Source organism: Buteo buteo, chromosome Z, assembly GCF_964188355.1.
Source record: "Buteo buteo chromosome Z, bButBut1.hap1.1, whole genome shotgun sequence".
Classification (NCBI taxonomy): Eukaryota; Metazoa; Chordata; class Aves; order Accipitriformes; family Accipitridae; genus Buteo; species Buteo buteo.
In genome coordinates, this window is record NC_134204.1 from 82731351 (window position 1) to 83019708 (window position 288358).

Sequence of the window (288358 nt, forward strand, 5' to 3'; positions counted from 1 at the left end):
AATGTTATATAGACTCTGAAAAAGAAAAATAGATCAGCTCCCTCCTGATTTATGCGTTAATTAAAGAAATGATAAGTTTTCTAGCTCCAATAAAATATTTTGTTGAAGACTTCTTCCTTCATTTTCTCTTCTTGTTGTATTTTTCCTGCTGTCCCACACGAATATAATCCATTTGATATTTTGTAAACTTCACCTTTTGTATATCTGTAGGTCATGGAAAGGTATCATTCCAGACATGTAACCTGGGATCTATAAAAAAAACCCCAGCACCTCTTTATATGAGTTTGTACCTTGTCACGTGACCTTTGGTGAATATGTTCAAAGTTTCAATTTTTAAACTCACACAACTTCTGTTTGTGAGGAATCAAGCTCACAAATTTTTTTTTACTGTTGCCCACATTGGTGAAATTTGGAGCTTACTCAATCTTCTGTGAAGCTTCTTTGCTCCATTACTTTTAGTGGAACTAATGCTCAGAGCTGCCTTAAGAAATAGGTATCCACGATAGCAACAGAGGTCCTTCCTTCCATCTCATTCAGAGACAGATGAGAACATGGGAACAGCAAACAAGTGGTAGAGCTTGCTACAGAAGTTCCAAGTTCAACACAGTAAAAAAAAAAAAAAAAGAAAAAAAAAGAAAAAAGTAATATCTACTGATGTCTCCTATGTACGCATATAACATTGTAAAATTTATGTCCTTGAATATATTTGCACTTTAGACATTAACATTTATTTCCATTAAGACAAAAATAAGGCCTGTTCTCCAGTCCTAGGTGCAGAACATCCAGGCAGGGCAGCCCCCTGTTCCTTTGGACGCAACACAGTCCTGGGGTGGTGTGGATGGTTGAGAGCTACCTGCTTTCTTTGCATACTCTGCAAACAGATCATGCCAAAGTTTAGGGATGGAGGTGAGCATATGGTATACAGGCTTATTAGTGAGCAATAGGTGGTCAGATGATTTGGTTTAAGTTATGAGACGAGATGAGGGGGAGAAGACAGTGCTTACAGCTTCTCATTTCTCCCAGTCCCACCTCTCTTAACCATACCAAAATCATATGAGACCATCCAAGGAACTGAGTCAGTAGGCTTAACTTGTCTGTATTTTCACAGAAATAATGTAATGTGTTTTTTAAAATGGTTGACCTTTAACTGTCAAAAGTACAAGTCTATTCCAAACAGTTGTTTAATTTCTCTTTCTGTTCACACAATTTTCATAAATATAATTGAAGATGGACAAAATAATTGTCTAACCTATGTGCCAGAGTTACAAGTTCTGTTGAATAGAAACACAAAAATGGTTGGGTTGAGGGCAGAGGAGGAGTACAGGGAAAGAGAGGAGGAAAGACAGGCAATGTTGTGTGGAAGGTGAACTAATAACATGAGATTTTTGCACTTTCATAGCATTTCAGTAACCATAGCTATGTCTGAGCTTTGGGACCTGCACTGCTCCTGGCTCACCAGGACGAGGCTGAATTTCCTGTATTCAAAAATGTCCTCGGCATGGATGGTTCCATCCTTGAGATCTGGTTTCCTCAAGAAGAAAACATACATTTCCAGGCTGGGAAAAGGCAGAAAGTCAGTATGAAACATACAGATCCTGATTTTTTTTTTTTTTTTTTAAACTAAACTGATACATGTCAGTAGTATTGAAACTGAATTGGAAAACTCACCTGGCAGGAGCCTCCAAAAGTTCAATTAATTGTTTGAATTTGTAAAGATCACCTACTGACTAATCCAGCCTTGCATCAGATTTTCTCAGAGCCTGAATGCTCAGCTGTCCAAGGGGTGGAACCCTGACTTCATCTCTTCTATCTATTTCATGTATCTGTGCATATGGACTCCAGCTCTATGTTTCAAACTCAGGGTAAGGTGTGTCATTAGAATTGCACGTTGAATTTATTTACTGCGTTGGACTTGCTGAATGATGAGTTTTGAGTAAGCATCTGGAATTTGTATTCCCATACAAACTAAACTTGCAGTACTTCAAGTTTCTCCACTTGGCAACATTTTTACTAATACATGATTGAATTTTCCAAAAGGAACTCATTTTTCTCTAATATAATTACTGTTCTTGCAGGTTTCTATAAAATATGTCTCTTTTTAAAAATCATCTTTAAGAGGTGCACTTGCAGCTAAGTACAAAGAGTCATTATACAGAATGTGTCTGAAAACAACAAAGCTGCATGGTTGCTGTTCACAGGTTTCATCTGTTGAATGACAAATATATGGACTATGAGCTGGCCTTTTTTCCACTTTTGTTTTTCATAGCATAGCCAACATCTCAGTGATGCAAAGCTTTTAAGAGCAGTGAAAGGGGAAAAAAATGCAATTATCGTGCCTGACATCCTTGATCAAAATGAAAACTGGGAACTCATAATTGTTTGAGAGAAACTGCAAAAGTTGCAACTCTGGACTTCTTTCAGGTGTAAGGTAAAAGAGAAGTAGCTACAATGTCCAGCACATGCTTTAAGCTTTTCAGCTAGGGATGTGAAATTAACAAAGTAGTAGTTTAGAGCTTTGGGGAGAAAGGTTGTTTATCTCAGTGAATACTAAAGACTTGTGAGAACCTTACCACAGGTGAAGAGTGTTCACTTAAACACATGGGCAGCAGGAAGGATTGTGTTGATATTTGTTTCTTTTCCATTTGGGATTTTTGTCGGAGGTAGAAGCGCCTGCAAAATTTATTATTTTTCATTAGAGAACTGCAGCGCGGGGGCTGAATTTGTAAGCAGAACAGAGGTTTCTGGAGGCATTTTAAATCTTGAATCCTTTTCTCTCTTATATAAGAATCTTATTATTTACTGTCCCTGAGCAACAAGGCTACAGATTTTGCTTCTTATCCGAAGAGATGTTTATTTCAGTTTTATAAAATTAAAATAAAAATCCTATAAAAAGCATAAAGTGTATGCAATAATAAGGCTGGAACTTAAATATCCTTTTTCTTTCTTATGCTTTGTCAACAGCAGCAAACAAGAAACTTGCTGGTAGTTTTAAAGAAAGATAATTTATTAAGCATAAGTGGTAATGGTACATACAATGCCTGGAAGAAAGAATCCAGACACACAAAAATGCAGACATGGACAGATGGGTTTGTAACCAGAGTGCTTATGGCAATAACAATGCTCTAGAGCTGGTTTTCTTTAGGGAAGAGCCACAGTATTTATAAACCTTTAAAAAATGCCAGATGGAGCAGTGAGTGTTTGTGCATCAAAATGTTTCACTTGGTGTATGGAACATCAGAGCCCACCTCGAAGTATGTTGACCTGACTGCAGAGGTCAAAGCAGGCACTAAATGAAATAGCAGACGTTGATTTTGTGACTGATCGAGACCCTATGCAATGACAAAGAGCAGAGTCAGGGTTGTAAACAGAAATACAACTTAGCAAATCCAATTTTCAGTAAATACTAAGCTGTAATACTTGTCTAGATATTCTACTTTAAGAGTGTTTTAATTCTTTTGGAATCTGGATTGTTTGCAGGGCGGGGGTGTGTGTGTGTGTGTGTGTGTATTTTTGTATACAAAGGAAGATCTATACCAAGGAAGATATTAGCAGAAAATAGCTGAGTTACTGTGTTACACTGTGGAATGCTACAGAGGCAGAAAGAAGCAAAACAGACAAAAACAGACAAAAAAGAAAGACAATTTACAAGGAATGTAATACAAGACCTAGATAAAGGCCTTTTCTTCACTCTCCTCGGGTTCATTTCTTATGGAACTTTTTCTACAATGTTTATTTCTCAATATGGAACTAGACCTCTGTCTTAAAAAACACATGTACTGACAGTTGTCACGAAGAGAGTATCTGGAAGGTTAATATCTGCTTTCATATGAGCAGGGCAAATGAACTATCTCGGATCTATAGGCTCAGAAAAACTGATGCCAGTTGCTGCCACTCTTTTTCCAGCTTCTAGTGAGGATTTTTAAAGCAACAATTTTACTTTTATCCTCCTGCCTTTGATACTAGGAAGATCACAATCTCTAACTCCTGAGTCAATTTTACTCCTCTTCATTGCATGCCAATAGCATGAGTACTCCCTGGTTTTCTATCTACAAGTACGTGAGGCTGCTGCTGATTTGAGACCTGCTCCTGAAAGGAGCTGGCACTTGCAACTCTCATTAATATCAAATGAGACAGAAAGAACACAGAGCTTTGAAACCCCGCCATTGCCGTTTTGCAATGGACTCTTAAAAGGCCTGTCACATCCCGTCTTTTCTGCTCTAATCGTTAGGATTTTCTTCTAGCAATTATCATCCTGCTTACTGTGTTCATGCACCAGAATATTGAAAGAGCACATTCTTCTGGGTACACACAAGTCTGGACATCACCAGAGTCCCTGAAGTATCTTTCACATTTTTTCTTCTCTGTGCATGGGCTAAGCAGTCTTTTGTGCTCCAACTGTATTTTAGTCCCCATTTCTGCAACTAACTGACATTTTGATAAGCATGGCAATACTTTTCAAAAGAAGCAATATGTATCGGGGATGATAGTTGCAGGGAAAAAAAATAAATTCCTAACCTAAGGTAGCTAATCTGTTTCAGTGTTTTGTGAAAGATGTAGTCTTAAATTTCTAGTTTCTTATGGTTCCTTATTTTTGCATTTCAGCCTATCATAGGCTTGGATGATGCAATCTCTGCAGATGCCTATCACTTTCTAGCTTTTTAGTAGGCTGGAGTTTATTGAGATGAAAGTGACCAGGCAAAATGTATCACCAGATGTACTTTCTGCTGAACTTTAAGTGCTATATATACTTCTCTGACCTTCAGAATGTAATTGTGTTCAATGTTGTATAACATGATTACCTATATTTTTCAATCTATTATGAGGAGAAGGAAGGTTTCTTGACATCTTCTAAAACATGCCCTTCGTTAAAGAAAATTCTACACAACCTATTAGGGAAAAAGGCTAAAATTAGTTTAAAAAAAAAATTACCCTCATTCAAGTTGCCTTAAGAATGAGAACAAATACAATAGTTTCCTACTGATAGATTTAGAAATAATTAAGGGAGTGAAAAGGAAATTTTTGTATGCAATCTCAGCAAAGTTCTGGAGACGGTCCCTTAATTTTCTAGATTCAATTAAATAGAAACAATATACAATCATTTGTTATTATTTTCATTCTGCTATTTGAGGAAATCCTTGATCAACATATGGTACTACCGTGACTGAGAGAAAAACATGCTAAATCTGTAAATTTACATTTGTAAAAAAACACTAGAGGACATTCATAATGAAAGAATTTATTTTGATTTATAAAGAAATTATATGCAATAATATGAATATATGATTTTAAGTAAAGACATGTATGTAGTAATATATGTTATAAACTTTCATATACGTAAATTAAACATATATGTGTCTCAACTAGTATTTTCAAGAATGCTTTGCAACAGTATAATATACAATTTGAATAAGCAATGGAAAGCTAAACTCAAAAGGGCTATGATTTCCTATTGGTAGGAGGCCAGAATCAGGATTAGAGATCTAGAGTTTCTAATTCTCAGACCACAGCTTGATCCATCAGATTGTGTTGTCTCAAAAAGCCACTCAAAACAAATTCATTAAAGCCAATATTATGTTCTGCACTTCAGAGGTACAGTTTTAGCAGTTACATAGTGCACTATGATATAAGGAAAAACACCTTTAGGTTAAAATGTTTATGCTTTGTTCATCTGCATATAGGTCAATCTATCGATTAATGCATATTCTCTTATACTTATTATCACGAAGTACCTGGAGTCTGCCTGTGGATAATTTAAGTACATCTTGAAAGCCCACAGAAAGAAAAGATTAGGCATCTTCTCTAAAACTTTTTTCCCCAAGAATTCTTTTGGGGAAGAATAAAAATGAATGTTTTGGATGCCTATAAGTGTTTCCCATCAGAAGATAAACTGGTTTGCATTCCGGTATAGATTGTTCTGAAATTTGTTATGTGATTCTAATGTATTTATTTTTGTAGTGGGCTGAGGAATGATTTCACACAGTTACAGACAGGTTTTTTATTAATCATTGCAAATAAACACCTTCAAAATAAACTTTTTCAAAAGTATTTTGGAAGTACACAATCTACATTTCTCTAAATATAAAAGAAAAACATACAGGTATAAGTAAACACATATCTACAACTGCAAAACCACTGCTGAATTATGTATTATATAGAAATTACTTCAGTGAAGCCGAGTCTGTGAAGATCTGTGCTGGCGTAACAATTAATGTAAGGCTGAAGTCTAAAATAAATAAAGTCGTGCTTGTATTAGTCATATTGGTTCCATGAAGGTGTTAGGTGTTTGACCTGAAGAGTACTGTTTGCTTGTTCTTCTGTAAGTAAGTAAATAAATAAATATTCTCTGAGGAGAAGAACCCTATAATTAATATGAGATTACAAAGGAGAAGAACCCTGTAATTAATACGAGATTACAGAGTATCCATGAACTCCAAATTTCTGGATGTTTCCACGATAGTGATAATTTACTGAAATAACTGTCAGAGCTGGATTTGCTGTCCCAGTTATGACCTCAGCATTAATGTCCTGTTGAGACAGAACAAGGAAGACGCTATCACCTTTGGCTATGGGTCAGAATATAATCCTGAAAGTTTCCCTACCAACTCTTCAAGCAGCCTTATAGGAAACTACATGGTTTGCTTTCATCCCACAGAGTGACCAGGAAAAAAACCAAAACTAAAACTACTTCCTGGAACATCTCTTTCCTTTCTCTGATTACACTTTGTTGTTGTTAAAGATCATTAATTATCCAACAGCTAATCAGTATATCCTTATCAACTAAAATTCCAGACCTGCTCTCCATGGAATGGCATCAGTAAAATTTTCTATACTCAGCTAGTCAACAAACTTGTACTAGAAACTATAGTTAAGAAAAAGAAATAATTTTGTTAATGTGGATATGATCTAAGTGGTTTGTTTTTTTTTATTTATGGAGGGTCTTTTTGATTTTTTTTTTCTTTGTTTATTTGTTTTGCATTACTACTTACATTTGAGCTATCTATTTCTTGTTACAGTTACATTAACATGTGATGTCTCTCAAACATGATAATCTTCTAATATCGAGCTTTGGATATGACAGGGTACATCTTTACACTGAAAGATGACACATTCACCCAAACATTTCACTATTTAGTGCTATCACAACACTATGACTAGTGGCTGTGCCAGTTAACAGCTCCTGTAGATTTTAATCATCAGGCTATTTTGCTTTCCTGAAAGGAAGGAATTCAGTATTTTTCAAACAGCTTGATATTTTATGTTACCAAAAAATCTTTATGCCTGTCATTTCCTTAAAAGCACAGGTTTTAGACATACAAAACATTAGGATACTGGTGCCATCCAGTTAAGGTGCAAAATCTGTTTTATCTTGGAGACAGATGAAGAAAAAAAATGTAAATGCATGTATGAATCATATATAAACACCCTGCATACTCTCATAGTGAAAAACTAAACAAGGAGAATATAAGAGAAAATATGGCCATTTAACCACACTGTAGAATAGGTCTAGTCATTGGCATTCCTTAGCTTGGCAGCATTACATTATTGTGCAATTGGACTTGAGTTGTGTGTCAAAGCTGTCTTTGAAGTATTCCAGACAGAACAATAAAATAAATTCCCAGAAATGTGTAATTAGGCTACAAATATTATACACATCAACCTTTAAAAAGGAGTTGTAGAGCAAAATGTTTTGTTCATTATAGCATGCTACTGAAGCCTGTTCTGCACCAAATAACTCTAGATTAAAGCTCATTAATTTAAAAGGTAGAAAAATAGTGAATAGATAAAGATAATATCATTTTTAAATGTTTCAGGTTTTCTTAGGTTCCAGTTATATATTCCCCCCATACCCTGCATTCTAATTTATCCACCTCAAAATAGCTTTCCTGCTTGATTCATTAAGTGTAATTAAAAAAAACAAACATCAAAATAAATGGTTACAAATCTCTTAACCCCTTGATGATCTAAAAATAATAAACATAGCAAATGGGTTACTGTGCATAATCTGTAAGATTTATGAAGAAATCTCTTGGTTACTCTTCAAATGCTTGCAGCAAGCACATGTACAACAAGAATTTTCACACACTTTTTTCTGGCATTTCAAAAATGCTAAAAAATGAGATGAAAGCATGAAAATATGTTAATTTGACCTTTAATGTGCATGGACTGCCCCCTCTTGTATCATACACTAGTCCTTCAGACTGGATTTTCAGAATTTTGCGGTTGTCTTCAGACTTCAGTACATTAACAATTATAAAGTAGCAGTACCTTGGTCGAAATCAAGCCAGCTCCAGGTATTTACAGAACCCGAAATCACCAGTGATTTCAATATTGGCAAACTACTACTGTTCCCAGTTTTGCAGCCTGTAAACTAGCCACGCTACATCTGTGTAGCAATAGATCCACTTCTAAAATTACTGTATTTTACAGCCTGTCCTCTGAGCTATAAAGATAAAGGCTAGGGTGTGGTGGGGGATGAAGAAAATAAAATGACATGTCAGCCTCACACGGTAATCCATATCAGTGTGGTCTCTCGTACCCTCAGGAGTGATCTTGCCAGACGTGCACTGACTTAACAGATCTGCCACTGGAAAGCTCCTTACTGAATGACTAAGCTGTTGCTAAAAAATCTGTCTTTCAAAAATGTACAAATCAGCAAGCCAACTGGTTCCTGTTACTTGGGTAGGATGCATCTTGGTGATAAAATAGGTAGATGTCTGTTAGTTATTTTGTTAAACATCTTCATGCACACAATCTCCCAGCTAGATGTATGCTTTCACCTGTTATAAAATCCTTGATTCTGATCAACTGTTTGCCACTTTGCGGCTGAGTAGAAGCCCTAAAGAAGAACATTAAGCAGAGATAATCAATTCACAGGCTGTGCACATACTTGAAAAAGACACTGCTCACCATGAATACTCAGCTAGAATATTTATCAAATTTTAAACTCTGTTGCAATGCTCAAGTAGTTTTCCTTCTAATACTCAGTAATCCCTGATTTACACTGGGATTGTCAAATCCAGGATGTTAAAAGCATACTGAGGGCTTGATAAATGTCCTCCCTGTGTCTCAGCTGCTTAATTAAGTTTGGTGTTGTGGTGCTCAGCCTCAGTGAAACTCCATATGATTTCTCTGGCTTTCTGTGAGATTTTGGTAATTTAACTTTATTTTGTTTGCACTCATAATTACGGGCCCAAAGGCAGTCACCTTTTTCAGTGGTGACTTAATTGTGCCTGTTGTTTCCAATAGGCATACGGGGCATTCTGGTTGCTTTGCACAAGGCAGTGCTCTGTTTCTTGCATTGCTACTGTCTTTATCATACCAAAACCATCATCATTGCTCACTCATTCGAACACCATCCTCTACTATTTGCTCCAGTGACCTTTTCCCTGCAGCTTTCTCTCAGTTCAGCCTCTGTAAGACTCACCCACAAGATTCTTGCCCTTTCCTACTCTTAAAGCTGTAAAACAAGCCAATGAACCTCACACTTCTGTCATTCAGATCATAAAAGCATGAGTAAGGCTTGAAAAAAAAAAAAATGGTAAGAGCTTGCCCTTAGAGATCAAGGGTCTCAGACTGAGGATAGTCACGCTCATCTTTCTCAGAACTGACATTTATGTGAGATGCCAAAATAGAGATCTTTAATGTTCCTGTGTAGTTCTCCCCCTATGTGAAGGCAGTTTCACTTAAATGATGCTGTAATTCTCAATTCCCACATGAAACATCTGAAGATTTGAGTTCCTTCTGGTCAAAAATACGATGGTAACAGAGATGCTTTAAAGCTGTGCCTAACAGCGAACTAAAACAAGAATCTGGGTAGCCAAAAATAAAATATCTTTCAGTAGGTGACTCTTGACAAACTGAGATGGCTGCACAGAAGCCTAAATAAGTTACTTGTGGGTGTCAGTGTATTCAGAACATGATAGATACCCACTGTTGGCATGACATTAAGGAGGGCAAGCAGACATTTTCCCTGAGAGCATGGGGTCATATCTGAAGGTATTGTTGGTCATAATAACGTACTTGTTAGAGAAGCCCCTTGAAGACTGAAAGATTTGACATGAGGAGACTTGCTCATTTTCCATTTACATACATACTTACAGGTCAAAACCTACAGTTATGAGTGAGGCTCTGGAATCTAGGTAGGGAGCTGCATCATCTTGTAGCAGCAGAGCCTGGAGTGAAGAAGTCCTGGAGTTACAACCACACTTTATGAACCTTATCATCAAGGAAATGGGAAATCAAGTTCCTAACAATATTCTTAAGATATCTTCAGAATTTAGCATGAAGCAGTCATTGGATTAAATCTTGAGAATTCAGTTCTGTCTCTTCCCAGAAGAGTGGGAATGTGTAAATTTCTCTTATGTACTCATTCTCTCATTCTAACTCTTCTAGTGGCAACACATTTTGTTGCAGGAATCTTAACAGGAAGAATACCGTACTTAAGATATGATTGTCTCTTTTAATGGGCAACTTCTGCTCATTTAGTCATCTCCCATCAGAAGGGAATTTAGCTTATCTGAGTCCCAGCTGATAGAGATTCCTACGCCTGGGGGCCTGAGGCAGGACTGTGATCCTGCTGCCTGCTAGTGAGTCCATAAGCCAAGATTTGGGCTGTGTAGTAGGTAGAATAGCTCTGGCTCAAGCATGACTGAAACTCTGATGGGCTGAAAGCATAGGTGGAGCACAGCTCTTTCAACTAACTGCCTGAAACCTTGTACATCTCAGTTTCTGTGAATCTCCTTGCGGGGACTGGTTATTTACTTTTTCAGTCTAAAATGGGTATGTGAACATGTTCATATATTGCATGTGTGCACAATGTACTTGAAACTGGATATGGGACACACCATTTCCAAATTAGACATGGTAGCATTCGTGACCTTGTTCACAGGTCCCCATAAACACAATAAAGGTGTACAGAAGAGTCTGCCTTTGCTGCAGGTGACTGTTGGCATTATTATCTCACATAATTGACACTAACACAAAAGTAACATTTATTCTACCTATATAGGTGACTCCCATAACTACATGTTACAGCTATAAATGGTGGTTCCCAACAGAAAATAACCACTGTGTAATCATGCTAGGTTTTGTGGATCTTGTGTGAAATGGGAATTTCTAATTAAAGGATGTATATCTGTGAAGCAGCAGAACATGGGGTGTCTCAATCAGTTTTTGTCTTAGAGGAGAAACTGTGATGCACCTGCAGTTGTTCTCTCAGTGCAGCCTGTGTGCTTACAAAACATAATGCTCTATTTCCTTGAGCAGGAATTTTAACAAAGGAAGAAGGAATCATTTATAAACAAGTGAGATCTCATCTCTTATTATGGTTGGACTCGATGATCTTAAAAGCCTTTTGCAGCCTAAATGGTTCTGTGATTCTATGATTCTATGAATGTGGACTGTCCATGTACCTTCAGAATTCTGGCTCAGACATTGTACTTGACTTGTAATGTCCCAAGTGTTCCCTCCCAAAATGTTAGGCATGGCAATTTAAAATATAGTAGAATGATCTAGCTAACTGTTCTTATAATACAGACTATAAGAGACAGAAGTCCAATTTTTCTGTTGTGTTATGGGGCTGTGAATATGTTATGGTAAACCTTCATCCCACTTATACATGCTCTGTTGCTACAGATGGGTATTTATATTTAAAGGATCCTTGCTTGTTTGCTTACAAAATCAATAGGTACAGTCAGAGACTGTGGGTCACACAGCCAGTTCCTCCTCCAAGCAATGCATCTCTAAAGCACAACTTTAAGCTCAGCAACTTTTAGAGCATACTTTTAAAAGCACGCAAATTATTTTCATTGTCTATAAATACCATGGAAAAATTGCTTTAGTAGTACCTAGCCTGAGTGTCTTTTTGTCTCATTGGACTTTGCAAGAGCAACAGAAAAGCAGCCTAGGAATGCAGTGCATTTATTAATATAGTGAAATCCAGAGCAAAATCCTCACAAACCTGTGATTAGCTTGTCTTTATATTTCATCTCATTGTACAGCCAGATACAGTGTATAAGTGCAATTTTTACAGGCATTTAAAATGTAAGGTCTTACTGGTGCTTTCAGCAGTGCTATTAAATCAGAGAAAAAGACTAAGATGTTGTAACCACAGAAAATGAGTAAGATATAAATAAATAACACCTGCTTTTCATTACTATATTAAATTACCAGCTTCAAATAAATCTCAGGTAGTTAAATATTTCCAGTAAAGAACAGGAAGAAATCAGGTATTCCTGACCTTCTACATTGCTAAATATCAGTGAAAAAAAATGAATGTTTTTCATCTTTCATTTTCAGAATTCATTAAAATCATTAAAACCAGTTCTGGGCTAGACCCACAATCTCTGTCAAATGATGTGTCTTCAGCATATGTGATTACAGGAAATTTCTCATTGCTTTTGTGCCTGCATACAAGGGTAGTATGAGCTCAAGTTCTCAAACTGTGAAATTGTAATCTGAAATTTGTATGGATTTTGTGACATTGCAAATTCAGCTTAGACCTTCATGGGTAAAATTATGGACACCCATGTCTGCTATACTGTCTTGAGCAAATGTAAATAATTTTCTGACAGATTTACAATGAAATCTTGTTGCAGTATTCCTCCTAGATTCTCACTAGAAATGAAGGCACATTATGGTGACTTTTGCTTCTGATTCATGACTTAAATACTTACATGAGCAGTTTATTAGCATGGTTAATTTAATTGATATTTAATATTAAACTTTGAACAAATAAACCAGCTGGCGTTGACTTTATTGCCCTAAAGCTAATTGATTAACCTATTTGCTACAAATTACTAAAAATGAAACATGAGATTAATGTGGAGTATGGTATTGGAAAATCCCTTTCTAATACAAAAGTGGTCGTTAGATTTTGTGGGAGAGTACAAACACACACTGACAAATATACTCTCTTTGAACTCTGCACATGTCTCTGCACACTCTGCATGAAGTCTTCTTGCACATATACGTTAGTTCCCTCTAAAATGTTGTTTAAACATTTTTCTTCATTTAGTGCTACAACCCTTATCGCCTAATCTTAATTAAAGGATTACTGTGAGAATATTGCTTCCATCTCTGTCTCCAATTAATGCTACCTGTCTGCACATTAAGTATAACCTAATATTGAAGTGAACAGAAATACTGTTAGGCAAAAAATAAACAGGAAATTAGGAGGGGCAGTTTGGACTTTAACCTTGTGAAAACACCATCACTTAACTGAAGGGACCATTAGTGAAAGCAAACTGCAACAAACATGAAACTGCTAAAAGAAATTATATTTTATACATTTTTAAATGTCAAACTCATTATGACAAGAAAATGGTAAATGCAAGCATTCAGAGGAACTTAAGCTCTGATCATTCACAAGCATAACACTTTACACAGAAATAATAAAGGCACTGTTGTTCAAGAAAACACAGGCAACCATTTATAATATTTATAAAGACATGCCAACTGCAGCTAATCTCTTTTCTTTTTACCATTTGTGAAGGATTTTGCACCTTCCATGTACGCTTCTATTATCAGCTCAGTTTGAAAAGGCGATAAACTGGAAGGCAGAGTTTGTACTGCATACAGATCTCCCGTTTCAATGTTCCAGGTAGCTTCAGAGCCACTTTGACTCGGTCTCCTTGGATAGATAAACTCACTTTCAGACCCAAAAATGTTTCTTGAAGCAGCTTGTGTCCAAAAATAAAGGTCTGTATCTTATTAGCACCTAGAATCTAACACTTCAGCTCTTTATTTCCATTTATACCATTTGTTTTCACACAGGTATGTGAAAGTACTTAAAACTGTCACAGTTTCACACTAAGTGAATTCATGTCCTGGAACAACGTACAAGATCTTTTTTTTAAGACTTGTTATTTTTAGAAAAATTTTGCCATATTTGTATATATTTCATTCCTTCTACTTTTAAGGTGCCATCAGGAGAACTTGTCAGCAATCCATTCTGTGCAAAGGTGAGGGAAGAAGACTGCTGACGTGAAGACAGCACTTGCTCTAAAATAGAGATGACATCTAAAGTGAATTTGGGTGCACTCCGAGACAGAGCTTGAGTTCAATCACTTCCATGCATGTCACTGTAGTAAAATGATTTAGGAAAAATTATAGCATTTTATGACTTTAAACTTCTAAAACTTTCCCAAGTTTTGTAATCTACAATAGGAGAGATTAACATTTTCAATTTTGCCATATATATATATTTATATATATATATATATAGTTACATGTCTATTCCTTGGCATATACTCCCAATCAGCATTTTGAGCTATAACTTCCCATGAGAGATATTATACTTAGAAATGGCAGAAATAAAGGATGGTCAGCATCTCACTAGTAGAAGAGCTTTAGAAAAAAGATTTATGTAATGACATCTTGCATTCAGAAGAGTCTACCTTTTCACACCATTAAAATAAACAGAAACTATACAGAGACAGGAAAAGGAATAGACGCTGCTAGACAGGAGAAATGGACCTATTCTTTACTTGGCCAATCTGGGCTGAAGCATGGTGTCATGCTATGGGCCAAATTGAAATGAGCCAAATCAAATAAATTAATCCAGAGAGAGCAGCAAGGGTGGTAAGATACCAATAAACTGATGCAGAGGGAGTGACTGAAAGCGTTAAGACTTTTCAGCTGAAAGAAGATGGAGAGGAGATAAATCTTGCCATTGCAAACACCTGCTCATGGCAAATCAAAGATCAAACCTCAGAAAGTAAACAGGGATATTGACAAAAGACTTTAAGGGAGGCAAAGAAAGCCTTCTGAAGGTATTGTTGGGTGTGAGGACCTGAAGAAGTTAATGTCTCAAACATTGTCATGGGGCAAGTTCTGCTTAATGGCACACTCTGCGTAACCACAAACCCTGCACGGCAAGGAACTACAGGTGAGAAGTCAGTCAGCAGCAGGGTGCAGAGGAGGGCGTGCCAGAGGGTGCAGAGTTCCCTGTTCTGATACACTGAGCAGGGCAGCTCACCATCCATGGCCAAACATCAAACAATGGTCATGTCTGCAGGGAAGGAGAAGTTACTCCCCAAATGACCCCCAAGCCCACCAACCCATTTCCCAAAGGTTCTGAAAGCATGACACCTAATTAGCCTAATGAGTTCAAGTGCCCACCTGAAGGGGGGGCAAGGAGATGATAAAAGGACATGAACAGTAGCCCCATGCACGCACACCCTCCAGAACTGGTCCCCTCAGCTGACTGGACCAACACTGGACCCAGGACTGGTGGCACTTTTCTCTTCTCTTTCTCTTTTTTCTGTAATCCCTACACCTCCTCCCTTTAGACACAAATTGTTGACCAAGTCTGGGACTAGGAGTGGATCCAGCTGCCCCTATGCTCTTCTCTGAGAAGGAGTCTAGAAAGCAAGGGGGTCTGCTCTGAACCTCGTGACCCAACGGGAGGGATCTCCTTATTGTGTTCCCTGAAGTGATCCCTAAATAGGTAAGACTTGTATATGTTTGGTGACATATGGTTAGCACATGTTGCACAGTTTACTGAAATAGTTTCATGCCAATTCTAGTTGTGAGCATGCCAATTCTTGTGCATGAATAAAAGTTGAGTTTTGTGAGTTAAAGGATCCCTCGTGTCATTTCACCTTAATCCTGACCTGGGAATCGGCAAACCTGAGTCATCATCCTGAGAAATTGGGACATGACAGTTGGGGCAGTACTGAAGGGGAATTGCTGAGTGGTTCTTATCACTGGAGTCATCAAGCAACATAAGGAAAGCCGAGTCTGCCTCTGCCTCAGACAAAGAGCCAGCTGCCTTCTCTACTTCCCTGAGATTTCATAATAATATTGGGTAGAAAGCCAAGAGGAACAGTGTGCTTCCTTGTTCTACTTTCATTAAATTAGCATATACTTAAAACTACGCTGGCATTCTCTGCTAATTACTTTAAGTCATATTGTGCATAGTAAGATAATCTATAACTTTATAAGACAGAAGAAATCAGCTCACTCTTTTACCATACACAGATCAGTATTTCTTTATCATGGCCTTTTTCCCATGCAGTTTACTCTTTCAAAGCAGAGATGGAAAATTAGGGAAAGTATATAGTGATGATACTAAAATTATCAAAGTTTGATATCAAAGTAAGACTTGCTTACACATGGGAAAAAAAAAAGAGCTTTTCTGCATTTGTCCTCATATGCTAGATATGATTAGGACATCCTATGATAATCCCCTTTTATTCAAATCTATTTCATGTCACTATATAGATAGTTTGATCAGAAATATGTATTTTGCTATGTTGAAAGAGGCTAAGGAGTCCTAAATAATGTCTGCATTTATGCTTGGGGAAGAAGGAAGAACCTTACCCCTTCCCCTACATTGCCCCTGCATAACAGATACAGTGCTCTGGGGGTAGTTAATGAAGAACACGTGAGTAATGGACACGATCCAGGAGAAGCCAACCATGCAAAGTTGATCCAACCGCCCAGCAGAAAAGCATGTAAAGTATTAGTTATTGGAGATTCCTTAGTGAGAGCACCGAAGCACACAGTTGCCATCCAGACAGTTTCTCTAGAGAAGTTTGCTGCCTACCAGGAGCTTGCATTCACGATGTCACTGACAGACTGCTGAGCCTGGCGAATCCTAGATATAATCTGTTCCTAATATTCCATGTAGGGTCCAATGATACTGCAACAAGGCAATTTAGAACCATAAAAAAAAGACTATATGTCACTTTGAGCAATATTAAAAGGATCTGGAGCACTGGTGGTGTACTCCTCTATTCTCCTAGTCAGAGTAAGGTGTTCAGAAAGGAGGAGATGAACTGAACAGGTGAATGTGTAGCTAGTGCCATACTCAAGGCTTTGCCTTCTATGATCATGGATGTACCTTTGAGAAACTGGGTCTGTTGGGAGCTGATGGGATTCACCGGACCAAGTGGGGAAAGAGGGTCTTCACCAACAAGCCGGCCAGACTTATACGGAGATGTTTAAATTAGATTTAGTGGGACAAGGGGGTGGAGTTTTGAGCAACAGAGAAAAGCTAGGGGCTGCTGATGTGTTAGGAACTAAGAGGGAAAAACCTCTGAAACACCTCAAAGGAATTAGGACATGTTTCTCTAAAAAGATGACATGGTCAATTGCCTAGCTGAAGTGCCACTATACCAATGCATGCAGCATGGGTAACAAGCAAGAGGAGCTGGAAACCATTGTGCAGATTAAAAGCTAAAATGTAATTGCTATCACAAAAACATGGTGGGATGAATTGCATGACTGGAGCACTGTAATCAGTGGCTATAAACTGTTCAGAAGGGACAGGCAAGGGAAGAGCGGTGGGGGCGGGCAGAGATTGCCCTGTATGTAAGAGAATGGTTTGACTGCACAGAGCTGTTTTGGAAAAAACAATGATGAAGTGGTTGAGAGCTTATGGGTAAAAATGAGGGGCCAAGCCAACACCAACCTCTTATTTGGTGTTTATTCCAGGCTGCCCCACTAAGCGGCACCTGTAGACAAAGCACTCTTACTTCAACTGCGGATAGCATCATTTTCGCAGGCTCTGGTTCTGCTGGGGAACTTCAGTCACCCTGATATCTGCTGGCAAAATGTTAACAGCAAACTGTAACTGGTCCAGGAGCCTCTTGGAGAGTGTCGAGGATAATTTCTTAATCCAGGTAGTACACAGTTTGACCAGAGGAGAAGCATTACTGGAACTGTTTGTTGCTCACCAACATGGAAGAACTAATTAGGGATGTCAAGGTTGGTGGCAGCCTAGGCTACAATGATAGATGGAATTCAGAATCTTGAGGGATATGGGCCAGGTGAAGAGTAGAGTCAGGACACTGAATTTGAGGAAAGGAAATTTACAATTGTTTAGGCAACTAGTGAATGTGTTTCCATGGAAAACTGCCCTCAGGGACAAAGGAGATGAACAAAGCTGGCAGCCCTTTAAGGACATTTTTCTTAGAGTCCAAGAACTCTCAATCCCCACCTGTAAGAAACTGGGCAAAAAAGGCAGGAGACAAGCATGGCTCAGTAAGGACCTCCTGGCCAAACTGAAGTGTAAGAAGGAAATGCAAAGGCAATGGAACCAGGGATGTGTATCCAGGGAAGAATATAGGGACACTACCTGGATGTATAGGGATGGGATTAGGAAAGCTAAGGCACAGTTGGAGCTGAATTTGGCAAGGGATGCAATGAATAGGAAGACCTTTTACAAGTATGTTGGCCAGAAAAGGAAGATTAAAGAAAATGTATCCTCCTTGGTAAATAAGACAGGAGATCTGTTGACAACTGATGTGGAGAGGGCCAAGGCACTCAACAATTTTTTTGCCTCAGTGTTCAATGGTAATCTATCTTCCCACATCTCTCAAGTCCCTCAAAATCAAGACAGAGACTGGGGGAATGAAGTCCCTCCCATTACAGAAGAATATGAGGTTTGAGACCATCTGAGGAACCTGAACATATACAAACCCATGGGATCCAACGACATGCATCCCAGAGTCCTGAAGGGAATTGGCTGATGCAGTTGCCAAGCCACTCTCCATGATATTTGAAAAGTCATGGCAGTCAGCTGAAGTCCCTGGTGAGTACAAAAGGGAAACATTGCACCCATTTTTAAAAAGGGTAGAAAGGAGGACCCTGGGAACTACCAACCTGTCAGCCTCACCTCTGTGCCTGGGTACATTATGGAACAGATCCTCCCAGAAGCTATACTAAGGCACATGGAGGACAGTGAGGTGATTCGAGATAGCCACATGGCTTCCCTAAGGGCAAATCATGTCTGACTAATGTAGTGGTCTTCTACAATGGAGTAACTGTGTCAGTGGGCAAGGGAAGAGCTAGGGTTCTTATCTACCTGAACTTCTAGAGTGTTAGGTGGATAAGGAGTTGGCTTGATGGCCACATCCAAAGAGTTATAGTCAATGACTCAATGTCCAAGTGGAAACCAGTAATGACAGGTGTCCCTCAAGGGTCTGTACTGGGACTAGTACTATTTAATATCTACATCAATGACATAGATAGTGGGATTGAGTGCACCCTCAGCAAGATTGCAGATGACAGCAAGCTGAGTGGTGCCATTGATTTGCTAGAGGGAAGGGATGCCAACCAGAGGGGCCTTGACAGACTTGAGGAGTTGGCCCACGTGAACCTCATGAAGTTCAACAGGGCCAAGTACAAGGTCCTGCACCTGGGTTGGGGCAATCCCCAACATCAACACAAACTGGGGAACGAATGGATTGAGAGCAGCCCTGCAGAGAAGGGCTTGGGGATAGTGGGGGACTAAAAATTAGACATAACCTGGCAGTGGGCTCTTGCAGCCCAGAAAACCAGTCATATGCTGGGCTGCATAAAAAGAAACATGGCCAGCAGGTCAAAGGAGGTAATTCCCCCCTTCTACTCTGCTCTCATGAGACACTACCTGGAGTACTGTGTCCAGCTCTGGGATCCCCAGCACAAGACAGATATGGAGCTGTTAGAGTGGGTCCTGAGGACGGCCATGAGAATTGTCAGAAGACTGCAACACCTATTCTGTGAAGAAAGGCTGAAAGAGTTGGGGTAGTTCAGCGTAGAGAAGAGAAGGCTCTAGGGAGACATTATTGTGGCCTTTCAATACATAAAGGGGGCTCGTAAGAAAGACAGAGGAAGGCTCTTTGACAAGACCTTTGGCGGCAGGAGAAGGGGCAATGGTTTTACACTGAAAGAGGGTCAATTTAGATTGGACAAAAGGAAGACATTTTTTACAGTGAGGGTGGTGAGACACTGGAACAGGTTGCCCAGAAAGGTTATGGATGCCCCATCACATGAAGTGTTCAAGGTCAGGCTTGGTGGGGCTTTGAGCAACCTGATTTAGTGGAAGATGTCCCTGGTCATGACAGGGGGATTGGACTAGATGATCATTAAAGGTCCCATCCAACCCAAAGCATTCTTTAATTCTAAGAAACTGGAGGGAAAGGACAGTAGATGTTGATATGTTAGTGTCCTCTATCTCTCCTTCTTGGGAACACAAATGCTTTAGACATCTGCATAGTTTAGGACTATTCAAAAGTGATTAGAAAGTGTATTGGATGTGTTTTTTCATAAAGAAAGCTGAAGCCCAGGATATTTGCCTTCATTCCAAAATATCTCCTTTTGAACCACAGACAGTCATTGGATGTAGGAGTTGTTACTGGCCTTGTCTACTCATGAAATTCTCTCATATCAGGAGAATCCTTGGTTGTCTTCTAGAGCACCTTCCCAGTAGCTTTGGATTGCTGTGCTGGCTGTGCTTAGTGATTTCTTTTTTTGTTTCGGAGTCTTCTACATGCTCTGTTTATTATTACTATGAAAGACTACACAGCCTGAAATCATCACCTTCCTCTGTCAGTGTCTTCAAGGAACACTAGTACAATCACAGCGTTCTTTGAACAGGCTATGTGAATGTCTGTAATTAATCATATTTTTTTTGATAGATTTCATAGTTCTGAGAACTTTGTAATTATGTGTTTAACAAAAGGAGTGATAATTGTTAGCTGTATACAGTGACTAATGTGAGGCATTTCTCAGATATTTCTTCATTTTATAGCTCATGTAGCTGGTTTGAAAGTAAATATTCTTATTGTTCCCCTTTTCCATCTTTAAAATAGCTATAAGACAGACTTGAGAAGGGTCCCTACTGTGTGAATACTTCCATAGTTATATGAGTTCAAAGAAAATATCAGTATTTCCATTATTCTAAAAGGGGAGTTTAGAAAGTGGAAATGGAAAATACAATAGGCTTCAACTTTCTCTTTTAATGTCTATTTTTCTCCTGTGGATAACTCTTCAAACAAAGTGTAGGAAATACAAAAATTTATTCCTACACAGTTGTAAGGTTGTAAATTAAGATGCAAAAATAAGCAATCATCCATTATAGATGGAAACTGTATAAGATTAATAATACTTAAGAATGCTATATTTCTCCACAAATTGTATAGTACCTTTTTCACCATGGAAAGTGAGTAAAATGATTCTGGAGTGGAAAACAGATGTTCCTGTAATGGTCCTGTAATTACAGAATGTTTGAATTGTCAGTGATATCAGGGGGTAGGGCTTCATGGTTTTCATACTATTTTGTGATAAACTGTAATTCCCATACTGTTGATGATTACTAACATTATTTTCATGCACTTGTATTATAGTTGTGCCTGTAAGACTTCAATAATGAACACTTCTTGCTTGTGAGACACTATACCCATGCAGCAGAGAGAGTCTCCACATCTGTGAATAATCACATTGTATCAGGTTTGCATGGCAAGGTTTTGGTAGTGGGGGGTCTACAGCGGTGGCTTCTGTGAGAAGCTGCTAGAAGCTTCCCCTATGTCCCATAGACCCAATGCCAGCCGGCTCTGAGGTGGACCTGCTGCTGGTCAAGGCTGAGTCCATCAACAGTGGTAGTGCCTCTGGGAGGACAGATTTAAGAAGGGCGAAAAAGTTGGTATGTGACAACAACTGCAGCCAGAAAGAGGACTGAGAATATGTTAAAAGAAACAGCCCTGCAGAACCCCAGGTCAGTGCAGAAGGAGGGGAGGAGATGGTCCAGGCGCCGGAGCAGAGATTCCCCTGCAGCCCATGGTGGGGAAGACCCTGGTGAGGCAGGCTGTCCCCCTGCAGCCCAGGGAGGTCCACGGGGGAGCAGATCTCCACCTGCAGCCCAGGCAGAGAGGACCCCACGCCGGAGCAGGGGGATGCCCGAAGGAGGCTGTGACCCTGTGGGAAGCCCGCGCTGGAGCAGGATCCTGGCAGGAGCTGTGGCCCCGTGGAGAGAGGAGCCCACGCTGGAGCAGGTTTTCTGGCAGGACTTGTGACCCTGTGGGGCACCCATGCTGGAGCAGTCTGTGCCTGAAGGACTGCAGCCCATGGAAGGGACCCACGCTGGAGCAGTTTGTGAAACACTGCAGCCTGTGGGAAGGACCCACATTGGAGAAGTTCATGGAGGACTGTCTCCTGTGGGAGGGACCCCACGCTGTAGCAGGGGAAGAGTGTGAGGACTCGTCCCCCTGGGGAGGAAGGAGTGTCAGAGACAACGTGTGATGAACTGACCCCAACCCCCATTCCCTGTCCCCCTGCGCTGCTCGGGGGGGAGGCAGAGAAAATCAGGAGTGGAGTTGAGCGTGGGAAGGAGGGAGGGGTGGCGGCAACATTTTTTAAGATTTGGTTTTATTTCTCATTACCCTACTCTGATTTGATTGGTAATAAATGAAACTAATTTTCTCAAGTTGAGTCTGTTTTGCCCATGACGGTAATTGGTGAGTGATCTCTCCCTGTCCTTATCTTGACCCATAAGCCCTTCATTATATTTTCTCTCCCCTGTCCAGCTGAGGAGGGGAGTGACCCAGCAGCTTTGGTGGGCACCTGGCATCCAGCCAGGGTCAACCCACCACACATGTTTAAACTATTACACTTCTCTGTCTTTGCCTGCCATGTTCCAAAGCTTTCCTTATTCCCTGCAAATGAATGAAATGAAACTGGATGACTGAAATTCATGGATATAATGAAATTAATGAAACTCATGTGTATATAATAATTAAATTTGGGGTATAACTTCGTATATTGCAATTACAGACTTACCCTCCAAATCTGATCAAGTAACAAATTAATATATTTAGGTCATTAACACTTTTTCTAGTTCAGGCAAAAAACCTACAGCTTTTCCATCAGCCAGCCCTCTCCTCCTTAAATAAATCATCTGACTAAGTCCTTATTCTAATATGTAACATTATTTTCCTTGTTTTGCTCAGAAAAAAATAAATCACAAAGAGTTTATGTGTGGTTTATGAAGAACAGTTAGTTGCTTGCCACAGTTAAAACTAAAGCTTGAATAGACTAGACAAAGTTTCTAGCACACCAAAAATCATAATTTAACATTGGCAGACATTGGAGTCTCTTCTGAAGTGGATAGGTTTATGCAATTCTGGGTCTATGATGGATCAGCAAGTTTGGTGGAAATTCACCAGTTGAGGACATGACCTTGTGATTTGTTGAATTTGTTTTATTCTTTCCAAATCAGAAATATTGGATTAAAGACCCTCTGGCCTGAGAAATTACTTTGACAGCCCTCATAGAGGTAGACTTGCCTTTAAAAAAATTAAATTTTCAGTTCCTTGTGGAAAGTAGGAGGTAGTTTTCCAGAGAAGTGGAAATGGCTTTTTTTTTTTTCAAAAAAGAATGAGAACCTCTAAATTTTGAAAAGATTACTTCAGCTACAAAATGTAGTGCTAAAATGACTGAACTGCATACTGAAGTATTGATAATAAAGCAGAAAGGAATTTTTGTTTGTTTTAGCTCATTCCTCTTCAATTTCTCTTATTTCTGTCAATACTTACACGTATTAACTATGTAAATATTTATAAAATGTGTTGCTGTTGCCTTTACTTCATAGGTTCATCCAAATATTTAATTAATTGATTTTCATAAAGTGTTATAAATTCAACTGTATCAACAGCACAGACTCAGTTACCAGCACTACTACAAGCACTACTGAACCTATACGGTCAGAACAGAAGAGAAATTATTGTCTTTAAGTATGCATGCTCATAAAGTAATGAGTACAGTTGATCTTCTGTGATCCCAGAACTGATTATCAATGTTTTTATTCTGACTGTTCTCCTGAGAGGTGTTGTACAGAAATATAGACTGCAAACTTTTTTCCAAGTCAGGTGTGGTGTGCAAGGCGAAGGCAATGAGTCAGTTTTCAGCTGATGTATGAACTTTGGTCCATTGATATCACAGGACCTTCATTTGTTTAAAGGTCTGTCCACTAGTCTTTTTTACGTGACTTTGCCACAGTTGTCTCAGTGTAATTTTCTTAATGCAATTTCCATGCTTTTTTGCTATGTGCTGTGGTGTTAAACATATTTGATGCAATGGTAGTTGAATGATATGCATTTATGCATTTAAGTTAAAATCTAGGTAGTACAAAGAAGTCAGTGATCCCTAAGGATCCACAGATCCTGATAAAACAGCTTGCTGTAGACAAGCTTAGCTCTTAATTCATTATTTCCTACCATGAATCAGCGTAATATATTTTTTCTTCAGAAAATATAAAAATAGGTTTTCATGTTCAAGGGTATTGCACTTTAACAGGAGAAATGCCTTAAAATGCCCCAAATGTTTCCATGTAGCTGTTACTGTTAAATACTGGAAACATGTTTGTTGGGAAGAGGCAGTATGTGGTGTCTTTTACATGTATTAACAACACTTCTGCAAACAAATGGTGCTCTAATAAATAACTATATAAAAAAAAATTTCATCATTCATTTTTACATTCATTAAATAAATTAGTTCCTTAATAAGCAAAGCTTTTTCTCCTTTTAGCTCATTTGTTAATTTTCAGAAGCTATAATGTCTGTGAACTGTGTGGTCTTTTGAATGCAGTAAGTGATGCCACTACAATACCATTATCTCATTAGTAAAAGTATCATTGCTTTGAAACTGGTTTTTTTTTTCCCTTTATTTGACTTTATTTCAGAGTCTTCATTAGCTGAAAAACAAAAATAAGAATATTATTTTGAATTGCATGTATATTACCATCCCTATTCCCGTTTCAGACATAACAGCCACAGATAAATGTTTGATACATTAAACAATCCTAAATTACAAATATTTAGATGGCAGCCTCAAGACAATGCCTTTGCTAACGAAGAAGACTTTGAGTCACAAGTATTCAAAGGCTGGAAATAAACAGGATCTCTTTGAACTAAAACTCTGTTTTATTGAGGAAGACATTATGTCAAACAGCTGTCTACATATTTTCTAGGCATTCATTTTATGAATCATCATTTCATATAATGGATATTTTACTATCATATCCATAGGATTTTCAAGTTGTTTGTTTCATGTAATAAAATTAAGTTCTGGTAGATTTTGTTACAAAGCCATTCAAAGTCTTTTTTGTGTAGATTGGAGGCTAATCTTGATTTACAACCCACGCTATGAATCAGTAAAGCACTTCTGTTTCCATGCAGAGGATGCCAAGGACTGGATGAAAAACATTGAGGATGTGGTATAAAGGGCAATGGTCTAGATGCAAACAGGGAATGCTAATAAATAGTTTTGTAATGAATGTGTGGATTTCATGGCAATGAAAGCAGGTTCTTCTGTAGATTCCCCATTAGAAGGATGTTAAGAAATATGTTGCACTCCATCAGCATTAACATAACTCATAAAAATCTAGCACAAAAAGAACTTGCTATGCTGCATGTTTTCAGAATATGTACTAAGTACATTTCAACAGAATAGAAGCTTTTACAAGCCTTAAAAGGTTTTAAAGCTGACATTATGGTACCACTCTGTTTCAAAAAATACCAATACAACAAAAACAGAATAAAGATAAAGATCAACACTTCATGTTAAAAATACTAAGATCAAATTAAATTTCCATGAATAATATTGATATTATTCTCACCTTTTGAATCATGTTCCTTCTTTTATCACTTTGATTTCATGGGACATGGACCTATCATTAAGCCTTTATCTTGTAAAACTTGGTAATCTTCTTCTTTTTTCTGTTTGAACTGATCTTAAAGATATCACCAACTGTTTTTAATAGGCTGGTGTTAGGCTAAAGAACATTGTACTAAACCCAACCTGTGATTTAATGGCCTCAGGAAGACACCATTGCTCTTGCCTGTGTTTGTAAAAAGGAGCAAAATATTACACACTGTTTCTTGTGCAGGTTTCATGTGTTGTACAAGGAAGTTTGGAAATCATTGCCCTGTACCCTTCTTTCAAATTGTTACTGACCTGTAGTTAGGAAAAGTGATGTCTATTGCTGGGTTTGCATTTAGGGCCTGATCCATTAAACACAAATTTTCTTCCATTGGCTTTCATGTACTTTGAGTCATGTCCCCATCACAGATGTAAATCTCTCAAATCTCTCACAGTTAATCAACTTTTAAACTTTTTTTTTTCATGAAAAGATTGTACATACATATTGCACTTAAGAATTTGATACTTAAAGGAATTTATTAGAAGAATTTTGTAAATACTGACACACCAAATTAATAGTCTGGTTATTATTCAATGATTTCATTTTGTGTTTAATACCAGAAAAAAGGACACTATAAAAAAAAAATAAATTCTAATCATCCACACAATCTCCTTGCTAAGTAACAAAAACTGTTCTGAAAATAATATGGTTTGGAAGTAGTGCTAAAGCTAGAATCAATGCTTTAATTTCTTCCCAGAAAGAAATATTTACCTAGGAGATCATGAGGTAAATTTCTTTGTGTCTCAGAGATACATATAAATTTTTATATAGCTCCTTATCTTTGTATAAAATGGCATGACAAGTTTTTACACACATAATACAACATGCCACACAAGACAACAAAGACTGGAAAGCATTTGAGGTGTCATTTGCTTAGCCTGGATCAGGTGGAATAAGAAACTGAGACTCTTTTATATTACATTTTTATCTGTCATGGTTTAAAGTGCTTTGTAAAATAACATTTATGATTTCTACCAGTAAAGAAATACATTATGTGGAATGATGCTTTCAGAAGAAATGAAAATCAGTTTCCAATTAAGACTAAGTGCCATCACAGACGTCTCCAGAGATGCTCTCTTTGTCTTATTGATGCACTGCAGATGTTCTGCTCAGGCTGAGGAAAGGGTGGAAAATGCAGATAATTTCCCACAGTGTTGTTATGCCTTTTTTTTTTTTTTCATATTGTTAAGGGCTAACATTGCCATCTTATTACCTGCATTTCCCATGGAGAAATTGATGTTTTAAGTGTCTTCTTTTAAGAAAGGAGAGAAAAGGGAAAGAAAAGAAAATTTATCATAAGCAAAGAGTTTTTGTCCCAAGAGAGCTTTTACATGTTAGAAGTGACTGTTACTGCTCTTGAAGTGGAGCAATGCAGCACTGTATTTCAAAATCCATGGTTCATATTTTCTAAAAATCTTGGTAAAGTGCACAAAATCAATATGGAAGGTCAGTGCAGCACTTCTGGGATTAGAATATTTACATTTACAAAATTGGTATTAGGAGTCTGCTCTGCAGTGGACACCAAATTATTTTACAATGTCTCCCAAAACAATTTTCTTTCAAAAGGACTGCAGGTGCCTCAGCTTGACTCTGAAAACAGCTGTTCCCTAAACTAAGCTACTCAAAATACTATATTTTCTAAGGGACCTCATCAGAAATCCAGTGTGATCATAACTTGGCTTGAAAATTCTGTTCTTCATTTGAGGTCCTTGGTGATACATGGTATACAATAAAACCCTTGTGCTTCAAAAATGCAAACTTTGATCTAGATCAATCATACTGGCAAACAAACTAGATTAATTCTGTGGTGTTTGCTCAGTTATTCAAACTCAGAGCTTGGTCCAGTAATTTTACGGGACAAAATAAAGATTTAGCTATCCATACCTCCATACTGTAGCACTGATATAGTCCAGCAATTCCAGATAGTCATTAGTTTGGTCCAGCTGGTTTTGGACTGTCTTTCCAAATCCAAATAGTATATATGGTGCCCATAAAGACAATTCTGATACTCACAGATTAGCCAAAAGATGATTTTAAAAAGAGGTTCTACTTGTTTTGTACAATATCTTTTGTGCTCTAATTTTTCACTTTTTAATCTAAACTCTGTTCCGTGATAATCTGTCAACAGCTGCTACTAAATGAGTCTTTTCTCCAAAGACAGTCACAGACACTATAAAAGCTAAAGGGTGTCCCAGTCTCCCTGGATAGCACTTTGCCTAGATCCAAGCAATGCCATAGTAACGATGTGGCCAGGTTTGGCATTTGCATTGGCATGGCTGTATTTTCTTGGCCATAGTTTATGTATGCTATTTGGCCTCACGGCAATTTCACTCAGCCAGTGCCAGGCAGACATGTTAGTTATGGGTTGGAAAAGCAGTGTGCAGACAGAGCCAAAACCATCATTTAATGTCAGACGTCACCAAAGCAAAATCAGAAATTTCTGCAAGCAAATGTGGGTTTACCAGTTCTGCTGCTTCTGATGGCAGTCTACCATTTCTGGACATCTGACTGTCCAGATGGAGATGCTGGAAAGATGGCTAATCCTTATAAATTAACTGTATGGCATATGTGCAATAGGACCAAGTGAAATGGAGCAGCGGCCTGAGATGGATTAATACTTCCTACTGTTGGCGATTGTGGAAATGGCCTCCTGATTGTTTTTATTATTCTCAAGAAAATACAACTTTACATTTCAGAAATTAAAAAAATTACAGTGAAGAAAATATCTACCTAGTTTTCTTGAATTTTAAGAGTGTAAGGAGTGGTGAAGGCAGCAGTTTCAGGGAACAATTCTTCTCATCCTGAAGTAAGATAATTCCAGCATTTTCATATATCATTACTTTAGTCCACAAGGCTGGCATGAAATGCCACTTTATCTAGTACTGGTTATGAAATGGCAAAGAAAAACATGGCTCTCTTTTTTCTTTTATTCTAACCTCCTTTGATCATGTTTCCTACTTCCAATTTCATTTGTTCTGTGAAACCTAAGAATCCATGCATTAATGCAAAAGATTTCTACAAAATCTGGGAAAAAGAAAAGCCAAGTGGTACTTAGCAAGTTAAAACCACATCCAGCTGAAAAGTATTCTCTGACTGGAAATTACATGTGCATGAGTAGTGTTTAGCGTTGGATTATTAACTTAGGTAAATTTATATATAAAATGACTTGTTTTCAACCAGTATTTTTGTCCCGATTTTATTTTCATGGTGAAACAGAAATCAAGGAAAAGATGTTATTTTTCATTAAAAAAATTGCTCTCTGAGAGCGTTTCAATCACCCTTTAAAATATATTTCACTAATTTATCCGATTTTTTAACTAATTCTATCCAATTTTTAACTAAATCAGGAGAATAAATTATATTAAAACTATTTTCCTTGACTTTTGAGAAAACTTCACTTGGCTCTACATAGAAACTTCTCAAGACCTACTGTCTACAAATGTCTAGCCTCCTTTCTTGCAGCTGTAAGATATTTTGTCACAGACGTGCACATGGATCAGTCTGTGTTGGTGATATTGAGAAAACAGACTAATTTGGCTTGAAGAAAACTGGAAAAAACATGAGCACTGACGGAGGCTGATAGCCAAATACAAAATGGTTTACAGATTATCACAAGCGCATTGCCAAAACATTAGCTGCCAAGACACATAAATTGTGTTCCAGGCTCAGCTGATGAATTTTATGTTGGGCTGGGCCAGCTGTCTTAGTGAAACATCCTAACTCTGTGCAGTGCCCAAATCATCATTCCCAAAGGACTGAGTGTTGACATTTTTGTTTGGATACAGAAAGGCCATCAAAGCCTGGCAAAGTGCTGCGAGTGAAACTGTTATCTCCGGATGGTGATGTGGCCTGTTGTTGCCTGTGAAATATCCTGAATCAGCAAAGTCTTCCTTCAGGCCTTCTTGTAACACCACAACACGCAACGAGTGCCTGTGACTCACGTCCAGATGAGTATCTATATCCCAATTAGTATTTTAAGAAACAGTAAAAGCATAATATTGTTTATACCGTGCTAGACTGAAAGTCCATCCAGCCCAGCATTGCCTCTCCAGAAGTGACTGCTGGCAGATGCCAGGAGGAGGACATGGAACAAATCAGGTGTTAAATGATACAGGTATTAGCTGGATTTTTCTTCCACAAGTGAATCTGATCACTTCTTCAATCCATGTCCACTTTTATCATCCACAATGTATTGTTTCAGGGAGATGACTAGTTCTGTTGAATACTACTTGAAATACCTCTGGTTTACATTCATTTAAAAATGCTTATGCCTGGTTCCATTTGATAACAATTTTCTCAGTAAATAACAAATAAAATTAGAGTTTATTACAAAAACAAATCTGGATTTATTAGTTTCCACTTTATGACATTGTAGAATGAAATTTAGAGTTCAGACTTAGTCTGTTATACTCTGTACTAGAACTTTAAAAGTTAGACATACAGCTATGGTTTTTTGATGCACCGGAGTCTTTATTAGTTGTATTGTTGGGTTTTTCCCTTTTATTTATGATCAGTTCTTCAAACCAGGTTTAAATTATAATACTAATCAATCCATAGCAAATTTTGTTATTGAACATGAATTCTGTTCTTATGTTTTATCGTCCTTGGGATGTATGTGCTTATGGTTATACAAAGAGGTATTTCCCTGCTCACTGTAATACCTAACATATGACACTTAAAACATCATGTAAGATAGAAATACCCAACATCCCCATTCAGCAAAATCACCTTCAAATAGAAAAAGAAAAAAGAAAATAACTATGAAGCCATCTGAGTGAATGATGAAAATTTACGTCTCCTTTTCACCCTTTGAGGAACATTGTGTATGATCAATCTGTCATTAGAAATTGCCTGCTGAGATTCAGAGAAAACCACACTGATGATGAATACTGATTTGCAAAAATGTTTTGGTGTCTGATCACATAAGCTATATAAACATGGGTCTGCTCAGACCTTTGGTATGTTGAAGGCCCAAACCAAAGAAAAGGCTTGAAGGACTGGCCCATGTGCTCATGAGTGAAACATGTCTTTAACTTCAAGATGATGCCTGTTGTAATTCCAAGACGGTATGCAGTACTACAGGTTCTTCATGAAATAGCATCTCTTTTTCTTACTACATCTTCCCTACAAAGTCAACAGGTGCATTGAATATAAACTAGCATGGGTACCTCCCTGCAGCTTCCAATTCTTTCATGTCTCTTATTTATTACTCACTATACTGCCTGCACTGCAAAGCTGTGAGTTATTAGCTATTAATAGCAAGATTATTTTGCAAAGTGATAGAACAATGTACAGTCTTCTTGTTCTTCATCTTCCATAATTCCTGTACGTATGTATAATAAATGCTTTGAAATTCTTTTCCTGAGGAAAAAAAAAAAAGGCAAATCCATGTTCCTAGTGGTACCATGCCAGCCATGTGTACAGAATTCCTGCCAGTTCCTTGAAACAGCATTGGTTAGAATCACACCTTCCACCTTACTAAACACTACAAGAGTTGATAAGCTATGCACATAAAACCCCCTAAGTGAGTTTCCTTAATCAATTTTTAGATTATCTTTCCACCTCTGAATTAAAATGTGCTTTTTGTAAATAATAGCTCCCCTGCCTTTCCTGGGCAAAGCAGAGAGCATTTAAAATTTGATTCAATCAGAGTGGAAACAAGTATGGGTATGAAAGCTGCTGTTTAGAGGAGGTAGAACCATTCCAGATACTCAGTGAACATCACCAATGATGGTGCTGTTTTGCAAATCTTTCTTTGACTAATCTGATAACAAAGCATTACAAGCTGGCAGCTGTGTTTGTTATAAGAGTAGAAATTATTTTTTCACACAATGATCTCATTTTAAGTATTGTTTTGGTTTGGTTTGGTTTGCTTTGCTTTGCTTTGGTTTTACTAGCCCTTTTTATATTTAATTATATTCCAGGCCAATTTTTTATGGGGTTCTGTAAAAGAAATACTAAGAACTGGTCTCTAGCAGAGATGTTGAGTTAGTGGCTTAGGGAAGATCAACAATATCGAATGCTGGTGAGATGATATACTTTAATTTTGTCCTGCTCTCAATGACAACTGGGCTACCTAAGGAAGCAGAAGTTTCATGTGCTCCAGGAGGCCACTGTGATTTAAGAGCAGAGTGCTATATATGGTAAAGACACAGTTGGTAACTGACTTGGACAGATATTGGGAAGTACAGTAAGAGGGAAGATAAAATAGGTTCCCTATGTTCTGTCTGGAAAGACCCCCAACAGGAAGCTGTAGACTATGCAATAGACATGAATAAACAATAAAATTAAGCCATTCACCTTATAACACATCTTTTCTAACACTTCATAAAATTTTCTCAAATATTCTGTCACTAACTTCAGAAAGTTTCTCTTTTAAATGCATAATTTTAAAGAAGTACAGATTTGCATGCAAATAAATTCCAACAAGTCTAAGACAGTGGCTGTAGATCAAGTCGCTTTAATTTTAACAGATTGTATTTACTGTTGTGGAGACATTTATTTCAAAAGAGACATATGTTATTATCTTCAAAAAGGAAAAGGAACGCTTACGTGTGTGTATATATGCACATAATAGTAGTTTATAGGCATACCTAAAAACTAAAAGATTAATGAAAAACCTCTTACGTTTAGCATGACGTAAAATGTTGTGGGAAAATTTAAACTGGCTCATGGGGAAATGGGGAAGTTTGGTCTATCTTGTAACAACTTTCTACATGCTTCAGGGAAATTATGCTGCAAAAAATATATCCTAAAGCAATGGTGTCTTAGCATCAGATTACTCTCTATTGATTGCTTTTCATATTAATATTACCAGTATTGATAATATTTAATATTTAATATAATTAAAAGAGTCTTGTTTCAGTTTTGATTAAAAATCTAACATTCTTTCTTTCTTAAAGGTTAATACTTAACACTTTTTCTTGATTATTTTGTTTTAAAAGTTCACTTCAATAAAACCTGTGAAGTGCAGATTGGCCTTTTACTTCTCTTTCACTTTTTCCCTGGAGGAAAGGAAAATGTTTTTATTCTGTACTATACTGTATTGGAAGTGGAGGCATCAGATACATCAATCAAGGTCACGTAAAGCAGTGTTCCTCTGTTCGTATATTCAGTGAAATATGTTTCAGTGACAGACACTTCACAGTGACCAACTCTTCTGAAGGATCTGTTCTTACATACATAGCAATGTTCCTTGAGGTTTGTATGTTACTCTTGGCTGTGCCTGAAGATAGGAGCTTCTTAAGTAAAGCTTTATTGACTGTGTAATGTTTATCACCATTCACTCAGGACCAAATTGAATCTGCGTTTTTGTCCTGTATATGACATGTCATATAATTGAGCTGCTTCACAATGCCTTAACCTGATGCTATGTTAGAATTATAGTGTCACCCTCAGGTGGGTTGTACATACCATTATTGCTTTAAATGCTAATAGTTGCAACTGTTGTTTAATGCCTGGAAATCAAAGCCCGTTAGACATGGCTCTATATGTTCAGTAATGTTTCTCGACATACCACAACTATGAAAATGCCAAAGCACTGTAGTGTATATTAAATAAACTGTGTGTTTTCCTGTGCATTATTCCATCTGGTACATGTATACATCACTCAGACAACTCTCTTGGCTTTAGAAAAGATAGGGTCCTTCAGCAACACATCAGATCACTAAGCAGCTTTGCACCTGTGAAGAACTGCTTGGATAAATTGCTTGCAGGACAAGAGATGTGAGACTAGCCTTTCCAAGCTGTACTTGGCCTTTGGGTACACCTTAGACATGCAACTGTCACACAAGAATCCCCATTGCAATCTCATTTTTGATAAAAAGAATCAGGATACAGCAGTCCAAATACAGATGATCAGAAAATCATGCCTGCAAATTTTAAGAGAATCCATTAATTTTTTGCTATTAGCTTTCTCCGTTAGAAAAATAAACAAAAATATGTGGCATGATATCACCAGGAACATGGATTTGCTTTTTGTTTCTTACTAATTAAATATTTTCAAGGCATATATTATATATTTGCACATGAATTATAGAAAATGGAAAAAAAAAAAAGTATGTAATGATGTTCTTGCAAATCTTCCCATCGTTAATCTCATTTATATTCTCTCCTATACTTGAAGAAATACAAAAGTCTACATATAGGTTACCAAATGGGAAAGAGCAAAGTGCTGAAGGATTACAACTATCCTGAGTACCTAAAAAAAGCTATTTTGGGGGCAGACAGTGACTGGGGAAAGTTACAGATATGGATAAAATACTGAGATTCCTGAGAGGATTTAGTGTGCTCCTTATATTCCTACTGTCAGGAGCCCATTCAGGTGTCATCATGATAATGATTACACTAACTGGATCCTCTCATCTCATGGTGATGTATTTTGTATTGACCATATATCAAAAACTGCCATAATAGGTTCATGATACTATTTGAGCACCTCTCCATAGTCAATACATTAACAACAACAATATGACAGCTTTTGCTTGCCCTTGGTCTATTTTCATATTATTGAAAGCACTGCAGAAATTTTTTTGGTGGAAGGGAGAGGAGAGATAATCAGAGAGTAAACAAAGAATAAGTAAACAAAGGGATCATTTTTGCTTCCCAATGAAATATATCTATCAAACTAAGATCCCCATCACCTTTTGTGATGTAAATTCGGTAACGTCACAAGCATCCTTTCTTCTGATTAGACAAGTTCAGCTTAGACAAAGTTATCCTATTTTGATGAGTTATATGTTTTAACCTTGAGCATAAAAGGAAATCTGTCGCAATGTTTCTACTTTGAAGGTAGGCCACAGAAAAGAAGTTTTTAGGACTGGTGGAAGTAAGCTGTCTCCTTAAAGAAATTGTTTTCTTTAAGGAAATGTTAAAGCTCAGTATATATATATATACACAGACACACGTATAACCATATAAATGTGTGTGTGTGTATATATTTGTTCTTCAGGTACTCATGAATATCATAGTTTCTCATCTGGTGATTAAGGTAGGGGTGTTTATTTTACTTTTGCCTGCCTAGGCAGCTTGATCTCTGTTTCTTAATCTCCTAGCAAAACTGTACTTTTCATCTTAATAAAAGTAGAAAAAACCAATAGTTGTAAATAGTGGATTGTATGCTGAAACTAATGCAAGTGGTGCTCAGGGGAAGCTCATTTTGTCCCAGATGTGAAACAGCTATGATGTACTCTTGCAAATCAAGCAGTATTTAGGACGGCACTACTAGTTACATCACTGGTGGCACAAGCAGTGGAAACAGGGCGACAAAATGTTTGTTTTCAGACTCCAGCAATCATCAGAATCATTGCAAGGCAGTTTTGTCATTTCTTTGAATCATTTCCAGTATCAAAAATGTGGTTGAGAATATCCAAAGGAGCTGTAGGATTAATATTTCATGAAGGAGAACAGGTGTGAGGTCCAATAATTCATAACTGATAGACTGAATCCTCCAGGAAACATATTCTGAATAGTGTCATTGACTCCAACTTTGAAAATACGATGGACTGCAAGAAGGTGTGCCAGGTGAATTAGAGAGATAATAAATAGGAAATTATCTCAATAAATTTTCTTCTTCCACAAGAAACTTCATGCAGTTTGGGTTTATCCATGAACAGTTGCAGTAAATCTTGGGTCTTTATTAAGGGTAATGTGTTTCTTTTCAAAATTTAATGAGGAAAGGTCACTAGAAAGGATTTCTGGGAATTCATTTGGACCACAGAAGCTACACCATATAATGGATTTTGCTGAAGCAGGAGAAGATAATTAATAAAATGTAAGTATGGGAGAACACAAAAAAGTAACAAATAGGTTGGTTTGGGGAAAAAAAAAGACAAAACAAAAAACCAAACTCCCCAGGTAACTCAGGTTGTCCAGTGAGAAGAGAATGGGAAGATTATTTTTAGTCCATGGTCACTATTAGTGTTTTCATGCAGTCACCCAGTGTGGTTCAAAAGCTTTTGGGGCACAACAACTTCATTTCTTGGTATGATGTACATTAAGGTATGTGGGATATTTTGTAAAAGAAGACAAATGCCAGAGTAACTTGGATGTAAGACTTGAAGTTTGGGAATTACATAGGTAGAAATATACAAAAAATTGAGCTTAAACAACCTTATATATTAAAAAAAGCCCAAACCCAAATGAAACAAGAAAAAAAAACAACCCAGCCCTCATAACTGTATAAGTATACCTCTGTATAAGTATACCTCTATTATCTAGCAGATAATGCTTATACTCAGTTATCTGGTAGTCATTTAATCTTACACTGAATGAAAGACAAAGTTACTATAAAGGACTTCCTAAAACTTTCAAACTTTATTTGTATGTTTCTGGTTATTTAGTTATTTGTGTATACTCAACTATTCCAATATGATTTTTAGTTAATTTCAATTGTCTTCAAGCTATTTTAGAAAGAAGACCATGCCAGGACAAATATGTGACCTAGAATGTATTGTCCTGAAAAGCAGAATTTATAAACAAATATTTAAGGAACTTCATACAGGATATGAAATGTTGGTAAGTGAAGAAGCTTAAAGGTTTCTGAGAAGCATTCTAACATTTGCAGTGGTTTGGACCTATGAGATTTTTTTTAAAAGGAGTTTAAAGAGGGCAATGCATGAAAGCTGTACAAGCCTTGCGGGCTAAGAGTCATAATATGTGAGTACAGTAAAAGCAGCCACATTTCTCATGTTATACAACCTGCTCAGTAAATAAGAACATCTGAGTATCCCTTTAAATATCATGCTGTACATGACATAATATTTAAGTATTTAAAAGTATAAACTATCAGGGCAGTAATTTCTCATACATCCACATGCATTTCCATAACCTAGTATAGAATGAAATGGGGAAAAACCATAAATTATACTGTTCTTAAGGTTTAAAAAATTGTGACAACATGAGAGCTAAAGCAGAAAAAAAAATCTTTATAACTGATTATAGCAATTGCTTTTGTAATAACAGTTATTATGCACTTCCCTAGTTTATAGGATTTTAATGGCTATAAAAAATGTACCCATTTGTACAAGGTACTACAGGTGGTTTTTATGGTTGTTCTGCTTAGGGAGTAAAAGAAAGAAGATTAAAGCCATTTTTAACCCTACGTTATTTAGAAGGTCTTTTTTGACTACACTAGACTAGCAAACATTGCTTAAGTTTTCCCTTCCCCACTGCAAGAGCTAGTGATTCATTGACTGGTTTCCTCAGCAAGAGCTTTATAAAAAATGCCAGGTTTTTCTGTGAGAAGGAACTGCTTTACTTTATTCTTCTTGAGCATAGAGGAAAGTATGATTTTTTGAAAATGCCTCTTTATAAACTTAAAAAAAATGTGGGTAATATCTCTGTGATGGAACACTTGAAGACATATATTGTGTCATGCCGAACCAATTAAGTGTACAGCACAAGGAAATCTCTTACCTTCACAAAATGTCTGCAATTTGTATTTTCTTGTTTCTGCATGCAATATTTTATGTTTCCAAGATTTTACCCTAAAATTTGCATATTTAAACCCTTACTTGGCAATTCCACATAGTACCCAAAGTATTAAAAAAACATGTGTAATGTATGTTAGTCTATCTTTCGATACAGTCGAGGCATTATCTCAGTGACTATTTTATAACACACATTTCCAATTCCAATTCCAATTCATATGGTATACTTATGGTAACAGATAAGTGTAATTATCAAGGAACATTGCATCCTTATTTTCTCATTTCCACTGTGACAGGGATAAGCTGCTTTGTGTTTTAATTTCTACAGGGATATGAGCAATGGGTTTATTAAATGTTGCTTTATCTTGGCATTATCCACATATATGACCATACATTCAGTAGAGTCCTGACCACAAAATCAGTCTGTGACACTTACTGCTGAATCATGATACCTCCTTCTGTTATTCCACACTTTGATTAACTTACAGATGCATGTGACAATAGACTAGTAAAGACTTGCTTTTTGATTTTCTTCTTCTTTTTTTCTTTTTTTTTTTTTTTCCTGGAAAGCTCTGAAGATTAGTGTCAATAATTGCTTAACAGATCTGATTTTAATTCTGAATGATCATTGTTCAGAGCAATGCAATAGCTTAAGGAATTCACATATTCCCCAGAAAAGCCCCTTCCACAAATTTTATTCTATCCCTTTTCCTTGTTAACCGTCTGTTGCAACTTTAATGATGATATATACTTACTGAAGAGTTTCATAGGTTTTTGTGGCAAATTAAACAGCTGGCTCTGCTGGCTTGACACAAATATTGCCTTTAATGTTCTTTTGAAGAGAAGAGAGTATAATTTCTGGAAGTGAACATGCTGTACATCTAAAAAAGCTAAACAAAATAGTTGGAGTAGCAGGAAAATGGTTACTGTGATGCCTCACTTACCCACTGTGATTCCTCTCAGGGAGCTGTTTACAGCCTACAAAATAAACCGTAGCTGGATAAGCTGGGAATTAATACCAGGCACGTGAGATGGATAAGAAACTACTTAAGGGGGAATGCCCTGGCTTGTATTTAAGGAATCCACTTTGAACCGATGGTAGTGTTCACTGGGTAAAGTAATCCCGAGAAGTTGCAGTCTGTTAATGTGTCTTGTCCATGGAACTACATTCTCCTGGGTATGTACATACATGAAACCCTGGTCTCAGGTCAGCCTTGCCCCAATCAGTTACAACTACCAATGAAGAAATAATTTTTTAGCTATGCAGTCATGCCACAAAGCTGAATTTAGCTCTGTGAGTTAGAGGAATACCCCTATTGTATTCTCCCCATAGACTTACTTAATACTGCCATATCCAATTTCTTATGAAGTGGATAGGAATCTATGTATCTATCTTCTGTGTCATCTGCCTTATTCAGTGGGAAAACAATTTAAATGACAGTTTTCATTACAAATTTTCTCCAGATGAAGGCTTGTATAAGTGTGAGAAAAAGAGAGATTATGATCCATCATGTACAATTTTTGTATGACCCTCTGAAAAGTTCTGTAAATTAATCTGTTTATTTAATTCATAGAACTTCCTTAACATGACTAATCTACAGGAGTCACATTTAAAAATTGTCCTTAGAATCCTTAAATAGTTTAGGCATGAAGTCAAATGTTTGTCTAAGCCATAATTTAGTGTGTTAAAATGACCAAAATGATTAAGTAAAATTGATCCCAACTGCATCAAGTGAAAGCATTGTGAGTTTTGGGCTAGCCTTCAGTAAGTTGTAGAAAGCAGGTCAAAAAACCCTAACCCTGACAAGTGAAATAAATAAGCTTATTTTAGCCGTCTCACTTGCATTGTTAATGAGTATGTATTCTAACTTGAGCTATAGTTCCTGCAAGCAATGGGAAGCAAAGAATAGTCAGGGTTCTCTTGGTTGCATATTCCAGAATACAATGTCAAAATAAACTGTGGGGTTTTAATTTGAGTCTCAAAATAATCATATTTATATTTAAAAGACATCAAAGCCAAATACTTGTATTTAAGTTGTATTTCAAATGTTTGATGTTCTCCAAATTATCAAATTTATTTACAACACCTACAATATGTTCCTTGTTGACGAAAACTATTTCATAGATAAAAATAGTGTCAGGGCAACTAGAAAAAAATTAATTGTTTTGTCATTCATGAATTCCAGCATTTAAGTCAGGACAGAAGAGTGATCAATTCACCACTTGATATTTTAATGTAATCCTAATTATTCTGAAACAAAATAATTACATTGTCATCTAGATAAAAATTGGCTGAGGGAACAGAGGCATAACTGTGATATTGTCTTTTGATGACAAGTATATTCCCTGGTACTCTCTAATCAAAATGTCTTGCAAAGGACAGCAAATACATCCATCAAAGTCCTTTAATGTTAAAGTATACAATATGGAAGATTAGATAGCAATTATTTTTCCACAGACTGCAGTTTCTTGCACCTAATGGACCTGGTAATCAAAAATATTTAGATATTCAAGTTCCCATTTCTGTTTTCATAAATGACCCTTCAAAGTAGGGAAAAGTTTTTGGTGGACTGTGGGAGGCAGCATGGTCACAGTGTTAGTGATGTCATTTTACTTGGGGAGTCATAAATTACCTGTTGACATATATTCTGCATTTCACATGCAGTTCCAGGGACTATGTGCATACTGGATTGCTAAGCACAGAAAGAACTTCCAAAATATTTTGAGTGGCTGAAGATAGAAACATAGAAGAAAAACAAACAAACAAGTCATTTAGATATTGATCTACCACTGCACAGTGCTAGAACAGGGAACTTCACAAAAATCCAAATCAGTGAAGAATGTTTTAAAGAAATGACAGTGAGGAAAGCAGCAACAGTACAGAGAAAAGTAAATAATTTTCCATTTTGAGACTCACAAACAACTGGGTGATGGGCAAGATGGATACCTATTACTAAAGGCAGAGATACTAAGCTTTAGTACAGAACTCTTAGAGAGCTAAAGCCCATCTGGGAAATTAACTTAAAATATACAATGACGAGATTTATATAAGAATAAGAAATTAGTGACAGGATTCTTCTGTCAAGGCTATGTTTATCTATGTTACAACTCTACAAAGAATCAGGATACAAAAAGAGCTGGAACAATATCATGTAGTCAGGCCAATCTCTCAGCAGTAATACTAGTATTTTAAAACTCAGCAAAAATGGGGAGACTGAAGGCAGACTGTGATGTAACACAACAATGAGGGAGTTCTGATCAGGTTCAAAGTTCAAGCTTCCTCAGTTGGAAAACCAAATATGTATTTGCACTTCTATACTTCCAATATCTGTCTTAGATCTTTTTGTGGACTAACTGAAGGCAATGGTAAAAACATTTTGATTAGTTTTCTATAAAATGAAGGTAATTCTACTTTTTCCTCCCATAATTACAAATTAAAATAATAAAAAAATATTTGGTTTGGTTTGTTTTTTCTTTTAAAGCAACTGAAAAGGTATTAAACTGAGGAAGACAAGTCTGCTTATTCATCTCAAGTTACTTTAACTTCTATTCTAAGGACTGTGTTGATCTAACACTTTGAATGTGCAAATGCCTTGAGTTACAAGGAAGTATTTCCACTCTTAGCATTGGCTTTGAACTGGGCCCAGAGAACCAATTTTAGGGTCTCTCAAACTGGAGGTGTCCAAAACTTCTGAAAAATAAAGTCATTTATGCAGGCACTTTTGATCATTCAAGGCATCATTCTTTCTAAATTTATTCTTGGCAGTTGAGAAACTTCTGTCATTCCAAATTACTTGGCAAGCATGAGACTACAGAAGGACAGCTTCTTTCTGAAATCGTCTCTCTGCACCACAGGTTTCTTTCAGAATTCTGAGAGTGTTTGTGCACTTTGAAAAATCTGCTCCTGTACATTTATTTCCACCATTAAAAGCCCTTCTGAATTGATATTTAGTTCCCATAATGGGTATTTTTCAAAGACCATAGTGTAAGCAGAACATAATCATATTTTTTCATTACATTACATAACTTCAATTTCAGACCTTCTGGCTTTCCTGATTCCTGAGCCATGGAAATTACTAGGTGAAATGATTTCTTCCATGACCTCACTGCTGAAATGGAAAGCCATGTTTTTGCTGCAGACTTTATCTTGTTAAAATAAAGGATTGATGGTTCATTTGTTACTTTACTCTTAAAAACTCTTTATTTTCAGGCTAGTTATCTGAAGTGGATCTCAGAAAAGCCGAACAGAAAGAATAACAGCAGTGTTAACACTTTGAACTTGCACTCAGAAGAAGGAATCAATGGCTGAGGTTGGAAGGGATGTCTGGAGGCATTTTAATTATTTATTTATTTATTCATTCATTCATTCATTCATTCATTTATTTATTTCTAAGAGTGGCAGTTCAGGAGCATAGTGCTTGTATTAGGCCTCCCATAATTTTCTCTTTGAAATGTTATTTGTGAATTATCCTATCTGCTCAACTGTTTGTGAGAAATAATATCCTCCATAACCACAAAACCATATCTAATATTGGCACACTCTTCATAACTGTGCATGCATTGACATTACCATAAATTTTACAAGAGTTCATGCAATCAGAGCAGAAAACTTGTGAAGACTTCCATTTCCCTCACTCATATTTTGTGAAATAAATGAAAGGAAATTTAGGAACAGAACAGGGAAACCATGTACTTAGGTGAGTTCAGGGAAGGACCAGTTTAGGTGAGCGGTAGGTCGGTTCCTGTCCAGTCCACCTATGACTGCCTTACTATGACTGCTGAAGCAGCTGGAATAAATAAAGGCTTCTGGAGAAAAGGGCTTTGTGAAGGAAGGTTGTTTTCTGCAAAGAGATAACATTCTTTACTGTTGATCTGGTTATGGAGGGAAATATTATTCCTCATCTTCCTAGCTAAGGGCTTTATTGTTGGTTTTCTAATGATCAGGCTAATGATAGTGTAGTCTATCATCACAGAAGCCTCTAAGAGAAGCCTTCCCTAATGCAGGTGTCTTCTGCAAGGGTTGAATGTGAAAGTTTTTCTCATCTTAGACTGAGTAGCAGTGAATGAGCTCAGTCAAAGGGACAGTCCTCTCTAGCAGAACTGGGGCTGAAAGAGTTGGTTTGAAATTCTCCAGCAGAGGAAATGTGGGAGTCCAACCTTTCCTAGATTCTGCTAAGAACTGAAGCAGTTCAAGACCTCCAGCCACTGGCTGTGGAAGCATTCACATCAACTGCAAAACCTTCCAGAATCATATCTTTTTCTTTTTATAAAAAAAAAAAAAAAAAAAAGAAAATAGTGGGTTGTCTAACAACTGAATTGAGATTTTGGGATATTATATGACACTACTGTGGCAACGGAGATCTGTTAGAGTAAGATTTGGTTGATATTCACATCACAGGAGGCTAAGAAATAGAACTAAATATAGAAGATCTGTATGGAAGAGCACTGCTGATAAAAGTGCAAGCTTCATAAGCTTCCAGATTGTGTCTGGCAATGTTTAACCAGCTGAAGTCAGCTAACCCAAGACTGTATTGAGGTAGAGAAGTTGAAAACTTGGAGTAATGTCTGCCTTTACATGAATGTCGGAGACAACAATTTAAAGTTGGTTTGAGACCAGATTGTTACTCCAAGTACTGCAACAGCAATAAAACAGGGACATGGGGGGAAAGCTCTAACCACACATCCTGTAATGTCTCACTTCAGCATTAACATCTATGTCAATTTCACTGTGGTGAATTGTCACAGGAATGTTAGAGATAATCAGCTAGAAAGTCCTCCATATAACACACTTGGAAATGAACACAGTGAAAGTTCAGCTGCATAAAGCAAGATTAAGATATCTCAAGTTTTGTAGCATATTCACAAAAGCCAAAAAGAACAAAGATCTAGGACCATGTTCTTACATATAAGAAAATAAAAAAAAATAGACCTCCACTGTTCTCCCAGGCAGGAGGAGCCTCTGGCCAGCAGACAGCTTTTTCACTTTACTGCTGAAAATGCCAGTACAGGGACTATGCTTAACAGCACAGATTGCCCCCAGCAGTCTGCACCACTCAGAGCAGTCCCTTCTAGGTAAAGATGAGAAGGACATAGGACAGAAAAGCCCTTCCACAGCAGACAATACTTTTAAAAAAGAGCTAGATTTTGAGAGATCTGTAAAATACAACATTCAAGCTTATTAGTGAACATGTGTATGAAACATAAAACATACCTTTTGCCCTTATAAATGTGGCAGAGTTACTGGAGTTTTATATGGTAAAGAATGGCCTCAAGTGCGTTTAAAAAAAGTCACACTAATCCCTACTAAGAGAACTGCAGGCAAGAAAAGAAGGGTTAAACCAGAACCAAAATCAAGTCAGATTAGCTAAAAGCATCATTTGTCTGTTAGTGGGCAAACTAATTATATATATTAAGTATCTATGAAATTTGCATCTGTCATCTGCAAAAGTAATTACTGGTAGTGACCACACTTTTCTGCTTTGAAACCTTAGAGTGCACAGTAGCTGCTTTAGGAAAACACCCAAATATCTTAGCTGTCTGCTTCTTGCTAACCTCTTAAGCAGAGTCTTTAAACACAGTTTCAGAGCAATGCAAACAGTAGTATATCAAAGGATTGGAGAAGACTGTACTGCACATAAAACACAGCTTGGAATTGACAGAGAGAAAAATTGAAAACAACGATTCTCTGAGGCAAATAATCTCAACTCATGTTGTTTTCCACCCCTGCAGTTCTCATTTGGGAAGAAGCCAAACAAGCTAATCTAACAGATGTCTGTGCCACTGATTTAAAGTCAAAGGTAGGACACTTCCAATATCCATCTAATTCAAACAAGGAAGGTTTCTACTGATAGGCACAAAACAGCACTGAACCAATACTTTCCATCTAAATGGGAAGGTCAGTAGTTATTGCTCTTACACAGGACTGACTTGTGTGATTTTGAGTGACTGAATGATTACCGCCCTAAGCAAAATATCCCACTAGCAGGAATAACCTACAATTTAAATATTTTCCATTCTACAAACACAGTGGAAACAACAAAAGAATATTAATGTTGGCTAACCAGCAAGTTAGCATTGGGCAAGGCATCCTTCCAAGATCACTTAAGATAGAGATTCAACTCTGTTAAAAAAGGGTGTGCTAACTAAGCCTATCTTAGCTATGGCTATGAAAAAAAGATAGGCATTTCTCTCATAAGGCAGCAGTTTAAATAAGGCTGACTGGCCAGGACTTGGCAAACCCTTTCTCTGGTGGCTGAATCTAAACGTTCTATTAAAATAACATAATGCTTAAGCACTTTGCTTGTGAGCAAAGCCTTTGGGATGTGAATCAAATATAAACTCATAGCTTAGCATGCCCTTATGACTTCTGTGTCTTGAAATCACAGCTCTAAGGAAAGTGTTCATGTTCATTTTGGAGCGCTAAGATTTGAAACTAAGGATAATAATCTAAATAAGAACACTATAAACCTTTACTATCTTGAGCAAGGCACACAAGAAAGAAGAAAGATAACTGTGTCACAAAGAGAGGACTAGCATTTGATTTTTACATTAGAGTTAGGCATGGCCAAATCAAGCATTCTGTTTGGAGATGGACACTCACTTTTTTCCCTCTATTCCCTCTCCGGTGGACACACTGAAGATCTTGTATCTTCTTTTGCTTATGTCCTTGGTATCTCATTTATTTTTCTTAAACCTATGTATTTAAGTTGTCCTTTTGTTGCTGCATTTCTTTGAAGAAAGTTATAAAAGATGTCCTAGCAGAAAGAGTTTGGACCCCTGTACGAACCTATATGGACAGTGTACATACAGCTATTGTCATCAATTGCATTAAAAACCACAAAATCCTGCTCTTACCTGCACCCAATAGCCCATTGGCACTCAAAATCTGTTTATTTGATAGTGAAGTAGGCAAAAGAGCCTAGGTTCAAATTTGGTTTTATATCTTAGCTGTCATACTTATTAATTACTGTTACAGCAACCAAACCTTGTAAAGCGTAGCTTTGAGGGAACTTTACTCTTGACAGAAGTCTCTCTAGAGGTTGTTAATGACAACCTACCTATGCCATATATACAGGGAATTAGGTGCCTAAAAAGTCTGTCATGAAAGTCTGAACATTCACCTTCAACAGTTCTTTATGCTATACACATATATTGTTGTCCAGCAGGGATACTTGCAAGGATTTTCTTTTCCTTCATAGTAAAGCTTTGTATTTCTATAGGTACTTTTTTTTTTTCCCTCTTCTTCCTTTTTATAGCAGTGAATTTTGACTGGATACTAATGAATACTATCTGGAAACAGTAAAATTATAAATGTGCCTTTCATAGTAAAGGAAGAGGCTGATTATCTGTTCAGCTATGGGCATCCTCATTTTTTAAAAACCACTGACTTCTCTGGATAGTAATAAGAAAAAATTTCTGGCACTGTATATGGAACAGAGAAAGAATATATGACTAACTGAGGCACATATCTCTAATGCTTTTTTCTTTTTTCTTTGTTTATATAAACTTTTCTTTGTTTATATTCTTTCTTTAATATATAGCATGTACAAAATAAGGAAATGTAATTAAAAGAAAAGTATCTTTAAGGAGTGAGAAAGAAAAAAAAAGATTGCATGACCTTTAAAAGATGTTTCTGCCTCAGATGCTGAACAACAAAATGTTCTTCCTTTCTTATATATTCACAGGGCCTCGGGCAGTTCCAATACAGATTTTTCTGTACTGTGTGCTTTCCTACAAATCAGTAATTGAGGGTTGTTGCAGTGTACAAAGTCCCAGTAATTTAACATTTTCTGTAAATGTCAGCAGAGGGTTATTCAGTTTCTGCAGGTCGCAAGGTCTTTTATACACCATCTAGCCTAAAATGGGGAAGCTGTAAGAAACCAAAAGGAAAAGCAACAGAAAGCCTCCTGCTTGTTCTAAAATTGAGGAAAGCTGCTTGACATGTATTTACATAACAGTGTTGCCAAATACCAATAGCATGAAATTAGCTACTGTTTACTGTAACGACACTAGTTAGTGGGTATGACACCAGGCGGAAACATTTGAGGTTGTAGTCACTTATCTAACTGCATCACTTCTTAACCGTGATTTAAACTCTATGACTGGTGAGAAGAAAAATTAGATGATCCAGAAATTTGTCTTCACCCCTTGAATAGGCAATTATCCAAGCTTTCAGAAAAAAAGGTAAGACATGAAAAGTGAATTGTGTGAATTGAGAACAGAAAAGCATTAAAAAAACCCCAAACTAGTATGAACAGCATTAAAACAGAAACAGAGTGGAGAGACAGTATTTACAAGTCTGGTTTATGCAATTGTGAGTTTCGATAGACATTTGTGTGGAAACCAGATAAAACTAGATCTGTGGCACTAATTTCTTGTTTAAAGATTCAGCAGGATTTTCCTTCAAGCTGGAGCTGGGATTAGGTGAGGAGTGGACATTTTCACAGGCAGGTGCTATGGTACACCTGTGGTAATTCCCCCATTGCTTAGTATGAGATTTCATTTTTCAAGGCAGATTTAATTGCAGGAATTCTTAATAATTTAGTTAGAGTGGAGTCTGCTCCCTAGCATGATGGATGTCTGGTTTCAGACCTGACAAGGGTGTTGAAGATGCACGATGCTTTCTACGGTCACACCTTGCACAGCAAATCTGTGCCTGTGGCTTGGTTCCCAGTCGGGCACTTGTCCCATGTCCCGACTCCATCCTGGGATGCCATACAGGTATGTAACAGCTCCATAACCCCTGACCCTGTAGCCTGGTTTCCATGAAAGGGAAACCTATGTGTACCATCCAGACGGGACCACAGCAACTTTCAGCAGGTTTCTTCTCTTTACAGTGATGGGCCTAGGACCTGGGAGTTTTCACACATATTTTCCCAGCAAGAAGATTTAGTAGAACCTCCAATATCTTGATATTGCTCAGAATAAGGCTGTAGCCCAAAGGCATGTTGCAGAAGAGGTAAATGTAGCTCCTGGACTGGAATAACTGGGTGTGCACCACAGGTTTCGCTCCCCTGTCTTTTACTGAAAGAATGGCGATTGCTTAAATATGTTCCCTGAATAAAATTTAGCCTCATTTTTAGTGTGCTGAATGTCTGCATGTTAAACAGATGTTAATATTAGTATTGAGGATCAGCCTCTCTGAAACAAGTTACATTGCATTTGAAGCCTGATTTCAGTACGTACATACATAGCAAGTTTGAAAAAGTTGGCCTTCATATACTGTGTCAAACAGGCTGAATTCAGGCTGTCTCTTGTTTAAGCATAGACAGAAGAACATGAGGATAGCTATGTGTGAATTGACTTTTTTGGATCACAGACCTGGAAGATCTGTTAGAGAAGGACAGTGTGGTGAACATGTTGCTCTTTGAGCTTGCACTGAGTCATACCTCTTACCTTACTTCTCATTTTTTTTCCCAGAAATAGTGACACTTAGATAAAAGTTAAATGAAAGTGGATACTTCTCCTCACACAGGCAGAATGGGGACAGCTTGCATCATGCTTTTGTCCCTTCTTCCCTTGATGTGTGGCATCATTTTCTAGTTGCCTCTTCAGCCTGCATTTTTATTTCAAAACACTTAAGATGTTTAACTGTTTCCAGTAACTGACACATGCAGACTTGTGCATTTGTTACAGATTTCTGACAAATATTTCCCATAAGTAACACTTTCTGTGTTATGGTCCTCTGTATCTCATGAAATTTGAAACATGTCTATTTTTGTGTTTCTCTGTTGATGGATATTTCATCTTGCCAGACCTTTTTGACTGCTTAGATGAGCCATAAACTACTCAAACTGTTAAAGGTTTGGTGATGTGCAAACCTCAGCAGCCAATTTTGTACTCATTTTCACAGGAGGCTCGTGGTAAAGATCTTGGTCCATTACCCAGTACCAGTCTGGAGTCTAGGGCAGTGCAATTGGCAGTCTTGGGGATGTGGTAAGGCCACTAAATGTTTGACTTCTGGAAAGAACAAGAAAGAAAGCTGCAAAATGCGTTACACCTGCCTTCTCTGAACCATCCATCACACATTAGTAATACAGTGATTTTCAGTTTGCTCTTCTTTTGCTTCCTATATGTATCCAATGGCACTAAAGCTAATGTTTATGCCATTAAATTAAATTACTTAAACATTTAAACAGTGATATGCACATTTGTTCTGGTAACAAACCTATTCAAATAGTCAAGAGAATATTACAATCTGAGCCAAGCATTATTTGGTTTCTCTCTCTCTCTTAAGAGAGAATGTGAAAGTAAATTGAAGGAAAATCCATTTCTACTCTGCTGTTTGAATGGACTGGTATCCTCTACAGGTTAAACCAGTATTTAATGGTATATTTCATTTATTCTTATTATCCTTGTATAGTTCCTGTGTGAACCTTAAGTATTTCTATCTTCTGCAATGCTGTTGGTTGTTTTCCATAGTGACAGATCTCCTGGCCTCCAGGCTTACATTTGGGTTTAATCCCATGGCAACATAAGATTAAAAAGAAAATGATAATTCTGAAAGATGTACACCTAAAAAATTCTATTTGTAACCTAAGATGGTTATAGAGAACAAATTGATGCTTATTGGGATATCCTGCAACTCTGATCACTATACATATCTGTGACGGTCTGACAAATTCGAATGTCTCAAACATCCGCTAAAAGAACTTTGGTGGACAAAATGACCTCTGTAAAAATGACAGGACAATGTGGACAGAGGAGAGGGCCCCATGGAGGGGGGGAATGCACTGCTCCAAGGCCCAATTCCTTATCTTGAGTGACCAGGAGAAGAAGCACGATTTATGTCTTCCTGGAGGGAGAGGGCTCCACGGAGGGTGGGCCAAGGCCCCAATTACCAGGAGAAGGAGCACAATTTATGCCTCCCTGGAGGAAGAGGGCCCCATGGAAGCTGGGACTGTGCTTCTATTTTAAGCGGTCATGCCAGCAGGCCACAATGAACACACACACACCCCCCACCCCCCGCCAAAGCTCACTGATCGATTCCAGTGAACCCCAGGTGTGGGAACTGCGCATGTTAAGATCATCAACTAACACTATAAAAGAGGAGAGAACAAATCCTCAGCGCGCGCCCGCCGGAACTGGATCTCTACGCTGGCTGGACCAGCGCTGGACCCAGGACTGGTGAAACCCTTCTCCTCTTTCTTTCTCCTTTCTCTCATTCTCTCTCTCTCTCTCCCTTCTCTCTTTTCCACAGTCCCTACACCTCATCCTTTGAAACATAAACCGTTGACCAAGTCTGCGACTAGGAGTGGATCTAGCCGCCCCTGAGCTCCTCTCTGAGAAGGAGTCCAGAAAGCAAGGGGGTCTGCTCTGAACCTCGTGACTCAACGGGAGGGCTCTCCTTCTGATACATTTCATGTTCCTTTTTCCATTTCATTTTTCTATACTTCCCTCCTCTTCTCAAACAGCGGCTTAATGACATGTTGCAAGGTTCACATTAACAAGTTCATGTGTATCTGGACAAAGCTAGCTAGGTTGAATAAATGTTGATTGTTGTTTGAACTCCCCTGGTGTCGTTTCACCTTAATTCTGACAAAGGAAATCCACGAACCTGAGTCGCTCCAACTTTGGGACGCGACAATATCTGAACTGTTTAAGTTAACATAGGCAATATAGTAACTAGGGAAGCATTTGCTTGTAAAATTAAAGTGTAAAACTACTTACAAACATGCTATACTAGCATATGAACAGACTGCCTCTTTCATGGCTCTTTAAAACTTTTAGGTGCTACAGAGAATGCTCCTTCCTAAAAAGCAGGATCTGCTTTTAAAGCCCTAATACTTGTTTAAGTTGCTGTTACAGACACTTACAGAGCCAAGATTTGACATTCATGGCAACAGTGAAAATTTGGTACAAATCAAAGTCAAATACAAATTCCCTAAGTGAAAGTGCAATAATTTTATAATTCATTCAACTACAGGTCACTGGTTTAGATTGAGAACTCAGATATTCATCAAAAGCCCAATTTAAACGTTTGGCTAGGTTGCAGTGAGATCAGGTAGTTGGCCTGGCACATTGTTGTGCAGAGTTCAACCCAACAAAAATAAAGCTGGCGATGAACTTGTGAATGACCTGGCATTTTCCTGCATTTAAACCTCTTTCTCTCTCATTTTACCTCCCCTGACTTTAGATACGAGAATGCATTAAGGCAGAACTAAAATCACATACTGGTCCCACAGCAGAAGGTTACATCCTTGTTCATGCAACTCTTCCTCACGGGAGCATTTCCAGTGAAGCTGCGCTATTCCTAAGTGGCAATTTAATTCATAGTTTTGAAGGACATAAAAGACTATTATCCTTTAGTTTGACCTGTTACACGGCCACAGAATTATAATCAGTAATTATTTTTGAAACACTCTTAGTCTCTGTTTTGGTATTTGTCCTCTTGTGTGTGTCTATGCAGTTGGTTGCACACAGGCTCTGCAAGCCCTCTGTGCCACCACTGGCTTGTTGTCAACCTAGCACAATGCCTGTGCTAATAAACTCAGCCAAGTAGCTGAATATCTGAGTCTTGTTACCACACTAATGTAGTTAAATGTCTGCTAATTGCATTTTGTTAGCTAGAACTTGGGCAGGGTGATGAGTAACTGCTTGCAGCTGAATTTATAAACATGCCCTCAGTCCTTAATTTCATAAATAAACACAGTATTTTCAGAATTTAGGTCTTAAGCCACCCCACCTAATACAAAATAAATCCAGACAGCTCAGTTTGCAAAATCTGACAGACTCTCAGACCTAAACCTTCTTTCTTTAAGATGTGATTGAGTTATGCAGGACATGGTCAAATGAGTGCAATTAGACATTTTCTGTAAATGATCATGAATCTTTATAAATAACATTTATTTCCATAGATATACATGGATATACAAACTTCCTACAGGTTTACCTTTTCTGAGACCCAGGCAGGTTAGGAACCTGTGAAAAGGTCTAAAAACATTATCAAAACTGATAAGCGAAGATGATTCGTTGTTCTGGAAAGGGAAACTTGTGGGGGCTTTTGGGAGGTTTTTTGAAGGGCACAGGTTGGTGGTTTTTTTCTGAACAGGAAACATAAATCATACTTTTATGATAATATGTACATGGTCTCAAAATTAAAGATTTTCATTGAATACATTAAGTGAAATTTTGGGTTTAGTGAAGGCAGTGGCAGGAGGAGTTGAGACCAGCTAAAGTAAAACTTGCTCTTTGCAGATACGTTTTAACAAAAATTTTAATGCTCCCACTCTGTGAATAAATCAACAGTGCTAATCTCAGGCATTTCTGTGAAATCAAGAGAGTGTGGTACTAATTTACTGTATTTATGAGAAAATATGATTTTTTACTTAATAATCTGCTGATTTAATTTACCATGTAAAGTAGGCACAGTTTTTCAGAGGACAAGTTCCAAACATATTTGCCATATTAGAAAATATTTACAGGTCTGGGCAGTCTTTAGTAGAAAAACAGAAATCTTTCTGAGATTATCTGAGGTTCACTGTATCTGAGAGTGCATTGTCTACAGAGCCTATATTGGTGTAGAGTCAGGCATAGGTATTGCAACTGTCAGCATTGTTGCATAAAATACCACTTACACTCAATTAACTCACTGCGGTTTTGGGGATCTCACTGCTTTCTCTAGAGGCTGAGGATGTTCTCTGTTGTACATGATCTCTGCCACTCTTCCCAGATAAAACAGTCAGACCTTTACTCTTGTGCTGGCTTTTGCAGCTGAAGTTTTCATGTCGCTTGTGAGGACTTAATTTTTTCTAGTTTCACCTGCAATGCAATTTTTCCCTCCCATAGCACTAATGCCGAATGAAAAGTTAAACACTTTCCTGTTGCGGCATGGGGAGTATCGTTAACCTTTCCACGTTCACAGACCACAGAGGATCATGGTGCAGTATTCACCGTGTGTTAGTAAGCAGCAGTGTGGCACTTCAGAAGAAATCATCCAGAGGGAACCTCACTGCACTGGTCCTCCACAACCTCATTCATGCACACAGAGGCTGCAGAAGCAGCAGAGGACTGGGAAAATCACACATCAGCCTTGGGGAGCATTTCTTTGCTATTGAAATCCCACTCCAGTGTTACTTGGCTCCCTACTTGAGGTTTTGAGACAAGTACCTGAAAGAGTATTTATGCCTGAGGATTTTTCAAAATTAATTCGAAATGTTTCTCTCAGATGAATAGGGAACAACGGGAGTAATTTCTTGTAAGTGTGGCTGTGTAACAGCTCTTGCTTTGGGCATGAAGGAAGATAACAGCCCCTGAGGCCTATGTACTATTTTGACACAACCTGCTCAACTTACTTAAAGTGTTTCCTACTGAAAAAGAGCATCCTCTGCATCTGTGCCATGTTTTCTGGAAGATAGAAATGCTGTGAACATTTTTGGAGTAATTCAAGTAATTAATGTAAGATAATGTATTTTTGTATGGTAGTTAGTATGTCGTATGTGATGCCACCATCAGATTCATATCTAATAATAGCTGTTCTTTCCAAGCCTATAAGTACAGGGTACTGCAATTATCATACTAATAGGTAGTTTATGAACTGTGTGCATTTTAATGTATACCATTCAAATTAGACCCTTGTTATTTTTGATAGGATAGCTACAAAGACCTAATTGTCTAGGATTTGAAAAATATTGATCAAAATTCTACAAAAATGTTATTACAAATGCAGGGATATATACAAAGAATACATTTCTAACACAGCAATAACCAAAGAAGTAATAACAGGCAGTATTATCTATTAGTGTATTTGCTCTGTTAGATAAGTTCCCTCAGCGTTATCTTGCAGTGTGCTTCAATTGACTTAAATTTATATTTATTAATGTTCAATTCTGAGGCACTTCTTCATAAAATTATTCTTACCAAAGACTACTAAACTGTATGGACAGTTACTGCAGAGTGAACAAAATTTGCTCTAAGGAACTAAGTTTTGAAACTTTTGCTTTATTCTGAAATCAACTTGTCTACTTAGCAACTTTTAAGACAAAGTTAGATATACTGACCTGTCTCTTGACCACTCACACTACACAGAAATCCCAAAGTTTTGTTTGAAGAAAATTTTGTTAACCAAAATATAATTTTAAGAGTTACTTATTGTAATAAAGAGTTCTGCTGCTGTCATCACTGTGTTTCATTTTGATGAAATCCCTTGCTTTCCATGTCCTCATCAAAAACATATGCAGCACAACAAAGTCGTTATGTCAGTCATAAATAAAAAATTGGAGTAATCACCATGTCCTTTACTGACTGAAAAATCTAGGTATACTGGATTCTTGGATTCAGTGGGCACAAAGTGTTTCTGTATGAACATAAATATATTTTTCTGATGTGATTAACTTTTATAACTTCTCCTGCATTACATGCCTTTTTCCAAACTCTCCTTAAACCTGCCACAAATACTACTGCAAAAATATTTTTTAATGTAGGCCTAGTGTCCTGGTTTCAGCTGGGATAGAGTTAACTGTCTTCCTAGTAGCTGGTCCAGTGCTATGTTTTGAGTTCAGTATGTGAAGAATGTTGATAACACTGATGTTTTCAGTTGTTGCTCAGTAGTGTTTAGACTATAGTCAAGGATTTTTCAGCTTCTCATGCCCAGCCAGGGCACCTGACCCAAACTGGCCAACGGTGTATTCCATACCATGTGACGTCCCATCTAGTTTAGGAACTGGGAAGGGGGGGGCAGGGAATCGCCGCTGGGGGACTGGCTGGGTGTCGGTTGGCGGGTGGTGAGCAATTGCCCTGCGCATCATTTGTACATTCCAATCCTTCTATTATTGCTGTTGTCATTTTATTAGTGTTATCATTATTAGTTTCTTCTTTTCTGTTCTATTAAACCGTTCTTATCTCAACCCACGAGTTTTACTTCTTTTTCCTGATTTTCTCCCCCATCCCACTGGGTGGGGGGGGAGTGAGTGAGCGGCTGCGTGGTGCTTAGTTGCTGGCTGGGGTTAAACCATGACACCTAGGTATTTTGTTTTGATTAGCCAGAAAGAATTAATGTCTGCTTTTCTTCAACAACATGAAAGAAATCACTAAATTCTCTCCAATCTATGAATAATATCTGTATTCTTTGTAAGGATAGCAGCTCTGCCTCCTATATGTCCAGTTCATCTGATGTGAAAGGGTTACAAGGTGAGGCTCCTTCACAATTAGAGCAGCAAGTGGATTTGGAATTTTTCATACTCTGTCTTCCTCTCCCACTCAAGTCACAATTTTTCAAACATTAAAAATACTCCTAAAATGAAATCAGTATTAATAGCTCTTCTCCATCTACATGAATTAAAAATGTGTGAAAAACTCACATTGAGGTTTTTTTTTTTTTGAGCAAAGATATTTCAGTTGGCGTAACTTCAGCTTCTGTTAGCTGTCAGACAAAAACACTAACCAAAAAGGTCACACTCAGAGGAAATTACTTCAAATACACAAAAATGCCTTTTTTTTTTTTTCTCACATTTTTGTTCATGAGCATTGGGAAAAAATGTGCATGAGAATGTGAACTCTATACTATTCATGAAAATTTGGGATAGAAGCATGTTTCAATACTTCTAATGTTTTCACAGAATGGGAAAATTCTTCCTGCCTAGGTCTTAAAGGAAGACATTGAGGCTTACAGTTCAGGAGTTATGTGCATAGGTATTAAATCATAACTGTATATCAAATGTCCGTCATTATCTTGTGGCCAATCCATTACCCTTTATAGCTCTGTTTTTCAGGTCAGTAAAGAAGTAGTATGTTACAGAAGTATATTCAAGAGCAGAAATCGAGACTCTACATGTTCACCACTGCTATTGCAGTCTCTTACTTGGTTAGTGTCAAGCAGAAGTACCTAAAGCTGGACTTGTTTCCAAGTTTGCTTCCAAGCTGTGTGATTGGAAAATACTAATGTCCTCTTCAAATAAAAGGAATCTCATTGCAAGAAGTCACTTAAACATCAGATTGACTTATCTTGCAACATTATAAAATACATTATGAATATAGACAAAAATATCCCTAAGCCCACAGGGTTTGCTGCGATTAATTTTACAAAAGCTATAGAAGGCAAAAAATACATTTTTTTAAAAAGCCCTGTTGTGGAGGGTTGACCCTGGGTGGATGCCAGGTGCCCACCAAAGCTGCTTTATCACTCCCTTCCTCAGCTGGATAGGGGAGAGAAAATATAACAAAAGGCTTGTGGCTTGAGGTAAGGACAGGGAGAAATCACTGTCCTGGTTTCAGCCGGGATGGAGTTAACTGTCTTCCTAGTAGCTGGTCCAGTGCTGTGTTTTGAGTTCAGTATGAGAAGAATGTTGATAACACACTGATGTTTTCAGTTGTTGCTTAGTAGTGTTTAGACTATAGTCAAGGATTTTTCAGCTTTTCATGCCCAGCCAGGGCACCTGACCCAAACTGGCCAACGGTGTATTCCATACCATGGGACGTCCCATCTAGTTTAGGAACTGGGAAGGGGGGGGCAGGGATTCACCGCTGGGGGACTGGCTGGGTGTCGGTCGGCGGGTGATGAGCAATTGCCCTGCGCATCATTTGTACATTTCAATCCTTTTATTATTGCTGTTGTCATTTTATTAGTGTTATCATTATCATTATTGGTTTCTTCTTTTCTGTTCTATTAAACCGTTCTTATCTCAACCCAGGAGTTTTACTTCTTTTCCTGATTTTCTCCCCCATCCCACTGGGTGGGGGGGGAGTGAGTGAGTGGCTGCATGGTGCTTAGTTGCTGGCTGGGGTTAAACCACGACAATCACTCAACCAATTACTGTCATGGGCAAAACAGACTCGACTTGAGAAAATTAACTCAATTTATTGCCAATCAACTAGAGTAGGGTAATGGGAAATAAAACCAAATCTCAAAACACCATCCCTCCATGCCTCCCTTCTTCCAGGGCACAAATTCACTCCCAGATTCTCTACATACCCCCCCAGCAGTGCAGGGGGACAGGAAATGGGAGTTGGGGTCCGTTCATCACACCTTGTCTCTGCCACTCCCTCCTTCTCAGGGGGAGGACTCCTCACTCTTCCCCTGCTACAGCCTGGGGTCCCTCCCATGGGAGACAGTCCTTCATGAACTTCTCCAATGTGGGTCCTTCCCACGGGCTGCAGTTCTTCATGAACAGCTCCAGCGTGGGTCCTTCCCATGGGCTGCAGTCCTTCAGGCACAGACTGCTCCAGCATGGGTCCCCCACGGGGTCACAAGTCCTGCCAGAAAACCTGCTCCAGCGTGGGCTCCTCTCTCCACGGGGCCACAGCTCCTGCCGGGACCCTGCTGCAGCGTGGGCTTCCCATGGGATCACAGCCTCCTTCGGGCATCCCCCTGCTCCGGCGTGGGGTCCTCTCTGCCTGGGCTGCAGGTGGAGATCTGCTCCCCCGTGGACCTCCCTGGGCTGCAGGGGGACAGCCTGCCTCACCAGGTTCTTCCCTACGTGCTGCAGGGGAATCTCTGCTCCGGCGCCTGGACCATCTCCTCCCCTCCTTCTGCACTGACCTGGGGGTCTGCAGGGCTGGTGCTCTCACATGTTCTCACTCCTCTCTCCGGCTGCAGTTTCTGTGCCTGCCTCAACTTTTTTCCTGCTAAAATCTGTTCTCCCAGAGGCACTACCACTATCACTGATGGGCTCAGCCTTGGCCAGCAGCGGGTCCATCTTGGAGCCTTCTGACATTGGCTCTGTCGAACACAGGGGAAGCTTCCAGCAGCTTCTCACAGAAGCCACCCCTGTAACCTCCCCCGCTATCAAAACCCCACCACACAAACCCAATACAACCTGAGGGTCCAGGGTTCAAGTCCCTGTTTGGGCACCAAAAAGGACTGCGATAGGTTGACCCTGGCTGGGTGCCAGGTGCCCACCAAAGCTGCTCTATCACTCACCTCCTCAGTTGGACAGGGGTGAGAAAATATAACAAAAGGTTTGTGGGTTGAGATAGGGACACTTCAATAAAGTGAAAGCAAAGGTTGCGCTTGAAAGCAAAGAAAAACAAAAGATGTTACTCTCTACTTCCCATCGGCAGGTGATGTCTGACCACTTCCCGGGAAGCAGGGCTTCGGTACGCGTCGCGGTTGCTCCGGAAGACCAAAATGCCCCCCTTCCATCTGCCTTTACTTAGCTTTTGTATCTGAGCTGACGTCATATGGTGTGGAATATCTGTTTGGTTCGTTCAGGCTAGCTCTCCTGGCTATGTCCCCTCCCAAGATCTTGCCCAGCCCCAGCCTGCCGTTGAGGGGGGCAAAAATGTTGTAGAGACAGCCGCGATGCTGTGGGAGCCCAAACACTGGTGTGTTACCAACACCCTTCTAGCTACCCACTATGAGGGCTGCTATGGGGACAATTAACTCCATCTCAGCCAGACCCAAAACACCTGTATATAAACATAGTATCAATTAATGGTTAGCCATGGAAGACTATGGTGGATTGACCTTGCCCATCTGAAAGACAACCACACAACCACTCTCTCATTCTCCCTCCTCAACAAAACAGAGGGATAAAATAAGATGAAAACTCATGTGTCTAGATAAAGACAGGGGGGTCATTTACCAATTGCTGTCACAGGTAAAACAGACTCAACATGGGGAAAATTAATTTAACGTATTGTCAATTAAAAATATAGTTAGATCTTGACCAACAAAGACAAAAAAACAAAAGCACATTCCCCCCAGCCCCAGCTTCTTGGCAGGCTCAACTTCACTCCTTCATTCCCAACTACTCTGCTGCTTCGCCTCTGTCAAGTGGCACAGGGGGATGAGGAATGGGAGTTGCGGTCAGTGCTCTCTGCCACTCCTTTGTCCTCACACTTTTTGCAATATTTTTCACTTCAGTTCACAGTAATATGACCCACTGTTTAAATTTTTCACAGTGTTGTATTTATCAGATGGTGTACTTCAGTTTGATTTGCAGAATAATGTTGCTCATAATAGCTGACTATTGTAATAAGAAAGAAGTGTGTGGAGATCAGTAATATGCTGGCATAAATGGCTGTGATTTTCAAAGAAACCTAAAGATTTTAGGAATCTAAATTATCCCGAAATTCAGTAAGCTTGGATGACGAGTTAACTCCAATTCATTTGAAAAATTACACCACCAATCTAATATTTTCTTGCTCCAGGAAAAGCAATATTATCCTTGGAGAGGAAAAAATTTCAGAGCCTTCCTAAGTCTAATTTAAGTTTCTTCTGTGAAATAGAAATGAACGGGACTTAATTTTTGTGAAAATTGACCTCTTAGGTATTCTGTGCCTTAAATCTATCTGTGCATTTCATTCCTACCTTGTGGGAGATTAAATAATTCTTAGAACTGAAGGCTGCTAAGAGGCTTGTTTTTCAGGATGTAGCTACCAATCCCACCACAAGTCTCCTTTGAACATAAAAGGCATACAGTTACTCACTGGTTAAAATCAATACAAGTGAATTTTCACCTGTTTTAAACATAATTATTGCTAACATTTACATTTTTCATCCAAGACATATGTACTCAGACATAGTCAAAGGTATTTCAAGATTCATATCGTCTTTCTTCCATGAACCTCCTCTTTCAATTTTTGTTTTGCTTTCATTCCCCTCCACCCCCTCAAAGTGTTTATTCTTACTGTTGGGTCAGGTCTAAATATAAAAGACAATAAAACTTTTTTTTGGAAACAGAGAACTTTTAAGTGAGATGAGTTCTCCTCACCTTCATACCTTATTAAGATTTTCCACCCATGAAAAACAACTGTAAAATGTTACCTTTCTGAATAAGAAATATTTATAGATTGCTTTCTGGAAAAAACAGATAGTGGACAAAGCACAGTGAAGTGGAAAACCAGTTCCAATATGTGTCTCAAATAATGTATTTTTATTGGTAGTAAATCTTCCTTTCCTTCTATGCTTTGCAGTAAATAAAGTATGTAGATAAACCCTGAATAAATTGCAGAATACTTTGGAAAAGGAATTCTGCTGTTTTTCTAACAGTTATCATCCTTGGCATAAATATCATCATAGACCTGTGCTAGTCTTTATATTGACTCTTAAAAAAAATTCCAAGCAATTTATAAGGATTGATTCTCATCCTCTGAGTGAGCACATTAAGGTTTTTTAAAATGCAATCATTGTGAACAAGATAATTTAGGAAATTGAAGTAGGAAAAGCAAGGGTAGTAGAGGGAAGGATGAGAAGTAGTACCACAAATGAAATGTCTTAATACACATTTCAGCTGTATCAGTATTTTCTAGACACTTGCCTTAAATTTGAGAATAAGGAAGAGGAGATCTGTATACTTATATTTCAATACCTATTTTTATAAATTTTAATATCAGAACTGCATTAAAATGTTGACAATTCTGGCAATCTGTTGGAAGATCTATGAAAAAAAACCATGAAAATCTAAGGAAAAGAAATATGACTGGCTATGTTTAATGCATTGGGCTACTAAAAAAAAGTATAATATAGGTAGAAATTGGTGCATTGTAATTAATGCCTACATGAATAAAGAACAAATGCCAACAAAATGAGCTTACTGGATGAATTACTTTGCCAGTGTACTCTATAATAGGGATGGAAGATGAAATGAAACTGTAAGCTGAAAATGTTAGCCATGGATATTACTTGTTCCAAATATCACAGCTAATTCTAGTAGAGTCATATTCGACAGGATTAATGTCTGTAACCCACTGTATTTGATTGTGTAAAGTCATGGAACTGTTAAATAACTAGCCTGGTAGTCAAAACTTGTGGTTTATATTTAACAAAATTTGGTTCTTTTTTCCTTCTTCTTTTTTTTTTTTTTTTTTTTTTTTTTCCAGTAAGACTTCTGTTAGCATACACTATTATTCTTGACTAGCAATTTCATCTCCGGGAGTGAGAAGGATTGCCATCAGCAAGAAATAAACAATATTAGAAAGATGTGTGTTCATCATCCATTGTAATAAAACTGTTAATTTTGTTATGAGGTGTGGAAAAAGCTAGTGGCATTCTGAAGCCCAGAGTCTTATTAAACTGATCATTTTGCATTTGATATCTGATGCTTTTTGACTGAATCCCTTTACAGAGACAGTTTCCAGAGACATTTTGTTCAGCTGAGTGTTACTGTAATAATGGTTTGAGGAGTGGAAGGTGTAAAAATAAGTTTGACAACAGAAAAGGGACAATACTTTAGAAATCTATCAACTTCTTAATTTATCATCTCTTAATTGCTTAAAACTAGGTCTCCATGAGCATTCATGGAAAGGATCTGAAAAGCGGTCTACAAACCTTTAAGAAAATTTTGGTTTTCCTCCCACTGAGCTCCTTCTTCCAAACTGGTTTTGTCTTCCTAGCAAATAAATTGAAACACCAAGTATCTTCTATGTACCAGCTGAAATTGATAGGGTGATATTTTACAGTGTTTAATTTCTAAAAAAGCAATACAGTTTATGTTGTGAATGTAAGAATTTCTCCACCCAGTGTTTTTTTTAAACTTGCTGTGCAGATTTCAAATTCATTTGCCATGAAGAAGTAATCTCAGAGTTATCATGTGCCTAAAATTTTGGTGTTTATAAATAGATGGAAAGAGGAAAGAGCTACTAGGGGTATGTCTTTCCTAGTCAATTAACAATTCCTGGGACTATTTTATGGCACAGAGATAAGCTAGCATGAAATAACCTGTGTTTGTGTTATTAAACTTCAGCCAAATGGAGAGTCTATTCTTGCTTGTGCTAATTTCTGGGCTTGGGTGTTATTTTTGAGATGTTAATTGGTCCAGGACAATAAGAAACTCCAGGAACAGATTGAGAAATTTCAGTACTTGGGGATATCTTTGGCACTGGTTGTGTGGGGTTTTTTACTGCTATGTCTCCTGCTAGACCACAAGATACCGGGAAATTCAACCATGAGCCATATAGTCATGAAAAATCACATTTGTTTTACTTGACCACTTAGGGAACTGTTCTCTTTATTTTAAATTTGAAATAAGCTATGTTTCAAATTAGATAACTTAAAAAAAAAATACATCAAATATCTAATTCATGTGTCTAAGACATTACCATGAGGTAACTACAGAACTTTCTGTAATCATAAAAAAGATATAAATACATGAAACTTGTCTAATTTATTCATGACATTGTATTCCTTAAATTTATTCTTGAGCTAAGTGTCCCTCCTTTTATTCTTTGCAGTTATTGGGCCATGTGGACACACACTCCTTTTGTTTGACTGAGCTACAGCTACAGGATAGCAAAACAAACTGAAGAGAGGAGGGGAAAAAGAAGAGGAGAAAGAGGAAAAGAAGAACCTAAGAATAAATTTTGGAAAGTATTTAATGTTCTGGATGAAAACTAGGAGGTATGTAATAATACAATATGGAAGCAGAGTAGACCATACAGAATGCCAATGACAGTGTTCAAAAGGGAGTACAATAGATGGGAAAGGATGGAGCATAAACTGGTGTGACCAATTAGAGAATGCGTGCCGTGGAAGAAGGCTCTGAGAAGACAGGCGAGGGTCTTGAAGCTCAGAAGAGCTGTCTTAAAGGAAGCTGAACTTAACACAAAAGGGACCCGAGGGTGGCTTGTGTTTTAGATAAATACCTATATTTGTTGAGTGGGTCAACTGGTTGTGTAAATGTTCTTCCCTACAATAATCACTAGATAGCATTATCATCCTAAGCCAACCAGACCTAGCATGGGGACAGTGTGTATGTGTCTCAGCCCAACATAGAATTTTAAAATCAAACATCCAATAAAATGAACTTTGAAGAGAACAATGGGCTTGAGCTGACTTCAACCTACATATTCCTTCCTAGTGACTGGGGACATTCAACATCAAAATAGCAAGCATATAGAGACTGGTGAAGTGAATTACAATTATGTTGTGATCCAGGTGTATATTGCAATTGCTATACTGTGCTTGTGTTGTGATTTCAGTACATTGCTATATTACTCTGCCGTGAAATGTCAAATACCTCCAAATAAGTAAATTTGGCATTAAACATTAAATGTTCCTCATGTAGAATATCTAAAAGAACCTGCTCAGAGAGCTTTGGACTCACAACTGGAAGGGAAGGTAAGAGAAGGTGCTTGTAAGCAAACAGAGTAATTAATATCTGCGTATTCTGAATAACAAAAAGATGTCAATTTAGTTAAAAATACAGATAAGAAAAGATAATCTATCAATCTTAATTTCCATATTATGTTTACTGTTTTGTAATTTTATTTGTCTTGGTTTCATATTTGGTTTATAACTATGAATAACTGAAGAGGGAGATTTCAGAATATAAAAACTCCCATTATTAATTACAAAAGATGTGTAAAGACAAGTATTCCCCAGACACATACCTCATTAACCTATGTACCATCCCATTAACCTAAACTCAGAAAAGCTCATGAGGCACTCAACAAACTACGGTATTTTGTCTTTGGGCAATAAACAACTTAAATAGATGAATGTTAATATTTTATTAAAATTTTCCAGATGGATATCCTGCATTACCATAAATATTGAGGAAAGGAAGGACGTAATATTAGTTCAGTGAAAAAATAGTGTTTGCAAGTTCATAACTTCAGCTCCATGTTTTTTAATCCCATTCTTTTGTATACTCAGAGAATTGACTCACTGACTATGAGCAATTTTACATACATAAATATCAGCTTAACCATCTCAGTATACCCACCCTCTCCACTTGAAATGAGAATATGCACCCAATAAGCTCCTCAGGTCAAAGTGTGGATGTATCATTTGCACATATGTAAGTAGAAGCCCCAGGGTGAAAAATCAGACCATTACTGGCAGCTTCTTTGTCTCTTCAGTAGGCAATTATAGTGGGACTGTACATGACACTCTGTTTGTAGATCTATTTAGTACAAATTCATGATACAGATTTTAATGACTATAATAACAACTGCAAATAGAAAGAATATGTAACAAGGACCCAGGATATAAACAACCTTATTGTTGAGAAAATCAACAACTTGAATTTCAGCAAGATTCAAATAGGAAGGAAGAGCAGCTCATAAAAAATGAATTAAGTGCCTTATTGTCTTACATGACTGAACAAACATGAGAGCCATTTAGTAAATACGATACTGTCAGGATATAAGGGCAATTGTAAAGCCAGTTGTCTGTTACCAGGATCTCCTGAATGACCTTAAAAAGCATAAAAATAATATTAATACTAACAACATATTTTATGTCACCTTGTGAATGTCCAAGTTATATAGTATTTTTTAATTATGGATTTATATTAAAGGTTAGGATGTGCACATAGGCTTTTGGCATTTCGTCCCATTTCCATCCCTCCTGGTGGACAGACTAATTTGAATGGCCAGGCTGACAGTGGGACCAAGGCAAGGAAAGACTCCTATGTCACTTCATGGAAAAATAGCAACTTCGATCATCTGGGGAGAAGAGTGGGAACTAAAGGAACTACACAACATATGATTCACAAAGAAGGTTACAGGAATTTCTAGCTCTCTTTATTCAATAGCTGGAGAGGGGAGAGAGAGAAAACATTTTGTAACCACACAGCTCTCCATCCTGTGCTTCACCACACAACCACCTTTTAAACAGAATGGAAATGCTACTCTAGGTGCAATGACAGCAACATACTTTAGAAGATCTAATTTTTAAAACTCATTACACGTATTTAGAAATGAACAATAGCCACTTACAGCTCTGGAACAACTATTTTTTCTCTAACAATTACTCAGTAATTCCATTTCAGAGAAAGAAATTTCTTACAAATGATGCACTGGAACAGAGTAGAAGTACTTAACCTTTGTTTTATCTGTGAAATTTTTTATTGCCATCACTTAAACCTTGAATTGTTAAAAACATGCACAATTTTAAGCAAAATGCCTTTTACTGTGTTTCTACTTAACCTGTTGTTCAGGATTCCTAGCCAATTGTTCACTGACCCTCTAGTATTGCTGATCTTTCTACTTTCATCTGTTCAGTAAGAAAAAAAGAAAAAAAAAAGAAAAAAATTTTTATGCAAATAAAAAGAAAGTAGCCTAGCTAAATTCAATGTTATCTACTCAGAGTAGCTACAGGAAGACAGTAATGCTCCAGTTTCTCTTAGTTTTGGTCAATTTGTTACACATTCCTGGTATGAAGAAACTTGTTAATTTTTTGAATTATTAGATAATTGTAAATAAACCAATGAAATGTTTTTTTACCAGGTGAAATTAAACAGAAAAATGTCTTCTTTTGTGGTTACATAAGATATATTTTAAAAATGTGTGTAGAACATAAAAAAACTTGAGTATGGCTATATTGCAGTGGAGAAGCATAGATTGTATTTTTTGCACATATATATTCTCCACCTTCAAGAATTTGTGATGAGGTACTTCTGGAGCCAGACTTAGATGCAAATTGCTGTGGTTTACATCTTCTAATGGATATTTTCCCTATTAATTTGTCTAATGGCTTTCTGAAGGCATTAATATTATTGGCATACACAACATCCTGTGGCAATGAACTCCCCAATTTAATTATGCATTTTGTAAACTCCTTTTTTGTTTTTAACCATCTGCCTGCTCATTTTATTTGATCCCCCAGCTGTTATAGTATGAGACATAAATAGCTGTAACTCATTCACTTTCCCTGTACCATTCATCATTTTACTTACCTCTACCACATCCCATGTCAGTCATCTTTTCCAGGCTGAAAAATCTTAATGTATTTTAACTTTCTATATAAGCTCTTCCCAAATTCTGGCATTTTTCCCATCTGCATACCTTTTGTAGATATTTTTTTTTCATTTTCAAAAAAAGGAAAGCAGAAAAAAATCGTATTCTGTTGTGATATCAGCTACATAAGACTAACACAGATTTTCCTGCTGCAGCTAAGTTTTCTATATAGGTACACTGAAAGTTGTAACTTCCAAGCTGTAAAGTGTTTTACTTGAGAGATGTCCTAAGAATGCTGATTTCAGTCCAGCAAAGCAGTTAAAGAAGGGCTTACCGTTCCTTTGACTTCAACTTCAAGCTAAACACATATTCAAAATTTTCACAGGTCATGAAGTACTCAGCATTTGTCAGACAGTATATAGGAAACATTACTTTCCTTACAGTTGGATCTTAGAAAAGCTCTCAAAGCTTTTTCCAGGAGGCCAGAAGAAAGAAAGGAAAACAAAAATAGATAATTTAGCAAATGAAAGTTTGTTGCTAAGATAGTTCCAGTGTTAATAACATCTAGATAATGAGCCTTGTGAAGCTTGGGACTGCAGATTATAGCTAATGGACATCTCAAAAAAAAAAAAAAAAAAATTAATGGCCACTTTTCAGTCCTCAAATATGTGGGTCTTTTTTATGTGGGTATCTTTTATTAGGGTCAGAGACTTGAAAGGGTTATTGTGAGCACTATACAATTATTTATCATTAGCGCATACAGTGATGAGCTGCAACTAACTTGTTAGGTAAACCAGCAGCACGCTCGCCACCCTCTGTAAAATTTCTCACTAAATCTCTGCCATCAAGGCTGTCACCCAGATAGGGAAAGGTTGACTTATATCCCACCTTGTTATGGGCCAAATCTCCACCTTGCTGTGCTGTTATCTTCCCCTTTCTGCTTTCTTTCCTATGGCTTTTTAATCTTATCATATCAGTGCTTCTTTTTCTCTGGATCTTTGACGATTTTACTTTATTTTCAACTGTTACAAATTAGTATCAGCCCAGCAGCCTGGCCTTTTTTGTTCCTACTTTCTGAACTAGCAAGGCTTCAGATCCCATGTGCTGCCTTGCGGACAGACCAAAATTATAGCAATAATTATGGATCCTCATTCACTTATTGTGATACAATTGGGACCCGAATCATAGCTTGACAAGGCTTTATCTGGACTGTGGGATTGGGCGCACACAGCCCCAGAGCCCCAGCATGCTGGTCCATCGAGGCAGGATGCAGCGCATCCTCTGAATGCTGCAGCAGCCCCTGCTCCGGGCAGTCAGGAGATGGGGACTTGGCAAGACACATCGGAGGGGTACGTGCCAATACCCTGTGGTCATGTTAGGATATTGTGCATAAGTGGTTCTGCGGCAAGTGCTGAGGAAATGCTCACAACACAAAGATAATTGGACACAGTCCTTTACCCCTAATGAAAGGCTTGAATTCTTTTACAAGGTAGGAGACTGAATCAGGTCAGTTTTCTTCACAAAAACCATCTGGAATTCTTAGGTGCATTCCAGAGTGAACATACCAAAACAGCATTAGGACTAGAGCTGTTTCACTGTCTCAGGGGAACAACAGGGCTTGGGAGTGCTATGAGTACCTGGTTTTGAAGCCATGTTCCTAGTCTGTTCTTAGATGTGCATATGCAAAAATGTTATTCAGACAACACACACACTGTTTTATGTAAACCTGGAGCACTATGTGTCTTAAAATCTATTTTGCATGAAAGTACTTATATTTTAGTGCAATTATTATTTATTTAAATATATGCACATATATTTTTCAGTGTGTTTCAGATGCCTAGGATTGCAATTTTGCCTAGTGTCTGATTTAAAACCAAAATGAAAGACAGTATTTCAGAAATAAAATGAAAATGCAAGCAGATTTTTTGGCCTGCACAAATGGTCTTTGCGTATTCTTTTGTACACTTCATTCTCAATTTTAACTTTGAACATCTTTGATTATTGAGGTTAAAGTAGACCATTTTATGATTTAAGTGCAGTTAGTTGAATAATACAATATTATGTACTTCAAGAGCTTTACAATACAGAAGCTTATCACAGTTAGAATAATTGAAAGATTAAGGTGCGGTCATTAGTGACAATTCCCTGTGATTATATGTGAGGTTGTTTGAAGGACAATGCTGAATATCAGGAAGATGAAACTTTTCATATACATCTGAGGGTAAAGAAATAACACTGTTTTGTATTCAACCTCTTAACTCATCAGATAAGCAGTACAAATTTTTGGCAAATACTTGGGTTTCTTGTAAAGTTAATTACATGTTAAGTTTGAAAAAATGTCTTATAAAGATTTCTGCCATTTATGTTTATTCTATCATGAGAATTTAGAGCTTCAGAGCAAAACCAGTAGGATTTAAAAAGTATCTGAGGAAGGCAGAAAATCACACAGGGTGGTATATCTTGGTGGATGTGCACCCAGCCTCAGTGCACAGCCATGTTGTCGGAGCTATGCAAGCCACAGGAAAGCATGGTCTGCTTCATGGCATGGTGCAGGCAGGGTATTTTGGCCATCCTGGGTTGGCACAACCAATTGTCATGACAAGGGAGCACTGTGCCCGCCAGCTTTATGGCAAGTAGTGTCTGCCCCACAGGGCTAGGAGGAAACTCAAGACGTCACCCAGGCTATCTGCAAGTCTGAAGGCAAGAATAACAATTCTTATGTTAAATACAAACAAAGTTTGTTTTTCAAAATTCCAGTGGTGGAGGTTCCCCAGCCTCTCAGTCAGCCTATTACCATATTTCTCTTATCCCATCTTTTAGGAAATTTGGATACTCAGAACAACTTAATCATCCGGTTTGGTTTTCAACTAACTTTTATTACATGGCTAGTTTTTTTCAGGTGATAGAAAAAAGTTCACTTGATTTTCTTTTGGGTCAGCGTATGAGGACCAGAAGTTAAAACTGACTAGTGAAAGAAAAAAAAAAAGTGTTCATTTAACAAGTCTCCACATACAGAACTGTGTGTGCTTTTTGCTACCAAATATTGAATAAAATTGTTGTATGCAAACCAGAAGCACATGGTCTTCATATAAAATGATGGTGCCACTACTCTCTAGCTTAGCAATGAAAGACACAACATAGTCAGAAACTGACCAGGCCAAAAGTTTCATTGTTCCTACTAATCTATGAAAATCCATCAAGAAGTTTTATAATAGTTCCAGTGAAGATTACAGAGTACAGCTATAGTTTTAGCTTTCAGACTTCAAGGGCAATCTATCAATGTCTTTCAGTTAGTCTTCCAGAATACTGAAAAGACATTTCATATTCACACATGTTCCTATACCAGCTCACTAATTTTCTACCCAACCATTCTGAGAGGAGGATCAAATATACAGTTTGACCTTCAAATACACTCATACAGATTATTAACAATACTGCCTTTAAACAAGTTCCATGCAGAGGAAAATATAGCTTTACAGGTTCAGAACTAGATTTGTCACATCTAAGCTCAGAATTAATTTTACCATACAGCCCATGGTGGAAACAGTCAAATTATTGTACCTTATTTGTGTGCAAAATACAGAAATGTTCTTTGTTCTTATTAGTAGATTAATATAGTAGAAAGCAACAAGTGAAACATAATATAGAAGTGTTGTGTGTCATCTTCTGCCAGTGTTTCTCTGGGTGACCTGAACAATATTTTTTTTCTTCCTATGCTTCAGTTTATCTGGCTGCAAAGTCAAGATTAAAATGTAAAATGCTTTAATTAATCAGATAAAAATCTACATGTTAAAAACTAATGCAAGCTCCAATATAAGACGTAGGTACCTACAAGTTAGGACTAGAGAGAATTTAATGATTGGTTTCTTCTGACTTTACTGGAGCTTAGGTGGAGCTTAGGTAGAGCTTAAACAGGAGCAGCACTGCACACAGGTAGAAGGAGAAACCTAGCCCTACAATGAAATTTTCTATTCGAAGTGTTGACACATTAGGGAGTGGTTGGGAAGGTTTGAGATCACGGTTTTAGACTGACACACCTCATATCCCAGACTTGTGCATTAGAATCTAGCTTGCTCTTTTGGAAATAGTCCTAACTACTATTTATTTATATTGTGTTTCCATATATTCTTTAAAAGCAGGGCCTTCATTTTCTTAAACTGTCTTCTGAAGGATGTGATATGATACCATAGCATATGATTATGAATTACACTTCATTGGCAATTGAACATTTGTTTCAAGGTTAGAATGTTTAAAAGTTAACTTCTATTCTTGGTCAAATTTTACTATCTCTGTCTGAAGAAGGATAAACATACACCTGAATTTACAAATGTAATGTAGCTTTGTGAAATAGAAACCATAAGATACTTACTAAAAAAAAAGTGTCCCTTTAACTTAGCATTTCACCTAATAAATTCAGTTGCAGGTATTCTTCCTTTCTATGCATCATATTAGAGACACTAAATAAGAGTTGTGTCACATTAAAGAGCTCTGTATATAAGTAACGAGGCATGAGTTTTTTCAGAAAGAAACCTTCTTCAACTCTTCAATTTATGCAGCAGAATGAGCTAACAAGGTACACAGCCCATAAAAACAGGAAGACTAATGTTTTCTCACTGCAACATCAAGCCATATTTCCATATTCACTGTTGGTATTTGAAACTCATCACTGGAATGAAAGGTCAGACTGCCTTTTACAGAGGCAAAAGTTACAGGTGTTACACGTAAAGTATTAAATAAATGAATTTATTGTTCTGTTTAAAAAATATGAGGGTGGTCCTATATCGATCACATGTTATTTTGAAGGTCACCTACAATAACAAGAGAAAAGTTTTCCCAACATACAATATTTGATTTTTCCCTAGACATACTGCAAGGCATTCAGTACATAATGTATATCCAGGTCAATCTTATTAAGTTTAAGAAAACTAACCATGTAGGACAACAGCAGGCAGAATTAAGGTCAGCATTTGAAATGATGCATATCTTTAATTACCAGCTTATAAAATATTGATCCTTACATAGAAGAAAACAGATGAGGTTATTCTACTTCACAAGGGTTACCTCCCTCCCAAGCCAGCAGAAACTGGAAAGTTTTCAAGATTCCCAAAATTAGAGAAACCTGATGGCCTGAGAGGCTGCTAAGGTTCTTCCAGAAGTCCTTTCAACACCTGGTGCTACAGCAGAATCCACAGCTTCGGTTGAGGTGCAAAGGCTCCTCTATCACATTTGGGGAGAAGGAGCAAAAAAATCAGTGTACTAACTAATGAGACACCCATACTGATTGTCTAAAAATTCTGAGCACAAGGGAAGGGGTTTTGGTCATGTGGGTACCAAAAAACAAGCTGCCAAAGCAAGGTTCATGCAAGTACATCCCTCCTTTTGAATCCTGTGTTAATTTCTCATCCCTTTTTAAAATGGCAAGTTAAGAGGGCAAATGCTGACAAGGGCACACAATAAGTTCCATCCACGTCAAGAAAAACACTTAGCTGGAAAAACCTAATCAGCACCTGAATGCTGCCTAAAAAAATGGTCTGAGGCAAATGTAAAGTCTTTTCAAGGTGGCTTAAATGTTGTTCACAAAAGATTACAATTATCAAAGTATTATACTTAGCACAGAAGAAAATAGGCTTTCAGGAAGGACCTAGCAAGTTGTCACCTTGAGGAAGTTCAGCACAAGCTTTCTGATTAATATATCTGTAATGCAGCCAATGCACAGGCCTTTGATAAATCTGATTATTACTGTATCAAATAAATGGCTCATTTATCAGCTCTTGTGTAGCTTGGCTGTGTTCACATGCATGCCCATGGAAGATAATCACACAGAGCTTGCAACAAAACAAATTGGTTTGTTCTAGCTGGTGCAGTAATTAGGAGAAACTGGGGGGAGGGAGATCAAAGGTTCACAGTGCAAGAAATAGTGAGTGCTCCACAGAGGAAAAATAAAAACAAAATTGTCCTGGCTGAAGAGTATTGTTCAAGTTAAATGCTTGCAATAAAGCAAAAATTCATTTCTTGACAAGCATTCAGAAAAAGCTAAAATATAAAAGCATGACAAACGTATTGGGTGATTACCAAAATTAGAAGTAAACATTTGAATTTTTAAGATAGGCTTTTATAGGCATTTTGTACTGATGTCCATCACATAACAAATCTCTCTGAGCAAGACTGCACTATTAGCAAACATTTGAGTATTTCTGTACAAAGAAATGCCATAATATGACCTTCTAATTGCTCTACTGCACATACATTGTGTATTGTGTTTCCACACTAGTTTCCAGTCTTCTTTATCCATGCACCGTACAAGTTAAGCACCATAAAAACTAAACGAAGCATGAAAATTCAGCAAAAGCAAAATGAGAGAAGATGAAACAAGACCTCCAGGACACAGCAGCAAAATCGAATGTGATGTCAAATGACTGGGGACTGGATGTCAGTAGTCACCCTCCCTGGTTTCCTCTTAAAACCTCTTCCCATGCCTTGATTGAGGCTGATACCCCATTTCCACTATCTACAATCACTTTTAAAAGTTTTGATTGTATTAAACCTTTTGCTCTGCCTGCAAGGAGATTTCTGAGAGTCCGTAAGACACTCCTTCTCAAGGAGAATGTTGCTTTTGTAGTATCCAGTCCACATTCTTCCTTACTTTTCATTCTAGTGAAATATTTTGTCAAATTGTGTTCATTCAACCAGTTGGCTCAAATCCCTCTGACAATAACCCATTCAATTTGTTATTTATTACTGCACATCTGCAAAAGTTACCAGCAAAAAACTGGAGCTGTGTTCAACTATATGCTAGCTTTTGTGTGCTCCCACAATAAAGAGAAACTAATCCTTGCCCAGAAAAGAAGCAAGTGGCAAAATATTTTGCTTCTCCTGTACACTCTCTGTCTTCTTTCACTCCCCACCACTGAACTCAGAACATTGTACTATTGGTTTCCTTCCTGACATTTAAGAAAAAAAGATCTTATTATTATCCTCCTCATACTCACTATTGATATTTCATTGATTCTTTCTACTGATTTTTGTGACTGATACACGTTGCCATCTAATAAGCACTTTCATATACTTATTTTTTAAAATGATGATCAGTAGAAAGTTTCATTTCTGAACAGGATAGCTTCCTGACCAGTGTAACATTTTTCTTCATGGAATCCTCTTTTTGAGTATCTGATTGATATCTTGAACTTCTTCCACTTTCTGTTAATGTTTTTTACTGCCTTGCCAGTATTCTGATAAAAGATTTCATTATACATAAACTTTCTTTTAAAAAATAAATAATGCATTTTAGAACATATTCCTTGTGTGCAACATACCTAAAGTTTCAATAATCATTGAAATCTGGAAGACAGTTGCAAAATTCAGTAGTTACCCGTTGACAGGTTGTCTATTTGTCTTTCTTTCTCTAATAGTAAAAAAAGGTTGGAGATGAACAGAGCCTTAACTGTTGTAATGCAGTGTGATGCAATGATGTGATTCAATTCAAAGATCCAGAATAAACATCCTGAGTTTATCCAGCCCATCTTCTGACCCAAAGCAAATAACTCCTAGTGAAACTGTTGGTAAATTCCCCACCCTGGAGTAGCCACATTTCTCCTCCAGAAAACTGCTAATGGTTCTCAAATCCATAGCTTGGGCAGATTCACCTCCCTGCTAGGGCATGATTTCACCCAGGCCAGAAGTTGCTATTACAGCTATAATAAAGAAGTAAGGGAATCCACTGCTGAAGTGCTGTGTTCCTTTGTGTTAACATCAGCAATAACAAAAGTGACTTGGCAGTGTAATCCTCTTTGATGTTGATCCAGCAGAAGGATGTGACTGAATGGGACCCTTGAATTATTTTGAGGTTCTTCTGCAAATATTCTCCTTCTCCGGCTTTGATCAGGTCCCCATTTCCTGCTGCCTCATAGTATCACTTGGGCAAGGGAGCCATCCACATCAGACAAATCGGATGCTCTCCTTGGATCCTTTCTCTGCCCAATGAAAGGATTAATTCATATGATTAATTAATGCATTATTCCTCCCCGTAACGAGTCAAATCCCATGCTTTTCACACATAATGAACGACCAGCACCTTCACAGTAAACCCTGTCCAGTCCTGGGATGATGACTATGTGTGCAGAAAGCCTGTAATGTATAGTGATGTGTGGGCTGCTGCAGTCCCTTCTTCTCACAGTTGGCTTTTTCCCAGACAGAAAGACCGCTCACCACCTTTCAAAGGCATTTTAGCTGGAGGTTCTGAAGTCAGAGAGACTACAGGTAAGGAAGATCTATTTTCCTTGTAACACTAAGAAGGCAGCTTTTTGCTTTTGGGCACTTTTACTGGATAAAGAAGAGATACAGAATCCTAAGGTGAGTTAGCACTGTGTTATAACAAAGAGATCTATGCCGCTTCTCTGATCGCTTCACTCCCCTTCTGTTTCGGTTTCTCCTGCCATCTGTTGTCTGTAAATTTCTGAAACATGTTCCTCTCTTTCAGAACTTAAAATGAAAGGAGTAAAGACATGAGGGATCCTAGAAATTATCCCCAAATGGAAAAGCAAACTGTCCATCAGATTGACAGAAGCTTGCAAAATAAACAGAAAATCTTAGCTCTTCCTTAAAGAAAGGTGAACAATGTAGAAGAAATGTTTGCTTAGAAGCTATGCTAGTACCTTCCTTTATGACAAGAGGAGATTTAAAACAACATATCACATGTCACCAAAGCAAACAATAAGCACACATATAGTTGCATTCAGAAACACCTGTGCATGTCAGTGCTGCACCTTCTGACAGGTATCTATTATGCGTAACTCAAAGGCAGTGAGATATGGTATCAACACAGGCAAGCGAATACAGAGTACCAAGATTTTAGGATGAATAAATAATGTGACTTGAAACTTGTGAAATCTAATAGCCAATAAGCAGTGTGGCAGAGCTGACAAGCACAAGATAAAAAACCAGCTTGTTGTTTTGAATATGACTATGTAGAAATAATCTTCTACTGTTTGCCTGAATTTTCCTCTCACTGACCTACACATTTCTGGAAATCATAGTGTGGTTAAATATTTAACTTTACAGGCACTTTAGCAATGTTGGAAAATGAAGACAAATTACAAGCACTGGCAGCTATTTCGTCCATTCATGGGGCCTGTAATGGAGAATGTTCCTGCATTAATTGCATATGCATGAATACCAAACAGCAGTCAGCCCCATGCACACTAGATGTTCTCTATGCATATTGCCAACATTAAGTAAATAACATATCCATGGGATAAAATCTCTTTTAGGCAATACTAATCACCAACTGTGTATATGCAGGTACCCAAAACCCTGTGCACTAATAGGCATACACAGCATGTTGTCATGTATGGAATAATAAAGACATAAAAGCTACTTTGGCCAGCTTTTATTTGGTACTTTGTTACTTCTTTTTCTAAACTACTCTGAAAGGAATCAAGGATTCATGCTCTGAATTCTTTGGAAGGCCATATAAGCCAGCATTTCCATTTCTTTCTGCAGTGTGCTGTCTCTTTCTCCACCCCCCTCCAAAAAACCACAAGATACAGCTAACCAACTGGTGCCACAGATTGTCCTGCCTTATTCCTTTAGGTTAGGATAGTATAGATCTTTTGTTTCTTTCTTTCTTTTTCATTTATTTTGTTGGTGGGGGTTTGGGGTTTTTTTTTTTGGTCAGGCATTATACAACAAGACAAGAAATACTAACCTTTGAAATGAGTTCAATAAGTATTTGAGCAATAAAATCATTATATTTTCCTTCACTTCTCCACAATTTATGCACTGTTTGGGGCCTCTGTGCAGGCTCAAACTGATCAGAAGGTTTATATATTCACCAATAGTTACCCATGGTATTGTGCAACAGTGTGATTTTTTTTAATTGCTTTCATACACAGTCTGTAAAAATCCTGTTATGTTACTAGAATTAAGTGGCAAAATAATGACCCTATAATTTTGGGGTAGTTTGCAGCTTCCAGCTTACCAGCTTAAGGTGGGTTTAATCTGTAGGTAGATTATCTATCTATCTATCTATCTATCTATCTATTTATTTTTACTGCAGAGTTTTACAGATTTTCACTGAAGTCTGTAGCTACTCCCCTTCTCGAACATATCAACAACTTGGGAAAATGGGCAAGCTCTCTAATATGACCTGAATGATAAAATAACTATCATCTTATCTTATGGTCTGGAGAAACTTGTAGCAATCTGTAGTGTTTGGAGTGGAGTGTAGGTTTCAGAAGGATAGTTTGATTAAGTCAGTTAGAGTCGATAAGGAGTGGTTTTAAAACCAGTAGTAGTTAGCATCTGTACATATAGCTATCATAACAAAATACCCATTTTGTTTAAAAGCATGCATTGTTTTCATGCTAATACCTGGCAAAATGAACATGAAATGCATGTGTTGTTTCATGCATTGCTGCAGTAGTGACTGTCTCCGTTATAAAACACTGTCCATCTTAACTGCTAAAGATAAACATGCTTCAGCAGTATTTCATAATGAACAAGATAGATCTGAGATGGCAGGCAGCAATGATTTCACAGATCAAATCTCACTTAGATATCAGCTGACAGCTTCTTGTTCCTTTGCTCAATTTTTTTCAAAAGAAAATTACTTTTTAATTATATTTTATTAAGTTATTTCTAATGGAAAATAAAACCAGTTTCTGCACAGGCTTAGCTATGCACTATAATTCCAAAATAAATGTTTAGAAAATAAATTATTTATTTTTTTCTTGTTATATTAAAAGCTATAAAGGGATAGCTCTTTGATCTTCAAAGTATCTCACTTCAAAATAACTCTGTAAATTATATCTCTTGTTCTGCTAAAATTCACTTCCATGTAATTATTTTTTTCACAGGAACTGTTTGTAGGTCCCTGACACTGCACTGCATGTGATGCATTGTGAAACCAATTTTACATATTTCTTATATTTTGTAACTTTCTATCCAGTGTTAATGAATGCGTTCCAAAAGAGACTAAGTAATTAAGGAGTGTAAGTGCATGTTCAAAGGCGGCAAAGGGTCAGAGCTATTTATTAAGGGATAAATCTACAAAAGAACTAAGGAAGGCACAGAATGAAGTGTCTAAATAAAACCATAAAAGGTCAATGATCTCTTAAAACTTTTTATCTGGCTGTGAACTAACTGTAGTCTCTTTCTGGTAGTGGGCTAGTATGGGACTAACGTTAGTCTTCATGACAGAGACAAAGACCGGATGGCAGACTGGAGGGTTTTAAAAGGCATTTTTGATAGATTAACCACCCAAGAAGATTGAGATATGCGAACTTCAGTGGCTGGCAAAATGCCATTCCTAGTTGTTTTGGTTTTTTTAAAAAAAACTAAAGAAAACTGGTTCCCAGTGGTTAGGAAGAAGGAGGTTCAGACTTCAGCCTCAGCTCTACTGGAGCCTTGGGCAGCAGCACAGGACTTGTCTGTTAGAGCTAGTCCAAACAGTGGCATGATTAAATGGTGAGAGAAGCTGGGCTATCCACACGCCTTTCTCCTTATCTAGTTTGTAATACCGGCAAGCTAAATTTTACTTCTCTCTCACTTCTTTTGCCTTTGGGCTCAACAAAAAGATGTTGACCCTCAGCTTTCATGTGCTGAGTTTTGTATAGGTAACTTAAAAAACTGGTTTCAAGATAAAACTCCACTAGGGTCAGGATTCTTACAGGTTCATCAACAAGTTGCATTATGATTTACCAGCCCAGACGCACCTGCTTTCCACAAGAGCTGAGATGCTCAGTGCTGTTACCATGCAGACACACCAACTAAGAATAAGCACAAAAGAAAGAGCAGAAAATGTGCTGTAAATTTACATACCACTGAAGTTACAATTACTTGCTTAAGCTGCTTTTAGAAAAGTAAACTGAATTCTGATATCATCTCTAAGACTGATGACATTATCTAAGCTTCTATATAACAGTTTGCTAACTATATTCTTTCTTTACCTGAAGGTATTGATTTCATAACTGTATTGTGCCTATAGTTAATTTTTTCTGAGACAACTTTTTAGTTGCTTAATCAAATAGAATCAATATTGGTTCCAACACATTCAAAAAGAGCTCATCTTTGACATTTTCTGCGAAGGGCTGCCATTATAATAGCATACATTAATCAAAGGGTGATAATAAGATTCTGGACAACTGTTTATCAAAATAATTTGTCTGCATAAAGGGACTGTGGTTGTGAAAATACCTATATGTCTCATCAACATTTTTATTATGTGGACATGAAAGGGATTACCTGCTTGAAGAAATAACTTTGGAAGATTTATGCCAACCAAAATCCATCCAGAGAATGAACAGGAAGGGCAGACCACTGAGTCACACAGAGTTTATGAACATTTTCATCTTTATTTTTTTCTATCCCTTGTCTGTTCTCTGAAGCACTGATTGCAGAGTTCTCTTTTGCACCTTATTGATAGCCTATCCAGGTAGTCCCACTGCAGTCCTTTAAAGAAAACGATGCTGACCTTCCGAAGAAGAGAGGAGAAATTGCATAAACTGTTGTTCAGATGCTTACAGATAACAGGAAGTGGTAGAATCTCAAATTAGCCTTAAACAAAATAGTTCCCCACCTTCAAGTAAAATAAAATTGAATGGTATCACCATGGAACACAGACTGTGCAAGAAGTCTGTGCAAGGGCAAAAGAAGCAAAGACATTTTGGATACATCATCTTGCAATGGCTTGTTCCCATCACTTCAGTAAATTAGTCCTGACTGTTGTGGAATGAGAGGTGTCTTAATCCTAATAGCTTCTTCCCTTGCAAGTAAAGATAAAGCTGATTCCCATTTCTTAGAGAAAATCAAAACTTTTTCCATTAGGTAGATGGTTTTGTCATACTTGATTACATCCAAACAGGACTTCTATATAGATACATTTCCAGGTTTCTAGTTAGGTACCAGTCTATTTCCTGACAGCAGCAAAAGTGACTCTCTGTCCATTGAATCACCCCATTATTAAAAGGTAAGGTTTTTTAAGAAAGAAGACTGGGTAGTTAGTATAAATTGGTTAGATCATTTTAGCAAAATCCAACCAAAACTACTAATAGGTCCCAGGCCTTAGAAGGTATGAATTAGAGGATCAAGCCTTTTATACTTCTTTTATCTATATTAGTATGATATACATTTGTTATTCTGCATTTGCAAAGGGCTTTGAAATAGTTGAAAATGAAAACAAGTTTGTTTCCTATTTGGAAGTAAAAAAAAGCAGACAATTAGGATCATCTTGTGTATACTGGAGGTTTCCTTGTAGTTAGTATCATCTAAATGTTTGTGTGGCATCTTGAAAGTGGAATACATTATATAAATACGTTAAATTTCATCAGTTGCATGAGGACTCACTTTGTTCCTGATTTTTTCCAAGCAGTCAGTTGCTACTTGGAAACTTCTAGCATCCAGCTGTGTGCAGGAAATTTTGAGACAGATGTGATTTCTGTCAAAACATTCTCATCGTAGCTGTTGTTAAATGTAATGCAAACCATAACAATAACTGCTTCTGGAGGATCGGTCTTTTCTTTTGAGAAACATTTCACCTGAAGCAATGTTAAGCTTAATGTTAGTAGTTAACAGTCCTGACCCTGAGCAATACATGGTTAAATACCTATGGGTACTTGTACCTGTCAATATTTTTGTCTCTATGTTAAAATTGTACTGACTGTAGATGCCAAACTGTGAGGGCCAAATAAGAAGCCAATTTTAAACATCAACACTTGAATATGTACTTTTACTTCAGAAAAGTATTAATTACAGTTTGAAATTACTAAAATCAGGCAAAGACCTAGGGAATGCTCTTAGGAATATCTTGAGTCTTTCCTATGTAGCTTCAAATACAAAAATAATGATTGGAAGGTCTTAGTTTCATTCTTTTCCTACATGAAAATCATCCTATGTATACTTCATGATTTTTCTACATAATCAGTGAATTATCACTACAATGAAAGCCTGGCTAGAAATAAAGTGGGATTTTAAGCAGATAAACCCTGTGAGGTGACCTCCATCCAGTCAGGTTCACAGTTAGGATATGACATTTTGCATTACCATGTGTGCCTTCTTGCATAGTGTACATGTTACCTTTGGCAATTATTGCTAGGAATTATCTTGCTACCTTCTCCCACAAGTTAGGGAGGACTGCTCAGAGGGAACATTCATATTTGGGTTTTTGGAGATGGAAGAACATTTTTTCATGAGATTGTCTCCAAAATACCAAAGGCTATTGCTAATATAGTCACTCATTCCCATGGATTGTACCATACATCTCCTCTCTGACTCCACAGTTGTATCTTCTCTATGTGCTCTATTTAATTGTGGGTTGTTTGAGAGTTTTTTAAAATATTTTTTCCCATGAATTGACTGCCTAACATCCTTGTTATTTTCCCCCACACCCTTCAAAACAAGATAGAGATGCCTGACTTAACCTTGCAACACTTTGAACTGGCTCCTTCACTTTTATCACTCATTTGTCCCAAATAGCTTAATACATGAGTGGGTCTAGGAATAGAAGGGAAAAGAAGGAGCACTACAAAAAGGCATGAGCAGAAATAATCCTTTGCACTTATCCTGCTTATGCAGCTCCCCAGTGTATTCTAACCTCTTGATCACTGAAGCAACTACTCACCTCTATGGCCTTGTAGACCAGAAAATATGGCATTGCCATTGCTTGCAGGAGGCCAGAGGCTTTGTTTGAGGTAACTAGGGACTTGGACTTTTTCTGGACTTAGCTTATTTGGCTGTACCAGCAATTTTCTAATTCTTACTACTATGTTTAGTCTAAACATCTGGAAGACTATTGAAGACTTCGTACAGAGCATGGAGGAGTACAGGCATGGGCTGACAGCAGAGGACTTGAAGGTGCAATTACAAGTTAATACTGGAGGTCCCAAGTGTATAAAAAGCTAATCAGTAGTCAGTTGGTGGTGAGCATAGGGATGCAACCTTGAGAACTGGGCAAACTATGAGTAGCAAAGAAGATGCAGAACTTTTACTCAATATAGGTGGGACTGCAAGCCTGTGATGAAAGAGGAAGGTGTAGAGCATGCTGGCAAACACATCCAAATGCCTCTGGGAAGGGTGGTGATGACTCCTCATATACCCCCAGCAGGCAGAGGCCATCTGTCAGTCGTCCCAGAGGTGAGTACAGCACCAGAAGAGAAAGGATAGATACTGGAACTCTTCTATATGTATCATTTCAACTGGCTCTAATCTGAGCTGTAGAAATATTAGTGTCATTTTCATCAGACTAATCATGGATTAGGCTGTTAAGGCTCTGGTTAGACTAATACTGAATTCTTGGCTCTGCATGCACAATGTGTTGCTTTTGCCCATAGAAAAGAATTTGAATGTAACAAACTGGTGGGAATTCAAGCAGTTTGTTTTGTTACTCGGATACTACAAATTGGTAACACGTCTTGACGGTAGCTTTGACAATCAGGCTGTAAATGGGTTATTGATGTGACAAGGACTATATTTTACCTTTAACTCACTGCAGGTACAGATGATGACAGCTAGTCCTCAAAGTGGGCAAGAGTTTGAGACAATAGATCATCCAAATGTTATTTCTTTGCACTACCAAGTAGCTATGTCTTCCTTTTTGTGTTGACAACCGCTTTTTTTTTTTTTCTTTCCCGAAAGGGTGGATTCAATAACAAAGACTAAAAGACAAACTGTAAAACTACAAGCTCTTTTAAAAATGTTATGTGACTGACAGAGAAAAAGAATTGTATTCTCAATTGTAAGGTTAATAAGTAATATTAGAGATATCAAGGGGACATAACCATACAACTGTTCTTATACTGATATTGTAATTAATTTTCTAGCCCTTGAAAATTATGTCTGATTACAGATTGTTTGCATATCGGTGTCATCATTTTTGCCTTTCTAGCTAGTACAGGGGAATTTTAGATTAAGAAAAACATCCATTTGTTTTGTCATAGGTTTAATCTTTGATGAAGAATTTCATGCATCTCTGCTAATTATTCATTTTCATTATCAATTTATGGGTCAAACTCTTCCAAGTGGGGTCCTATCTCTAAAGTAACTTTACCTTCTAAAGCAATTGATGCCACTGAAGGGTCTGATCATCTGCAAATTGAGGCTGTGAATGCTCACTGGCAGTGGGACTGCAGTATTAAAGAGCAGCAGCTGACAATGGCTGAGAGGAAAAGCAACACCAATCTTCATTGGTCTTTTCTTAGCAACAGCAGAGCACTATAATTGTCATTTCAAAGGAAAGTGCTGCAGTAAGTGATCATATCGGGGGAAGAGGAACAGTATAATCCACTCATAGCATTACCAAATTATCTTTCCAGTGTTTTGCAAGGAACTTATTGGAACATTTTGCTTCTGTCCTTTAGAAAAATGTTAAGGACATCCTAATTAGTTTTTTCTAAGTCCTTTCTCTTGAACTGAAGATGAGCTCTTTACAATGAAATGTTTTCTTGTTTACATTTGTTCTTTTGAATTAAAACAAAACAAAACAAAAAAGCAAGTCAGTATTTCATGGACTAGGACACAGATTAAATTAACATTATTCTTTAAAAAAAAAAAAAGAAAGAAAAAAATTATCTTTGAGAAGGAAGGTCTGAAGAGAAAACCAGAAAGCCACAATGTGTGAATTGCTCAAGATTTTGCTATCAGATGCTTAAATCATAATTGCAACAAATGGATGCCTCCCACATACCCATATTTACCAATTCCTTAAAGTGCAGAAAATTTTTCAGATCTTTTAGAATAACATTCTTTTCAGTTTCACAATACTCATAAAAGCTCTCATTTATTTAGAGAATATTAACTTAATAATCAAACAAATATGGTTTTACAAGACAAAGCCCCAATATGCTGTTTTCACCAGCAGAACAAAATACAAGCATCACAAAAATTTAAAAAAAAAAGGATTCAAACGTTATATGAATTCAAATATGATGGCATATAATGAACTAAGTTCCCCAGATTAAAGTTTTGAGAACATTAACGCATACTTATGAATGCCTACAGATGTACATGATAACAGAACCTTAGTTGGTAACTACTTTAATCATTTGTCATTGTTGTGCTAAAATTGAAAGTTTTCCTTCTGAGAAGACATTTTCTTTTCTAGAATAATAAAACAATGTTTGAGTTAACAGAAAAAAACTTAACATTCAAGTTTTAATTAGAACTGTAGTTAAATTAAACAATGATTAAAATAATTTCAAAATGGAAAATGGGACTATATGGTTCCCTTTACATTTTTTTTTTTATTTTAGGATAAATTTTAATAAGATCAATATTTTTCTACAAATCCTTTCTTTTTTGACAAATCGGTAGGCTTACTGAGGAGCTTTTTACCAAGGGAATTTTCAATTCAGCATGCTCTATGTGTGTTGTGCAGATATATATCCCTGTACTTCAATAGGTCCATAAAAGAGCTGATGGGAACTTTGGTTGTCTTTTAAAAGCTCCATTCTGCAGTGTTGAAGTTGGTAATAGCTTTGTCATTAACTGCAATTACCAAAGAGTGAGCATTTTAAATGCTACGATTTCCTTTTCAGGTCATTGTGGTTGACTTTTTTGTCATTTTTTAAAACTATACTGCTTCTTACTTTAGCATTTCTACATTAAGCAAACAAGATAGTGACCAATGTGAACCTAACTGGACTTGTTCCTTAGCACTTTTACATTTGAGTCCTATTGATTTTTGTGAATTTGGGCACAACCATTGGGAGCATGTGCTGAGCACAGGATTCCTACTGTTGTGCTCATCCAGACTAACTTTTAAACACCTCCTCTAGCTCTCTGTCCAGTTTCAAGATGACACCAGAACAAGGTAATTTAGAGTTATTGATCTCTGGGCATGTATGAGTAACTCAGACTGTAAAGTTCTAAAACAATATTACCAAAAAAAAAAGAAAAAACATTCTACAAAGCAGTTATGTTCCATGTAGCTGTGTTTTCATGCATTTATTTTCTCTTCTGATTAAAGTGATACTTATGTGACTTCTGATAATTGTAGACTCTCATGAGGTTGTTTCTGAATTTGACTTGCCTATTTTGAATGAACTGGGACATTTTAAATACTTTTTTTGAATATACTGCCAAGGCTTATCTTCCTACTGTACCAATCACAAGATAAATACAAAGTGTCAGTCATCATAACAGTAATAAGTTTCAAATGCTAATGTAGTAAATTAAAGCTTATTTTATGACAGTGGACAGCATCTGTTCTGTGGTGATGGAATTCAAATTTTAGCTATAATAAATTAGATACAACACAAATATGTAATTAAAATTAACCTCTCTTTTACACAACAATTGCATAATTAACAAAAACTGAACTTAAAACTCTCTCTTACTGTATTTGACTTTGATTATAAAACCTCAACTCTGAACAAATTTTTGTTTTAAATTAATATTCATATCTCTGACTGCATTTTTGTTCCACATTGTTTGCTCCATATATTTTCACACTTGGCACTATGAATATTCTCCCTGTACCCATTCTAATTTGAAAGGATGCTTGAGACACCTGATCATGAGCTAATGTCTCCATGGGTTTAAGTTCATTCTAGATTTCAAAACTGATTTCACATATGACATAAATAGCTATGCATATACCTTGACAAGAGCAGAACATGCTTATAATGTGTAGGAGAAACAGGGACATGTCTTCTTATATGTCTCACTCATAGCATGGCTTGGTAGTTCTTCAAGTCCATATTTCACTGATGGTCGATAGGAATGAAAGTCCCTTTTAGATAGAGCAGGGAAGAAATGGAAGGAAGTGCTTCTTTCAGGTTGATCCAATAGTCATACCTCCAGTGAAAAAGCATGAAAGAACAACCTGAAAGGCTTTTTAATAACGACATTTGGATGATGATGAAACTGAAGTAACAGTATATGCAGGCATTCCCTCTGCCCAAACCTTCTACCTACTAACTTATCTTTTAAAAAAAGATAGTCCCTGGCCAGGTCCTGACTCAGAAATAAGTGTATTTAAAAACATGGTTGGGCAGGGGCTGGGAAGATCATAACTGGTATAATGAACAGTACACTTAATTGCAACACTTGAAGCAGAGACAATGTGGAAGAAATAAGAACCTGAAAGGCAAATCCACAGTATGTAGCTCAGCAAGGAAATGGTACCTTACTATTGCCATATTCAAGTACTTTCAGGTACTTGAAAAATGGCACAAATTCAGGACCGACTGCAAACTTTAACTACTTAATCCTTACCAATCAATTACAAATAATATCTTTCTCTTACTGGTAAAATGGAACAGTTTCTGAGTCAAAATTTTGGAAGGATTTGCTGAAGTATACACAAAAAAGTAATATTTTAGTGGTATTTCAATGTTATTAAATAAAATTATTTCCATTTTGCTTTCACACCACCATAACAGTTTTTGTATAGCTAGAGGAGGCAACCTGAGATTAGGAAATCCGGTATGAAGTCAAACAGTTACAGTAAGAAGTGATAGATCCATCTCAGCCTTAACAAGTGATGCTAGAAAAGAATTTCCAAGACTAATTTTTTATGTACTAATATTTTTGGACAGGTGCGTCTTTTCTAGTCATGTTACTGGTGATTAAAATGAAATTGTACTGGCCCATAATATCATTTGGTAGTCCTTTTATGTGGAGTCTTTGTTCTGATGGGGTGCTAGGTAAATAAAATAAGTACATAAAATACATCTGTTTACCTATCTGTACATTTTTTATCAGAACAGAGTTGTATATCCCTATTAATTGGAACACTTTTTGTTTTGTTTTGATAAACATTAATTCTCCAAAGTGTCATATGTTGAATAGTAAAAAAAACCCCAAAAAACAAAACAAAAAATAAAACCAACAAAAAAACCAAAACCAAATCATAACCCCAGAAGTAGCTGATTCTGAGAATAAAATAAAGTGGAAATCCATTAACCTGCCTTTACTGAACATCTATGTGTTTATCTCAGTGAGAATCTCCGGCACTTTACTGAAATGTGAAAGGATATGACCCTCATGTGTTAAGTATACCCTTCCTTATTGTCATGAAAATAAGTTCAGATTTGGTTAAATTATGAAATTCCAGAAACCATATAATCAGTAAAGACTTTTTAAGTTTGGCAAATGCATGTATCTGTTACATGGTTTTGAGATATGCCAGAGGACTGGTGTTCATCTTTGTTCAGTGGTCATTTTAGTCCATTCAATAGCAATTCTGTACTTGTAATTTATAAATAGAGCTTTTCTTCCAATTATATAAAAAACCCAAAACCATTATTTTAACGGATGTCACATTCTATGGTACCTGTAGTATACTCTGTCTGTCTAGTTTTCATTAAATAGCAATACAGCAGGATGTGATTTGCCAAAATAAACTTTTATTTTTATTGACAATATGCAGTTTTAGAAAATAGAAGTCTGTCTGTTTTGAAACATAGATTCATCTTTCTCCTTTTTGGTTTTCATATGTGATAAATCAAACAGGGTCACGTCACTCTGAAGGAGGTAAATACAGAACATATGGAAAATGAAAAATAATTTCAGAAAGAGGAAAACTGTATTTTGATTAACTCAAAAAGCTAACGTACTCAAAGATACAGTTTCCAAGTTTTATAAGGATATATGACTTGGTACAGTATACAGTAGTGTTAAAAAAAAAAAAAGTCCCTAATTTCTATCCCATTGAGATGTTGGCGCAAGAACCTGGCATTGTGTTAATGTTGACCCCAAACTAAAATATACCTCTTTAAAACATTTTTAGTGTCCTTTTTCCAACTACATCATATTTATTTGGGGGCTTTCAGAATCCCTGAGGATAGGTTTAATTGCCCCCACAGAAGTGATACCAAACCCTTTTCTTTGGATACCAGCTGAATCAGAAAACCACTGTTAAGCTCTCCTGCTGAATCATGGGACTAAGAGAAATCAAATAAAATCCTGACTTACTTCAGGGGTTATGGTAGCAAAGAATTACCCATTGACTTGGACAGACTCATGTGTTTTAATCTGTATTTAGCTTACCTTATGCCCTGTAGGACAGAAAATTTTCTAGGAGATTGTACCTGTTTCCGAGCTCATAAACTCTCTGACAGTATATGCTACTTTTTCGCTCTTTAACACTGTGTATAATATGAACAGTAATTTAGATAGCCTTCTATGTGTTCAATAAATTGTTGTTATCATTAGAAATGGTTACATGCTAGGTTTTTTGTTAGGAATTTTTCTTCAACTTTTATATGTGGGTAAAATTTTTAAGAAAAACTGTTTCTCCTTGAAAGTAATTATTTACTGAAGCGGGAACTAATATTGATAGAATTAAGTTTAAAAGGGAGAGTCTGTGGTTGAGAGATCACTAGTCTTAGCAGTTTTGCATTTACAATTAAGCTGAAATAATTGATTGTTTTAAGCTGTTTATTTTCTTTGTGTCAAGATTATTACTTCAGGAAACATAAGTTTTCTCATAAACAGTTGAAAAATTATAAATCAACTGAAACACTGCAAAGACATTCTGTGTCTCCAACACTATAGGAAATAATTAATTCCAGTGTACAAAATACGTTTCAGACATAGGATGTAAAACAGTCTTACCTAGGGAAAGGTCTGCATCATGAATAACAGGAGAAAGACTTGGCCTTTCTTAGCTTTAATAATTGTTGGTAAATAATTGGTTATACAAAATAAGACTCATAATTTGGTGTTTAACAGATGAAGATTTCAAGAGAAACAGCTAAGCTTGTTGTTTGTAACAGATTACAGGTTTTCAGAAAATGAATGAATTAAAAAGAAGTTAACCCCGTCATTTTCCTCATTTTAAGAATAGGCAGATGCTTTAAAACAAGGAGTGAGGATACTCACCCTGAATAAAGAACGTCTTGCTCTACCAAAATCATGTCATAGCCATAATGCGGTTTTGTTTGTCTCATTAATTCTGGCTCTGAGAATGCAAAATGCCCTGCAATACCTGAAGCAGTCAATGGTTACTTTAGTTAAGACATTTTGAACTTCTGCGTTGTAGATGTCTAAAGCTCAGCTTGTCAGCCTCGGCTCCCTTTGTAATGAGTGGAGAAAGATCGACAGCTTTGATTTATCCAGCTTATTTTACAGATCAACATGAGGATGAAATTAAACATACCTTAAAAGTGTTTTTTTCACCCTAAAGGTCATGAAGAGAATGTAGATAGATATTTGTAGTGGAGATGCCTATGTTCAACCATGTGAATCCCATCAGGCATGTTAAAAGACCACACCCAGAAGTTGTTGAAGAGAATATTTTGCAGTTCAGAGAACAAATATGATCTGATGATGGCATCATTTACACAGGTGCATTGTTTCGGTGTGACAGGTTTTGTTTGTTTTTTATAAGCATTCTTTTGTAAACCTGTTATAGGAATCCATCTCACTGTTAATGAACTACTACCATGCAATTCTGCAGCTCAGAATAACTCCTGAGATATTTTCAGCTCAGCACCAGAACCTTAAACTAAAGAGTAAGTTTCCATCAGAAAATAAGGACCAAACTGTATATTTAACCAGGCTATCTACCAGACAAGTTTGACATGAGATAAACTGTGATTGCTCACATGGTTAAAAATAATCTGAATACATGCTTATTGTTGCTGAATCCAAAGAATGATTCATTGCAGGTAAGCTCTGTTGATTAGCCATGCATTTATTAAAGCTCTTGTGCTTTTTTTAGGATTTGTGCAGCAAAATACTTATCTAGACATTGTTTAGCAACTCTCAGAGGAATAAGTGTGTTTATATGCTGTCAGAATTATCAGTTCTCAGTCATTACTTTCTTATGGGTTACCTTTTCACTTTGTTCCCCCTGGTCACTGATCAGAGAGACTTCTCACTTGCTGATAATGTAGCCTCCAACTTTCCTGACCTACTCAGATTTCTATTAAGTTTCCATCAAGTAAAATTCCTTATGATGACCATATGATGGCTTAATATTATCTTACACAGAATATTCGTTAAGGGCTCCACAGCACTGAAGATGGTATTCTTCCATTATCATGGTCTCTTTAATTTTAAATTTCCTCTATTGATTTACTTTGCACTGGACTCTAAATGAAATCTATTACTAGTTCCACTTCCCCGCCCCCCCCCCCCCCCCCAAAAAAAAAAGTTATATATAATGGGATGTTTCAAGAAAAATCCAAGAAATAGTCAGAATTTAATTTTCACTAATCTCAGAAATGTCAAATATAGCACTACTTCATACAACATAAATCTTGTAAAGCTCTTTCTCTAATAACTATTTAAATGCAGAAACAAAATGGATTTTTGAATGATGAACCCTGTTTTGATCAGCTATTGAAATTCTTCTGTTCTATGCTGCAAAAGCATAACAATGAAACAGGAAGATACATCACATCTGGACCAATATGAAGGTTTTGGTTGTTAATGTCTTCTAATACAAAACAGTAGGAGAGGTGCTTATCTTCAGTACAATGTTGTAATAGAGAACAGCTTATCTTTAATATTAGGTGAAAATTGTGCATGCTTCGGTTAGAGAAAGGATTTAAAAATAAATAGCAGTGAAAATACTGTAACATTTTTACTTTAGAGCACCTTTTTTTCCAATTTCTAGCCTCTGCCTTCACTTCATAGCTCTAAACATATTCTAAAGTTGCTGTATGGGTAGCATGGGAATCAGAAAAAACAAATGTATGTGTCATATTTGGCCTTAGGAAATCCAAACCAACAAAGAAGTTTGACAACTACTGGTTTTCGTAGATGTTAAACTCATTGAACACTATGAAAAATCAACAGCTCTGAAAATCAGACCATTTGTTCTGGAGTCCAAAGTGGATTTAGGAGTCATATTGAAGGGTTTAGGATTTAAATTAATTTAAAATGGGTTATTTTTTTATATTGGACCTTAGTCACTGCTCAAGGCTTGGCTTCTGCAAACGTTAAACATACACATTGCTTTAATTTCAGAATTCAGATAGGATTATTTCTATGAGTAAAGCTATATAAGTGCATAAGTGTCTTCAGCATCATGAAATAAAACCCAAAGACCTGTAAACATGCTAACAAATTTGGAATTTTAAGCACTGCCTCTTAAACATCAGTACATATTAATCATAAATGTCTTTGTATAACTCAGACTTTCCTTTACTGGTATTACTTTGGGCAAATAAAACCTCAAAAACCAAATTACATGCTAAAGTACTTCACAGTCCTTTAATAAGCTGTCGGGATTTGAGCTTCAGAATTCCTGTTGTTCTTTTAGGATGACACTGAAAATGATTGATATATCTGATTTATGAAATCTAATTCCATCAATCCATTAATGGGATTCAATTCCACTATTTTTTCTACTGCCTTAGCTATAGAGATTCACATATATATTATATTGACACATATTCATATATTGTATATATAATGTTTAGCACACATTGTTTGTACATGGTATGTTTGTTTAGAAACCATCATTAATCGGATCTGATATTTTGATGAAGGTGGTATTATATGTTTATTTTTCCTACTTCCTGATGACTTTTCTACTATCTTTTAGAGATTTGCAAATTCCCTGCCATTTCACAACAGGAAAAACTGAACTGTGTTTTCTTTAATACATCCAATTTTCCATTTCAATATTTGTCTGGGAGAGGAAAGATGCAGCTTCATATTTCTCTTCTAAAAAACCTGCTAATTTTTAGCTACCAAGTTGTAAGGATGTCATACTGAGACTTATACACAAGTATTGGAAACCTGTTAATCCCCAATCTAAAATTTCCTTTTCAAAGAAATAGAACCCCATAGCTCTAATAAGCTTAAAATTAGGCTTTAATTGTAAAAGAGGAAGAGAATGACTTCAAGCAGACCAGAGATTTTTGAAGCTAATAAGAATCTGAAGAATAATAAAATAAAAAAAAATTAAATTTAAAAAAAAAATTAGGCTGTTCATGAGGAAATGTCTCAAAGAGCTCTTTTCAGATGTTTCCCAAAGGGATATTTGAAAACTGTAGTACTTGATTAATTTACATTAGAGAGGGCAAAGTGTCTTGAATATACAGATAGAATAATTTTGTTGTGACAGAAATTTGGACAATTCTATCTAGTAGAATTAATTTTGCACTAATCAGCTTTTTTAATAATTTCTAAAAATTGCAAGTGTTTTGTTTTCTTTGTTAATTTTATCTGCATGGCTTCGATGTGAATATGCAATAAGTTATGTAAAGACATTCTTTACATACACTTGGTAGCTTTCAATAGTAATTTAAAAGGCATGGAATAATATACATATTCTATAGAGAGTCTTTAAATAAAAACCCCAGATTTAGATAGAAAGTAAAATAAATTAATATTCTAATACTGGTGTTTAATTAAATGCAGTTCAATTCAACATACAAAAACGACAGCTATACTATACAAGTCTCTGAAGGATTTAATTATTTGAGTTTTACAGTTTATAGATTGATAGTGCAAGCTACTTCTGCATTATATGTATTTCTCATTTATTCTGCTAAATAAAAGCCATTAAAAGTTGTTCTGACTCTTTTTTTGTTTTTTTTTCCAAAAGTTTTAAATTGATGTCGTACATATATAAGGGTGGTGGATTGATATGCAGGAGGAAAATAGTTCACAAAAGAAGAAAGGGAAATTAAAATTTCTTTCCTTACCACTAACAGTGAAGAGTGCATAACACATTTCTGGCAGTATTTCATGACAGTGAAACTTCTTTTAATGGTTGGTTGGGGTGGGGGTAAGGGGGGGGGAGGTGAGGGAAAGAGGAGTTGAGGGAGTGATTTCTAACAGCTGCTCATTTATCTTTCTTGTAAACTCAGAGGTTCTTCGTCAGCAAGGATTACAAAAGTACTTGAGTATCTCCATGAATCAGGACCCCAGGATACTAGTTGCAATACAAACTTTAATTAAAAAAAAAAAAAAAGAAGACTGTCTCTGTTAACCTTTGCTTTCTAAACGTTCTGTGCTTTTCCCCTTGTTTGACTCATGCTTGTTTTGAATAAATGATATTTTTGGCATTTTTCCACTTGGCTTTCTTTTCCATTTTCCAACCTTTACTCTGCCCACCTTTAATTTTACTATATGTAAAATAAAAGAAGCTAAGTAAAAAAGAAAGCAGTTAAACTATTAATGTATTAAGTGTACCAGGGCATTAAAGTATCATATTATTCTTCATAGATACCTGCATCTACAGGAACCTTGCAATGCAACTGCATTTTTAGAGTAAGCCTTTCAACCTGGTGTCCTCTGGTAAGGTTGACTACCTGATTTTGACATTTGGTTCTGCAGAAAATACGCGGGAGAGCTGTCAGTTAATAATGTGGTCCACAAAAGTAAACATCTGATTAAACAATTACCTACCCATCTAGTTGCAAATGCTTCTCATCTTCAGTAAAGACAACCTGATGAGGGCCACTGACCCAAACAACCTGGCTAGGTTTTATCTCCAATTCTATCCTACCACCACTACTGTTTGTTATCCTCCACTAAGCAAAAAGGACAGGCAATATGGGAGAGCATGTGCACCAGTTAGAACTGGGTTCCCAGATTAAAATAATATCTCATACTTCAGGTTCTCCATCCTGCCAGTACAGCACAGCCTTGTCAGAAATGGTGTAGATGAAAGCTACTGTGAAAAGGACTAAGGTGGAAGAGAGAATAATCCATGTCTTTTTCATTACCAAAATAAAATATTTGTCATTGTACCAACACATATATGAAAACCTATGTATAAGTGTATATAAATAGGTAATTTACAGACTTTGGCTTGGAAATGGAGCTACTCAAAGTATTAATATATTTAGAAAAATTAGTATATGCCCATCTATAGCTTCTATGTAAGAAATAAAAAAAAGTTTATCAGGAAGTGATTAATATAAATGAGTTTAGCTTTCATATGCACTTATTTTTAGGGGAACAGATGTTGTAGAAACAAATAATGGATTATATGTGAAGAAATACTGCACATATGCTCTGGGATTACAAAATAATATCATATTTATTACAACATGACTGGTAGACATCCCTTTTCAGCTCTGCAAATTAGCCTGCCATGTATCTATTAGAAAACCTTTCCTTCTTAAATGACTTAGATAGTGGTAGTAGGAAATAGTTACTCAAAGCTGCAATGATTGCTAAAATAAAATTAATTGTACAATGATGGAAATCTCCCTTATCTGTAAAAGTTGATTACTTTGAAGCAATAGGCAGTCTGACAGCTTTAAAAAAAAATCTCTCTCAAACTAAAAGGTAAACTGGAAATGTTCAGCTCTCTTTTCCTGGATATTTGTAGTGAGAAATGCATAACATACATGAATATATATATTTTTCCACTAATAAAGAAAATTTATTAAGTCAGATTCATATGATTCCCCATATACATGACATGGCTTTGCTGGAAACAGCAACTAAACAGACCCTTGAAATGGCCAGTTTCTATATCTTTATTTGAAAACTGCTTAAGTGTTACTATCCATGTGGGAAAAAAAAAATATGCAAATACGAATCTGTCAGCAAAATGTATAAGTTCTATCCTGTAGAATTCTCGTTAAAAGAAAGAAAAACATGACTGAATTTCTAATTACTTCAATGTATTTTAGATCAAAACCTTCAAAATTGAGTGTACCTGAATGGATAGATGTCTGGAAAACATATAGTCCTCAACATCTTTGTCCTACACTGAGCTGATCATACCTAAGAAATAAGGAAACTAGATAAGATAATGGTAGTAAGACTATATATGTATATGTAAGACAAACTAGTATAACTGCTCATGTGCAGCCCAGAGAATGTAAGTGATGTTTAATACATACTTTTAGTATGTTTTGTTAGTAATAAACCCAAGTAAAATTAGTGTGATTATAAGCACTAATAAAAAAGTGAGGACAAGCATAAAGATCAGTCACAGGGAAAAGCAGATCCAAAGGACAAGTTCCTAAGAAGCACCTGAGCTAGAAAAGACTGGTTTTGTTCTAATGCCAGATTAATGAGCTGTCTCCAGGATTTCACCTAACATTTTCTGCTGAGAGCCAAAGTTTTAGTTGTGGTTCTACAGCTCCTGAAGTTTAGGCACAATTTTGAAGAATATTATGGCTCTTTCCTCCTGCATCTGCTAAACCAGTGGCTTCTACACTCGGCATGGGCTGTAACTTTAAATGATGAACACTCCTGAGACTGAGTCTGCAGGATCTCATGTAAGCTGAGGGTGGGGAATTTAGGACCTACCTTAGTGTTACACAGGAAAACTGTGGCAGGGAAAGAGATGGGGACCAGTTCCCACAGTTCATCTTACTCATCTTTCGGTTGCCTGTGAAAATCAGCAAGTCCATCCCAGCTTCATGCACGCTTTGTGGCAATGGTACTGATCCTCACTGCAAACAAGACGACAGACAGGAATTCTATTAAATTTGCATCATAATATAGATATAAAAATGGCTGTTACACTTAAATACATAATCTTAATTCTGACTTTTCCCAGTTTTCATATGTGTCATTTTGCACACTTAATAATGCTTGTGTAGCATAGTTTTGTCATATTAACTTCTAGGTTATTTAACTTCTGGGATTTTATTAAAATAAAGAAAAAAATCAACACCATACTTGTGGTTAATCAATTTTGCAGCCTCATGAACTGTTGTGCAAATTTATCATTTGAGCTGGGGAAAAAGACCTAGTAGGTACATGTTGCTATCCTGCATGAGGTTAAGAACAAAATGTTATCAATAAATCAATAATCATGAAAGACTTTGTCCAGTAGGTTTGGATTGTACATCCTTGCACAGGAAAAAAATTTTTGAGTTACATCATGGCTCTTCTTACAGCAAATACTTGGGAACTTCACCTGTAAATGTGTAGTACATGAACTAACCTGAAAATAGGTGGGTTAGATATCTCCACATGACCTTGTCTTACAGAAATGCTAAGAGAAAACCACCACAGATTACCAACAGGGTTTTTAAATGGTTGAAAGCTAGCACAGCTGACAGGTAACCACAGCTGTAGCTTCAGAGGAAATCAAGTGCTGAAGTTAAGCATCACCTAGGTGCTTATGAGTAACTATCAAAGCCTAAAATCCCATCTAAAGACAGTTCAGACAGACAGAACCAAATACAGAATATTGGCAATATATGATTCCCCCAAAACAGCTTCCTCAGTAAAATCTTCTCCAAAAAAAGCAGCCTGAATGAATTGTATACTTGCCATCGCCTATTCAAAACCTGTAAAAGGCAATAATCAATGCACATGCAGCGGCAGTGTTACCTACCTGATTATGAAAGGGTTCATGCTTGCAAACAATGCATTTCAGTATTTGGCTGGTTAATTGCGGGAACATTATTATAAAGGTGTGAATGAGGCCTGAAGGTCCTTTTAGATACTTTGCTTAGACCAGTCATATAAAAACCAGACAAAAACCAACACCCCAATGAAAAATTCTCAAGGGGGGGGGGGGAAGAAAAAAGAAAGACTGTTCTTTGTGTAGCTTTCTACTGGTATTTATTATTTTATTATTTATGTTACTGATACTTAGAAACACTAACCATAGAGCAGAATCTGCACTATGCTAGATACTGTACATATATAGATCAATAGGGTGGCGCTTGACCCAGACAACTTAAATCTAGTGAAGCTTAAGGCCTTGCAATATGAAGGTGGAAAAGAATAAAATTTCTGAAGGTGCTGGAAGAATGTTGAAGAAAGAAATCAGTAACTAGATGCTTAAAATAACATGCTTTACCCTTAAGACTATTTCCTCCTTTCTGAATTTGCCCAGGTAATGGTGAAACCAGTTAAGTGTAAACTTTAAGTCTCTTTCAGATGCAGTGAGTTGCTTCTATTTTAATTTTCATTTTTATCTTGCCTATAAACAGATATTTGAGCAAGGAGGTCACACCAGTACAGACATACCCTTTTTTCTTTTTATCCCAAGTTTGTCTTTCATCACAGAATTTCACCTTTTACTTGTTTAATGCAATGGTGTCAGTAAAAAGTTCGAGTTACAGCAGGTGGGAGTAAAGGAAGGTGACCTGGGCTGATGTTTCTTAAAACCTTTCTCTGAAGAAAATTTAAGGCCATTTGATGCAGAAGAAAGACAAAGTTTTATAGGACACAAAAATGACAAAAATTTTCTGTGTCTTATCTGAACTCCTCACTGTGTTTAGATTGGGTTTTTTTCAGACTTTTAGCTGTTTTCATGTTCCCTGTCTCCTTGGAAAGAAATTTCAGAGCAATAATTTTTATTACAATGTGACAGTCAACAAAAAGACATCCTTTTCTTACACAAAAATAATTAATTTCAGGTTGCATTTGAGTTGAATGTCCCTGGTGTAACCAACTATCCAACATGGAGGAAGTAGTCTAACTTCATATATTGAAGTCAGGCACCTGAACTCCTTCACTTTTTGACCAAAAAGCAAGAAGAGGATAAGTGATACTGTGACATGTGCACATATCTGTATTTATATTACATTTATGTTATCTTATATTTATATTAAAAATATGTATAAAATAGGAAGAGACAGTGAGAAAAAGACAGAAATCTATACTTTTCTATCAAATGGGTCCAGAAAAATATAAATAAAAATATTTCAGTGGTTCTGCTGTTATTAAAGGGTATAAAATTATAGAATTAGTCTTGACAGTCTGAAAAAAAGAAATATGCGTCTCACTTAACATTCCTGGAGTGAAGCTCAGAGATTGCCCCATAAGTTCAAAACAGACTTCCTCCTTTCAGTTTTACCACCTGATCTGGGAAATTGTCCACTTTCATGGAGCAACTGCAGGTGCTGATCTGATTAGTTACCTGTAAATACCAGCCAGGTATTATGAATCTTCACTTCCAAAACCTTACTCTACTGTAACACTGAAAATTTTAATATCCAAGATGATCACCACTTAGAGATCAGCTGTGGTGTCAGGTTTCCTGTGACTATATTTCTGGCTGTATCTTCCACTTCCTCAGATTGTATCAACCCAAGTTAGTAAAGGAACCAAAATGTCTTCTCACCTCTATTGAAGTGGAAGTTTAATGTAATGACAGAACTGCAAAGTTTGTGTTATTGTTCATGTAGACCAACAGGTCCCGGTTTTATCACAGCACTGCAAATATAAAAATGTAAAATATATCACTATATGGTTTCGTAGCTATATCTCTTAGTTACAAAAACACGCAACTCAGAACAATTTTTATTTCAATTCAGCAAGTTCATGCTTCAATCCAAGTACAGAATTAATGATGCTCCACAATAAAACTCTTTTTTTTTTTTTCTTTTCCCTGAAGATTCAGCATAATCAGTTGCCTTGGTAAATACTGCCTCCATAAATACTCAGTGAAACCCTGTTGGGGTGGGCAGGACATAAAAATCATCAGTACTTTCTGTTCCTCAGAAAAATCCCAGGAACAGCCAAGCTGATGAAGAAAATCTGGGTTCACATATGTAAATGGCTATTATTTCAATTATTAGTTTGAAGAATTAGATTCAGAGCATATATGATTTAATTATATTATTCAGAGACAGGTAGGGATTATAGCTGATAACACTTAATAACTTCTGTAAAGATTATACAGATGGTATAAAACATACATTTTAGAAATTTAAGTTAAACTTCCGAAGTTTTTGATTTCAGGAGCTACCACTTAAAGGTCCAGAGATTTTAAATTGCACTTGAAATAAACTTCGTAGACATTTTGATCTGAGATACTACTTCAGAGCATGCACAATTGTTGCCTGAGACTCTCAACCAGTGTCTGATTATTTTATGCAAATATATGGAGATTGTGTTATAATGTCAAGACAAAACAATGTCATTGCAAGTCTATGGAGATGAAATTATGAATAATAAGCTGAAATAAAATGAAACCAAGCCCAGAGTGTGCCTATTGAAGTGATACTACAGTGTCAAAATTATATTGGTAGATTTCCCTGCTGACCAAACTGTGATGTCCAGCTTTAAATAACAAATTGTAAGGCAACTAGACATTCTCTTTCAGTGGTATTTTATGAAAGACAGGCAAAGCTGAACAAGCTTATGGCATCAATCACCTTTTCATACTGTAAATTCTAAATCATACCTTCCCCTTCCTTAGTAATAAAAATCAAAATTTAGAAAAGTTAGAAGTGAACTGAAGGCAAAATCCACTTTACTACTTCAGCTGTAATCAGAAAAAAAAAAAAAAAAGGATGTATAGCCAACTACTCATTTTGCATAAAATGTGCTTCCATTACAATCAACAAGCAGATGATTGCTGTATTTCTGAAGTGTGTCACTGGGAGCTTGTCAGTGACTCTCAGAGCAGGACTCTGATGGCCAGCTGCAGGAGCCTGGAATGAAGAAAGGTGAGGTGTAACCTCTTAAGAAATGTGCCACAATAGCTACTGTTCATTTTATTTAGCCTGTCTTGCAGTACCCAAGCTCAGTCAGCAGCTACATTTGTCCAACACTTTTCTAAGAAACAGGGTGCAGTGGTGGGAAGGAGGCAGCAATGTACCAAAATCTAAGCAAGGTTCCCATGTTAACCTGTTTTAGGAAATAAGATGGACAGCAATATCCTTGATCTGGACTAGAAGGTGCTTAGGTTCCAGTTAAACCCTCATAAACCCTCTGTGATGCAGAGAGATTTCTAAACTGAACACAAAACTCTTCATCTTGCAGCATTTTCATTTGGACATAAAGAAGAGAAGGAGGCACCTTGACCGTAACGTGAGACTCAACATACAGTTGCAATGAACTACCTATTGCCATATAAAACAGTGCATACGCTTACTAAATTCCAATTATTTCTTGGCAACTCTCCACAATTCTGCTCTACACAAGAGGAATAAAAATTATATCAATCTCCAGTAAAAAGTGAGCTAGTTATTTTGCATTTATAAAGGATTTACAACCTGCACATGGTTATCATGGAGTAACTGGTGCACTGCAAATTCACATGCCCAAAACAATGTAAGACCACACTACAAATCCAGACTCAGAGCATTTCAGTTATTGCTTACCTAATGTTGCTTACAGAAGTCTGAAGTGTGCAGGAACAGGTAGTACCTTAAAGCATGAAACAGGACTTGGATAAAGTGAAAATCCTGCAGAACGGCCACCCACTCCTTTAATCTTTTCAAGTGGTATGCACAACCTTCTCAGAGAATAAATTTCTTCAGGCATCTATAGAGTTCAGCTTCTGCCCATTCCTATAACAGCACCGGTATCTACCTTCTGCGTAGACTGAGGGATCACCTAGGAAGGACCTTGATCCAGTAGAGCTGCACACAAATTTGACAGTATAGCCAAACACAGTATGAGGCAAGTACATATCAAACTGGAGCAGGAGAGGCCATTCTTCCTTCAGTTTCACATAGTAGTCATGAAAATAATCGTTTTGACACTTCAATATGAAAGTAAGAAAATACCATGCATGTTTTCTATCACTGCTAATGCTGAAAGCTTCATTTTTTATTCTGGCTTCGTTTGCAATCCACATGAAGTGGGAAGATTTGGCATGTTCTAGATGACTTCCAAGCACTTTTGTCTAGATCCAGTGATGAAGGCTGAGCACTGTGAAATAAAATACCAAAGAAAAGTTGGCGACATACTTCCCTTGCACTGTCATAGTTTGGGCAGGCAGAAACAGAGAGGAAGCATAGCCAGGCTGAAGCAGATGACAGTCTCATTACTGGATTCTGAATGGTTTCGATTAACTAGTAAGATAGTTCCTAATCTGCCATGAAAAACATGAATGCTGAAAATAAGGTCATAACACTTTAGAATATCCATATTTAAAGGTGTGAAATGCTTATTTTACTTAGTGAGTTTCCATCCTTAAGTATTTTGAGCCTGATGAGGCCAATGTTGTATTTTTACATTTATGGTTATGCATCCTTAAATATTGAAATATGTCAAATTATGCAGATAATATTAAGGTCTGATTATGAATTATTCTTGATGCTAGGGAAAAAGTTATATTTTGTAGCATATGTCTTTCACATGCTTGCATACACCCTTTTCTGTATATTAATGTTACAGCCTCCAAGATCTGTAGATCTCCCAGAGTCTTGTATATCTTGACTTTTTTAAGGAAGTTGTACATGCTGATTTAATGTCCCTAATAAGAGACAGTAATTAGCAATAGAAAATCTGTGTTTTCATCATCCAGTTGCATCCATTGAAATATGTTCCTACCTAAAAAAACCCCACCAAATCTACAATGATATGGACTTCTGGTAAAACCATGATGACACTGCAGTTAAAGATACTGAAGCTGGAAAGATTTTCTTGGAGATGATGGGGCAGCTTTGGAATTAGTTAAACATTTTTCTACTTCATCTCCTTCTCCTCCCGCATCCTTTCTCTTTTATTTGTTTTTGACAAACCATCAGTAAAAGAGTGTAGCTGCCAAATATATCCTTCTGTTGAAAGGAAATGAAGCAAGGAAGATATATTTTGAACCACATAAGAATTGTATCTCATAAAATTGCAGACATGAATTTCAGATTATGTTTGCTGCTCTTTCCTGATGCTTTTTCCTCAGAATAGACAAAATATATACAGAAAAAGAGCCTGTTTAGCCTGCAGATTTGTTCAGATTATGAAAATAAGTGATTATGTATTATCTTCCACTATATTAAAGGATTTCAAGCTTCTATTCCATTAATAGATATTTATATTAGAACACTGTGGGACAAAATTGCCTGAAGTATTCAGACAACACCAGTTTCAGTGGAGAAACTTCACAGATGAATTTGTTGCGTGGAAAACTTTTCCATATAAAGTAATCATGTTCTCTGGCTTGACTAGTACAGATGTTATAACTGTACAGGACTATCAAATCAACATGACATCTAAAAGTAGCTACACTAACACTATAGATCTTGATCTTAACAGTTTGATCTCCTCAAAGATCCTCAAAATGCAAGTCCTTAGAGAGCTGATGAATCAGGTGTATACAAAGCAAATCAGAAATTTCCAGGGACTTTCTGATAAAGCAGAAAAATGAAAAGTACACAAAAGATTACCTATGCTCTCAAAAAAAAACCCCCAAAAACAAAAACCACAACCCAACCCAAAAGCCAGATCAAGGTGTCCATGTTTTTTGTAGAATTAGGTACAAAGAAAAGTAAATTTCAGTTCACAGTCATGTTACTTGTAGGCAAACTTTTTTCAAAAATCTGCACATTTTCACATTTAGTGTGTCTTAGACCTACAAATCTTATGTTGAAAAAAACAAGCTATGAATCCTTAAAAAAAAAACAAACAAAAAAATAAAAACAAAAAAAACCCAACAAAACAAACAAAAAATTCCCACTACACCAACAAGAAAAACTATCAAAGCCAGAAGCCTTTAGGGAGAAATGATTGTCAGCATTCAAGACTGAAGTATATTTTATATATTACTTTTAGATGTATGCCAAGTAGTATTCCAGGAACTTTAACTTCATTACCATAGTTGATATGCAATTGTCCACTAAAACTAGAAATAGATATTTTTCCAAGTAAACATCGAGAATTAGTTGCATGCCTTTATAAATTCTTGTCCAACCTTTAGAAAACAAGTCCTTATATCAAACTGAAGATAGCAACATTGATCTGTAACACCATTTATGATGTTATGATAATATTCATGAAAAATAAATATCTCAAATTTTTAAAATTTTATGGACTAACCATACATTTTTAAAGACCGTGTGTTTATTTCTGATATATGATTTTTGGGGCAGTACACAGATTTCACAGTTTTGTTTAAGATTATTTCAGAATGGCTATAAATTCAGTATAATGACCTGGTCTATTTATGCTTAATTGAGAGGTTATGTTTTCTACATATGGGCACATAGATCTAACTGAAGTGGTTTGAAAACTGTCTGAATGGTTTAAAAAAAAAAAAACAAATTGTTCATAGATTTTTCAGTAAAATAAATCTAGAAAACTCCATAATTATTTTCTTACTTATTAGCATTTTTAAACTCTAATTTGTGTTGAATGTTTTAAGCATTAAAGGTTTCTTCAAGTACTTTTTACAGGGATATATTTATTGATCATATATAGTTGTGCTAATATAGGCCTGCTATTTATTCAGATGTCTAAAAATCTTGACAAATCCAAAAGGTTTTAAAGTGTACCTATACCAAATTCTCCACCTGCACCTGTACCTGGTTAAAGAAAAACATCTACAGCCATTTTTATGAAACTCTTCATTAAAAATAATGTACGGGAAACCAAGAATATGGTGAGAGTACTATCCTTGAAATACTTTTTTTTCCAAATGTAACCCATTTGTCAACTTCCATTATTTGTCACCATTTTTGAGTGATCTACAAAGAACATGAGTTTCAGCTTTGAAATCCAGTTCATTAGCTGAATGTGTAGATATTCTCCTTCCAGTTCCAAAATATTTCTTAGATCAGTCCACAGCAGTAAGCAAAATGGTGACCATCATTCAGATATCCCCCAACACTCATTTTTAAAGCATTGGATCTGTCTGATGGAGCTCAGTAACAGAATCACAACACAGTCCGACTAGAATATCAGTTTCTGAAAGGGGAATGGGGAAATAAAAAAGGTGTGGAGACATAAATAAAATCCTAGTAATCCTACACTTCTTTCTACTGACCTTGTTAGTATTACTTATTTGTACATGTCTAGTGCCATTTCAGAGTTACATAAATATTACTCATGGCATACTTGCACTATTCCCTGTCCTCCCACCCTGCCCCAACCATTCAATACTCTTGTCTTGCTTTCTGTCACCTTCTGGTTTTACTGTCTTCTTCTCCATTCTTCCCAGCCACTTACTACCACAGTAACTGCTGTGTCTTCCCTGCTATTCTTATTTAACCTGTACATACCACTTAGGTAACCCACCAATTAACAAAAAGAAATACCCTGGGGGTTAATGTTGTTTGTAATCATTTTGGCTGAAATTCTGCCACTGTTAAAATCGATGAGAGTTTTGCAATTGATCTCATCTGAGCCAAGATTTCATTCCCAGTGTATTGAAGTAATGTCAATGGTACACAGAGGGAGCTAAATTTGAAAACACAAGGTTCTCTAATTGAAAGCTCCATTTCAGGTAATTGACTTTAGCATAAACAATCTGCAAAAAAGAATTCCAATGGCATGGAGGATGTTTCTCAACTCTCTCTCTGTCACCCTATGTCAATTGATGGCACCTAATTGACAGTATTATTCAAGAAGTCATACCTTTATTTTATAGCAAGTGCACAACCACTAACCTGTGTTTACAGTTAATGCACCATAAATAAAACACATTCCTGATGTTAAAGACATCCTACCTGATGGATAAAATATCATGTTCTTCCACACAGAAAGCACTGTTTGCTTACAAATTGCATTCAATGACAACCAAATTATCTGTTGTTTATAATATTTTCTTGCTTTATATTAAAATCATTTTTTGTCCAAACATAAGAATTTTCTCACAGTAAGAGAGGACAGAGTGTCTTATTAGCTACTGTAAGGGTGCCAAGCATTATTCACACTGGAGTTCTGAGGCAACAGCCGAAACCATAAAAACCCAAGAGAATCATCTCATACATTTTGTCAGTGGTATAGCATACATCATTTTATAGAAGGAAATCAGTTCCTTTAATTTCGATGTATATTCACTATAAATTCTCTGGCACAATTTTGCAGTCTTGCAGACAGGTGTGGATGTTACTGTGAGCAACTCAAGTTAAGTTCCAGTTTGCTGCATATAGTACACAATAAAACATAATCAACTCCCTTTCTTAATATCCCATATCATGTTTCATCTTACTGTGTCATTCGAGACTCTCTCTCTTTCTGGGGAATTCAGAATAGTATGAAAATGAAAATCCTAGCTGTGACAGAGGTCCTTTATTTGGTGATATTTGGAAGTAATACAACATCATTGTTTTTATTAGTACTGTTCTTGTCTACTGATTTTTCTTTTTTTTTTTCTTTTTTTTTCTTTTTTTTTCTTTTTTTTTTTTTTTTTATGTTTACCTTTTCCTCAAACATATTATCCTGCTAGGTTATACACTGATTCTTTTCTTCTTTCTAGGAAAAGTCATTGTCTTCATTTCTTTTTAGCTGTCTGAGTCTTAGTACCCCCACCCCACTGCCCCAAGGAGTTTTATCTTAATAGTCCTCCTCAAATCTTGTTATTTCCCAGTTGATTTTTTGTTTTAAGCCTATGACACAGGACGTGTTCTTGGAACTGTTTGGAACTGTTACTTAGCTTTAAGGCAAGATCAGGAGCAGATGAATTTTTAAAAAGACTGATCAGACCATGAAAAAAGGAAAAAAAAAAAAAAAGAAGTCTATGCCACAGAATGAAATGCTCAACAAAATAAAGAAGAAATCTGGGACACAGCTGTAGACTGTGTCTTACACAAAGAAGGAGCACTAAAGCTGGCAGGCTCAGACTGCTACTTCACAGGATCCCATCTTTGTGCTGAGCACAATTAAAAGGGGGACATACTCTAAGGTCAAGATGAGAGCAACTTTGGTTTGACTTCTCCATTCCACAAAGAAAGAAAAAAAAAAAAATCACTCAGTCAGCATATTCCTCTGAACAATTCATGTTTGTTAATTAAAAGTTGTTTTCTCATCTATTTTCTTTCAGTCTAATATCCTGTCAGGTCAAAACTGCTGATCTGACCATTTCCTTCAAAGTGACCGGCCTTGCTGAAGTCAAAGGAAAAATTCCTGTTAGCTCCAACAAGAGAAGAATATCACCCTCAGTCCTCAGAGTGCATGTCCTGCCTATACAGTGAACCAAACAAAAGAAAAGCCTACATATAAATCTCCACAACTAAGTTTGACCTCTGTATCGAATTACCTGGAGTTATTTTGTGCTGTAGTTAACCTATCTTATTTTTTCCTTGTTATAATTCATCTCGCTTTTAAAAAAAGTGGTATTGAGCCTATGGGCATTTTTGAGGTACAGAATAAATAGTTTACCTGTAACTAAATAGATGTGGAGCAATCCCTGTCTTGGAGCACCTTTTATATTTTTCTCCCGGTGGCACACTAGTACTTGCTAGTTCCATGAGCCTGTCTGAGCTCTCGTCTCCTCTCTAACTTCAGCTTTGCAGCACTTCTCTTTTCATATATTCCTGATTACTCACCAGTCTGCTTCAAGGTCTTTATTGTTACTCTTTTCCAAAGGGAACATCCTTTTGAACAGATCACCTAGCAAAAAAATTAAAAATGGCTTCAAATACATAAAAGTAGCTACAAGTAAGACTCAAGCTCTTGATATATGAAGAGAAGGAATTACACCTCAGATGTAGGACTTCTTAGAATAAGAATGGGATTTTTCAAGGCATTTCATGTCAGTGTGAGTAGCTGGGTTATGTGGACAGTGATATTGAGTTTCTAAGGCTTTTTTAAAAGAAAAGGAGATGTTGCAGAAATAGCTATGGCATTATGCATACCTCAATACTTCTGAGGACCATGGGAAAAACTGCCTTTCTCACAAAATTGCCTTTACAAGGAGCTAAATGAATGGTGTTTGAAATCAGCTATTTTAATATTTTCAGTGGATTTTCAGCTCTGCACAGATTTAAGCCTGTTCAACTTTTTTTTTTTTTTACCGCTCACAGCACTCTGCTTGGTATGGTTATTGCTGTTTGTTAGGACATCATTAAAAACATCTGTGCTTTTAGGATCCTGAGAATTGTCCAGATGATCAAAATGTCCAGCCTCACTATCATATATAAAACTTGAGATATCTTGTATAAAAATTGCCAACTGAATGTCATTTTTTTGTACATTGTACATATATAAAGTCAGAGGTCCCAGTGAAGATTTCAGTCTTGCATTAACCCCCCACCACAGACACACCAAAAAACCCAAAACCAACCGAACAAAGAAACAACACAAAACCTCATGCTGTTTAAAAATGGAACCTAACACCAAATCAAAAATTTGATGTACCTCTGATCCTGTGCCCGTGAACCACTACAGCATTTCGAAACATTGAGCCAATTTCCTTACTTTCTTCCCAATTACCTGACAGATTCACTGCTTTTATTCTCTGAGTTTATGCAAAAAACAGATAACATTGATCATAGGAGTAAAAAATTTCCCAGTAATTAGAAGACTGAAGGGTTTAAAAATGTGGTTGCTATCTGAATAGCTTTTTCATCTCCCATGTGCACATGTATAGAATTACCATTTTACAGATATTCAGGTTGCATAATTAAATAAATATATTCTCTTTTGTAAGCTATGAATGACAGGACTTGGAATACTTCCAATGGCGTTAAGGATTAACGAGGCAAGAATTTAGCTTCTTGTTGTAGAAATTTTTTTTTTTTTTTGCCATGAAATCATAAAGTTACTGAAATAGAAAGGACCTGAGCAGGTTCCACAGTCTGTTCTTTTGTATCATGTAACACCAGCTGTACTCAAGTCACTTTTAAGAAAAGTTGTCTCACCTGTAATTAAAAACATCCTATTGTGGAGATTTGCTGTCCTCCTTAAACAGTTTGCATCCATTGACTATATGATTATTTTTAATTTTTCTGGTGTTTAGCCTAGATCTTCTGACTGACAAGCTAACAAGGTGCAACTTAACCATTACATATCCTTTTGCTTTGCAGGTGTATTTTCAATATTTCTGGGCCTGCATTGTATTGCACCTTCATTTTCTCTTGCCCATACTAAATGGGCCTTTTTTTTATTTTTGTATTTTTTTCTCTAATCTTTCTTACATATGTTCGTCCTTTTTTTTTTTTTTCCATCTGGAAAAGGTCTTGCAAACATTCCAGAAGTTAATTCTCATCCTGTCTACAGGTATCTTCTTATTTCTGCTAAGAATACAATCCTTCACTTGTCTTTTGAGTTTCATTCTGTCATTAGATGATTTCCCAATTTGCAAAGATCACATTAGATACTGACCTTGTCTTCCAAACTGTTGCTAATTTGGTACTATTTGCAAGTGCAACATGAATGCCCCCTTTAGCTAGAATGCTTAATTCAGTAATCAAGAAAATACCAGGTAGTACCTTGATCAGAATAGATCTCATCTGAAACACCTTTCCAGTATTACAGTGAACCATTGACAATTACTATGAAAATGCAATTCTACAAGGTTTATGCCCCAAATATGACTGTTTCAATACATTGTATTTCCCTAGTTTGCTCGTAAAATGTCACACGAGACAGTTAAAAAAGTTACTGAAGTCAAACAAAATGGCAGTTGCTGTTTCATCCTTATTTGTAAGGTCTGTAGGCTTGTCATGGATATAAAGATGAGAATAAGAACAGTGTGACATGATCTGTTCTTGACGAGTCCGTGTTGACTGGCATATATTTTGCTACATCCTAAGTGCAAATAATTTGTTGTTTGTCTCTATGTTTTTCAGTTTGGTACTTCTTTATTTACTATCTTTTTCCTTTTCCTAGATGTAAATATCAAGAACCCCTCTTAAAAGTGGAGAAATGAAAGATAATTATCTGTTTGTTCTAATGTTCTTTCTTGTTAATGAGATAATAGCTCTTGTTATGAGGTTGCCATAGGACTTAAAAGTTGCTGTGGCAGCATCTTCCTTTATCAGAGTAAATATCATACCATTTGCTGGTGTGTCTCCCCTATCATCTTTCCACACTTTGAAAACTGTCCTTATTTGAAAACAAAACAAAATTAAGAGATATGCAAAGACCCACAGGAGTTTACCGAGAATGTATCCCAAATTCTGCTGCCTTCTGACAGAAATATCACAGCTTATGATACAGGAGTTACAACAACACTCTCGAATGTGTGTGGCACTAGCAATCATTTATCACCCCATGCTTTTCTACCACTGCTGAAGACATACAAGGCAACAGTAAAGGCAACAAAAAGTAGACATGATGAATGTTGTTGCTAATCATTTTGTTAATAAGCAAAATCTGCCACAGTTTTCAAGCATTGACACAGCTAGATTTTCCCATTGGAGATCTTGGGGCTTACAGGATCTGAAAAAGTTAATGGCAGAGACTTGTGTAATTCCTTGATATTAAAGCAAGGTGTTGGAGAATGTCCAGGGAAAGAAGAGATGATCCTCCATTGCCCTGGATCTTATGCTGTCACTAGTATTTCTGTAAAGATATGATCACTCACAAATGTCCACATGTTCTGACTTACGTGGAATAAGTGGCTACATCAGTGGACAGTGACTACAACAGTGGACAAGGGGGGAGCTACAGATGTCATCTATCTGGACTTCTGTAAGGCCTTTGACACCTTTCCCCACAATATCCTTCTCTCTCAATTGGAGAGACATGGATTTGATGGGTGGACTGTTAGGTGGATGAGGAATTGGTTAGATGGTCACATCCACAGGGTAGTGGTCAATGGCTCAATGTCCAGATGTAGACTAATGATGAATGGTGTCCCTCAGGGGTCTGTACTGGGACCAGTACTGCTTAATATCTTCATCAATGATATAGATAGTGGGACCAAGTGCATCCTCAGTAAGTCTGCAGATGACACCAAGCTGAGTGGTGAGTTTGGCAGGCCTGAGGAATGGAAAGTCATCCAGAGGGACTGGGACAAGCTCAGAAAGTGGGCCTGTGTGAACCTCATGAGGTTCAACAAAGCCAAGTGCAAGGTGCTGCACATGGGTCAGGCCAAACCCCAGTATTAGTACAGGCTGGGATTGAAAGCAGCCCTGAGGAGAAGGACTTAGGTGTACTGGTGGATGAAAAACCAGACATGACCCAGTAATGTGTGGTTGCAGCCCAGAAAGCCAACCATATCCTGGGCTGCATCAAAAGAAGTGTGGTCAACAGGTCAAGGGAGGTGATTCTCCCTCTCTATTCTGCTGTCATGAGAGCCCACCTGCAGTACTGCATCCAGCTCTGGGGTCCTCAGTTCAGGAAAGACATGGACCTATTGGAGCCAGTCCAGAGGAGGCCACAAAAATGGTCAGAGGGACAGAACACCTCTCCTGTGAGGAAAGGCTGAGACAGTTGGGATTATTCAGCCTGGAGAAGAGAAGGCTCCACGGAGACCTTATTGCTGCCCTTCAGTACTTAAAGGGAGCTTATATGAAAGATGGGGGCAGACTTTTTAGTAGGGCTTGTAGCAATAGGACAGGGTGTAATGGTTTTAAACTAGAAGAGAGCAGATTCAGACCAGATATAAGGAAGAAATTTTTCATGGTAAGGGCGGTGAAACACTGGAACAGGTTGCCCGGAAAGGTGCTAGATGCCCCATCCCTGAAAACATTCAAAGTCAGGTTGGACGGGGCTCTGAGCAACTTGATCTAGTTGAAGATGTCCCTGCTTATTGCAGGGGAGTTTGGACTAGATGACCATTAAATGTGCCTTCCAACCCCAACTATTCTATGATTCAATGATAATAAAGAAAAGTTGTTCTGACATAAAATACCTGACAAACTATTCAAATTAGACAACACATAGAAAAAACAGCATACAACATACAGATGAAGAAATGATAAGGCAGTACTTTCAGTGTGCTGAATGATACCAAAATGTCAATTTTAAAGTGAGATAGCAGTTTATAAACATGAAGATACCTTATCTGAAGAGCTAGATAGCAAGAGTGTGTCCATTCTGCCAGATAAATTGAGTCTTGCAACTCCAAGTTCACAGACTTCCCCACTGGGCCTCATTCCCCTCTGGTGCAGATTGGCTTCATCTCTACTACACATTTGGCCTTTCTCTTCTCTGCATTATCTGTGGCTTCCCTGTGATTAAAGACAAACTTAAAGTTTGTGTGGGCTTTCTCCCATTCAGGACCTGAGTTACAGGCAAATTTTCAGAAGCAGAATGAGGTTATGTGAAATGCAGCAGGACACAGAGCATGCAGCTTCCTAGGATGGAGGGAACCAGAACTGGTGGAAGCTTGTCCATCTGCTTCTAAATAAGTTTAAGTATATGTGGTGCATTGACCTTGGCTAGCCACCAGGTACCTACCAACCTGCTCTATTAGTCCCCCCTTCTCAACAGAAGGAGGGAGAAAATAATTACAAAAAGCTCATGGGTTGACATAAGGATGGGGAGATCCTTACCAATTACTGTCTTCCCAGGTTCAGCTTCATTCCCAAATTCTCTGCTTCCTTCCCCCAAGTGTTGTAGGAGGACAGGGAATGGGGCTTGCAGTCAGTTCATCACACGTTCTCTCTACCAATCCTTCCTCCACTCCTTGCACTCTTCCCCTGCTCCAGGTTGGGGTCCCTTTCACAGGAGGCAGTCCTTCATGGACTTCTCCAACATGGGTCCTTCCCACAGGCTGCAGATCTTCATGACCTGCTCCAGAATGGGTCCTCTGCATGGGGTGCAGTCCTTCAGGAATGAACTGCTCCAGTGTGGGTCCCGCACGGGTCCCACTAGGAGTCTGCTCCAGCATGGGCTCTCAATGGGTTGCAACTTCCTTCAGGGCACATCCATCTGCTCCGGCATGGGGTCTTTCATGGGCTGCAGGTGGAGATCTGGTCCCTCGTGGACCTCCCTGGGCTGCAGGGGGACAGCCTGCCTCACCATGGTCTTCCCCATGGGCTGCAGGGGAATCTCTGCTCCTGTGCCTAAAGCATCTCCTCCCCTCCTTCTGCACTGACCTGGGGGGCTGCAGGGCTGTTGCTCTCACATATTCTCACTCCTCTCTTCCAGTTGCTGTTGTGCAGTGTTTTTTACCCTTCCTTAAATATTTTATTATGGGGGCGCCACCACCGTCACTGATGGGCTCAGCTTTGGCCAGTGGCCGGTCCATCTTGGAGCTGGCTGGCACTGCCTCTGTCCAACACAGGGGAAGGTTCTGGCATCTTCTCACAGAAGGCACCCCTGCAGCTCCCCCACTACCAAAACTTTAGCATACACCCAACACAATACAATTTCTCACTTGTAGCATCCCAAGTAGAAGATTCTGATAGCCTTGCTTGTACCAGGTGTCATACTGTGTCTTATTCTAGACGTACACACTGATTGCATTACATTATTTACTTTTGCATCTTTTGGTAAGACAAAATAGTCATTAGACAAAAAAACTAGTAGAATTACCGAAGTCTTTGGTCACTTAGCTTCTTTTAAAGTAGCAAACGGAATAACATAATTAATCACATTTAAACATCCATCTTGACCCCAACTTAGTTCAATGACTTAGCAATATGCCTTCTCTTTCAGACTCTTATATTTGTGATCTCAATGGTCTGTTGCACCTTGCAAGAATTTACCAACTTCTGTTTATTTGCCTAATGGCAGCTTTCTCTGCTGTTGTTTATGATTAATAATATTTGTTAAGTAAGAATTACTGTGCAAACAGCTAACTGTGGCTACTTAGACTGTTTCCAAACAAGCTTATGCTATGCTTAGTGAAAGTTTATGTAGTTGCATTGTCCTGAATGTTTCCACATGTATAAACCATTAACAGGCTTAGCAAAAACAAAGTAAAGGAATTACATAGTACTTAAAATAGAATTTGAACAAAATTAAAAGACTTAGAAATCTCTAAAGGCAATTAGAGTATTTAGCATAATTACTCTATACGTGATCATACTTGATAAAATACCTTGTTTGCGAAACACTGTGGTTTGTATTTAAGTTTTGAATTGAATGCCATTAAGCAAGGTGCCTATTTTTGATTTAAGGTTTAATACATCATTTCCCTAGTTCTGCATTCCATATTGGAATATAAAGTCATATAATGCTTTGAAATATGTTGTTTGGATACTGTAGTACTGCATACCTGTGTGTGCAATTATTGTAATAATCATGTGTAAAACTGGCTATTGAGTAGACACTGAAATAACTGCAGTTTGTATGAATTGACTCGAATAAAATAAGAACTGCTTGAGTATCTGCCTCTACACTTGAATTAACAAGATATGGAGCATATATCCTGCATACACTTGTATTTATTCTCAGGTTTCTGCATGACATGGAGTGAGTACTGCCTGAGTGATGATGGGAAGATCAACATTTCACAGAAAAGAATGTACTTACAATGTAGTGGCTAGGTGCCAAATAAGTCTAGTGTCACTAAGAGGTAGTCATGAGACAGAAGTGAGAGTCACACAGAACAGAATGCTCTCCCCTGCTTCTTGATGCTTTCCCTTACAGAAATAGCCCCTTGAAGTGCGAAATGGTGAGCATCAGAGTAAAGCTGCTACAATAAATTCATCTGATTATGCCTCAACTGTACTATAAAGCCAATTTGCTAGAGCAAAGAGCTTCAGAGATAGTCTTGCAAACACTTAAAGTAAAATTTCATTCCAGATATTTAGTTCTTTGTTATCTTGATTATTGTTGTGAAGCCAAGACCACAGCTTTTTAAGCTGACTTACAAACACATTGTTCCCCATTCTGCTAAATGGTACGAATTCAGCCTGCATCAAGCCAATGATTGGTCTTTAACAGCAGACTAAAAGCAAAAATAAGGACAAAAAATAGGATGGGATTTTCAGTTGTAACATTTTAGTTTCTTCTTATTGCAAGTCTGAACAAAGTATCATTCAAGTCCAAAAGAACTTGCAGTCCTTCATTTTGGCAGCTGATGTTCGAGGGAGGCAAGTAGGAACAATATTTCTGACCAGATACATGCGCACACACACGCACACACACATAAATTACTTTCCTTCTTGATTCTCATTGGCTCTTCATTTCCTTCTTTGTATAGTATATAATAATGATTTGTTTCCATTGTACTACTGCCAGAAAATGATATTTTAAATCTTTTTTTTTTTTCCCCAATTATGGCCAAATTTTTCCCAATTTGTTGACTATGGGTTTGGTTCACACTTTATTATTTTTAAGGAGAGATAAAGGAGTTATTTAAACTCATTTATCATCCTTCAAATGTCTAGCAATGGCTTGGCATCCATTCCAGATATTCATAATGAAAATAAAGAAAAGGCAAGGGAAACTGAAGACCGGATTGTAAATGGGTGGACAGCATAGCAGACAACCCATTGTGTTCTTCCCGTATTAATGGCTTTCTGATTTAGCCAGTTGCCTTGATGAAAGCTTTGATGGAATAAGAGATGGGCTATACTCTCTCTATGCTGTCAAACAGGAAGGAAGCTTGAGAACTGAGTATTTTTCTCATACACACTTCTACACCTGAGTTTTCCCTACTTTACCCTCGTATCCCAGAAACTCAAAGCAGCTAAATGCTCTTTCTTTTTCTCCTCACTGAATCCTTGCTGCTCATCTTTCTAAAACAAACTTCATATAAAAATGATATACTGCCCAGTCTGTTGACTTGTCCACGTTCTTCTATAGGTCAGCAATCTTTGCAGAGTTGAGCCTGATGAATTAGGAGACTGCTATATACAAGCCTGCTGGAAAGGTTTGTGCCAAGTCAGATGTGTAGGATGGCTTAAAAGTTTCAGTCACCCAGATGTAGCAGCTCCAGTCCTCACCTTCTGACCAGGTTTTTTCTCATCTCCATCCCCCAATTACAGGCAAATTCTTCTGTCCCCATCTTTTTTTGTTTGTTTGTTTAGAAAAGGCATAGTTACTATCTGTAAACTGATTTGGCAGAATATATCAATCCTCAAATTTTGCCTTTAGTTTTAAGAAAAAATTTGCCTCATTCCATGCCAGTTCTCATGGCTTCTTCTGCAACTGTTTTCGAAGAGAAAAATGGGGGATTTTCTATTTTTTTCCCTTTTTGTGCACATTATGCATAAGATCAGAACTGATCTGGCCCCAAATGCTAAAAGCTACTTCATATCCATAGCTCATGGAGAGTTGCCCAACGCAGATGATTACCACAGGGACATTTATGAAGAATCTGGATACCAGTGAGTCGCAGGTCTCAAGCAGGTACAGCCAAACTCATATCAGGTAGTAACACAGAACAACTCAATTAGTTTCGCAAGTCACTAGGAAATTTGAGCGAGGCCTTGCGTATTGACGCAATTATTGTATGTGTCCTATGCCACCTATGTATAAAAGGACATATGTAGCAAAACTACTGTTTTTTATAGCTCTTTTGTGTGCTGCCTTCAGGACTGTGAGCACCCCAGTTATGATATTAAACATAACACTGTATGTCGATGGTTGGTCATTTCTGATGCTCAAAAGTCCAAGATAAACTTTCATCTTTGCCATGTACTGGACCAACACGGATTCTTGTTCTCCTGGCCTGAAGCTTCAGGGCATCACCATAAACCAACTTTTCTGGTCATCACAGTGGTGTTTAGTGATGGACCTAGTTTGAAAACAAATCTAGATTAAAGTTTAGGGAGCAGGAGAGATAAGAGTAGCATGTCAGTTGTGTGTGTGAATGTGGTATGATATTACAACTAATAAATCTATAAACATAAAACATTGCAAGAGGCACAAGAGGAGATACAGTAGTGTATTTCCACACAGAAGCTCTGCTCTGTAACCAAGCATGTTTGTAAGATGAACATTTTGCACTATAACTCTGGAAAACAAATAGGATCTGTCTAAGCCAGTCTTGGGATCTGGATTGTGGGGCATCTGTTATGATATGAGTCCTTCTCCAAAGTTCACCTTCCTGCATGAACAACCTTTGCAAGTGCATTCGCTGAACTACATGGGGACACTGCAAAGGGCTTCAATCTACTTTAGGAACATCATTGCAATTTCTGGTTGTGCTGAAGCAATTTTATTTTATGCATCGTTTGCTGTGGTTAACAGACCCCCCACTCCACCCCCCTAACAATAAAAACAAGAAACTTTCCTTGCTGATCCAGAGCTGAATCCCAGGTACTCTGCCAAGACATTCACCCCCCATCAAACAGAATGTTCTTTTGAGAATGATAAATGCTTCTTTTTTCTCCATCAGCGTGTCATACTTGGAGGAAAAAAACCCGCAAGTTGTTTTCCAGGAAAGTTAATGTTTCTACCTGTCAACCTTGAAGGTGACTCTCTTAAGGTTATATTAGTCTCTTTTAAAGCTCCTGTAATGGGACAAAAGCCAAGCAATAAAACCACCACAGCCTGTGTCTCCTAGTATCTGCTAGACACCTGTAGGTCTAAAGATCTTATAAATGTCTTATTCTAACATGATAAAGGAGGAAAAAATATCAAATGTGCCACATATCATTCATTACTAAAGGTACTATTTGAGATTTATCTTTTCTTTTGTGGTTTACTTACCATGTTTGTGGTTCAGCTGGCCCTTGCCCCCTAAGTAATTTAAAATTGTTCAGTGCCATATAGTGGTTTTGTTTGTTTTATTGTCAAATAGCATTTAATTGGAATTTAATTCTAAGCTGTAAATAAAAGATGATTTGAAAGGACATGCTTTCTTCAACTGAGGCCCATGCACATTATTTTAGAATTTATTTTGATCTGATAACATTTGTCTTTTTTGACTGTGTTTCTGGGAAGGTGAATTAATTATCTCTATCTCAAAAAGCAAAACCTAAGAATGGGCCTGCATCATTTCTCTGGTATATGGAATAACTGAAATTATGTATGGGTGAACACTATTTCTCTAACTTACAATACAGAAACAGGTGTTCTCAGTGTGCTGTAAAGAAAATTTCAGGCTTTTAAAATTAAAGTTTTTTTATTTCTTCCTAGGAATAAATCCATATTCATATTTACTACAAGCCCAAGTCTCTGATGATGGCAAGTCAGTATCTTACAATAATGTCATCACAGCTAATGAATTTTTTGTGATCAGCCTTCAATATTCCTTCCATTGTTAAAATTTCCCTCTGGCTTTGCGTTCTTCTGAACTGATTATTGAAACAATGTAAAATGCCAAGAGGGCAATTTCAACAGAAAAAGTGCAGTTAGTACAGATCATTGAACAAAATATTTTTCTGTTGGCTATTCTAATTCCAGCCAGGCAAAAAACCTACATCAAAATATAGACATTGACATTATGAAAGCTCATTTTCCTCTCCTTCTTAACCCCTCCCCCAAATACCTATATGATAGTAAGCAAAATATTTGTATGAGCTGGTAATGTCTTCTTTCCCCAGGTAATAAGAACTATTTGAAATAAGAGTATCTTGATTTTCATCTCTCACTATTTAATTAAAAACAACAAAGCCTGGCTTCAGTTATTAATTTTCTTATATTTTGGCACCTTTTGGAGTTTGGGCTGCAGTGTTCTATTTGGCTTAAGTTACTGTGCCTAATTTTTAAAAGATAGTACTGAGCAAAAAGCCACCATCTGTGGGACTATTATCTTATTTCTGCTCCCATATGACATAAATACAAAAAACCCCCCAAACAAACAAAAACAAAAGCAAAGAAAAAAGAAAAAGAAAACAAGAAAAAGGAAGCTAATGAAGAAAACTGAAAAAAAATTACTGAACAGGTCTGCAAGTGAATACCATATTAATTTGTGTAGGTTGTCGTGTTTCTTTTTCCACCATAATAACAAGCAAATCAGCCTCCATAATAAAAGATTATCATGCAGTTCTGCTAGTGCAACATTTTTCCTCATCCTATTTTCCAGGACTAAATTTTCTGTAGAATGAGTTTGGTTGGTGTTTCAGATGGTTGCTGAAGAACACACGAGATATCTAACATGTGGAATTATTTAGTTTCCCACTATGGGGAAGGGCCAGTTAAGAAAATTTAATTTGATTGTCAGCACTGATGATAGTTCTAATAACAGAGCTGCCTTCCCACACACATGCATACACACACACACACAGAGATTCAACCAGTGCTTAATGTATAAATTACTCTACAATATGTGAATCAGGTTTTAGGCTGGGCTTTGGGCTTTTGTTGTTGTTGTTGTTGTTGTTTGGGGGGGTTGGGGTTTTTTTTGTGTGGGTTGTGGTGTGTTTTTATCTTCCTTTAATAGAGTTATACTCATTATCTCCTTGTTTTTTGGGGTTTTTTTTCCTGTTTTTCTTGTGGGATTAGAAGGTTAAATCACGTCATAAACACCTAAAAACTCAGAGCTGAAAAATTTCCCTAGGTCTTGCAATAGACCCAGGAAATATCCTCTCTCCTTCTCAGGGATGCAGCATGTGTCTGCTCCTACTTGTCTACACCTCTGGGGTTGGGCAATGCAGTGATGATCGGTACATGATGCTCTCTGGAGGCAGTTCCTGCAGGCACAGGTCCTCAACATCTGCAGCACACACAGTCCATGAAAACAGAAGGGATCACTTTATTATTTAGTAGTAGTAGTAGTAGTATTCCATTTGTTTGTGCTGCTGATCTGCTGGAATCACTAAAAACAGACAGCCCCAGCTTATCAGGGGCTCTGGCTCATCTTTCCACTCCCACACTAATTTTCCTCTCCTTTCCCATACAGCAGGAACTTGGCCCCAGCCAGACCAGAGTCCTACCTTTGGGACAAGAAAATTCAATTTTGCATACACTGTTGAAAATCTGCGAGTTCACTCTGGATGAGCACATTTGGGAATCAGCTGCAGTTATTATTTTGGCAAGGGCACATAGCAGAAACCCTGTCAGGAATTCCACTGATACAAATCTCAGCAGAGCTTTTCCACTATCGACATCAAATTAACTCATCACCATCCTTACAAATGAACCCAAAAGAAAATGAGACATGTAGCAGTGCTTCATTCAGTTTGAAGACTTTAAAGACTGTATTCCAGTGGTTACTAATACAGAATGAAAGAACAAAGCCAGATTGCTTGAAACTTTTATGTTCAGAAAACCTAACTTCTGTTAATAGGAATGTAGATCAGATACTAGTTCACTGTCTTTGTATACACTTTGAGTCATTATGCTGTGCATGTAACACAGAATAATATCAGTGTCATCAGAACAATTCTGTGCTCTAGACAAGCAAAAAAGAGATATGAAACTATATGGCATAAAGTCTAATCCTAGTTATTACAAAATGTGGTTAGGCTTTCAGTCAACCACATCTGCAGTCACAGCAGTACCTTATTTGTTGTTATTTGGTATTTGTATTAGAAATTTAGCTGCTGAACTACAATAACTAGGACCTCTCTGAAATTATAATTTTCAAAATGCAAATTGTTTTGAGGGTTTTGTGCAATATTTTTATACATACACATTAATACAGTGATAAAGTATGTGACCACAAGGAATCTAAATGATGGTGCTTTATAAAGCATTTTTTGGAGACAGTGATCAGTCAGAGCACTGAACAGAAAAGCTGGGTAACAAATCAAACAACAACCTTGGAGGACAGGTCTGCAGTGGAATATTCCAAATTGAATGTTACCATTCAAGCTTCAACTTTTATCTGGTAGATTAACATCACCTATTCAGTGAGAATTTAGTGTGTATCCTTATGTCAGATAGAGATGCAGACAGTAATGGAACTGACATCTCCATTTCATTGTTTATTTTAAACAATCAAATCTGATTCACCTTTTATTATAGAGGGACTGGTGGAATGCAATCAGCATATTGTTTTTACAAAACTGTTTTGGGGAGCCCATGTCTATTTATGAGTCACACTGAATTTACATCAGAGAAGTCTAGTGGCATGAGCACTGAAATTACGCCTTACAAAAGTGTATTTCACATGCAATCTAATTTATCCTCAATATTATACATTGTCGTGGTTTTAGCCCGGCCGGTAACAAAGAACCACGCGGCTGCTCGCTCACTCCTCCCGCCCCCCTCCGGTGGGATGGGGGGAAGACGGAGGAGAGAAAAGAAGAAAAAAACCTGGAACCTCGAGGGTTGAGATAAAGGCAGTTTACTGGGAAAACACAAAGGAATTACAACAACAACAACGGTACTAATGAACGAGTATACAAAAAGAGTGATGCACAGTGCAACTGCTCACCACCCGGGACCCGACGCTCCGCCACTTCCCCCACCGAAAGAAGGATCCACCCCCCCGGCCCGCTCCCTATATATATACTGAGCATGATGGCACATGGTATGGAATAGCTCCTTGGCTAGTTCAGGTCAGCTGCCCCGGCTATGCCCCCCACCTCCCAGGTTCCTGTAAAAATTAACTCTATCCCAGCTGAACCCAGGACATACATGTATTTACCGTTCACTGTATGAATATCTCTAAGGCTTTGGAAGCTGAAAACTAAGTGCAGGGTGACAGAAGTCTTCAAGATAAAAACTGAAATAACTAGGGCAAAGTAGAACTTCAGAAAAGCAGCAGATCACACAGGGTAAAATGACAAAAAGACCATCCTTAAAACTCATTGACCATCAGATATGGTCAACAGGTCAAACCACGGGGCTATCGCAGAGAGATGTTCAGCTTCCTGACAGCATGTAAATGGCTGAGTCCATGCAATGGCACTACCTCTGGGATGGAGATAGTGTTCATCAAGGACAGCTCTGACCCTAAACCCTCTGCAGGCCTGCATATATATATATATATATATATATATATATATAGGTCAATTGATATTGCATTTACCTATTAACAAATATGAAAGCAAGGGAGAATTTTTGTTTTATCATTGGCCAATCACTTCACTATCAGAGGAAATGCCTGCAAACTCAATGCCTTGGGAGGAATGTGAGGTCTCTTTCTAGCCACCTCACAGCAAATTACTGCTGAGTTCTTAGAGACAAGCCTAGTGCCAGCTGTTCAACAAACTTGAATTGTAAATAATGCACCAGTAAAGCTAGTTATTCTGCAAGGTAAGTTTGTCTTGCAATACACTCTGCATTCATTTATACTATAAGGCATATGAGCTACAAAACACAGTTGTTCAGTGTTTCTTTCACCTTTTTGATTGAGCAAAGTGCTATATAATGTCTAAGACAATGCATTTACATCAAAGGAAACAAAAGGTCTAGTTTTCATCTCATTTAGTCTGAGATGAATCATTAATTCCAGTGAAAGAAATGAGGGTACACTCCTGCAACACAGTGTTCAGGAGAAACACCAGTGAAAGCTTTTTCTTTTATTCCTCTACCACTTCACTCTCACTATGCAAGAAACAGTTTCTAGGATATTTTATTATATGTAAATTTCCATTCAGTGCAAGGCTCATCACATCATAAACAATGCAGTAGCAGGTAGTCTGGTTACAATAAAAGGATATTGCCAAAATTGCATTACATTATACTTCTACCTCAATTTTACAGTAGAAAAGACTGGTTAATGATGTAAAATATAAGTGTTGTAATTCAATATTAGTGCAGCTATTCTCACAATCATTGCTAATAAATTCATTGCAAAACAGTTCACATTTTTCTCCTCTGCAAAAGTAGAGTGTGTGTGTGCTAAATGACTAAAATCAAGTAATACTAATTTTAACTGGAAATTGTAGGTGATAACATGTTATGTCAATATGTCCATAAACAGTTTGATTGCAAGTATAAGTTGAAATAATAATTTTGTGCTATTGTCACAAAGATCATAAAATACTCTAAGAATTACTAACTTGGACCTAATAATTCAAGTTGCAGTTGTTGAAGTGCTGGTCCCCTTTCTGGATTACATATGTGATTTCAGTGGGCTCTGTGCACAGTTAGTGCTTTTATTTAGACATAATTATGTTTGTGAGTGGAAAGTTTTATTTCTAGCACAGCAAGACATGGTTGGTGACTACATAGTGACATATACACTTATCTTGTTCCCATTCGAAATCAAAAGTTGGAATAATTTTCTAAAATAAATTCATAAAAAAAATTTCAAAATGATACTGATTTTTGAAGCAAATGCAGAGATTGACTAGTGTTCAGGAAAACAGCAGAAGGAAGGTGTCAGGCAGAGGTACAAAAGGTAGACCACAGTGCTGAGGTTTACTATTTTCACATTTTGGCATGGATTATATGAGCACTTGGGATACCATTTCTTGTACAAAATTGCCTTAGCTATGATTGTGCATCATGAACAGAAATAACAGTCAGCTCCCATCCCTGCCAAAAGTGTGGTGAATAAGGACTGGAATTGGAGGCCTGTTTGCCTACAGATTTGTGTCCTTTCTCCCCTACACCTATTTTCCATTCATGCCACAATAATTGCATCTCTCTATCTAAAAAATTTCATGAAACTCCAACTCGGCAAGGGACAGTTAGTGTTTCAGTTGTTTGCAGCTGCAGCTGTGGTGGTCACCATGACTGTGCACACAAGTTGGCCAGTTGCCTCTTGCCAATGGGATGTAGAGTCTCTTTCCCCCCATCCTTCTTAGGAAACAGCAAGTTTTCTTTCTTTCTTTTGTCTTCTCTGAGCACTTTTAGGAACATCATTGCCTACGAGACTGCACCCATGTGTCATAACACTGGATGGGAAACAGGGGAATGAAAAGCGTGTTCACACACAGCCCAATACTACAAATTCTTATTCCACAAGAGCCCTTTTCCTTAGAAAAAAAATCATGATTTTCTACTTGTACCACAAATTTTGTTAAGCTGGTTAGCAAAACCCAGTAGCCCTAATGAAAACTGTGGGACTATATCTGAAGAGGAAAGCATTTTTCATTCAGAATAAAGGTTGAAGAATTTAATACTTAAATAACTACTATAGCCCATAGATTTTTCTTCAGTTTCTACACTGCAAATTAAACTGCAGACTAGAGTGACAAAGACAAGATAATTATCTTCACTAACTTTTAGCAGAGATAGCGATCAGTGTCAGTCCTACTCTCCTTCTCTGTGCTTCAGTAATTCCTAATGAAGGTCTATGAGAAAAAAATAAAAGGGAACTTTTTACACATTAAGTACCTTTCATAGTGAAAGTTTCACAAAGCCCTTTAAAATGTAATGAATGCAATACTGACAGCATGACTCCTTTAAAAGCAAACAGGGTACCCGTTATAACCAAAGCAGTTGGTCCCAGTCAGCTTTGGGCTAAGAGGCTGTTTTCCAGTGGCAGCAGACTGCAGACTCAGTGGCCCACCGGGACTGCAGAATGCTTCACCTGCCCAACAGTCCCTCCAGCTGCCGAGAAAGCAACAGCAGTGACCTTGCAAGAGCAACCAAGCCACTTGTTAGAAATGAGTTGGGTGTTCATTTTGTATTTTCATTCCTAAGCATTCACAGGTGACAGATTTATACCGGGATATAAGAATTTCCCTAAAAGCCAACAGTTTGTTGCTGATTTTTATTTTTTTTTTTGAAACAACACAAAACAACTTTATGACAAATGTATGAGGATGTCCTTTGTAAGGTTTCTACCATTTGTTACAATAGTTCTGGCAATATTACATTTTATAGATTAAAGGGGAAGTGACTCTACATGTTATTATTCTGAAGGATATTGAGTTAGGAGAAGTCATTCTCCTGAACTCAGGCAATTCTGATCATAATAATACATTTCATTCTCAGAACCTCGCATTCAGAACCCAGTGATGATGGTGAAAAAGCAGTCTTGTCTCTAGTCTAGCTCTGAATTCAGACCTAACTATTCTTACATCAGTGTAGATGTCCTGGAGTTTAAAGAAAAGGCTCATGTCAGTTTTATGAAGATCAGCGTACTTCCTCCTAGTAGTTGTAAGGGCCCTCAGAGTTAGGGTAAACGAAAATCAGATTTCAAATATAGCTTCTGCTTCCCATTCTTTTTTCATGATTCTAAGTGTCTTAAATGAGACTTTGAGTTAACACAAAAATAGGAAGATTCATCTTCTGCTTTACCTTTAATTCTGTGAATGCAAGTTTTGACTTATGGCTACATAACAGCAGAATGAAGGCCAAACATTTAAAAATAATGGCATGACAACACAGGTAAGTTGCACATGGTTTATATTCTGATGTCTAGTGATGCCGTTAAATACTTACTTCTATTTTGAAGTTCTCCTTAGATTTGGTCATCAAGTTAAAGCAGCAAATTGACTTTGATAATTACACATAACAAGGCTACATAATGTAACACAGGTAATGAGATTTTAATTCACCAATCCATCTTGTGAATGGATACAAGAAGTAGCAGTCAGCCTCCACACTACTTTACACAGTTTTAGTGCTAGTTATATTCTGCATGTGTGTTAGCCCACCTGCAGTGCCATTATTTATGCAATCCCATTAGGAAAACAGTTTTTGGTCTCATTTCAGAGGCCTATTACAAAATTCATTCAGACAAAGATGAGTTATATCTTTTTAATAGTTTGCCTGTCTAAAGAACAACACTAGGAGACATAGTCATCTTGCCATGCCCTTCCCTCGTGCTGGGAGTGGGGAGGGAGGGAGGGAAGGGGGGAATTGCACAAGAAAGTGTGGTTTTCATTACTGCTACATATTGTACTGTAAAACAAGAAGCTGCTTCCCAAAACCATGAATCTGACCGTGTAAAAGAAGCTAAAGAAATTGCAACCTGTTAATTTTTATCCTCTACATCGTCTCTTTTCTACATTAGTGACATAAAACCACAGGCTGCAGGTTTGTAGCTACAAGTCATATGGAAATATTAAAGGTATAACAGGATACAGACCATCTAATCTAGGCATCTAATGTCCATTTACTTTTATGTATGGAATGAAGCAGCCTGGGTGAAATAAGTGTTTGTGTTTCTGCGCAGTTAGTGGGGAGAGGAGGAGCCTTTAAAGATCTCCGTAGAGAGGAAAAGTGTCCAACCTGGATAGTATTGCAGTTCAGAGGCTCTCACTGCTACAAACACTTTCATGACTAGTTAGACTTCTCAGGTGCTTCCCTTGCAAAGGCTACTTACTTAGGGCTCAGAAAATTCACATACAGGATATTTGTGTAAGTTGAGCATGTCCCACTCAGTGTCTTGGATTGTGTATGATCAAGTTGTTGAAGAGATCATACACTTGACATATAAACCACAATGACAGGCAACTATTTATTTCTTAAATGTTAACTCCCTTGGCCTGTTAGGAAGAGCTGGGTTTATGCAAGAAGTGTGGCTCTGCGGAAAACTCCAAACTTTCAATAATTTTTTTTCAATCCAAAATAAAAATGTTCAATAAAGAAACCATGTGTGTCAGAATCTGGATCTTAATGTGTTTCCTGGATCTGGATAAAAATGCTATCTCAAAATATATAACACTTTGTGACGTAAGATGCATCCTAAACCAACATATTTTCAAAAAATAAAAAGGAAAATCAGGTTCCTAGAAGTTGTAACAAAATATTTTGACAGCTTCAGTATGCATTATTTTGATTTGACTTTATAAATGAAAATTTCTCAAACAAATTCGTGAAGAAAATTTCTATTTTGATGAAAATACACTTTCCAACTGAAAATTTCAAGCTGATATACTTTGTGATAGTTTTCAATATAGGTAAAAATAAACTGGCTATTGTGGTCTTTAGCCTGACTGCATCTCCAAAAAGTTTATACAATGCACAGAATTGTTTCAGGATCTTGTTTTCTTGAAAGCATATTGTTTTCTAAACTTCAGAATATTGGGATTTTTTTTTAATAAAATAATTAGATTTTGTCATGTTATTAAGTACAAAGCTTATTTTTTAGATAATTCAATAGCCCTCTGTTTTAGGGTGGTTTCGAGGATTCCCGAGAAGGCGAACACACACACACTGACTATAAGGGAAAGAGCAAGCATTTATTAACTACAGACACACGTTATGCTAAGGGTACCTCGTAAAGCAAATGAACATACTGACGTGAGGACCGTGAGGAAGACGGACCATCTCCACATTCTTGCGTCATCTCGCACCGCGAGCTCAGCCCGGCAATCGGGAGGGGCCAGCTTTACGTGGGCGTCCCACGGAGGCAACGGTGGCCTCGCCATACACCAGCCTGACGCTCTTTGGGAAAATCCCAAATGTATAAATACATTTGCAGAGGAACGGGTTTCAGCACACGCGGCCAGCGGGTGCCAAAACACGCCTCAGTTGCAACACAGGGAGCCTATGAGGCGTGCGGTTGCTGCACGAGCCGTCGCCACCCTGTCTGTTGGTTCATGGGCTCTGTACACGTAGAATATTGTCGCCATCCAGCCGTCACGCGCCGACCATGCTCACAGCCCGCTGCCGTCCTCCCCCAGTACCGCTCAGCTCTCTCACCCCCGTGGTCAGCATTCCAAGCAACGGGAAACAAACCATCCGTTTTCTGTGCTCACTGCGTTTTTCTCGGCTATCTGCTTCTCCCCCAGCGTTCATCCACGGACCAAAATTCCATCTTTTAACCCCTCCGTATATACGCTCTCTTAGACCTTTATTCCAGTGGTTTATAAGCTTTTGCATTTTAACTATTTGAGGTGGAAATATATCTGTCATGGGAATCTCATATGCACTGTTTCTTCAGCTACAGAAGATCTGGGGGACTGACACTTGCTTTGTGCTAGAGTTTTAATCCCTTGGATTCAGAACGTTGTGTCTGATTAGAAAGAATCCCATGTTTCAAAGATTTGTCGTTTGCTGAGTCTCTCATTATTCAAATGTATTTTGTCAGTTCAGTAACACCTTGGGAAAATAAAATAAATTAAAAAATACCTTGACAAGCTCAGCACAGATTCAGTAGTGTTTAGCAGCTAAATTTTTTTGACGTCTTTCTTAACTGGGCATGCTTTAATCCCTCACAATTACTATGACCATACATCTGTTATTGTTATCGAAAGGCTGAATACGCTGAATCCTCTCAAAATGCCTTCTTGCAATGAAAGAAGATGAGGCAAAAGAGATCATATAAGAGTCACAGGATATATTCCAAGAAACAGAAAAGCTTAACCACAGGCAGGGAAGAGACAGATCTATAGTGGAATAAAACTGGAGTTGGGGATGGACCGAGGGGCAAAAAGAAGGGATGGGGGAGGATGAAGGGAAAAATCAGAGAAATAAAAAAATGTGCCAGCCCTTCTATATCGGTCATTGTCTTTTTTTATCAGATTCCTTTTCCATCTATCACTTGCTTTCTCCTATTCCCTGGGGTGAAAGAAAGGCACTTGCCAGCGTGTTGTCAAATGAACACCTGCCAAGTTGTCTCAGCTGGGGAATAGTGTTACCCATTTCACACTTGCTTTGAAGAAAACCTTCTGCACAACAATTTAGTTGTGATTCCAGAATGTGAAAATCATTATGCATAATTAAATATCCCAATTAAAAGGATGGAACACCTCGTGGTGTTGGCTGCAGAGCACTCCAAGCACTGCAGAGATCCTGAGAGGTTTTGAGCCATGGGCAGGAGAATAAGGATGGATGTCCAGACAAGTCATCTGCAGGCCTGGTGGAGGCATGTTGCAAATTCCCAGCCTGCAGGTGAAGGGTTGGGAAATTTGTTCACAGACTTGCCTGAAGATTTTGACTGGAACTCCCTCAAAAACAATGTCAGCCTCCAGGAAATGAGCCTTTTTTTGGCCTACTTTTTGGATACTTTGGGTAACAAAATTATCTCACATCTGTTCAGTGTCATCTTCCTAATTATTTTGATATTAATAGGTTTCTCCTTTAAAAAGTTAGAGTTTAACCTACAGATTAGCCAGAACTAAGAGGCTAATCTCACTGTCAAACTGTTGTATTACTATAAGCTCATGTTCTTATTCTCAGCATTCCTCCTAAAAAATTATATTCTTTAAAAAGAAAATCTTGCGGTTTTTATAATTCATTACAGGAGTAGTAAAAATGCATAAAATCCTCAAAGAATATGTCTGTAATCCCATAAACTAGATGGCATACTATTTTGCAAAAATAGTCTTATTTACACTTGGTGTTTGCTATCTGTGCTTCTGCTTGTTTTCAACTCATGACTCTTCTGGTGGACAGCACTGCCTAATGAACTTAAACAAGTCGATATTTGCTTGTATTGTGAACTGAGATGCATGTTTTTCACAGGTTTGACAAGGTAAATATCATTTAGTGCACCAGGGGGCATGTAAATTGTGACGTATCACACTATATTAAACTCTTATTAATTTCTAGAGAAGTTTTTAAAGAGCTGTGTCATGGTTTAGCCAGCAACTAAGCACCACGCAGCCGCTCACTCACTCCCCCCCCACCCAGTGGGATGGGGGAGAAAATCAGGAAAAGAAGTAAAACTCCTGGGTTGAGATAAGAACGGTTTAATAGAACAGAAAAGAAGAAACTAATAATGATAATGATAACACTAATAAAATGACAGCGGTAGTAATAAAAGGATTGAAATGTACAAATGATGCGCAGGGCAATTGCTCACCACCCGCCGACCGACACCCAGCCAGTCCCCGAGCAGCGAAATCCCTGCCCCCCCCCCTTCCCAGTTCCTAAACTAGATGGGACGTCCCATGGTATGGAATACACCGTTGGCCAGTTTGGGTCAGGTGCCCTGTTTGGGCATGAGAAGCTGAAAAATCCGTGACTATAGTCTAAACACTACTGAGCAACAACTGAAAACATCAGTGTGTTATCAACGTTCTTCACATAATGAACTCAAAACATAGCACTGCACCAGCTACTAGGAAGACAGTTAACTCTATCCCAGCTGAAACCAGGACAAGCTGAAGCAAAGAACATAATAAAAGTATTCTTGAAATCTAAGTGGCAATCCCCCTTTTTTAACAGCTGCAGATTAAATAAATATAAGAGATAACCTAGTGCCTTCTGAGCTGTTCCAAAGGCTTCAAATTGGAAAATCTGAAACCTTTAGAGTTAAAAGTACAACAAACAGATTTGACAACATGTAAATGGTATTAGGTCTTCATTTCTAGCTTGGTTTTTTACCAGTTTTTCTGACATTTTTTTACCTGTTTTTCTGACATTACTTTTAAAGTGTGAACAGAAAAAGGTTCACTAAACCTCCCAATATAAAAACTCTGCAGGGCTAGAGATATTTTGTTTATTGACAATCAGACCAATAACAAATACCTAGAAAAAGATTAATGACTTCCTAGGGTGATTCTATCCTTAAATTCATCCTCTGTAAATAAGTTAAAACAGTCTCTGTGAGCTCCAATTTCACATCCTTAACAGGGATCAGGTTGAGCAAAAAGCTAAAAGAAATAGTTCAATACGGAAAATTCAGGAAGAGAAATCTTTTTGGAGGAATGAAGAACCAGCAGAGAGGTATGAAAAGAAAGCTCAGAGTTCAGAGATTCTTGAAAAAGTTGAGACCTCAATAACACAGGTCTGTGGGTCAACAGAGGGGAACAGATAGGAAGCACATACATTAGATGGAGTAAAATATTACAACCCTGGAGAGGCAGAAGTTGTTTTACTGGTATATTATTTTAGTTTCTTTCTCATGTTTTTATGGAGTGGAAGGCCTACATTCATCTCTAAGGAAGAATGATGGAATTAAGAGCCTGGATATTTAGAAGATTAGCTACCACTACTTTACTAAATATTATTTATCTGCTGATATTGGAACAATAAACTATAACTTGACCAAAAGCACTAACATTTTTTGGGTAGAATAAAAATAATTCCATTTAAACTGCTGTTTTCCCCTAATATACCGTCTATGTCTTCTCCCTAATTTTATCCCATTTCAAATAATAAAATTCTCTCATATAAGCAATTGGTTCCCCTCCCTTAATGAATTACTTTTCAGAAAAACACATATTCTTTCCTTATATTCTTAGTTACCTTTTGCCAAGAGTACACATTTTGAATTGTTAGATCTAGCTTGATTGTTGTCTTTCCTTCCTGAAGCAGGGAAGAGAGGTCAGGAACTTAAATCAGAGAGAAAGAAGTAGAGAGGGAAGAATGAAAAAAAAGGTTTCTGATTCACTTTGTCTGTAATAGCTAGATAAACAGTATACAAGTTCTCTCTGCTTTCTTACCACAAGAAAAGGGTTGCAGAATTTATAAGCTTTATAAGAGACTCCTCAGTCTTTACTGGCTCCTCATGGCTAATCTTTCATTCCAGTTCCTAAAATTTTGTATGAACTTTGTTATCAAGAGATGAGCAAAATAGAAAGAGAAAAAAATGAATCTTTTTTCCAATTTAATGGAATGATGCCATTGCCAATGACGATCGCACATGTCTTTTCCTCTGTCGTAACTGGTATTACAAACTGAATGTGCACAGATACTTTTAAAGGCTCAGTCGCTTCTTGACCAGCAAAGAGAGAATTTAGTGTTTCCAGTGTACAATAATCACATGGGAAACTAAAAATGGGCTTTTCGTTCCTTTCTTTTCTCCTTCTTTTTCCAACCTCAATACAATGTCAGAAAAATAAGGACTAAGATTTCAGAGTGGTGTTGGAAGGGCTGGAGAAAAGTTGTACATTGACAGTGGGAGTTTCATTTTCTTGAAGCAGGCTGCTGGACTGTTTCCTGAAGCCTGAAAACTTTTGTTGGTGAGCTTGTCTGCAAAAATTAAATAATAGCTAGACGTGCAGTCTTTCTTCTCTGCAGCAGTTAAGGATAATATAAATTCATGATTTTTTGGTAAGGTCTGACACCTAAAGCACTGGGTGGCAACAGCAGGCATGGCTCTGAGGTTTTAGGAGACGTGACAAAGAGCTGAGTTACGACTTGTAAATATGAAATGCAGGCTTCTTCTGCAGAGCAGTTGATAAACATCTTCATGCAAGGACCTTTTTACATCTTAATTTTCTGTCAAATCATAAAATGTTCCTCTCAATTTGCTTTAGTTGCGTAATCATAAAAAAGTAATATAAAACCATATTGATTTGGTTAAATTTTGCTCAAAGATGGAAGAGCAGAAACCCTGCTGAATACACAACGAAAGCTCTAGCAAGCATTCACATGGTTATTTATACAGTATTATTTCTGAACTATCTGCATCCCAAACTATAGCAAATTTTTACAAAAATTCTGCAAAAGGGTAAACCATTTAAATGGAGATTACATCTTCAAAAAAGACACTGTAACTAATCTTCCTAGTTGTCCAATATTTGTTTTACTCATAGGCAATTTCGAAACAATTTTTTTTCCTAAGCCAAATGTGTTCTAAAATAATTAAATACTTAGATACCTTTCTAAATGAATAAATACATACATAAATAAATCTTTCTGCTTTCTATCTTCCGTTCTGTTTCTCAGCTGAGGGATAGATATTAGAGGACTACTGGGAATGCTGATGGAAAATAATAGACTTGAATTAAATGTTCATAACAATAGGGTTGTATACAAACACAGAAAGCGGTCAGGTCTCTAACACAAATCAATAAAAGCATTCAAATCTCAGTGCTTCTTATGGGTGAGGAGAGAAAATTTTAGAGTATTCCACCTCAGGACGTAATGAACCTGCATTATAAACTTTACAGAAGGTTGATTATCAGTTCTCTGCAATGCTTGGAAACTTGGATTCTCAGGTACTGATCTGGAAGATTTGAGGCTGCAGACTGAGAAGTGAGCATTAGTGAGGTTCACTCAGGAATACGCTCCTCATCTTGAGTCTGTCAGTAACACCAAGTCAAACTTAACTCCACAAAAAGTTTCAAGGAGATGAATGGAATTGCTCCAGGAGTGCAGGGTTGCTCAGTGTGTATAAATGGCAGGACGTATACTTGTAAGAAGTAATAATTTATGGAGGCAATGAAAGTTTCTCCTTCATACTGAGAATGTGCATGACTAATCAGAAAGGATAGACAGACAATATAAATCTCCCAATATATACTATGGTCTTATCTCCTTTTCATGTCTTATTAAAGATGTTACCTACAATGGCTGTCTGGATTTCTATCTCTCATTTACTAATGAAGTTAGAATTCAGTGGCATCTTACAAGCTTTCCATTACAACATCTTGCACTCCACCAAAATGTCCCTCATCAAAATTCAGCTTGTTCTTATCCTCCCCAAGCTGCAATCTGATCTAGAGAGTGTTGCTTGCACTCTGCTTGATTTATTATCCTTTTCACTTCTGCTCATTATCACTAGGTAACCTAATTTACCACCAAGTTCAGCTATCCTTTTCACGTTGATTAAAAAATATCTCTCTGCTTGATACAGACCTGTTCCCTTCTGGCCGAAACAAAGTGGTGATCCTCTGTCACTTCTCGTTGTTTGAGTGAACAACTACCTTTTCCTGCAGAATTCCCATATGTTCCCTTACCCTTGTTCTTTTTTAGTATTCACTGGGGAGTATGTATCAAAGTTAACCAGTGCATGCCAGTTCCAAATATTGCTGTAGAATTCATTATTTGTTACAAAGAACAGGGTAAAGGAATTAATTCTACAGCAATATTTTACTGACACTGGATATCTTTTCCTATTTTCTAACAGCCCATCTCATAAACTTTCAGATCTGAGTCACTACAAGTACACTGAGAAGTTCCTCCAAATAGCTAATGCTAGTCAAATATTCTTAAAATTTTTCCTGCATGGCACTTCGAATGGCTCCCAAGAAACACTGGAATTGTGAAAGAAAGATGGTCTTTGCCATAATTCCCACTGAAATGTTGTGAAATCCTACTATTGCAATTACTACCTATCATCAAAACAGCCAGTGTTGTCTGGTGGCTTCTAAGTTCCTCTTTTGTTATTATTCATACAGTGTTTTTTGCAGTGCCTTATATTATGCCCTATTTTGGGACTAAGGATCTAGCTTTCTATTTTGGGACTAAGGATTTGCACTACAACGCAAACTACAAACAACTATGATGATATTTGGGTGGATTTATAACCACTCCTATGCAGAACAACTCTCTTCTCTCCCATTTCTTACCTGAAACTCTTTCTGTATGCAAGTATGAAAATAGCAGAGGCTTTTGCTTTCTTTCCAGTGTTCCTGCACTGTGAACTCATATTTATTTTGCTATATATCACCCACTGGTCTTTCTCACATTTTTAATACATTTATCTAGTCAGGAGGACATTGTATTATGCAATTCTCTCCTTTGTAATCAATCATTTTCTGTATGTCACTCTTTTTAAAAAGTAAAAGCAGGCACCTTATTATTCTCTTAAATTCCCTAGTCCCAAGTAACACATGCATCAATGTCTATACATATGAAGTTATCTATGATACCTTTTTTGCTGCTTGTGTACCTGTTGTGTACCTTTTTGTGGCTCAAGGTCAAGATCATACTAGCCTATCCTCTGCAAATGGAAAAAAATGAGTGAGTACTTGTTATTCCAAGGGCTTAAGGAAAACTTGTGATCAGGATAGTTGTCCTTCAGACAAATCTTTCTTAATAAGCAGCAACTGGAAAAGAAAGTAGTATGTCACAGTACTATAAGAAAGTATGCATAAGTGAACTGATTGCTTGTTGTTTAGTGGTAACAGGTAAGTTACTTGTCATCTCACCATATTTTTCAAATATGAACTTTTTTTTAAATCGAATCTGAAGGAACAGTCAATTTCTTAGTAGTATGACCTATATATCTAGCTATTTCTGATATCTACTAAAGAATGTATGTAGAAAGTTAAAGATGAGGTCTTTTACCTGTTGTCATCTAATAACAAATTGTGTAGAATTTTTTCAAAATTTATTTTTCTATTATCAAATCATTAATGAATGGGTCTAAAATTCTTCCAGTCTGTTACAGCCCTGTTGATACAAACTGTTTATGCAAAATATTCCATTGAAATAATACAGCAAAATGCCTACCTCAGCTGTAAGCTGCTATTTGATAAATAAACCAGTAACACAGATGTATACTTATGCTTAAGAGCTTCTCTGTGTTGGGATCATAATTATAAGTACAAATACAATCAGCTGCAAATCTTAGAATAGTATTCCAAAAGGATGGTGATCCACAGTGTTATTATCTTCAGGAAACCTTACTTCCGATAATTTATTTATTTTAGTAGGTGTTTTTTTTTTTTTTAAATCGGTAAATATCGCATAAGCAAACACATGAGGAATCATAGACATTAGCAAAAATGATTTAAGGTTTCTTAAGAGTTTGCATATTTTTCTTAAAGCTATGGCCAATTTTTGCTACAACCGTAGCAACAACATACAAAATTTGCAGAATATTTAGTGGACACTGAAAGGAAATTAATGAGCAATGAAAAATACTCGGGCATCATAAGTTTCACATGATAGCCTACAGTATCTGTACTGTTTCAGAGCTAATTCAAGTTACAGGCTGTTACAAAGTCTTAATAGGACTCTGTTTTCACTTGGAAGTTATTGTCATTATGTTATTATGCTATGTGACTACACACTAGGCACAAGCGAGAAGGGTAGGAACAAGTCTATTTTGTCCTTCCTTTGCCTGACTTTGCTGTAGATATTCTACTGTTTTATCTCCAGCAGGCTCTTGTACACATATGACTGCTGATAAGCTGAGTTTATTTGAAATATGTCTACACCTTTATGTAATAAATAGCTATTTTTTAAGTATTTTGTCTTCATGGGAAGCTCTGTTTTACCTGGTGTTTTAGAGTCCCTACTTCATTTACAACATTGTGTATAGTAGAGGTAACTGCAGCTGATTATTTCATCAAGTGGTAGGAAACTGAAAAAGGGTCTTGAAATGTTGGTTTTGATTGCCACTTCAGAGTGCTGTGTATAACCAGCTGTATCAGTGTATCCACAAAGGTCTAAAGCAGTAGAACAAGACAAGGTATTATCTTTTTTTAGATCAACTGATAAAACTAGGAGGAGGCAGAGAAATTTCTCAGGAATGTAAGCTCTTCCTTAGGTCTCAAACACTAGAAGTAGGCTGTTCACAGCATATACTTGCTTGAACTTTGAGGCTGAGACCTCTCAACTGCCATTTCACTCTTCTCAATTCATACAAATAAAATAGAAGCACCTTTCAATAAGGGGAGATGCCATTATTTTACAGCTTACATAAAAAAATGCACTGGCACAATATGCCTAGCATGGAAGCCTTCATGCTGGCAATGCAGGGCTGATCCATCAAAGGGCTTTAAGGAAATCCAGCCCACACTGAGAATGACCCATGTGCCTCTGCCAACAAGAAATGGTCAACCCATCTACAGCTTGGAAACTGTGCAGAAGTGTAATGGACGCATCTTTCTTTAACAAAGTCCCTCGTACCTAATGGTACAGACCCCTTCAGCTGAACTGAGCTACTGGGAGATTACTTTGACTCAGTAGTTAAGTGGAAAGCAAACACAAAAGTGGACTTTGAAACACCCCATGAAATAACATCTGGGTGCAATGTCAAGCAAATAACAAAAGCATTTTTTTAAATTAAAATAACACAAAACAGGAAATGTAATAGTGAAATAACATTGAATATGTAACATAAGAATGCCTATAATAAAAAGTTTTGCATAAGAAGCGTTGTCTACATGGCTACAAAAGTTACACCGATCAAAAGTATTGGAGGTTTATACTGAAACCATAGACAAGAATTAACTTTAAAGAAAGATATTTAGTAAGCTGGGAATCAGTGCCTTGTAATGTTAAGCCTCAATTGGCATGACTTGTTTTAAATTATTATATGCATTTAATCATATTACTTCAATGAATATTTACTCTCTTCAAATATATTTTTCATTAGCTAAACAGACACAAATTTCCATTACTTGTTATGGTAAAAGAAGAAAGAAAAGAAAAGCCTTTACTGAATTCAAGATTATGACTCATTTGATCTTTCAAGTTGTCTAAGTCTTAGTGATAAAAAACATAAAAGCATTTTTTCATTTTGAAGTATTCATACGGAATTGTTGAGTTTCCAAAGTAATTAAAGAAAAAAAAAATTAAAATTACATGAACCCGGAGTAAAGGACCTGTATATGTTCCTTACTTCAATGAAGTGTAACATTTGGGAGCAAATCTCTTCAATGTTCATAAAACACATGGCAGATGAAGCAACTGCTTATTAGGAGTTTAAGAAGGAGATGAAAAAATGATTTTCATTCATGAACATTCAGCAATTATAAAACCACCTCCCAATGGACCAAAAAAGGACAGGAAATTTTGTAAATAGTACATACATAAACAGCACCCATCATCTAATGGAGGTTTGGCCCATAGTTTGTGCCTTTTTTCTGTAGCAAAACTGAGCTCGTTTCTTTACAGTTTTTAACTCCTTACCCAGATGCTGTCACCCTTTCCTTCTCTAACACAAGCAGTAAGTGGAATATTCAGCCATACAAATTTATTTAGCCATGGAAAGAACAGGTATAACTTGACCATAAAGAAGAGCCTTCATAGTATTTCAATCCTTCTGCAAAGTGATTTGTGAGGTTTGGAAAGCGAAGCAGCATACATACTCACATTAAAGCTAGCTAAGGTTTTTTTGAGGGCAGTTTCATCCATGTAAAAATGGAATTTGCTTAAAACATTTTTTTCCCCCATCATCCTTTAAAATTAAACTTTTACTTTTGGCTTCTGCTGGACTGAGTCTCTCTTTTTCACTTCAAAATTACTTTAAGTATTTTTAACTTTTTATTTCAGATTAGTAAGTAGAAGTCAGCAGAAGAAAATAAGATCTCTTTCAAGAATTCTTTTCAAAATAAAGTCTGTATTTACTCAAGCATTTATTTTTTTTCACATTACTATAGTGTTGTCTTCAGAGTGGAAAATAGAGTATGACAGGTAGCCAGCAGTTAGTTGAATGATTTGCCCAGGGATAAATTCTGGACCCTATGACAAGCTTAAACAAATAGGTTGCCATGAGGAAGCAGGTTAAGATTCAGAGGCCAGCTTGTTGGCAAGGCTTCACAACCTCTGCAAATTCTGTATTGGAGAATAACAAAAAGTTCTATTTAATTGTAGAAGAGGGCCCATTCAGTTTGAGTCTAGGGAGCACAGAGGGTTGAAGTTTTTTATTTGCTTTGTTTTGCATCTTCTGCATATCACCCTGGCTTCTTGATATCCCTAGGCAGTGAAGATTCCTGTATCAAGTCCATCTGGACACAACAGAAATACATCATAGATTTAGTTTAATTGCTTAATATTATGAAAAAGGTTTTCCTTGGAGGTGGAAAAAAATCAGTCTCTGGCCAATAGACAGGTGCCAAAAATGACATCACTTAGTTAATCCTTTTAAAGAAATTGATTTATGCTAAGTGTTCTTTTTTCCACTGTATTTTTCCAGTAAACTCCTATGAAAAAGGGATATATATGATTTTCAGAAACTAGTCACTTCCCATTGAATAGCAGCATTAACTTACAGCTGTCTGGCTGCTTTACATACAATTTTAGAATTGATTTAGAATAGATTTGCCCACAGAATAAAGCTTACAACTCCTGTACAGAGCTCACCACTTCAGGCTTTCTATCCAAGGGAAAAATCAAAATTTGGACCTTAAGGAATCTGATAAGTGATACAACTCCAGCTCAAAAAAAATTCCCCCATTTATCTGTGTGAAAAGTAGATATTTTAAAACTAGAATTCAGCAAACATACAAATCTGTAGTCAAATTTGACTCCCAAGAACAAAACTGTAAAATTATGAACACATCAGAAAAAAACAGGAAAGCCCCAAGCCTTGCTCCCTTTTTGTAATTCTGAAAACTTGCACACAAAAGGATAGAAGACAGTTTTAGCAATCATTAGTCAAACAATCAGGCTGAAATGAGAACAAGATCTTCCAAGTCTGAGGCCCTTCCTGTGAACACCCTGTCTGCAGACCTCCAGTTTTAAATCAACACTGTAGAACTGTAAAGAAATCTTCTGATGATTATTTGTATTGTCATATATGGCCCCTGTTGTCCCAGATGTACACAGAAAATGCCATTGTTTATTCCAGCTGTCTCAAAGCCATAACATTTCAGCAGGTCAGAACCTTTGTTTTCTAATGTGTCATTGTTTTGCAGTGCAGCAGTTTATTATTTTGGAAATATTTTTTCTCTTCAGTAGAAAAGCTGCAGTATGTGTAATATATGCTGTCAGAATGTCTGAATAGATTTACAATAAAAATAGTGGGAAACTTTGCCCTCCCCCCTTAACTCAGGTCAGAACCAATAATTAACTACTTATTAAAAAAATCTGCAGTATCCAGAAAATAAAGGGTCCTATATTTCAACTATAAATGTTAAAAATGCATTTTAAAATTACAGCAATAAAACATTTGACTATAAACCTGAAACTGCTTATAGATTGATGTGCTGCGGTTATGCATTTTGTAAAAAAGACTGTAAAAAAGCAAAATACTTTGATATGACAGAGTATCCACAGTTAAGGACAGTTACCATCTTTCATTATAAAGTTTTGTTTTCAACTGCTTAACAATATTCCATGAAGCTCTTTTTTTTTTTTTTTCTTCCCTCAGACAGAATATTTGCAAATATTTGCAAAGTCTAATTCAATGAAGATTCAGACCTTACTGGAAAAAAGGTTATCATAAGCTGAGTAGTTTTGTCAGCTTTAATTTTCCTTGCATTCCCAAATACTGAATTAGGAACTTGACATTTGACAGGTGCCAATTTTAAGGAAAGATGGGCTACTTTTGCTATATAAATGCCACAAAATGAGACACTGCTTAACATCTAGAGGTTATTCTTAAGAGGTTTTGGAAATTCATTCTCACAAAGCCTGCTCATAAAATCTTTGTGCATTGCCTGTGTTTAAAATCTGGTTTACAGATTTTTTTACATGCCAACTGCATTTGATGTGATCAGCAATGTCACTCAAATTTTGAAATTGCCAACCCAAGTGCTTTTCACTGACTGCTGGAGGAAGTTAACCCACCCAGGCTGCTCACTGTGGTAATTCTGTAAGGTCTTTCTGCCTAAAGTGCATCTGCTTAGTGCAAAGAGCTTAAAAACTGACACAGCTACTTTTAGTTGAATTGTTAGTGAGGAACACAAACAAACAAAAGACTCAGAAGAATATCTGAAGGTGCAGATAGACAGACAGTGAGGAGCAGCTGCAGCCAAAGCAGAGCACAAGTCTGCAGCCTGGCTGAAAAGTTTGGAGATGCATTCAAATAGCACTGAGGAGCCTACTGTCTTTTGCAGACACTTAAAAAAAATAACTAGTAATATGAATATGAACTTGTATTATTAGACAAGAGAAAAATGGTGTGACAAAGCCACGTGTGTGGGCAGAAAGAACCATTTACCAGGGAAATTATAAATGCTGATATCCAGTCTCAGTACCTGCTTTTGTTTATGAGGGAACAAAGAAACAGAGGGACAATTAAAAATCCAGAGATGCTGAGGTTATTTTCACTGAAATAGTCTTCTACTCAGTCAGCCCCACTGAGAAAAAAATTATGCGGGATGGGGTAAAGATGGCCATAATTTTGCTAATTGTGTAATGAAGAACACAGAAAAAAAACCCCTGCTGTATAATACAGTTTAGATTAATAGCATAACTGAAATCAGGGATTTGTGACTTTCCCCTCCTCCATCCATTTTTCGCTAAGGTTGGACCCTAAAGATGAATCTCAACCAATTTCCCTTGGTGACCCTTGCATTACCTGAACATCGTATGGGAAACCCCATCCACCTCCTCCAGCACTGGCTGATCACACACTCTCATCTTGCCCTCAGGGGTGTGGGCAGTTGAAATGTCCCAAGGTATCTGGGAATCAGCTATATGTTAACCTGGCTGTGATCAGAGGTCACCTCCATATTCATGCTGTGGTGCCCTGTAGGGATTTTGCTAGCAGGGAGGTTGGTACCTTTGGTTTATGGTTAGCTGCTACGGCTAGAGGAGCTGAGTTCACTGTGCTTGCCCCACTTTTTGCTCTGTGTTGTTATTTTCTTCAAAAATATCTTCTCACACACAGAGGTTTTCAGTTTGAAGAGTTTTAAGGATTTTTAGCAAATCATAGCAATCTCAAGGTTAATTCCACTACATGCTTGTGCATATTTTATAATAATTATGGAAATGAAATACAAATGTCAATGATAATTATCTCATTAAAATGTTTTTATCCTAGAGGGAAAAAAAAAATAATTCTTTCCATCTACAAAAAAAAGGTGTTAAATATTTTGTGTTTTGACCCCTTGCTTCCTTTTGTGCAAAGGATTAAAAAATCGTTGTGGCAGTTCGTAAGTTCTAATGGTAAAAGACTCTTTTGAATAAGTCATCAGCATTGACCTAAGGACTCTGGAATACAGAAGAAACAGCAATTTAAGTTGCATTTTCCCCTGAAGAACAAATAGAAATTGTTATGTCAAGCCTAGAGACAGACAGAGGAAGAAAATTTAGATATACGGTAAAAAAATATGTGCACTTCTCTGATCCGAAATGGTTTAGTAGGTATTATTAGTGTGTACATCCAGTTCCTCCTGTCTAGAGTTGGGATAAGTCTAAGGTATAGGATTCGTTTCTAGTTATCAAGGTACTGCATGTCTTCTGTAAATTCTTTACATAAAACTTCTGTAAGTCTCCAAATTGCCCAGTGAATATACCTGGATCCAGCACTAGGTATTGATTTTCTTGGTCAAATCTACCATGTCTGCCAATAAACTGCAACAAAATGAACTGTATAGCACTATGGAGAGAGGTAAGGAGAAAGAACTGCGAACTTTCTAACAGAACTTGCTAAGCACCCATCCAGCATTTCAGACTAGTGGAACAATAACAGCTATTTTCAGTGCTTCATTGGAAACTAGGTTCAAATACAGAGAGGTGAACTTCATCTCAGCTAAATTTTAATTTAATCTCTGGAGTCAAGCAATAATCACACTGATCAATTTAAATTTGAGTCTCTAGACTATCTAACTGGAAATAATTAATCAGGGAAGGGAGTATAATATTAGACAAATGGCTCAAAACTTTCTAAAAATTGCAAAAACTAAATAGCTAACAGGCGACAATTTTTATATGTTCACAGTGAATGAATGATGCAGTCATTTTCTACTGAATCAAATAGCTATTTGTAAAGGATTTTTTGTGTCATTTTACTTTTTATATACTAGTAATGCAAACAATAGTTATGTTGCCAAATAAGCTAAAATAAATAATAATTAAAATGATGTTTGAAATTAAATTGTTCGTTATCACTTATGACATGATTAAAATAGCCTAACCATGGCCTTTTTGTTGTGGTAAGGGCTTGCTGGCTCTAAGAAGAAATGAAGCATGGCAAAATCATGGCATATATTCAGCAAAAAGAAGATTAAATGAAAATTAATCTTACAAAATATGTTGTCTGTGGGGAATACTTGGTCACTGTTGACACTCATGGACAATAAAGGCAAAATTTTCTAAATAAATTCATGCCTACAGAGAGGTATATTCTCCTGGGAAAAGAAACGGGTATTATGTCTTACACACAACTAGTCTATGCATTGCAGTTGATCATAGCCTTCCAGAAGGCACATCCTTCACACATCTGTAGCACAGGTATACCTCATGCCAGTCTAACTAAACATAGGATTAGTTTACTGGGCATCTGGAGACTTCTCTCTGTTATTAATTCTTAAGTTTCTGAAAGGTAGGATTTTCCATGCAAATTCCCAAGACAGTTACAGTTAAAAACAACTCTACCAGTAGATGACTGAAAGCTAGACTTGCTCAGTTAAGGCAAAAAAGGAAGGTCATCACACCTTTCAAAACTAGAAGAAAAGGCTATACAAGAGTTAAAGATGAGAATGTTGTTGTGGTTTAACCCCAGCCAGCAACTAAGCACCGCACAGCCGCTCACTTACTCCACCCCACACCCAGTGAGATGGGGAGGAAAATCATGACAAGTAAAAGTCGTGGGTTGAGATAAGAACAGTTTAATAGAACAGAAAAGAAGAAACTAATAATGATAATGACAACACTAATAAAATGACAATAGTAATAATAAAAGGATTGGAATATACAAGTGATGCACAATGCAATTGCTCACCACCTGCCAATTGACACACATTTAGTCCCTGAGCGGTGATCCCCTCACCCCCACTCCCCCTAGTTTATATACTAGACATGATGTCACATGGTCTGGAATACCCCTTTGGCCAGTTGGGGTCAGCTGTCCTGGCTGTGGCCCCTCCCAACTTCTTGTGCCCCTCCAGCCTTCTCACTGGCTGGGCATGAGAAGCTGAAAAATCCCTGACTTTAGACTAAACACTACTGAGCAACAGCTGAAAACATCAGTGTTATCAACATTCTTCTCATATTGAACTCAAAACATAGTACTGTACCAGCTACTAGAAAGACAATTAACTCTATCCCAAACGAAACCAGGACAAACGTATATGTTTCATTTGGAAACTTGAGAAATTTAAGAGACCTCAGTTAAAAAAGAAAGCAAAAACATAAGTCAAAAGTTATATTCCCAAATCAGATGGAAATTTCTGATAAAATATTGTGGGCTTCTTTTCCCTTCTAGACTCTCTTCTGAATGCTTTTCTTCTGACTTTTAGAACAAAATAATAAAGTCGACTTCATGTTCTCTCTTTTTAGCCTCCCAGAAGCCCTACTGTGTTTTAGTAGAAGTTGTCTGGTTTGAAATTCTAAAGCACATTGCTCCAAGGGTTGTGTTTTTCCTTCAGATGAGCATGATGTTTCAAGAGGATTATGTTTATGATTTCTTTAAATATAAAAAGAAGATATGCTAGGAGCAAGACTTCCTTGACCTTTTTTGTTGCTGTGAGGTTGACCAACCACAGCAGGAATTCCACCTCTACCAGATTATGGCTTGAGATCAACTAATATTGAAAAAAAGGAAAGGAAAGGAAAGGAAAGGAAAGGAAAGGAAAGGAAAGGAAAGGAAAGGAAAGGAAAGGAAAGGAAAGGAAAGGAAAGGAAAGGAAAGGAAAGGAAAGGAAAGGAAAGGAAAGGAAAGGAAAGGAAAGGAAAGGAAAGGAAAGGAAAGGAAAGGAAAGGAAAGGGAAAAGATCAAGCTCCACTCACTTGATTAAATAACACAAAATTTCCAATAAGCTTCATATGAATGGGTTTCATTTATGGTTAATTATATTTTTGTTAACTCTATTTACCTCAGCCATTTAATCCTCATATTTCCCTCATATTTGCTGAAAATAGAATTTCCCTCAAAATGAATGGAAGATGGCACTTCTCTTGTTTTTCGAAATGTTATCATGGAATTTGTTCTGTCCAGTGTTGCTGGGTGGCAGGGGTGCATTCAAGCTATAATGTTTCTCAGAGGTTTAATTAGAATACACACTTCAGGGAGATGGTATTGTATCTTCCCTGGCTTGGTGACCCTTATAATCTATGGATGAGATGGGCTACCTGGCTCTGTTGGAGCTTGGAAGAGATATATGGGTGAATGACTTCTGCTAAGACACTTTTTCATTTTCTCTCACTGTATATCACACTGACCAACTCTTTCCATGATGAAATACTCAGTGGCTCAAAGCTCAGCGATGTAAGACCAAAGTGTTTCTGCTAGCCCCAAGAACAAATGAGTCCTGGAGGAACTGTCTTGTAACATGAGCAAGAACCAGGACGGGAGGTTTGTGCTAGATCACTACAGACAAAAATGTAGATTCATTTGACAGATACTCTGTGGGATTTATCAACAGGGGGTTCTCACTCCCACCTCTGTTGAGCATGGCTACAAAACCCAACAGGGATTTTGTGCATATTCTTTCAAGGCGATCAAGGAGACTAACCTGACAATTTTTTTCCCATTAAATAAATGTGTCAAAAAAGTAGGGGCCTCTGCTTCTTCCCTAACAATTCACATCAAAGGCAAAATTTCCGTACAAAACTGACTTTCTACTGGTAATAATTAGTATATCAGAAAAAATAAATATTTCTTGAGAAAGTAAGAAATTAGTTGTTCCTTCCAGCTATTCAACCTCAAGAAGAGCTGGCACAAGAGAAAGAAATAGGGCCTTGGAGTGTAATTGCATGGCATAACCTGTCTTGAGAACCATGTTAGCTGTAATTGGAGAAGCTATTGATTTTGTAAAGACAAATTGCTGCATTATATTTGAAAAGTTAAAAAGATCTGACCATTAAAACAGCTGGTGCTACCCCAAATTGTTTTGCAGACTGAAATCTGCATTGATTCTAACAACATTTTGTTACCCAGCAGGCTGTGTACTTAAACAAAGATATTTGCGTAATCTGGTTTTGGAGAAAGAATTGCACTATAAGCTAATGATTTTTTGGTCTTACATAGAGGTAAGTGGCAGCTTCAGCCTTCCACTAGAGTATTTTGTTGTTAAATAATCAGTATGTAACTTGCATACATTCCAAGTTATGTGAATTAAACACAGAGATTCATTTTATCATACATATAACTGAGCCTTCTTTTTCTCCCTGTGGTAGAATGTTGTTTGTTTTTTTTTCTCTATAGGATACTAAAAAAAATGTGTGTATAACGTGTTTAGACAACCAAAGATCTTACTGTGACAAATTCTCTTGTCTCAAAAACACATATGAAACAGTTATTATATAAGTGAATATCTGTTTCAGTATTTGATACTGCAATATTCACTGGAGGAAGCCATTACTGAAAGCCAGTTTTTCATTTACAAACATTTTTTCCAATACATAGTATTATACTTTTTTAATAACAAAATCACACCAGGGAAAAAAAAAATATTCAAGAACTGCCTCAAATCAGCCTGTGGCAAAAAATGCAAGCAAATAAAGCAATACATGCTGAAATTTAATTAAAATCAAAATGATATAAAATGTTACACTACTGCTCAATTTTATAAGAATGGTTGCTTTCCAAAAACACAAACATGAAAACCTGTTCTCATAAATTAGTTTCAACCCTTGGTAACGAATCTTATAAACATTTCCTATTTCACATAATGGTTAGTCAATGCTACCATTTGGGGATACTAGTTAAATATAAACATCAGCTTCTCTATTATAAAAATGAGGGGTTTATACATAATATTACTTCTTCAGTATAATTCAATGCTTCTTTATTTAAAGTTTGTGAAGCTAAAACCTTACTTTCTATTCCAGTTTTATTTCATAGCTTAGAGTGCTTCCCAGTCTAAAGAAAGACCAATTGAAATTAGTGAAAGACTAAATAAGAAAGGGTAAATCACAAATTAAGCCTTAAACCTTTTTTAATATATTGCCAAATATTTTTGTTTCTTCCCAGACTTCCAACTTACTTATATCTTTTTAAACAGCTATTGAATTGGAAGATAAAAATGCTTTGAGGTGCAATTTTACGAATATATTTTACATTAGAAAGTTGTAGAATGGGGAGATGGGATAGTGGGGGGAAAGGATTAAAACTCCATGGCCTGCACTCTTACATAGAAAAGAGAAGTGTGTTCTGATACTCACTTTTACTGTACTGAAACAGTGCACAGGATATAAACTGTAATCTGCAGCCTATCCTGCACCGCAGGTGAGGTGATGAGAAATAAAGTTGCCAGAGAGAAACAAGATAAACTCAGTTTGATCATGTGGTTGATTTCCTAAATAGACAAATAAACCAATTAATAAGCCTATGTTTGAAAAGAATACCATGCCAAGTATGAAAGATTTTGTCGGCACAAAGGACTGACACACTGCTTGTCAAAGGTAAATGGACCCCAAAGGGTGAGCCGCAAGGAATATGGGACAAAATGATGTCCCTCTGCCTTGGGTGCAGGAGAGGGACGGATGTTCATCCTTGGCAGGCAGCACGGTAAATCCCATCTGCTCATCCAGCCTCAATTGCTGCCAACATCCAACAGCATTTACTCTGTAGTGTAAACCTAACCTTACCCTATCCCACCCCCACTGCAGCCAGCAGCAGTATTTAGCTTACTGTACTAACTTAAGAAAGTTTTGAAAAAACACTGACAGTCTTTTGGGATCTAATTAACAATTCACCTCTGAAATGATCTCTGCAGGTACGGCAGGTGGCTAAATGTTGCAAGTAATGGGGCCTACATGTGGAATTTAGTTATAAACTGGAAAATTTTACTTATTTATTCTCCAAATATCCAACAGAGAACATGAGAGGAAACAGGATATTGATGCTGTAGTACACCTGTCTTTGATCCAGACTAATAGGACTGTTCATACAGTCTTCAGTGCACAAAAAGGAAGTCATTGCAATGGACATAGAGCCTCCATGCAATTTAGGACTTAAAGTCCAAAACATCAGTGACTTTTATTCTTTTAAATCCCTCTGAGTTGTTTTTAAAGAATACCCTTTAATTTTTTCTTTTCTGTAGTTGGCACCAGGTTTGATTATCTATTATTTGTTTAAGGCTGTTGGCAGCAGGTATGCATGACATGTTTGCTCTCCATTTATTTCCCTTGAAAGAGGCTTTTGGATCAGTATATTAGGTTTTTCTTTCAGTTTTGAACTCAAAAAACATTAAAGGATGCACTTCATTTGCAAAAATACCCTCAAAACCTTAGCTACTTGGTTTTCAACAGTTATTATGGTACACTAGGACATTGGGGCACTTAGCTTTTTAAGAAATACTGAAAACTATTTTTCACAGTAGCTTAAAAAATAAATAATAAAAGTGACCCTCTTCCCACTCATACTTGTTGTTTATTCCTTCTCCTATGCCAGTTACATAGATTTGTAAATTCAACATTTTAACAGAGAGGACAAACAAAACCAACCATATATTCCATATATTATGCTGACATCAGATGGCAATGGTTGAAAAAGAAAGTCAAAACAGTAAACCAAAATAACCACATTCATCTTAATGTCTGCTCCAGTTAAAACACAGATAAGTGTGACATTGTTTCTTCAGTGACAACAGTTAAGTACAGGTACAAAAGAAATTCTAACTTCCAGATTCCTGCTGTGAAGCAGGGGAAGAAACACAACCTTGTATGAGATGGAGATGCTTGAGAGATTGGGACAAGGCAAGAAGACATAAGCTGTACCATAGGCAGGAAAAATCTGCTGGCCAATTTTTTAATGTGAGCACCCACTCACACAATATTTAATGCTTGGAAAATACAGGAGTTAACTCAGGTATCAAGGATTTATAAAGAAAATGCCTAAATGGGGTTCCGGTTTCCTTTCTTGCATCTAGATTTTGTAATGTTTCACAAAAGGTAGGGATATTATTAAAGGGATGGGTTCTGCTAGTCTTGACTCTTTCTTTAAAAATAAACATACTCCTTCAGTAGTTCAGCTGAATTCAATACAGCTGTTAGAGCAATCAAATAATACTCAGCATGAGTCAATGTGAGAGATTTTGACTTAAGAAGAAAACAAGCTATAAATCATGGCATATGATCTCATTAGAAATCAAACTCTAACTGCTAACTGAATGATTACAAAAGTGAGATAGAAAAAAGGAAGGGGGAGAATCATAAAAGGTGCTGAAAAGAAATTTTTAAAAAAAACAAGTAAACAAAACCAGGTGACTCAAAAATCAGCATGCTGCTCTTGTAGTAGATCCCTCCAAGAATTTGCCTAATAGGAATTTCAAAAGACAGCCTGTATTTTGCTTAGTATATGCTTTTAAGAACTTGTTATTGTGCCTTTAAGTTTCCATTTATTTGGAAAAAATATATACTGCCCATATTTATTGAGGTTATTTTCATGTCCTGATCACCAAGACAGGCATGGTCACTGAAGCTAGTTTTGCAGGTCAGGATTAGTCACTGGAAAATTATATATTTTCCCCAAAAGATAGCTTACTCTATATCAGGACATATACTACCAAAAGCTGGGGTACTGTGACATATAATCATCTAGAAGGAGGAAAACCATTATAAAAAATAGTAGTGCATAAAGGACAACAGCTGTCAACATAGGTGCATTTACTGATAAATCAGCCAGCCTATTCTCAGAGATATACCGAAGCATTAGAAAGTAATTTAGGCAGTCAGTGAACTGCATTAAGTGCTGGAACAAATTATTTAGCATTTCAAGTCTCCATAAAAACTTTGGATTTGATTCTCAGTGAAAAAAAAAACCAACCCAATTTAACAGTCTGAGCCAAACCCCACTAAAATAAACAGGAGGATTTCAACTCATTGCAGGGAACTCAGGTCCAGATTTGAAATAAACTGTTTTGGTGATATCTTTTTTTTTTCTTTCCCCCCCACGCCCCCCCCCCCCCCCAAGAATTGAAAATATCCCTCTTAAGAAAAAGCTTTACACTTTAACCAGCTAAACCTGGACTGCCTTAAAAATACACTAAGACTGGGACGTAGCTCTTCCTGTCATTTGAGACTAGTGACTGCTTGTGGGTTAAACTTCATTTACAACCATCTGTACCAGAAGAATCAGGCACAGAAACAGTAAACATGTTTCATAAACCTTGCGGTAATTTGTTAAAGCCATGGTAGTTTGATAACATCTCAAAACTCTTTGGGAGAAAAACACTTCAGATGGTGTGGTGGAGAATTTTCCTGTGGACAGAAGTACATCTTCTTTAGCTGTAATAAATGAAGGTATGGAGTTGGATCCTCCAGTCTTTTTCTCTATCTGTCACAGAGACCACTTCATTTTTTATAAAGTTACAGGAAACTTAACCTTTAAAATCTCCCCTCCCACCACCCCACATAAACAGCCAGTATGATAAAGCGAGTAAGCAGGAAATGTTGAATTATTTCCAGGATGCAAACTCTGTCATTGAAAAATGCATTTACAGAAATACTGTTCCCAAGGAAGCCACCCTTGCGGACTCATATGCAGAACTATTTAGCAGACATCCCATGGGAATTTACCTTCACTGTGTGCCTGCAACAATGACTTTAGTTGTAGACATTTTTTCCAGAACCAAGGTTGTCATAGCTTCTGAGACATAGGTCCTGATCTTATCCAAAGTCAGCATAATAATGGAAGTCCAGGTTTATGCTACACATCACAGCATGGCTTAAAAAGGCCAAGGGTAATTCATCCTTGTTTTTCTACTTATTTTAAAATGCCTTCCAGATAAGAAACATTCGATCTGTGCTTTATGGGATTATTCAGCTCCTGAATACCATGCTGGGCAGAGGACTTTTGTTGCTGCTGGTTTTTTTTGGGTTTTTTTTTTGGCAAGGCAGAGTCAAAATAATATTGAAACACAAACAAGAATTTCAGATCAGATGCACATTTTAACAGATAGCCTTGCAAAAGTGCACTAAGGATAACAGCTTTTGCTGTTTGCCTCAGTGCTGCTCAGAGGCACATCATAAATTCTTGACTTCTGCCAAGCACAGAGAATTTTCCAGCAGCAGCTAGCAAGAAATATGCCAAGGCCAGGGGCACTGCAGTACAAGGAAAATGAACATTTTAATAAAGAATAGGTTAGCCAATACTTCCACTGGTAACTATAGTAAAATATGAGGAGTCATTTTGCTGGTAGGACTGCTGAATGAAAGTTCAATTTACTTTGTCTACTGTGTAAAAGCACTAAGGCAATGACATAGAACTATAATTTTTTTAAATGGCTACTTTCTCATCCCTCGTAAACTCTGAATGTATCCTAAAAAAGAATGTACCCATTCCTGTTCTGAGGGGCAGCCTATTCAGATCACAGCAGGACTGTTCATTAATACTTCCAAAATATATTTTTGGTGATTTCAGTATGACAGACACATGGCAAATACATAGAATGATATACATCAACTTATGTAACTTAAAAAGTGTCCTTTTACCCTGAAATTTCACCACTTCAGGGTTAGGAAAATGCTTCCTGGATTTTTTTATGTCTTTTCCTTCTCGACAGTGAATACTTACTGGACTACTCTTTGATCTTCCATCAAAGCTTTGCAAACAATTCATGCTCACTAATAAGCGTGTAAATGTAAAGATTATAGACCATAGAGATGTAAAGACTGTTCTTCCAAATCTACAAATTTGGGAAAGTGTCAGAGGGATGCTAACTGACTTGACAGAAATTAACAGGTCAGATTGTGCCCAGCCTATTCAGCAAGCAAAGTATAGGGGCAATATTTCAGTCCTCCTGAAAATCTAGAAACATTTCACATTTTCTGGCTTTTGAAGTGACAAACTGGACTGAAGGCAAACAGCTTTTTCTTCTCCTTCTTTTTTTTTTTTTTCCTCTCCTTGGCTGTGCCTATGATAATAGTTGCTGACTTTAAACAGCGTTTATACCTGGAAAAAAATTAGACCCCAGAGCAACAGAAAACAAACATGTGTTGTGTTTTCTCAGTGCCTGTTTCTGAAACTCTTGTTTGCTGTGCACTGTTTGCTTAGGCGAGTGTTACTTTTAAACACAACATAAAACTGCAAAGTGGGCTGTAAATTAACTAGCCATCATGGCAAACCTGTAACAGTCCTTTATAGGATAAAGTAAGAGCTGTTTAATTGTATGCGATAAGTACAGCTACATCAATAATTTACAGTATGCAGTTAACTTGATAGACTTTGTCTTTTATGCTCATGAGGTGTATCATGTTGAGGTTCATGGTGAGTTTTCTTCATGTTGGATTTTAGTGCATCATTATTAGCAGTGGAAAGGGGTTCGCGCAAATACATGGTGCCTCACACTGAAAGATCCAGATGTGCTTTCTTCCTTCCTTTCCTTGTATCTCAGCTGGTCATCTAAACAGTGTGGCTCCTTGATGGGGTAAGCATCACTCATAAAGCAATTAGAAAAAAACCGCAACAGCAGCTCACTGTAGCTTTACATCTCCATATGAGCGATATCTATTCAGGAAATTAAAGTTGAACCCACTGGGTAATACATTAGAAATCTTATATTTTCAGAGTCACTTTATCTCAGAGTGTCTGTGGAAATGCTTCAAGAACATTTCCACAGGAACAGTATCAGGGCGTTGGACAGAGATTGTTTAGACCATCAACGCATGCTGAGCTTTCTCAGGGCCATTGCACAGGAAGCCATATCAAACGCTGTGATGGAGAACAATGGCTTGTTTTAATCTTCATTTCACACGGTATAAGTTGCTGATGTAGAGCCTGGTTTCTTGGTATCCAGGCTGCACCAGACATTACCTCAATGACTGGGGTAGGAACACCCCTGTGAATAATATCTTAATTGCTCCAAATTGGACATTTCTTTTTAGACGGGTGTTGATTTGAATGTATGCATCCTTTTGTAAATTCAATTCATTTGGGTTTTAATACACAATTAGAAATTAATGATACTGCAAATGGGCTTTTGATCTCCAAGTGTGAGCTTTTGTCGTGCTTGACTAAGGATGCTGATGCTACATCAAGAGACATGCTATGCTAGAAGTTATGAACCAGATGTCTCCTTGCTGGTAACGGGGAAGTCAGATGCCTTTAACGCAATATACCCTGCAATATGGTTCGGTGTCAATGCCAATGCAATACTGTCAACCAGGGAGCAATTTGAGACTTCTTTTCTATGAAATAATGCAAAAATATTGTTTCTCTAAAATGAGTAAACGCAACAACCTTCAGTTTACAGAGCAGTGTTTCCAGACAGAGCAGAAATTTGTTACTGGTCTAACAGAAGACTAGTAGGAAAAATTGCCTATCTTAAACAGCATTTTCTCTTTCTGTGCAAGTGATCTATCCAAAAAGGACCCATAAAGCAAAAATTACCAATATTTTAGTGCCTTGAACAAATGTTGTGGTCTACTGGTAAAGATGCCAAGTAAAAATAATTATACTTTAACCCAGAAAGAAGACATTTATTAGATCAAAAAAAGCAATAATGCCTTTCAAGTTTGATTTTCTTCTTTTTTGCTTTATGTCCTGGTTTTAGTTGGGATAGAGTTAACTGTCTTCCTAGTAGCTGGTCCAGTGCTATGTTTTGTGTTCAGTATGTGAAGAATGTTGATAACACACTGATGTTTTCAGTTGTTGCTCAGTAGTGTTTAGACTACAGTCAAGGATTTTTCAGCTTCTCATGCCCACCCAGGGCACCTGACCCAAACTGGCCAACGGTGTATTCCATACCATGGGACGTCCCATCTAGTTTAGGAACTGGGAAGCGGGGGGCAGGGAATCGCCGCTGGGGGACTGGCTGGGTGTTGGTCGGCGGGTGGTGAGCAATTGCCCTGCGCATCATTTGTACATTTCAATCCTTTTATTACTACCGCTGTCATTTTATTAGTGTTATCATTATCATTATTAGTTTCTTCTTTTCTGTTCTATTAAACCGTTCTTATCTCAACCCAGGAGTTTTACTTCTTTTCCTGATTTTCTCCCCCATCCCACTGGGTGGGGGGGGAGTGAGTGAGCAGCTGCGTGGTGCTTAGTTGCTGGCCGGGGTTAAACCACGACACTTTATTATGGTGTCGGTGCCTAGAAACTTCAGTTCTTTGGCCTTCTGCACTTTTTGGTACAGATTTAAAGAAATGATAAATTTATTCTATGATATGTGAGTATAGGATTTTATGTAATAAAAAAAATGAAAACAAATGCTCCTTAGTAGCTGTACAGAGAAAAACACACTGGTAGCTTTTAATAAAACGGTATTCAGAAAACCTCACCTCAGATGAAACGATGTGCATCTGCTTACTATGCAACAGAGCAAGCATCCTCCTACAAATGTGGTTCTTCTTCACCTTTGCTAATCCTCTGTGCTCTTTTTACATCAGAACTTGTTGAATATAACCCCCAATTAGGTAGTATTTGGGAGCAAATACCATAGTTTCAGACTCAGTGTGAATTACGTTCCAGATCTCTTTGGAGAACTGTTTCCTTTGTTTCCCAAAATGTTCAATGGGGAAAAGCAATTAAAAAAAAAAAAGAAACCACTTTGATTTACCATATTTTTTCCTTCAGAGTCAGACAGGATTGAAGGGAACTTATTTCAACAAAGACACACATTTTCAATCAGTTCAACTGTCAAATGCTTAGTTTGATACTTAGTAATATCGATATAATAGAGCTATTTAATTCAGTAACTAATGTTAATTATCCCTCATTTATTCCACCACTCTACATGAAAAGCTAGTATTATTTATGCAGCTCTGATAAGCACGATCATCAATGGCTTACAATGATTTTCCTATTTTAGATGTTAACTGTAGCAGACCCTTGATAAATTACAGTATACAGCACAATTACTTAGAATGAAGCATTGACCACAAGCAATCTTCAAGCTAATTTCAGGCATCTATAAAATCCACAGCTAGAGTAAAACACAGGTTCTTACTGCAAGAACATTCAGTCCGTTAATGACAGAAGATAGACCAGATATTGCATAAATCAACATAGTTCCTTGAGCCAAATCAAAATAAGCCAGTTTACCCCAGGTGAGAATGTGGCTTAGCAGCCCCAAGAAATTTTCAAAACAAAACAAAACAAAACAAAACAAAAAAACAAAACAGAAAAAAAAATCATAAAAAAAAACCAAAAAAACAAATCCCCAAATCCAGGCAGTTTAAATAGAAATATACTGCTGTAAATGACCCAGAGGATGATTTTGTCTCTCAATCAGCTTTTATAAATCTTATAGCTGGGAGGCAGTGGTTTTATTGACCAGGGATAGCATTTCTGTATACTGAAAAAGGCATTTGCAAGAATACAGGTGAAAGGAAGGGGATTATTTTTTTTTTTGCTTAAGGATATAAATGGAATTTCAGGAACAACAGGGAAACGTGAAGAAAAGGAACAAATGTGGGGGGGAAGCTGGAGTGATAGAGGAAAAAATTAATTAGCACTTATTAATCAGAAATACGAAAACTCCTCAGCAATTTGAACTGAAACATCAAAAAAACATCAAATCAGGAGATACCTAGGGATGAACACAGGGAGAGATGTACTAAGAATTGTGACTGAAGAAGATTTTAGCCACTGTGTTTTGCACAGACTGGAAGAACAAACAAACAAACAATCAAACCCAGAAAAAGCTAGGTATATCTATGATATCCTTTCTGAATGAATATTTTTAGGGTACCAGAAGTGAATATAGATCACTGTGCACATATCAGTATTGTAGGCAGAATTTCACTTAGTCTGATGAGCAACATCTGTAAGAAGTCAGATAGATGTCTACTATCCTACATGTTTACACAACAGGTGAGAAAATAGAAGAGCTCAATAAAACTGTGGCAGTGCCCATTGTGCATGAGTCTGGGATTTAACACACAGGTAAAATAAGGGGAAAAAACCCATGGAGTGAAGTAGAATGCAGAGGAGAGTAGAGGGAAGGGGAAAGTATTCCAGAAAGTTTTCTAGTGTTGTGTTATGAGCATAGTATAAAAAGCTTTATTTTTCTACTCTGCATTAAAGAACAGCACCTGCAAAGGCCTGGGGATACCTCAGTCACTTAGCTTATTTTCTATTAACACAACGTGAGTTTTTTATAACCTTTTAAACGGCAGACCATATATATTGTACAAAAGCATATCTCAGGGAGAAATACAATGCAAAATCAATTTGTCTATTTCTCTGTCTTCATCCTCTTTCAGTAATAAACCCTGCTAAACAAAACTGTAATTCAGCCAAAATTAAACTTTTAGTCCTCTACCCTAAATGCTGACTTATACGCAGATGTTCTATATAGTACAATTATTTCACACTCTGTATCCCTGCAATATCCTCATAATGCAGTGACTTGCAGAATAAAAGATGAATAGAGGGCTTGATCTCATAAGCTGTCTTCACTATATGCCTGTGCCATTTATCTGTCTCTAACCCATGAGGGCCATCCCCTGCAGATATGGCTCTTTCGATCTGACATACTAAACTACCTGGCATAAATAGTCCTCCACTGTTTTAAGATGTCACCTGACTCAGAATTTTCCATATATTCTGACACTTACTGTTGGGTATAAGGGTGAGCTGTTCACACAGGCGAGAAATCGGTCTGTAAACGTGCTTATAAATTCTTTATACTAAAAAAAAATAATAATCAAAAAATAAGGAAAAGGTAAGTGCATAACTAAGTAATAACAGATCATGAAGGATCATGAATATAAAGAAAATGTTAGCAGAAAATTAATTCTGTGACCATGAATACACACTGCAATACAAAAAATTTTACATACAAAATATGTAACTGTAAAGTTAAAATAAAAAATAGCATGTATTAAAGATACATCTATTGAGATACAGTGTAGACTAATGTTAGGACCAACACCCTTGTTCATCTGAAAGAAAAGCAAATAGCTTTAAACAAATTTGTCAAAGGCATTAAAATAAGAGGTGCCTGAAAGATCAGCTATGATGGGGCAACTCATGCAATAGACCTAGAAGAAAAAGGCATTATGTAAGAGGAGTGTAAAGTCTACCGAACTTGTAGACAATATTGTATAACCCAATACATTACAGATTTAAAAAAAAAAAAAAACAAAAAAACAAACAATCTGAAGCCCTTTGATCAGTGGGAAAGGCTAAGCTAAGGATAAAGAGGAACAGGCCTGAAAAAGACCTTGAGTTACTGATGCTCTGACATTTGTTTTTACTGCATTTTCTAAAATAAAAGGTTTGTGGGTTTTTCAGTTAGCAAGTTCATCTAGCTAGCTACATCAAATGCTGAAGCAGCTCTGGATTTATTTACCACCATTCCCTTAACTGCCATAACCATGCTACAGGCAAATGCCTTCACTCAGCAATCAGGCTAAAGAAATGCTCTGAGGAAGGAGCACTTGTTCCAGGAATGTGTAGTTTGTAACACACATGCACGTGCAAGATCCTCATTTATTAAACAAAAAGAATGAACATAAGAAAAAAGTTCCATTGTACTCTAAAAGGAAGACTAGTAAGTGGATAGGAAAAAAATAAAACTTGTGAGCTTAATTAAGAATTTCAACTACAGCTGTCTACAATAAATATTAAGCTGAATTACAGTATTGTCATTTCTCCCTTTTGTCATTTGAAAAACAAGTTTAAGGTGATATATAAATGGTACTTCTAATAGCAGATTACAAAGGTATTTTGCCAGTTAGAGGCTACATAAATTATTACAACAGCTAAGGGTGGTCTCTGCTTAGAGCACCTTTTAAACTGCCACACTACAGGAATAAAAGCAGCATAAAATAGTGTGCCCATTTTCCGAGTTTGTGTAGTCTTCTTGTTAGTAAGGTATTGTAGTCTTATTAACAATAGGCTATTTTTTTTTGTCAAAATTCACTAGATTCTAAAACATCAATGAGCTGATGTTCTAAAACCTTGTGACCGCATTTATTCCTCTCTATTTCCTTATTAGGTAATGTGGAAAAGTTAGCAAAACCGAAGGAGGTATGGCTAAAGGCAACCTTCTCAAAGAATGTGGAAGGAGGCAGCACAGCTGCAACAAACGAGGGGTGTAGAAACCGAATGCTGCATAATTTATCTGTTTTAAGGAACCTGAATGGCTCCACCAGATAAGATAATTTGAGCCCGGAGAACAGAGCTGTCATGGTAGTGTTCCTACAAGGCTGTCAGCCATTTCTCTGTGTTCTGCAGTGGATTTGTGAATAATTGAAGGTAGCAACTGCATGGTTCAGCTCTTAGCGTTTACATTGCCTGAATTGACATAATGAAATATCCCTCTGGAGAGACTTGAGGGAGTTAGAAAAGCATACTGCTCCCCATGCCTGCTTGCAATTTTTCTATCTCAAGGGCTTTGCACAGGTGATTTACAGTACATTATGTATACATTGTGTCAGGACTGTGAAACTCCAGATGATATTATGCTTCATAAGCTGCATTGCAACAAGCAATCAAAGATGTTAAGTCATCCATTTTAGAGCAGATTTATAGAGAAATATTCAAGTTCTGGAATTAGGCTCCTTACACTACACTTTGAGGATAACACAAGCAAATACAGAAAATGCATGTGAATCATGTAGATAGGTGTCGTGGTTTAATCCCAGCCAGCAACTAAGCACCACGCAGCCGCTCACTCACTCCCCCCCCACCCAGTGGGATGGGGGAGAAAATCAGGAAAAGAAGTAAAACTCCTGGGTTGAGATAAGAACGGTTTAATAGAACAGAAAAGAAGAAACTAATAATGATAATGATAACACTAATAAAATGACAGCGGTAGTAATAAAAGGATTGAAATGTACAAATGATGCTCAGGGCAATTGCTCACCACCCGCCGACCGACACCCAGCCAGTCCCCGAGCGGTGAATCCCTGCCCCCCGCTTCCCAGTTCCTAAACTAGATGGGACGTCCCATGGTATGGAATACACTGTTGGCCAGTTTGGGTCAGGTGCCCTGGCTGGGCATGAGAAGCTGAAAAATCCTTGACTATAGTCTAAACACTACTGAGCAACAACTGAAAACATCAGTGTGTTATCAGCATTCTTCACATACTGAACTCAAAACACAACACTGGACCAGCTACTAGGAAGACAGTTAACTCTATCCCAGCTGAAACCAGGACACTAGGGACAAGGGAGTAACTCTCATATAGATAGGGACATTTCAAAGGATGGAATGTGATTGTCTGCTAGTGATATGGTGAATAAAGTGGTACGGAGAGAGCTATACTCCAACAGTGGTCCAGTGGACACAGAGAGGATTGCTCATGAAGACCCAGGGGAGGCAGCTGAAGTTTTTCTGTTCCCCTTGATAAAGTGACTCTGTGTGGGCACTAACTTCAGCCACTGCATCTACAGAATGTTTTGCCACATACGCAGACTGTAGAGAGGATAATGCCTTGGGCATTCTGCCTGCCCGTTACTGGCACAGGGTCAGCTTCAGTGTAGCCCTAGAACATTGAAAACTGAATTGTGTGCAGTGATCAAATACCGGGGCGGGGGGGGGGGAGAAATGTTAGTGTTACCAATGAAAATTATGAGCTTTTAAATGTTTATTTGCTAAGCCAGCTCCTGATGGGGAAAATGAAGACATGGTTCAGGAATCAGAGTTTACACAATGAAAAAAAAATGATCTAAGCAAAGACCATGTCACAGATAAGCAACAGGCACCTTTACTGCAAGCTGTTACCTGGATTTTAAAACTTTAACCTTAGATATATTTAGACAGGCTTTAAAAAGCAGACACCCTGGAAGCAATCCAACTGCCTAATGTAGGAGTTTGGTGTCGTTGTAGATGTTCCAGATGGAAAGCATTTGGGCAGGGGTAGCAGATAATTCCTGCAACTTCACGGTTGCACTACCCTATCTAAAATAAAGCTTCATACCTGTGTTTAAACACCTGAATCCTGTTCACATCTTTGCAAACAGGACTTGGAAAAAAATCCTTACTTAAAATCTTTCTCAGTAAGTTATTTCAGTCTTTTATATTTTTATTTTTTTTTACTTTGTGATGAACTTGAATGTGAGAAGAGGCTGAAATACAAAGTTAATAATTATAATCAGATAACTTGGCACACTGCATTTAAATAATAACTCCTAAAATGGCATAACAAAAGAAAAGAATTGGAGCATCTAATTTTATTGTAGAGATAATTGAAGGTTGAAGAAGACACCTTTTTTTTTTTTTAAAAAAAAGCACGGGGTATGAATAATATAGGTTTGCTGCAGTTATGAATCTCAATTCACATGTCATTTTCAGTTGACATGATTTTTTTCCATAATTCAGATGTTTCAGTTTCTTGAAAGTGACATTAATCTGAATCGGTTTTGTTCAAGAAATGCAAGTGTGTGATAATAGTCTGCATGTACTTCACCATGATGGCAGCTGAGAAACCAAGGGTTAGATTTTCAGAAGGGACAGTCCCAGATGCCAAAAACATCAAAGGAAGGTAAGTACCTGGACACCCTTGAGAAGCTGAGCCTTAGTGTCTGAGACTTAACATCATCAAACAGTATGAAACCAAATAGTAAGATAATATATACTACACATGGAGTTTATGCAAATACATATTGATTTTTTCAATGGAATACCAGCAAATAATAAATTTAACAATGTATATGCATATGTGTGTGCATATTTATATATACATGCATATATGCATACTTACAGATATACTTTCCCCTTATTATTTATTATTCATTATTGTCATGGTTTAACCCCAGCCAACAACTAAGCACTACACAACCGCTCACTCACTCCCCTGCCCCCCAGTGCTATGGGGGAGAGAATCAGAAGGAAAAAGTTAAAACTCATGGCTTGAGATAAGAACAGTTTAATAGAACAGAAATGAAGAAACTAATAATGATATTAATAACAATAATAAAATGACAATAATAATAAAAGAAGGATTGTAGTATACAAAACAAGTGATGTGCAATGCAATTGCTCACCCTCCTCTGACTGATGTCCAGTTAGTTCCCAAACATGCACCCAGGCCAACTCCCCCCAGTTTATACGCTGGGCATGACGTCACATGGTATGGAATATCCCATTGGCCAGTTTGGGTCAGCTGTCCTGGCTGTGGCCCCTCCCAACTTCTTGTGCCCCTCCAGCCTTCTTGTTGGCTGGGCATAAGAAGCTGAAAAATCCCTGAATTTTAGTATAAACACTACTTAGCAACAACTGAAGACATCAGTGTGTTATCAACATTCTTCTCATACCGAACCCAGACCATAGCACTATACCAGCTACTAGAAAGAAAATTAACTCTATCCTAGCCAAACCCAGGACAATTATTCGTATTATATACATATATATGTATAGTTACATATGTATATAGCCTTGCATACATTGGTATATGGGTTTGAGATTCTCTGCAATGCATGAAAAATGAAATCTAATTACAAATCTGATGGTATTTTACCCTCAGAATACCTGGCTGAATGAACATTGTTGTCTGCTTTGGTGGTACCGTCCAGTTTCATGTACGACAAGGTGTGCTTGTAAGCTCACAGCTTCACAGTCGTCATGTTCACATTACCTTTAAGACCTCTGCCAATGCCCTGAAATTGTATTTGTAAGTACGTGTATCACTCTTACTATTGCAATAACATAAAGGCGAACTTCTGAATCCAGAAGTTATAAGCAGAAAGCTGGAATTTTTATCAGAGGGCAGATATACCTAGAGGTATAGGATTTTGTAAGAAAGTGACCTGAGCTGGTCATTTTCCAGTACAGCTGTCTGGTATACAGAAATGTGAAAACAATGTAAGTCACTGAAAGGCTGGTTCTCCCAAGCAGAATTTCTGTTGGCAACATGTTACTCTGCTTCAAATTCCATGAGGCTAAATTCATTGCTTTAGGCAAGTTGTTAATCTGAACTCCTTGTTTCATAAAACCAGATCTCACTGTTTTAAAAAGTGCCACTCTAATTTGCATCATTGTAGACCCCAAATCATGTTCTCTCAGATATCAGAAGCGTAAGAGGTTTACACTGTGGCCTCTGTGGACGTGTGAAGGGGCTTTAACGTAAGTGTAATTATGGTAGCATAGTTTAAAAGAATCTCAGTGTGAATGTCAATCAGATGTATAATTTATGTATTCATGTACATGATTTAGTTTTTCTTTCTTCCCCTGCTTATTTTTCCTATTCAGTCCATGAGTTTTATTTGTTTTTTCCTCATCATGCAAATGCAATGCACTCAGAAAGCCAGTGACATGGATTGTTCTAAAGGATTTTGGACTAATATCCTATGGGAGAAGACTGAGAAAGAGGAGTCTGGAATAAGATTTGAGATTTGTATATTTGTGTTTAGAGGTGCTTAGGGGAAAGTGCAAACTATTTTACTGCTATTGATGGGTTTTACTTTATTCCTTTTCTCACCTTCTTTGATACTTTGTTCACAAGCTTTATTTTGACATGAATGCATTCTGACACCTTTTTTTTTTTGTATGTATAAGCATTGAAGGACTGTCAATCTTTTCTCACTCAACAATATCTCAGAGGCAATTGCTGTTTGATAGGCAACAACCCATCTGAACATCGCATATCTCTTCTCCCTTAAAAATGTGGAATCAAAAGAATATGATAGACTTGAATTCTTTTTCTGCTTTTGCCAATATGTAAGAAAGCTACTTCAGCAGTGCTCCTCAAGGTTCTTGTGGCAGCATATTTGCTTTCTTCAGAGATCACACATTCGATTTATTTTTGGCTTTGTAAATTCTCATCACATTGTCTGTCTTGTTCTCTACATTATTCTAACTACATTCCTCTTTTAACTACCAGCACAAATACTGCATTCATTTTTCCCTCAGTGTTGCTTGTTCCTGCTTATTAACATCTGAATACTTGTTCTCATTTAGAAGAAAAGACTTAATTTGCTTTCTTATTTCACCTCTGACTTTCCCAGGGCCCATCTCTAACATCACACATTTTTTTACAATTGTTTCTTCAAGGTCTATTGCAGCAACTGATTTTACTTAGAGTTTTAACATCCATGCAGCAACTTTGGCAGCCATTTCTTCTGGTTTGTTTTCTTTAAGTAAAGACTTTCATATATATTTCCTTTCTCTTAATTTAATGAGGTGGTTTAATTTTATTAAATACTTTGTGGGATAGTTTACCATCTCTGCCCAGTTTTGTCTTCAAGATCACATCAAATGGAAATCTGCTGGACAAATACAGTGGATTAACTCAAATATTAAAAAATAAAAATAATTTTTAAGACTGCTTATCCTCCTCTTTTAGACCAATTTTTTAGGATGATTTGGTTTGCATACATCAGCAGGTTTCACCATCATGACTTTAGTCTTTTGAGAGGTTGAATACCTTCCACTTAAGTTAATATCAGCAGAAAATGTGGGAACTTAATATCTCAGTGGGGACACTAATGTATAAACTAATTACCAGTGAATCCTGAGTTAAGTGATAAAAGTTTCCATATAAGTGAAGGCAACAATGAACATTTTACTATCTTTGAAACCTTTCTATTTGTTTCTCATTGTGTGCTCCCTCAATGTATGCAACTCCCTCTGCAAATACTTAATTCATAACAATACAAATGAAAATGGAAATTGAAGCATATTACAAAGGAAAAATCCAAATAAACAGAAATTTCTCACTGAATTCAATAAAACATAATACAACCTGAAGTAGATTTATCCAGCAAAAAGCATTGGGTAACAGGATGTTCTTAAAATAATTCTGTTTTCTGTCCTTTTCTGGTTGGTTGTGGGAAACTGTGGAAACACAATCATAACTTCTTTGTAGTGATTACACATTGTAACATTTACAATGAAATCTTTTTCATAAACTGTTTTTTCTTGAAAATTTACAAGAAGTCACTGCTTTTCCCACCCCCAACTTTTGCTTAAAAAGATGTGTCCCATGTATAATCACTCTAGAAACCATTTTCTCATACTAGTTCCAAAGAAATTCACAGGAAATTTCACTACTGTTCTGTACAAATTGATTATTTTTTTCTGTTGGGAATGCTGTTTGGGCACCTGAGAATTCATTTGCATTCTCAGAATCATTCACATTATTGGCTCTCTGTTGTCAGTTAAAACATATGGATGTTATTATTCTTCTCTTGTTTCCAACTGATATACTTACATTTTATAAAATAAAATATAGACTTCCTCTATTTTGCAGTCTCAATGTGATTTGGGTGGATAAGAAATACAATTTTTCCAACAGTAAATTCTGAACATTTTAGATAGAAAGATGAGTGACTCATTCTTTCCACTGAGTTTACTCTCTTTTTTCTAATTTAGAACAAGTCTTTGAATCAGGTTTTTATGGTTTTTTTTAAGAAAATGCCTAGGACAAAGATTATTCTGCAATGTATTTGTAGCAATCTTTCCTGTTTAAATGCCTCTCCTCTTGCACAGAATAATATTAAAACTTTCATTGAAGCAGGATCACAGTCACTTATCCTCTCTGTCTTCCATCTTAAGAAAATCTAAATATTATTGAGTGATACAGCTTTGGTGTGAATTGAGAAAGATAGACCTGAATCAAGCTTATAACCTGTCACTAGAGCATATTCCTGAGACACGGGAGTTCTTTGTCCTGAGATAAATGGTTTTCAAGAGCACTGTTTTGTGAATCTGTTTAAATTTATTTTCTTTTTTACATTTGAGTTAAATTTTCATATAATTTGAGGTTAAATGAAACTCCACGGTGAAACAGTATGCTGAGTGAACCACTCTCAAAAAATGCCAATTTCCATCATTAGAATAATTCATTAATTTACACTTCTTTTCTTTAGTACATTTTCCTTTCACTTTTTGTAATATTTTCCCTTAGATAGAACATCACCTTTCAAGTTTCAGATTTACAATAACAGACAAACACCAAGATAAGGGTTTTCCTTTGCCGTTAACTTAGTTAGTTAACTGGGTATTTTAAAAAAGTAATTATTGGGAGGATTTCTACAGTGGAGTGTCAATGAACACATAATTCCTTCCCTCCAGTAGATTTAGTGTCCTTTTTGTTCATAGTGCAGGAAGCGTGCAATCTTGTGATAATTCCACTACAAATCACAGAAAGAATACTCTGGAAAAGAAATTGCCTATCAGGTGAGACATCTTTTCTGTTGACTAAAAAAAGGAGACACAATCAGGATTCATTGACCAATTTGATTTCAGAGCCTGACAAGCTGAAGAACTCATGAATTTCTTGTGTCCTAAACTATGCACACATCAATTTGCACGTATCCATGGACTGCCAGATGCAGCGCTCCAGCTGATTCCAATATAAACACTGTTAATGTACTGTGAAATGGTTCTCCTGAAGCAGCATAAACATTTAGTCTTTTCATTAGAATAGTAAGTTGTAAATTACCATGTTTAAAATGCAATACAAGACTATATTGAAAAAATTAGGTGAACCTGATCCTATAAAACTGATTGAGAGGTTGACCTTGGAAGTTCTTGACTTCATCAGGTAACTAATAGATATTAGACCAATAAGCTGGTTTTAGTTTAGAAGACCAGCTTCTACTCTGGTAATATTATTTTTAAAATTTTAATATGGGTAATGCTGTAAATTATTCTCTGTGTAATTGTCAGACATTTTTCCCCAAAGGGAAGAGAGGCACAAAACTGCAAGTTCATTTGCATCCCTGACACCCAATCATCAATTTTTGCAGATATCTTCTTTTCAAAAACAGTATTTCATTTGAATCAATGGCAAGACATCCCATATTGTTAAAAAAAAATTGGTTTAATATATCTGATTTCCATTACTTTACAGTTAGTTAAACCTTAAAAACATACACTTTTGGTGATCATGAGAAGCAATGGAAGAAAACGGGTGGAGTGGAAGTTTCTTCCTGAACTTTATTTCTGTTGCCAGGACAACCACCTACTCAATATCTCTATAGATTATGTTCAGTGTACCTGCTTCGTTTAAAGTGTGGTGGACCCAGGTAATAACAGGCTCAAACACTTAAAGGAATGTATAAGGTCTGGATCTAAATTGACACTTTATTTATTTTCTAAAAGGAACAATAAGCTTTTTCTTATGTTTTTTTCTGAAATGCAATGAAAAGAAATAAAAAAATTTCTTTGCAATGCAGAGGAGATTTAAAGACAAAATCAAAAGAAAATTGTGACAGCATGGGACATGATTTTAGCTGTGTGATATCCCTGGCATGTCCATTTCTCAGGAAAAGAATGGCCTGGAAAGTCAGATAGTAGTTACTGCTCCTCCTGAATGCATCATACATAACTACATAAGGTAATAGGGCTACTGATGCTGGAGCACTGCTGTTTTGAGAGGAAAAGTAGCACTTTAAATTAGTAGCATGTGTGCCCAAGTCTATGAGTAGGACAAATCTACTCTATTTTTACCATCATATGGTAAAACATATGCACAATGTCGTCAAAGAGATAAAAATGAATATGCTTAACCATTGTAGAAATTGACAAAGAAAAGAATCATGTCATTTGTGGGTGAAAAAACCCTCAAAACCAGTCACCTCATTTTCTTTCTTTACTATAAAGAAAGAAGAATAAAGGCTTGGACAGAAATTTCCAAGTTGCAGAAGTGACAGATTTGGCATATCACATTTCAACAGTACAAGGAAAAGAACCAAGTTAAATAACTCTGTGGGAATACACTTGCTAGTTCTATAAAAAAAGTCATAAAAGCCTCTGTCTTTTACTAGCCACTTGGGCGGTGGTATAAAATATAGCTGTGGTATCTTGGGAGTACAGTATATAGTAAAGAGGTTATTTGTTAAAATTAAGCTAACGTGTCACCTAGAAGAAAAAGCTGCTATTAACTACAATAAGGTTTTATTAATAGTTCAGGCTAACTTTCAAGTGCTCACTGATTTCTCTCAATCTCGCAGGACAGAACTCTCTGAGAGTTACAATTCATTTCAGTGCCAATTAGACCCTTGCTATGCCAAAAGCCTGGAAAACCAAAGTTGTTCCCAAATTCTGAATGATGAAGTGAGGGATGTTTTGGACTACTTCAAAACATGGTCTTTCTGATGTCAGGGGGCCTCATATAAATTATGGATTATATGAAAGAGCACAGGTAAGGCAAATGATTGAATTGATGATTACACAGGACAAGCATAAATTATGGCATTGCATCTTACAGAAAGGCACCACAAAAAGAACCAATGAGAGAAAAAAGGCATCAAATTTTTCATCTAAATATGTAAAAAGGAATTTTTCATAAAGCTGTCATGAGATCCTTTTGGACAATATCTATATTAAAGAGGAAGGAATACTATGATTAATGAGGAAACTTTCTGGCAGTATTAATAGATAGCAGTAGAATAAAGTCCAGATAGCAGAGAGTCCTCTTGCTTGCAACCTTTTGTCCTGTCTGTCTAAAGAATGCATATTTACTCAGTAAATACTAATCTTGGTAGGGATTTAGAAATATGCTTAAAGATGAAAAATTTATATGTGAAATACTTCCAAGTGTTACCATTTAAGGTATTTTTAAAAGCAGAATTTTATATCTATTTAGAATATGTTTTGTAACTTGTGGGTTCTAGTCATAGCAAGACAAAGCTTTGCTTCAGATTTTTTTCTGTGAGGTTTTGTGATTCCCTAGCTGTTTTACCAACATTAACTTTACGGTATACTTATTCAAAAGTTATTCCAACATGTAAGATATGATCTACATTTATGTTATACTATATTTTTGTACACTATTCATTCCTGCATAAGGTTCTTTGAATGAACAATTTCCTGTTTGCTTGCTTGTTTTTTTAAATTCTATCATAGACTAGAAGACAGCCCACTATTAAAGGCATCTGAATAGATCCAAAAATCTATATAGATAATATGCTATACGAAAACAGGTAATTAGGACTATATTAACAAGTATAGACAAGTTCCCTACCAAAATAGTGGAAAAATGCAGATACCACCTCGTCACCACTCACAAATCAGATGGAGTTTAACTTTTAATTTTTTAACTTTTCTATTTTTTCCTTTACACTCAGATCATGGCTTTATTTTCCTGTCATGTTGGCAGACAGAAAGACTGGAAACTGTTAGTGAGGTGCACAGTGATCCTTCCTGTTCTATCAGGGCTTCTGTGACTAAGGAGCATGCCTGACTCTCTCACCTTTCTTGAAAAAATCTCACTTCAGTTTTCATCATGGTAATAAGAAAAAAACACAGGCTCACTTTAAAGCAGAGGGTGCATGTTAAAAAAAAAGTCATTATTTATCATGATTTTGAGCATGGTTAAGTTTGAGACAGGGATACATTTCTTCCTTCCATCACATGGAGGAATTGCAGAGTAGAGCTGAGGGGAGCAGGGAAATACTTCCCTGAAACCCTGAGTAGCAGCAGGAGACCTCTAAGTTTCAGGTCTGCTGAAAAAAAAGTAAATAATGGACTTAGATAAATGCCCTCCTACTCAGACTGACAGAATGTAATAAGTAACCACGGGTTATGGGATGAAAAAAGGGGAAGAAAATCACAAAGGTATTCAGCCACTAAACTATTCCTGCCTTTGCAAATTTCAACTTACATGTCTCAGGTCCAGCAACATCACAGTAGATTGACTGAACCACAGATCATTTTTTTCTGCATCACTGATGAATAAAAACCTGAGTCTTCAAACCCTAAGCATATGATAAGAGAATTTCAGGGAGCAATTATTTTAAAGCCAATGCATCCATTAGAAACTCTAATCTAGGAAGCTCTTAGCTGCCTTTTAATATAAAATAAAAATTTCTGAATTATGCACTTACTCTCTCAGCACCTGAATTCAGAATACTAAAAGGCAGTTATAACAGACAAGCCTAAGTCATGCAGATGCAAGTACTCAGCCCTGGTAGCAACATATTTGTTTTTTCTACATATTCACTATTCACTAAATGATTTATATAACATTCACTAATAATTTCTTGCACATTCTAACTGATAAATTTTGTCACTTGACTGTATTGTGTAGAGTAAATAGAGCCTAAATTAATTCAGGTTTCTTTGAGTACATACTCAGTGATTATTTTTCGCATTCATCCAGCTCTAATACTTGTATTTTTAATACTGATGGAAAGCAAGTTAAAAAATACTTGAGTAAAAAAAATCCTAGAAGTGCCACCAACTAAATACAGAAATTTATTATGTTTGAGTATGGAACTGAGTTAGACACATATACATGGCCTGGTTTGCTTCTCACTTGCACCTGGGCAATCAGTTACACCTACACAGAGGGCATGTAAAATGCTGTCATCCACTTAGGATTTTGGATTCCTTATGCATTTCCCTGAAGAAGTAAAAACAGTGATTCATTCTGCATAGGTGTGAATGCTATCCTGGGAAAATTCATATGATTTCAAGAAGATTTTAAATTTAGAAACTTGCAAGAAAAAATTTGCAAATGTCATGGTAATTCTGTCTTCACGAAAGCCATGGAAATACAGAAGAATTTTGTAGGGCTCCAAAGGTGTGATGCTTACACATACATATATCCCCATAGCAGCACAGAAGGCCTGAATCAGTGGACATCAAATGATGTATGCAGAGACAGTCTGAAACAGGGCTCAAGCCGAAGTGTAAAGCATTCCCAAGAGGATGAAAGTTTCACTAACAGAGTACTGGTAAGAAAACAGTCAAGTCTGAAGCTGAGACCTCAGTGAGGAAGGGGCTACACTGGGGAGGTGTACTTTAAGTATGGTTTTTTGCCATAGACCTACACTCTAACTGAAAGTCCTATTTCCCACTTTTTACTAAAGGCTAATTTTACATTCTATTGATTGTGAATAACACTACAGAAGAGGAAATGAAGAGGATGTATTTCTGACTATATGTCACCTACATCTAAATATCCCCAAAATTAGCAATTTATAAGAAGCTGTACTGCTATTAATTGCAGTATAACTTTATGCACAAACTTCTGAATGTATCAGATACATGAACTTGTACTAGACAATGACAATTTGTTCTCTGCCATCCGTGCCCCATTCTTTGTTTCTTTTTCTTCCCTTCTCATACAATCATTACTTCTGCATTCATCTACAGATGATCTTATTTGACTGGATTCAACTGTACGTTGACTTCAGATGTCTTACCTATTTCAATTGCTTGCACATTATAGCTGAAAGGAAATTTGAGAGACATACAGAGTCACGCTATCTTGGTGAATCTCAAGTGAAGTCACACAAGCTGTAATGAATTTTGAATGAATTAATGACTTTTTAGTTAAAAGAAAGCACTGCAAGGTTTTGTGAGTGCTATAACAGTGCCTGTAGTAAGTATTCAACCATGCTGTAATTACTGCAATTATTCATCTGGACTTGAAACTTGGGTAGATGCATGCTAGTACATTGAAAAGGAGAAGGAAAACAAACCCAAAAACCAACAACAAAAAAAACCAATTCTCTTAAACTTAGAGCTAAAACACAGCACTGTCAATCTCATAAGAAGCTAGCTCATATTTATATTCGTATACAGTCAATTGTTCATGAGGCAAAACCGAGCATCTGTTGCATACTCATGATTAGCAGGAGTTACCATTGTTAATGAATTGTCCAGTGTCACCTGACTGTACTAGTTAGTACTACCAATTCATAACCACTAATAAAAGAAGTCTGTGAACTTGATTAGACATGACAAATTAATCCACTCAGTTACATGACTTAAAAAAACATAGGAAAAAATCCTCTGTCACTAAAGGAGGACTTCAAATTTTTACTGATCAGAGAATAATGTAGTGTTCTTAAAGGAGAGGATATCCAGGCTCATATAGCTTCTATAACTAAAACCTTGAAGTCTGGCATCTGAAAGGACACAGAACGCCAAAGCTGAACAGAATAATTATTTCACTAATCTTGCGAGCTACACTATAATATGGCAAGTGCCTTTTTTGCAACTGTATGCCTTTGCTAGACCATTGACTATAATTTCAGATCTTTTTTTTCTTTGTAGTAAAATACCTATTGAATTTTGACTCTTTTTAATCCATTTTGAACTCTCATCCATTCTCCAAGGTCCTTTTAAGCCATCTTAGTTTGATTAAACTACTAATTTAAAACTGGACATTGTTCTTCTATTGCCGCTGTAATTAATGAAAATATTGCTGATCTTTGCACAATCTTACTTGATGTATACTTTCCTGCTGAAAATAAAACATTTATGGTTATTATAATTATGGTTTTTCAATCACTTTTACATCACTTCTATAACACTATAGTTCTATAATTATATGACTGTATTATTTTAATGTGAAAATATGTTTCAAACTTAGTCAAAAGCCTTGCTATAATCAAAATATATACCAACTATTTCCTATCTTGTTGAATGATATTTGAATGATTTGACAGGAGTCTGCATTTCCAATATCTTGCTCACCACAGCTTTCCATTGGAAAACAACTAACTTTTCTAAGTAGCTTCTTGTCAGGCTTTTTGTGCTGCAGACTGATCATGTATTACCTCATTACTTGTACTAATTGTATTAGCCCCATAATTAGCTGATCTAGTTAGCAAAAACTGTAGCCAAATCAGAGGTTTGTTACACCCATGAATTAGTACTAGACTTAAAAATGTACAGTTCATACTTGCTTGGCTTGAAACCAGGAGTAAACTCAGTGAAATAACATAACTATGGCAGTATGTAAGTATTTTGTAAAACTGTAATGCTTCTAAAGCATACACTACCAGCAGCAAGCATTTTATAAAAGAGCTAAGCATAAATGTATAATTAATATTTAAGTGTAAATGGGCAAATGGACAGGTCATATAGTTGCTCAGCGGAAGTGTTGGAAAGGATGTTTAAGTGCTAAATTCTGCAAGAACAAAGTTTGTAGAGCATATGGGAAAGATGTGTGGTGAAACCAGAAAAAATCCTGGTCCTCAGTTTAAGATTAACTCTGAGAGCAGATGTGGCTAAGCCCTTTTATTTTGTGAAGAGGGCTGAGGAGGAGGAAGGAGGACAGAAGGGGAGAAGGAGGTCGCCCGCTCCAGTCCAAACTACTTCACCTGGATCTCAGCCACCAAGACCATCAGGAACTTTCATCACCAGCACTCAATATATGCATCAGCTCTGTGTCATTGTGTACACAAAACTAGTTTATCATAAGCTTCTTAAGGGCTCTTTGTTTGCATAAGCAATGAGAATGCCTGACAACGATTAAGAGCTAACCATTGGCAGTGTGTGTTATTAATGAGTGTCAATCCCGTGGAGTGTTGCTCTGACGTTTGAAACAGAGTGGATTTGTCAATATTCTAAATGCTTCCATCACTGTAACAATTTTCCTAATCTATACATAGATTTATATAAATTGTATACATATTATATATTTGTATATATGATGTAAATATGTATGTACCTATATGCATAAATAAAACACACATATGCATACAGTTGCAACAAAACCAATGGTCAAATTATGTCAAAACTTCAGCCTTAGAGCTGCCTGTGAACAGCTGTTTTTCTTTATTGACTATCAAACTTCAGTCTTCCTCATGCTACTCATCTGCTCAGAGAATATCTTGTCACTTCTTATGTCCTCTTCTAACTGTATCTCATTCTGTGATGAGGCTCTTCTGGTTTTGCCCTTCCATTTGAGGTTGATACATCTGCTAAATATTCATTTAATGGCAGATTAACTAGGCATAAAGTCATCCCATGCTCTGTGATGTTACAACATATCCAGACATACAGCAAAAAGTAATAATTGAAATGTTTAAAAACATCTATACTAATAAATATAATCTGTATTTGTACTGTTAACATAAGTGGTATATTAGATTTCATTATTACCTTATCAGCCACTTGCTCTCAGGCTACTCAAACATTGTTATAAACTTTTTAAATCTTTGGTGAAGTTAAGAGTTTTGTTTTGTTTTGTTCTGATTTGTTTTGTTTTAAATTGTCTTATTTCTAGACTAGTTGAACAGTTGCTTCTCAGTTTAGGGGTTTATTCCTTCAAATACTTTTGCCCTTTAATTCAATGGTGGGTAAGTGTGTGGAGGGGTCCTATGCAGGTGAGAGAACTAAGGTAATAATTAAATAAATTACATCCTTGTTTCTTTAAAAAATCTTTTTTACAGTGTTTTCTGGTAGGGGGTTAACCATAATTAGATATCCACTTTCTTGAATGATATGTAGAATGTTTAAATAATATGTTATTTATGCTGTAGCCAAAAAACATGACCCCAATTTTAAGTAGGTTTTTCACCCCCTTTTTCTAATTTGCATGCTTTCCTATTCCCCACAACCTTACCATATGATTATAAAAATACTTTCTGTCAATTTTTGATGGGCTTCTGCATAGGAGGAAAAATATTATTTTTTCAGGTTATTAAAGTTAGCATGAAGTAAAATAAGTTTATCTAGGAACATGGTGATAGGTACAGAGGAGGAATATTCCTGTTTGACGTAAATTGAGGTAATTACATTGACATGACAGATCAGTGTTCAAAGCAGATATGCCAGTTGATACCTCCTAGATATTTTGTTTATACTCACCAATGTGTTTTGATCAATAATAATATCTAGTTTCCCTGTGTTATAATCGTAAATGTATATTCTGATTTACCTGGTGAACTTCTTTAGTTTGTATCCTCAGTATACTTACGGTAATTCCAAATGTGTTATTCTAGTGTCTGTATATCTAATCTGGAGTACACTGCAAGTTTTGCAAAACAGCCTTTTGTGAATTCATCATATCCCTACATCCAAAAGTTTGACAGAATGGAGGTTTCCAAGTGAGGATCTACACTTAGTAAGCTGTCGATATTAAAAATAATTTTCCAAATTAAGCCACTTTATTTGAGTTTCAAGTTGCCCAAACAAGCAAGAAAGAAAAGGAAAACACGCAGTTAAGCATACACATAAATCAAATCACATGACCACAGAAGTAAAGATATTAACAAATACAAAAAGATCAGAGAAAAAGTGATAATTATTCACTAGTGTGTGCAAGCAGAAATACTACTTACTTTAATAGCACCTAATATCTTACAGAAAATGGATGCAATGGTGAATGTTATCAAAACATGTCAGCATTTCAATCTGACAGTGGCAGAAGAAACTTGAATGCAAGTAAGCAAAAAATAAGGGTACGGGAGTGTATAATTTCTGAACTCTGTGCAAAAGTACCTTCTGCCTATGCACATCAGTCAAGAGAAAAGTGATGTCCTTTTCATCAGTCTGCACGCTTATATCACCACTACTTAAAAAGATATATGTTAGCACTTCACCACAAAGCATCATAGCTGATGAGATTTAGACAGCAAATAGATTATTCAAGAATACACTGACCAATTCCTTAATAAAATCAAGATAAGCATCTCTCTGTGAAAAATTAATACCTGTATAGACAAGTATTTAAGAATTTCCAGTTTGATTTCTAATAAACTGAGACTTGTTGATTTAAAGACAAACAGCATGGCATCACCAAGGGCAAATTGTGCCTGACAAATCGAGTGGCCTTCTACGACGGAGTGACTGCATCAGTGGACAAGGGAAGAGCTATAGATATCATCTACCTAGACTTTTGTAAGGCCTTTGATATTGTCCACCGCAACATTCCTGCTGCTAAATTGGAGAGGTAGGGGTTTGGTGGATGGACTGTTAGGTGGATAAGAAGCTCGCTTGATGGCCACATCCAAAGAGTTACAGCCAATGGCTCAATGTCCAAGTAGAAACTAGTAATGAGTTGTGTCCCTTAAGGGTCCATACTGGGACCAGTACTACTTAATATCTTCATCAGTGACATAGACAGTGAGATTGAGTGCACTCTCAGCATGTTTGCAGGTGACAGCAAGCTGAGTGATGCAGCTGATACGCTAGAGGGAAGAGATACCATTCAGAGGAACCTTGACAGGCTTAAGGAGTTGGGCCAATGAGAACTTCTTGAAGTTCAACAAGGCCAAGTGCAAGATTCTGCACCTGGGTTGGGACAATCCCCAACATCAACACAGACTGGGGAATGAATAGATTGAGAGCAGCCCTGCAGAGAAGGACTTAGGGGTACTGGTGGATGAAAAATTGGATGTAAGCTGGCAATGTGCACTTGCAGCCCAGAGTGCCTACTGTATCCTGAGCTGCATCAAAAGAAGTGTGACCAGTGTGGCAGGTGATCCTGCCCTTCTACTCCGCTCTCATGAGACCCCACCTGGAGTACTGCCTTTAGCTCTGGGGTTCCCAGCATAAGAAAGACATCGAACTGTTAGAGTAGGTCCAGGGAGGGTCACGAGAATGATCAGAAGGCTGCAACTCCTCTCCTATGAACAAAGGCTGAGGGAGTTGGAATTGTTCAGCCTGGAGAAGGGAAGGCTCTGGGGAGATCTTATTGTGGCCTTTCAAGACATAAAAGGGGCTTATATGAAAGATGGAAAGAGACTTTTAACAAAGTCTGTAGTGACAGAACAAGAGGCAATGGTTTTAAACTGAAAGCAGGTAGATTTAGATTGGGCATATGTAAGAATTCTTTTATAATGAGGTTGGTAAGACACTGGAACAGGTTGTTTAGAAAAGTTGTGGATCCCCCATCACTGTAAGTCTTCAAGGTCAAGCTGGAAGGGGCTTTGAGCAACCTGATCTAGTGGTGGTAGATGTACCTGTCCATGGCAGGAAGATTGGACTAGATCTTCTTTAAAGGTCCCTTTTAATCTAGACCATTCTATAATTCTGTGATTCTATGATTTTGGTACAGTGGTATGGGGTAGTTGAAATGCAAATGCAAGACATGTAATATTTACCTTTGCAAAAGGCATCTCTACCTCTGAACAACCAGTGATGTTTGTACATGTTAATGGAATTACACCTGACCTTCTGTAGATATCTATAAAAACATTTTCTTTTTGCAAGCATTTTTGATGTAAAACTGAGGAAGCTGTATGCGAAAGTGATCATAGGTTAATCCTGTAATTCTAATTATTTGCATAATAAAGTTTTCACAATGACAGTACAGTTATTTTACAAGTCAGTTCTGTAAGTAAAACTCCGGTACAGCTTTTGTTTTATTTTATTTTTAGGATGAATTCTGTTCTCCATGATATTGAGTACATAGAGCAGGATCCATTTCATCTAATTTTAAAAACTACAGCTCTCTAGTCCAAACAGTTTGTTACATCAAAGGAGGGGGATTACCTATGTATGTAGAAGCTACAATACAGTGATTGCAAAGATAAAAAAGTTTTAGTTTGATTCTGAAATAAAAGTAATTGGGGGCAAATATATTTCTGATGTAGAAGCCCTTAAAAGAATAGGAAATGAGTCCATTTTTCACAAAATGGTATCATAAGTCAATGTAGCTATACTGTCATAATATCTGCTAAAGATGTGTCACTATCAGGCTCATAAAGTGAATATGAGTAAAGTGAGTAAAGGCAGTGATTGTGGAAATTAGTTCTTAAGTAGAGTTTGCCTAAGAAGTCCATAGTCTCTTTGTCTCGTGGATCACTTCATATGCACTTGTCTTCAAATTCTTTAGAAAGCAGTCTTTATGACACAGATGAGGAGAGTTTTGCTTGATTATAATAAATATCAATGGCTGAAATACATTTGGATTCCAGATATAGTAGAAGTCCATTATGGACACAACATGGAGGATTCAAGGTGGGGCAGAACATCTCAAGTGATGACATGGGAAAGAAACCTCTTTAACAGCTCTCAGGAAGAGAGGAGTTTAATCTTTCTGATTGTTTATAACTGTTGAAATATTGGTTTTCCTATGGATATTAAATGATCATTTTAAAGCCTACCTCTATTGTGAACAATTTTATAGATGACAGAAGAAAGCTCAACTTTCTATAATCTAGCAGGATAAATTATTGTTTGCTCTCATTCTGGAAAACACAATAAATGCAGTTGACTCTCTCACCCAACCTAAAAACTGGCATTAAGAATGAGACTGAAATCTCAGAAGCTTGTGATCATTTTTTAGTACTCTGAAAAAAAAAAAAAGTGTCACATTACAGACCTGCATCAGTTAGAGAAAAAATGCAGTAAGATAATTACAAACATTTATCTATGGTGTTCTGTCATATCCTGGGAGATTTAAATATTTCTTCAGTGCATAGGTTTTGCATTTTCTTATTGTGTATACTACTACCCTAATGCTTACCAGTCTCTCCTTATGTCTGCAGGGCCATTTAACGTCACTTTGACTCAGCTTTGAGGGTGGACCCAAACACCACATTGTGCAGGTGGTCTAGAACACAAAGGATCTACTCCTGTAGCCCTCCAAAAGAAACACAGCAGGTCAGCAATCTGTGGAGACTAGAGTTAGTTTAGTCTGCAGTAAAACTACCCCTGATTTTCAGATTCTAGTCCCACATTAAAAATTTGTCATGTAAAGGCCATTTCATCTCTGCATGGGACAAAGTCTGAGATCTATGTGCTTTTCTTCTTAAGGGACAGAAATGGAGGGTTCTCAAAATGTTCAGAAATCTAGAGCAGATAAGGCTCTCCCAAAATATCTATTTTTTTTCCAAATGACTCTTTAAGAATAATGGATGAAAATGTTCTCATACCAAAGATCCAGTCTTCCTTGAATTAAACAGTTTATGAAGGAAAAAAAGCTGGCTGACATAACTGTAGCTCTGTGTTTCCAGTTCTGGCCAGATTAAACAGTGAAATGGCATTTAATTTTTTTATTATTTTTTTCTTACTGTAAGAAAGATTATCTAGTCTTTTAAAATGTTTGGCTTAAATTCACAAAGAATTTTGGAAGAAGGTAATGTCTTGATTTGTTTTGAAATGGTTCATATGTTCAAATATGAAAGCATAAAAATGATTGCATTTATCTAGAGGGACAGTAAGTGCACTGTAATAGATAAATCACATTCATTCTGAAACCAGACTTAATTTTATCAAACAAATCTTGAAGGAAAAGATATTCCACAAAGATATTTATTACAGCTAGGATTTGAAAAACATGCTTGTTAAAACCATTTATATTCACAGTAATGTCAAGCTGTGTATGAGAATACGTTTACAAAAGGCAAAGTGACAGACTTTAATTAGTCTGCTTTTAAAAAGTGAATATAAACATTACATAGAGAGGTTTTATGAACACATAAGGGAAATTACAGTGATGAGACAACAGTGGTTTGCCAGGACATTGGGGCATTCTCTCCTGCAGCAGCAGCAAACTTTTGCACACTGATAAAGAGGGCTATAGAGCAATTTCATTACCTACTCATTGAACCAGAGTGCCCTGTTTGTCCTTGGAGGTTCATTACAGATGTTTGTAATTTAGAAGAACATCCCTAAACCCATTAATCCAGGGTCCACTTCCAAAGCATGATTTGATCAATGTCATTAAGTGGTTGTTTTCCTTGTTTCAATCTCCAATCTGAAAAAAACCAACAACAACAACAAAAAAAACCAAAACAAACAAGCAAACAAAAAAATGCTCAGCATATTTCAAAGACAGTCAATTTTTTGAGTCTTATACAAGGAAGTATTATGGCCTTTTCTATTTTGGCAAATTTAGGTATTTTTACTTTTTTTTTTTTTAATCTAAATGTATTAACTAGATATATCTTAAAACATGGTGCAGCTATTCTACATAAAAGATGTTGGTCAGCATTTGAAAGCCCAAAACCCCTCATTTCTAAAGAGTCACTGTAAATAAGATAGGTAACATTTATGTTATTTTGATATGTTAGCTGAAGTATAAACTGACCTTACTCTTCCACCCCAAAGACTCGTATCTTACAGTTAGGCAGGTACTTCTGCTGAAGTAGAGAGTACACCTCACAGCAGAATGCATACTTAGCAGTTAACAAAATTATTGTCAAATTCCTCCTAAGGAATGTAATTTTGGTTTCTGAGACATCATAAAAATGGAATTGATATTAATATAAATGTGGATTTTAAAGCTCAGCATCTCACATCCATTAATATGATATTATAGGTAATATCTGAAGTTACAATAGAATGTTTCTTACACCACATTCTTTCTCACATATACAGAAAACCATACGATGGAAAGATTATGTTGTGACATATCATTATTTCATTTTTTTGTTCAGGTTTATTTTTGTTTACCTCGCAAAAAAGAATCAAGAAGAATTAAAGCAGCCATTGAATTATTCTGCATGTTCTAATATGGCTTCCTTCTTCTTCAAGCAAATTTGTGAGCAGGAACAGAGAGTGTTTGTTATTCAGAGAACAATATTTGAATAGAACTGCCAGATTTTAATAGCAATTTTAAAGCCTTCCTTTACTACATTATGAGATTTACAGTTCAAGGTTAAAACTACCACTCCCGTAAGCTAAGCACATCATCTCCTTGTTTCATAAATGTAGTACTACAATATAAAACAGAGCATTCAGAAGAACATGGTCTAGCCAAATTTAAAGATATACATTGTTCTAAGACAAGAGGGTTTTATGCATACAGGAAAGCTTTTTCAAAAAGTTTCTACTAGATAAGTAAAAACCTGTTATATATTCTTCCTGTGGAAAATCTGCTGTATACTTTCACATAACAACATCCCTGAACTGACTCCTCTGTGGCTGTTGCACAACCCTCCAACACTGCACAGGGGTCACTTCTTGGAGCAACATCTCCTTCTGTTCTGTACCTGCAAGATGGAAGCCTTTCATTGCAAATTTAAACCTTCGATTACATTTCAGTAGCAGCCTGCCTCTTAATGGTTATAAATTTATGAGCTCCTGTTAATTTTTAAACAGCGAAACAGCAAGAGTAGCAGCACATATTGCTTCAAATTCATGTTTTAACATCAGTTGCTTCATAAAAGTAGATCAGAAAGGTTATGGAGGCAATACTTGCATAGTCAGCATTCATTAAATGAGTGGCCTTGGCTTCTCTGAAGCTTGTACAGCCTGGCATGTATATGTCACAAGGCTTTGCTGAACACTGGGGAGAAAGAAAAAGAAATAAGGGACTTTTTGTCCAGCTTGCGCTGAAATAAAAATTGCCTCCTCAGCATTCCATGAGTAAGTGGCTTTCCCTGAAGCTTCTTAGTTTGACATAAGCATTAGACCATGCAGCTTGATTGAACTTAGGTGAAAAAAATAAATAACAGGAAGTTTAATAATGCTGCAGAGCAAAGTTGCAAAGTTGCTCCAGGAACATTAGTAAGTGGAAACATGCCACCAAAAATTAATAGTATTTCCTATTTCCCTGTATATTTGAGAGAGGTGAATATAAGTCATCATCTTGAGAGGGGCTCAATTTGTCTATTTCCTGGAATATTGCCTGTACTCATTGGGAATTTCATCTTGTCAAACTTATGTTGACAACTGCACATCCTTGTTAACAACCTCACCTCTTAACTGCAGTTCCAGGAGTATGCTCTGTGTTGAGCTACGCAAGGATTTCTAAGTCTACTGCTTAAAGAAGACATTCAACTGCAGCTCAAGATCTGAATGCTGAATTCTGGGCCCAAATCTGACATTTTTCTACAGGAACAAGAGGTCTTGCAATTAATTTCTGTAGCGTGACGCAAATAACACCTATCCAAGCAATGAAAAAAATATGTACATCTATTGATTCTTTCACAGTTATATTAAGTTTCACTTAGGCTGAGATTTTTATTCTATATCACTATCTTATTGACATTACTTAGTTAGAATTCATGTCCTGGTTTCAGTTGGGATAGAATTAATTTTCTACCTACATAGTTGGTACAGTGCTGTGTTTAGGATTTAGTATGAGAATAATGTTGATAATGCACTAATGTTTTAGTTGTTTAGGTGGTCTGCTGTGCTGGGTCCCTTATAAACAGACAAAATGTAATCTTCAGTTTCAAAATTAACTTTTTTGCTTGTTCAGTGATTATTTTACTTAATTCTTATCAGACTATCTAAAGTACTTTTTTTCCCATTGAAGGGAACTCTGAAACAGTCGTTTGACTGAACTACTGCAGATGCTCCATGACACTGGCCTTTTTTGACATACCTGTAATAATCTGACTAAGGGCAATATATTTAAAGCTTTTATTAACAATTTGAAGAACTTTTTAGAGCAGATTGGAACTAAAATATATTTTTATTTTCTTATGAAGTCATGCATACCTCAGCTACATAGAGACAGGCAGCCCATGAATGACTGACACTGAGACTACCTGCTCCTGAAAGGAAGCCTTGGATCAGTTGGCCAGTATCCTGCATCAGAAAACTCTACTTTTTACAGCTGAATTATCATGATGCAAATATTTGACTATAAACTAAAGCTTCAGTGTAAAAGTTTTCAATGTAGGACACTAAGTTTAATTGCCTAAATCTTGACTTGTTTTTTTTATAGTGGAATGATATATAGGTAACATATATCTATATCTCATGACTTTTCATAGATATCTTATAGATATACATAAAAGATATATATGAGCTCAAAAATTTAAATCTAGATCTTCAACTTCTTGTTGGTAGGTTTAAAAATTTGGCCAAAAACTTTCTCAACAAAAGGATAATTAAACTCTTTCATTAAGTGATTTTACCTTGCATAGCTTTAGATTGTGTTCTTCATTATCTTTCCACAGAGTTTATGATTACTTGACCTCACAAACCACTAAATAATTCTGCCTTGTATTGTTAGTGTGATTGTAAATCAGCTCAATATTTTTCCTAATATTTTCAAATGGTCTTAAAGGTAATGTGGTTAGAAGGACAGTGCTCTTCTTTTCAGGATCAAAATGCACTTCTTACAGAATGGTTCCAGCAGTTTTGTGTTTAGAAAACATACAGGCTGAGTGTTGTAAGATCATTTCCTTTAGCAACCTAGTAGATAAATCTTTGTAAATGAAGCCTTTGGTTAGGCTAGAGATATTACCCAAAGTTCACCCATATGGCTTACGCCAAGTGAACTTGCCTTACTTTCCTTATAAGCAGTTGAAAGTGTGACTGCCCAACTGGAGCATGAACACATAAAACATAAGGCAAGCCTGAAGTGTACATAAAGCTGTTTATCAAATACAGTGCTTTTAGAGTTCAGCTTAATTTCTTAAGGGAAAGACTCTTTTGTGTATCTACCACTTACACTGCTTTTTTTGTGTTGTATCTACCCATTTAATAGAAGTTCACATATTTTGCAGACAAATTACCAGAAGCTTGTGGGCACTTGAGACACATACAAATCCCTGTTTCAATTCAGCATGAAACAAATTGACAGAAAGGCAACAGCACTGCAATGTGCATGCCTTTTTACTGGATGTTAACTTGATTTTTCACATTGTCATGGCTTCTGGATCTCACCATGTGCATTTTCCTGATAAGCTTGCTCCTTCTTTTCAGAAGTCCATACTGCTGACCTTGCATTCATTTGAAATAGAAAGACTGGTGCTGGCTGCAGCAGATTAATATGAGCTCTGATCATGTTGGTTTTGATTAAGGTGCTGAGGTTAGAGAAGTGTAATTTGTACCCCACAAGGTACCATAGTATGAACAGTTACAGCAATTAATTCTTTGCCTACTGATGGCAATGATAAAATACCTGTTGCTGCTTCTAATAACTTCAGTTATGTTCCAGAAAGGAAAATTTACCTATCCCATGAAAGAAAAAATTACAATCTGTCTGAAAGTTTTTAGTCTTTGAATCAATGGTTGCTCTTAGAAAGCCAAACTTTTTTTTTTTTTTAATAGTACTTCTGAGATCCATATTTGCCATAATAAAGAAAAATGTAGATTTCTGGTGAAAATTAAAAAACTGTGTGATATAAGATTTTTTGGAAAAAAATTAAAATGGAGAAAGAAAAATACAGATTTGCTACAGGGGATAAAAAGGTTAGCTTTGAAAACTTTTCTCATCTGATTAAACAAAGTCTTTAAAAATCTAATAACTAAGACTCAAATCCTAATAAAACCTGAGCATGTGGTTTCTCTCACAAGAGAGAGAACTGTTGATCATCTTCTCCAATGAGACACTGTTTGCAGTAGTATTTGCATTTGGTTTTTATACATAATATTGTGCATATTTTCATCTAAATGTTTAGAGCATCATAGCAATATTGAAAAACCTGGCAATTATTACATATTTCTTATGATGTCCCAAGAGAAATAATGTATTAGGCTTCTCTCAGTATGAACTTACATATAAATTGCTCTCGATTTCCTTCCTTCTTCTTTTTATAAATAAAAATTGCTACAAAAAAATCTGTTTCTTTACCACACCAAAGCACCTCATCACCAGATGTGTCTATACCACATCTTCACTTTCCCAAGGCCAAGGTTGCTTTCTGGCAGCTTATCAGGAACCACACTGAAGCCACATCTTCAAAATTGGGATATGGGAACATATAAAACTCTGTGCAGCCTCCAGCTAGTCCACTTCCCCTTTTTGTGAAAGTGAATGAATAATGCACAGATTTGGGTCTCCTGAAAGAACCATGATGCTGCCTGTCACAAACCCTCTCAGATCTGTATCAGCCTTGATGTAGCCTGAGTTTAAGCTGCCTGCAAAGGTAATATGGCCAAACACAACTGGATTGTGGGAAACATCATGAATTTAGGGAACTTTAAGTGCACTTTGAAGGTACAATATAGATGAGACATTGAAAACTCTTTTCGTGCATTTATGAATATTTGTGGAAGTAATTTAGTCAATTAGGTTTACAGTAGTGGCTTCTAAAATAATTGCAACATCTGGCACTGAATCAAGCAAAAAAATGGAACCTGAGTGAATAATTCACAGAATTTAAAGCAATATTTTATATTCCATAGACCATGATTTTTGTTTCATCCAAGTGTAATTGGGTACAGCAAAGAGATATAAGAGAACAGTCTAAAAAAAGGGATATTGACATTTTGAACTACTCTATGAGTGGACTAAAAGCTTTAAATCTTTACTTTGATTTTATGTTGTATTTTTATATGTATTATAGCATAAAGAATATCAACTTGGGCAAAAGTCTGCTTGGAAGATCATGCTCTGAGGGAAGTGGTTAAGGTGCCGCACTCTGCCTGGAAACTAAGTGAAATACCTGATGGACATCTTCATCAGTGGCCTGGAGGAGGTGATGGAGTCATCTGTTCCATTATGTCTACAGATGACATCAAACCTGGGTGCCAGGGCATGCCTTGGAGAGCAGGGATGCCACTCAGAGAGGCCAACAAAAGCTGGAGGAAGGAACCATCAGGAGCCATATCAAAGTCAAAGGGGACAAATGAAAAGTCCTGCCCTGGGCAGGCAGAGCTGCTGCAAGGGGACAGATGTTCAATTTGGGGCCCCTAAGCTCAGGAAAAACCTGAATAAACCAGGATGAGGTCAGGGGAGGCTACCATGCTGGTTAGGGCTGGAGCCCCTGACCTGTAAGGAGAGGCTGTGGGAACAGGACTGGTTCCTCCAGGGGAGGGGACAGCTTCAGGGACACAACAGCAGCCCCCAGTGTCTGCAGGGAGGGGGGCTGAGAAGATGGAGTCAAGTCCTTTACAGCAGTGCAGGGGCAGTGCAACAACAGATAATGAGAGGTTTGGAGTGGATACAAGGAGAGACTTTCTCCCCATGAGGATTCCAAGTAGTGGGGTCGGTAGCCCAGGAAGCCTTAGATGGAGACTGGAAAAAGTCCTGAACATTTCCATCTGATTTCCAAGCTGGCCCTGCTTTAGGGAGGAGGTTGAACAGGAGACCTCCTGAGGTCCCTTCCAACATGAATTCTGTAATTCTTTAATTCTGTTCTGTGGTTCTATAATAATGAACATTCTTCCACATAAAACATAAATACTGTTACAGTATTGTGTGCCCTTTGTGAAGGTTTCTTTGATCATAAAGAGAGATGTGATAGGAAGATGCACTGTGTAGAGAACCATTAAAGGCTGTTGAATAGTCTGTGTTCCATTTAGGGAGGAGTGGGACGGTGGTAGATTCTTGTGTGTACCCTTGTGTGACCTTTTTTATTTTCTGACTGGCCTGGTTTTGCCCATTGTACATTTCCTATGATAAAAAATGTCTTTACTGCTTGTAGGTTCCAAAGTCATCAGTAAACCTTGTAAATAGATAATACATCTCCAGCTAAACAACCTTGTTATCCATCTACTACACTGCCTAAAACTTCAAATAACTTAGTATTAGAGCTAAATATACTTTCTTTATGGCCTTGAATTAATTGGCTAGATTCACATAGTCCCCATCGCATGAGCAGGCATTGACGTATGGTTGACATCAGTGCCAAAAGTGATAAATTCAGCATTGAAATTGCAGAGTTAAAACCTTTGACTGGCTGATGCTGCAAATTCTTCTGTCCCAAAAGCATCATATCCCAGTTTAGTATCACAAAGTCATTACACAGACTGATGAATTAAAACCATTTTGAATCCCTTTCTTGATGTTTTATAATTGAGTTGAGCTAAGACAGATTTCTATCAAGAATTTAAGTAAAAATTAAACATTAGGAACTCAAATATGAAGGTATGCATGGATTTGATTATTGTCCTTAACAGAAAGAAAATTACGTACTATAAAACCTATGCCAGTTTTTGTTGCTATTCATTCCTGCTTCCCCCCCCCACCTTTCCATTAACTCTTTTAAGTTCTTAGAAAAGACTTGATTAACAGTAGGATATAATTTTTGCCTTAACCCTCCACTGCTGCTTCTCTTCTTCAGTAATAGATTTCTTTGTCATTAATTATAATGTAAATCTATTATGGTAAGTCAAGTTAGCCAGTTTTACTTTCCTTTTGTATCTTATGAAGGGTACACAAAGAATTAAATTCCACAATGGAAAATATTACTTGAAAATAATAAAATCTGGATTAGACCTCCTTTAGTGAACAGTTTATAGTATTAGATTTTTCTGGTTAGATCATCTTACAAATATCACCCTGAATGAATATAGGTTAAGCGGAAGGGCAATACAAAAGTGCAGATGGAACTGTGTTTTGCACGATAGCACATTTGACATAAACTAAAAAAGACTTCAGAATTTAAAAAAATGGTGACCCTTTTGTAGTCTGACAGAACTCAAACTCAAAGAATACATATCATTGTAATGAATAAATACAGTCCAGTAAGAATACTCTCTGTTCAATTGCAAATTTTGTCAGAAATCCAATACATTCACTTTGACTGATTAACCTAGAAACAAGAACTATAAATCCAAACATCAGTCTTCTTATCTCCTTAAAGGAAAGGGCATGCACAGCTGAGTGTGACAGCTTGTGCAACAGTACCAGAAGTGAACCAAGTTATTTCAGAGATTAGCCATCTTAAAAACATCCATTCCAGAGCACACTTCTCAGAGAGACATGCACTGGATTTTGTGAAGGACTTTTACAGACAGTCAGCTACCCACTTTATTGCTCATTGCATTGTCACTATAGCCTTGATAACACTTTGTCATTTACAGTACCCTGTTTTTTATTTATGTACTTTAAGTGTTCATGCTGAAAATGTTTGGAAAACCAGTTTTGCTCAGTGCAAATCTCTGTGCACTGTCAAAGTGAAAAATCCTTAGAAATGTTTCAGAAATCTGAATGCAGATTTTTGGATACAAGTGTTTACTTGTAGTTTGGAGCCAGTAAGATATGCTGTACAAGAACAACTCAATGAAAAAGAATTAACAAAATAAGTTAAATAGGTATGTATACCTTTATTTTGCACTGTGAATAAGAATAATGCACACAGCTGTCCTATGTGTGTTTTGTGTATTTGGAGAACAATAACTTGAATTCAAGTACTTAATCTTCATGGAAATTTGCTGCTGATCTTGTCACTTTCATTGTCTTTCACTGATGGCTTATTAAGAAAAATACTTCTCACATGCAGTAATAAATAATTCAAAAATCTTAAAATGCCTTGAAAGCAGTAATCACTAACTACACTTCTGGATGCAGATTCTAGCAACTGTTATTCTTTCTTTAGTTATTACCATATAGATTTTATTAGAGCTTCTTAAAAAAGACTAAATCCTATGGCCCTGGAAAAAAAAAGAAAAATGTGCAAATAGCATGCTACAAAGAATTGATGCTACAATGATTTTACAGATCATTCATAAATTGCTTTGTACAAAATTCAGGAAATTACTTATGCCCACTTTGTACCATGTTTATGTATTTACTGTATTCTAAGGACATTATTTTTCAGTTTTTATTAAGTGGGTGCAGGTTTTTTAATTGTTTGTACTCACCTGCACAACTAGAGTATTAAGTTACATATTAGAAAAATGTGATTGTTTATATGCATGTGTTGCACACCTGAATCCAGCTGGAAATCTTCCAGATGGACAAATACAATTTTCAGAATCAGTCCAAGCTAGCTGGATGGGTTCCTACCCTTGTGCACTCCCATTTTACGTATCTTATCCTTGATTCTCAAAACCTCTTTGCACTGGTTCTCCTCTTCCATAAGCTGATCCTATAATGAAATACGAAAGCTGCTCACTGTGATGTCTACAGTCTTGCTCCCACTTTGTGCTCTTGGTTTTTAACTAACCTTTCCGGGCTAGAACCCACAACATACATTTCATCTTCATTGATCTTGAGCTTGAGTGTGTCTATGAAACTGCTGACCGATTATTAGGAACATGAGTATCTTGGATGGGTTCAAGTGCAACCAAAGAGAAGAAAGTGTGGTATGTTCATATCTTTAAGTACCAGACATTTCAAAAAAGCTAAAGGCGAGAATTTTCTTTTTCCCTCATCTTGAATGAACAGATCAGTATTAACAAGTAATATCAATGGACTGACTTACCCCACCACTTCTACTTCTAGGAGTCTGTTCCACAATTTCCCCATTCCATATATTTCCCTATACTACGTATCATAAAGTGAATCGGTGCTGGCCATGGCTATGTTAGATTTCAGCAAAAGTAATATTCCTGCTATTTTTGCTTTATGTTGTGTTCTATGTAGTATTTGAGAAAAAGATGGAAAAAGTTTCCCCATGGGAGGGTATGAAAGGGGAACTTTGTCTGCTGAAGTTGCGTTGCCAGATACAACAGCAATTACAAGAGCCATTGTGATACTACATCATCTAAAGGAGACCTCAGGATAATTTTGGCAACCAGTCACTGAACTGAAGCATACTGTTTCTCTGTATGAGACTTGCACATAGCTCTTCAGAGAATTTGTTAAATCCCATCATGAAGGGCAAATGCTGGGGAGTGCTAATTAGAGCTATGGTGGCTTTGTTTTGTCAGACCTAGTCATTGTTCTATTGACATTTTAAAAAGTAGAAAAGTCTCAGAGAGTTAATTGCTAACAGCAAACTTCTAAGATTATAAACAGACAGATGACACGTTTTCAGTATCAACAATAAAAGAGCCCAAAATGCAGACAGTAGCCTGTTTTAATGAAAGTTCAGATGAGATAATCATGGCAATTTCCTTGCTTTTTACTTTTTTTAAAAAAAAAAAGAAAAAAGATGCAGCTTTATATACAGTTACAGGGAGTGCTAGCCTGTTCACCAAATATAAAGAACATTAGTTGGGGAACTTTGCAGTCATGCCCCGAATGTTTTTAAATATCTAATGATTTTTCCATAGGAGCTCTAAATTCTGGAGCTTCTTAGTTTTCCTATCTAACCTTCTTCTTTCTCTTCAGGTCCCTGTTCTCTCAAACCCTATCTTTTCGGAGTCTAAGGACTTCCAGTAGTGGCAAATACAGCATATTGCATAATTTTGGTTGGTTTGGTTTTTTTTCTTGTCCAGAAGCAAGTCAATCTTTTACACAAGTTTCTCAGGGGTAACCCAACTGCAGGTAAAGAGAAAGAGAGTTACAACATTAAATTTGCACAGCAAGTCTCATATCCCCTTTACTCAGGATGACTTTACAGCTCTCAAGATGAGGTGCAGTATGTGGATGTTGTTAAAAACCTGCTGCATGTCCATATGGCTCTCAGAAAGGATCAAGGAGCACTATCCAGGGACTGGATTAGTACAGCAAAACTGGTTCATTTACTTAGTAATTATGTCTGATTTCACTCTTCAACGTGACAAATGCCAAAAGAAAGAAGCTGCATAAGGGGATTCCTCAGTTTGGGTACCATTAAGTCATTCACTGTTAGGAAGTTAGGGCAGATATAATAGGGGCATAAAGATTTATTGCTTTAAAAAATAATGTCAAACAAAGTTGTTACTATCAGCTTAATACAATTTCAGTGACACAAAGGGGCATTTCCATCACAATTAGAAATCTCTTTTTGGAAAGAAGAGACACCAAAGAAAACTAAATTACCAATGTCTCTTCCTATATCTTTTCCCATGTATATAAAGAAAGTAATTTATTGTACTATTTGGCAATTAGGCTTGGAGGAAAAAAATAAAGAAACATTTCCATTTGCAGTGTTAGAGATCATATTATAAAATCACATATGCTGTTTTATCAATAATACATGATTATAAAAACATTTAAAATGTTATATTTTTTTTAATCAGGTACTATTTTCAGCACTTTTCTGATTATGCTAGTCATGAATTTGTAGAGTATGATAATATTTTATTTTTAAAAATATTTTTTATTACCAAAATGTGCTGGATGATAAGGTTTCTTGATATTGTAATAATAGAAACACCTTAAAAATATATATGAAATTTCAAAAAATAAATTTAAATCTGAAAAGGAAAATTTTCATGTCATCTACCATTCACATAATTTCTGTTTCAAATCTGGAAGAACAAAATGAAGGATTGCCTGGGCCTGCAAAAAAAAGTCCAAAAGGAAACTAAAAAAACATTTTAGAAATCATCCAGTAGCAACACCTCACTACTGCCTCTCCCCATTTTTATGGTCCTGGATCAAGACTGTCTTGGTATGGAAGAAATTCTGGCTTCCCATATAGCCTGGTTTTCTGGATTATGGTGTGGTTCCTTCCCTACCTCTGAAATGTGCTTGTCACCAGTGACCTGGTGCTGATGGCATTCCCTGGTCATATACAGTACTAAACCTGCCTCAAAAAGAAATTGGTTTAGTCAATACCTAGGTTTCTTAATCTGTCATTGCCTTTATCCCACCTCCCCAGAGAGCAAGGAGGCTCAGATACTTCTGACTTGAAGAAGTTTGCAAGGTTTTAGCACGAGACCTTTGAACAATGTCCACCTAATCTAAGTAAAGGGTGGTGAAAACTTTAAGTGAGTAACAACCCTCAGTCAGCAGTCCAAGCAGAGGTCACATTTAAGACCACAAAAAAATGGTGTTGGCTGTTAAACAAGCCTGTATTGGGTCTGGCTGAGATGGAGTTAATACTCCCCATAGCAGCCCTCGTAGCGCTGTGCCCTGCATCAGTAGCTAGAAAGGTGTTGATAACACACTAGTGTTTTGGCTACTGCTTGAGCAGAGCTGGCACAGCATCAAGGCTGTCTCCCCAACATTTTTGCCCTCCCCTCAATGGCAGGCTGGGGCAGGGCAAGATCTTGGGAGGGCACACAATCAGGACAGCTGACCTAAACTAACCAAACAGATATTCCATACCATATGACGTCAGCTCAGATATAAAAGCTAAGTAAAGGGAGATGGAGGGGGGGGGCATTTTGTCTTCCGGAGCAACCACTACACGTACTGAAGCCCTGCTTCCCGAGAAGCGGCTAGACATCGCCTGCTGATGGGAAGTAGAGAATAACATCATTTGGGTTTTTTTTCTTTGCTTTTGCACGCGCGACCTTTGCTATCACTGTATTAAACTGTCCTTATCTTGACCCACGAGCCTTTTGTTATATTTTCTCCCCTCCCCAGCTGAGGAGGGGGAGTGATAGAGCGGCTTTGGTGGGCACCTGGCATCCAACCAGGGTCAGCCCACCACAGTCCTTTTTTGGTGCCCAATCATCATGAAAATGGAATTGGATGACAGCTTAAGAGAAACGTAATACCACATAGAAATGCAGTGTCTAAATGCTTTACTTTTCCCAAAAATCCATGCTAAAGAGGCCATCATATCCTTAGAGGATATAGTTGTATATCAGTGAGAAAATACTGGCTCTGCTTTGGTAGGTTGAAGCAGGTTTTGAACACATGCAAATTTAAGCAAGCAGCTTTTGAGAGCGTGACTTGTGTAGCAGACCATCTGTCTGTCCTGTCCTGCTTTCCTACATCTCCAGTTCTCTTGACCATTTGATTTAGACTTCACAGCAATGTTAGACCAGGGGAAGTGAGTTGAGGACAAACCTCCCTGTTGTACACAGAGGCAATTTCATTGGCATTTACTATTTTTAGGTTAAAAGTTTACAGACCAGCTCTCATTCTAGGTCTGCATGCTATTGTGGTAGATTGTACATTTGTCTTTCCTTCTCCTCAAAACACAAAGTGTTGAGCCAAAACTTTTTGAGATTAAAAAAATTCCTCAGCCTTCTCTAGGGAGATGAACAATCCATACAACCCGTGGTCATGAGATGCTGGAGAAAATAAAGTAGATAGATAGAACATCATATTACCATTAACATATTTATCTTAATTTACTATTGATAGTTACTAAGTTCTGGAGAATATTTTCCCCATATGTTTAAAATTGGTGTTATATATTTTCATACAATAAAACTTTTTTATTAAAAGGTCATGAAAAACATTTCCATAGCTCTTGAACTCTACTTAAAGACTTGCAATTATAAAAAAATGTTTGGGCAACACTTCCTCCCCTACCACCGCACTGGAGCATTTGAAAACATTATTCTGAATAATGGTGGTTTTTTTTCCACTGCTGTATGCCAACATTAAGATAAGTACCATCTGTGAAAGGAATCTCTTAATCAGACTTGACCAGTTGTAGGAAAATGCTAACAGAAGTTATTGGTGTGAGGAGTGGGAAATATAGTCTAGGAGAAACAGACACTTCAAAAGCACTGAATTCTGGGACATGCAGAAAAGTTCTGTTTCTGCTTATAAAAATTTCCAAAGGTCACAGAGAGCACGTCACTCCCTCTTGTTGCTTTGGCCCAAAACAAAGCCTATTAGAACTGTAACAAGAATGTCAGGAATATTCACTCTCAAGTTTTAAACTTTTTGTTGCTCTTCTCTCCTTTCATTTCAGAAGAAAGCAAGAGGGCAGGGAAAGTTTCCTGTCATTTTGAAATCAAAGAATATAAGAAGTGATTTGTTCATTTAGATATTATGCATACAGATTTTTTCTTAATTTGGAAAATATGACAAAATTTAAGTGGCTCTCCAAATGAAACAAAATAGAAAATATTAGCACAAGGAAATTGACAATGCCCCTGTAAATTAAAAATAATGCCCTCAAACAACATTTCTCAGAACAATCTTTTTTCTTTTTTTCTTTTCAGAGAAACACAATTATATTCATGCAGAGGTCCCTTCTAGATAGCACTTATTTTAAGAAAAAAAGAAGAGTATGAGTAAAAAACCTATAATTTTAAGGAAGCCTGGTTTTGCTTGACAAAGGAATTGATTTTTGAAACTTTCCTATATTAAGTGGAGTGATTTGGTGTTTATTCACAAAAGAAATCAGAGGTCCAGAAAGGGGCAACAGGTAGTAAAAGACAGCTGAATAGATTAATAGTCATCAAGGATAAAGAAGCACATAAGGCAAAATGATGAAACTAAAAACCATAAAACTTCACCTTTCTAATTAATCACTTGAAGATGCCCTAAATAAACCTATTTCCCTTGGACATCAGCTTTCATTTAGTTTTCAGGCAGACTTGGAGTACCTTCAAACTAGTGACCTAGAGATGAACTGCCTACTATCTGTCCCCTGAGTGATTCAGACCCTCTGGAGCACAAGTTTTGATCACAGTTAAACACTAAATATTTGACTGTATAGATTTATGCATAAAGAAAAAAAAACTTCACAAAGCATAAAACATTTTAATATAAGAACAAGTAAAGTCATTCTGCTTGAATTAATCTTGTGAGTTCATACATTTAGATCATATCATCTAATAGAGACCAGGGATCTGTGCTGTAAAAGACAATGGCTCACACAATTAAGAAAATGGAACATGTCTGGAATGAAAACATTAAAAAAAAAAAAAAAAAAAAAAGGAAGGAAGAAAACCCACCAGCATCATTCCAGGACATAAAGCTGTATAGCGTAAAGATATCCAACTGCAATTTTTAACAGAAAAAAAAAAAGTGAAAACTAGGATGGAAGAATTTTGAGGTGAAATATTTGTGCTTTTGATAATTGTGATGAGCATCAAAGAGAAGCAGTCTGTCAGCATGTCTGTATAGAAAATTCACTATTGACAAAGGCAAGAAAAGACATGCTTTCAGAATAAGAACTTCTTCAATATACATATGAATTCTACTGTGATATTATCACAGAAGCAAGTCATTCCATAGCCCGAAATTACAAATAAGTTCACATATTCTCATAAGGTCATGCAGAGAAAGACTAAGGATCCCACCTGCAAAGATACTTAGATTGCTGTCTGAAGAAAAGAGCACAGTCTGTAAGGAAGTGGGTTTCAGGCTTTTTCTCTTTCTAGTGTATTGGGTTTACATGGCAAGATTTTGGTAGCAGAGGTTGGGAAGGGTGGACACTGCAGGGATGGCCTTTGTGGGAGAAGACCAGGGTCTGACCATGTCAGACACAGCCAGGTGGGACCTGACACCCAAAGCTAAGTCCATCAGCAATGCTGGCAGCAAGTCTGTGCAAGCATGTTTAAGGAAGGGTAAAAAAACACTGCATAGCACCTGTGAGAGGGAGGAGTGAGAAAAATGTGAGAGCACCAGCCCTGCAGCCCCCCAGGTCAGTGCAGAAGGAGGGGAGGAGATGCTCCAGGCACCAGAGCAGAGATTCCCCTGCAGCCCGTGGTGATGAAGACCACGGTGAGGCAGGCTGTCCCCCTGCAGCCCAGGGAGGTCCACGGGGGAGCAGATCTCCACCTGCAGCCCGGGGAGGACCCCACACTGGAACAGGGGGGTGCCTGAAGGAGGCTGCGATCCCATGGGAAGCCCACGTTGGAGCAGGCTCCTGGCAGGACCTGTGGATCTGTGGAGAGAGGAGCCCACGCTGGAGCAGGTTTTCTGTCAGGACTTGTAACCCTGTGGGGGGACCCACGCTGGAGCAGCATATGCCTGAAGGACTGCAGCCTATGGGAGGGACCCATGCTAGAGCAGTTTGTGGATAACTGCAGCCCGTAGGAAGGACCCATGACGGAAAAGTTTATGGTGAACTGTCTCCTATGGGTGGGACCTGATGATGGAGCAGGGGAAGAGTATGAAGGGGAAGGAACAGCAAAAACAACACATTATGAACTGAACACAACCCCTGTTCCCCGTCCCCCTGTGCCACTCAGGAGGAGGAGGTAGAAGAGTCAGGAGTGAAGATGAGCCTGGGAAGAAAGGGGGCTTGAGGGGAGGTGTTTGCCTTTGTTAATTGGCAATAAATTAAATTAACCATCCCCAAGTCAAGCCTGTTTTGCCTGTGGTGTTAATTGGTGAGTGATCTCCCTGTCCTTATCTCAGCCCAGGAGCTTTTTCATCTTACTTTCTCTCCCCATCTTGCTGAGCAGAGGGAGTGAGAGAGGGGTTTGGTGGGCACTTGGCATCCAGGGCTAACCCGCCACATATGGGCTAAACAAATGTTAACTGTTAATTTAACTCTCCTGACAGTAGGCATGTTTGTTGGGTTTGGGTTTTTTTTGGGGGGGAGGATCAATTTGTTTCACTGAAACTCTTTTGTCTCAAAGTTCTTTAAAAAAGAGGCTGTGAATTAGTAGCTCTGAGCATATTTTCACGCCAGATGATTAATTAGAGTCACATTTTATATCAACTAGTTGTTAATAAGCTAAGTACATTTGTTATATTTAGACATTGGTGCAGTATGCCTTGGCTAATGATTTAGATGATAAAATTCAGTGAAAGTAATTTTGGGCACTGAAATACAACAATGAATCATGAGAAAGGGAAATGTTATTGCTTATTGGTGCAAGAACATTTTTTTTTACTGGCCAGTAGAGTATAGAAGATTACACCTATGTTAGTAGAGATGCTTGTGCATATCCTAGAAGCAAAACAATATTCACTCTGATCACGAAGAATGACCAGTGAATAAGTAATATAGCAACTGTTGGGATGAAAGATGGTCTCCATGATTCCTCTTCCAGTACCACCAACATGAATCTCTCATGAGTCTATGCTGGATCAAAGTTCCGGCAACATGACCATCTGTAGGATCAGAGATCTGAACAGCCATGTAAGAGTGTGTTCCCAAAAGTATTCTTTGCTGGAGACACTGTAAGAGAAACTCCCACTATAAATGGGTTCTTTGACAGATTGTCCTATGTAGGATCTTTTTCTGAGTCGTGTGCACAGACTGAAAGCCTCACTGCAGCTTTGTCAGGAAAGGAGTGAGTCAACTGGATAAGGAAGAGACCTTTCTGATTTAGCCTCCATATAAGCAGGTAAGGTGTTGGGGGTTGTTTGTTTATTTCTTTGTGTCATTTAAAAGCATCTGTGACCATGTTGTGTGTTTTGGGTGCTGTGAATAAACTATTCTGTTTGCATTTTCCCTTAGACAAGACTCAGTATGATTGAGGATAACTGCAAAGCAGCAGCAAAACTGTAAACTATACAGGCGTGCCTATCAAGTGCACTAGCTTACCAGCACATCCTCTCCTTAACTGCACAGACCAAGTGTAAGGGTAAAACAAGGAATATCAGAAGAGGCAGAAAGATCTACCTGTCACTAGTTGTGATCATGAAGGCATTTCTGCTATGCAGAAAGGTATTGGTGTGCACAGTTAAGCCCAGAGGGTGGCAGGGAGAATGGTCTGCCTTAGAGCAAATCTAAAGATTGAAAGCTACTGCCAGAGAGTTGAAATGTGACTAAGGAAAAAAATCTGAGCTTGAAGGTAATTGCTCCCTGTTCCCATGTAAGCTTGGCATTGTAATCATGAGACTAATAGGCTTTCATATCCATGCTGCTCTTAGACAGCAGTGTTGTAACAGGAGCATTGAACCTGTGCACTTTTATATGAAAAACTAAATCCAGGAGATAGATTTTCCCCAACTTCCCAGATAATTTGTGAGGGCAGCGTGTTTATTAGGAAGACATTAAATTGAACTCTGATCTCTTGACACAGGTAGCATAATTTCGATGCAACATTGTAAAAAACTCTCCAAGTTTAGAGGCATGATGTACCTGAATCAGTCTGGGGTCACAATAACCAGGTGACCCAGACTGACCAGGCAGCAGAGGCTTTTTTTTTTTCCTTCTACTAAAGTTCTTTTAGTTCTGGATTTGATAGAAATTGAAAGCAAGAATTAGCTGAAATAAATTGAGCTTTGCTGCAAACTTTTGTGTGTATAAAAGATGCTTAAAGGTGTTGGTAGATATGTAGTAAAGATATTCAAACTTAGATCTTTATAAAACTTCTTCATAGATCCACAAAGTCACCTGAGTGTTGCTTTCAATGTGCTAGGTACTGAGATAGCTGAAGCTGAGCTGCAGGATGGAATCTCTGTACCTCAGCTCTCCATTTATTAATGTAGAGAATAGGAGTGTATAGGATAGATACATTAAAGAGAAAAAAGAATACTGGAAGTCATACAAGTGTGAAATATGATGCAGCGTAGCTTGGCCATATCATCTCTTTTCTTCTTTCTCAGGAAGATAGCAAGCAGAGAAACATATCCAGACCAGATCAGGAATGCACAACTGTTTCTCCACATACCAGGGGAATGCTCTACCAGGAGTATGCTGGCAATGTATTGGGTTTTTTATACTGGATGATTGATATGGAAGATAAAATAAATAAATCCACCTGAGAATCTGGCCCTGGAGTATTTAGGAGTTATATTCTATGATGGGGATTTTCACAACTCTATTGACCTCACAAAGCCAACAGAAGATATACGGAGAAAAAAGGAAGAAGTACAATCCCTAAGACCCCACTGTGTCTCTTAGGTCTAGTGTGATATTCTTCATTTTGTCTTTTCAATGTTTTTTCATCTGTCCATACAAGCTATAAGTGTATATTAGGGCCTCTGTTATGCAGCCTAAGTGCAAGTAAAAGCTCCAGTCTGTACATGTCTGGAAGGAAGTATTACAGTTTTTTTGCTTGACAATTCAATTTTTAGTCCAGGTGTTTCAGTAAGAGAGATCATTCACTCTTATGCAGGCAAAATGCCATATGAAGCAAGTCAGGAAGGATCTTTCTTCTACAATGCCCTCTGTTTCATTACACTTTGGCAAGCAAAGCATGTTTTATGGCTTTTATTTTCTCTCCTGCACCATTGTACTGATAGAAGGGAGAAAAAACTCTTCAGATAAGGAGGATTGAATGAAAAATAAAAAGCAAAGTGACACTAACACTTTCATAGGAGTATGAGGACCAGAAGAGCATGAGAACAAGGATTGCTTCCTCAGCTCTTTAGCCCAGACATCAACTCATTAGTGATCTTAATTACCCATAGTCACTGGGTAGTTAATGCACTCAGTTCATGTATCGCTTTCATACAAACTTGTAAAGGGCTTTAATATTTGAAAGAAAGAAAAAAGAAGGGAAGTTTTTAGAAATGGTAAAAGCTAAGTTGTAGCACAAATAAAAGTTAAGATGTAGTACAGGTTAGGTTTCATTAAGACATCTTTAAAGGTATGGTGTGCAGGAATAAAAAAAGTAAATTTTCTGGAGCAAGTGGTGAAAGAAAACCTAGAGGGAAACCTACATTTCAGTTGTGTGAGGAATAAAATGACCCCATGATCATACCAACAGCACAAGCTCTGCTGATTCTTTCTAACACCACTTACAACCACAGTCCAGAAGTTAATATTCCTCCCAGCCCAAAATGGAGAATGACATTAAAACTCTTGTTTTGTGTTTCAGTCCTGCGATAATACAGTGATTTTATGCAGTAGGGGATTTGACATTGCAGTCAAATCACAGTGTTTAGGGAATCACATATTTTCTGAAGAATTTTCTATTACTTGGAAGATAATGCAGGGCACATTGGGTATTAATAGCTAGGAATTGCTTGTCATTAAGAAATTCTGTATGAAAAGAATGAGACAACAGTTAATGAAAGTAACATTGAAAGTAAAAGCAGATAGGAGAAGACAGCTGTGCCTCATAAAAATGAAACTCTATCAGAATTAGTTACGAAATCTGGACCCAACTAATGAAATTAAGATTTTCAGAAAACAGGCTAAATAGTGTACAATGTGCTTCTGCGAAGCTATTTCAAAATCAGCTTAAACAATACATCTGTTTTGCCCGAACAACATACTCAAAATTCTTCGTGTCCTTAGAACATTTTGACAACATCCATCGGTTAACTAAATATGAAAATCTCCTGTTGCACACTGGAATATATCTTGCTGAATCAGTGCCTATTTCACTTTCTTCCAGGGCCATCACACCCTTTCCACACAGAAAGTACATGTGTTTGCTTTCCCCTATTCATACCAGCAACACCTCTAAAATCCTTAGGAACTGGTGTTTTATGTTGCTCTGGTCCTCAACATTTCTCTAATACCACTCTGTAGCTTACGTTTGCAGTCGAGAAATGTCCTTTATCACAAAGAGCAGGGGCAAGGCTGACCACCCCTCTACAGCAGAGTGCTTCCAGCCACTGCAGTTTGACAAGATACAAGGAGATAAACCTAACTGATTATTTTTTCCCCTGAATAGGCCTTCCTCTAAACAGTGCTGTGTTCATATCTGGCAATAATCTCACAGGGTTTGTTTGCAATATGACTGGCTAGTTTGTACCAAAAGTGTAATCAAAATTTTTGTACACATCACACAGTACAAAAAGCCAGAATCCATCTGTCTGGATCAGAGGAAAGGTTCTCCTGGGAGCTTCAGCTTGTTGCTTAAGGCAGGAGCTCCTTCTATTGGCAGACAAAATTGAAAAGAGTTTCAAGTCAGGCTGGGAAAACGTTACCTGATAAAAAGGAAGTAAAGATAATTTTTTATGCAAATGATGAGCATTTGATAAACTCTTATTAAACAGAACTACATACAACCTACTGTTAAGAACATAGAGTAATAATGCACTAAAGTTAACTAAATCTTTGTGATAAAAGGAAGTAGCAAAGTTTGGACGTCACTGTTAAAACATTTGTTTTAAATAAGTGATTCTCAATTCTCTGTTACTTTGTTACTTTCTTGGCAAATCTTGTACTTGGATTTTAGAACTGCAAAGCTGTGGTTAAATTTGGTATGAAAATAAAAGGGGATATTATGGTGGGTAATACAATTTTTTACTAGTAATATTTTTTTCATCTAGGCATCTTTTGAACTGATATCAAAATATTTTGCCATTAATATAAGAAAATTAGTTTTGCTTGTTTTCTCTGTTATCATCACTCAGAAGATTTATTTTGTCAGGCCACTAAACTTCCCAGGGTAATGCCAAAGTAATTGCTGCTACTTATTTTAAGGTGTAACAGTTTACCAATTTTAAGATAGGTTTTAAAGCATATTTAAGGGTCAATATCTTCCCAACTGATGCAGTGTCAGCAGGGTTAGTTAGGGAGGAGCATGGAGGAATGGATCTAAAAGACAGACTGTCTTGAAGTCTGAAATCCAAAACTAGGTTTTTTTTCAAACTTACAGTAAAAGATATGAACCTGATATTTTAGCAGATTTTCGCTGTCAATAAAATCTGTCTTATCAGTCCAAGAAGTCTGGAAGGGTGAAAAACCTCCTCCAAATTTCAATGGACAAATGGTAAAGAGACACTATGATTTTTTTAGAGATAAACTTTAAGAAGAACAGACAATACTGCAATACAACTGAGAAATACAAAAACAGAACCTGCAGCAGCTCTGTGCTGCAAGCTGGAGACATAGATCAATGCGTTGTGAGAGAGAAGTGGTTATGCTCCCAAGAAAAGTCAGAAAAGGAAGGATGTAGAATAAGCTAGAAATGCTTGGACATCGAAATGCATGAAGTCAACAAAGGAATAACTTCATAAAGCTTTTCAGAAAACAAGAAAAAAAGAAAAAAATAGTAGAGACAAGTGTTAAATTTTTACCTTGAAATATTTTCCCCAAAACAGAAAAGCAGAACCAATCCTATAGGAATATAAAACAGCTTTTGCTTCCACCCATAACCAGTGCTTAAAGAAATATTACCTGTTCTGTCACTGTTTATTTTTTCCTGTTTTCTAAAGTCAGTCAGGTTACATGATCTATGGCAGACGTACTTATACACCTTTGTAGTTATATGTATCTATAATATGTATTTTAAAATCATATTAATTGTCTTTAATTTTGATGAAAACTGACTCTAACATACTTTGATCCATACTGGATACCACTGCAGACCCAACACTGTCAATCCAGTCACCTTTTTATGCATTTTATGTGAGTGCTGAATGTTACCTGCAGTTGCACGTCCATTGTCATTGCTCTGTTCTCTGCTAGAACACAGTTAACTATTCTCTTATTTCTATCAGTTTTCATAGATTATTAAGTTAGGAATGTAATGTGCTCAAAACTATATTTAACTAACAGTACTGTTTTATTATAAAAGTTTGTCCATATCGGGTTAATAGAGTTCAGCTTAATTTAAAAGTCAAACAAAAAAGGACTGATATAATAATAGATGTCAAAGTGGTTTCAGTTAATAATTTGGAAAGATCATCTCAATGCTTCCACATGATGCAAGCAAAGCACCCCCAAAACAGCCCTTCTTTTACACCTGTACTGTTCAGGAACTTCTCAAATCTGGGCTTACCTCTCCTCACCAATAGGAATACCTGAACAAGCTTTAAAAAATGTAAAAACTTTTTACCATCTTCCAAAGAATATTAACTTCTTGCTCTACCTCCTGAAGACAAGCACCATGTCAGAGGTCTAAGGAAAATTCATTTATGTGTTTTTTCAAAATCTCAAACCTACAGATAATTATGTATTTCATGCAAGATTTTTGCATTGTTTTGCAGAACTGTGTAGATACCAATTAACCCATGGGCTTATTCTGGCATGTGGAAAAAGAATGTAATAATAGAACTCATGGTGACTATCAAAGGGATATAAAATTTTAGGTTTGTCACAAAAAATGAGAACAAATATCAAAGAATGACTTGTCTCATACATCTGCTGAGTGGGAATGGAAACTGACTACTAACACAAACAAATGATATCTTATAGCTCACAAATTGTCTGATATGTTAATGACCTGATAAATTAAATACTAAGTCAAAATACCGTAAAATAAAATAGTATTAACTTGCCAAGACTTCATTATGGACTAGGAAAGCAATTATGCCATATTTATATGAGTTAAGAAAAACAATAACATCACAATGATTTTTTGATAAGCAGCATCAATCAGCCCATATTAAATTGATACACTTCAGATGTTCTCTAGAAATTCAAAATAAATTATGAAGAAGAGAAATTGTAAGTTAGGCTAGGGATTCAAGTGTATATGGTGCAGAAATGTAATTATCTACTTGCAATTGTCATTCTGGTCCCATTCAAATGCAGAGAAAATCCTCACTGATTTGAAGGATATGAGTTGAAGCATACTTAGAACAGTAAATACTGGCTTTGGACAGTACAGTACAGTACAGAGGTGTATCTGCACTGGTTTTTAATATTGGCTTTTAAATTCAGACTCAAGGTCACTGAACCAAGTGACCGTCTTGCACTTTTTATTCATGAACACTGTGGCAGTGAATTAAAGTGTATTAATTATATTGCACATCTGTGTGCAGTAATATCATTTGGGATGCAGGCTTAGATCATCTAGTCTGCAACGCACTTACCCTTCCTGGCTGTCGAGATGCAAAAGGAGGCACCAAATCCTACAATCTGTGCTCCAGGTAAGCCACATATTCTGCACCAAAGCCATGAGCAACCATTCAGGTTGGGGAGCATTGACAGCAGATGCCAGGATTTGACCTGAAATTCTCACACATTGCTCCATCAAGAGGATACTCATTGCCACATGGAGTCTTATTAAGAAAACTGCCTGGAGTGAGGAAGTCTGCTACGGAAATCTTCAGAGATGCCCGGTGCCACCTAGCACAGCCCATTGTTTCTGGTTGGAAGCAAGTGCGTTACTGAAAGCACCAGAGGTTTTTCTTGATGTGGTTTCTGGAACTGTACAATCCCCACTGATAAGCTGGATATAGACTACCTTCAGGGCCCATGACAACATAAGAAAAGCTAAAACCCCTCCACTATGAGAGCTTCTGTTTCAGCAGCTTGCCTTTGACCAGTCCAAACCTGCTACAAATAGGATTTCCTTTTCCATCCAAAGTCAATCATCCCCTTCTTCCCTCTCCCATAACAAGTCCCTTCCTTTGCCTTGGAGACCCTAGGCTAACAAAACATTTGCACATGCTACACTTTCTTTAGAAACAGGATTGTCCAGCAATTGTACTTTTTTGACCACAGAGTTGAGAACAGTACCCGTTCAAAATAGATCCTCCCACCTGAATATTGCTCATTAGGAATTACATTTTATTTTGGAATACAACAGTCTCAATGAGGAAACACACAGAGATCATTTAGATAGGGTCTCAGTTATCCCAGAATGCTATCTCAGACTAATATGAATTGTGAATAGCAGAATATGTGAACTGTGAACCTAAGTAGGGAGGGATGGTTCATCTCTGAGTGGACAGGCACCCTCAGTAAATGTAAGAAGTTTTCTTATTGTGAAAAACAACACACATGAAGACAGTCCCTTTCTTAATTCCAGAGAAGTTAACATGAGGGTTTCTGTCACTCTTTCATTTCCAAGAAATCAAAATATTTTTATCTAGTAAGCCATTCCATAAATCCAGTATGTAATACAAAATAATCAAGTAAATCAACCAGCAATCAAAAAAACCTAAACCAAACCAAACAAAACAACTACAAATAACCTTATAGAATAGAAGAATCTGCAGGACCACAGTGACACAGCTCCCCACCATGTCCTTTTGCCAGGCTTTCCCCCCAGCTCCACTCACATTCTCTGTTCTGTCTCCAGATCATCATGGTCCTTTCATGTAGAAAGCAGATGTTTCCAGAGATCCTGGCTTGTCTGTCTTTAATCCTCTGGGCACCCAGCCGAAATATGCCTGGAGGAAGAAATCTGCATCAACAGCTGTCTCAGGGTGCGCTGGTGACAATTCTTTCTCTGGCCAGGACCTCAGACAAAAACACGAGCTGTCTGTCCAGCTCTCTTACCTAAGATTTTGTTTCACTTCTTTCAGCTCCTTTTGGAGTTTAGCAATGAGTTTCTCTTTCTACTCTTGTAGTTTTCTACTGGAGGTTTCCTGTGTTTGGGAGGAAACATCGAAATTAAAAATATTGCAAATTCCCTCTTAAACGATGACCCTGTAATGAAATATACAGCAAAAAGAAAAAAAAGGAGGAAAATCGTATACTATTCTTTCCTAGGTTTTCCATGTGCAATTCATTGTGAAGCAGCTTTTTTTTTGTGTCCTGCTCACTAAAATTAATCTTTGCAAATGAATCTTTGTCTTCTTTAGTGTCCTTCCCAAGAGGATCACACAACAAATCTTTGTCAGCAAGACATCGGAATAGTGAAAGATAACTAGCACTGGAAAAGAGACCAAGTGTCTGGATCTACGCCCTGACAAACATGACACTGACTGTCAGTGAAATTGCTGGCAAGGTGGAAAGTACAGATACAAGAGGTCTGCCTCTACTGTGCAGTTGACAACATGCTAATGGAGTTTTTTAACATGTGTTTCTAGCCCAAACTGAGCAGCTACAAGATTGGCAGCCTCCTTCTTACTTGAGAGTCCTCACCCTATTTCATGAAGAAATGCTAACTGTTGTTTGATACCATCAGGGTTTTACTTTGCATGCTTTTGATAAAGCTCTTTTGCACAGTTCTACGCTGAGCTAGGAGCAAAGTTGTGGCCTGCAACTGAGGATGTTTTTGCACTACAACATGAGCTGATCCAGGTTTATGTAGAGCTTACAGTTTGCCTATTTCTCCCTCCCTGTCCTGAGAAGTCCGAATTACTGGTGTTGAAGAACTGCAGTCTGGATCCTGCCTGGAGATAAGCCTAATGACCCTGTCTGTGGATGGGGAGCCCACCTGCATGAACAACAGGGTGGAGAGTGGTGGCCCATCTTCATGGACCTACAGCTAAAGAAGGTGGGACCGTAAAAATTGGGAGGAAAATTGCAATCACTAAGTTGCTTGAATGCATTGTAAATAAATGTGTTTAGGAGCAGTGACAGCATTGCTTATCTTTATACTATGAAAACATACTCTGACATTTTTCAGTTGTCACAATTGATCTACCTGCTGGGAGAGTGTAGGGGAAGGATACACCAGCATAAGAGTGCCAGCTGCAGATATCAGCAGAGATGTCTGTGGTAGAAGAGATTCCAGAAATAAACCTTTCTTTTAAAATTAAGAATTTTACTGTAACCAGCAATAGACTGAGAAAAGGAATTTAATTTTAACCTAATATATCTAACACGTACTTTCTAGACATACTTAGGAAGTGGAAAGAACAGAATTTTACTGAATTAATTTAAATACCAGATTCTCTGACTACATTTAAAAAATTAGCTGAGCAGCAAATAGTGATTGCAGCAAACCTATAAACTATAGTTGAATTATATTATGAGAATAACACTGCAGTTATAAAAATATTATGCAAAATCATTAAGTATTGAAATCATGCTACTCTTTCTTATTTTTTTATTTTTTTTAGGAAACTATACTCAGGGATTTTACTACTGAACCACAGGCCTGTTAAGCTGTAATAAAAAATTGCATCAGGAAAACCTAGAATAGGCTGTAATACTAAACCCTTGATTATAGGATGTACAAAGAGAGAATATTTATCAGATAACATTTCTTCACTCAGTTTGTGTAGGATTTTTGCTACATTTGTTCTTGCAAATGAAAAGTACAAATTATCCTTATTTTAATTGGACTTTAATAATTTTAACTTGCTCAGATGCCCCTCTTCCTGCCACCATGAAGTCATTTGCTTCCAGTCTTACAGTTCAATCATGAAAAATCAGTATGGAAAAGCATATAAGGTAAAAAGAGAACACATTATAAAGAATGCTATGTAAGTAATATAGACTAAAAGGGAGCCGGAAAAGAGCTAGACTTGTCTTTCTCTCAAAAAATAAAATAATCTTTATTCTACTACAAAATTTATAAATTTCAAGAATCTCTGTGGTCACCATCACTTGTTGCATTATACAGCTGTAAACCTTATGACTATCCGTGGACCTTTGTGTATTTCAGAAACAGGGGAACTTGAGGAGCCATAAGGGAAATAATTTTCTCCTTTATTTCAGTAATTGACTGGAGATTAGACAAAAATAGCCATTGATCTCTCATTCTTGCCATGTTTAGTCACTGCAGAATAAAAGACTGAAATTACCATCAAAGGAAAAGTGGCAGATTCTGACCCTCAGCCATATCTATTTCTACAACAGTAGTTTGAGGTCAATCCCATGGACTACATCCTTGCAAAATCTGCCTACTCATTTAGACTTATAATGTAAAATATTAAAAGAAAAATATTTATTTTTACAATTGCCAGTGTCATTTGCAATGACTCATACTTTTGATGGCCCAGTGCTGTGTTTCGAAAATAACCAGAACAACTTCCTTGCAGGTTTTTTCTCACACCCTTTATTACAGACTGAAGTTAAAACTTTAGATGATATATTAGCCATGATCAACATTTCTTCATAACTAAACTCTTTGCAAAACTTCTTACTTTCACCTACTTTTTTTCAATGAAGGGAAGAATGGGAGGGAAAAGAAAGATTACTGCTTTCAGAACTTAAGCTCTAATATAATGGTGTAACTAAACACAAACAGCTTAAGAACATACCTTGTTTTTTCAAGAAGCTGCCTTTTGTAAACTAAAAACTAACCAGCCTTTTATTTGCACAGCTGTCACCAAAAATATAAACTTTGAAAATTATATGGGAAAAGAGTACCTTGTGTCTTTTTTTCTGAATATTCAGCTATAACATCTTCAGGCTTTAATACTATACACAGGGCTGTAATAATTACTTCTGTACTCTTTACTTAATTTCTAACTTGTCTTTTGTTTAATACTAATTCCACTACAATATCATTTAGACGAATACCACTATTAGATGACTATTGTTCTTTAATTGAAAACCAAAGATGAAGATTGTTTAAGAGCTGCTGCTAATTACCAGGTCTTAAAGATAAACTTATCTTTTAAGATAAAGAAACTGTACCGACAACACTTTTAGAAACTGTTCAAAAAGTTACTGTTGTACCACCAGCTAGCTTACTTTCCTCTGAAGTACAGTAAGTACAGTGTTTGTTTGTTTATGTAAGTGTAATTATCTTTTAGTAGGTATTTAATACTGTTTTCATTAAATTTTCAATCAGTAGAGAATGTAGTCCTTGTCCTTCAATGTGATGCCTAACTAAATACTTCAAACATGGTTTCAGCTCACCTATACTGCCAGCATTCATTAAACTTTATTTGCTTTATCTTGCTTTATCCAAGAATTTTTCAGTTTCTCTGCCTAGATTTTCCCAAGACTTGTGGGCACTTCTGGGGTGGAGGAAAACAGAAATTATATTTCTATTCACAGCATCCTACAGTCTTTGAAGAAATGCGGGAATCCCTAGCACTGAAGAAAAATAGCAAAATTATTTACCTGCACCTCTGTGAAGTTTGTGAGACATTGAATGAGATGAGAAGGTAAAATTGCACTTCTCTAATTAAGCAAATATGGACATATGACATCATATATACTTGTCCTGCTCAAGGAAATCTGAAGATAAAACTTTTTTTTTTTTTTTTTTTTTTGAGTTAGATTTTGTGGAAAATGTTCAGGAAAGAGTTGAGCTCCTAAACTCACATGGAACAATGATAAATTCATGCCTCAAGCCCCTGCTCACACACATACCCAAATAATTGGAAACAATTTTAAGCTGATAAGACTACTTATGTGCTCAGTCCATTGATGGGAGCTGAGCATTAATGTTCGTAATTTCTTGAAAACTAATGTTGTTGAACAGAGAGATTAATAAAGTTAAGAAAATCAGCTTGTTTTGGTTTTCTTTTTCAACTTACATTATAAAGTTTTTGGTCTTAATCTGTAATTCCATTTGCTGGAGTTTTGCTGTTGCTTACACCTTCTTTTGAAAGAAGCTAGAGGGTGATCATATAGAAAAGTAGTAGCATTCAGTGTCCCATCTATGCAGATCATGTTTTAAACCCCAGGGATAGGGCATACTTTATTTCTACAGTTGTGTTAAGAGACGATCTCTATATGCAAGTATTCTGGTATATATACTGAAGGAGCCCAAAACTCAGTCTGATGGATTATGAGGTGTGAGAGACTTGCTTTGAAAAATTCTGAAGTACTTTTTCTTTTTTTTTTTTTCTTTGCTCTAAAACAAAATTCACAAAATCTCCCAAGCAATTTAGATCCTCATTTTCTTACGGCATGTTTGCATGACATCTCTGATGTTTCAAAATTCCTACGAAAACACAAATGAAATGAGACATAATAAATATTTTTTAAAAAAAATCAGAATGAAGCTGGTAAAGTGAGATTTATATTGCAATATGTAAATGTGTATTTTCCTGCCTGAACTGATTTATGAATATAAGACTTGCAATAATATTAAAGCAAATAAACATGAATATTTGCTCACAGGAAGAGAAGGTCCTTCAGGTTTTACACAGCAGAGCAGGAATTGGCTCCTCCTGTGTTTTGTACAATACCAAGCACTGTGCCCCATCACCAGTTGCAAATGTTCAAACTTAAATGCAACACACAAGCTTAAAATAATAAAAAAAATTGATTTAGACAGTGCTTTAAAGAGTCACATTTAAAAACACAGCATCTCTGTGGCCTTTTACTTCTTCCCTCCTCCATATGGTCTTACTCTCCTTTCTCTTAGATGCACATCACTCTAAACTTCAGAGGAACTATTCTTCAAGTACAATGATGCACAAATTGGTTAATTGAGCTTCCAAAACACCGAGGAAGTAGTAAATCCATCTTAGACAAACTGTAGGAAATCTGTGCCCCTCAGTATGAACACGTGGCTCTGAGAACCACCTGTTTTTTGAGTTATTTTCCAGGTGAAGGCAGAGCCTGCATTCCATGCAGTAAGGAACTATGGCATTTTGCATGGCATCCCCTCTGTGGCTCCTGATGGCCAGGTGTCCCCAAACTTACTGAATTGTAAGGGTCCTACAAAAGGCAGTGAAAAGAGTCAATTCGCTGTACCCTTTTTTATTGGACTAAGTCAGGATTGCCTCCAAGACATCTACTTTTCTTAAAACCTGCTGAATTGAGGAGCAATGTGAATCATGGCTCTACATGGTCAAGGATAAATAGAACACTGAGCAATAGTAAATTAAAATGTAAACTTAAAATACACTGTGCAGATAAGATACCTCTGTACTCTTACATGAAATGGGTTACTGTGGGCTCCATGGCTGTCCATATTTTAGCATGAGTTTGGTCTCTGTCAGCTAATTGACTCTTCCAAATGAACACGTGAATCATGCTGACCAAAGTGTGGTCGGGATGATCTGTCAGTGACCCTTCCTAGCACGAACTTTAAGCACAGTCATTCTTTTTGTTCACATGAACCTAAGCCAGGATACACCATTCGGCCTGTTGGCCAGAGTATGGTTTTGGCCTATTTTCATAACTATGTCTTAAAAGACAAGAACCTTTTCAGAGCTCTCTGACAAAAGTAATGCTTGTATGAGTACCCAGTAATAAAATATTAGGTGATGGTAGTTAAATTACACTAGATAATCACAATATAAATCTTCAGTCCAACATGTAAAATGTAGTCTATTAAATGGTGATATTCTATACCATAAAATGTGATATACTTAACATGACTTTCCAGATGGTATTAGTGACATTTTGTGTATACTTTGTATATGCAAAGAGCACATTTCTATGCCAGTTGTAAAGTTTCTTTTTTTTTGCCTATAAAACATGCAGTAACACTTCACTATATGGTTTTACACATAGGTATAATATTAACAGACAAATGTCTTTAATATAGCCAGAAGTTAAAAACTCATATCTGATACAAGACAGTATTAGACAATGTAGTCCCGTGTAACTGCCAGCATCAGCATGACTGTATCTAGAATATATTTTGTGTGATCTGCCAGATTGTATTAATTTTTGGCAGTAATTCTCTTTTAAGTAATCATAATCAAACAAAAATCCAAAGAAATGTAGTGCTACTAAAACATCACATGATAAATCATCCTAGAGGAAGATGGGACTGAGAACAGTTGGTTTACCAAGGCATTGTAGACTATGGGAGAAGTTCATCCCATAACTAATTCTTCCTCACATTGCCATTCTCATAGGCAGCAACAGTTCTCCACCAGAAAAAAACCAAATGAACCAACCAACCAACATCCTCCCCAAATAAACAAAATCAAGCCACCATGTTCTTCCCCACCCCAAACTAAATAAAGCCTCAATATATAACATTTCAAGGAAGGCCACTTAACTGAAGTGTCTGACAACTACTTTAGCTGGCTAGTCTGATAGTCTCTGAAGGAAAAACATTTCATAGATCTGGCAAAACTGCTCAGGTGGCTTTTCTGAAGATTATGTCCTACAAGGGTTTGACCCACCTTTAGTTGCAATGCAGCAGTCATGCACACTGATGCTGACATAGCTTGTCACGTTTGCAGTGTATGTTTGTTGTAGGAAATCTGTACTCCTCAGCAGGAGCACACCACTCTGACAATCACCTGCTTTCTGTGTGTTTTTCCATAACAACTCTCTAAGTAAAAGTTAGGTAGCCAAAGCTCCATATTTTTAACAGGAATCTACAGTCTTTCATTTTTAAAAAAAGTATCTACAAAGTTACAGCAACTGGGGCTAATTCTAGACAAGGCTTATACAGTTTTAGCACCATATCTTGACAAAAACTTGCAAAATGCAATTGTGTAGTGAATGTATTAGTAATATACTACTTATGTAATAAGTAGTAACTATGTCATAGTAATGGCAGTAGTAATAGCAATACTAAGAGTAAGTACAGTAAATAGTAACAATAAAAATAACAGTAGTAAGTGCAGCAATTATGCAGTAAAACATACAGTATGCAGGCAAGGTTCGAGATTCAATAAGCTCCATATGAGCAGTCTCCCACCCATGGCTGGAGCCCAGATGGTTTCACTGAAGTTTTAGGCAGATAAAACTATTTATCTATGAAGAGTGTGACCAGAAGATTTTTGGTGCACAAACTGTCCTTTCTTCACCATTTGCTCCCAAGAACAAGTAGTAAATACTACTGACATATGGGTTATACTTAGGGTATCTAGGGTATACTTAGGGTGTGGGTATTCTTACAGTTTAATGCAAAATAGAAATCATTATTATGCTATGTCCAGCCTTATTCTTTGTATGTATCACATAAAAATATGCAGAGGTATAGACGTAGAAAGTGTCATGTGACATTAGAATAACTTTTTTTAAAAAGCTATGTCATCCAATGGCACTGTATGTATGAAAACTACAGCTCCATCCATGGGATTGACCTCACTTACTGTCTTGTGAGGCCCAGGCAAAAAGAAAATAGAATGAAAGAAGGGGCTCATAGCAGCTCTCCTCCTCAGTAACTATGGGTTTGTACAAAGACTAAACAACTATTGGAAAGTAATGACTGTTTTTCCACTGGGGAATATCATGGTGATCAAGGCCCAAATGACATTAAAATTAAATATATTAACAACATTTTTTGTGGATTTTATGTTTTTTGGCACCAGATGGAAACATTTTTTATACAGAGGCAAGCAATTAGTTCTGAGAGAATAGTTCAGTTTAGGAAGAGAGGAAAAGAGAAGTAATTGATTTCCATATTCTGAAACATACATTCTCACTTTCCTTCTCTTTAACCAGAATTTGAGTCCTGTCTTTCAGCAGTTTACTGTCTGTGCAAAATAATGGGAGCTATTATTTCCTCATGAGATATTTGCAAGGGGATTACTCATTTTGTTATAAGCCATTACAATGCCAAGTCATGAAGCTCAGGAAAGAATCACAGGAAAACATCTTAATGCCCCATGCATAAAGCTTTTAAAAAATTCCATTCAGAAAGTCAATCTCCTCTGTCATTTGCTGTAGTTTTCAGCGCAATCCGAAGAACACTGGGTCCTTTACTGTTGTTTCTGACACTGCAAGTAATGGCACAGCTTTTCTAAGGAACATTTGAGATTTTCCTTATCTACGGAAATGTTCAAGTGGAAAAATCAACAAGATACAGGCAGATGGTAGAAGATAATAACACTTTAATGACTGCAAAAATTCAGCCTGTATAGTGGCATGCCATTAAATTATTCAATGCTTTGTAGCTAGGCACAATAAAGCAGCAGTTATTTATGCAAAAGCCATAAGAGGTTCTGTAGAATAGATATGAGAATTCCACTTTTGACATTTAAGATAGCAATGAGCTCATTGATACAGGAGCAGCAAACAATGGTAAAACTATAAACCACCACCAAAATCCAAGATGTTTTCTAAACTAGCTTTACAAGTGACAGTGATAATGCAAATATAACTGTAAATATGGTATAATGATTTGACTGCAGCAACTAAGTCTCCTCAAAGTGGCAATCATCAGAGAAGCTGAGATGAAAGCTGTAGGATGCCTCCTGGTTACCTGGTAATCAAAGAACCATCAATCAAATACACACTGCCTTAAGATCTTTAGCTTTCGAGAGAGTATATGCACATACACACAAAGGATACGCTTTCACAAGGACCTATTTCTGCTACAAAATTTTAACTGAGTAGCAAAAACTGTGTTTACTCAATCAGCTTTGCTATATTTATTTCCTCCAGTTTGCACATCAGCTGGGGTAATTTTCTCTTTTTGTTTTGCTGCTCCTCTTGGTTCAATTACTTCTACCTCTCTTACCTTTTTCAGCACATCTGAATCACCTGCATGTGTTGATTGAACACATGGGTGGGAGTGAGCAGGAGGCTCTCACTCACATTTCTCCTCCTCTTCTCAAAAAAACCATGAGATTCAGAAAGCCATTATTTTGTACAAACTCTTGACTAGTAAGAATTTGGCTTACTCGCAATGAATTTAACACGTTTCATTGTATTATTTCAAAATGAATAGGCAGACACCAGTGGCAGAGCAAGAAAGAACAGGCAGGAGCTGTGGTGTTAGAAATTACAATTAGATGAAGGGAAAAACTTTTTCAATATTGAGGGTGATTAAATATTACAACAAGTTGCCCAGAGAGGTTGTGAAATATTCACCCTTGGAAATATTCAAAACTTGCCTGCATGAGGCCCAAAGCAACTTGATAAAAGTTAGACCTGCTTTGACTAGGGGAGGGCGGGGTTAGGGTAAGGGCTCACAGGTCCTTTCCAAACACATATACACTTTTTTTATGCCCAGTAGAATCAGTAACATGTTAGACAAACTGCTTGAGTTAACCACCAACTGTTAAAAAGCACTCGTTTGTTGTTTTTGGTTTTTTTTCTGAAAGTTTTCTTCAGTTGTTCATACTGCAAGCATTTATCACAGTTCTTTTTATGGACATAAGTGTGAGCTGCATGAATATTTTTGTTCCTTTTCAGCAGAATTTTGCAGTGCTGAACAGAAAGTCTTGGCCAGCTGTGAGCAAAAAAAAAATGACATTTGATCAGATGGATGGTGCCATTTGGATAATATGATCAAGTGTTGTAGCATCTGGTTTTCATTTTTTTATGCCTGTGGGAATGATAGAGGACATTAAAAAGGTTCTGCCCCAACTTGAAAAGAACTGCAAACACAAAAGGAGATTCCTGTTAAACTTAGGACCTCTGTTAAAATCAGATGCTCAGCAGCAATTTTATTAGCTTGTGCTACACCCATCCCCCTAAAAATGTGATTTTCAAATTGTCTGCCATGTTGGACAAAGAGAAGCTTCTCTACTCACATATCTATTCATTTACCATCATGATTTTTCTAATTCTAATTCAACTAAGGCAGTTTTCATTAAGTATTTTTCAGTGAAGAGCTAAGTTTTGACTTCAGCTGCAGCTGCTCTAGATTATCGCCTCATGATGCCACGAGAGGTGGTCAAAGGAGTTAGCAGATACAACACAAAACTTCCTGGAGATCCTCTTCTAGACGTTGCTGTTAATGGGCACTCTGATATAGGATATACTGCCTGGACATGAAGAACGGTGTCCTACCTCCATAATGTCCAGGAATTATTTGTTTCATCTCTAACTACTGACATTCAGATTGGTTTACAATTGTTTTCTTTCCAAAGCTTTGCATAGCTACTTCCAAAGAAATGACATTGACTTCAGTGGTGGAATTTATAGAAGTCAGAAAGAGAGGAAATGGTAAACATTTTTTGAAAGTGACGCTAACACCATAAAATAAACTACCATAAAACTTTAAATAAAACAAATATAGTAATTTCCTGTAAAAAGATATAACTATGATCTCTATTTATTTAGGTAACCAAAAAACTTTTTAAAGGTACCTTATTATATTATGGCAGATGATGAAATGATTTCCAGTAAATATAATGATTATTACATAATGAAAGTGGGTTTATTTTTTATTTCTTTTTCAATTTTATTTTGACAAAAAAAAAGATTTCTTTCCTTTTTTCTTTCTAGTATCCTGGTAACCTGCACATTTGTCATTATTTCCATTCATTTCTAGAAGACAATTTTGTATACTGTTACTTCTACTACAGTAATAACACTGCAAAAGGCCTTCAATCCAGATGTGTGAAAAACAGAATTCGGTTGTTCTTATTTTCTGGGAAATATGGCTGAGAATTAAAGGGCCTACAATGATAACATAATCATGCACTGAAACTTCTTTGCTATAAAAATACATTGTACATTTACTGTCTCCTTTACAAAGCACTTACTCCAGTAGGAAGCAAACTTCCTCTATGGAAATAGCTGAATTCAATGACTTGATTATTCTGAGAATAAATCTGAAATCAATAATTGGTCTCCAGATTGCAAGCAAAACAGTGCGGAATATAAAAACAGAAAAATTTCATGATACATATAGAGAATGCTGTGCTTAGAAGATACTCTGCCCAATTTCTAATCTTAGAAGTACAACTATCTTTTGATTACTATCTCTACCACTAATGTAATATACATTTTTCTGATTAACTGTTGTGTGCATTCATTTGTGGGGTTTTTTGTAGAGCAAAGCAACATAAAAATTAACAGAAAACAAGAATAAGAAGAGCGAAGATCATTTAGTGGCTTGAATAGTTAGAGAAATCTTGAGGCTGTTCACATCTCTCACATATTCTTTCAACTAACATGGTAAAGTTTCTTATATGGTCTTTTAGCTCACTGTCCTAGAGGGTGCTGGCAAAACTAAAAGACCACATGGTGTACCAATACTATGGAGAAATATCAAGAAAGTAAAAAATCTAGGAAAAGCTGATAGAATATTTTTTGATCTTCGGCAAAAAGAATAAATCACTGTTAATACAAAAAAAAATACACTGGGAATTATAATGTCTTCTGTTATGCAGAAAATGAGAGATTTTTTTTTAAGATATACATACGTTATTCTCTAGAATAATAATCTACATGTAGATAGACATTCAACAGAAAATAATTCTGCTCATGTTATTCTAATTTCCCTTTCCCTTTTGTTTAAATGTATGTATGAATCTCTAATAGAATGGCAATTTGAGCTATTCTTAAGGTTTAATATATTCAAGGTAGACCACTAAATGGAACAGTTTAAAAAAAGAAAAAAAATCCCCAAAACCCATAGTATTATGAAGGACATCATAAATTTTTCAAACACACATGAGTGAAATGTCCTAGTCTGAACATTGTTAACAGTCAATAGTAACAACCTTGTCTTATTTTTTATCATTCCTGCCATTTGTTTTGGAACCATTCAATGGAAGCACTAGCCTTTAGTGTACCCTCCTGCAAGTATTTAATTCAAGCCTGTCACTAGCACTAGATAAGACAAGTTCAATCTCTTTGCTGACAGTATACTCCTGCTCATTTCTCCACTATTCTATTTGCATTTTTAATATAAAGAGGAAAGCTTATATATCCGACCATTATATTCATAGATTCTTTTATATAATTGAAAAAAGTACTGATTCAATGTATGTAAATGCACACATAAGTATAGAATATAAAATATTAAGATATAAAATGAAATAATGTGTAGCATACTTATGTATGTATATATTTATATATGTATATATCAAAACATGTTTCATATTAAAGGCCTGTATAATGGATAATATTTTAATAAGAAACTTCATATTTAGTTTTTTTGATTTTTTTAGATGTTCTTTCGAACTCACCTACACATACCTTGCGACCAGTCCGTTTGCATAGAGTGGCAAGAACTCCCTCACAGAGGTTACAAGCAGTATGAGAAAGAATATCAGGTATTACTGGATGTTTAGCAGAAGACATTATTTGACATTGTTAAAGACATCCAGCTGTACAAGATATTTTTATTACTTCTTATGGTGAACACCATTTGAAGAAATATATGTACAAGAGCATATGAAACTGCTTCAGTTTACACATGGCACTGGGTAATCATCAAAAAGTCTGAAAAAATAATTATAAAATTAATTTGACAGAAGAAGAAAGTTCAGTCAGAAATTCTAGCTTTAACAATCCTGTTATATTCACCAGGTCTAAGCATTTGAGTGTCTTTTGCAAGACAGTAATGACTATGATAGTCTACCTACTATATGAATTGTTTTAGCAGTCTCAGTATACGTTCAAAATACTAATAAAATCATAGTTAAATTGGGAGGAACATGGACTCACGCAAAATGAGCTGAGGAATTAGCCAAAAGGTAAACATTTTTGACAGAAATATTATCAAGTTAAAATAAGTAAATATATTTACCTTTGGATTTATTTTTCTGAGCTCTTTATACACAAAATGTCAGAAGCTGGTCATTATTTGTACTATGTTACCTATTTTTTTTTGTTTTACTTTTTTAATTCCACTCTGCTAATTACAGAAAAGTTTGGTATTATTAGATATTTATAATCCCCCAGTAACATCTTCTAATCTCTCCCTTTCCCTAGATAACTGCCTCACAGCTCTGCAGACTTTATTCTTTTAATCACTTCCTACATAACAACACTGTAATACATGACTACATACAGTCACTGTGACCTTTGAGAAATACCTGGATGCACATATTCCCCAAGCACATATTATCTCTCTTATATGTTACATTCCCTTCTAACAGTGCCTTGTCAGTTCCTTTTTTCCCTCCAGTTTTGTACATACAGGACACGTCAGCCCTGTGGGAACTTTTCTGTTGTTGAAATATTCTCCAACTTTTACTTATTATCAAAGGAAAATGCAAAATTGACCTATTTCCAAAATTTCCCTATGTTGTAATGTTTGCAGTCAGTCATGTCTCATTTATACCTCTCCCATGATTTGCTTCACTTAGTTATCAGGCAGTTTTATAAAGCTGCACAACTTTTTACAGCGTGCTTGTTTTTAACGTTTTTTCTTTTACTATTACTGTTGTTAATGGCTGTTCTTCTACTGTCTTCTCAACATGTTCCATGATCTATCTGCATTTACATTTTACCTATTTTAATGTTGTAGGTATGATAAACCGAAGGAAAAAATAGTGAAAGAAATAAGTTACAGAACGACAACTCCTTTAAAAATCTCACTTGACCTTGAAGACATTCTATTTTACAAAAACCTCTTCTCTAATTTTTGTGTTCCCAGAAAAAAAAAGTCTGGAAGTAGCCTTTTACCACCACAGAAATCGTTTTGCACACAACAATACCCTTGACTGATTTTAATCGGGATTTTTCTGTGGCCTTTGCAAGGAAATTGCTCTCCTCCGCTGACTTAATGACTTCCTCATTTCAGTTGCTAATGGTTTTTTCTCCTTGACCTTGGAGATGTCCTCAACTTTGGGGACCTTTCCATCTTCCTGCAGCTGCAGACCACCACTGCAGCTGTGTTTGTCAGATGTTTGTTACAGTACAAGTGCCAGGAACCTCATTTCATCTATCTTGTGTCACCTGCTCACTACCAGTGTTGCACCCACTTTACAAATAATTTTCACCTTAGATCTCACTTACTACTGGATATTAACATGCCCTGAGCTTTACTTACTGTGTCTTCTTAGACACATCTTTAAATGTTATAAGTGAATAAAAATGTTAGCGTGCCACATATATTTACTATGCTAATAAATAAACAAGGAGGATCACTTACACTAAATTATGTGGTTTGGTTCAGGGTGTTTTTTTGGTTTGTTGTGTTTTGGGGGCATTTTGTGTTTGAGTGTTGGGGTTTTTTGTTGTTTTGTTTTGTTTTGTTTTTCAGACAAAGCTAATTACTATAATACATTCATTGTCTAAACACAGCTTTTTAAAATCACAAGCTTAAAGCTCTTTTTGGACAGTTAAGCTGAAGGGACTAAATCCCAACATTAGAACCCTAGAATTAATAAGTGAAAAAAAAAAACCCAAACCAAAAACCAAACCAGCTTTCAAATATTCTTTGTCTTTCAACACTACTGTGAATAAAAATGTAAAACATTTACATTTCAGTTTAACGTCAGAAAAATTTCAAAGTTCCTGATCATTTAACAAACAAATATGTAAAACAACATAACACTAAAAATAAAGAAAATAATTCTGGATACAATAGGATTGTGAACAGCAGACGGACAAGAGCAGGTCAGTGGGAATGGGAGTCATTTTAGTGGCAGAATGAGAAGAAATGGAGGAGAGTGTGTAAGTGGGTGTGTGTGTCATTCTTAGCAGGGAAGGAGATGATGGTTGTAGCATTACAGCACTGGTAGGTGCAAAAACACCCATCTCTGTCCTGAGTGCCAGTGGCACTTTTATTATCAGAAGCTTGTAACTGCTCCCTGGCTGTGACTGATTTCCTGCACTAGCAAAATCCTGTCTGATTAACAATTATATGCCACCTTTGGACAGTAGCTCAGTGTACCTAGAGAAAAACTCTGCTCACAAAAATTGGAAGAGGAATAGGCTGGTGAAACCTGAATGAACTATTTATAAGGATTATTTTAATGGATGACAACCCTGTCTTCAAATAGATGACAACAGCCTCCTTAGAGATATGTAGGTACCTAATTCCAATATAAGAGCCTGCAAAGCCAGAGGGATGTGGACACCTGAATACAAATCAGAAGCCAGCATCCCCAGAGACTAAAAGGCATTGTCTCTACTTGTATGCCTCATATTACAAAGCATTCACAAACACATGCAAGCTGCCCAACTTATTATTACTTGAGTTTTTCTTTAGCACCTAATAATTACCAAACAGCATTTTCCTGAAAATTCAGAATTTTCCCTGTTTTCATTGTTACAGTAGTGGGCAATACTATTTTTATTTTCTGATTAAAGATTTAAGAACATACTCAAATAAAATGAAAAGCAAATAGTAAATACTACGATCTAATAGATGATTTATGCAGTATTGCCCATATTAACTTGTCAAGAAAATAAACTAGAATATGTGTCCTGTATGCCCACAACATTCAAGGTGTGTTTGGTTACATGATTATTTAATATTGACTCTTTTCTCAGGCTTGATTATTTCAATATGCAAGTGTATACAAAACACTGTGTAAACTGTCAACCTGAAATTTGTCTTAACAATGATTTGAATGTTTATACTTTTAAAGAAATCCTTTTGTGAACACTTGTGCTTAGTAAAACATAACTTGTTGAATATCTACTGAAAACTATGGGTAAATATGGCTGATGCGTAATTAAAATTCCATCAGAATTAATTTTCAAGAAATAACTTTCCCTCTTTGATATTATTTTATTTTATTTATGAAGCTATTAGTAGTTACAGATCATTTGCACTGCATGTAAGGTGTATGTGGGTTGCATATCTTTAGAGAAATCAGACAATTAGCGTAGCAAGCTATTCTAATACGAAGCACTCTAAATCAGTGAGAGGAACAAGTAACTGTATTTGTGAGAAACCAGATCTAATGTAAGCAGAAAGCACTGGTTTTAACATTCAAAAAGCAAAAATAATAATAATAAGGACATACCAAATAAATATTCTTCAACTTACAGACATGCTATGAATCATAACCTAGGATTTACTTCCAATATTCGTAAGATATTTGTGAGCTTCTGGTCATCAGAAATCTATGAGTTCTAGGAACTCAAATAAAACTTCATGACACTTAGGAAATTATGATCTTACATGACTCTTCTATTAATTCTGCGGGTTTAGGGTAGACAACCATTTCAATATTAGACAAGATAAAGTCAAAATGGTTGGCTTTGTTTGGTTATTTGGCTGTGACAATACTAGTTAACAAAATGAAGTATATGCCTTTTCCTCCTCAAAATTAAGTCAAATATTGTTTGGGCACATGTTTTCATTTAACTAGTTAATTCCACAAACTAACATAATGTTAGACATCATATTCAAAAAAATGTACAGATAAATGTATGTTATGAAATGCTTTTATTTCAGTTTATTTATATTCTTAGTGCTTGGAGGTTTTCAAGACTGGACTAGACAATCCACATGATCTGATATAGTATTGGCAGTCTTCTTATGCATGTGAGAATCAGGTCTGGGACCTCCAGAGGTCCTGCATCAAGTCAGTGACCTCTCTTGCTCTTCATGGTGTGGGACATGGTTTAGTCCTTGTGTTCTGTGACCTAAGCAAGGATAGTGTTCCTTGGCCAAGGAGGCTGGATTTAAACCTACACTCACCTACTTTGCAAAATCAAACATACAACTTGAACTTTAACAGCTATTATATCGCCTTCATTTAGTCTCTCATCTGCGTGACTGAATCCCATGGATCACCTTAGCCTCACACCTCATCTTATCTTGTGACTACGGAATTCAGTGAGCGTAATCAATTTGAATATAACATCTATGCGGGCTGTTCAGCTGAATCAGGGACTTGCAGTCTTGTTTTTTCAGACAATGGAACTTGAGTAATATAAATCCCCCACATCTTACTTGTGTTTTAATATCTTGAAATAAAAGAGGTTGTCATGTAGTAAGGTCTATTCAAGGCCTTCTCACCAAGCATTAAACTATACTACTAAATGAAACTGGAATATGTAAAGTAAGTTACTGTACATCCAGGATATACTAAAATCAGACTTTTATGTGATATAAAATCTTTATTCCAATAACTGCATGTTCAGATGAAAAACAGATTATCAAGAGTAACTTTATTGTTACCATATATTAACCATTATTATTATTCTTTATAGATGCATAGATGATCATTATGTGGAACAGATATGTGAAGAAAGCCTTACTTATTTACATTACACGTAACATCATCAAATTCAAATTTGACCTTAATAGCTATCATTTCCAGTATATATTTGTACCAAGTCATAGTTTTTCTAGTGTTCGGAAGGAAAGTTTGGGTTTCAAGACCATTTATTCTTTTTACAGTCATGAGTGTCAAATATACTCCATTTTAAATGAGAGTCTTCTACACTCTCCTGTGGCTTTAAAAGCAATACACACATACAGATCTGAAGAGTAGTGGTTACCAATAAGAACTGTTTCCCATAAATTCCTACTTTGCCTTTTCACTCAGTTTTCATGTAAGTGCTCCAAAATGTAGAGAGAGCATATTTCTTAAGTAGAACCCTTATCAAAGTAATCAGAGTTTCCTCTATTCCAAGACATATTGCACATATTCGTTCTAACATAGACTGTTGTCAGCAGGTAGACGTGACCTGGATACTCCTTCTTTTGCAAATTTTTTAAGATTCCTCTTTGCTCAAATAGCTATAACCAAAAGAGGCTGCCACATGCAATTAAAGAGAACAGAAAGAAATAGCTTTCTCTATAATAAAAAATACCATCATCACCAAAATTACAGAGAAAATATGTTTACATGAAATGATATGAAGCACAAGTGCTATTTGTCCTCCCTCAAAAAGTTTCTGCATTTTCTTTATCTAATTAGAATGTCACACTTCAAAAATCAGTGCTTCTCTAATGCTTTCCCTACTGCAGTCATGACTTTAAAGCGACATTTATTATATAGTAAGCTACTACCGATGACTACCATTATTTCCCCATTCTACAGTTCAATTGCATATTCTCATAAAGCACTATCACACAAGTCTTGAGCAGCATTGTAATTTCCTCAAAATTACTGGGAATTTTGGGCAAGACTGTTTAGAGTGAATTGCTATCATTCCCACAAGTATACTCATATTATTGATACCGTCTTTGCTCTCCTCTCAGACATATTAGTTCTAGTCACTTATTTCCTTCACTTACTGTAGCTGCTGCTAGCAATGGCTCTGATCCATCAGTATGTGTGTTGCTACATATGGCATGGTAGTTTCCTAAAGTAAGGACATGTCCTGTATTATCCCTCTAACTTCTGAAAGTGCTTTGTAAGACAGGTGCAGATATCTATCATACAAAAAGGTAGCAACAAGTAGAAATTATAAAGGTATGTAAAATGGCTCTGGCAATGCATTATGTTATTAGTGAGATCACCTTCCCTGTACTTTCAGATTGAGGAATTCCAGTACTAGGATGAGGAGACAGGATGCATATGTCAGTAGTTGTTGTGGTTTAAGCCTAGCCAGTAACAAAGCATCATGAAACTGCTCGGTCAGTCCTCCCCTGCCTGGCCCTGGTGGGGTAAGAAGGAGAAAATATAGAGAAACACTTGTGGGTTGAGACGGGGACAGGGAGATATCACTCATCACTTACGGCCATGGGCAAAAACTAGACTCAACTTGGGGAAAATACAAAATCAATTTAATTTGCTACCAATCAAATCAAAACAAGGATAATGTGAAGTAAAACCAAATCTCAAAACACCCTCCCTCCACCCCTCCCTCCTTCCCAGGCACAGCTTCACTCCCGGTTTTGTCCACCTCCTCCCCTGGAGCAGCGCAGGGGGACAGGGAACGTGGGTCGGGGTCCGTTCATCACACGTTGCCTCTGCTTCTCCTTCCTCCTCAGGGGGAGGACTCCTCACTCATCCCCTGCTACAGCATGGGGTCCCTCCCACAGGAGACAGTTCTCCACAAACTTTGCCAAAATGGATCCTTCCCATGGGGTGCAGTTCCTCACACAGGCCACAGTTCCTCACAAACTTCCCTGGCGGGGGTCCTTGCCACCGACCCATCTTCAGTCACAGGCTTTCCTCTGGAGCAGCCGCCATCTTGGAGGCATCCGTCCCCCTGCGCCGGCGCGGGCTTTCCTCTGGAGCCGCCGCCATCTTGGGGGCATCCGTCCCCCTGCGCCGGCTTTCCTCTGGAGCCGCCGCCATCTTGGGGGCATCCGTCCCTCTCTCCCCGGGCTGCGGGCGGGCATCTGCTGCCCCGCTCCCCTCCGTGGGCTGGGGGGGGACAGCCTGCCGCCTCACCACGGGCTGCGGGGGCATCCACCTCCTCCGGCGCACCTCCTCCCCTCCCCTCCTTCCTCGCTGACCGTGCTGCCTGCACAGGGCTTTCTCTCACATCCCGCTCTCCTCCCCCGCTGCAGGTTCCCCTTCTTCAACCTGTTCTCCCAGAGGGCTCCCGCCATCGCTGACGGGCTCGGCCTTGGCCAGCGGCGGGTCCCACTTGCAGCCGGGGAAGCTTCTGGCAGCTTCTCTCAGGAGCCGGCCCTGCGGCCTGTCCCCCGCTACCGAAACCCAGCCACACAAACCCAAAACAACGGTAAACAATACAAAAGGATTTAGAACACTCATTACTTAATATGCACCTATTGCTTGCAATTTCTAGAAATGATATACTGAAACATAGATCCAGTGCAACATAGTGTAAAAATAATAAATAACCTACTGCCATCTGCTGCTCATAAGTCTTAGCTGTCATTTGGTTATTTGGGTTTGATTTACTTTTGTGTTGTATTTGGAAGAAACAATAGATTTCTGTTTCCAACATGTTGCCACAGCATACAAAAAACCCTACACAAAACAGTTCAACACCAGAAATTTTGACTTAAAGTTTCTTTTCCCACAGCATATCAACCATGCTCTACTACAAATTATGATTGCATGACTAATACTATCATTGTTGTTTCTGAGCTTTTGAGAAATGTGTCCTATAATTTTAATAATCATTTATTCGGTAACTAAGACACAAATGCTGGAGTGGCTCTGTAGAAAAGGAATAATTCATACTGTGAAAAGCATGGTCTAGAATACACAATTTTACCAACTTTTTTTTTGGCTTGGTAAATCACTTGACTTGATCTTTCCTGTCTCTATGACTGAAAATTTGTCAGTTTTGCTAGTGATTTCCTTAGAAATAAATATCTAATTGAAATAGATATATAAATTATTGGATGTAAATATTAAAAATATTGCCTATTCATTTGCATGACTGAATGGAGTAATTTGATGAAAAATGTCCTTGGAAAAATGAAATTATTAACTATGTTATAATTATGTTATAATTTATCTTGTTTATCCTAGGGGAAAAAAAAAACCCAAAAACAAAAACAAAACAAAAAAACCCAGCAAAACTCTATAGCCTGCATGGTTCCTATCTGCTACATTTTTAATTAGGGAATTCTTCCACAAGAGCACAGATAACTGCATTATTAAACAATTTTTGCTACCTTATCTTATTAATTATAGCCTTGAATATAGTCCATAACTCTGACCAAATGAGCATTATGATTTTCTTGAGTTAGTGGATTGTGAGTTGCTTGCTGACCATATTTTCTAACAGCCTTGCTTAGCCATGCTTTACAGTAATGTCCTTCACCATGATGTTAATTAATACAGTGTCACTTTTTTGAACAGATATTATTAAGAATAGGCTGTCTTTTCTGTAAGATGATGACAGCAAAGTAGTTGTTTCAGGCGCATTTTAAGTTCTCATACCTAATGCTGGAATTTATTGTAGTATAAAATAACTGCACAAGCCCTTATATTATATGGAAACAAATAAGTAGAATAATTGAGAAATCCTACCTACTTCAACTGTGTATTTAGAAGTGATTTCTGGAAGTGTTCAGTATTGAGCAAGCCCTGCTACTGTTGGCCTCAATACCTTAATCAGAATGAGAACAATGTTAGGTCAATGCCACATGCTTTTCATAATCCAATAAGAGGTTTTATTTGTGCCAGTGTGTGAAAATACCACTCCAGACCATGCCCTAAAATAACACAGAAAGTCTATTCTAGAAAAAAGGTCATTTGTGTTTCTGCTGGCCCAGCTTTCAGCAGTAACTGCTCTCTAACAATGAAAGTCAGAGCTGATGGAAAGGATCTTTAAAAAAAGATATTTTGAATCTGTGAACACTGGAAAGTCTTTGAAAGAAGAAGTTTACCCAATTCCTTTGGACCATTTAGGCAAATAAAGTTAGGTTTCTGTTTCCTGAGTAGGAAATACTCATATTCTAAAATTGATTATCTCATTATTAGGAAGGAACTAGAGATTAATAACATTATTTTAGGAAAATTTAAATATATTTTGATTAAAAACCAGAAAACAATAGGCTTAGAGTCTCATAGTACCTCCTTGTCCCCAGCCCCTCTCAAAGAGTTCCTAGAATTAGGCTTTTTCATGTATAATATGTAGCCACATCTCTATTGTCTACAACCTGCACACTGCACAATATCAAGAGACTTTTCCTCTAAAAAGGAATCAGAACATAACAGAGGGTGAAAAGGACTTTATTTTCTGAATCAACATCAAATACTCCCAAACCTATTGGTGACCAATGACAGCAGACCATGAATACAATAATTTTGTGTAAGTTTTTTGGGTATAGTCCTCAATGCTTCTTGAACCATCTCCCCATACTCCAAAGCATGTAATTACTGTGCCATTTAGAAACATGAAAAGATTCCTAATTACATAGTTTTATAAATGTTTATTTTTTATGGTCCATAGCCTAATGTTAATAGAGCTCTTATCTGAAACATGAAAAATTTTGCAGTGGTGATAATTCAATGGAAAAAAAGGTTTATTTCTGAGAATGAAAGAAAAAGATACAAAAATGATATAAACAAATCATAGTCACTTCATTTGCATAATAATGCATTCAGTGTCACTGAACATATAGCTTGAAATGAATCTAAGTAAAAGCACAAGGATAAGACGTATGTATAACATTATGTACCTTATGATGAAGGCTGCTAGCTAAGCCTAGCCACATTGCATGGGCATCTATGAATCAAGCAGTAATATGCCTTGACCAGCTCTTCAAGAGGTGCGTTGCAATCCAATATATCTTCCTTTCTATCCTTGCATGCAAGATCAATAATGAGTGGCACATTTTCTTCAGTCTTTAGAGTGGTGCAAGTTAAGGACACAAAAAACTCCCCAAAGAAAGCTAAGCAAAAATTTAGTCTCCAAAATTAATATTTGTTTCTTTGAAACTACTGCACTTTCTAATAATGCTGGTAAACAATTGTGGTTTAAAAAAAAAATTATCACATGATATTGAGTTAATTAATTTTTCTCTCATTTTATCAAAAGACATGACAAGCAAACACTTTAAAATTACAAGTAGATATTTTAAATTCAGAACTTCATAAGTGTTCTGATATTGGAGGAAAAGATAAAGTGGGCAAAGGCTGACAGTTTCTGTCAAAAATAACCAAGGAGGCTACAATGGTTTTGCTGAAAGAAAATTCTAAAGTGCAAACTTCATAACACTCAAAATGCCTTGACTCGCTAACAAAACTTCCAGAAATATTTCCCAGTTTTAATTAATAATGCAATACCATGGTTAACATTGAAAAAAATAATCCAAAGAGATATCAGTTTTAAATATACATCAGGTATTTGGAAATTCCTGAATGCTGGACTTACACTGATGTCTTTGAAAGTCCTTCATAAACTATTGCTATCAACTAAGTCTTAGACCAATTTTTCAACTTCTACAGATGTCAGTAGCTAGATTCTGTGAGATTGTGAAGACTGCAGCCCAGGGAAAACATTAAGTCTCGATTGCTGCTTTACAATGTACATTTTAACAAGACTGTCATAAATCACTCTGGTTAAAAAAAACTCCTTAAATAAAATCAGTGGAATAGTTCTAGAAAACATTTCAACTGGAGAGAAATTTTATAAACACTTTTATCCACCCAGGGAGAGTTTAATCATGTGTTTAAGTACCTAAGACACCATTTTTCATAAGTGTATGGATAGACAATTACTATCCAAATCAATGGCAAGAAACTTTGGAAACTCACTGGAGAAAATATCTGTGAAGGCCTTTAAATAAACCCACTCAGAAGATATCTGTTTTTTTATCTTCTTTTTTCCCCCCCCCTACCTGAAACAAAGATGGCTACAATCTAAACGAAGCTTGCAACAAAAAAAGTTTCAGGAAATTGTAAGAAATTAAGTAAGTGCTCTATTTTATTTTGCAGTACCGTTTTGTTTCATTTCAAGGTTGGGATTTTAATCTAAATTTCTTATCCTTGGTGCCAGCTTTCTGTTCATTCTATTGATTTATGTTAGTCCTGTTGTCATCAAAATCAATAACTCGCAACTGGATTTTGCACAGCTATTGAAGTCCTTGGGAAACGCATTATATAGTGGAACATGGGAAGTACTGTGTGATTTTGAAAACTAAAATTGCAGAAAGAATGAAACCTATAATTAAAAAGCAATTTAATTGGAGTCTAATAACAAGTATATATACTACAAACTTAGAAGCCAAAAACCAGTAGAGAAATAGAGAGGTTTGTTCATCAGCCACCTGTTAATAATTTGTACACAATCTAGAAGGAAACTTGAACCCTGTGCTCAGTTCTGGTTGAAGGTTTAGGGAAAAGAAGATCAAACTCAAAAGAGTGCAAAAAAGCTGCTGGGAAGCCCAGAGGAATTAGATCACAGGATACAGAAGACGACTGAGAAAAGAAAAGTTCTACTTGTCCATAATTGGAAAATAGACATAAAATCAGACAAAAAGTCTCTGTACAGGTACCTCAGAAGGTGGAATGTAAGAGAAATGCTAGATAAACTCTAGAACAATATTTGGCCCAACATGTGCACAAAGGCAAAGGAGAATACATTGATCACGGTATTTAAGCTTGGAATTAAATAAATGTTTCCAATAAAACAGCAATTTTTTTTAAGGAAGGTTAGTGAAAAATTACTCTGTATCCAAGAACAGAGACAAATACCCCTATGATAGATTATACAGTGTGGCAAGTGATTGACCTCCATGTGTCAAGAGATTTTTCAAACCCTTTGTTTTTACAGTGTGTATTTTACAGTTCAGTTTACTAAAGTATTTTAGCACTAGCCTGCTATCAAACTCATTGCCGTCCTCTGAACTGTCGAGGCAAAGAAAGATAACAAAATACACAGAGTCCAAATACTGACAATCAAAGTGGGGGCCACCAGAACTACTGAACAATTCATTCTACAAACTGACCTTGAAGAAATCAGTGAATTTCTTTCTCAGGTACAGGGCAATGCTAATTTATTTCAAAGTGCCTAGTTAAAAGAAGTGCTAATGAAATGCATTGAGTATAATTTTCACAGCTATTGTTATTGCTGTAGTGATTCAGCATTTCTTCTGAAAGACAGATATTTATTAAATAAAATAGGCAGAGACTAAATGTTAAAGTCATATAAATGTCCAGGCAGAGGGAGTCAATCTTTATCCAAGGCTCTATTATTCAAAATTAAGCAAGTAGATTAAGTAAATTAATTAATCATTGATTCAACATGAACATGATGAAGTCCTTTGTCAGAGCCATCTAGAGTACCTAAATTTTAAACATGATGTATAATAAATTGAAACTAATGCAACACAGCAGGGGTGGAGTGTAGGAATTAGTGAGTATGCGTAATGGCTTGTCCTGGAGGAATACTCCCTCCTACAGTCTGTGAAGCAGACAATGGCATGTGACTTTGAAATCCTGAAGTAGCAATGTCTAGCAATATTTGAAATGTACTTTTTTCTAGAGTCCTGTCAGATTGCTTAGAACAAGCTAATGAAAAAACAAGAAGTCCAAGTACCTTACTTGAAACTTTGCATTACTTCTCATGTCTGTTTTACTACTTAATGGTTATTGTACCCTGAAGCTGGTTGGATCAATTACTACAGAATTTTTTCATCTCTTGACACTTTGAGGGGTTCTTTTGGAAACTGTTTGATTGTCCAAGACTTTAATCTTTATATTGATGACCCATCTGCTTAGGGAGTTTGCAGTTGTCTCACAGCACTGAAATACTGAGCTTTTTTCCCAGCTCATTAACTTTTCTGCTTACACACACAACCCAATAAAGATTAGTACCAACATGTTAGGTTTCACCTCTTTTTCCACCCCCACTTTCTTTCATCTTTTTTTTTTTCCCTGAGAAAATGTTATATCAGTCATTTTTATTTATTTCCATTCTACTTCAAATTACTTTTTTCCCCAATATATTTTCACTGCCTGTTGGTCCAGTAGGTAGTGCCCTCTGCTACACACACCTGCTTCTCACTGCTCATTCACAAATACTGAATTTTAATTCATGTCTTTCTCAGATTTTCATGATTTAACACAGCTAATGTATATTAATAATTTTGTTTCTTTATTCTAACATTGTTCTCTTTTATATTTATATACTTCCATTATTTTGGGAACTTGGGAGCTGATGCTGAATCATCTGATTTCACTGGAGGTCCTTGAAGTCTTAAGAGATGCATTTATGCCAAGATTAATTCTAAGTGGGTCATACAGTTAATCTTCAGAATAAGATTATTATAAAAACAAAATTCTGTCTCCATTTTTCCCTTGACTTCATAGAGAAAAAGATGTAGAGCTCATAAAATGGTGTGGTATCCTTGGGAATACATTTCTATTAGAGTTCTCAAATTGGAGTTGTTTAGATACTGTTATGAATTATGAACTGATTACACTGACTTCATGTTTGCCCTCAAGCTGAAATTCTCCAATTATCTGCAATGAGCATATCTTGGCTCACCCTATGGCTCAAGTGAGGCAGCCAGTTCCCCCGACGGGGAACCTCAGGCATGAAAATGGGCTTTGGCTTGCACTGGAGCTTGAATTCAAGGGAGGAATCCAACCTGCTGTAAGAGCTTGGGAAGAGTTATCAGACAGTAGTATACACAAACATATATACAACACACTCAACAAAAGGCATTTCTAAATGACGTAGAAAAGGGGAGAGACCCTGGAATTTGGAAATGTTGCACAACATCTTCCATTTCATTTTCATTGCACCTTGCCTTAAGTTCTGAAGCATGAGGTATTTTTTGGTTTGTTTTTTTTTTCAAAACATGGGTTTTGATATGTCCTGCATTTGACTGGGATAGTTTCAGAAGTTTCAGAAGAAGCTGGGAGGGGGCATAGCCAGGACAGCTCACCTGAACTAGCTAAGGGGATATTCAATACCTTATGATGTCATGCTCAGTACATAATTTGAAAGCTGGCTGGGGGGTGCAGGAATTGCAGCTTGGAAAGGGACTGAGCATCGGGTTCTGGGTGGTGAGCAATTGCATAATGCATCATTAGCTTTACATATTCTTTTATTAGTATTATTGTTTCTTGTCTCCTTCTGTTGTCCCAGTAAACTGTCCTTATCTTAGCCCCCTACTTTTTTTTTCTCCCAGTTCTTCCCCCCATCCCACCGCAGGAGAGGAGTGAGCGAGCAGCCGCATGGTGTTTTGTTGCAGGCTGGGCTTAAACCACAACATGATGAAATATAACAGCAGACACTTTTGAGAACTTAGCAGCACACATTTTTTCATTGTAAGATCTTCGCTTTAACTTACAGTAATAACATGCATAATATCTTACATATTATACAAATTCTTCTTAATAATTACTTGCAAAAGAAAATTGTAAAATCAAAAAGTATTGCAGGTTTGTTCTCAAGGGCTCAATACTACTTTGCTTGCCATTTCTGACTTTTTAAAACTGTGACTTTGTCCATTACTGATAAGAATAGGCATCTGTATGAAGACTGATCAAAAGTTTTATGTGCTAACCACATGATACAAAGTAAATTGTCATCATGAAACACCAAAAAGAATGTGCTGGGGAATATAGAGTGGGAAATCAGCTAAAGAGCTAACCATTATCCATCACTCCCAATTGTACAATTACTGTGTTGGTAATTTTTAAAGTGTATTTTCTTTCTTTGGGGGGAGGGGGGGTGTTCATCAATCCATCTGCCTTATATGGATTTCCAAAGACATATCAAAGTTTCCAAATGAACTCAATGAGTGCAACTTGAACAATATTGTGAGCTGATGTGCTGGGTTGACCCTGGCTGGAGGCCAAGTGCCACCAAAGCCGCTCTACCACTCCCTTCCTTAGCTGGACAGAGGAGAGAAAAAATAATGAAAGGCTCATGGGTTGATATAAGGACAGGGAGAGATCGCTCACCCATTACCCTCATGGGCAAAACAGATTCATTTTGGGGAAATTAGTTTAATTTATTACCAATAATGTTAGAGTAGGATAATGAGAAATAAACCCAAATCTTAAAACACCTTCCCCCCAGAAATCCCTCCTTCCCAGCTCAACTCCAGTCCTGATTTCTCCACCTCTTCCCCCCAGCAGCACAGGGGGACGGGGAATGAGGGTCAGGGTCAGTTCATCACACGTTGTCTCTGCCACTCCCTCCTGCACAGGGGCAGGACTCCTCACTCTTGCCCCGCTCCACCATGGTGTTCCTCCCACTGGAGACAGTCCTCCACAAACTTCTCCAGTGTGGGTCCCTCCCACAGGCTGCAGTCCTTCAGGCACAGACTGCTCCAGCGTGGGTCCCCCACGGGGTCACAAGTCCTGCCAGAAAACCTGCTCCAGCGTGGGGTCCTCTCTCCACGGGGCCACAGCTCCTGCCAGGAGCCTGCTCCAGCGTGGGCTTCCCACGGGGTCACAACCTCCTTCCGGCATCCCCCTGCTCCAGCATGGGGTCCTCCAGGTGGCCATCTGCTCCCCCGTGGACCTCCCTGGGCTGCAGGGGGACAGCCTGCCTCACCATGGTCTTCCCCACGGGCTGCAGGGGAATCTCTGCTCCGGCGCCTGGAGCATCTCCTCCCCTCCTTCTGCACTGACCTGGGGGGCTGCAGGGCTGTTACTCTCACATGTTCTCACTCCTCTCTCTGACTGCAATTTATGTTGCACAGTTTTTTACCCCTTCTTAAATCTGTTCTCCCAGAGGCACTACCACCATCATTGATGGGCTCAGCCTTGGCTAGTGGCGGGTCTGTCTTGCAGCTGTCTGGTATTGTCTCAGACATGGGGGAAGGTTCTAGCAGCTTCTTACAGAAGTCACCCCTATAACCGCCCCCCCTCCCCCCCTACCAAAATCTTGCCACACAAATCCAGTACACCTGATTATAAAAAACTAAGAGGAAATAAACTCTCTTTCAGACTCTAAGGTTAGTTTTCAGAACTATCAGCTAAAGACAGGAGAAAAACCCCACACACTCTAGGGCTGCACTGCCCAGTTTATTCAGACCTCAGTGCCATCGTTACAGATACATATTCAGTCTATTCATTCTTCCACTGTCTGAAGCACAGTAAACAGGTGATGTTCACCCACCACACAATGTGGAGGAGTGGGACGATATCCTGCCACTGCTGACAAATGTAAGTAAAAGGCCTTTCAGTTGAAAACAAAGAAAAGGTAAACAAATATGCTTCACACAAACACCATGAGATAACTTCTTCTCAGTCACTGACAGGCAGAGGCAAGAGGAGGATTTGTAATTTGAATTAATTTGGTCTTGAGGGTGTTCCCAGTATGGTGTAACTACAGTAAAGATTCACAGCATACGACTTAGGAAGCTAGTCTTGTTCAGTGCAGTGATGAGATGTGAGCTACTACAAAAGGTGATTTTGAATACTCTGCTCTAAACAGCACTCTAGAGCACCTCCATTCACTCTCTGGCTATTATGCTAGATACCAGCTGCCTTGTGTATTGCTCTTTTCTCATGGCAGATGACAATGTAATCAGTAAGCCTTTGCTTGCTATGACTCAGTGAGATGAAGCATTTGGCAAAGCAACATTCCTAGCACAGAGTCACATATTAATGAAACCATTCTTCATTGCTACCTATCTGTATCAGAAATAGGTCTTTGCATAGGAGGAAATAGCTTTGCACAAGTGAAGAAATTAAAGCAGCTCCAGTTTCTCTTTACAGTCTTCAGTTATGATATTATCCCACTTTTACCACCACTTTTATGCAGCCCTTGTGCTCTGCTTTCTCCATGGGTGTTTAAGGCAAGGGGGTTACAATCTTATCCTGTTCTTCACTGTTGGGGAAAATACTCCATTTGGTACTCCTCTTTGCCCTTTCTTTTAAAGCAAAGCAAAGCAAAGCAAAATGAATAACTGCAAAAAGCTCCTAGCAGACCATCACTGTAGTCCTTGCCCTTTTTGAATGTGTGTGTGGGGGTTTTGTTATGAGGTTGGGGGGGACTTAGGCAATATGAAGAATAAGTCGACCATCACTGAGAAGGAAATTAGCATTATCCTTACATTTGGGATTCAGAGAGGGAAGGGGAGCAGCAGCGACAGTTAACAGAGTGGCATTCCTTAGTACCCGTGTATACCCAGAGCATGTGTTCAAAGCAAGCTCTGGCTACATGTGGATGTACAGGTCAGAATAAGTAATACCTTGGCTATGCTTTAACAACAAGGGAAAGAGACAGGAACCCTGCTGGGAATGAAGACAGAAAGTCTTGCCACTGTTCTGCTGACTTTCTTTTATTATTTACTTTCAGGATCACCATGACCCTGATTGTGTGTGGAGTTCATAATAATGCTTCAGGTTCACCACACATTCCTGAAGGGAAATAGCATTTCCTGCTGGTTGCAAAGGACACTCAGTGAATGCAGTTGTACTTTCTCTCTCACAGTTTTGCTGCCTATTTTCAGCCTTCTTTGCACTTCCAGCATTCAAAAAGACTCATACATTTTGACACACATGGGGAAGGCATGTTTATTTAAATTCTGATTTTATACATTTACTGAATAAATAAATAGCTAGTGGGAAAGCAAAGGTAATTTTACCTTCTCACATTAAAGAATTTTCTTGCTCCTTTACCATATATGAAACACTACTGCATTTATTAATGCATTCTATTAATCATTAAAACCAAGAAATCAACTAAATTCATAAAGCCTCACTAAATAGCATCTCACATTGCTACTTCTGTAAATAGTGTGTTAGGCTAGATGGACCACTGATCTCACCAAGGAGGAGATTTCTTATGTTCTTAAATCCTTTGGATTATTATTGACTCCAGGGGAGAACTATTGGGAGTTACAGTCAAAAAACTGCATAAAGGAATTTATTTACTGGTATGTTAAAAGTTTTATGAATTTAACAAAATTTAGAGACTGCAATATATATATATATATATTCACTTACAAACTACTGACATGCTAATCAAATGCCTTTCTGTAATCCCTAAAACAAGACAAAACAATATCAATATCTATTCTAAAAATAGAAATAAGTTTACCTCAAACTCTGAAAAGCAATATAATTGAACTACCTTGAAAAGAGTTTTTCCAAAACATGACTATTGGTTCATATGACAAGCTTAACCACGACCCAGGTGATTTCTTGTACTCCTGAGTATGTCCACACACAGTTAAACACCTTATGAACTGCAGTTGTGACAGGGTAGTCACCACTACTCTGTTACTCCTGCAAATTACATGCCTCACGTTGGGCAGTCTCATTGTGAGGTATCTCACTTAGAAGTTTTTTTCCTGCTCCTTTAAATAAATTGTTGCAGAATTGGGCTATTAACACAGTGCTTCTATTTATGTAATATAATGTGTATTACTATAATGACTATAATGAACACTCTACTAAACCTAAATGAATAACTGCCTTTGATCCAACTTAATGGTCATTTTGCTTTATCACAATTTGGAGAGGATCCTATTTGGTGTTGTTGATTGTGACCATCAACAAGAGTCAAACACTAGGAACATTTGGAAATCTGTGTGTACAAACTGTGTGACCATCTGCTTGCTTAAATTATATGAGAAGACAATAATTATATGAGAAAAGAGCCAGTTTGCTGCCTGAGAAATCATGAAAATGTGGGCACATCATAGATATACAAATGCAAGCTCATATTTTGGAACAGCATGTTAGGCAACATGTGTTTGAAGTGGTAGATATGCCCCAGGTCCACTGCAAACATGAGGGGTCATTCATCAGTCTCGCTACTTACAGTCTGTGGAGTTCAAAAAATATTCATCTATATTTTTTCAGCTACACTTTTCTTTATATAGGGCTCTCTTCCTCCACTCTCTGGTCTGCTCCCTCACCACACAAGCCAGCAGCACAAATAATAACTTTGATTTTCTTGATGCTTTGGGTCTTGACTTCCATTTACTGTGAATCCTCCCCAAACCATAGAGGGAAGCACTTATTGCTCCATCTGCCTTAGAGGACAATATTATATTCAGATGCCTGCAGAGGAAGAAGGTATTTCAGATCATCCTGAGCTGGATATGTTTACAAGTGTTTAATAATCTTCAACAAATATTTCTCCTCCAGTATTCACTACTTCCCCTTAAACTCATGGAGGTGTGGTACTTATATATACCCACAGATCTTTAAAGATTTTCTGATTCAAAAGCCATAAGAAGTTATTTCTGATGAGAAGATAATTCGCAAAGATGTGAAGCTACATATAATCTTTAAGATACGGATTGCTTTGAGATTGGCAAATTCAGCAATACTTGTTTACTAGGTTGTATTGTAACTATGCCAGAAACATTAACAGCCTCTCTTCCTTCTCAGATAACAGATACAAGCACCCAAATAACTGCTGGCAAGATTTTGAGACTTCATGTTTTATTCTTTGAATAGTGTTGAAGATATATTATTCCCTTCTAAAGAATGTCAGATTTATAAACCAATTGTCACTGGATTAGGCAGTATCTGCATTTTGTTTATATGATTTCCAGACTTGATCATCTTCATGCTAGGTGAAGGATTACCTCATAATAGTAGCATAAGTTTCTGAAGACAGAACTGTTTGCAGTGACTTTTAGGACTTATTTCTAGCAATCAGTCATTTTAATGGATACATTATCAGCCATTTTAAACATTTAATGCATTTGAGATACAGAATCCTGTCTCTTCTGTGTGGACTATACTCCAGCCTCAAAGGACAGTACTGGAGCACAGATTGACACCTAGAAATCCTTATTTCTGTAGAACATAGAGTGAGACTTCAGACTTTATGTGTGTATGTGTGTGTCTATGCAGCATACAGTTTTTTTAGAGTTAAGCCTCAGCAAAAAAGTAACCAAGAAACTGTGTGTGGGACAGAGTTATAGGCTCTACAGCAATATACTGCACTGACCTTAGTTCTAAGCAAACATCTTAATTATTTTGCAAAGTGTGATGCATAAATTCTCCCTGTAATCCAATGCAGAAATGCACTTCTCCTAGGAAAATCAGCAGCAGCATCCCTGACAAGGGATTGCTTCCATGTTTAGGAGATGTTCTAGCTTTTAGAACTCTTTTGGTGAAAATCAAATAGGCAAAGTCTGAGACAGTGTCAGGGGCACACTGATAACATCCTGTCGGTCTGATCTACCTACTACGTGTTTTATTAAGAAATCCATATCTGCTGGATGCAGAGAGAGAGCAATGGAATTGCATGCATGGTCCAAAACAACATTGGAGATATTTACTGATCTGTGGCTCTGATGAAGACTGAGAAGCAAAGAATGGTGGGACTATTATCACGCAGTGATATGGTCACCAGGGTGGCTGCACAAGCCACCTCCCTGGAATAAACTTTGCCCCATTCCTTCATTTAACAGTCACATCAATGAAAGAGGTTCTGCCAGAACAGGGTGCTATTAGAAATCTGACTCATTCTGCCTCCCACCATTTGCAGCATTTGTTGATCAGCCGACAGTGCTGCTGCAGAGGTTTGTCAGACAGTTATGAAGCTGACTGCACTCGGCAGTGAGGATTGATAGCATACCAAGATTAGGCTATATGTGAAAGGGTTTCATGAATTATGCAGGGCCTATCATAGTACATATGTGCCCATGATCTCGCCTTTAATGGTGCTGATGAGAAAAATGCCGATGAGAGCGGATATCTGTTGACTGCCATGATCAACTGTGAGAAGGATGTGAGAAGCCAGAGAGTTCCCAAAACCTGGCTGATTCGCCTGTGCCCTGGCTGATGAAGTATGGTCCTGATGTGAGAGCACCTGGCAGAAGGAGGTTTAATTGCACACTAAGCTGCAATTAATTGCAGGATGGTTGTAAAATGTGCATTTGGGCAATTACAGGCAACTTGAGGCTGCTTACACAACTGACTGAATGCAAAAGAGTAGAATTGCCATGTGTTGCAGGGGAGTCCTTTGCACCGCATAACATTTGCAAGAAAGAGGTGGTGAGCATTTCCCAGGAGTGGGTTGATGGCAGTGTTCATTTACACAGAAGGAGGAGGCAGCCAGAAAATGCACCTGTGATAACAGGGTCTGACTCCAAGAAAACAAAAGAAATAATGGGATGCCGTATGTGCCCACATGCTTGTTTTGCAGATCAAATTATCATAACAATGTGAAATGTTGGCCAGGGAGGAGATGTCATAATGGATAATGCAACTTCAGCAATGTATCTCTGACTTGACAGATTGCTTTCGGGGGTTCTTTTTTGTTGTGTTTTTTTTTTTCCTCTCTCTCTCTTTCTTCTTTTTTTTTTTTAAATAGGGCTGAAGTAGTCAAATGTATGTAAGAATTTATTAAAGGAAGAATTTTATTTTAATTAATGCTTCCTTAGTTATATTCCTTATTTCCAAGTTATAAAATGCAACAGTACAGCCAACAGTTTACATTCACAGAGAGAGTAAGCAATCACATGGAAATAAAAGCAAAAAAACACTTCTCATTTGAATCCCTTCTTATTCCACCCTGCAAAACAAAACTAAATAAATGCATAAAAAAATCTGGATAGGAAGTGCAGACAAAGCTATCAACCAGCTGAGCAGCAAAGGGCAGCAACAGATTGGGAGGAGGAAATATCATTTGCAAAACTAGTAGATTAAAATGATTACGTCTTGAGTAAATACAAATCCTACAAGAGCTCCCTCTATGCTTTTGTCACATGCAGTCATGCAGTTCTAGGTATGCTTTTCCTCCCTTTTGCTGCACTTTCCATGCAGTGAAGGAGTACCTGTGTTTTATGTTCAGTGAGGTGCTGAGCTGACCTTACCTGCAAAGTCTGTGGGTCAGAGGAGAGGCAGCAAATGTAGGTTTTGTGTGTCAGGTAGCTGCGCCATCACCTCCTCATGCTAAATTTGCTGTTTATGTTGCAGCTTTCTGTCATGCTCCCTTGTGGCAGCAATGTGCCAATAATAACTCACCTTCTTCATCCACCTGATTTTCTCCAGAAACTTATTTGTTTTGCTGTCAAGCTCCCTCTAATGTTGCAGCACTTGGTTTCTGGCTATTTTTCTTTTGTCCTGATGATCCCCACATCTCTTGCTGGCAGCTGATAGGGGTCCCCCCTGGGCAAGAGGTCCCTCAAAGCAAAGAGATGGTGCTTATTTTTCTGTCTATCAAGAGGAAAAGAAATTTCACACACCTGGAGCATCTTATATCCCTCTTGAAGCATCCTCAGAGAATGTTTCCTATTTAGCTTTGGTGCAAGAAAATACATTTGGGGGAAAAAAAAGTTACTTCTTTACCCACATTTGCATACACATTTGTATCATCAAACCATTGGTAACAATCTTTGCTTTGTGGCTTTCCAGGGACATGTCAAAATAAACCCTGTGGGTTGCACAGGAACATCAGAAAAACATTTTGAATGCACATTGTGATAGTCACGCATTGCAAATAAATAAAGAATGAAGATTTGACTATCAGTCCTTCCACAGTTTCCCCCTAACCCATAAGCCTGCTTTTTCTTGCTGTGACAGCAAGGTAACAGAGGAAGAGAGCACACATTTCCTTTCCCTTCCCAGCACAGCATCACAGAGTAGCCATACAGGTCTCATTATTTAAAAAGAGACTCTTTCACTGTAAGCAGAAAAAGACCTCGTATCCTATTTCATGCTTTTAAGACTTTTTACAAGTCATTGGGTTGGCCAAAAAATCCAGCCAGAGGCCTGTTAGCAAACACTGGGAATCATAGCTTGCAAATAAGTAATTTGACCACTTGACCGTAAAAGTAGTTATATTCAAGCAGTCAAAGAAAATGATTTTTTTCTTGAATAAGGCCTTCTTACAAAAGCTTTGCTCTCAATACAAATATTCAGTCTTGCCCTAGGGATTATGGAGACATTTGTTGGAGCTCTCAGTAAGAGGTTTTACCTTACAGAGGAGGTGCAACTACATTCCCAGTCCTGCAATCAGCATTTCGTATTGCTTAAATAGAGTGGCTTGTTGCCAGGTTTTCTTTACTAGCTTTTCTGAATTACACTTTACCACATTTTCTCAAATGGTGACAGCAAGTGCCACAGGAGTACTAGAGGGTGGACATCAATTTCTAGCATGCCAGCAGGATCGCATAAGCTGTTTTCTTATTGCTGAGGAGACAGCCTGGGAGGAAGAAATCCTTAGCTCAGGGCTACAGCTCTGTCTCCCTGCCTGGACAGTATTTAAATATCCTCACACTGGGTTTTGCTACATCGAGGGAGGAAGGTTTCAAGACACAAAATCTGATTTATTTATTCTTTCTGAAGCGTTGAGCTAAAAATTGCTACAGAATGGTTTAAAAACATAAAGAACTCGATTAAATACATCTTTTGGAGTTGGCTTTTTTTTTTTTTTAAATCAAACAATTACCTTAAGTATTATACCTTTATTTAAAAGACATGCATTCCTCACTGGCAGTATTCTGATCTGATTATCTGAGTCATGCAACATTTAGCACTTTTCTACTAACTTAGTTAATTTCTGTCCTTTATCTTCTGGAATTTATTCCAGGTCCACAAGTAGAATGAACATTTTTCCCCACCAGAGTGTTTACTGAATTATAACATGAACAGCCACACATACTGTAGCTGTGAATGAATGGATTTTTTTTCCACCCTCTCTTCTGTACTATTTTTTGACAAGCTATTCATTATTTGATCTTCAACTTAGCCCCTGAATCTGTTATTTTGGTAGAATGTCTGTCTGCTTTTAAAGCAGGAAAAAAAAATCACAAATAACTTTGAGATGTCCTACTATTTGCACATTATTTGCAGATACAGAGGTAATATAGGTTGTCTTTTCAGAAAAAAAAAAAAAAAAGGGTTTTCATCTCTTGTTGGCCAGGCAGTTAAGAAAATATACAATCTGACTTGCCTTATGTAGTAAGAACAAATTCATTTTCTAGTTTACATATGTACAAGCAAAGCACTTTTTCGACATAGAAATATTACCTGGTATTTATTCTGGACATTTCCCTATTTTGAGCAATTTGAATAGTACTTTCTGGAACAACCTGACTTTTACAAATATACAGTGTAAAAGAAATAAAAGCCATCCCAGAGAACGCATCTTATAAGGACATAGGAAGCATTAAGATCCAGCGTAAATGAATAACAATATTGTCTCCTTGATTCAGAAGACAACTTTTCCCTTTCCAAATCTCCCTACTGTATTGGATGTGAAAGACAACTCTGCTTTTCCATGCACCTTTTTATGCTTCTACAACTATTCTCTATTGCCTATTTCAGTTGTATCATTTGGAATGCAATTGAACACGATTTGTCCAATTATCCATAAAGAACCCTGTATATTTAAGGATCTCAAAAGCCTCATAGGAGCAGTTCTTTAATGAAAAGCCTGGAACACAAAGCTTTTTCCATGACCAAAGGGAAGCAGTCACAGAAACATATTTGGAAATCTTGCCTAGATTCATAAGTGGGGATTTAAGCATCAAGGAAATATGTGTTGTTGAGACAAGATAAGGCACCTTTTAATTGAAGACACCCATTTATAAAACAAAATTAATCAAACTAGTAACTGCAAGACTCACAGTGAACAAGTGAATGAAGAAGGAATCTATAGCTTTACTAGTGAGGCAAAAAGTGGCTTTTAAGCACCAGAGACACTTTCAGGGATTTAGATATAAATCTCAAGAAGAGATAAATGTCTTTGAGCTTTCCTTTATAGATGGGCATCTAAATTCCCTCTTCAAGGGAAAAAAAAATGTCCTTTCTTTCAAAAGGATGATGTGCAGTCCCTTTAGTATATGATATACCATTTTCACAAGGAGTAGGAAAAAATATTTCAGTTGAAGAGAGAACTGCGTGACTTTTCTGACTAATATGTAACTGGCTTTAAAATATGGGGGGTTCTGCACAGGGGAAAGGAGACCTTCCCAGAATATAGCTTCATGCTTCCTTAAAGGTGGGCTTTAAACCCAAAATTTCTGTACTGGAGTGCTCTAGCACCAGTTTACTTTGTAAATGGAGAACTCTTCTTCTGTCTTTTGCACAGGACTGTACATCCATGGAGAAGCTCCATCAGACAAATCTCTGCAAATAAAAAAAAAAAGAAATACTTATTCATAACTATTATTCAAGTGTAAGCATGAATTAAGTAAGTGTGTAATTAGCTCCTGGCCACAATATCACTGTATCCAGCACAGAGCCAAGTCTAAACCAATTAGTCTTGTTAAGAGGCAGAGTACACTACCTCTAAAAGTGGAGTTAATATTGTTCCTTGATATGCTTTTACCCCATGGCGATATGCTAGATCCCAGAGCAGGATGAAGGATCACTACAGCATTGCCCAGCAAACACAAGCACATCCCAAATTCTTCTTGTAAAACTAGCCCAATAAAACAGCCCACTTTACTTAATTGAAATTACCTTTTGTGAAAGAAAGAGAGGAAAAAGTATCTCAGAACTCTAAGCTGTCTGCAGTCAACTATTTCCAAAAAGCTTAAAAAGTCCAAGTATGAACCGTATCCCACCCATGCAACATACAAAGGTTTGATGTATATTCTTTTGAAGATAAGAAAGGGAATACACTGTGGAAGTTACAGAAGAATTTTCTTAAAATTGCAATAGTGTTCTCCATTTCATTGAGATAATTAAGCTAAAATTATCTTTAGAAAAGCAATATCCGTAATTGTGTGGAAGGCACCATAACAAAAGGTAATTCATTTCACAACACAGACTCATTGAAAGCAATACTCTAAGATGAAATAAGGCTGTACACAGCAAATAACAGGAAATCTTTCTAAATGCAATTTTTCTGAATACTGGAGAACTATTAGCTCCTTGTTTTCGCTGAAGTTCAAAATGTGTTAAACACTTTGCTTCACAGACAAGAAAAGTCCCACTATTTAGAAACATTAAAGACATAGACAGTGAATTCACTAATCATAGAATCATAGCATATTTCAAGGAACTCATAAGGATCATCGAGTCCAACTCCCTGCTGCTCACAGGACTACTTAAAACTAAACAGTGTGACCAAGAACCTTATCCAGATGCTCCTTGAACTCTGACAGACTTGGTGCTGTGACCACTTCCCTGGGGAGACTGTCCCAGTGACTGTCCACACTCTCAGTGAAGAATCATTTCCTAACGTCCAACCTGAACTTCCCCTGACACAGTGTCATTCCATTTCATTGCATCCTGTCACTGTTCACCAGAGAGAGATCAGCACCTCCCCCTTCGCTGCCCCCCTTGAGGAAGATGTAGACTGCAATGAGGTCACCCCTCAGTGATGAGGTCACCCCTCAGCCTTCTCTTCTCCAATCTGAACAATCCAAGTGACCTCAGCCACTGCTTGTAAATCTTGCCCTTGAGACCTTTCACCATCTTGGTGTCCCTCGTCTGGACACACTCTAATAGTTTGATGTCCTTCTTATATTGAGCCACCCCAAACTGCACACAGTACTGGAGGTGGGGCCATACCAGTTCAGTGTAGAGTGGGGCAATTACCTCCCTCAACCAGCTAGCTCTGCTGTGCTTGATGCATCCCAGGACACAGTTGGCCCAAAAGGCTGCCAGGGCACACTTAACTCATATTCAACTTGCCATCAACCCAAACTCCCAGATCTCTTTCCACGGGGCTGCTCTCCAGCCTCTCATCCCCCAACTTGTATGTATGACCAGGATTATCCCATCCCAGGTGGAGAATTTGGCACTTGCTTTTGTTAAGTTTCATACAGTTAGCGATTGCCCAGCTCTCTAGTCTATCCAATCTAATATTTGTACACATGTTTATTCTAATCTTCTTTAAATTTTATTTCTAAATTTCACTTCTATAGCAAGTAGTATAGCTATTTTGCTTCCTAAGAAAAACATGTTTAGCTTCAGTAAAAACCTTTTTTATGAATAAGGTTTTTATGAATAAGGTTACATGAATAAGTACAGTTTCAGTGACTTTATTTTTCCCTTCTGCTTCTCCAAAGCTGAGTGTCTTAAAAAAATTATTTTCTTTTTCATGCTTTGACAGAAGGGTACTCTGTCTGAAGTGGAGCCAGCACCATGAAGCTCACCACTGGCAGAGGAGCACTGGACCCCTCGGGACTGCAAGCAAAGCAGCACAGGTGGCTGCCAGTCACAGCAGCAGCCAGCTCAGCTTGTAGCTAAAACCACTCTGTGCTTGCCAGATGTGGTCACAGCCTCAGCACTGAGAAAAGCAGCAGCTGGTGTTGGTACAGACTAACTCAGAAGGTGATTTATTTTGAGGCGACCACTGAGGCTCAGCTAGGTGGGATGCCACTGCAGCTCTTGTTTATCACATGAATGGAGCAAGCAGACTAGAGTGGCTGCAAAGATTTCACCAGCTTCCCATGTGTGACAAAGGTCCACCTGACAGTGGAGGACAGAGGCAGAGCATCTGTGGGACGGTGTCATTTTATTAAAAAAAAAAATGAGCTGAATATGTGTTTGGTTTTTTATTTTAAATTTAAACTGTAATAGATAAATCTTACAAAGTTACATTTCTTAAGCACTTTATTTACTTCCTGAAAACAGTGAAAAGTTTCTTTTCTGATGGATTTTATTCTTAAGACTTTTAGAAATGAGTCTCTGTCAGTGAGTTGCATCAAAAGGTGCAATTTACTGATACCAGAGGTGGGTGTAAGTCAAATGTTGAAGTCAATATAAGTTCACAGAAATCAGTGTCTATGGTATTGTATCAATTAGTTCTAATAGAATGTAAATAAGGATATAGAATACATGTGCATACACTAAAATACTCTCAGAAAAAAAAAGTCTTGTCTTTCTGATCCACATGCAGCAGCTCATGTGAGCAGATATGTCTGCTGTCAACACTGAAGACCAACAAATTTGTATTTATTTCAGTTGGTAAGCACAGAGCCATTTCCAAAGCTAGTGACCCTCCACCCCAAACATAAACCAGGACTGAGCTCAGATGCTTCCTCAGCACAGTGGAGGCCAGCTGGTGTGGAAAAAGGGGCAGCTTCTGTCCCCATGGTAGCATCTCACATGGTCCAAACTAAAGTGCAGAAAATGAGCAACCACTGAGATACAGCTATTCATCAACCTGCAATGCAGTACCTGGCCTATTTATATTTCCCAATTAATAACAGTGAATTGTTGTAGGCTATCCCCAAGAGACAGAGAAATGAGTCCTGGAAACCAGGTTTATATCTTGGTGCACCCGCCTGGCCAGATGCATCTGCTAGAAAGTTTTCCCAGTCACTAGTGCTGCATGACTTACTAACAGGGGCTACTGAGGGGATGACCCTCATACGGTGAGTGTCAGTAGTCTAGGGTAAGCACCCATCTCTGTCTCACCTCTCAATTTTTTCTTAATGTTTTTATTTATCTAGGTGGATAAATAAAATTTATTTTAAAATATGTACAAAAGCATTTTTTTCTTAATGCTTTTGTACATGTTTTTATTTATCCAGGGGAATAAATAAGGTACAAAATCAGAAAGATCCTTATTTTTTCACAGCAACCTGTTAAATACTAAATGAACAGTACCTCAGCATTTGTAGAGCAATTCAAAAGGTGTGAAACCAAACCTACTAGTTTCATGGAAATACTGCAGTCAGCATCTCCTTAGTAACCCTTGCACCATAAGTTTTTCAGATATAGCCAGACTTCTCCCCATAACTGCAGAGCAGCCAGCATGGAGCCCCTACACAAGTCACCAGAGAGACCCTTGCGTACAGAACCAAAGAGCTGTTCTCTCCCACCAAAGGTACGAATGCCTCAGTATTCCAGGTTACACGCAGAATACCCTTCTGCAAAATACTGGTTATCAGATTCATAATATGTAGCTCTTACCCACTGCTGAAAAGATGCAATCTGAAGCTATTTTGCTGGAACAGCTTCCTATCCTCATCTTACCCTAAACCACAGCCGGTCTGCTTCAAGCCACCATGCATCAGTCTCCCTGCAGTAGATGAGTTTACAGCTGCTGATCAGTCTCTTCATGGATGACTTACGATTCCTATATTCTAACCCAAACTGCACTGAAGGCTAAGAGATTTCCAGCTCTTCTGCAGCAGCCTTAACTTTTAAACTGAAGAGATATAAAACATGGTTTCTTTTATTCCTGCTCTTGTAAAGGCAGTGCTGACTTTGGATTGCCCTGCCTTTTGCTCCACTGCTGCAACAGAATACATCCTGAAAATGCCTACCAGTGAGGACTTCCCAAGAACAAAGCAAACCAGGCATGTACCTCAGAAACGCAACCATCTGGGACAGTTCTGCAAAAGTAGGACACTTACAAGTTAGTTCAGAGACTTTCAGAGTTTAGCAGACTACACTCATGAACTTTCTATGGCACATTACATGTTCAGACTCAGGTAACACCATGCACTGGCTTAGTTATAAGTGCTGTTAGGCCTACTTAAAAATAACTAGCTCCTGACCTGCTGAACTAAAAGAAAAAACTTTGAAAAACAGTAGGACAGTCTATACTTAAAAAAAAAACCAAAACATTTGTGCTAATGGTCAGTTTGCAGAAGTTTTCCAGAAAATTACTCATACTTATATTACAAAAAAGGCTGAAAGAAAAATTTTCAGAAATGCCTTGAAATTAATAGAGTGAACAGAACAAAAATGTATGTAATCCAAAGTCTAGCCATTTCACCTATCATTAGCCATTCCATATTAAGATATATTAACATCTTTAGTTCTCCTCTAGTTAAGTAAGCCATTTTTTAAGGGCTCAATGTTAACACCTGACTGGTGTCATTCAGGATTGCCTCAATTTACCAGGGAATTCAATCAGTGCCAGTACAAACCAAAGAGTTAATTCTTTATGTCACTTATAATGAAGAGTCCTTGCACTTTGTAACGGTTCATTAAAGCCACAATAAGATAAAAATCCTAATTTGTATCCATATATTTGGCTTTGCTCTTTGTCCATGCCATAACTCTATGCAAAAGAACACATGTAGATAAAAACATTATTTTTTTTTAAAGTTGATTTTGATAAGTAGATCAGAAAGCAACTTACAGTCTCAAAATAGCAAAGGCTGTTATTTGCAGAGGGACATTCCTTTTGGATCAATATTCTTTTTGTCTTTAAAATTATAGAGTAGAAGTATTCATAATGACAGGATAACAACTTTGCAGCCATTTAAAGAGAGCTATATTTATCCTAGATATATGGAAAAGAAACTAAGTACTTGGCAATATTAAAAAACACCCTGGTGGCCAGATGTGTGACAAAAACAATTATTGTAAAATACATGCAGGAATTATAATATACCTATAGGCAACAATTTCTATTAAAAAAAGAATTATGACTTTTATAGAATACATGCAGCTAATTATCTTAAATCTTTGAGAAATACTGTGATCTACTGCTTTACCAAAATAAACAGAATTTCACTTAAATAATCATTTTGGCTATAAAGGATACTCCAACTTCATGGTTGAAATACTACACCAATGTTCTTTTTTCCAGATATTTTAAACAATATAATGGTAGCCTCAAATACGACCTTTAGTTTTTCCATTATTATTTATATAGTTCCATACATACTTAACTCAAACGTAAGGAAGCATATATCCAGACAAAACCAGATTTTTAAATGGAGAGTCAGTAATAAAACTGCTATATCCTGTGCTAAAACTCAGTTAAGTAAACAAACACTCTCAATCTTAATTCTCAACATTTACTGGACCTGTTGGTTACCAACACAAGTGAGCTAATGGGTGACGTCAAGATTGGAGGCAGCCTGGGCTGCAGTGGTTATGCACTGGTGGAGTTCGCAGTCCTGAGAGAGATGGGACAGGTGAAGAGTAAAGTTAGAACCCTGATTTTAAGGAAAACAAGCTTCCAGCTGTTAAAGGAGTTAGACAATAGGACCCCCTGGGAAGCTGCCCTGAGGGACGAGGGAACAGAACAGAACTGGCAGATCTTTAAGGATGCCTTCCACAGAGGACAAGAGCTCTCGATCCCCAGGTGTAAGAAATCAGGAAAGAAGGCAAGAGACCAGCACGGATGAGCCAAGGCCTGTTGGTTAAACTAAAGGGCAAGAAGGAAACAGGCAGTGGAAGCAGGGACAGGTATCCTGGGAATAGTATAGGGACGCTGCCTGGTTGTGTAGGGATGGGGTCAGGAAAGCCAAAGTGCAACTGGAGATGAACTTGACAAGGGATGCGAAAAATAATAAGAGCTTCTATAGGTTTGTCAGCCAGAAAAGGAAAGTCAAAGAAAGTGTACCCCCCACAGTGAACATGGCTGGGAAACTGATAACAATGGACAAGGAGAGGGCTGAGGTACTCAACAATGTTTTTGCCTCAATCATCAGTGGCAATCTCTCTTCCCACACCTCAAGATGTGAAAGAAAGGAGGGACCTCAAGGCAGGGACTTGGCAAGTCTTGCCTCACCAACCTAGTGGTCTTCTATAATGGAGTGACAACAGTGGACAAGGGAAGAGCTATGGATGTCATCGATATAGACTTCTGTAAGGCCTTTGACACCACCTCCCACAACAACCTTCCTTCTAAATTAGAGAGGTATGGATTTGAGGGATGGACTATTCAGTGGATAAGGAATTGACTGGATGGTCACATTGAGACCATTGAGTGGTCAATAGCTAAGTGTCCAGATGGAGATCAGTGATGAGTCGTGTCCCTCAGGGTCCATATTGGGACCAGTAGTGTTTAATATCTTCATCAGCGACATAGACAGTGGGATTGAGTACACACTCTGTGAATTTGCAGGTGATACCAAGCTGAGTGGTGAGGTTGGCAGACCTGAGGGATGGGATGCCATTCAGAGGGACCTGGACAAGCTTGAGAAGTGGGCCCTTGCAAACCTCATGAGGTTCAATATTCATGAGGTTCAACAAGGCCAAGTACAAGCTCCTGCACATGGGTCGGGGCAACCCCTGTATCAATACAGGCTGGGACATGAAGGGATTGAGAATAGCCCTGATGAGAAGGACTTGGGGGTGTTGGTTGATGAGAAGTTCAACATGACCCAGCAATGTGTGCTTGCAGCCCAGAAAGCCAACCGTATCCTGGGCTGCATCAAAAGCAGCGTAGCCAGCAGGTTGAGGGAGGTGATCCTGCCCCTCTACTCCACTCCGGTGAGACCCCACCTGCAGTACTGCATCCAGCTCTGGAGTCCTCAGCACAATAAAGACATGGACCTGCTGGAGCTGGTCCAGAAGAGACCACAAAAATGATCAGAGGGATGGAACACCTCTCCTGTGAGGACAGGCTGAGAGAGTTGGGGTTGTTCAGCCTGGAGAAGAGAAGGCTCCGGGGACACCTTACTGCTGCCTTTCAGTACTTAAAGGGAGCTTGTAAAAAAGATGGGGACAGACTTTTTAGTAGGGCTTGTAGCAATAGGACAGGGTGTAATGGTTTTAAACTAGAAGAGAGCAGATTCAGACTAGATATATGGAAGAAATTTTTCATGGTAGGGGTGGTGAAACACTGGAAAAGGTTGCCTGGAGGGGCTGCAGATGCCCAAACCCTGGAAACATTCAAGTTCAGGTTGGACAAGGCTTTGAGCAATCTGATCTAGTTGAAAATGTCCCAGCTCATTGCAGGTTGGACTAGATGAGCTTTAAAGTTTCCCTCCAACCCAAACCATTCTATGATTCTGTGAAAAGTAAACTAAAAGCTGACTGCATGATATTTTTGGTCTTCCCTCAACCACTCCTTCCAAAAAGTAGCTATGCTGTGAGCTGATAAAGGTATTTTGCTGGAATTTATTTATAGAATTATGAAATTAACTTATAGTTCTCATAGCTACCTATTAAATGGTGCATGGTTATGAATTCCTAGGATATACTGCATTTACGAGTCAGAATAACCATATGTAGGTTATCAGAGTGAGTTAGCATTCAACTAATGGAGTGTTAGAATGGAACGATTTAGCATCATATATTTTTCATATTGCAGAGGTGTAGCAGCTCCAACTCTGTCCCCAAACCCCATTATTTTACAAAAAAAAAAAAAAAAAAAAGAAAGAAAGAAAAAAGAAAGAAAAAAAATCCCTGCATTATACTATGTATTGGCATTTAATGATGTCTTGCAGGCCAGCTGGTTTGGATGTGGGCTCACTAGAAAAAGGTTCAGCAGTCTGGAAGTTCTAGCAGTTATTAAAATTGACCTACTTAGGCCACTAAATTTCAGTGCCACAAAAGGTGGTAATATCCAGTGAAATTACTCTGCTGACCAAAAATATAATTTCTAAATGAAGTCATTATATTAGTAAGAAAAAAAAAATAAGCAAAATAGTTCCTAAAAAGTTAATTCAAACATTCAGGTTTAACTAATTCCTTAAGTCTTTGCTTAAGGTAAAAATTAAATAACAAAGAAAGCCACAGGACTGCATTTTAAGATATTTTGTTGAAAGCAGGGAAGGTGGCCAATGGCATCATCTGAAGAGAGAGCTTAACCACTGTCTCTTATTTTTTTTATAAACTGCTGCATAAATTGCAAAATTTTTATTTATTTCTTTTTTCCTAACTTCAATATATCTCTTACTGTACACATTCATATGGCTTTTATAATGTATGTTTCATATCAATTGCTAAATGAGTTCTATTTTCTTATAATAACAATAATGCTGTAATGCATTTTGACTTTGTATTTTAGGCAACTATGAAATGCAATGTGTGTACTTTTGGTAGTGTATAGCTTTGCAGTATCAACTACAATAGTCTTTATATTGAATCAAAATAGGATGTATGTTACAAGATTATTTTATTTTTTACTTTTGTGATGGTTAGCTTAATGTAAGATATCATCAGCATTGGTGAGGCCGCCCCTCGAGTCCTGTGTTCAGTTTTGGGCCCCTCACTACAGGAAAGACATGGAGGTGCTGGAGCGTGTCCAGAGAAGGGCAACCGAGTTGGTGAGGGACCTGGAGCACAAGTCCTATGAGGAGTTGCTGAGGGAGCTGGGGTTGTTTAGCCTGGAGAAAAGGAGGCTGAGAGGAGACCTGATCGCTCTCTACAACTACCTGAAAGGGGGGCTGTAGTGAGGCGGGTGCTGGTCTCTTCTGTCAGGTGGCTGGAGACAGAATGAGAGGAAATGGCCTCAAGTTGTGGCAGGGGAGATTTGGGTTAGTTATTAGGAAAAATTTCTTTACTGAGAGGGTTGTCAGGCATTGGAACAGGCTGCTTAGGGAAGTGGCTTAGTCACCATCCCTGCAGGTATTCAAGAAGTGCGTAGACAAGGCAGTTCAGGACAGGGTTTAGTGGGCATGGTTGATGGTTGGACTTGGTGATCTTGAAGGTCTTTTCCAACTTAAATGATTCTAGGATTCTATGATTCTATCTTTCACCACATTTTGCTTTCCCAAATTTACACACTGCTAAAATTCATGTGTTGGGGGTTTTATAAAAGGATAGATGTTACTGTTATAGTCTGGATGTAGTCAGTGTTTCTAGTTTGTTCTCCACAGGAAATGTTAAAAATAAGAATAGATCATAGAAGAAAAGCTTAAAAATTGTATGCTGGAAAACATAAGAATTTGTCAAAGCAGCCTGAAAAAATCTGTGAAATATAGATGTAGGGTGATTAACTGATTTGAATTCTCCACAGGTAAATGCTTGAGTTAAAAGCACAGTGGTTTTGCTTCACTAATGTAATGAAATGCAGTGTATATTTTTTTATTTTATTTGACAGGCCAGACAAAATAATGATTAGTGGATGGCAACACATGTTTGTAAAGAGAAAAAGAAGAATGTGTAGAACAATAAGTATGTTCGATGTTCAAGTAGAATAGTAAATGAAAGCTTTTATAAAATTTGTAGAAAATGCCACTTGTTACTAGAAAAATGCAGAATTAAAAGTAATTCTTAACAGGAAAGTTTAGTTGAGAAATAGTTGGTAGGAGAGTAGGGTAAATCTAAGCGTAATAATTTTGTTGTCAACTGCAACTCTTGCCATAAATTTTTAAACATTTTTTTAAACATAACCAGAACCAAGATATAGGAAAAACGTTTTTTTTCTCTGATTTTAAAAAGGCTGAGGGTGAAATCCTGCACTAAGAGTAGGGTCGATTCATGTAAATGTTAGTCATTCTTATGTTAATCCTTGTCTTCACACTGGCCCAGAAAAATCTGTAAGTATGTGCTTTATTCTGAAAGTGTGCAGATATCTTTTGAAGATTAAAGACCTGTAAGTGTACATACCATTCTGCAAAGAACAAAAGCTGCACTGGTATATTGGTACAGTCTGTTGGTGCAATAGACAGGCCCAAAACCTCTGCTGTAGTTCAACCCTGGCCAGCATCTCAGCCCCACCAGCCACTCGCTCACTCATTGCCAGTGGGATGGGAAAGAGAGTCAGAAGGGTTGAAATGAGAAATCTCATGGGTTGAGATAAAGGCAGTTCAACAGGTCAAGCAAAAACTGTGTATGCAGACACAATGGTTACTTGGGAAGCCAGACACCATAACTCTGAACCATTCCCCCATCCTCTTTCTTTCCCCAGCTTTTATTGCTGAGCATGATGTCATAGAATTGTAGAATCATAGAATGGTTTGGGTTGAAAGGGACCTTCCTCTAGACCAAGTTGCTAAAAGACCCATCCAGTCTGGCCTCGAAAACTTCCAGCAGGGTGCATCCAGAAGTTCCCTGGGCAAACTGTTCCAGTGCCTCACCACTCTCATCGTGAAAAATTTCTTTATATCTAATCTAAATCTACTCCCTTTCAGTTTAAAACCATTACCCCTAATCCTATCACTACATTCGTTGATAAAGAGTCCCTCCCATCTTTCCTGTAGCCCCTCTTTAAGTATTGGAATGCCGCTATAAGGTCTCTCCAGAACCTTCTCTTCTCCAAGCTGAACAACTCAACACAGCCTGTCCTCATAAGGCAGGTGTTCCACCCTTCTGATCATTTTTGTGGCCCTCCTCTGGACCCACTCCAGCAGGTCCATGTCATTCTTATATTGGGGTCCCCAGAGCTGGACGTAGTCCTGCAGGTGGGGTCTCACTAGAGAGAGGTAGAGGGGCAGGATCACCTCCCTTGACCTGCTGGCTACACTGCTTTTGATGCAGCCCAGGGTACATAGAATCCTAGAATCATTTAGGTTGGAAAAGACCTTCAAGATCACCAAGTCCAACCATCAACCATGCCCACTAAACCCTGTCCTGAACTGCCTTGTCTACGCACTTCTTGAATACCTGCAGGGATGGTGACTAAGCCACTTCCCTAAGCAGCCTGTTCCAACGCCTGACAACCCTCTCAGTAAAGAAATTTTTCCTAATAACTAACCCAAATCTCCCCTGCCACAACTTGAGGCCATTTCCTCTCGTCCTGTCTCCAGCCACCTGACAGAAGAGACCAGCACCCACCTCCCTACAGCCTCCTTTCAGGTAGTTGTAGAGAGCGATCAGGTCTCCCCTCAGCCTCCTTTTCTCCAGACTAAACAGCCCCAGTTCCCTCAGCCGCTCCTCATCAGACTTGTGCTCCAGGCCCCTCACCAGCTCGGTTGCCCTTCTCTGGACACGCTCCAGCACCTCCATGTCTTTCCTGCAGTGAGGGGCCCAAAACTGAACACAGGACTCGAGGGGCGGCCTCACCAGTGCCCAGTACAGGGGGACGATCCCTGCCCTGCTCCTGCTGGCCACACCATTTCTGGTACAGGCCAGGATGCCGTTGGCCTTCTTGGCCACCTGGGCACACTGCTGGCTCATATTCAGCCGGCTGTCGACCAGCACCCCCAGGTCTTTCTCTGCCAGGCAGCTTTCCAGCCACTCTTCCCCAAGCCTGCAGCGCTGCGTGGGGTTGTTGTGACCCAAGTGCAGGACCCGGCACTTGGCCTTGTTGAACCTCATACAGTTGGCCTCAGCCCATCGATCCAGCCTGTCCAGACCCCTCTGTAGAGTCTCCCTACCCTCAAGCAGATTGACCCTCCCGCCCAACTTGGTCTTGTCTGCAAACTTGCTGAGTGTGCACTCAATCCCCTCATCCAAATCATTGATAAAGATATTAAACAGAACGGGGCCCAACACCGAGCCCTGGGGAACACCACTTGTGACCTGCCGCCAACTGGATTTCACCCCATTCACCACAACCCTCTGGGTTTGTCCATCCAGTCAGTTTTTCACTCAGTGAAGAGTACACTTGTCCAAGTCATGAGCCACCAGCTTCTTAAGGAGTATGCCATGAGACACAGTGTCAAAGGCCTTGCTGAAGTCAAGGAAGATAACATCCACAGCCTTCCCCTCATCCACTAAGTGGGTCACCTGGTCATAGAAGGAGATCAGGTTGGTCAAGCAGGACCTGCCTTTCATAAACCCATGCTGACTGGGCCTGATACCCTGCTTGCCCTGGGCTTGCCATGTGAGTGCTCTCAAGACAAACCGTTCCATAATCTTCCCCAGTACCGATGTCAGGCTGACAGGCCTGTAGTTCCCCAGATCCTCCCTCTGACCCTTCTTATAAATGGGAGTCACATTGGCAACCCTGCAGTCCTCTGGGACCGCCCCTGTTGACCAGGATCACTGATAGATGATGAAGAGTGGCTTGGCAAGGACTTCAGCCAGTGTCCACGGTACTCTTGGATGGATCCCATTGGGTCCCATAGATTTGTGAGTGTCCAGATGGCGTAGTAGGTCACTAACTATTTCCTCCTGGATTAAGAGGGGTATATTCTGCTCTTCATCTTCACCTTCCAGCTCAGGGGGTGGAGTACCCTGAGGATAACTGGTCTCCCTATTAAAGACTGAGGCAAAGAAGGCATTAAGTACCTCAGCCTTTTCCTCATCTCTGGCAGCTACATTCCCTTCTGTATCCATTAAAGGATAGATATTCTTCTTGGGATTCTTTTTACTGTTAACATATTTGTAAAAACATTTTTTGTTGTCCCTTACCATAGTGGCCAGTTTTATTTCTAGCTGAGCTTTTGCCTTTCTAATTTTCTCTCTGTATGATCTAATAAGATCTCTGTACTCCTCCCTAGTTGCCTGCCCTTTCTTCCAGAGATGATAAACTCTGCTTTTCTTCTTGTGTCCTAACAAAAGCTCCTTGTTTAGCCAGGCCGGTCGTTTTCCTCAGCAGTTCGACTTGCAGCGCATGGGAATAGCCTGGTCCTGAGCCATTAAGATTTCCTTCTTAAAGAATGTCCATCCCTCCTGGACCCCTTTGCCCTTCAGGACCGTCTCCAAAGGGAGTCTCTCAACCAGTGCCTTCAAGAGGCCAAAGTTTGTCCTCCGCAAGTCCATAGTGGTGGTTTTGCTGACCCCCTTCCTTGCCTCACCAAGAATTGAGAATTCTGTTATTTCATGATCGCTAAGCCCGAGACAGCCTCCGATCATCACACCTCCCACCAGTCCTTCACTGTTTGCAAATGGTACATCTAGTGAGGCTCCTCCCCTGGTTGGCTCACCTACCAGCTGTGTCAGGAATTTATCTTCCACACACTCCAGGAACCTCCTGGATTGTTTACTCTCTGCTGTATTGTATTTCCAGATGACGTCTGGAAAGTTAAAGTCCCCCACGAGGATAAGGGCACACGATTCTGAGACTACTGCCAGCCGCTTGTAGAATGATTCATCTGTCTCTTCAACCTGGTTGGGCGGTCTATAACAGACTCCCAGCACGATATCTGGCTTATAGGCCTTCCCTCTCATCCTCACCCATAAGCACTCCACCTTGTCATCAGAATTGTGTAGCTCTGTACAATCAAAACATTCCCTAACATAGAGAGGCACCCCAGCACCTCTTCTACCTTGCCTATCCCTTCTGAAGAGCTTGTAGCCATCCATTGCAGCAGTCCAGTCATGGGAGTCATCCCACCATGTTTCTGTGATGGTGACTAAGTCGTATCTATCCTGCTGCACAATGGCTTCCAGCTCCTCCTGTTTATTGCCTGTGCTGCGTGTGTTGGCATAGATGCATTTGAGTTGGGTTGTCAAATCCACCCCTAACATTGGCATGCCACCCCAAGGCTCATCTCTGGTGCACCTAGTTTTATCTCTTACCCCCTTCAAACCTAGTTTAAAGCCCTCTCTATGAGCCCCACCAACTCATGACCAAGGATTCTCTCACCCCTTTGAGATAGCTGGATGCCATCTGTTGCTAGCAAGCCCGGTGCCGTGTAAACCTCCCCCTGATCCAAAAACCCCAAATTCCACCGATGGCACCAGCCTCTGAGCCACATGTTAACCCGGTGTGTTTTCCTGTTCCTTTCAGTGTATTTCCCTGCCACTGAAGGGATTGAGGAAAACACTACCTGTGCTCCTGATCCTTCCTTCCTGAAGTCCCTTTTGATTGCCTCTGGATTTCTCTCTGCAATCTCATCACTGCCAACCTGCACAACCAGCAATGGGTAATCATCAGAGGTCCAAAGCAGACCAGGCAGTTCCCTGGGAATGTCTTTTACCCGGGCCCCAGGGAGGCAGCAGACTTCCTTGTGGGATGGGTCAGGTCTGCATATTGGGCCCTCTGTCCCCCTCAGAAGGGAGTCGCCTACGACAATTACCCTCCTTTTTCTTTTTCAGAGGATGTGAGAATGCGTGGGGCTGCCCGACTGGGCCTAGGCACCTCCCTAGACAGGGCTTCATCTACCCCCTGATCTTCACTGGCCTGGTCCTCAAGTTCCAGAGCCCCAAACCTGTCGTGTAGGGGCAACTGGGAAGGTGAGGGAGACCGGGAGGGGATTCGCCTGCCTCCCCGAGCAGGGACCTGTATCCGTTCCCCCCCGTCTCTGAGGTCCCCTCCTGCCTGGTGGCAAGAGGGCAGGGGAACCTCCGCTTCTTGCAGAGCCTCCATCTGCTGCCTCTGCCTCAGGGACGGCAGGGTCTGGGCCCACCAGTCTCTCTCCCTCTCACACTCCCTGAGACTCCTCAACCTTTCCGCTGCCTCCTTCAGCTCTACCACCAGGCTGAGCAGATCATTCACCCGGTCACACCGCACACAGGAGGTGTCCCCGCTGCCCTCCGGCATCAGTGACAGACTCAGGCACTCCCCGCAGCCAGAGACCTGGACAGCTGCACGTCTACACGGGACCTCTGTCTGCGTCGCCACATTTTTCCTAGCAATGGCTTTCACCCGAGTGGCAACCATAGCTGGGTCTCCCTCTGGGCTGACGCCCACCTTGAGTAGGCTTCTTGACCTTGGAAGAGGAAGAGGGGGGCTGCGCCCTACCTGCACTCCCTGCCTGCACAAACTGCCGTGCCATGCCCTTTCTGACGCACCACTGCCTGTTTGCCCACCCCGTTTGCTGCACTCCTGGTCACCGGCTCTCCTCGGGGCCATTTAAATCTCCCGTGGTTGCCCCTGGCAATGCCCACGCTGCATCATACAGCCATACAGTTGGCTTTCTGGGTTGCAAGCGCACATTGCTGGCTCACGTCCAGTTTTTCATCCACCAGTATCCCCAAGTCTTTCTCCACAGGGCTGCTCTCAATCCACTCATTGCCCAGCCTGTATCCATGTTTGGGATCGCCTTGAGCCAGGTGCAGGACCTTGCACTTGGCCTTGTTGAATTTCATGTGGGCCCTCTCTAGCCTCTCTAACTTTCCATATGGTATGGGACATCCCTTCAATCAGTTTGGGTCATCTGTCCCACCTGTGTTGCCTCATAAGTTCTGCTGGTGGGACAGTGTGAGAAATAGAGAAGGCCTTGATGCTGTGAAAGTACTGTCAGCAATAGCTAAAACACCCCTATGTTATCAACACTGTTTTGGTCAAAAATCCAAAACATAGCACCATAGGAAATGCTATAAAGAAAATTATCTTTATGTCAGCCAAAACCAGTGCAACCGTGAAACTGACTCCTTTGTGGATGCAAAACACTTTGTATCTTACAGACTTTAAAATAAATCCAAAGCTCCCTGCCCCATCCCCAAAAGAGAGAACTATCACCTTTTTCCAAATCGAACTCTTATGCTAAATAATATAGTTTACAGTTTAAAATTTGAGACAGAAAAAAAACCCTATTTAAATGACCTTCCTAGTAGAATAATATTTACCAGATTGACGACAAACCAAGGATACAAGATTTAAAAGTTAGGCACATAATTTTTAATAGGGAAAACCTAGGGAATCAAGAATTGTAAATACTTCATTTTCTTTGTTTTTTACATGAAGGTGGTTCAAATGATTGATTTTTAGTTTGTTATTCATTTAATGTGATAAATCAAAACTAAACCTTTTTTTTTTTTTTTCTGGAGGGACAGAATAAATTAAATGAAAGTCGGAAAAGCTATAGGCATAGTACCCACGTGATGCCATATAGTCAGTGGTTACCTCACTCTTTTGAAATACATAGGAAATGAAACCAAATACTCTCTATTTGATACAAATGTACTCAACCCTCAAACTTACAGAGTATTCTGTGCTGAATTTCAATATCTGTACATAAAGTGGTTCCAGAAACAAAATAAATGTTACTAGTTAAGATACAATCCCATGTGTATAAAATTAAAGCTATACCTGTCACACAGCTTTAAGCACGTTATCTTTCACTCAGTCACAAATTATGTGTCTTAGGACAGAAGTAACTGGATAAAATTCAATAATTTCTCAAATGTAGAATCAGAGCAGATAATACAGACCTTCTGCTTAATATAAGATGTCAAAACCTTCTTATCTACTTATCTAGATTCTTGACATTGAAGAAAAATTCTTACCACTAGGTAGGAATTGAAAATAAATCAGATTCTGCTTAAGAACTCTTTTTTTTAATCTGTTGACTGTAAAGAGAAGGTTGGTGACTAAGTCAGTGTCCACATCTATATCATAGATGGTACAGATGGGTGAAATAAGCTCCAGCCTGGGGTTCTGAGCAGGCTTGTACATAAGGAAATCGCTAACTTACTTCCATTCCTCCCACAGAACTTCTTTTCTGTGGAGACATCCTTCACTGGACACGTCCTTTGTCCATCCTCCCTATTGGATGAACGATCAAAAATCACAAGCAAGCTTTCATGTTACATATAGTCCACTGTGTATTTTGGCCATACGCCTGGGAGCAGAAATGTATGAAGACAAGCTCCATCCTGTTGTCTGCAGCAAAGAATCAATTCATAGTTTTGTTTTCCTGTAAGTCAACAGGACAGGAGGCACTTTACTATATACATTTTGTTACAGACATACCCATCCATTTACTATCAAACTTTCATGGGAAACCTGCATCATATTGCTGTTTCATGCAGGTCATTTTGCCTGTTGTTCAATCTGACAGATAATCAGTGAAATACAGTAACATCTGAAAACAGGACTGCATTTTGTTAGACAGGGTTAAGGCTAACAAATACTGTGGAGTTCTCATAGCTTAGGAGTTTATTATCAGTTTATAAACAAAGAAAGCCTCAGGTTATTTAAATATATGGGCTGCTTAAGAACATTCAGATCAGTGAAGTGAATCTACTGAGTATAAATCATACGACGGTACTTCTTCAGAGAGACATTTCTGTGAACTATACTGGTTTTCTTGGAAACCTGTATAATAGCATGGATCTAATTAAAAAGAATTTTATTTAAGGCTATTTTTTTTCAGAACAGATTAATGGTTAATATTTGATATGTATGAGTTTTGACAGACAAAGCCCCAGATCCCAACCAGAAGAAAACTAAAATAAGACTGAAAAACTTTAGGCATCTGTCTCTAAAATTACTCTCCAAAAACATAATTTCAGCTGCCATCTAACACAGATTCACCTGGGTAAATCCAGATTTGATGGGAAAATGCTTGGTTGGAAAATGTTTAACCTGCCTTTTTTGTTTGTTGGATTGTGGTTTTTTTGGAGACGTCCAGAAGTTCCTGTCCTGGGCACAACTTGCTTCTTCCTAAGCCTTTAGAAATATTCTGTTAGTGGGGAAGAGCAACGCATAAGGGACACTCTTCAAAACATAGGTAAGATGTATGTGATAGGTAAGTACAGATAGTGCTGGGATCCTTGAAGAAGAGTTCCATCTTAATATTGTGACCACGACACTGAGCCCATACTCATATGATGCCCTAATCTCACTCTGGAAATGAATATTTATTTTTGTCCTCAAGATTCAGGTGTTCAAATTCACTTTTCCACCACCTGGAATGGTAGCTAACTCACCATCCTGTAGTTTTGGCTAGGTGGTTCACCTCCAGCCCTGGTGAAGACTGCCCACTCTGCAGAAAGAAACTGAGATCCAGTGGATACCCTCAGGATGGGTAAGTGACACATTATTTCTGTTGATATGTGCTTTGGAAATTCATCCTAATATAGGTGGTCAGAAAAATTTCATACTTGCTCAACCATAGGACTGTAGAGTTTATGGCAAAAATTTAAGTCTGATCTGACTTACTCTGAGATCATTCACTTCAATTAAGCCATTCAAAATTAATTATGCCATTTCCACAGCAACCATGCCCTGAAGTGACTGTTTAAATTCACCTACTCTCAGGATGGACACTAAGGTCAAATTCATGCATGAGCATACCTTGATTTTCTAACTTGTCTTTAATTCCAGTTTAAAATAGACCACATATATTCTTAGGAACTCTCCTGATTAATACTCTTAAAATGAAATGCACTGTGTCAGATGAATGTCAGATAACAATAGTACATAGTCTATATTTTTGTGAATAAAATAAAAATCATATTAATAAAAATGGTTTTATTATGTCAAATTCTTAAAGTAGAAGAAACCATCTATTGTAAGAAAAATTTTAAAATCATATTTTTGAGGTGGAATATCTAAAATAATTGGCACTGTCCAAAACAAAGACTATTTTTCAGGCTGTTCAGATATTGAGTTAGAAAACTGATTGAAGGCAGCTGAAATGCCTGGAAAACACTGGCTGCACAGAACTCAGACAAGGTTTTGAGGCAGTGTGCTGGATGAAAAAAAAAATCAGCAGCTGTGAACAACAACAAAAAATTTATTTTTCTACAGTGGCTCTTTTCTGGTGCTACAAAGGAGCTGACCACTCTGTGAATAAAAACAGCACTAACAAAGTCTTCAGAAGGAACATCTGTTATTCTTTCTTTCTTTCTTTTTGTTCAATAAAAGGTTACTGTACAGCTCAGATGAGTAGAATTAAATTCCAAGATACAATTTTGCTTCAATGTCCCTGTTAATTTAGCTGAGAAAGACATTCGACACAAAAATATGTTCAGTTTAATTTTTTTTATAGAACTTTACATCCCTTGAAAAGCTTTTTTTTCCCCAAAGCACTGCACATGTCTTTGTAAACATAACTTGAGACAGTTGTTGTATACACCAAAGTTTCTTTTGGTTTTTCATAGTTTTTTTTTTTTTTTTTTTTAAGTCTCAGGTTATTATATAACATAAAAGTATTTAAGTCATGTGGTATAAATGAGTTCCTGAAAAATATTAGTTACAAATATTGTCTGGTGTTTTTGATGTTGTCTTTTGTTTAAAGATTGCAACTAATGCCAGAGAGGACTTACCTACTTTTCTAAATTTTTTCACAAAGAAACAAGTCAGCTTTTTTAGAAAATATCTGGACAAATGTCTTTCACAATTTTTTATTAAAAAAAAAAAAAAATCAAACAACTGAACTATTTTAATTATTAAATGCCCGTAAAGGAAAAATTTCTTCATAAATTGAATATGCTGTAGCTTTTCCTTTGACAGATGACTTGAAATAATGAACAGAATAAATTCAAGTCAACTACAGCCTGGAAAGAATACAATCTTTTCATATATAACTCACATTTCAGCTTTTATAACAAAGAAGAGGATATCAAGCCCATTTAATCAGTTACAGCAATTTTACACTTCTGTACTTCCATTGGAAATGGTTTTATTCTTGATTCTCATTATATTCTCTGATGTAGTTTTAGGAGAGGAGAAACCATTAATAATACAGGATAGCCAAAGACAACTGAAATTCACTGGATTTTGGAAAACATAATTTACAAATGTGTCCTTAATAGTTATATTTAGACCTCTTGCATTTTGTTTTATCAACACAATTCATGAATCTCTTCTAGAAACGTACATTGCAGTAGGAGAAAGTACTATGTTTTGAAAGGTAAGTAATGGGTAGTTAAAACCACATATTTGGAAAATGGTATTTGTTGTTCATTGTTTCTGCAAATATTTTTGCTTGCCAAATAAATACCTTCTGTGTTAATATTCTCTTTCCCTAAGCAAGTTTAACTAATCTGGACAGAACTAATAATTTGGTTATTCCACGTCCATTATGCAAGCTAGCTCAATGAAAGCCTCAGATGTTATACAGTGCAGACACATTCTGAGCGTGAAATCGGAGAGAGTGAAGGGTTTATAATTCTACATACTAACAATTCAATTCCAAAAATGGCAAAATCCCCTAAGAAAAATTCTTCTAAGACTGAATTTTCACACTGAAATGGAAAAAAAGAAGCAAGTCACATAAGACATTCCATTCCAATGAAAATAGAAACAAATTAGGACACAGAGGACACCAGAGAACACCAATCTTACAAATGTAAAACCAGTACTTCAGAATTTGCAATTATTCTATTGCAATCCTCTTGATTGCATTCACACATTCAAACATGCTTATTTTTCCTTATTATTCAGCTGATCAGTTCCATGAACACTAAAGCTGTAGCTGTTTGGGTTAGCAACACGGATTGCAGAGAGTATTTGACTTTCATTACAGCCAGCAGTTATCTCTGATTCAAGTTTGCAGTGCAAATAGAGGGGAATACAAATTCATTTTTATAAACTTTCTGAATCAGTTGCTTAATATTCACTTTCACTGAACTTCTCAGAGATAATTTCTTTAAATAATTGCAAACAGGATGGTGACAGACAATCTATAGAAGCGATTTTATTTAAAAAATAGAAGATTGTGGGACATTTTTCAATAGCTATTTGTTTTTATTTACAATACATGACAATGGCTATACATATAATAAGTTATGCCCACAGTTTAACCTGTAGAATGGACTTTAGAGTGTTTCACTAACTTGAATAGAATTTTTGTAGGTAATCAGGCTATCTCAAATGAATCAAACTAGAAAGAAGGAGGGAAGCATTGCACCGTTATAACCTAAATCACCTCAAATTAATAGGAAGAAAAATTAATTAATTGTAATACTACATTATTGTAGCAATCAGTGAGGAACATTAAAGAAATACATATACTGAATAACTGACCAAACAATGAGAAAAAAACAATTATTTTTGAAAGCTCATAGTGTAATCAAAGATTCCATAGAGTATTTCATTCTTTAAAGTCTCTAGCAGAAAGATTCATTTAAAGATTATTGTATTAAACTCTGAGAAGTTTGCCTACAGTTTGTGTGCAATTCAGAGAGGAAAACATCTGCAGAATGTATTGATATGCTTCTTTACTCTCAAGAGGTAATATAATTTTAAAGGTTTTTCTGTCACTGAGACTTTCATTTAGGCTTGTTGGGAAAGTGCATCCTGCTGGACCAAAGTGAGCTGCTTACAAGACATCTTTCTTAAGTGGTAGCCCATTGACCAACCTTTCACACTAAGTGGGGGTATCACCCAAGCCCAGATGTATTCTCTGCTTTTTCCTTCATTGATCTTAAATATAGTCTTCAAGAGACTGTCTGGACCAAAACTCAGAGAATATGCTATAACAAGCATCAACACAGAAATTTTTATAGTAACAAAAAAACCCAACACTGTGATTAAGGCAAAAAATATTTTTCCCAACTATATATTATCGGGCCCTGTAGGGAAACATGTTGCTGTCAAGAGCAATACAAAGAGATTTGACATAGACATAACACTTCAGACCTGCTAGTAAGAAGAATCTCCCCTTCTCTGGTTTATTGTATAGCGATCAGGAAAAGGAGAAAAAACACTCACTGAACCTGTCCCTAAAAAACTACAGCCATGAGTCACAGAAGAATTGGTATGAAATAAGAAATACTGAGTCATCGTGAAGTTACAGAGTCTAATACATCCAATTTGCCTGACTCTGCAGACCACACCAACTCATTTGTATTGACTTACATGGGGAAAATAAGCCAGTAATGCTGCAAATAGAGAATTTATTGAGTAGTGGTGCTTTGACAAACTTGATCTTCCCTTCACTTCCCTCTCCCCTCAAAAATTCAAATGCCAACTGGAAAAACTGAGGAACTTAATGCAGAAATTGAGACAGGCAGCACAATAATGAAAAACCGTGTCACTTTTCTATTGCAAATAAGATTATACATTAGAAGAAGTAGAAATCAATATTCCTCTATTTCTGTATCAGTAAAACTTATTCTCTTTTAAGGAGTGTGTTACTGTCACAGAGACAAATTAAGACTGCAGAATCCTGCAAAGAAGTAAGAGTTGAACACTACTTATTTACATACAAAGTCCACATTTTCGCAATGGTAAGGTGCAGCAGTACGTTCTGCAAAGGTGTATGTATACATATATGACCTCAGAGAATATATGAATATTAGTGCTTCAGACTAACATTGAAATAATTTATATACTGCCCTATCATAAATATGTATAAATATGTACAAGTAAGCTATACAAGGCACAGACTTACTTGGGCACTGGTATATGATTGTCCACATTACACAGCTCTTACCACCCTCCCTGACATGAAGTTGCTCATGCCAGCCAGCACTGCCCCAATGCCAAGGACCAGATGACAAGATTTCAGGGTCGAATGAAACATATGACAACGAAAAAAGCTAGACACATCTTTTCTTGTATCCAGCTTCTATAATAGAGATTTCCATATGCAGTAGACAATATAGTTTTGGTAGACAGTCAACATACCTTTCCTTTTAAGGTCCACTGAATTATACAATACAAGTGAGGATATTTTATTCCCTACAGTAACATGCAGTTCCAGTACTTGTATATTTGTGAGATGAATATGGAAACTGAGGTTTTTCAAAGTATGAAATAGGCTTTGGAATAGCAAAACTGTGTCCAGGAGAACTGCAAGACAAGGAGAGAAGGTGAGATGGCCAGGTTTCTGTCAGCAGCCTTAGCTGTCATAGAGAGGTAATACAAAACTAAGAGCTTTAAACTGAAAGTGCCATGCCTGCACAGTGAATTAGTTGGAGTAAGAAAGTAAAGAGCTCATAACTGGCTTATGAGCACTATCCATATTGTGGAATGGCTTTTGTTCCATCTCTAACTTATTTCCTCCTTAATAAGCAGAATTGTTTCTCCAAACTAATGTTTCTCAAATGCAGCCTCAGTTATTTAGCTTTGGTTCTCAGAGCAGAGAGTTTATTTTCCTTTAACAAAGTATACCCTGAATAAAATTTTGGCTTCTGCAAATCTATCTTACAGGAATAAAATCTGAAATTCATGTGAGCCATTCCTTAAAACTGTGTTAGAGAACTGACAGCATGCTTCAGTAAGCTATGACAGAATCACAGGGAAAAGTAAACACAATAAATGATTTTTGGACAACACAAGGCAGAAATCTTTTAGCAATGTTAGTAAAAAGGAGGATACATCAAGGGAAAAGAAGTTAGTTTAGAAAGCCTCCCCTCCCCCCCCCCTTTTTTTTTCTGGGAACAATTTAAAGATTCCACAGTGTACAATTTTTCCATGAAACAGTGAACTATGTTCTGACTGAGGTCAACTTTTAAAGGCAAGGGAAATATCCACATTTTAAATGGAACCACTTACACTCTGTAATACTGCCTCATGTCGTTGCTTATTGCAGTTCAGTCCAAAATTAAGGTTCATTAAAAGAATATACACTAATATGAAGAATAATATACAAAATAATAACTGATATAGAATTTTGTTGTTCTGTGTTGTGTTTTATTGATATTTATTATCATTATTTTAAATTTAAAAAATCAGGAAATATTAACACCTCAATACGTAAATTCCATTGCAATTACACAAAAGACTGTTGTTTTCTAATGTGCATTCAGGAATCCTTGGCATTACATGCTATCTTTTTCAGATATCAGTTACATAAGAGCTAACTGAAAAAACAGCAAAGGTAAGTCTGCAAAAATAAATACTTAAATTGTCACATTTTCCCATTTCTGTGTATAATTTTATTGTTATTGAGATGTAGTTAGTAGTTTGCTCAAAATGTCCAATTGGAGCAACATCCTGGAATAGCTACTATGAACAGCTACTTTTATCATATTGCATGTGAACATTTATTCTGTGATTTTTCTGTGACCTTCCTGACTGTTAGGAGATGAACAAAGATAAACGGTATAGAAGCTTGCCATTTCATTATGTGTTTGTAGGAAATAATGTAGCAACAGCATAGCGAACATGATGCCTGGTAGGAGGGAAAGGTGATTTTTACTTTGGAAGGAGATTGATTTCACTCATTTGCACTCCAACTCTCACGTCGAGATGCTCGCAGGCACCATGACAGGTGTGTGCCCAGCTACTGAGTCATCCTCATAGCTCCTGGGCTCCTCTTAGGTGTGCAGTCACGTTTGGATATGTCTTTTGCATCCTCACAGAGCTAAGACCCATCAGTCCATGCTTTCCTTTCTCTCCCAACTTTGATCTTCTGGGAAATGGTGTATAGAGATATCTGTTAATATCTGAATGGTCTTCTGCTACTCTCTCACATGTAATATAGTGATTACCAGCTTGCACTTTTTAGAACCACAGGAGCCCTTCTGATTACTTCAGAATTACCTGTGAAAATTTACAAGGAAAACTAGAACACAGCTGCTATGCAGATATCTATACCTGTACATTCATAAGGCATCCTGCAGCCTAAAATTTTAAAAAAACAAAAACAAAAAAAAACAAAATCAGAGGTCCAGAAGCTGACAGGTTTAAAACTGCTGTCCCAAAGCAGTCAAAATGGCCTAAAAATCTTACCAGCTTTTGCATGGTTTTCCTCATTTCTGTTTATATAGCCTATCATCATTGGTCCGGGACGTTATAGCTGCAAGTGCCTGACTGCTCATTTAAAAGATATTACATCTGTTAAGAGTGTGGAATAGCAGGGTTTATTTGAAACTACTACACAAACTGTGATTTAAATTCTCATCTTAACCTTAATGATAATTTTATTGTGTGTTGTGCAGTTAAGTCCACTACAAAAAACTGAACCTGCAATCCAAACTCTGCTTGACCCGTACACCCTCCTTGTCGTCAAATAATGCCACCGGTTACTCCTGAGCAAGCTCCTTGTCTTACGAGATGGATGTAGAATAATTAATTTACCACAGTCTGTAGAGCCCAGGTTCAGTGAGAAGTAATGATAAGAAGAAGCAGAAAAAGCATACTTTTCTATCGTGCCACTTTGATAAGTTATCCATAAAATAACAAACATGAGACCTTGTAAGGGTTGTGTGATATGAAAAGCATGCCATGCTTAAGTTTAAAATGGAAAACCTACACAGAATTGGGAGGGGGGGAAACCAGGAAAAAAGGCAAAATAGATGTCAGTTATAGGACTGTTTTTTTGTGGTTCCTTTGCAGGAACTTTGAATACGTTTCATCATATTCCCCAGAACACACTGAGAGAAAGCTGAATGTGTATCACACTAGTCAGCTCCTTTGACTGTGCCAACCACACTGGTCTCCAGAAAATTATTGAGATGAGTAGATATCCAGCTCAGGATGTTTGAAAAGCTTTCCAGTGACACTGAAAGCCATGAATCTGTCAGTCAAAGTATGTATGCATATACATTACTGTCCCAGACAGGCTTTACTGCCTACAAGGATGTGCAGGTACACCAGAAACATCCACCATATAGCTGCCTTACTAGCAGGACACATACACAGTTTCTTGCCTAGGATGATAAGCTCCTGCAAGAGAGATCACTTTGTTGTAAAAAAGCCAATCCCTCTGCATTTCAAAAGCAACTGGTAAGAAGCTCACTACACTAAGTCTGCAGATGTCCTTTGGAGTGGGACTTTTAATGAGCATAATGCGAAGTCAGATAAGATATCATTAGAAGCAGTGGCAGTCAGGTGGTGATGATGTGGAGTAACAATTTAATTCAGTTTCATCCTTTGTCAAATCTTATAGCTGTTTGAAACTTCAATAAGCAAGTTCTATGCATCTTCTATGTTTATAGATACTTTATGTGCTATTTCTTTATGAAGTAGTATATCAAAATTCTCCTGTTCATATCTCAGTGATGTGGTGTCTGCATTATGTATCTATCTTTATTCTTCAACATAAGGAGTTTCTTCATTTCAGAAAGTTTATCATATCTTTCAGTGATCTGAAGAAAGAGTGAATATGCCAATTTTCAAATACTCCTCCTTCACTTCTTGCATTCTGCCTCATTTCATATGATATAAACTTTTTTTTCCAAATCAGGCTTTTTTCCTCCTTCTTATGCTTCAGACTCTGTATAACACAGTGTGCTCTTTCCACTTTAATTCTTTTGGTCTGTAAGTAATTTTACATAATTGTAATAAAAAAGAAATGCTAGTTTGGGGAAAACAAATAATCTTTTTATATTCCAGAGCCTTTACTGCTACAATCGCACTGCCCCAAAAATTAACCAAGGAGAAAAAATTGCACAGATGAAATTATGTATCTGAAGGGACTAGGTAATTTTAATAATTTTAGGACATTTTATTATAAGACATTTCTTCTGGATGACTTAGGATGGATGATTAAAAATCAGCGCAGAATTTTATTCTCCTAATTTTTATATTATACAGCAGGTGGTAGGGATGGAGAATAACAAGGAGAAAAACACTCAGTATGAAATGTACTGTGAAGTTTTGCATGCTTATGAAATTAATTGACATAATTTCCTGCAAGAGCATGGAAGCAAATATAGATAATTCTTTAATAATATGTCTTCAGCACTTTGATACACAGGTTAAAAAAAAATCAACATGGGTGTAGATCAGCGTCTTTATTTTTCTACCTTATGCAATTCTACCTGTATTCATGACTTGTTTAGAAGTATTTTCAAAGTGGTTGCCATTGTGCCTTGAATAGGAGACTAAGAAAAATTTAAGTAGCCAGCTATGTTTGACAAACAGCTTGGACTTGAAAAAGAAACTGCTTATGATCAGTTCCAATCATTAACTCTCTGACATTTCTAATGTGATGTCTTCTAGGGGTGAGACCCAGAGGCATCAAAGTGGCATCTGAAACACTGCAAACAGTGTATTCCTGCCTCAGAAGTGTAGTAGTGGCAGAAAGAAACCTTAAACAGCATCAAATAGCAATTCTATCAGCTTTCTGTGAACATGAGAGAAGTAGTTTGTCTTTGCTGCAGGCATTAATAACAACACAAGAGAGCCATTATCCCCACGGTGCATTAAAAAGGCATATAAAGGATGGTATAGCTAAGACTTTCTGGCTCAGTGGACTCTCAGAAACCACTGGACTATGCTATGTTAGTTGCACACCACTACCAATTGTCAGAACTGAGATTATCGTGTGCGCAAGATGGCCAGAAACACTATTTAGCAGGCCCATATTGGGCAACCTTTATATTTTTTGCACTATTTGTTTCACAGAGAACATAGCTTGTTTAGACTACATCATCCTTATGCAATTGCCTCGGCTGCAGTATGTTCAATTTATATAAGTAATAAGTGATGATTGCTAGACAAACATGCACTTTTGAAATAATAATAATTTCATTTGAAAATATGCTGAAGCAATTAAAATTCATATTCCCTGTATAGCATGATTGTAATGGTGTCAGCATAGCTCACAGTGGTAAATTAACAGCTAATTATCTTTATCCTGAAACTTTTTAGGACAGTGTTCTGGATCCATCAAAAGGCCCCTATGGTATTCCTGATATACTACTGAAGAATGTCATTTATGCTTATTTTAAGGCTTTTTACTTCTATTTATAGATTCTTCCCATTATCTTAAGCTGGTAAAGAAATATGGAAGACTCAACTAACAAGACACAAGCCAAAACCACATGAAAATCTATGCTAATTAAAAAAAAAAATCTATTTCTGAAAAAGTAAGTCTCTCCTTGGAAATGCTAATTGGCAATGCAAAAAAAAAGATACTTTGTTTCAAAAAAACCAGACTGAATTGACATTGCTATGTTAATTTATCCAATTAAAAATGGTCAAATATGCATTCACAGGGCCTAGGGTTAGCAGGTAGGGGTTGTATTTCACAGTCAGTTAGAAACTTGACAGTCTGGGTTCAAGGTTATTTTATACAGCTTTTGTACATAAATGTCTATCACCTAAAACCGAACTTACTTTTGAGGCTGTTTTCCTTGGCTAAACTGAGACCAAAAAAAAGTCTTCATTAGTCTGCTAGTAACATAATTGCACTAATTTACCACAAAAACAAGGCTAATATAAAAGCAAACAAAATGGCACTGCTGCACAGTGACTCATGTTCTTATTTCTAGTATATTGACAAAGGCTTAGTTTTGAGAAAATACCATTTCTTACTGCTGCCAGAGGAATCTATATGAACAGTGAACCCCTTGCTGTCTTCTTTATTCTCTCCTAAACCTTTTGTTCTTTGGACAACTTAATTCATATTTTTTAAAAATGAAAACAAAACCCACGCAGATGAAAAAGGTAAACTCTCAATAGCCACCTTTACTCAATAAATACAATATGGAAGACATCCTAACATAAATGCTCAGATGTTGGATTTTGAAGTCTTCTGAAGCAAAATAAATTGGGAGTCAGAAGGAAATTTGCAAGTGAACAGGGGCTTCTAACTCTTCTATTTTATATTGTCTGGTTAATGACAGTTTCTGAATCAATTCTTGCTTCTGAAAATGTAGTCACTGCAGTTCAGAAGAGATGCATCAATGAAAGACTGTAAGCTGTTTATGACAATTTCTGTCCCATCTGTAACTGATGTTTACAAGTAAACAAAAATTCCCACTCCACTGGATATGGAAAGCAAAGTCTGAGTACTTAGATATTTCTATTTTGGATCCTATTACATTTTCAATGCAATGTTTGCATTCTTTTAGCTGCTCTCAGTCATTTAATAAGTGTAGAGAGACAATACCAACTCACTTACATAACAGCACCTAACAAACTGAATTTCAACAGCTGACTGAATTAGTCACAAAAATCCCTTTAAACATAGAAAAAAAGTTTAAATAGAGCTTAGAAATGTATGTCAATAATGAATTAGTTGGGATTTACTAATCTGACCAGCAAGCACATAAACTGAACATTCATTTGGTTTAATTTCCAAAATACTTTGAGGCATTTACAATTTTATTTTTTTTTATTTTTTTTTTTTTTTAGCTGGATTTCCTACTACTAATCCAGAACAGGAAAATCCAAGCCATTTCAGGCAGTTTCTTCCAAATGTGTTCGTTCCTTTCTGGCAAGTTAAACTTGTGCTGGATTACTGGAGCAGTTGATGCCCCTCTACCCCTGAACATCTGCAGCTCAGCTGCTGCCCATGCAGTAGTCCCAGCCTGGCCACGGTATGCCCGGAGCTTGTGAGCATGTTCCCTGTGTAGAGATGTCATGGTGCACCGGTTCTCTTGTGCAGGTGCTTACGGCTGCAGTGAGCCCACACCTTGCAGCTGAAGTGTCCAAAGGCATCTGGTAGACTCACTGCATCTGTGATGCACCACAGCTCTGGGCCAGTGTAATAAAAATCCAATCTTTCCCTTGAAAGCTGAATTTACTGTGCATTTCCAAAGTAACTGCATAAAAATTTGCAAACCAGTCTGTCCAAGAGAAAAATGTGGAATGTGACCTTTGCACACTCCAGTTTGAGAACCAGCTGGGTAAACACCTAGAAACAAATACCATTAATCTCCTGGGACTTCAGATGAGAACTCAGACACCTACAACTAGGAATAATTTTTCAAGACCTGAGGGGTTTTGAGCCACTTCAAAGGAATACTGAGACAGAGATGTTCGAGATGCTGAGTATCATTATAAACAGGCTTAAATAGTACATGTAAATATTACTAAAGAAATTTAAACATCCCTGTATGTGTCAACTACACAAAACCACATAAAAGTCTTCTGTACTTTGTTTAGATGTTTAACTCAAAACTGATTTTTCAGGAACTGCTTCACATCAAAAAATAGAGTGAATGAAGTCTGGATATCATTAAAACTGAAAATCTTTTTGAATGACAGCTCTATAAAATATGTCTAATAAATCATCAAGTATACATTTTATTTATAATTAGCCCTCTCCCATATATTGGTGTACTTAAGTACACAAGAATGAAACATATCCAACCATGAAAGATGATGACAAAATATTTTACAGCTTTCTCTTTTGAACTCTGTATGGCTTTAAGAATACCTCCATGAGAGCAGAGACAGGATATGCAAAAGTTAAATACAAGTTCTATAAATCAAGTACAATCCTCTGTTCCCAATACTTACACTGTCAAAGACTAATGTTATAAAGACCTATTGAAATACACAGTGAGTGAGTTAAAATGTTTCATTCTGAAGAGCATTTTTCTCCCTACTTGTTAATGAAAGAACATCTCTTCTTAAAAAAGTGGGTATAATTATGATAGATACCACTAAATGTATTTTAAAATTATTTCTTGCACCCTGGGCTATTTCTGATGAGTTCCACTTACACACAAGTGAGTTTGTCTATAGAAAAGACTAAACAATGCTTAGATAATGAGACATTTGCAACTAGTTCATATACAGGTATATGATTGTATGCATATGTTATTTATAAATGCAATTAACCAGATGTTTCAGTTATCAAATAAAGTGTTCTGGTTATATCAACTCCCTTTCCTCTTCCCTTTTTTCTGTCTTTGCCTTTATGGACTGAAAGGTATATAATGTTCCCTCCGCATCCCTCCTCCCCAGACCCTAAACGTGCTGGATGATCTGCCACAGATCAAGGACAATATGTATCACTTCAGCTGAAAAATGGAAGCAATGTGGCACTATTTACACACAGTAAAATTTCAGTGTGAACCCAATGTTACTCAAAATTTTATACAGTGCAGAGGTAAGGGCCTTACCAATTTCAAACCAAATAATTTAAATCACACAGCAAGGTCCTTTTCACATTAGAAAACAACCTACCAGGAAGCAAGCAGTCCAAATAAAATGTAAAGCTCTGTGTCATCATGAAAAAAAAAGGCAAAATCCTTCACTATTCTTATGACTCAAAGGAAAGTTCTTTGAAGAAAAAGAATATATGATAATGGTAGATGGTTTAATTATTTGCTTAAATTTTGGTCATTTCACTGAGGAGATTCAGTAAATGTCCCATTTAACATATCTAAAATAATAAACCATGGAGCACCTTTAAGGCTCACATCAGCGAAAAACCACAAACGTGCAAGTGTCTCTCCATGCTACAATTACAAGGTATGTCTTCCAGCTGCATGCACACAATACAATTCTTTGCTCAACTTTGATTATGATGGAACAGTTCAGAATGACCAGACTAGTTTGTTCAAAAGAAACACAAGATTGTCAGGAGCTGAAATCAAACCTGGAGAAAATGCTTATTGTGAGAAAAACTAGCAGCTAGATTACAAAGCAAATTATAGACCTGAGTGAGGACAGTCACCCAAACGGTTTTTAAGGGATTGCCACAATTGGAGAGGTACTGCATTATCAGATTGAGTGCAGAGTCTTTATATTGATAACTTCACTCCCAGTAAGCAAATTGAACAAATGCGGGGAAACATTGCCTTTCATAAGCTAAGTTTTCTATAATTGCCAGTCATCCTTTATCTCTTAATCAGAATTCAAACAGATGACCATACATTTGCATATGTGCATCATTAAATCATATAAATGAAATCCCCAAAATAGTCATTTGGGGATTAACACACGTTAACTGAATTTCATATTTTATCCCAAATCATGACAATCAGTCAAAATAAAAGGTTGTGTATAATGCTTAATTCAGAAAAACACAAATTCTTTGTATCAAGGAAATGCTGAGCACAGGCCAATTTTGTACGTATTCATTTTAGGTAAAACTCAGTTTCTATTTTTTTTTTTTTTCCTCAGGAGGTGAAAAATGATTTTCATATACAATAAGGGAATTTTATTTTCCACACATTGTAAGAATTTTGTTGTCATACCACATATTTTTAACATTTTCTTTCCTTTCCATATTTGTATTTTCACTATGCTCTGAATCTTACATTGAAGTACAATTTCAAAAGTGGTTCTGTGTTTTCTTTCACTAACACAATTATAATTTGCTTTTCACAACACATAACGTTGGGATACTTCTAAAATATATGTAGAAATCTATTACATTCACATATTTAAAACTAATATCACATCTAAGGTTGTAGATTTATGTTAATGGTGCCATAATTTATGATCCATAAGTATTACAAATAATTAAGAAAATTAGTCAGTGTTTGAAAGCTCCACTTGCCTGAGTCGTTATGAATTTTTACATATATTTCTGAGCTATTCTCTCTTGTTCCTTTGGAAAAAACCTCTCACGTAACCTTCTGGCACTTTAGAAACAGATGGACTTTCATTACTGTCTAGTTTTGTCCTTCTGTGTCATTTTTTTATCCTTTGATGGGAACTGGAATGGACTATCTAAATATTTATGACTATGTGATCAGGCCTCCTGCTAGCACTCCATTTACCCTTTAGCACTTAATCAGGATGGACATATTTAAAACATCAAGTCTGAATCTTGGGCTTCCTGTAGTCAAAAGATATTTTTCCATAGATTTAAACAAGTTCATGACTTCATCCTCTGAGGCTAGCTTCTTCGGAAAATGTTCTTGTGTTATTTGCTAGCAGTTAGTTTTTACCAAGCACTTCAGATAAAACAGGGTTAGCAAGGACAGTGTAAACAAGTCTCAAAAGTAGTGCTAGGATGACTTTTGTATTCATTTGCAGATACTCCTTTATACCTCTTTAAAACTTTCTAAGTCTGAATTATTTTTTATTTTTCTCAGACTGTATAAGTATCATTCACAATGAATTGAAAATAATCACTTCCATGTTACTCTACTACACTAATTCTACGACTTAAATTTTCCTTAAATTTTCATACTAGGAATGACTCTACCTTACCTCTTTAATTTTATTCCTGTAATCCCATCTGCATACAGTCATGGGCTTTTACATAAATTAGGAAGACATGAGCAAGTGAGAAATTTTATTTTTTATAAATTCATTACAAAGTACAGCTCCTATGAATATTGACAAATTGGTTTTATTAGCATTTTGAAATTGTAACCATGAAATACAGTACACATCGATGGATATAAGAAAAAAGTTGGAACCTGATTTATAAAAATTGTTGAATTTCAGTTTAGTTTAAATTTTATTTCAGATCTTCAGTCTAGACCAGAAAGAGGTTTTTGAATCCTGGACTAGATTTTAAGCTAGACATGCTCAGTTTACTGTTTCTTTTCTGGGTGTATCAATAGGATTTGATGGGTACAAGACATTAAATAATTTAACAAATTTATCATTAACAAAGGCAACAAATTCACAGCCCATTTTGAATTACTTCTCTATAAATTGGGCAAGGTTTTATTGTCTTTTTTTTTTTCTCTATATGGAATTGTATTTATAATATCTATCACCACCTCTGCTTTGAAATGTTGATGTCTTCTTTTAAACTTTTAATGAAAAATTCAGGTCTTCTCTCTGATGTCTACATCAGCATCATTCTGGATTTTAGAAAACTGATACCAAGGAGCAAAAGTAGTGGCAGAAAAATCACAATGAGATTGACATAGGTGACACATAATGCGTAAAAAATGTAGGTTCCACGACAGAAAACCATAATTTGTAATTCCTTTGTAAATGGAAGCAACACATTTATATTAATGCTCTGTGTCAGCATACAAAGTCTGGAGATTAGGTATGTTAGAGAGAAGGGTCCAGAAAAGTAAGAAAAAAAACCTGAGCCAGTAATTAGCCTGCCCAGTATAGAACTTCAACAATATAGAACATTCTCCATACAGCAAATCTGCCTGTGCCTCTTGTAGTTCATGGCAAGACCTCAGCCGGTGGCATGGAGAAGGGATTTATGAGCTCAAAAAAATCTTGTAGACCCAGTAGCCAGTTAACAAAGACCAAAATCTACTTTACGTGAGAGATAGGCTCCATCTTCTGTATTATTTTAAGTATAGATTTCTGTCTGTTAGTAACTGACAAGACCAACAACTAATTAACGAAAAGAGCTGAAAGACTAATGGCCTCTGCAGACCTTGATTTTATTTGTTTGGTGACCAAGAACAGATGCATTTTTGCTCAAATGAAAAAGCTCATATTGTTCACCATGAAAATAGCATCCTTTCTGAACAGAGGACCAAGAGGAATATGTTTATATATTTGTGCTAAATTTTTCAAGGGTAAAAGTATCTTGAAGCCTCATTAAAATAAAGCTCTTAAAATAAGAAACTTCATCAGATTTACTATGAAATAAAATTTTAATATTATTTACACTAGCACAACTTTTATTTACAATATTTATGATTATTTATGTTCAAAATTTTCCTGGCAACTCCTAACATCTTCTTCCTAGTGTTTTTCATAAATAACTCGGTATAGTACTTTCTTTAAAATTCTGAAGAGACAGCTATTAACTCAGTGTTACAATAAAGAGGTAAACTGAGGTGAAGACTGAATGGGAGTAAAAGAGTTATACATAGTATTATTTCTCTGTATGTAATATTTTCATCATAAGTCTGTCAGTGAATTCACAGGACTCACCAATGAGCAATGTATGATTACGGTTCCTGGTCTCTAATTTTGGTCATTCTTTGCTTTTAAACTACTACACATAGGACAAACACACCTGGAGGCTTACAGATGCTCTCAGGTCCTCAGGACAGGTACTCGCACAAAGTTCTTAACTGAGTGTTGAGAGACAGGTGAAAATATATCTCTGCTTATGTATTGTTCATGACTGAATTACACACAAGCATAGAAAACTATATTTAAAGCACCTGTGTAACCAGCACCTGAATAAGCCATGTCATGCATGCTGAATTTATGAGTGAAAAAAACCCCAAAAAGGATCTGTCCTCTTTCATACTCTTTTTAAGGCCTAAACAAAAAACAGCTCATTGAATTCATAATGATTGTTCCTGAAAGAAAGCTGTAAAACTGCTTCTGAGAATAACCTCAAAAAAGGAATCTTCTATCTGACTACTAATGTATGTTCTAAAGAGATACATCACCACTTCAGAACTTACCATCCCCTGTATTTCCCTTAATGCATGGCCTTCTCCATATTAATACAATTGTAGCCAAGAAATATAAGACAGTTTTTAAAGGATTAACAAATTTATAGTATCTACAAGAGAGAAGCAAACTACTGTTATATAAGTTATTTATTATTACATTATTTATTAACCTATTATGTTAAATTTCCTTCCTGTTTTCTTCTCCATCCTTCTTTATTTTTAGCTTGAATTAACTACTCCCCGTGACTTAAAACTACTCAGTTCTGGGGGCTAGAATAATGATAGAATTTGAATTAAAACAAAAGATAACTCTATGTTAGGAGATGTAATGAATTATTAATCAAATTGTGCTCTCAAAAAATATGAAAAATAGTAGCAAAATAGTGAAGAACCAGACTCTACAATGAGACACCACATTGAAAAATGGCTAACATTATTTTCTTGATGCCTTTTTCCAGCTACAGCATATGGTAATAGTGACTGACATTAACATAAGAGTGAAGGTTGTGTAGTGCAACCAGAAAACTTCATCCATTACTACAGAGGTCATCACTCCGGGAACTTGGAACTATGTAGCAACATATGCAGAATCTAGTCAGCCTAGCTGGGTCTAGTCAAGCAAAGGAAAATATAGAAATTATTCACATTTTAATTAAAAATATTAAAGACCACCTTTAAATGGAAAAAGCAAATTTTTGGTTGCATGGGATGATGGAGGTGGTGTACAGTCCTGGCTCGGTCTTTAGTATGCTCAGTGACTTTGTAAAAAGTTTCTTCATCTCACCTGATGTCAGACATCTATAACACAGATACATCTGAGCCAGTTATCTGGATGTCTTTTACAGTTGTCTGACAGAAACAGGCATTTATTTAACCTATTTTAAACACCTATTTACAGGTAAAATTAATTACGCTCTAGAAATGCCCCTTTTCTCTCTGTTGACTGTATCAGATATATACGTGTCAATATAGTTATCAAAGCATAAACTGATAAATCTCACCCCTCACCACCCCTATTTCCTCTCAACCTTTTTTCACAGTCACCCATCTAAGCTCTAAAATTTCTGTGGTCACTTCTAAGTTTGCTTGGGGATTAATGTAATGGGGTCTTGAATCAATCAAGGGACTATTGCAACAGCATCTTTAAACAATCAAGGCATTCTCCCAGTTTTGAAATACCAGCATTATTAATGTGCTTGGAAATGTTTTCCCTGACTCAGAGTTAGTATAATTTTATATGCTCTAGCCCATAAACCAGTAAGCAGGTTGCAACTTGGACCACTGTGTGAAGGAGGACACCCGCTTGATATCATATGTTGTTTGCCCACACAAACTGCTTGCAGCTTTCTTAGTCGTATCGCTAGCACTATCCAGCATTAACCTGAACATTTGTACAACTGTTGCAAAAGTATTTGGACTCCTGAGATCCCTCTGGGAGAGACTGAAAGAGTTGGTATCTCAAACATTGTGGTGGGGCAAGTTCTACTTCAGGACGAACTCTGCATAACATCCGCACTCTGCCTAGCAAGGAACTCCAGGTGAAAAGAAGCCGACCAGCACCCATCAGGAACGGGTGCTGGAGGGTACACAGCTCCCTGCTCTGATGGTAATGCTGTTCTGATGTGCTGAGCAGGGCAGCTCACCATGCACAGCCAAAGATCTCATCTGCAGGGAAGGGGAAGTTACTCCCCAAACAACCCCCCAGCTCACCAACCCATTTCCCAAAGGTTCTGGAAGCACAAACCATACATGACACCTAATTAACCTAATAAATTCTAGTGCCCACCTGAAGGAGGGGCAAGGATGATAAAAAGGACACAAACTGAAGCCCCACACGTGCACACCCTCCAGAACTGGACCCTTAGACAAACGCTGTTCCCAGGACCGGTGAAATCTTTCTCTTTTTCTCTCTCTGTCTTGTTCTTTCTTTCTCTGTCCTTTTGCCTAATCCCTACACCTCATCCCTTTAGACATAAACTGTTGACCAAGTCTGGGACTAGGAGTGGATCCAGCTGCCCCTGGGTTTCTCTCTGAGGAGTCTAGAAAGCAAGGGGGTCTGCTCTGAAACTCGTGACCCAACAGGAGGGATCTCCTTCTTCCCTGAATTGATGTATATAGTTACCACAGGTTACATAGTTTACAGAAGTAGTCTCATGCCAATTCCTGTTGTGAGAAACCCCGCCACCTACTATCATGCCTCCCCAGTTTAGTTACGTTTATGTCATCAATAAAATCTTTAACTGATCATTTAGTGTCGTTTCACCTTAATTTAGCCCAAGGCAACTTTGAATTAAACACCACTCCCTGGTCTGTCCAGTCTGGGTCATGACACCCTCTTTTCTAAAAATCTACCAACTTTTTTTTTTTTTCATCAGAGGATCAGACTCTGTTATTTTCACATGACATAACCTCATTTCTTTATTAGCAAAATATAACCAGGAAAACTCTGGCCTTACCCTTGTTCTGTAAAATCCCCTAAGCAACAGCTTCATACTCAGCTTAGGCACATGGCTTTGTATTGTGAGATGCCATTCAGAAGGGGAAGGTAATGTCACTAAGAAAACAATTTGGAAAAGCAAACAAATAAAGAAACACTTCTGATTTTCAAATTTAGTTTCAATGTTTGCTTTTATTGCCTACATTCTTCTCTCACAAGGTCTGATTCAATAAAAATTATTTTGACTTCAGTGCAACTTCCCTTTTCACCCAAAGAAAGAAAACAACTTCTGAGGCTTGCTTAGGCTGCAGTGACATGAAAGCAAGACGCTGTTTTTATTAGATTCAGGAAAAAATCAAGAAAGTAAAATGATTTCCATTTCTACCAAGGGAGTATTTACAATAATGCTATTTTGCAGCTCTGTAAGAACATTGGTTTCTTGGAATGTAAATCACCTTGAGAGTTAGCTTTTGGTCTTAGGATACATTTTAGCATTTTCTCACTAACATGATTGCATTAGGACCTTTGTTACTAGTTGAGAAATGCGACTAAAATAAAGTTGTTCAGGTCTGGAGTTGTGCAACTGACCGGCCATTTGCATTGTACAATATATTGGAAAGACCATCTTGCCTTCCAGCTCAATAGCCCATCCTCAGAGCTCAGTCATATTTACAGTCTTCATGTTTCAAAGAATTTTTTTATTGGACTTGCACAATACCAAAGGTATTACTTGTGCTGCCTTTGTGGGGTTTTTTTCCACTTCCTTCCTCTGCCTTGTTCATGAAAAGACTTAACACCTATGTCCTTAAAATGACTATACATTGGAAATAAATATAACCTAAATTCTGTCCTCAGATGAGCATGCAGTTTCTGCTTATAGGATTAATAAATGTGACTCACATCCTCTTCGTACCTCAGTAGCTCTGCAGAGAATGCTCAGGAAAAGCAGATGCTATCCTCTTTGCAGAAGTCGTTCTGCCAGGTACAGTGACATTTACCTGTCAAGATGAAAATAATGAAAAATTAATCCTGTTGCCATTAGTGGCAAAAGGAAAAAGCTCTTAAACAGATGCATCCTTCTACAATTTGAAAAAATTGCACTTCCATTTTGACAGAAAGGAAGCCCACAGGTGCTTGAAAATATCAGACATTGTCAGCCCAGGTTAGGATGAGGTCTGGTTTTCTTCAAATATGTTTCTTCACCCTTACTGTGGGCATTCCATGCCGGGAACTAAAAAAGGTCTTCATCCATCCTGTTTAAATGCTAACACATGAACAAACAGATAAACATGGATGATTGGATGGAAAAGAGGAGGTATCTGCAGCCTAAGTACTGAATAGCCTTTTACAGATGTTAAGAATAAAGAGATTTGAAGAGACCTTGAATAAGAGAAAGAGGTAACTCTTCAGACATTTAGGGAGGAATTTTTCAAGCATGACAGACAGCCTAAAAAGAAAAATAAAGATGGCTGTTTAAAAAATTAAAAAATAGATGATGGAGTGTGACATTAGTATCATATGATCGATTGTGATTGTTTTTTGTGATATAATTACAGAATGAAATATGATTGGTAGAGAAAGAAAAGCCCGTAAGGAGCTTTGAAACCTGGTGGATGGTATTTGGTAAGATAGATAAAAGGATTAAATAGAACAATGCAAAATAAGAAAGGTATGGAAAGAGACACAGGTGTAAGAAGCCTTAGCAGTGGTGACACAGGAGAAAGTGACTATGCTAGACTTACCTGGAGGGCATTGAGAGACACCAGACACCTATTGTCAAGCACTGAATTTTTGGTGAATACACAGTTCAGTCAACTTCCAAACAGTTCAAAAATCATCACTCTGATTTTGCAGAGAGCACTAAGTTGTATGCCAAAAGAACAGCTCTACCCCATTTAAAAGTGTCCACAGAACCTCGGATGAGATCATTGCCCCTCTAATAAGACATAAAAGTCTTCCTTTAATATTTATACGTTATAGCTTCTAAATTTCTACGAACGGGTCTATAGTTTTTCATGTGTAGAATCTCTAGAAGAAGGAACCATAAATGTAAACAGAATACAAATTAAGCCTCACACTAACAGGTAATTCCTTATTTAATTGATAAAAAACAACAAAAGTGTACTTTAAATCACCTTATATTTCAAGACCTGCTGTTGAGCCTTAAAGTATTAGAGTTGCACTTCTATTGTGACTCATTTCAAAATGCATTCAAAAGCTAAATGAATTAGAATTTACAAAATGCATTAAAATTTACATCAGACATGGATAAATTCTCTTGCAGTAAAATGTTAAATGAAAATGTTCAAGTGAAAACAAAAAATTCAGATTGAGTCATAATAATAACTGTAACAGCACTTTATACTAACAAGGAGTAATCTGAGATACAAGTAAGTTACATGTGCTGTTGCACAACAACTCTATTCCAGAACAGGGGATAGAAAGCAAGAGAAAGGCAAAGTGTCAGCAAACAGCTCCGAATTTCTGTCTTGATTTCCTTCCTGCAGCAGTTCTAGGTCTGTCTATGAACGGCAAGGCTTACCTATTTTTATTACTCCTGACACTTTGTAAAGTGTCAGAGAGTACAAATGGGAGTACAAATATGATGCATTTAACTGGCTTACAACAAAGAAGCACAGAGCATTAAAAGGGTTTCTGGTTTTTTTCTGTTCAAAATTTAAAATTTGCATTTTAGATTATTAGAATATGTAGACAATTTTTTACATCCATAAGCAAATAATTTATTAGAAAATTAAATCTAATTTTAATTATGACAAGAAATACCTTGTATAATAAAACAGAAGATGAAGAAATTTTACATTCAAACAGTGTTTGATCTCTTTCTTACACATTTTTTCAGGACTCTCCTTGAAAGTTAACAGATGGAGCTATTTAGAGTGTGACTTGACACTTGGGCCTTCCTTTTGTGCAATTATGGATATTTTTCTAAGAATTTTTGAAGCAGGTTACTCTTTTTGTCAAATATACATGTAATATGCATGCTGCTGCAGGACAACCCCAGCTAGGAGGATTGAATGAAGTTTGACAGACTTATAAGCCATGCTATCCATAAGGTCTTCCAAAGTAGTCATATAACAACCAATAAGTGAATGGTATGTGACAGCAGGGAATTATCATTGTAGGAACTATTAAAGATATCTAAAATTGCACAATAGCCTCAGTAAGATTAAGGATTTAATTTGTTTATTTTTGAGGAAGATACACTTGAGGTGGAAACAGAAGACAGTTGTAGTGCAGTGAGGAAAGTGTGCATACGATACTGTAGTGCAAGTGCAAATTGCACCTAAGCATAGGTTGTACAGGCCTTTTTTGTGACTGTATGGAAAATAGACCAACTCTTATCTTATAGTGATTTTAATAAAATGTCATACAGATAAAGCATAAAGGAAAATGTATCAAGATTTATTTAATAACATTTCCAGCCACCAATATGTCTCACAAAGCATACTTTGCAGTGTTGCTAAGGAAATTTCAGAGTAAATGTTTGCACACAATAGCCTGCAAATGGTGATAACAAAAGATTCAATCTGCTTTGAAGGCAGGGGGTAGCGCACCAACATCTGCTCTTACATCTCTTTTTACTGTTAACATGCAAAATGCAAAGAAACCAGAAGGCTCAAAAAAAATCTGATGTGTTTAGTACAAATGGCAAATACTATAGGGAAACAATAGCTCCTAATTTATTGTCATGTTGGGTTCTGTTCCCTTCGTGATTATAAATGAATATATTTTATAAGTGAAAACAGATTGCAGGGGTGTTTTCGGAAAAAAATGGGCAGGTGCTGAACACTCACATGTAATAGGAAGAAATTCCTTTCCTAAGAAATAGGTTGTCTTAAATCAATGACTCAATATATTTATTTTCTGGTTAAGTAAGAACAGGATGGCACTTTCCTAACTTCAGCTGCTTGTTACTTTTTTTAACTTTATCAACATTTTCCTCCAAAATAGTGTGATTTTTTTTTTCAGATATATTTCTATAAATGTTACATAAACCTCACAGTTTTAATACACAATTTAAAAAAAAAGAAATAGGAAACGCGAATAAGGAAAAGATTTTTATTTAGTAATAGCAGGAGGGCATGAGAAAGAGGAATGTTTTGCTTAAAAATTAAGGGCCAAATTAGTTACGGCTCTCTATTAGAAAGCTTACTTCCTGTGCAAAGAAAAGTTATGAGAAGGTCCACCTGAACTTTTAGTCTTACAGCATGCTTTGATGTAGTATTTGTTGTTAAGTTTTTAAATCAAGTATCACAGCATAACATCTGGGGAAAAGAAAAGAAAAAAAGGAAAGGAAAGGGAAAGGGAAAGGGAAGGGAAGGGAAGGGAAGGGGAAAGGGAAGGAAAGGAAAGGGGAGGAAAGGGAGGGAAGGGAAGGGAAGGGAAGGAAGGGAAGGGAAGGGAAGGGGAGGGAAGGGGAGGGAGGAGGGGAGGGAAGGGAAGGGAAGGGAAGGAAGGGAAGGGAAGGGAAGGGAAGGGAAGGAAGGGAAGGGAAGGGAAGGGAAGGGAAGGGAAGGGAAGGGAAGGGAAGGGAAGGAAGGAAGGGAAGGAAGGGAAGGGAAGGGAAGGGAAGGGAAGGGAAGGGAAGGGAAGGGAAGGGAAGGGAAGGGAAGGGAAGGGAAGGGAAGGAAGGGAAGGGAAGGGAAGGGAAGGGAAGGGAAGGGAAGGAAGGGAAGGAAGGGGAAGGGAAGGGAAGGGAAGGGAAGGGAAGGGAAGGGAAGGGAAGGGAAGGAAGGGAAGGGAAGGGAAGGGAAGGGAAGGGAAGGGAAGGGAAGGGAAGGGAAGGGAAGGGAAGGGAAGGAAAGGAAAGGAAAGGAAGAGGAAAGGAAAGGAAAGGAAAGGAAAGGAAAGGAAAGGAAAGGAAAGGAAAGAAAGGAAAGGAAAGGAAAGGAAAGGAAAGGAAAGGAAAGGAAAGGGAAAGGAAAGGAAAGGAAAGGAAAGGAAAGGAAAGGAAAGGAAAGGAAAGGAAAGGAAAGGAAAGGAAGGAAAGGGAAGGAAAGGGAAGGAAAGGGAAGGAAAGGGAAGGAAAGGAAGGAAAGGGAAGGGAAGGGAAGGGAAGGGAAGGGAAGGGAAGGAAGGGAAGGGAAGGGAAGGGAAGGAAGGGAAGGGAAGGGAAGGGAAGGGAAGGGAAGGGAAGGGAAGGAAAGGAAAGGAAAGGAAAGGAAAGGAAAGGAAAGGAAAGGAAAGGAAAGGAAAGGAAAGGAAAGGAAAGGAAAGGAAAGGAAAGGAAAGGAAAGGAAAGGAAAGGAAAGGAAAGGAAAGGAAAGGAAAGGAAAGGAAAGGAAAGGAAAGGGAAAGGAAAGGAAAGGAAAGGAAAGGAAAGGAAAGGAAAGGAAAGGAAAGGAAAGGAAAGGAAAGGAAAGGAAAGGAAAGGAAAGGAAAGGAAGGAAAGGAAAGGAAAGGAAAGGAAAGGAAAGGAGGAAAGGAAAGGAGTTACCTGCTACATATAGAAAGAGAGGTTAAATAAATATTACTATATTTTCCAAGGTAACTAGTAATTTTGTTTTTTCTAACCAATGCATAAGTTCCATGATTTAATGAATATGTTGTTACTATGGACTGTAAGATTGGTTTTCTTTACATAAACTATCTTATTCCTTCAATAAGGAGGTGGAAACCTGAAAAGGAATGAAACAGCCACAACAGTTTTACATGAGCTGTTATTAACAGTTCTATAAATTTTATCATTAAGTGATGCTACTGCACAAAAGATAAATACTACAAGAAATCTTATTCACATTTAAGAGAGCTTATAGCTAACTTCCACAGGAAAAAACAGCACTTAAAACTCAAGAGTGTGTGATGGATCAGGAACAGCAATGTGTTGGGTTTTTTTTGTCTGTATTTCTTCTCCATAGGTATTTTTAACAGCAAGGCTTTAGAAGGATGAAACTATCAATATAGATCTCAGCCTGAGCAGAATGAACTTCAGGGAAAGTATTTCTCCTCAGTCAATCTTACACCTCCAGAGTGAATACTAAATATTTTAAGTGGAAATTAATGAATTTTGCCACATTTCCAAACCTTTCTTTTCCTTGGAGTCAGCACAGCAGTTCAGTGTACCGTACTTTCTGCTTCACTGACCCTCTGTGCCCTGTGTTTCAGGTCCTGCTTCAGGCATGGTTTAAATTTTTGATGAGGAGGAGCTAGTGTCTGGATCTCAGCAGCACTGAATTCAGGGTTAAGGCAGTAAGTAATAAAGGGTGTCTAAATGCAAGTGCCTGTATTACACTCTAAAATTAGTCATCCTTGTATTGCTGAAGATATTTGGATGATTGAGAAACATTAAGGATTTAAGGAATCAGTATCATGAGTGGAAAGAAAATTCTTTGTATTTTTATGTAGCCATAGATCTTATTATAGGACTTGCTTCTAGTATACATTAGGTAAGAATGATGTTATTTTTAAAATCTGGATATTATTTTAGCTTAATCACAGAGAATTGGATGAGGTAAAGAACCATTAATGAAGAGTGAAAAGTAAATGTTATTGCACATGAGATATGAGTCTGTCAGTGAAAAAGAGGAAATCATGTCATCTGGCAATTAGAAGAGAAATGGCTCCATACCATGAAGGAGTTTGGAGAAGAAGTTACTTTAAGGGCTCAAGAGAAAAAGATGGAGAAAAGATCACTGAACAGAAAGAAAGTAGGTAGAAAAAGACTGTCAACAACAGCAAGTCAGAAAGACATGGTGGATTTACAGACAGAAATATAGCTCTGCTGGGGCTGCTGTATCTTTGGCACAGGAGTTAGAAAGGAATTGTTCCATCTGCCATGGGCAGGATCTGGAAGAGGTTTGGTATTATCTTTTCATAGAGTAATGGTGCAAGCAAAGAAAAGAGCTACAGGAAGTGGACAGTTAATGCAGAGACTTTGTTCCGATCCCACATTCATCAAGGAGTTGTAGTGCAAAGGTGGTTTGGGTTGCTTTGCAACTCATTTCTACTTGTCTTGTCACATCTTTCGATTATGTGGACGGACCATCTTTCCTATACTGGTTTGTTATGACAATTTGGAGAAGCCTGGAAAACTACTGGGTGTTTGTATTTGCTAATCTAGCATTTAATGATGATGTTAGTATGCATATTAATGCATACAGGGGCCATGTAAAACAGAGGAAAAACACTCAATTTAAAAACGTGAAATAAATACATTTTTTCTTAAATTCTACACGCAACTGTAATGAAGAGAGCTTAATTAAGCTATGCTTTGTCTCCATAAAAGAATGAAGTGCAGGTCAAGACATTTATCACAGAAAGTACAATTCAAACTGCTACAAAAGTTATAGAGGAATAGGAATATTTTTATGAATTTATCTTCATGTTACCCAAAAGGCATATCTGTGTCTTCACTGGTTGATAATCAAGCTTTCGTACAGCAAAGGGCACTAAATAATACATTTGAATATGCATTAAAAAATCCTAAATTTACCTTTGTAGATAGAGTTGAATGGTGTTGCTAATTTTGGGGTAGGGCAAAGTGTTTATATTAAGAATGAACCGGTGCACAACAATATGTATGTAGTGACTCTATACAAAAAATGATCCAAGTTGAACTCTTCTCAACCTTTCCTAAGTGTTAGGACTAAATTATCTGTTTGAATGCTTCCATCTCAATAGAGTGTGGAATTATTTTCTTTATTGTATTTTTCTCACCAAGGACATTCTGTAAAAAAATTTAATTGTCACATCGAAGATGCTGGCTTCACATAAGCTTCATGACTGTCAACTATTTCCATCCCGTCATTTCTGGATGGAAAAGGGAAGCAAGGGAAGGGAAGAGGAGGGGAGGGGAGGGGGAGAGAAAAGGAAAGGACAAAAAGTCTCTCCTTTTTTCTCCCACCTTCTGCTGCCTAGCCCTCAGAAAAGGAACCATTTTTCTCCCGTATCCAAGTCTGAGACCTACCAGAGCTCTGGGCTCATTTCAATCTTCTTTTAACAGGCAGAAAGGAATCCTACTGCTTGAATCGCCTTTGGTACAGGTATGTAGGGTCACCCTTTTCTGTTAGATGTTCCTGAAGATATTTCTGCTTGACCTCTGAATTGTTTAAATCCACTTTATTCAGAACTCTATAACCAGTGTAGAAATTCACTAAAATAAATAACCTCTACATGGAAGTTTTCATGGAGAAAATTAAACATGATACAAGTGTGGAGATTTTACTCTCATTTTTATTTTGATGTGATTTATCATCAGATGGGATTTTTTTTCTTCCTTCCAGCTTCCACAAAGTTGAAACAACTTTCTTCTCCATTGCCATGTTGTATGACAGACAGTAGGGTTAATAACAAAGAACAAAAATCCTTTTGTTATTTAACAGATAACTCTATCATAACATACTGCATGTAAAACAATAAATCTCCCCTGCAGTGCCACTGAACAGCTAGTCTGTGGGGCTCTGACACCTTTGCACCAATGGTGTAACATTATATTTAGTTCCAACTAGTATGATCCCATGTATTCAGTATGGGTCAGCACGGACAAATACAATGACTACTGTGGGAAGAAGCTAGCAAGAGAGCAGCCACTCCTTAGCTACGGTCACCACCTGTATATTTTTTGCATTGATTGTTTTTTTTAACATCCTATTGGAGTTAGGTCAAAGACAAACAATAGCTTTCAGCATTGTTTGATTTTTTCAACTGCTTCCTCAGCCAACTCCAGATCATACATTTCAAAATTCTTTCACGTTAAAAAAGCAGGGTAATAACTTCATGTATTGTCTGGGTAGGATGCAAGTTACTGATGCTAAAATTAGCAGGCTGATAACTTTATGGGAAAGCTAGGTTTGCACATTTGTTTTATATTGATTTCATGCATACTTCTAATTATCTGTGCTGTCAATAGAATAAGGCACCACCTCTCTGTCAATCAATGGACCAAAATGTAATATCCATTGAACATTTTTTTTCTATCAAAATGAGTAAATTGATTTTGTTAATCCAAGACCTTCCTCCTTAGCTCTAAAAATAGTGTCTAGGTGTATTTCTTTAAAAATGGAGTAAATACATCTGAATGCATTTGTCTGCCATCATTTTTTTCCCCTGTAAGTTCCTACTTATTCTATATGGCAAATCATTAAAAGAATAGAAACCCTATCTGGTTTAAGTGACTTCCTACTTGGGAGTTGTGTGTAGTAAAAATTTCGGTTGAAATAGATATACTAACATAGTGTTACTGGCCTTTGGCTTTCTGCTACGAGTATAGTACCACCAATGACCTACTGAGTCTGTCCCCTTCAGAGATGAATTTAAGCAGAAATTTAAAATGTGTAGATGGGCACAAAAAGCTGTTTGGAGCATGGAGATGATGAGAAATAAGCTTGTCAGTCACTCTTATGGTTTCCCCCTTAACTGACATACATCTGCATTAGTACATGGTTTTTCCTAAGTGCCAGTAATCTATCCAAGGGGAATTAAAGACTGAAAGAAAATGCTAAAAGGTAGGCTTCTGTCAATGACTGGAAACAGACTAGTTTATTGCCATATGAACATCAATCCATCACTCAGGGCATAGTACCTGGGGATTACAAGTACTACTGATACTTGTCAAAATGAGTTTTCTCTTTTTACCTGTAGCTTTACTCTGCCTCTGTCCAAAATAATGATGCTGTTGATCCAAGTATTTTGCTCTGATGATGTGCTGCTTGGCAGGCATGAGGCTACTGAGGAAAATGTTGTACACACGGTAGTGCTTTGATGAAGTCTGCTCCCAAATAGGCTATTACTACAGTTGGAAAGAGAGCCATGACTAGGACCCCTTTCCTTCCACCCATGTTTTTATGGCAGAAGATAGAAAAGGGGTTTCGCAGCATTGGTAAGATAATGATATACCTCTTGATGACCCCAACAGAAAGATGGAGTACTTTGATGGGCAAAACAATCAAGCTCTCTCGTACATCTTCCTGTTTCACCACCACTTTTTTTCATTGCTTGTGAATATGAAAAACTACTGATTAAAAACAAAACCCAAAACAACAAATGAGAGAGAATAAACTGCATTGATCCTCTCTATTGGTAAGTTGCATACTTGTCAGGAGACACAAATAGAAGCCAGAAAAACAGTTCTGGTCATTGAGTCCTTTTAACAAATCTTCCTTTAATCTGACTGAGGCTTTACCTAAGACTTCAGTGACTTGAGTGTGGTTGAGTAGGACAGGCTAAGAGTAAGAAAAGACGACAATACAAGGTTAGGAATACAAAACTGCACATCTTTCTCACTCTTTTAATCACATATGACTTTAGGATTTTATTTCAGCTAATTTTGCTTTTTAAGTGATTATTTTAAAAGATTTATAGGGTGGTAATAAATATCAGTAAACACAGTAAACAGAACAGTAAATCACTGTTTTAGCAATAAATGTTCCTTAATGATTAAATGGTAAAACAACAATGACAAAAAAGGTTTCTGTACCCTTGGATTTTTAATAACAAGTGGAATCATCAAATCAGAAGAATAGAACTACTTACAAAAGCTTGGTTTCTGTGTTGAAGTGAAATATGCTATTTGATACAGTCAAATTGCTACTTGAGACTGCAAAAATTCATACATTCTACTTTTATTTTGAAAAGTGGATATTTAAATAGAAATATTTAAAATAAATATAGTAACTCAGTTTAGTCTAACTTTAGAAGTTAAAATGTAGATGTGTTTATCTAACCTGTGGCTCCTTCCATAATCAACAGAGAAAAATTAGTGCATTCATTCAATTAACTTCTCAGCTTTAGAATGAGACAATTTCAATTGTTTTGCTATAGAATCATCTAGGCTCAGACGTCTAGAATACAGACAACTACAGTTGGCCAAACTGAACCTGCTTTAAGGATATTTCTATACCAATAAATAACACAGGTATAGGGAGCAACTTTGGCATTATGACACTATTCATCCATGTTTCATCCGGCTATATTCCTGGTTTTAGGCCAGAAACCAGACCTGACCCTGTTTTATTTAGAAGCAAATAGTTTCCAAAACCATCTTACATGTTTAATTTCAAAAACAGATATCCAAAGCAACAAACATAAAGATAGCGAGATGACTGAGTTAAAAAAGAGTAGAGCTAATTGGCATTCTGGTTAAACAGGTTTTTTCTTTGGTTTCTTGCCCAAAAACTTTGAATTATCTCAATTGCATTACTAGTAGTGGCACACAAATATGAAAACCTTTAGGAGGGAGAAAAAGAGCCAACTGTATTATAAGCACTGCAAAAAGACAAGGCATTTTACAACTTTGTCATAACCCTTGAAAACAGAGGATGGTTGGTAATCAACAACTGCTGAATACAAGATGTGATTTTCAAGGAGACAAGACAGAAAGTTTACATGGTTATAAAGCTTAAAAACAGACCAAACGTCCATTTCCTTCAAATTGTCAGCAGCCACCTCTGTGTTTGTTTGTCACTAATGAATTGCTGACCTTCTGCCAAGGCAACTTGCCATGGTTACAGCAAGAATCATAAGATAAAGATCCCAGGTTTATTGCACATTTGAGTGTAAGCGCACAAGACTATGCTTGCACTGTAAAATGCTTAATTTTATGAGAAGGAGAGCAATCTGACTGGATGTACATAACAGGAACCAGAAGAAGGAATTAAATTAAGCATTTTGGCAGTACTAGCTGATAAGAATTCTGGAAGTAACTTTAGCAGGGATTTACAGGCTTCTAGTTAACATCACAATTTCTCATCAGGCATGCAGTGCATAGCTTTAGGGGCCAGTACTCTTCCAGGTCAATCTCCTGCATCAAGCAGATCTACTCTTGCTGTAAGAGCATCTTTAAAAAAACCCAACAAAACAACAAAAAAACACCAACAACAACCCTGCCAACAACCAAGAAACAATAACAACAATAAAAAAGAAAGCCTTATATAGGCTGAAATTCAAGAAAAGGATGAGTTTGTAATAGACAGAGAAAAGATAACACATTCCAAAACAATGGACTAGCTTCAGAGCTGGTGCAAGTAAAAATATATGTCTGAGCATGGACATCCCCCAAGCAATGAATTTTTAACACTTATGTGCATATTTGGCATTTATGTGTGTACATTAAAAACTCACTTGTATTTAAGTATTTATTTTTAAACAAACCAATTTAATTATGATATTTAAAATCTTGATGCTATGAGATCTGATTGTTTCCTTTGAAGCTCTGGGCACCTGCTGACTTCAGAAGTGAATGTACTGCAAGGGGAATGGAAGTGTCACCCATGTTAAAATTCTGTTAAGCAAGAAGGAAAAGATTTTTTTAGGGAAAGCTTTGCTGTCATAAAATGAGACATGCTTAGTTTTCAAGGATCATGTGTAACCCTGGGACATAACTACTATTTCTGGATTAACTTTGTAATAAACTGACATTTCTGAACTTTAGAAATTATAACTTTTAGTAAGCATTTATGAGCCAGGATTAAAAGAAGAAAAGATGAAATACAGTTCTAAATAATTTAAGTAGCCAACTCATTTCAGGTTTCTGGAAATTTCTTCTTCCACTAAGATGTTCAGGGCCTTACAGCAAGCATTAGCAGAGTCAGTACATACTAGAGTTTGGACTGATCAGAACTTAAAGGTAAGGCAACAAAGAACTCCTGATAACAATGGGCCAAATATACTGCGAATGTAAGCAAATTCAATTTCATTACTGATTGATTAGTGGGCACAATTCTTAGTAGTTTTATAGTTAATTGGTTTAATGTTATTAAACTAACAATTTAGGAGTAACTATGTAAATTAAATATAATAGCAACTATGTTGACATACGATCTATTACATATTGTAAACACCATAGAATGCCGATAACTCATCTCCTCAGAGAAAAAATGATCAGCTTAACTGCAGGAGGAAATTGCTGAACTTCCCACATAGCTTCTTAAAATCGCTTGCTTAGTCATTTTTTTTTAATCATAATATCTTATATATCATAATATGTAGGAAATTATTCGTGGTGTTCTGTAATGACAATACCACTGTTGTTAATTAACAACTAACAGGATTCTAAAAGTCAAGATGCATTCTAATTCATTGCTTGGATTATCAGTCTTCCTAGCATTCATGCACCCAAACTTGGCAGAGCTGGTGCTGGTCAAAGAAACTTTGTCCTATCAGAATACACTGTTCTACAAACTTGAAGGCTACTTTGTGATCTTATGTGATTTCACAAGATTTTTAATTAGATTACATTTAGGAAATAAAATTGAGGCAATATCAACATCTCCACTTAAATATTTTAATATTGACTCTCTTTTTGAGACTCTCTTTTTGAAATAAGTTTTCACTTAGATATTTTTAACTCTCACATATATTGAAAAGGAAACTTGAAACAGAAATAAAATAGTTTGAGTCAAACACTTTAAAAAAAAAAATTCTTTGGGAAAATTAAGAAAGGTTTTGTAGTACAAATCAATTTAAACTAGAAGAAAGCATTTGGTATGCACAAACTCTTTCATGAATGTAATTTCTGTCCCCCACAGGAATCCCCATCATAGCTTGTTTAAACAGGGAAATTCTTTGTAAAATGGTTTTCTTCCCATTGCATGCACCTTTCTCTTGTTTCTCTGCCTGAGACTTTCAAAGCATATCCCCACGACCCTATTATCTTGCTCATGTCTTCTTGAGAGGAGAGAAGACTGGCAAACAAGGTGTCTTATTCTTGCTTATAATCTTCACCCCCAAAACTCTGTGGGAAACATAAGGACTAGCCCTGCCCAGCTGACCCTCTTTGCTGACCCACCCCTAAAGTCATCCCAAGGGGAAGTTTAGAGCATTGAGGATACAGCTGTGCAGTAGCCCACCTCCTATCACTATTGTGATTATTGAGGTTCTCTGGAGACCATCTGTTCAGTTTTAATAAATGCAGTGGAGTATTAATAACTGACTAAAGCTGGTAACTTTCTATTTTAGTGCTACATTAAATTAGCTCTGCATTACAATAGAACTCTTATGGCTGTATCTATGACATCCAATATAATTTTAAATTAATTCATTGTTATTAGTGCATTTACACTGCGTAACAAGGAGTTAAGAATGACATGACACTCAGAAAAAAATCATTACCATTAAAACTTAAGTACAGTTACTGCACTGTATGTTAAAGCTATTTTTTTCCTTTGCTGTAGCTTTTAGTTAGTAAATCCACATCACTCAGATACATGAAAATTTGAAGCAGAACAAGAGCCTTACCATCCACAAATCCTTAATAATGGTTTGACCTGTCTTTTTTTTTTCTTTTTTTTTTTTTTTTTATCTTTCAAGAGCTATTTCAACTAATCTTTTCAAGGGTTTGTGGGCATCCTTCTACAACAGCCATCCTGTTTAAATTTAAAAGGTGTAGAGACTAGGTTGGGCAATAAAATCCAGTTTTCCTGACATTGACATATTGAGATGCCACTCTAGAGCAGCTGCTGAACAGAAAAGCATCAGGGATCACTATTTCAGAAGGGTTATATTACCTCTGTGGTGCATAATTCCTTAAATGTTGTATTACAGAGGTGAATAACCCATGCAATTCTTTTTGTTTTGCATCAGCATATATTTATCCTAAATTTTATTTCAAAGTTGGGATGTCCTTAAATGGTAGAGGTTTATACATACAAGTACAGAAACAATATGAACCAATCAAGGAACTTCTTCTTCACTATGTCCATCTGATTTTCTGTCACAATCATCAAACAGTGCAGGGATTGTCTGTAGTTTGCCTGTGAATACTGGCATGCACTTTAAATGAGAAAACCATGTCATGTGCATAAAAATATCATTGTTCTTTTCCAAGTTTAGCTTCACTTCACTGACATTTCAGAGTTAAGTCTGTATTGTTCAGAAGATAAGGAGCTAATACAATGCCACTGTTTCTTCCCGTATCCTTTTCTGTATAGCCCTCACAGGTAAAAGTAAAAAAAAAAAAAAAAAAAAAAAATTTATCTGTCTTTCAAAACTCTGTGTTCTAAGTTTCCTCTAATCTTGGCAACTCAGATCATGAAAAGTTATATAACTTAATAATTGGAAAGAGTAGTTTTAATCTGGCCAGGGGTGTCAAAAGCAACAAGAAAAGTGTCTATAGATAAATCAGTGATAAAAGAAGGACTAGGAAAAAGATGGGCCCTCTCCAGAAGGAAACAGGAGACCTGGTTACCCAGGACATGGAGAAGGCTGAAGTAGTCAATGACTTTTTTGCCTCAGTCTTTATCAGCAAGTCCTCCAGCCACACCGCCAAAGATGCAGAAGGCAAAGGCAAGGACTGGGAGAATGAGGAACCGCCCACTGTAGGAGAAGATCCTGTCTGAGACCATCTAAGGAACCTGAAGGTGCACAAGTCTGTGGGACCTGATGAGATGCATCTGTGGGTCCTGAGGGAACTGGTGGATGAAGTGGCCAAGACACTCTCCATCACCTTTGAGAAGTTGTGGCAGTCTGGGGAAGATCCCACTGACTGGAAAAGGGGAAACAAACATAACCCCCATTTTTAAAAAGAGAAAAAAGGGCGACTTGAGGAACCACGAGCCAGTCAGTCTGACCTCCGTGCCCAGCAAGATCGTGGAGCAGATCCTCCTAGAAACTACGCTAAGGCACATGGAAAATAAGGAGGTGACTGGTGACAGCCAGCATGGCTTCACTGAGGGCAAATCATGCCTGACATATATGGTGGCCTTTTACGATGGGGTTACAGCGTTGGTGGATAAGGGAAGAGCAACTGACGTCATCGACCGGAGTTGTGCAGAGCATTTGACAGTGTCCCGCACTACATCTCTGTCTCTGAATTGGAGAGACAGGGATTTGGTGGATGGACCACTCAGTGGATGAGGAAATGGCTGGATGGTCGCACTCAAAGAGTTGCGGTCAATGGCTTGATCTCCAAGTGGAGACCAGTGACGAGTAGTGTTCCTCAGGGGACCGGTGCTGTTTAACATCTTTGTCAGCAACATGGACAGTGGGATTGAGTGCACCCCCAGCGAGTTTGCTAACAAC